The sequence below is a fragment of the Thalassophryne amazonica genome, chromosome 10 (genome assembly GCF_902500255.1).
Source record: "Thalassophryne amazonica chromosome 10, fThaAma1.1, whole genome shotgun sequence".
Taxonomy (NCBI): domain Eukaryota; kingdom Metazoa; phylum Chordata; class Actinopteri; order Batrachoidiformes; family Batrachoididae; genus Thalassophryne; species Thalassophryne amazonica.
In genome coordinates this window covers 64,226,922-64,482,522 of record NC_047112.1, presented here as the reverse complement: position 1 = coordinate 64,482,522, position 255,601 = coordinate 64,226,922, and the positions used below count along the sequence as shown (strand labels likewise).

Here is a 255,601-nt window from a genome sequence, read left to right as displayed (position 1 = left end):
TAACCTCTGGATCTGTTCCTAAATGTTTCTAATCTGCAGTGATTAAACATTACTTAAGAAACCTAATCTTGACCCTATTGTATTAAAAAACTATAGGCTGATAACAAATCTCTCATTATGTTCTAAAATACTGAAAAAGTGATTTCACAGCAGCTTGTGGACCGCCTTAATGAGAATGATCTCTTTGAGCCACATATTCCACGGAGACAACTCTCACTAAAGAGGTAAATGATCTTTCGCTTGCAATGGACTCGCATGGGTGCTGGTGAGAAAAATTTTTGACTGAAACTTTTTTGGCGTTGGATGAATTGTGTGGCGAAGAGGTACAACATGAGCGCTGAAGGCACAAAGTCCTCTAATTTTTTTTAAATGGTGGTGGTGGATTTTGGTGCATTCTTGACACACAATTCTTACTTAGAAAAAAATATCACTTTCTAGGGTTATATCTTGTTCAAATATAACTGAGAACACAGTTATTTCTTGTCGGATTAATTATTTTCTCTGAAAATTGGCCGTTCAAAACGGCTGTAATCACTTCTTGAATCACAGAGGACCGCTCCAGCTTCAGCCGTTCGCACGTGCGTGCCTAACAACCTGCAGAAAGCATTTTGAGCCTTCTATAAAAGTAATTATTTGTCATGTTTACATTGTCATGGCTTGGTAAAACAGTTGTGTGTTCTTTCCTTCTTGTGTGCAGCTGTTAAAGTATGTTTATAACAGATTTAACTTCTTGTTATAATCCTTCAGACGAGCCGCACTCTGATGTGAACCGCTGACCTCACCACTTGCTCTGTTCACTTCTTCTTTACTCCACTTGAGCTGCACGTCGTGTTGGCGATTAGATCGCACCACAAGGAAAGAACACACCACTGTTTTACCAAGCCATGGCAATGTAAACATGACAAATAATTACCTTTTTAGACGGCTCAAAATGCTTTCTGCAGCTTGTTAGGCGCACACATATGCGCGAACGTGAAAAGCTGAAGCTGGAGTGGTCTTCTGTGATTCAGGAAGTGATTACAGCCATTTACAACAGCCAATTTGCAGAGAAAATGATTAATCCAACATGGGACAATCAGGTGGAAGTGGTAGTTTCGGCTGTATTTCCTCTGCCATTGTACCGAAGTGAACTTCTTCAGTGAAACGAGATGAGTGTGCACGTGCGGAGGAGGGATTGACAGAGGGGGGCGTTGAGCCTGGTGACGCGAGCAGGAAGAACTAGATATGAAGGCATTTGATTGTTTTTTTGAGAGTGCACCACGGGGTTTTATACTGGTCGGAGTTTTATCGATTTTTTTTGTTCCTTTTCCTGAATACATAATGTATTGACGACTGTTAGGACAGACAGACCATTTCACTCAATATAAGAAAAAGTGTTTCTGAACAGATCTACCTACCCTAGCTATAAGAGAAAGTGGTTCATTTAAAGTGAAGCAGTGTGTTTGTATACGAGGTCTGTTAGAAAAGTATCCGACCTTTGGCCGGGGAAAAAAAACTGGCTTACCTGGAGGGTTGGAAACCTAATCACCCTCGAAGCGGTGTCGCCACTGTTGGAAGCATTCCAAAAAAGCCTCTTTTGGGATGGAGCGCCGCTCCGCCGTCGTTGCAGCCATGATGTCCTCCCTCGTCTCAAAACGCGTTCCTTTTAATGGTGTTTTAATTTTTGGGATCAGCCAGAAGTCGCAAGGGGCCATGTCAGGAGAGTATGGAGCCTGTGGAACCACAGGAGTTTGGTTTTGAGACAAAAAAGTCCGAATTCAGTTCGAGGAATGTGCTGGAGCATTGTCGTGGTGGAGGCGCCAATTTCCTGTGGCCCAGAACTCCGGTCTCTTGCGCCGTACAGCATTACAGAGGCGACGGAGGACATCCCTGTAATACTCCTTCATTATTGTTTGACCCTGTGGTGTGTACTCATGGTGTACCACACCGCAGGAGTAAAAAAAAACAGCATTACCTTCACGTTGCTGCGCACTTGGTGTGCCTTCTTCAGTCGTGGCGACGTGGAATGCTTCCACTGTGACTACTGGAATTTGGTTTCCCGGTCGTAGCCGTACACCCAGGACTCATCACCGGTGATAATAGTGTCCATAAAGCTGGGATCAGTGTGAATGGAGTCCAGCATGTCCTGTGAGACTTCAACACGGAGGTGCTTTTGGTCCGCCATCAGCAACCTCGGCACGAACTTCGCAGCCACTCGCTTCATGCCCAAATCTTCTGTAACAATGGAATGTGCTGAAAAAGTACTAATGTCCACTTCCTCCGCAATTTCTCGGATGGTCACTCGACGGTCCCGCATCACCATAGCGTTCACTTTGGAAATGATCTCGTCATTTCGGCACGTCGATGGTCGGCCAGAGCGCGGCTCGCTCTCCACCGTTACGCATCCGTCTTTAAACCGGTTGTACCACTCCTTAACCCCTTAACGCCCGAATTTATATAGCTGTATATAAAAAAATGTTTTGTGTGTGTTTTTGCCTTTAAGTAGATGGTAAATAATGTTGAGATTATTAATTTCACTTTTGCACAAAAACTAGATAGTAATATTGGGTATTCTGGTAATGACTATATGTTATAATGTTATAATAATAATGATGGTATGTTGCAAATTTACGACAACGGGCATACAGGTCAATTTGGTAAGTTGCATATTTGAGTCAGAGATTGTAGCATATATGCGACGATGGGTGTTAAGGGGTTAATTTGTGTGGTGCCCATAGCTTCATCCTCGAAAGCCGCCTTTATTTTTCGAATGGTTTCCACTTGGCTGTCGCCAAGTTTCTGGAAAAATTTGATGCAATAGTGTTGCTCCAATCGTTCCGCCATTTTCCTTGCAATAAAAATCCGCCGAGCGCACAGCACCACTCCTCACACAAAGGCTGCTCACAGGCGAATGACGCAACCGACAGGCGGGACAAAACTCACGCATGCGCACTAAGGCTCAAGGTTGGCTGATACAATCACACATGATTCAAATCCATAAAGTTTTTGAAAAAAATAAAACGGTCGGAATGTTTTCTCACAGACCTCGTATTTAAAAAAAGCACAGTTCTATTTAATTCCTCCTGACCGCCAGAGGGCGGTGCTTTAGCACAATTATTCCATGTGCGCATGCATAGAGGTCGAGTCTTATACCAACAGCAACAGTATATGAGCGTAAGTTACCCAGCATTCAGTTCCTTTTCCATCTTTCGCCTGAGAAGCAGAAGGCTGAACTTTTTCAGATCGCTTGTTGATTAGAGCCTGTTCTGCTTACCGTTGTGGGCGTTCGTCTGAATTGGCCTCAGCTCTCAGTGACTAACTCTGTTTTACTATGAGTGAGCAATTGTGGCGTCACTTGTTTTCCGCTACTGTGTGCGGGACGTGTGGCTCTCATTTTCCGACAAGTGCATGTTAATTTGTTACCACTACTGTGTGCAGCACTAATGTGTGTGGGACATGCCAGGGCATACCACGCTGTGGTATGAATGATAATTTGTCGGTCTGAGTTTATTACACATCGCTGGCTCTTTTTTCATGTCGCCGTTCACACCCATGTGCCCTCTTCACGTTGCTCCTGTGAAATTACAGTTACGAGCTTGGATGATGTTAGTGTTTTTTTCCGCTCATGGTCATTCTGCTCCAAACATGCAGCTTGCTGGTGCTTTCTTGAAATTAACTTTTTTGGGCTTGAAAATTGATGCTGCTGTGATGGGAAATTGACGTTGCCACAAGTGGTTTCGCTCATCTGCAGCTGTGTTACACATGCTGAGTTTGGACACCGTCCTGTGAGTCTTTTCCGCTCCCTGGTTACTTGCTGAAAACGTGCAGCTCGCTGACATCTTCTTTGAAATTACGCTGTAGTTGTAGGTGTTTTTCGCTCCTGCTCTGCAGCACAGGTTGTGCTTGCCCACTGCTCTGTGAGGACCTTTCCACACAGGCTCACAGCTACTTTGCCATTTGATGGCTTACAATTGCAATTCCTAGGTGTCAGTTTGTGGGGCTGTGAGTGCCACTGCTCTTTACTGTTCTTACAATTGATACCTGGGTGTGAGTCTGGGATGCTGTGAGTGCTCTCGCTCACTGTACCCCCAATTTTGTGTCTCTCTTACTGCTACACCCACACGCGCTAATGTCTACTTTGTTGGTGCATGCGTGCAGTAGCTGCCTGGCACCTCTGAGTCCAGAGGATGGCCACACTTTATGGCCATCCTGTCTCGGACATGGACACTTGAAACAAACACGCACAGACGATGCTTGCTTCAACTGTGTTTCTATGCCACTGACTGACAGATTGGCTAGACTGTCCAGGCTTGAAGCAAAGATGTCCTCTGCAACACTGGCACCACACTCATGTAAGCGACCGCATGCTGAGCCCCTTACTACTACGGCAAAGAAGGGTGCCCATGACTTGATCTTATCTGATAAGGTTGACAGCCTGGCCTCTGAATTTGCTCAGATAAAGTCATTGCTTCTTTCTCTGCAGCCTTCTGAATCTTCTGCTGCTCCTCTCACAGAGCAGTTGACACCTTCCTGTGACTATAGTGAGAAGGGGCTGACACCCCCCCACCCCACTGCCAGCCATTGTGATGTGATGTCAATTGGGGCATCTGAGTCATTATTTTGCAGGGACCTGCCGGGTTGGATTGGAGCTCAAGGACAAGGCGAGCGTTCCCCCTGTCTTTCCACTACGAACTCCCATACTTTAGACAATGATGCTCCTCAAGCATCTGAGTCTGGCTGTTCGTTGTTACATGGGCCATTCAGTTGGCCTTGTCACGGCTTGGTGTGGACGCTCCTCCCATGGAGACTGCCTCTTCTAGTGCCTTTTTTTAGTAGGGATACTCGGAAGCCAGCCTCCAGCTCATGGGGAAACTGATGGCAGTGTCAGCAGTCATGCCTCTGGAAGACCTGTCCTTGTGCCCCTTACAGATTTGGCTCAACAGCCTGGATCTCAACCCCATGCTGCATCAACACAGGACTGTGCGTCTTCCAGCTCAGTTTGTCCAACATCTTCGCCCCTGGAGGGAGTTCCTAACACATGGTGTTTCTCTGGCCTCTCTACCATCCCACTGGGAGGTCATTCTAACAGATGCCTCACTTTCTAGCTGGGGTGCAGTGTGGAACCACAGAATGATCAGGGGTGTCTGGAGCCCTCAGGAGACGCTCCAACACATCAGTGTGCTAGAGCTGTGTGCTGTCTGCCTAGCTCTGAGCCATTTCTCCTGCCCTAAAGGGGAAACATGCTTGTTCCCCTTTAGGGTAACACATCAAAACTGTACAATATAAACCATCAAGGAGGCACCAGGTATGTTCATTCCCTGAGAGAAGGCTCACATGCTGAGTGTCAGGGCTGTGCATCTGCCGGGTGTGCAGAACTACACTGCAGATTTTCTCTCATGTCAGAAACCGCCACAGGGCGAGTGGCGCCTCAACTTGGATTTGGTTCAACTGATCTGAGACAGGTTTGGTAAGGCAGAAGTCGATCCGTTTGCCTCAAATGCCACAACACAGTGTTGCCTGTGGTTCTCTCTCTCAAAACCACACAGCCCACTGGGCCAGGCGCACCCTTGACCACCCTGCCTACTATATGCGTTTCCTCCTATTCTACTGATCACACTGATATTACACAGAATATGTATGACTGATCACACAGTGTTACCAGTAGCCGTGGCCTCTCCCACAGAAGAGGAATCTTTTGTCACAGTTGGACGGGAACATTTGGCATCCTCACCCAGAGTTTCTTCAACTGTATGTGTGGCCCCTGAAGAGACAGAATCCATGTTGAAGTTTTTTACCCGTTGGTGTTATGTGTCGGACGCAGCCCGGAGAACCGACCAGCGTTTGAAGGACCCAGTATGAAATAAGCAGAGCACGGTACAAAGGGTAACAAAATTTAATTACATAACAGTGATGTGGAAAAGAACAAACAAATAAGTGTGCGGTCTGCAAGGTGATAATACAGTGCGCTCCCAGCTGCACAAACGGTCCAGAGCCAGAAACAGTTCGGACCCAAGGACCCCGCCGACACCCCCCAGGTGGCCGCGACAAACCGAGTCTGTGAAAGAAGAAACCATCATGTGAGTCCACACTCCACACACAGAGAGACCACTCAAAGGTGTACATAAACAGCAAACACTTCCTGGCTTAATTACTAATCAGCTTCCCACCCTGCAGGCATGGAACACCCTGTTCACATACTCAAACTGCAGTGGAAGCTGATTAAACGACTAACATAACAGCTCAATATAATAAGGTGTGAGGGACACCACATTTACTGACTGTACTAATGTTAGTCACAAAACCTAACGTACCTCAGGAAGTGTGCTGACGAGCGTGAGACCTCACCCCCTCCTCTTTCACAGACCATGGCATCAAACCTGGACGTTCTCTGCATCCATAATGATGAGATGGCTCTCAAGACGACGATCTCACCCGTCTGGTCACAAGGTCGAGTCTCTGGCAAATACACACTGTGTACTCCAGACTTAAATGCCACCATGCTCCAATCCGTGTAGATGCACCACAGCTGTGAGTCCTGACGAGCTGCACATGATCAGCCTCAGGTGATCAGGGTGAGGTCCTGATAGCTCAGCCACACAGCCACTCAGTCCTAAACGCGTGCCACCTGGAAGGAAAAACAAAAGACAGAAACAGAAGACAGAAACAAAAAGCAGCCAGGCACCCCCAACCATACAACAGTTGGTGCAGTACGCAAGGCGTGGACCCTGAGTGTTGTCCTGTGCCAGCGCTGCTGACTGGCTGCTGAGCTATCTTCAATCATTGTTTGACAGCGGCCTTTCTGTCTTTACAATTAAAGTTTATGTTGCTGCTGTCTCTGCTCGCCACATTATGGTAGATGGTCAATCAATAGGGTCACACCACTGATATGTCACTTTTTAAGAGGTGCACTTTGCCTTCGGCCTCCGAGGACTGCACGTATGCCATCCTGGGATCTTCCATTGGTTCTTGAGGGTTTATGCTCTTCAGCATTTGATTCACTAGGTGCCAGTGACCTCAGCTGTTTGTCGGTTAAGACTGCATTCCTCCTTGCTATTTCATTCGCAAAGAGCGTTGGCAAGCTCCATGCCTTGCCAGTTTCTGACAACTGCATGCGCTGGAATTCTGATGGATCAGAAGTTACTCTATGGCCGAACCCCTCCTTTTTACTAAAGACAGTTTTACTCTTCCATGCTAACTGAACGATTACCTTGGCGGTCTGTCTGTCCCCACAATCTACTGCAGAAGCTAATTCTAGCCTGTTGTGCCCTGTTCGTGCATTTAGACGTTATAATGAATTGACAGCTGCAATCATCACAGTGGATTGTTAATGCTATATTTCAAGCTTACAGGAACGGCGACTGTCAACTACCTCCAGTAAAATGGCATTCAACCTGGGACATATCCACCTCCTGGACTGCCCTGAGTGGTGTGCACCGACTGACAACTGTACTGTAGCAATGTGGACTTCCTCCTGTACTTTTGCCTGCTTCTAGTTAATGTAGCTGCTCCTCACATTGTGGAAACAGTCATATTATCGGCCTCTTTGAACTGCAGCTGAGATTGGTAAGTGCACACTTGAGGTTTGCTAAGTGTACACTCCTCGTGACCTTGTTGGTATAAGATCATCCAGGTACTGAAAGCTCCGCACTCTGGTGGTCAGGAGGAATGAAATAGAATGAGTTACGTATGTAACTATTCTATGAATTCCTGATGGTTGCCAGAGTTGGTTATCCCTCAGAGCAGGGGTGCCCAAGTTCGTTCCTCGAGATCTACCTTCCTGTGTCAGGGCTTGAGTTTTGTTACTTTTGTGTTATCAGGGTTTTGGTTTGTTTATTCTCTTGTTGGGATTTTTCTGCTTGGGTCTGTCTGTCTGTCTCTGTTTCTCTTATCTATCTCTTGGTTCTTGGTGATGGGTGTTTCTCTTTCTCTCTCTGGCCACACCCTGGCCTTGTGCCTGCATTCCAGCTCTGTACCTGTGTTCTTGTTCCTCCTGCCTGCCTCATAGTGTGTACCTGACCTCCTGCCTGTTGCTTTGACCACGCCACTTTGCCTGATGATTTCTGTACTTCTGCTTTTGTTGGACTGCCTGCTTGCGTACCGACCACTGCTTTCTCCTTCAGGAAAGATTACTAAGAATCAGAGCTGTCTGCTAGAGCCGTGCATTTGTGTCCTACCATTCCTGAGCATCCTGCCTGTCATCCTGCCACTCTTAGTTGTCTCCCTGTTGCAACACACCTGAATCTAATGAAAGACTTGTTAGCAGGCTTTTAATGAGCCTTTCATTGTATTCAGGTGTGTTGGAGCAGGGAGACAACTAAGAGTGTCAGGAAGATAGATCTCAAGGCCCGAACTTTGGCACCCCTGCCGCAGAGTATAGGCGATAGATTCCAAAAGAACCAAATACTGGGTAATGTGCGCTCATATACTGTTGCTGACATCACCCAGGTCACACCTACTGGCATGACTTTGTTGGTATAAGACTCCACCTTTGCGCATGGAATAATCAACCTCTGCACACGTGAGCATGGAATAATTCAGGTGTTAAAGCACTGCCCTCTGGCGGTCATCCGGAATTTAAAGAACCGTACTTACATACGTGACTCTCGTTTGGTCCACTGGCTACTCTAAACCTCCACAGGTGAAGCAAAAGGAGGCACACTTTAAGAGAATCATGTTTAACTATTAAAAAAAATGCCTTTATTCAGATTTCATAAGAGTTTTTAATCAACAGGCTGTACAGTTGATTTATCAGTGCAGCACTCCACAGCTGTTTTTCACAGCCTGTGTTTACTTTCACATGTAGCCTGTCCACAGACTGAAGATTTCAAAGACCACCTGCCCTTATGGTTCGGGAAAGCAACAAAACTCTTAACAACATGAAAAAATAAATAATTACCTGGGAAAACAGAGAGGGAGGGAACACCATAAACTTAAAAATCATGGTTTGTGTAACAAATTTGTCCACTTCGGTGTCACTCAGGAAATGGCGCTCATCGTATTGAGAAAAATCACCCATTTTCACCCGTTTTGTAAAAAAACAAAAACAAAACAAAACAACAACAACAAAAAAAAATACAATAAAGTAAAATTTTGACCTCGACTGAGAACAGTCATAAAACGGACCACCAGCACAGCTGGACTCAGACACCACTATGGTTCTGGTGCTGTTAGATCTTAGCACTGTGTTTGATACCGTGGATCATGGTATTCTACTTGATAGCCTGGAGAATTAATTTGGGATTACTGGGAATGTCTTTGCGTGGTTGACATCATACCTAACCTGCTGTTCTCACTGTGTCTTGTACAACACTACCTCTAACCTTGGTGACATGAGATATGGGGTTCCACAGGGGTCCATCTTAGCCTCCCTGCTTTTCTCCCTTTATATAGCACTCCTTGAGCACATAGTATAATGTTTTTGGATTATCTTTCATTGCTATTAGAGTCCCTCAATTGAGAGTAGCGACATGATGAGTCGGAAAAAAGGTCACATGACTCGTCGTGCCATCTTGGTACCAAGATAGCATTTGCTGTTAATCTATCTGCATGTAAATCAGCTATTTTTTATTTACTGAAAATACCGGGTTGCTGTGCATTTGGATGCACAAATAGCCACAAGGAATTCAACATGTACAGATTCTCTTCAGATCTGAACAGAAGAAAAATTTCAGAAAATAAAGAGCTGTATGGAATGGAATGGGATGGAAGGGACTTCATCGTTGTCAGGTCTTGCCCCTGCTCGGTCCTCACCCATTATTCATGTCTTAATCCACCACCTGCCTGTGTGTCTGCATTTGCTCCCTACCACCTGCTGCGCCCTGACTACCTGTGAATCTTGACAGAACGAGCAAGCCAGTACCAGGGAGCAGCGGACTCCAGTCATGAACCCGGACATTGCTCGCATTAAGGACATTTTTTCAGAAATAATTTTTTTCTTCAACTGCTTTCACTCATGTTACACTCGGAAGTGAAAATTTGATTTTCTGGATCAAGCCTGGAATTTGGTGGAGGCCGATGTCTGGTTGTACCAGTTCTTCCCTGAGCTAGAGGATCTGGATGGCTTATTCACAGCAGGGAGCCTCCCAGCCTGGGTGAGAGAGCCTGAATCAATTCAATCAATTTTTTTTTTTATATAGCGCCAAATCACAACAAACAGTTGCCCCAAGGCGCTTTATATTGTAAGGCAAGGCCATACAATAATTATGTAAAACCCCAACGGTCAAAACGACCCCCTGTGAGCAAGCACTTGGCTACAGTGGGAAGGAAAAACTCCCTTTTAACAGGAAGAAACCTCCAGCAGAACCAGGCTCAGGGAGGGGCAGTCTTCTGCTGGGACTGGTTGGGGCTGAGGGAGAGAACCAGGAAAAAGACATGCTGTGGAGGGGAGCAGAGATCGATCACTAATGATTAAATGCAGAGTGGTGCATACAGAGCAAAAAGAGAAAGAAACAGTGCATCATGGGAACCCCCCAGCAGTCTACGTCTATAGCAGCATAACTAAGGGATGGTTCAGGGTCACCTGATCCAGCCCTAACTATAAGCTTTAGCAAAAAGGAAAGTTTTAAGCCTAATCTTAAAAGTAGAGAGGGTGTCTGTCTCCCTGATCTGAATTGGGAGCTGGTTCCACAGGAGAGGAGCCTGAAAGCTGAAGGCTCTGCCTCCCATTCTACTCTTACAAACCCTAGGAACTACAAGTAAGCCTGCAGTCTGAGAGCGAAGCGCTCTATTGGGGTGATATGGTACTACGAGGTCCCTAAGATAAGATGGGACCTGATTATTCAAAACCTTATAAGTAAGAAGAAGAATTTTAAATTCTATTCTAGAATTAACAGGAAGCCAATGAAGAGAGGCCAATATGGGTGAGATATGCTCTCTCCTTCTAGTCCCCGTCAGTACTCTAGCTGCAGCATTTTGAATTAACTGAAGGCTTTTTAGGGAACTTTTAGGACAACCTGATAATAATGAATTACAATAGTCCAGCCTAGAGGAAATAAATGCATGAATTAGTTTTTCAGCATCACTCTGAGACAAGACCTTTCTGATTTTAGAGATATTGCGTAAATGCAAAAAAGCAGTCCTACATATTTGTTTAATATGCGCTTTGAATGACATATCCTGATCAAAAATGACTCCAAGATTTCTCAGTATTACTAGAGGTCAGGGTAATGCCATCCAGAGTAAGGATCTGGTTAGACACCATGTTTCTAAGATTTGTGGGGCCAAGTACAATAACTTCAGTTTTATCTGAGTTTAAAAGCAGGAAATTAGAGGTCATCCATGTCTTTATGTCTGTAAGACAATCCTGCAGTTTAGCTAATTGGTGTGTGACCTCTGGCTTCATGGAAGCACACCTGCCACCCGGCCACCTGCTCACCGATGATGAGGATGAATGGGTTGACATTGACGATGACGCCTCATCAGATTTAGAAGGTACGGATCTACAGTACACAGCCACTGTATTTGTTAAGATTGAGGACTTATATTATGAATTTTTGGACAGTCCAGATCGGCAGGACAGGCATCGGATTTTTTCTTTATTAGACCAAATGCTGCGGGACATGCCAGAGATCGTGTCTGCTTATCCAGACCTGGAGAACACCAAAGCTCTGTTCAAGCACGGCCAGATCCCTCCATACATCGAGGATCAAATGGACTTTCTTTTTGAATCCGAACTTTATGATTCCTGTCTTGATACCCCACAAGTGATCACACTTTCTGCAGCAGCCGTCACGCCCGCTCAGCAGGTCATTTCGACCCCACCTTGTCGGACACCAGCTGTGGTTCCTCGGAGTTCATCAACGCGGCAGCCAGCTGAGCAGAGCCTTCAGCCTCGAGGATCCGTTCCGTGGTCAAGTGCTGCTCCAGAACCATTCGCACCGACACCGGCCCCACGAAGGCTGTCTACGCCCCTGTCTAAGCCTGCAGCCACTATATTCTCTCCGCCTGCCATAACTGCGGCTTTTATGTTGCCTGAATCCCCTGTGGCTGTCACATCCTCCGCAAGGCCATCAGGAAAGTACACACCCCCACTGCAGCCAACGACACCTGCTCCATGCACGTCGGCGCATCAGCATATTTTTCTGGGCCCCTACCCTAGAGCATTTTGATTTGACTCATGTCTGTTCCTTCATTCAGATTTTGTTTGATTTCTTCTTTAAATCCAGTGTTAAGCTGTCTATTTTTGGTTCTGCCCCAAGTGTTTTTCATTGTGTTTTTCATGGTTTGCGTCCTCTGATCAAATGTTCTTTTCCCTTATGTAATTTTGATTTCTTTGCTTTTTCTTTCTCTCACGGTTCTCTTTATCATATACTCAGAGGAACTCTTCAATTCTTTTTGTCATTAATCAATCAAGTTTTTTCTTCATGGTTCTCTTCTGCTTGCATTTCTGTTTATCATGGCCTCCTTTTTTGGTTCTGCTGGGTTAAGTATTCTTGACGTTCATTTGTTGAATTACTTTGTTCATTGTTTCATTTTATCTTTGGTCCTTTTGTCCTCCTTGGCTCACATAGTGTTTCTATTTTTAGTTCATTGGTTAGATCTGTTTGGTCATTTAATGCGGTCCCCACTTACTGGTCAGTTGCTGGACTGTTAATCTTGCAGTTTCTCTGGAGTACGGTTCTCTTTTGGCCATTTCATGCATTACTGTTTGGTTTTGGTGGATTTTTGTTCTCGGTGCCACTCCCCAGTCCACTACCTACTCTGTGGCTGGGTTGGTTACTCTGTTTTTTGGTTTATTGCACTCTTAGGGTTAGTCATTTCTTTTTTGCACTTTTGCACACCTTTCTGGCATCGGTTGGATGGCTGTGTTTTCCAGTCCACTTAAGTTTGCACCTTTTCTCCGTTTTGTTTGGTAGGGTTCGGTTTGGGAATGTTTTTCGGTTTTTGTCTGGTCTTGTTTCTTCTGCTCTTCCCAGCCAGCTGCTTGGCCAGCTTCCTGTTCGTGCCAGGGGACTTGATGGGTCCCCTGATCCGCCACTGAAGTCACCTGTGAATTTTGCAGGGTCCTGTGGTCGTCCTCTGGACCCTGTTTTTGGTCGCCCTTTCTTTCGTTTTTCTGTCCCCTGTCGACCATTATGCCTCTCTCCCCAGGGTCCCCTGGTTTGGGTCATTCCTGTTTGGCCTGTTTCCGGCTGGTCTTTTCGTCCCTGTCCAATCCGGTGGGTTTCACCAGAGTGTCTGGGTGCTCGGTCCCTCCTCCATCCCTTGGTCATCTATGCCTGTTGGGGGCTGGGGGGTGCTTCGTTCGGCCTTCGGGGTAGGCCGTTGGGGGGAGGGTGATGTCAGGTCTTGCCCCTGCTCGGTCCTCACCCATTATGGTTTTTGTCAGTCTTTTTATTGATTTCCTTTTGTCTGCTTTTTTGACAGTCTGGTTATTTCACTTTTGTCACAGCTGCTTGTTTTCTGTTTATCACACCATAGCCACATCTTGAGTTCCATTCTGGTTTAGTTCAGTCTTTGAACCACCGTCTTTGATTTTTGTTCATCACTTTTTGTCACAGCTTGTTTACTTTTCACCACACTTCAGTCACATGTTGAGTTCTGTTCTGGTTTAGTTTAGTTTTGATCCACTGTTTTTGATTGCTTTTGATTACTTGTGTCACTACGTTTGTCAGGTTTATCACATTTGTCTTCAGTTATATTATTCATTCTAGTTTTAGCTTTTGATTTTCTTGTTCTCCAACCTGATTCTGTTCATGTCTAGTTTCTATGCTGTCTTGGATAGTTTAGTATAATTTGTCATGTCCATCTTGTCACTGCACTCCTTTGTCTCTGTTCTCATATTTTCACATCCAGTTTCATTTGGATCACGGTCACGTCATCAGATCACTCCACTCTTGTCCATCACCTTCTCAGCTCTATTGGCCACACCCAGTTTTGTTTGTCACCTCCTTGTCCACCTGTCACAGCCTTCTCTTGTCTCACAGCCTCTCCTGTTAAGGTGCGTTTACACATAACCAAGACACGTTACGAATGTCATTTTTCTGTCATTCGTGACACATTCCTGACATTCTTAATGTGACTTAATGCATCTGAATAGGTTTCTTAATAGTGCGTGTTGGTGCGTGATATTCTTGATATTCGTGGAGCATGTTTTTGCCTGTCAAAAAATCTTCCACGAATGTCACACACCACCCTCATTTCGTCTCACGTCGTGGAGGTCACAACTGAGCGTATTGATCCGTCTTGATGAGTATTGATCCTTAATAAAACGTGACAACGTTCGTAGTGGTTCCTGTGATGGTTCTTGGAGCCCAAACTGTCATGCATTATTACGAAGTGACACGGAAACTGTCAAGTTTTGACACGACTTGTAATGCAGCGTCACATTTCACTGCACGCCACGACAGATCAGTTTTCTGTCACGTGCCCACAATTAAACTCAGCTCTAAATGTCGTTCCACAGTTCCTACTGAAGCTCCTCAGGATGCTCCTGCAGGTGTTCCACCTGCTGTTGTAACCGATGAGCGGGAGAACGAGTCTGAGCCAGAGGAACCAGAGGAGACTCATGTGCAGCCAGACATCTCTGCACCTCCTCCAGTCCGGCGGAGGAAGAAGCGTGCGCACAATTAAACCCTGCTGCACCGCATTCAGTTTGATTGCTGATACCAAGTCGGCTAAAAGTCTAATTTCAGTGCTCTTCAGCACGCTCCTGCAGGTGTTTCACCTGCTGCATGTGCCTGATGTTTGGGAAAATGCGCGAGACGACAGCCGCATGAAGCTACACATCTGGCTCTGTCCTCCTCCTCCTCCCCCTCCTCTCTGCACCACTCCATGGCACAGAGCCCAAATATGCATGCAGTCACAAAGTTCTTCTGAAAAACTGGAGCGATCTGAATTCGGTTGGATGAATATGGGTGTGTGTGGAGACAATTCACCTCGTTCACAACGTGACAGAACTTAACGATGCGCTGTTGCATGCAATAGCGCGCAACAACGCGGAACACTACTGACCGTGGAACACTATTGACCGTGCATAATGCTTCCTGATAATTCTCCAGCAACACGTGCCATTAATTGTAACGCGTGGTAACAGGTTGCAGCAGTTCCTGAGGACACCTGACGCCTTTCTTACGTGAAGCACTTTGTGATTTCTCTCTTGAAAGGTGCTATATAAATAAATCTTACTTACTTACTTACTTACTCTGCCCTGAATCATCACATTCGTGATAGCGGCCAAGAATATGTACTTCGTGGCATTTGTGACTTGTCGTCGTTATGTGTAAACGCAGCATTAGTCCACGCCCTCCTCCTGCCTGCACACCACACCTGCTCCATATCACTTCCTAATTAACACAGTGTATTTAAGCCCTGCATCTTTTATTTTCCTTTTCTTGTTCGTTGATTTTGTCATCTTCGTTCTGGCCCTCTCGTCACCGTTTTTTGCTCTCATGTTTTTCTCGACCTTACTTGTATTCTGGATCTGGATTTTGTCTTTGCCCTTATTACATTGTTTGCTGTGGTATCGAACCCCGCCTGTTTTTGACGACGCCTCTGTTTATCGCCTGCCTGTACCTCCGCAACGCTGACTGCCATTCTGTGTAGCAGACCCTGCCTGATTTATTGATAAAGCCTTTTTTCTTAATCCACCACCTGCCTGTGTGTCTGCATTTGCTCCCTACTACCTGCTGCGCCCTGACTACCTGTGAATCTTGACAATCGTCAAAGATTTGTGAAGTAAATTCAGTGTTCAGTACCGTGAAAATTCAGTAAGATATATCCTCTATTATACATTCCAAATCTAAGGAGGAACCCTAATAGTGTATACTAAGGTACACCTAAATATAAAAAAAAAAAAAGAAAAAAAAAGAGCAGAGCCACTTAGGTGCCTGGTCTTGAGAACCAGGGATGGTAGGTTTGTGCATTAAAACTCACCTTATCCGTCATCACATAAACCAGATATTCACAGTCACCGTACAAAAAAGTACCAAAGTTTTTGTATTGTTTTCCATGTAATAAACACTGTATATAATGGATTTTGTATAACGGATTTTTTGCACACATCGGAGAAAATGCCCCATCCGATTGCAATGTATTTCCATTAAAAACCCCTCACATGTGGAACTGGAGTCATCCGTGCTCAGACACAGGTGCCTGACGTGCACCTGTTAAATCAGACACCGCAAAAGGCTGTGATTTGACACTTTTCTCCCCAGTACCCCGCCCCTGTTGACAGGGAGGGGTACTGCTGCCAACGTAAGTAGTGCAGCAAACGTCATGCTGCCTGCTGATGGCTCCAGCACGCTGCGTTGTCCTCTGTCGATGGGGAGGGCTACTGCTGACAACGCTGTGATGACCATGGATCATAGCTCACCAGAGGGTGCGATTGTAGCTGCAGATGAGCCTCTCCAGCCAATGATGATGGCAAGCCTGTCACAGCCGGTGGTGGTGTCAAAATCAGTCAAGCTGCCCAAATACAATGGAACAACGCCGCTGGCACCATACCTTTCTAGTCCAGGTCCAGCTAGCAGCACTGCACAATGGCTGGAGTGATGAGGAGACTGCCACTCATCTGGCCCTAGCATTGGAAGGGAAGGCAGTCCGGGTGCTCCTTGACCTCTCCCAGGCAGAGCAGCGAGATCTCCACAACCTGAAAATAGCTCTGCAGAGGCGGTTTTGGCAGCGACGCTCCACAGATCACAGCCGAGAGCAGCTGGCCAGTCGACACAGGCAGGAAGGGGAAAATCTGGGCACCTTCACTGCTGACGTGCAGCTCTGTGCCCAACAAGGTTACCCCCACTTCGATGCAGCTGCCCAAGAGGAGCTGGCTTTCCATGCATTCCTATGGGGGCTTGCACCTGAGAAGTTGCAGCAGCATGTCCGCCTGGGTATGCCTCAGTCCCTCACCGAGGTGCTGCATGAAGCTAAACGGGCTGAGGTGGTGCTCACCACCCAACCTACACAGACTGCAAGGGCACCTGCTTCACGACCACTCGTCAGAATGGCAGACTGCGATGAGGAAGAGAAGACTGGAGGGGCCCATCAAGTCATGCCACCGCCACTACAGTCCCAGAGGAGACCTCCACGCTTCCCGCAGCAGGCCCACTCAGCGGATCGCTGCTACCGGTGTGACGAGCCTGGTCACATTGCACAAAACTGCCCATCACCTGCCCCAAAAACCAAGGCGGTGGGAAACTACCGCGGAGTGGCCCAGTGAGGGGACCGCCACTCCAGTCTCCATCTCCCCTCTAAGGCAGATGTACACTGGTGGGCCGTTGTGGCCACAAAAAAGGACTGTACCTGAACTGCCAACTGGAGGGCCAAACCTGCCAGGCCCTGATATTCACAGGGTCCACCATCTCCTTCGTGAGACCGGGCACCCTCCCTGACACCTCCGACCTAACTTCCACATCTTGGGCCCCTACCAACACCCAACTGATGACAGTAACTGTAGAAAAAGTTAGCATGGGAGGAAGGAGGCTGCTGACAGTCAAAGCTGGAGATCAGGAGGTGGTGCACGAGTTCTGGCTCGCCAATATCCAGGACACATGTATCATCGGCCTGGACCTGCTGAACCACTGGGGAGCCCGAGTTGATGTGCTGGGGAGGACTGTCACCCTGGGCGGTGAAACTGTGGAGCTTCAGTCTGGGCAGAGGGTGGAAAACTGGCCAAACAGACACTGTCAGTCAGCCACAGCCAAGCAGGTGCCAAGATCACATGCCCCAACACTCAGTACCGGCAGCATGACACAGCCAACAGTCACTGCATCTGCTGAGACAACCAAGGCTATACACCAGCTATGGCAACGCAGCATCGATGGCCTTGACCCTGGGCAGCGCCACCAGCTGAAATGTCTCCTCGATGACAACGGGGATATTTTAGCTGCCAGAGACGAGGACTGCAAGCAGACTGGACTGGTTCAGCACACCATTGACACTGGTAATGCCCAACCCATCCGTTTGTGCCCCCATCGTCTGGCCCTTTCCAAACGACAGGTGGCGGAGGAAAAGATCTGCGAGATGCTCGCTGCTGGGGTGATTGAGCCTTCAGGCAGCCCATGGGCAGCCCCAGTTGTACTGGTGAGGAAGAAGAACAGCACCTGGCGGTTTTGTGTGGACTACCAATAGAGCGCTTCGCTCTCAGACTGCAGGCTTACTTGTAGTTCCTAGGGTTTGTAAGAGTAGAATGGGAGGCAGAGCCTTCAGCTTTCAGGCTCCTCTCCTGTGGAACCAGCTCCCAATTCAGATCAGGGAGACAGACACCCTCTCTACTTTTAAGATTAGGCTTAAAACTTTCCTTTTTGCTAAAGCTTATAGTTAGGGCTGGATCAGGTGACCCTGAACCATCCCTTAGTTATGCTGCTATAGACGTAGACTGCTGGGGGGTTCCCATGATGCACTGTTTCTTTCTCTTTTTGCTCTGTATGCACCACTCTGCATTTAATCATTAGTGATCGATCTCTGCTCCCCTCCACAGCATGTCTTTTTCCTGGTTCTCTCCCTCAGCCCCAACCAGTCCCAGCAGAAGACTGCCCCTCCCTGAGCCTGGTTCTGCTGGAGGTTTCTTCCTGTTAAAAGGGAGTTTTTCCTTCCCACTGTAGCCAAGTGCTTGCTCACAGGGGGTCGTTTTGACCGTTGGGGTTTTACATAATTATTGTATGGCCTTGCCTTACAATATAAAGCGCCTTGGGGCAACTGTTTGTTGTGATTTGGCGCTATATAAAAAAATTGATTGATTGATTGACTACCGTCGCCTCAGTGCAGTCACCAGGAAGGACTCTTATCCACTCCCTCGGATCAATGATGCCCTTGACTACATCGCTGGGTCCAGCTGGTTCAGCTCCCTGGATCTCTGCAGCGGCTACTGGCAGGTAGAATTGGCCCCACAGGCGAGGCCCAAGACTGCCTTCACCCTCGGACAAGGGCTGTGGCAGTTCCACGTCATGCCGTCAACCCTAACCCAAGCTGGGCAGCTTCATGGTAATGCTGATGCTCTCTCATGCAATCCATGCACAGCCATGGAGTGTCGGTACTGCTGCTAGCAGGAAGAATGGAGCCAGCTGGCGCAGAGATTGGCGACCGTCTCTCCCATCATTAATGGGGAGGAATGGCTCACACTGACCACTGTACAGCTGAAGGAACAGCAGGAGGCTGATGTCACCCTAGCACTGGTGAAGGGCTGGTTGCAGGTAGGGTGGCGCCCTGAGTGGGCAGAGTTGTCAGCCCTGGCTCCTGAAGTGAAAGCTTATCACTCCCAGTGGGGCACCTTTGAAGTCCATAGTGGAGTGATGTATCGGAGGTGGCAGGCACCCGGGAGAGGGAATGACCTCCTGCAGCTGCTGGTCCCCTGGGCCCTACTTCCCTAAGTCTTCAAGTTGTCCATGGCTCAGTGGGGACGGGACACCATGGGAATGCCATAATGCTCCACTGCCTTCGGGGCAGGTTTTATTGGCCTGGCTGTCGACGAGACGCAGAGTTGCACGTACACTGCTGTGATGCTTGCACTTCCCAAAAGGGACCGACCCAGCGCTTCCATGCCCCATTGCAACAGTACTTGGTGGGGGCCCCGATGGAGAGGGTAGGAGTGGACATTCTTGGGTTCTTTCCGGTCACTGACTCTAGCAACCGCTATATTCTAGTGGCCATGGACTACTTCACAAAGTGGCCAGAGGCATATGCGGTCCCAAATCAGAGTGCCACTACCACGGCAGCAAAACTGGTGGAGATGTTCGCCCGTTTTTGGGTTCCTGACGAGCTCCACAGTGACAAGGGACGGAACTTTGAGTCCCAGGATTTCGGCGAGTTCTGCCGGAGGTTAGGAGTGAGCAAAACAAGGACAACTCCACCCGCAAAGTGACGGGTTGGTGGAGCAGTTCAACTGCACCTTAGCCACCCAGCTCGCCATTCTCACCAGCCAACATCAGAAGGACTGGGATTGCCACTTGGCCCTGGTCTTATGGTCTTACCGGTCCACTGTCCAAGAATCTAGCCAGTGTATGCCTGCTGCTCTCATGTTTGGGAGAGAGCTCCGAACACTGGTGGATTTGGTGTTTGGTGCCCCAGTGGAACCTGAGGTCACAGGGGGGAAGGAGATGGACTACTTTCGCAGACTGAGGGAGCGTCTGCTCACGGTGCATGACTACACCTGCCAGGTCCAAGCAAACTCCAGAATCCGGCAGAAGAGAGCCTACAACACCCATTGCAGAGGACGGGCCTTCGCACCAGGGGTCAAGGTGTGGGTGTACTGCCCTGTCCCCAAAAAGGGGATTTCCCCCAAGCTTCGCAGCAACTGGCAGGGGCCGGGTGAGGTGGTGGACCGCTTGTCCGAAGTGGTGTACGGATGCCTGGCAAGGGACGCCTAGTGGTGCTGCACCAGGACAGGCTCTCCCCGTACCGCCCCCTATGAATAAGGAGGGTGATGGCAGCACTCCATGCCCTGACCAATGTGACCCCTCACCATTCGCGACTATGCATGGACCTGACCAGCCCGCTCGCCATCGGAGGTGGCCTGGACACTTGTGGGACTTTGTATTGGGTGATGGGGTCGCTGAGGACGACTGACCCCTCAGGTGGGGGCAATGTAGCGATCACCGGGCTGGTCGCTGAATCTGAGCACTGTAATGCCACAGAGCATCATGGGAGTACGGGGTTTGGGGTTTTTTTAAGCACTGTTTTGTCTTTCATAGTTAGTTTAATAGTGTGGTTGGAGTTATTGATTTAGTGTGTTCAATTGCCCAATTAGGTTAGTCAAGTTTAGTTGTGCTCTGTTGTCACATAAGCAAAAAGTGTATTACATTTGATGTTTTCCTCTATTTCCATGTTGTGAGTTGAACAAATAAAGCAGCACCTCCTTGTGGCAGAGTGCAGTAAAAGCTCCAAGAGTCTCATTCATCCACACTGCTCCCACAATATTTTAATAGATTTTGCAGTGCGTGCACTGATTACATTTTGATAAGGGATCAAATACGTTTGGCAGAAAACAATTTTCAGAGGAAATCTTTACTTGGTCATTAAACAAGGTGCAGATCCCAATTCAGGATTCCCCGTAGACATTTGAAAAAACTTACCTAATTTGTACCTTGAAATAATTGATTAATCTGCAACTAAATAAATCATCATAAATTGTAAATTTGATAGCTTAACTATTTTTAAACTGACCTGAACAGTCATGGTATAAGCTGGATGTTTTTGTATTGTTTTCCATGTAATAAACACCGTATATATCAGATTTTGTATAACGGATTTTCGCTCACATCGGAGATATATATATATATATATATATATATATATGTGTGTGTGTGTATATGTATGTATGTGTGTATCTGTATAACAATTTATTTACTCACTCTACAGTGGTATGTAAAAGTTTGGGCACCCCTGATGATTTCCATAATTTTCCTTTATAAATCATCGGTTTGGATCAGCAATTTCAGTTAAATATATCATATAGCAGACAAACACACTGATATTTGAGAAGTGAAATGAAGTTTCTAGTATTTACAGAAAGTGTCCAATAATTATTTAAACAAAATCAGGCGGGTGCATAAATTTGGGCACCCTTTTTATTTTATTGATTTGAATTAATTTAGCACTAATTTGTTGTGTGGGCCGCCAGAAGAGGAGGTACTGCTGGCCCACCACCAGAGGGCGCCCTGCCTGAAGTGCGGGCTTCAGGCACGAGAGGGCGCTGCCGCCACGGACACATCCGGGGGTGACAGCTGTCACTCATTATCTCCTGACAGCTGTCACTCATTCATGCTTCATCATCTCACTCCATAAAACCCGGACGTCATCTCCACCTCATCGCCGAGATATCGTCAAACCGTTCAGGTAGTATTCTCAGCCTTGAAAAGTGAACTGTGTATCAGTCTGAACTCTTTTTTGCAGCCGTTTTCCTGTGGTGTTCCGTGTCTGTGAGACTGGCGTTCGGTGTGTCCAGCAACGGCTCCGCTGCACACCTCTACCAGATAAGTGGGTAGACAGGACAGACGTCTTCTATCCTCGAGCCTGCCCACACGTCACCCTTGTGATTGACTGTAAAATTTCACATTCCTCTGTGTTGTGCTCATTCACAACAGTAAAGTGTTCATATTTGACTCTTTCATTGTCCGTTCATTTGCGCCCCCTGTTGTGGGTCCGTGTCACTACACTTTCCCCAACAGGATATCTTGGCCAGCGTCATGGATCCCGAGGGGCGTCACCCATCTGTTGGCCAGCCAATGGAAGAGCAGGGTGCACAGGCAGGAGGCGTGCTCGGTGAGTTGCAGCAAATCCTCACTGCCTTTACCGCTCGGCTGGATTTGATGACCGAGCAAAACGTCATCCTTAATCGCAGGATGGAGGCTCTCACTGCACAGGTGGAAGCGCGCGATCAGAGCGCTGCTGCGGCTCCTCCTCCTGTCGACCCTGTGCCCGATATTAACGTTCCACTGGTCATTCAACGAACCCCCCCACCATCCCCTGAAGCATACATAAGTCCCCCAGAGTCGTACGGGGGTTGTGTGGAGACGTGCGCGGACTTTCTGATGCAGTGTTCGCTCGTCTTTTCACAACGACCCGTGATGTACGCGTCTGACGCCAGCAAGGTGGCTTATGTTATTAACTTGCTTCGTGGTGAGGCACGCGCTTGGGCTACAGCGCTTTGGGAGCAAAACTCACGGCTCCCTACCTCTTATACTGGGTTTGTGAGGGAGTTCAGAACAGTGTTTGATCACCCTAACAGAGGAGACACCACTTCAACAGTGCTGCTGTCAATGCGACAGGGGCGCCGGCGCGCAGCCGAATATGCAGTCGACTTCCGCATCGCGGCTGCGAGGTCCGGCTGGAATAACGTTGCGCTCCGCGCCGCCTTCATAAACGGACTGTCGTCGGTCCTGAAGGAGCACCTGGTAGCTAAGGAAGAACCACGGGATTTAGATGGGCTTATCGATCTCGTTATACGGTTAGACAATCGGTTGGAGGAAGGCCGTCGGGAGGGAGACGAAGGACATGGCCGGGCACGCGCCATCCCTCTCCCTTCCGGGTTCAAAAAGGTTCCGCCCTCCCCACGCTCCACAGCTGCAGCGCTCCGTGGGGCAACAGCTCCCCCTGCTGACGTTGCTAGGGAAACGCACAGGGCCAAAATGAGAACAGCTGACAGAATGAGGAGGCTGGTCCACGGGGAGTGTTTTCTCTGCAGCTCAAAAGAGCACATACAGAAAAACTGCCCCAAACGGCCAAAACGACAACACCCGCCCTTAGAGACTGGGCTAAGGGGGGGTCATAACATTCACGTGGGACACACACATATTGCCACACGACTCCCAGTTACAATCCTGAGCGGGGATTTAACCCTTCAAGCCCCAGCACTGGTGGACACGGGGTCCGAAGGGAATCTGCTAGACAGCAGATGGGCAAGGGAGGTAGGGCTCCCTCTGGTGGCGCTTCCTTCGCCATTGCAGGTGCGGGCACTAGATGGCACCCTTCTCCCTTTAATCACGCACAAGACACAACCTGTAACTCTGGTGGTGTCTGGGAATCATCGGGAGGAGATCGAGTTTTTTGTGACTCCTTCTACCTCCCGCGTGATTTTGGGTTTCCCGTGGATGTTGAAACACAATACCCGGATTGATTGGCCGTCTGGGGTGGTGGTTCAGTGGAGCGAAACCTGCCATCGGGCGTGTTTAGGATCCTCGGTTCCAACCGGTTTACATGCTAAGGAGGAGGTCAAAGTCCATCCCAATCTGACGGCGGTGCCGGTTGAGTACCACGATCTTGCTGATGTCTTCAGCAAGGATCTGGCACTCGCCCTTCCCCCGCACCGTCCGTACGATTGTGCCATTGATCTGATTCCAGGCGTTGAGTTCCCGTCCAGCAGGCTGTACAACCTCTCACGATCTGAGCGCGAATCAATGGAGACCTACATCCGGGACTCATTAGCTGCCGGGCTGATCCGGAACTCCACCTCCCCGATGGGTGCAGGTTTCTTTTTTGAGGGCAAGAAGGATGGCGGACTCCGTCCATGCATTGATTACAGGGGGCTGAATGAGATCACGGTTCGCAACCGATACCCGTTGCCGTTGTTGGATTCCGTGTTCACCCCCCTGCATGGAGCCAAAATCTTTACTAAGCTGGATCTTAGGAATGCGTATCACCTGGTTCGGATCCGGAAGGGAGACGAATGGAAGACGGTATTTAACACCCCGTTAGGTCACTTTGAGTACCTGGTCATGCCGTTCGGCCTCACCAACGCCCCTGCGACGTTCCAAGCCTTGGTTAACGACGTCTTGCGGGACTTCCTGCACCGATTCGTGTTCGTATATCTGGACGATATTCTCATCTTTTCTCCGGATCCTGAGACCCATGTCCAGCATGTACGTCAGGTCCTGCAGCGGTTGTTAGAGAACCGACTGTTTGTGAAGGGCGAGAAGTGCGAGTTTCACCGCACTTCTTTGTCCTTCCTGGGGTTTATCATCTCCTCTAACTCCGTCGCCCCTGATCTGGCCAAGGTTGCGGCGGTGAGAGATTGGCCCCAACCAACAAGCCGTAGGAGGCTGCAACAGTTCCTCGGCTTCGCTAATTTCTATAGGAGGTTCATTAAGGGCTACAGTCAGGTAGTTAGCCCCCTGACAGCCCTGACCTCTCCAAAAATCCCCTTCACCTTGTCAGATCGGTGCAAAGCCGCGTTCAAGGAGTTGAAACGACGGTTCTCTACTGCGCCAGTTTTGGTGCAGCCCGACCCCAGTTTGTGGTTGAAGTGGACGCCTCTGACTCAGGGATAGGAGCCGTGCTATCCCAGAGCGGAGAGACCGATAAGGTTCTTCACCCGTGTGCCTACTTTTCTCACAGGTTGACCCCGGCTGAACGGAACTATGACGTCGGCAATCGAGAACTCCTTGCGGTGAAAGAGGCTCTTGAGGAGTGGAGACACCTGTTGGAGGGAGCGTCTGTGCCATTCACGGTTTTCGGTGACCATCGCAACCTGGAGTATATCAGGACCGCCAAGCGGCTGAACCCCAGGCAAGCCCGCTGGTCACTGTTCTTCGGGCGTTTTGACTTCCGGATCACCTATCCCCCCGGGACCAAGAACCAGAGATTGGATGCCTTGTCCCGGGTACACGAAGAGGAGGTCAAAACTGCGCTGTCGGATCCACCGGAGCCCATCCTGCCTGAGTCCACTATCGTGGCCACCCTCACCTGGGACGTGGAGAAGATCGTCCGGGAGGCCCTGTCACGAAGCCCGGACCCGGGAACTGGACCAAAAGACAAACTATACGTCCCACCAGAGGCCAGGGCTGCGGTCCTAGACTTCTGTCACGGTTCCAAGCTCTCCTGTCATCTGGGGGTGCGAAGGACCGTGGCAGTTGTCTGGCAGCGCTTCTGGTGGGCGACTATGGAGGCCGACGTCTGGGAGTACATCCAGGCCTGCACCACCTGCGCCAGGGGCAAGGCTGACCACAGGAAGTCCCTAGGACTGCTCCAACCGCTTCCTGTGCCTCATCACCCCTGGTCCCACATCGGCCTGGATTTTGTCACGGGCCTCCCACCGTCCCAGGGCAACACCACCATCTTCACGATAGTGGACCGATTCTCCAAGGCGGCCCACTTCGTGGCCCTCCCGAAGCTCCCTACGGCCCAAGAGACAGCGGACCTCCTGGTCCACCACATCGTCCGTCTGCATGGGATCCCTACTGACATAGTCTCGGATCATGGTCCCCAGTTTTCCTCTCACGTCTGGAGGAGTTTCTGCAGGGAACTGGGGGCCACCGTGAGCCTCTCGTCCGGGTACCATCCACAGATGAACGGACAGGCAGAACGGGCCAACCAGGAGTTGGAACAGACCCTCCGCTGTGTGACATCCGCGCACCCGACGGCCTGGAGCAACCACCTGGCCTGGATCGAGTATGAGCATAACAGCCAGGTGTCTTCTGCCACCGGCCTCTCCCCGTTTGAGGTGTGTTTGGGGTACCAGCCCCCATTATTTCCTGTGGTTGAGGGAGAGGTCGGTGTGCCCTCGGTCCGGGCCCACCTTCGGAGGTGCCGTCAGGTGTGGCGCACCACCCGTTCTGCCTTGTTGAAGGCCCGGACGAGGGCCAAGACCCATGCAGACCGCCGGCGGTCCCCGGCCCCTGCATACCAGCCCGGGCAGGAGGTGTGGTTGTCGACAAAGGACATCCCGCTTCAGGTACAGTCACCAAAACTAATGGACAGGTTTCATCGGACCCTTCCGCATCCTCAAGGTCCTTAGCCCTGCCGCAGTGAAGCTCCAGCTCCCAGCTTCACTGCGGATCCACCCGGTGTTCCACATCTCCAGGATCAAACCGCACCGCACCTCACCCCTCTGTGCTCCCGGTCCGGCGCCGCCTCCTGCCCGGATCATTGACAGTGCGCCGGCTCCCGGACGTCTGTCGAATGGGCCGGGGGTTCCAATATCTGGTGGACTGGGAGGGGTATGGACCCGAAGAACGCTCCTGGGTGAAGAGGAGCTTCATCCTGGATCCGGCCCTCCTGGCCGATTTCTACCGTCGACACCACGATAAGCCTGGTCGGGCGCCAGGAGGCGCCCGTTGAGGGGGGGGTCCTGTTGTGTGGGCCGCCAGAAGAGGAGGTACTGCTGGGCCACCACCAGAGGGCGCCCTGCCTGAAGTGCGGGCTTCAGGCACGAGAGGGCGCTGCCACCACGGACACATCCGGGGGTGACAGCTGTCACTCATTATCTCCTGACAGCTGTCACTCATTCATGCTTCATCATCTCACTCCATAAAACCCGGACGTCATCTCCACCTCATCGCCGAGATATCGTCAAACCGTTCAGGTAGTATTCTCAGCCTTGAAAAGTGAACTGTGTATCAGTCTGAACTCTTTTGCAGCCGTTTTCCTGTGGTGTTCCGTGTCTGTGAGACCGGCGTTCGGTGTGTCCATCAACGGCTCCGCTGCACATCTCTACCAGATAAGTGGGTAGACAGGAGCTGCACGAGTGTGTGTTAGAGGTGGCATTCCCACTGTTGTTGCTACTGGGTGTGCACACACCCATATCTTATTGTCTCTGCTCCCTGCCAGCAGTACCAGATCCGACCTTCGAAGACGGTGGCCACCTGGGGACTCGGGACTTGGCGGCTCCAGTATTCTCCGGGTTCGGTGGCGGAGGAAATCGTGTGGTTCCGGTTCATCTCAGGACAGACGTCTTCTATCCTCGAGCCTGCCCACACGTCACCCTTGTGATTGACTGTAAAATTTCACATTCCTCTGTGTTGTGTTCATTCACAACAGTAAAGTGTTCATATTTGACTCTTTCATTGTCCGTTCATTTGCGCTCCCTGTTGTGGGTCCGTGTCACTACACTTTCCCCAACACTAATTATTGGAACACAAAATTGGGTTTGGTAAGCTCATTGACCCTTAACCTCCTTACACAGGCAAATCCAATCATGAGAAAGGGTATTTAAGGTGGCCATTTGCAAATGTTTCTCCTCTTTGCATCTCTTCTCATGAGTGGCAACATGGGAGCCTCTAAACAACTCTCAAATGACCTGAAAACAATGATCATTCAACATCATGATTTAGGGGAAAGATACAAAAAGCTATCTCAGAGATTTCAGCTGTCAGTTTCCACTGTGAGTAGCATAGTGAGGAAATCGAACAAGTGTCACATTACAAATATTTGGGCATCACCGTTGACCAATCACTGTCTTTTGTATTGCATGTCCAAGATTTGGTTAAAAAACTGAAATTGAAGTTAGGTTTTTTTTTTTTTTTTTTTTAGAATCAAGCCCTGTTTATCTTTTGAAGCAAGAAAACAACTTGTAAATGCAACATTCTTGTCTGTCTTGGACTATGGTGATATTTTATACATGCAATCAACCTCCCAGTGTCTTCATGCCTTGGACAGTGTTTCATGGAGCCTTGAGATTTATTACAAACTTAAAATCTCTCACTCATAGAAGTTTGCTGTACTCTTGGGTTGGCTGGTTGGTTCTCCCTCTCCATTCAGCGTTGGATTCACTGGCATCTTTTTATTTGTAAGGCAGTACTTGGACTTCTTCCTCCTTATCTGAACACTTACATTCTCCTGAGGCCTGCAGGGATGTATCACCTGCGTTCACAGGATCTGTTTTTATTGACTGTCCCTATAGCCCACACGGACTTTGGCAATTTTGCAGCACCTTCTGCAAGGAATCAGCTTCAGAATTAATTACAGTTGAAGGAGTTGGTCTCATTTTATAATTTTAAGGTTTTTTTTTTAAGTATCTTGCAGAAAGACAGTCTGTCTGTCACTGTTTTTAAATTGAATTAGACCCAGGTTTTTATGATGACGTTGTTTGACTATGTTGAGTGAAAGTGTGTCTATGCATTTATTTGTGTTTTTGTATTTATTTGTAACCACGTTGCTGGCACTTGCCAGGACACTCTTTTTTTTTTTTGACATATATTTATTAACTTTTTCAATTACTACAAAAAAAAAAAAAAAATACAGAAACAACACCTACAATAGAACATAAAGGCACATAAATTGATACTGTAAAGCACACAACATTCCAAACTGGAAGAAGAAGAAGAACAAAAAAAAACCACATAAGCGACATGGTTTAATTTTTTTAGCAGATGCCCATCATGACCGAAAACACCAGAGAAAAAAAAAAAAAAAAAAAAAAAAAAAAAAAAAAATACATATATATATATATATATATATATATATATTTTTTTTTTCCTTTTTTCCCTTCTTCTTTTTCTTTGGGGGGGAGAAGCAGCAGACAGGCATATAATGTGTATTCACAGAAATAGCAGGCTACAGGGCTACAGTAAAATCATCCCCTTCCAGAAATTCCATAAATGTTCCCCAAATCTTCACAAAAGTATTATACAACCCCTGGCAAAAATGATGGAATCACCGGCCTCAGAGGATGTTCATTCAGTTGTTTAATTTTGTAGAAAAAAGCAGATCACAGACATGACACAAAACTAAAGTCATTTCAAATGGCAACTTTCTGGCTTTAAGAAACACTATAAGAAATCAGGAAAAAAAAATTGTGGCAGTCAGTAATGGTTACTTTTTTAGACTTTTTTTGTTGCACCACCTCTGGCTTTTATAACAGCTTGCAGTCTCTGAGGCATGGACTTAATGAGTGACAAACAGTACTCTTCATCAATCTGGCTCCAACTTTCTCTGATTGCTGTTGCCAGATCAGCTTTGCAGGTTGGAGCCTTGTCATGGACCATTTTCTTCAACTTCCACCAAAGATTTTCAATTGGATTAAGATCCGGACTATTTGCAGGCCATGACATTGACCCTATGTGTCTTTTTGCAAGGAATGTTTTCACAGTTTTTGCTCTATGGCAAGATGCATTATCATCTTAAAAAATGATTTCATCATCCCCAAACATCCTTTCAATTGATGGGATAAGAAGAGCGTCCAAAATATCAACGTAAACTTGTGCATTTATTGATGATGTAATGACAGCCATCTCCCCAGTGCCTTTACCTGACATGCAGCCCCATATCATCAATGACTGTGGAAATTTACATGTTCTCTTCAGGCAGTCATCTTTATAAATCTCATTGGAACGGCACCAAACAAAAGTTCCAGCATCATCACCTTGCCCAATGCAGATTCGAGATTCATCACTGAATATGACTTTCATCCAGTCATCCACAGTCCACGATTGCTTTTCCTTAGCCCATTGTAACCTTGTTTTTTCTGTTTAGGTGTTAATGATGGCTTTCGTTTAGCTTTTCTGTATGTAAATCCCATTTCCTTTAGGCGGTTTCTTACAGTTCGTTCACAGACGTTGACTCCAGTTTCCTCCCATTCGTTCCTCATTTGTTTTGTTGTGCATTTTTGAGACATATTGCTTTAAGTTTTCCGTCTTGATGCTTTGATGTCTTCTTTGGTCTACCAGTATGTTTGCCTTTAACAACCTTCCCATGTTGTTTGTATTTGGTCCGGAGTTTAGACACAGCTGACTGTGAACAACCAACATCTTTTGCAACATTGCGTGATGATTTACCCTCTTTTAAGAGTTTGATAATCCTCTCCTTTGTTTCAATTGACATCTCTTGTGTTGGAGCCATGATTCATGTCAGTCCACTTGGTGCAACAGCTCTCCAAGGTGTGATCACTCCTTTTTAGATGCAGACTAACGAGCAGATCTGATAAGATGCAGGTGTTAGTTTGGGGGATGAAAGTTTACAGGGTGATTCCATAATTTATTCCTCAGAATTGAGTGAGCCCATATTTTTTTCCGTCTGCTTGGTCTAAAAAAGTAACCGTTACTGACTGCCACAATTTTTTTTCTTGATTTCTTATAGTGTTTCTTAAAGCCAGAAAGTTGCCATTTGAAATGACTTTAGTTTTGTGTCATATCTGTGATCTGCTTTTTTTCTACAAAAATAAACAACTGAATGAACATCCTCAGAGGCCGGTGATTCCATAAATTTTGCCAGGGGTTGTATTTCCCCTTAACTATATAAGTCAGTTTTTCCATAGCAATACTCTGCAATAGCCCCTCAACCCAATTTTGCGTTCTTGGTGTATGAACTGATTTCCATGACAGTGCAATTTTATATTTGGCTTCAAGAAGACACATTACGACCATCTTTTTCTGAAACTTCCTAAGTGCACAGTTTTCTGGAAAAAGTCCAAATATACACAGCTTAGGACACAGAGGAAGAGGTTCATTAGCTACTTTCAATAGGACTGTAATAATCTCTTTCCAAAACTCTTGAATGGTGGAACATTCCCAAATACAATGATATAAACTACCTTTATGAGTACCACATTTGACACATGTATCAGGTGTACGAGGTCTAGAAAAGAAACCGACCTTTTTATTTTTTCAAAAACTATATGGATTTGAATCATGTGTGATTACGTCAGACAAGCTTGAACCCTCGTGCGCATGCGTGAGTTTTTCCACGCCTGTCGGTTGCGTCATTCGCCTGTGAGCAGGCTTTGAGTGAGGAGGGGTCCACCCCATCGGCGGGTTTTCATTGTCAGGAAATGGCGGAATGATTTGGGCTATTTTTCCATCAGAATTTTTTCAGAAACTGTTAGAGACTGGCAGCTGGAAATCATTAGAAAAATTTATCTGGCTTTCGGTGAAAATTTTACGGGCTTCACAGAGAATAAGGACTGTTACTACAGCTTTAAGGACGGCTTTAAGGACGGCTTTAAGGACGGCTTTAAGGACGCTCGGCACACCGCGCTCCGTGCCGCCATCGAGAGCCACAAACCACCGGATCATTTCTAAACGGATGGCTCTGTGGATCCGAGACCGTCGTGTGCACTTTCTCTGGTTATCACAAGAGCTGGACATCAGCCATTTTCTGGCAGATATCACTTTTAACAAAAAATTTTGTCATGGAAAGCCGAGGGGAGGCTTCGCGCGCCACGACCGATTTGCTGATGGAGCGAGACAAAGGAACACCTCCGTGTTGGTCTCACAGGACGGCTTTGAGATGGCGTTCAGACAGCTGTCGGTGGTTTTTCCATCGAGTGATTATCCGAGAAATTGTGGATGTGCCTGCACATGCCAGAACATGTCCCGTGAGGCTTCATCATGGCGCTGCTGTGCGCCATGCGGCACCGCCGCGACGCGCGAAGCCTCCGCTCCTCTTTCCATGACAAAAACTCCTGTAACAGTGGAATGTGCCGTTCATTTCCAAACTGGACGCTGTGTTTTAAGATCTGCACACCATGCAAGCCTTTTATCCTCTGAGGATTCTTTACTTCCAGCTATAATGATTTGATAAAATCTGGAGATGAGTCTTGCTGCTCCATAATGGTTGACCGCAGTCAATTCCAAAGAATTCTGAGTGGGAAGAGCTAGGGAATTTTGAGTCTTTAATATATAATTTCATATCTGAAGGAATTTGAAAAAGTGTTCTGAGTTGATATTAAACTTGTCCTTGATTTCATTGAAACTTAAAAGGATATCATTGTCATATAGATCTGATACTTTACTGATACCTTTATCCACCCATGACTTGAAACCAAGATCATTGGTGCCTGGAGTAAAATTCCTATTCCCCAAAACAGGGGTAAATTGGGACAAAGGAGCATTTTCTTTAAGGTAGTTTAACACCTCATGCCAAATTATTGCAGTATTCCTAACAAAGGGATTTCGAGTATTTTTCTTCAATATGGAAACATTTGCTGAGATATAAACTCAAGGGAACTTTAGAGGTTGTGATTTCTTCTATCTTCACCCACTGTAATGCTGTTTTAGGTCCAAACCAATATGAGGCTGCTCTTAATTGTGCAGCCCAATAGTATCCCTGGAAGAAAGGCAATCCCAATCCCCCCCTGTCATAGGGTAAATACAACAAGGTCAGGCGCAGTCTGGGGCGTCTGCTGTTCCCAATAAAGTGACTAAAGACCTGTTTCATTCTGGTGAAAAAATCAGTGGGGGGGGGGGGGGGAGTGGATTGGTTTGAAACAGGTAAAGGAACTTAGGAAGAATATTCATTTTCAGAATGTTAAGTCGTCCAATCATGGATAATTGTAGTGATTTCCATCTGTTGAAAGATTCTACTACAGAGTTTACCACAGGGTTATTATTAGCTGGTACCATAGCATCTATTGTAGTTGTAATTTTAACACCCAGATATGTAAAACTTTCCAAAACATTCTTGAAAGGTGTGTAGAGAGGTGGGACTAATCTTTCTGAATTTTTCAAAAACATGATGTTAGATTTAGTTGTATTGACTTTATATCCTGAAAAGCTGCCGAATATCCCTATTACCTGTAATAAGTTGGGTATAGATCTTTTAAGATTACTCAAAAAAAGAACAACGTCATCAGCGTATAGTCCAATCTTATTCTCAATATTAGTTATCTTGATGCCGGCAATCTCTTTATTATTTCTAATTGCAATAGCTAAGGGCTCAATAGCCAATACAAAAAGGTGAGGGGACAGAGGGAACCCCTGTCTTGTGCCTCTATGTAGAGAAAATTGCCCTGATACCATATAATTAGTCGAAAATTGAAGCTTTAGAGTCATGATATAGGACCTTTATCCATCTAAGGAAGTGGCTGCCTATTCCAAAACGGTTAAGCACTTCAAACAGATATGGATGTCCAACCCTGTCAAAAGCCTTTTCTGCATCAAGTCCTATTACAGCCATATCAGAAGATTCATTCTTAGCATGTATAATATTCAGCAATCTACCGACATTATGGAAACCCCGTCTTCCCTTTATAAAACTATTTTGATCTGAAACAATAATTGATGGCAGATGTTTATCCAGCCTCCGGGCTAGAACTTTTGCTATTATTTTAACATCATTGTTGATTAAGGAAATAGGGCGGTATGATTCACACTTTGTAGAGAGTTTTCCTGGCTTCAAAATTAAAGTTATAAGTGCATTCCTAAGTGATAAGGGCAACTCACCCCTCTATTGATTCCTCACACATATTCAAAAAAGGGACAAGCAGCTTACCCTTAAAATTTTTATAAATTTCAATAGGAATACCGTCAGGCCCTGGTGCTTTATCTCCCTTCATACTGTCGATAGCTGCTGATAATTCACTCACTGAAATTGGAGAGTTGAGTTCTTTCTTGGCTTCATTCCCTAGGACAGGTATTTCAATTCCGTCTAGGAAATCATGCATTGAGTGACACACTGTAGAATTTTTTGATGTTTACAACTTAGAACAGAATGACTGAAAGGTATTATTAATAGCTTGCAAATTAGTGATTGGTCTTCCTTCCTCTGATTCAAGATCTAAAACAGCTCTGTTTTTATACACCACACCAATAGTTTCCCCGCTTTTTCTCCTTGGTCATAAAATGTTTGTTTTAGTTTCATTAAACTGGATACAGCTTTGTTCGTAGATAATTCATTATACTGTGCTCTAAGAGTAGCTAGTTTCTGTTTGGTCTCAACTGTCTCTAATATATTAATTTCAGTTTCAAGCTCTTTAATATCCCTTTCTAGCTCTAGACATTTAAGGTGTTGTTTATTGGAGATACTACATGTATAACTGATCATTTGCCCTCGTATATAGACTTTGAATACCTCCCACCTTATAGATGCTGATGTTTGATCTGTATTGACTTTAAAATATATATCAATATTTGTTCCCAGAAATTCCAAAAACTTATTATGCAGCCATCATGGGCTTAACCGCCACACCGAGGACCCCTTAGGAGCTGCTTTAATAGTATAACTAAGAAAAATCAGAGCATGATATAACAATACTTTTATATTCCAAATCATTCACACTATCTATCATGCTTTTAGAAATAAGAAAGTAATCTATATGGGAATATGAATTATGCACAGCAGAGTGGCAAGAGTATTCCCGTCTAGTTGGGTTCTTATGCCACCAAATATCACAAAGATTTAGCTCCCGCATATAGTGTTGAATCATTTTCCTGCTCTACGTGTGTGAAGGGTCTACCCCTGAGGATTTATCCAGAGTTGGATCAAGAGTACAATTAAAATCTCCTGCTAAACAGAGGCACCCATGTAGTGTTGATAAAGTCAGAAATAAACTATCAAAGATATGTGTATCATCATAATTAGGCCCATATATACATACCAGAATAATGTCTTGATCCAGTAATGACCCCTGAACAATAACATATCTGCCGTCTGTGTCTTGTATGGTGTTATAGATTCTTAATGGAACAGAGGAGTGTATCAGTATTGCTACCCCTCTTGAATGTGAAGAATATGAAGCAGATATAATTTGACCTGACCATCTCCTTTTTAGCGAAATATATTCATCAGACAGCAAATGAGATTCCTGAATAAAAGCAATGTGTTTTTAATTGTTTCAGCCTGGAAATTACTTGTTTAATTTCACTATCTTCCTAAGACCCCTAACATTCCAAGAAGTCATATTTATTCTAATATCACCACTCATGACACAAGCAAACTACTAAACATACGAGGTCTGTTAGAAAAGTATCGAACCTTTTTATTTTTTTTCCAAAACTATATGGATTTGATTTATATGTTTTTACATCAGGCAAGCTTAAACCTTCGTGCGCATGCGTGTGTTTTTCCATGCCTGTCGGTTGCATCATTCGCCTGTGGGCAGGCTTTGAGTGAGCACTGCTCCACCCCTCTCGTCGTTGTTTCATTGCGAGGAAATGGCAGAATGACTTGGGCTTTTTTTCCATCAGAATTTTTTCAGAAACTGTTAGAGACAGGCAGCTGGAAACCATTCGAAAAATTTATCTGGCTTTCGGTGAAAATTTTACAGGCTTCACAGAGAATAAGGAGTGTTACTACCGCTTTAAGGACGGCCCACAATGGCGCACAGCGCACTGCGCTCCGAGCCACCATCGAGAGGCAGAAACCACCACATCATTTCTAAACAGATGGCTGTGTGGAGCCGGGACCATCGTGTGCAATTTCTCTGGTTATCACAACAGCTGGACATCAGCCATTTTCCGTCAGATTTCACTTTTAACAAGAGATTTTGTCATGGAAAGCCGCGCGGAGGCTTCGCGCGTCATGACCGATTCGCTGATGAAGCGACACAAAGGAACACCTCCGTTTCGGAGTGTTAGAGGACAAGTTGGGACATGCCCAGCTCTCCACAATTTCTCTTATACTCACTCGACTGGTAAGCACTGAAAGCCGAGATAGGCATGTCCCAACTTGTCCTCTAACACTCTGAAATGGAGGTGTTCCTTTGTCTCGCTTCATCAGCGAATCGGTCGTGACGCGCGAAGCCTCTGCGCGGCTTTCCATGACAAAATCTCTTGTTAAAAGTGAAATCTGCCGGAAAATGGCTGATGTCCCGCTCTTGTGATAACCAGAGAAACTGCACACGACGGTCTCGGCTCCACACAGCGATCTGTTGAGAAATGATGTGATGGTTTCTGCCTCTCGATGGCGGCTCGGAGCGCGGCGCACCGTGCGCCATTGTGGGCCATCCTTAAAGCGGTAGTAACACTCCTTATTCTCTGTGAAGCCCGTAAAATTTTCACCGAAAGCCAGATAAATTTTTTGAATGGTTTCCAGCTGCCTGTCTCTAACAGTTTCTGAAAAAATTCTGATGGAAAAAAAGCCCAAATCATTCCGCCAATTCCTCGCAACGAAACGACGACGAGAGGGGTGGACCACTCCTCCCACAAGGCGTGCTCACAGGCGAATGACGCAACCGACAGGCGTGGAAAAACTCACGCATGGGCATGAAGGTTCAAGCTTGCCTGACATAAAAACATATGAATCAAATCCATATACACTCAACAAAAATATAAACGCAACACTTTTGGTTTTGCTCCCATTTTGTATGAGATGAACTCAAAGATCTAAAACTTTTTCCACATACACAATATCACCATTTCCCTCAAATATTGTTCACAAACCAGTCTAAATCTGTGATAGTGAGCACTTCTCCTTTGCTGAGATAATCCATCCCACCTCACAGGTGTGCCATATCAAGATGCTGATTAGACACCATGATTAGTACACAGGTGTGCCTTAGACTGCCCACAATAAAAGGCCACTCTGAAAGGTGCAGTTTTATCACACAGCACAATGCCACAGATGTCACAAGATTTGAGGGAGCGTGCAATTGGCATGCTGACAGCAGGAATGTCAACCAGAGCTGTCTCCAAAGGCATTTCAGAGAATTTGGCAGTACATCCAACCAGCCTCACAACTGCAGACCACATGTAACCACACCAGCCCAGGACCTCCACATCCAGCATGTTCACCTCCAAGATCGTCTGAGACCAGCCACTCGGACAGCTGCTGAAACAATCTGTTTGCATAACCAAAGAATTTCTGCACAAACTGTCAGAAACCGTCTCAGGGAAACTCATCTGCATGCTCGTCGTCCTCATCGGGGTCTCGACCTGACTCCAGTTCGTCGTCGTAACCGACTTGAGTGGGCAAATTCTCACATTCGCTGGCATTTGGCACGTTGGAGAGGTGTTCTCTTCACGGATGAATCCCGGTTCACACTGTTCAGGGCAGATGGCAGACAGCGTGTGTGGTGTCGTGTGGGTGAGCGGTTTTCTGATGTCAATGTTGTGGATCGAGTGGCCCATGGTGGCAGTGGGGTTATGGTATAGGCAGGCGTCTGTTATGGACGAAGAACACAGGTGCATTTTATTGATGGCATTTTGAATGCACAGAGATACCGTGACGAGATCCTGAGGCCCATTGTTGTGCCATACATCCAAGAACATCACCTCATGTTGCATCAGGATAATGCACGGCCCCATGTTGCAAGGATCTGTACATAATTCTTGGAAGCTGAAAATGTCCCAGTTCTTGCATGGCCGGCATACTCACCGGACATGTCACCCATTGAGCATGTTTGGGATGCTCTGGACCGGCGTATACGACAGCGTGTACCAGTTCCTGCCAATATCCAGCAACTTCACACAGCCATTGAAGAGGAGTGGACCAACATTCCACAGGCCACAATTGACAACCTGATCAACTCTATGCGAAGGAGATGTGTTGCACTGCATGAGGCAAATGGTGGTCACACCAGATACTGACTGGTATCCCCCACCAATAAAACAAAACTGCACCTTTCAGAGTGGCCTTTTATTGTGGGCAGTCTAAGGCACACCTGTGCACTAACCATGATGTCTAATCAGCATCTTGATATGGCACACCTGTGAGGTGGGATGAATTATCTCAGCAAAGGAGAAGTGCTCACTATCACAGATTTAGACTGGTTTGTGAACAATATTTGAGGGAAATGGTGATATTGTGAATGTGGAAAAAGTTTTAGAGCTTTGAGTTCATCTCATACAAAATGGGAGCAAAACCGAAAGTGTTGCGTTTATATTTTTGTTGTGTAGTTTTTGAAAAAAATAAAAAGGTACTATACTTTTCTAACAGACCTCGTATTAACATCCACTTTTTAACCATGTCATATAAAATATTGAAGAGTGCCTCCAAAACTGACCATCATTAACAAACACAATACAACAAACAGGAACTTCTCCCAAACACGACAAAAAGTCAACTCTGTGCAGATGAACATACACTCCCCTCCCCCCCAATGTCCATGACCTCCGTTAGGCTCCAGTCTGATCCTTTAAAAGGAGTAGTGAGCTTCTGACAGTCCCCACTAAATAAAGAAAACAAACACTTAAGAAAAAAGTTTTCGGGCTTAATTTCCAGCATTTGTACACAAAAATACTTCAGATTAAAAATAAATAAATAAATAAAAATACAAATAAATAAATAAAAAAAAGTTTGTTCTTGACCATATTAATTAATTAATTCTACTGATTTTCAATATTAACGGAGTCCACAGTATCCTAGCTCAATGGACATAGCCAGACATTTAAACGGCTGTAACTTAAGCTACAACTCCGATGACTCGATTAAAGGCTGACTTTAATGTTTACAGCTTGCTCTCCGTTGCCTTGGTGATCCAGGCTATCTTCGCGGGTGGAGCTCTCCATCTTCCAAACAAATTCCTCCACCTTACCAGGAGAGGTAAAATAGTGCCAGGTGCCTTTGTGGTGAATTCGCAGTTTTGTTGGGAACATAAGTCCATACTCCTTACGCAAACGTCGTAATCTTTGTTTCACGCCATCAAAAAGTTTCCGCTGCTTTTGGGTCTCTGCAGACAGATCCGCGAAGACCATAACATGACTGTTCTCGAAAAAAACTTTCTCCTTTAGGCGTGCTGCCTTCATCACTCTGTCTCTGTTTCGCTACGTCAGGAACTTCACTAAAAGGATACGTGGTCGTGTCTCACCCGTCCGGGCCTGGTTTTGCGGGTTGGTACCGATTCTGTAGGCTTGCTCGATAATGAGGGGCTGCTCTGCGGACAAATCGAGAGCTTTCGGTAACCAAGCCATTAGGAATGTGCATGCATCTCTTTCTCTGCACCCTCGGGGACTCCAATCAGCCTCAAGTTGGAGCGGCGCTGTTGATTTTCCAACTCTTCCATTTGTAAAATAAGCTTTTGGACCTTCTTCTGTGTGGTGTCGGACGTCGTCGTTAATGAAGTAATCTGGTCCTCCGCTGCGCTAAGACGATTTTCAGCTGTTGTGAGCCTTTCAGAGAAGGCCATTATAGCTTCTTTTATCTCTCGATTAGATGAGACTACTTCATGTAGTTGTGTGGAAAAGTCGTTCCTGAGTGACTGTATGGCTGATAAAAGTTGGTTTTCGTCATTGCTAGCTTCGCCATAGCTTAGCATCTCTCCCAGCTCCGTGAGTTCCTCGCGTTCCTCCTCCGGCATTGCAAAGTCTGCCTTTTTATCTTTAAGTTGTCGGCCTCTTCCGCGATTTCTTGATGACATACAGACTTTATAGACGCCTTTGGTCAAAAACCGCTCGATATGTACTGAATAGTATTCAAAATTATTTCAAATTTGCCGGAGCTCAAGCCCGCATGACTGTTCAGCTGCTCGCCATAACCGGAAGTCGTAAAAACGATTTTTGATCTCAATGAGTTTTTATCCTGGTTAAATAAAGGTTTGATGATGATGAAATGGAAGACCGCAGGCACAGTACTAGTTAAGCCCAAAGTAGCAGGCCAAGAAAAATCTCAGATAAGCTGAAGCGAAGGATGGTGAGAACAGTCATAGTCAACCCACAGACCTGCTCCAAAGACCTACAACATGCTCTTGCTGCAGAGAGTGTCTCTGTGCATCGTTCAACTACACAGCACACTTTGCACAAAGAGATGCTGTATGATGCTGTAATGCAGAGGAAGCCTTTTCTGTGTACACACCAAAAACAGAGTTGCTTGAGGTATGCTAAAGCACATTTGTACAAGCCAGCTTCCTTTTGGAATAAGGTGCTGTGGACTGATGAAACTAAAATTGAGTTATTTGGACATAAGAAGGGGCGGTAGGCATGGCTGAAAAAGAACACATCATCACTTGCTACCTACAGTAAAATTTGGAGTTGGTTCCATCATGCTGTGGGGCTGTGTGGCCAGTGCAGGTACTGGGAATCTTGTTAAAGTTGAGTGTCACATGGATTCCAGTCAATATCAGCAGATTCTTGAGAACAATGTTCATGAATCAGTGACAAAGTTGATGTTGCGCCGGGGCTGGATCTTTCAACAAGACAATGACCCTAAACACTGCTCAAAATCTACTAAGGCATTCGTGCAGAGGAATTAGTACAACGTTTTGGAATGGCCATCTCAGTCCCCAGACCTGAATATTATTGAAAAGTTCTGGTGTGATTTTAAGCGGGCTGTCCATGCTCAGAAACCAACAAACCTGATTGAACTGGAGATGTTTTGTAAAGAAGAATGGTCCAAAATACCTTCAACCAGAATCCAGACTATATAGAAAGTGTTTAGAGGCTGTTATTTCTGAAAAAGGAGGATCTACTAAATATTGATGTATTTTTTCTGTTGGGGTACCCAAATTTGCGCACCTGCCTAATTTTGTTTAAATAATTATTGCACACTTTCTGTAATTAGTAGAAACTTCATTTCACTTCTCAAATATCAGTGTGTTCATCTGCTATATGATATATTTAACTGAAACTGCTGATCCAAACAACCATTGATTTATAAAGGAAAATCATGGAAATCATCAGGGGTGCCCAAACGTTTACATACCACTGTATATAATCATCAAAATAGTTAAAGAATAATCATACACATCATGAATCATGTAGAACAAATAAAGCAGGTAAATCCTGTAGATATGTAAATTATGGAATGTTCTTATGTCTATCTATAAAGTTATGAGTGTCCTCTTCACTAACTTCTTCACAACTTCAGTATGAGCCAAGTTGTAGAATTTTTCCTGCTACGAAGGCTAAAACTCTCTCACCTTGATCAGACATCTTGGTTGAATGAAATGATCTGGATTCTGTGTCAGGATCCTGCATTTGTCACCAGTTTAACATAAAATGGGGGCGTGTCATTGGTGGGGCTGAGAAGTGGGGGCTCCTGATAGATAGCACAAAGCTGGCTCTGCTCTGTGTCATACCCGCTGTCAGTAACATAATCACGAATATTTCGTTTTGATTTTGTTTAAAGTGTCAAGGTCCATGTTCGCTTCGTTTTTCTTTCATTTGTTTCTGTTTTGTTTTGTTCCTTTATGCACTCTGGATTTGATGGCTTTTCGTGATGGGAAAGGCTCAGGATCATTCGCCCACCTTTTCTCTACGATTTGTGACTGAATTTTTTCCTTCATTCAGCTATCGCCATGTTAAGAGAAATGTTGCAGCATGTTGTGGACTGATGAAAGCACGATTGTTCTTTTTGGCTCTAGCGGCTGCAGACAGTTTGCCAGATGATCCCCAAAAACTGAATTCTTGCCACAGAGCACTCTGAAGACAGTAAAGCATGGTGGAGCAAGCATCATGATATGGGGATGTTTTTCATACTATGGAGTTGATCCTATTTATTCCATCCCAGGTATCACAGATCAGTGTGAACACATCAAAATACTTGAAGAGGTCATGTTGCCTTATGCCGAAGAGGAAATGCCCTTGAAATGGGTGTTTCAACAAGACGACAACCTCAAACACACCAGCAAGAGAGGATCATCTTTGTTCCAGACCAACAAGATTAACGTTATGGAGTGGCCAGCCCGATCCTGGGACCTTAACCCAATAGAAGACTTGTGGGGTGACATAAAAAAAATGCTGTTTCTGAGGAAAAACCAAGAAATGCAAAGATGTTATGGAATGTAGTCCAACTGTCCTCAGCTGGAATACCTATTCATAGGTTGGTTGATATTAAATATTAGTAAATAGTAAAAAAAAGTAAATATTAGTTCAGTGATTCACAGGAAACATAAATATTCAAGCATTTTCCAGATGAATAGCCTAATATTCCTTTTTCTTCACCTTATGTAAAGTAATACATTTATTAAATTTTTCTACTTGTTTGATTTGGAAAAGAATGTGCAGTGTTCACAATGCATTTGCGTGTATGAAAATGAATGCTATTTTAATCAAATCAAATCAATTTTATTTATATAGCGCCAAATCACAACTAACAGTTGCCCCAAGGTGCTTTATATTGTAAGGCAAAAGCCATACAATAATTACAGAAAAACCCCAACGGTCAAAACGACCCCCTGTGAGCAAGCACTTGGCGACAGTGGGAAGGAAAAACTCCCTTTTAACAGGAAGAAACCTCCAGCAGAACCAGGCTCAGGGAGGGGCAGTCTTCTGCTGGGACTGGTTGGGGCTGAGGGAGAGAACCAGGAAAAAGACATGCTGTGGAAGAGAGCAGAGATCAATCACTAATGATTAAATGCAGAGTGGTGCATACAGAGCAAAAATAGAAAGAAACACTCAGTGCATCATGGGAACCCCCCAGCAGTCTAAGTCTATAGCAGCATAACTAAGGGATGTTCAGGGTCACCTGATCCAGCCCTAACTATAAGCTTTAGCAAAAAGGAAAGTTTTAAGCCTAATTTTAAAAGTAGAGAGGGTGTCTGTCATGTGTCATGTTAATGCTTTACTCACTTTGTTCAACACACAGATATTTTGAACACAAACGTGAAAATCACTCTAACCTCACCCCATCACACTGCTGAACCTCCAGCAGCCTCTAAACCTGATTCACAGATTTGTCACAATTGTGAAAAATGACCAGTCTGGGGTTAAAATAAAACACTTCGCAGGTGAGTGTGTGTCCCTCCTACTGTCAGGAAATCCTTTGTTTAACATAAAGTGTTGCTGAGCTCATGTATAGACGTCACACAGACCGATCTGAAGGTGCAGGGTGGTACTGTCTGCACTGACACAAACTATGTCGCTACTGAAGCCACAAATCAAAATCACAGGAAGCTCACATAAGTTAAAAATACATCACCAGTCCGCTATCAGCCAAATCGTGACAAACAAAAGGTTATTTGTGTCAAAGACTGGTACATGAACCATGAGGCTGAACCTACTTTTTTGTTTTTCTTTAAAACATTTGAACAACATTGATAAGATTTTCACAAAATTTAAATGGGAGATCCCAAACTCATGCATCATGAATGAGTTTAAAATTGAGCATGCTTCGGTTTCATCAACACCCACTAAGGATGGCCCACTTTATGGAACAGATTACTGATTCTTATACCCAAGATAACTTGAACAAAATTTGCGTGAATCTTAACAAAACTGACCCAGACATCCCAAATACTTGTATCACTGATGAGTTCAAAATTGAGCACAATCATGTCTCATGGGCCCCTCTCTTTTTTTTTTTTACTGAGCAGAGTATTTGTTCTTGTGCCCATGCCAACTTGAACAAAACTTCAGATTTCTCACCAAATTTGAACTAGACATTCTAAATAAGGGTATTGCAGATTCTTTTTTTTTTTGCTATATATACACACGTACACTGAGGACATTTGTTTAGATGAATACGAGAAGACAGTATTCCACCTTTTACCTCCTGGCATTTACATTTATGTGTAAAATAACAAAAAGAGTATGTTTTGTATTAGACAACACAATCTTTGGCTTTTTTTCCCTAGGATGTTACAAATTTTCATTTGGTCTCTGTCCAGTATTGTGCAATTCCTCTGAATGACTTTTTGACATATTCAAAGATAACTAGCTGTTCTGGCAAACTGTAGAAAGTTCTCTGGTCTTCACGCTGCATTATCCCTTTTAAACAAAACCCGCAGTCTTGATGGATGTAAACACAAGACTGGATATTCTGAATTCTTACATGAATTTGGTGAGTTTATCTCTAATTTGGCAAGCTGCGCCAATAACGCTGATTGTCAGTGACTTCAACATTCATGTAAACAAGCCTTCTGACCCCCTCCACAAATCATTCATGAACAATATCCTTAATCTTAAAAGTAGAGAGGGTGTCTGTCTCCCTGATCTGAATTGGGAGCTGGTTCCACAGGAGAGGAGCCTGAAAGCTGAAGGCTCTGCCTCCCATTCTACTCTTACAAACCCTAGGAACTACAAGTAAGCCTGCAGTCTGAGAGCGAAGCGCTCTATTGGGGTGATATGGTACTACGAGGTCCCTAAGATAAGATGGGACCTGATTATTCAAAACCTTATAAGTAAGAAGAATAATTTTAAATTCTATTCTAGAATTAACAGGAAGCCAATGAAGAGAGGCCAATATGGGTGAGATATGCTCTCTCCTTCTAGTCCCCGTCAGTACTCTAGCTGCAGCATTTTGAATTAACTGAAGGCTTTTTAGGGAACTTTTAGGACAACCTGATAATAATGAATTACAATAGTCCAGCCTAGAGGAAATAAATGCATGAATTAGTTTTTCAGCATCACTCTGAGACAAGACCTTTCTGATTTTAGAGATATTGCGTAAATGCAAAAAAGCAGTCCTACATATTTGTTTAATATGCGCTTTGAATGACATATCCTGATCAAAAATGACTCCAAGATTTCTCACAGTATTACTAGAGGTCAGGGTAATGCCATCCAGAGTAAGGATCTGGTTAGACACCATGTTTCTAAGATTTGTGGGGCCAAGTACAATAACTTCAGTTTTATCTGAGTTTAAAAGCAGGAAATTAGAGGTCATCCATGTCTTTATGTCTGTAAGACAATCCTGCAGTTTAGCTAATTGGTGTGTGTCCTCTGGCTTCATGGATAGATAAAGCTGGGTATCATCTGCGTAACAATGAAAATTTAAGCAATACCGTCTAATAATACTGCCTAAGGGAAGCATGTATAAAGTGAATAAAATTGGTCCTAGCACAGAACCTTGTGGAACTCCATAATTAACTTTAGTCTGTGAAGAAGATTCCCCATTTACATGAACAAATTGTAATCTATTAGACAAATATGATTCAAACCACCGCAGCGCAGTGCCTTTAATACCTATGGCATGCTCTAATCTCTGTAATAAAATTTTATGGTCAACAGTATCAAAAGCAGCACTGAGGTCTAACAGAACAAGCACAGAGATGAGTCCACTGTCCGAGGCCATAAGAAGATCATTTGTAACCTTCACTAATGCTGTTTCTGAACTATGATGAATTCTAAAACCTGACTGAAACTCTTCAAATAGACCATTCCTCTGCAGATGATCAGTTAGCTGTTTTACAACTACCCTTTCAAGAATTTTTGAGAGAAAAGGAAGGTTGGAGATTGGCCTATAATTAGCTAAGATAGCTGGGTCAAGTGATGGCTTTTTAAGTAATGGTTTAATTACTGCCACCTTAAAAGCCTGTGGTACATAGCCAACTAACAAAGATAGATTGATCATATTTAAGATCGAAGCATTAAATAATGGTAGGGCTTCCTTGAGCAGCCTGGTAGGAATGGGGTCTAATAAACATGTTGATGGTTTGGATGAAGTAACTAATGAAAATAACTCAGACAGAACAATCGGAGAGAAAGAGTCTAACCAAATACCGGCATCACTGAAAGCAGCCAAAGATAACGATACGTCTTTGGGATGGTTATGAGTAATTTTTTCTCTAATAGTTAAAATTTTGTTAGCAAAGAAAGTCATGAAGTCATTACTAGTTAAAGTTAATGGAATACTCAGCTCAATAGAGCTCTGACTCTTTGTCAGCCTGGCTACAGTGCTGAAAAGAAACCTGGGGTTGTTCTTATTTTCTTCAATTAGTGATGAGTAGAAAGATGTCCTAGCTTTATGGAGGGCTTTTTTATAGAGCAACAGACTCTTTTTCCAGGCTAAGTGAAGATCTTCTAAATTAGTGAGACGCCATTTCCTCTCCAACTTACGGGTTATCTGCTTTAAGCTACGAGTTTGTGAGTTATACCATGGAGTCAGGCACTTCTGATTTAAAGCTCTCTTTTTTAGAGGAGCTACAGCATCCAAAGTTGTCTTCAATGAGGATGTAAAACTATTGATGAGATACTCTATCTCACTTACAGAGTTTAGGTAGCTACTCTGCACTGTGTTGGTATATGGCATTAGAGAACATAAAGAAGGAATCATATCCTTAAACCTAGTTACAGCGCTTTCTGAAAGACTTCTAGTGTAATGAAACTTATTCCCCACTGCTGGGTAGTCCATCAGAGTAAATGTAAATGTTATTAAGAAATGATCAGACAGAAGGGAGTTTTCAGGGAATACTGTTAAGTCTTCTATTTCCATACCATAAGTCAGAACAAGATCTAAGATATGATTAAAGTGGTGGGTGGACTCATTTACATTTTGAGCAAAGCCAATAGAGTCTAATAATAGATTAAATGCAGTGTTGAGGCTGTCATTCTCAGCATCTGTGTGGATGTTAAAATCGCCCACTATAATTATCTTATCTGAGCTAAGCACTAAGTCAGACAAAAGGTCTGAAAATTCACAGAGAAACTCACAGTAACGACCAGGTGGACGATAGATAATAACAAATAAAACTGGTTTTTGGGACTTCCAATTTGGATGGACAAGACTAAGAGTCAAGCTTTCAAATGAATTAAAGCTCTGTCTGGGTTTTTGATTAATTAATAAGCTGGAATGGAAGATTGCTGCTAATCCTCCGCCCCGGCCCGCGCTACGAGCATTCTGAGTTAGTATGACTCGGGGGTGTTGACTCATTTAAACTAACATATTCATCCTGCTGTAACCAGGTTTCTGTAAGGCAGAATAAATCAATATGTTGATCAATTATTATATCATTTACCAACAGGGACTTAGAAGAGAGAGACCTAATGTTTAATAGACCACATTTAACTGTTTTAGTCTGTGGTGCAGTTGAAGGTGCTATATTATTTTTTCTTTTTGAATTTTTATGATTAAATAGATTTTTGCTGGTTATTGGTAGTCTGGGAGCAGGCACCGTCTCTACGGGGATGGGGTAATGAGGGGATGGCAGGGGGAGAGAAGCTGCAGAGAGGTGTGTAAGACTACAACTCTGCTTCCTGGTCCCAACCCTGGATAATCACGGTTTGGAGGATTTAAGAAAATTGGCCAGATTTCTAGAAATGATAGCTGCTCCATCCAAAGTGGGATGGATGCCGTCTCTCCTAACAAGACCAGGTTTTCCCCAGAAGCTTTGGCAATTATCTATGAAGCCCACCTCATTTTTTGGACACCACTCAGACAGCCAGCAATTCAAGGAGAACATGCGGCTAAACATGTTACTCCCGGTCTGATTGGGGAGGGGCCCAGAGAAAACTACAGAGTCCGACATTGTTTTTGCAAAGTTACACACCGATATAATGTTAATTTTAGTGACCTCCGATTGGCGTAACCGGGTGTCATTACTGCCGACGTGAATTACAATCTTACCAAATTTACGCTTAGCCTTAGCCAGCAGTTTCAAATTTCCTTCAATGTCGCCTGCTCTGGCCCCCGGAAGACAATTGACTATGGTTGCTGGTGTCGCTAACTTCACATTTCGCAAAACAGAGTCGCCAATAACCAGAGTTTGATCCTCGGCGGGTGTGTCGCCGAGTGGGGAAAAACGGTTAGAGATGTGAACGGGTTGGCGGTGTACACGGGGCTTCTGTTTAGAACTACGCTTCCTCCTCACAGTCACCCAGTCGGCCTGCTTTCCCGGCTGCTCGGGATCTGCCAGGGGGTAACTAACGGCGTCTAAGCTACCTTGGTCCACACCGACTACAGGGGCCTGGCTAGCTGTAGAATTTTCCACGGTGCGGAGCCGAGTCTCGAATTCGCCCAGCCTGGCCTCCAAAGCTACGAATAAGCTACACTTATTACAAGTACCGTTACTGCTAAAGGAAGCCGAGGAATAACTAAACATTTCACACCCAGAGCAGGAAAGTGCGGGAGAGACAGGAGAAGCCGCCATGCTAAATCGGCTAAGAGCTAGTAGCTACGCTAAGCTAGCGGATTCCTAAAAACACGCAAAGTGAATAATGTGTAAATAATTTAGAGGTGATTCAGCAGAAGGAGTGCTTTAGTTAAGGCACGTAAAGATTACACTGGGAAACAAATCATAATCTAGATAACTAGATCAATCTAACTGCGCAGATTAAACAGCTAACAGATACAGAAAAACACCGCTGTGCTCCGGAACAGGAAGTGATACAATACCGCAGTGAGAGCCAACCACCAGTAGAGGCCAAATTTGGAGGTTTTCAGCTTGAAACAGGATGACAACGTCGCCTCGGAGCGCTGCGCGACGTTCCGCTCCGTGGGAAGTCCTTACAGCGATAGAAACAATCCAAAATCTCTCATCAGCCGTTAAAATTTTCACCAAAAACCAGCTTAATTTGTCGAATGGTGTCCACTCGGATGTGCCTCACAGTTTTGGAAAAAATTTTGATGAAGCACAGCGCCAGTCTCTCAGCAACTTCTCAGACAATGAAAATCCGACGAGGGGGCTGGACCACTCCTCCCACAAGGCGTGCTCACAGGCGAATGACATCACCGACAGGCGTGGAAAAACTCACGCATGCGCACAAAGGTTCAACCTTGGTTGACGTAAAAACATATGAATCAAATCCATATAGTTTTTTAAAAAAAATAAAAGGATACTTTTTTAATAGACCTCGTATTTAAAATGCAATCTAGAAAGAATGACCAGGTAAACAATAAACACCTGTTGATCACATATTCCCATTATTTTTAATCATCCAAAATATGGATGGTACGATACTAAATATATTCTATGTTCTTTTTTCAAGTAGATATAAATACCAGGAGATAAAAGCTCAACGGGTTCACAGATCTGGCAACTTGTTTCTGACGGATTGTTTGCTTACCTTACGTACCCGCCCGGGCTTTACGTTCTCAGGGTGCAGGACTACTTTGTGTCCCTAGGGTGAATAAGAAGCCTGCGGGTCACAGAGCTTTCTCTTATTGTTCCCCTGTTCTGTGGAATGGTCTCCCTGCGTCAATAAAACAATCAGAGTCTGTGGAGACTTTCAAGTCCAGACTTAAGACGCACTTCTTTTCCCTTTCATATGGCTAGCATACTGGTACAGTTTTGTTTTACGCTTTTTATTCTTTTAATTCATGTTATTAGTAATTGGAGTGGGCCGCGGCCTCAACTTTACCTAAATTCTGGGTCTTTTAGTGAAGCTTAGGGCTAGCGGCCGGTGATCACCTTAGTATTTCTTCTGTTTTTCTTGTTGATTAATGCTGGCAAATTATACAGTATTTTTTGTCTTTCTGATGCCTGATTCTGTTTTTTCTCTGTTTAAGGTGCAGCTCCATCCAGAGATGGGAGTTGTATTCGTGTTGGCAACCATCCTGTCCTGTGCACCAACAGCAATTCTTGTATATTCATCCGTGAATTGTTCTGTGAATTGTTTCTGTAATTTATATTTGTAGCATGGCCCAAGCAGAGGGTCACCCCTTTGAGTCTGGTCTGCTTGAGGTTTCTTCCTCAGAGGGAGTTTTTCCTTACCACTGTTGCTCTGGGGGTTGGTAAGGTTAGACCTTACCTGTGTGATGCGCTTTGAGGCAACTCTGTAGTGATTTGGCGCTATATAAAGGAAAATAAATTGAAATCGTAAGTGAACTGAACGCGTACGCTTTCTTCTCACATAGGATCTTTTGATCTATTCAGTGTACAGCAAAAATCTAATTAATTTGCCTCGTCTTTCTTATCATACTCTATGCATGTAATAATCATTGAAAACATAATTAAGTATTTGCATTTGTGATCCAAAAGGATTTTACGTGTGGCACATCAAAAACAAACAAGGATCCAAACTTAGATGAGTCTGATTTATGCCACGTTAAATCTTTTTTTGTGATCTCATAATCAATCATTGAGGAGGATGAAAAGGGACAAAAAGGCTGACGGAGCAGTGCGGAAGGAGGAAAGGTCAGACAGCAGAGACAAAACAGAGTAACTCAGAAAGCCACAGAGATGGGCAGACACAGTGGCGAACACTGCACTGATGTCGTCAGAGGCTGGAAGAGGAGAAGCCAGCGAGAGAAAAAGGGTGAAGAGTTCAGTCAGGAAACATAAATATTTGATCAAGGCCAGATTGACACAGGAACAAAGGGCACAGGCAACATTACCTCCAAAAACGTCCCTTTCCCACACAGGATAGAGGGGAGCTGGGCCATTACAACTCCTTTTTACCATTTGCGGCAGCATGAGAGTCGCTGTACGCATCTACCAGGATAAACCACATGGAAAAAAAAAAAAATCCACGCACGCACGCACGCACGCACGCACGCACGCACGCACGCACGCACGCACGCACGCACGCACGCACGCACACACACACACACACACACACACACACACACACACACACACACACACACACACACACACACACACACACACACACACACACACACACACACACCATAAATTCTTCCTGCTCCCAAAACACAAACTGTCCTGCAGCACAAGTAAACATCCAATTTTGGAGCCAGTGACCTTGTTGAGGTCTCCAGCTGGCTGTACTTTGCACAACATGTTTCTGGGCTGTTTAGCTGTGACCCAACACTCTGATATTCACCTAACAAAGGCTTTTGCAAAGCATTTTTATTATTCAGGTATTGCGAAACACTTGTCTTGTGAATACTGGACCTCTGAGGCACCTGTCATCACAGCTCAAGCATTATCATTCTGTCAAAGAGCAGCAACAAAACAAACATTCCTGGAATTTGGGACCAGAATGTTTTTGAGCCAAAAACGTGATTTTTGTTTTTGTTTTTTTTGTTATGCCTCGATGGCTGGCACAAAGCTGGGGCTGTGCCCTTTTGTTCCACTTGTATTGGTACTGATTGTCTGTAATCATACCAGAGCGTCTCTTTTAAGTAGGACATCATTAAATGTGTATTTTCACATGGCTATTTGCCAATGCAGAAGTCTTTGAAGATGATATCTAAGATTTCTTCTGCCCCAACCCGTCCAGTGATTCGGCCAATGCAGGTGAGAGCCAAACGGACACCTTCAGCTGCCAAGGCGAGGTCGGTGTTGCGGTATCGGTGGTACTGAGCAAAAGCTGCAACACATTGCTGGAGGTGGGCCCTGTGGCGGGCTTGGGTCAGGCTGGGAGCACCGCCCAGAGGGTCGCCACACCTAGAGAGGACGTTAAAAGACAAATTAAGTCAACACAAAAAGTTATGCAACGGAACATTGTTTTTGTTTTCAACGTAACATCCTTTATACCAAAAAAATTCCTATATTTTCAGTTTCTTGTGGTTACTCTGTTGAGTGACTGAAGCATGGGCTTTGTTTTTTCCCCCCCATGTTTGTCTGCAGGTCTGCTTAAGATGGTCGAAGTGGTTTTGGAATGAGATAATCTGTAATTATAGCAGCTACAACATATATTAAGGACTAGCTGAGTTACCCGGGTCTGCCAAACCGGATCCAGATCACCTCCAAAATTCAGTGGAGTCTTCCATGCCCTAATATCTATCTTAGAAAAAGATCTATTAAAAGCAATAGTGCTCCACGGTTAGATGAGGAGTTAAAGACCCTAATGAAGGATAGGGACAATGCCAAGGAAGTGGCTCTCAAATCTAAATGTTTTATAGATAGAACACATTATTGTAGATTAAGAAATAAAGTGACAAAATTAAATAATATAAAAAAGAAAGCTTACCATGGAACAAAAACCTGAAACTCTTTGATAGCAAGCAACTATGGAAGGTATTACAGGAATTGATGTGTAAAAAGCCAAAAAATTTAAATATGTATGTAGAGGCTGATGGCGGTGTTATTAGGAAACCATATCTTATTGCTAATCACTTGAACAACTTCTTCATAAATAAAGTTGAAAATCTGAGATCATGCATGACTGTAAAAGATGCTAACTGTATTAATAACAATGAGAAACAAATTATGAGTGGGAAAGCTTGTTCTCTGGAGTTTAATACTGTAAGTGAGGAGAATGTGGAGAACCTGTTACTCTCTCTACCTGATGATAAATCGCCTGGTGTTGATCATCTTGATGGCAAAATTTTTAAAATTGTTGCAAATATTTTGACTAAACAAATATGTCACATATTTAATAGAGCATTGTTCAGTGGGTTTTTTCTTGAACAATGGAAATGGTCTAAAACTGTACCTTTACTAAAGGATGGAAAATTAGGGTTCACTGCCTCTAACTGCAGACCAATTCATATTCTCCCTGTTTTAAGTAAAATATTTGAAAAGTTACTGTTTGATCAAATGTTACAATATTTTGTGACAAATGATCTGCTTACAAATTCGCAACATGCCTACAGACCTGGTCATTCAACTAGTACTGCATTAGTGCACATGGTGGAACAGTGGTTAACAGACATGGATGATAGAAAACTAGTGTGTGCCGTGCTTCTAGACTTTACAGCTGCGTCTGATGTAATCAACCATGAAATCCTGTTGTTAAAGCTAAAATATTATGAGCTCTCATCAATGTCTCTCTCACTCATAAAGAAGTTACCTTACTGACAGAACTCAGCAAGTATTTTTTAATGGAAGCTTTTCTAATCACAAACAATTATCATGTGGTAATCTGCAGGGTAGCTGTTTGAGTCCACTCTTATTTTCAGTTTTTGTAAATGATTTGCCTAATGATGTTATGACTGCAGATGTAGTATTATATGCGGATGATGCAACTTTGTTTTGTGCATCTCATTCAATCACTGATCTTGGCCAAAACTTACAAACTCAACTCAGTGTCATTATTAATTGGGTTAAGTAGAATAAATTGGTTCTAAATATTTCTAAAACCCAAATGCATTGTTTTCGGTACTAAATATATTTTAAATAGACCTTGTGACTTAAATTTGACTATCGATGCAACTACGATAGAGCAAGTGTCCAAGACTAAACATTTGGGAGTTAAATTAGATAATCAGCTCTTATGGTCTGATCAGATCAATCATATTGTGTCCAGGATGGGCAGAGGTGTTGCTTTGGCTCAAAGGTGTGCACCATACTGTCCACCCTTGGTCATGAAAACAGTGGTCCAGTCCGGGGTTTTGTCACATCTGGAGTACTGCTCATGAGTCATTTGGTCTAGTGCTAGACAGGGGCACCTGAAAAAAATTGCAGCTTGCGCAGAATAGAGCTGCCAGGGTAGCCCTTGGTTGTTCTCATAGAACGTGTGTGAATAAGATGCACACCACCTTAGGGTGGTTAAAGGAACAGGATAAGTTAAATATAAAGATACTATGTCATATGCACACTGCCATATTTAAAGGGTATCCAACTTTCTTTGTAGCTAAATTGGTGTACAGTGGCTACTGTCATCAGCATGTTACTCGGCAGGTTAGCTTTGGTCGTTTAATCGTACCTTTCTCAAAGTCCAACTGTACGAGGTCTGTCCAAAAAGTATCGTACCTTTTTATTTTTTTCAAAACTATATGGATTTGAATCACGTGTGATTACATCAGCCAAGCTTGAACCTTCGTGCACATGCGTGAGTTTTTCCACGCCTGTCGGTTGCGTCATTCGCCTGTGGGCAGGCTTTGAGTGAGCACTTTCATGGAGCAAAGCGGCAGTCTCTCAGCAAGTTCTCAGACAAAAGAAATCCGACGGGAGGGGTGGACCAGTGCTCACTCAAAGCCTGCCCACAGACGAATGACGCAACTGACAGGCGTGGAAAAACACGCATGCGCACGAAGGTTCAAGCTTGGCTGATGCAATCACACGTGATTCAAATCCATATAGTTTTTGAAAAAAATAAAAAGGTCCGTTACTTTTTGGACAGACCTCGTATGAGGAGAACAGTTATTTAGATCCTCAGAAGCATGGAACCATTTGTCTGGAGACATATGGCAAATAAACTGTAGATATTATTTTAAAAAGGTTTTAAAATAAAACTGTATGAATGAACTTAAAAAGCATAGACTTTGGACTGAGTTTAATGTGAAGAATCGTGAATTGAATTTGTTAATTGTATTGATTATTTATTCTTGAAATGTAGTTGTATTGTGACTTTAATTGTATGTATTACTAGCTGGGGTACCCGGCGTTGCCCAGGTTAACCTGTTTAAGATATAATCTACAAAATATTCCAAAGTTTATATTTTGTCATAATTGTAGATATCTTATAAGTATATATGTAGTCCGAATAGGCAAAGGTTTGAACTAAAAACCCCAAATAGGTGGAATCTCCAAACCAAGACAGAAAACTGAATTTTGCTGCATGCAAGAAACAACAATGAAGTTCTTTACACTTTATATTGCAGATCAAGTATGCTCATAATCATTAATCAGAATTGATGTTATGCCCTTTATAATTGTTGATACATTGCAAATCTAGTTTATAAGAATGCTACAAAAATAAAATGGCTTTTAAGCAAATGTTAATTTTGGATTTGAGATGTTGAATATATATTTAAATGTAGCTTTTACTGACCAATAGTTCTGAAGAGCCTCTTGGTAGACAATGTTCCTTGTCCTTCTGTCAGGAAAGTGGATAAACAGCTGATTGGGGTTACCAACTCTGGAGCATCTGACTAACTAATTGTGGAAGATCGCAGGTTCTGCCATATTCAGGCCAGCCACATTATCAGCAAAAGTTGTGGTTTCTTTTTGCACACTTTGAGGCATTCCATCTTTAAATGGTGTAAATGTTGCCTTGCATATTTCTTAAAGTTATGCATTCATTGGTATATTTAGAGAACAAAAAATCTTTTCAATTGTAAAAAAAGAGGTTTGACCACTAAAAACAGTTTGAGCCATGAAACATCAACATACCAAAACTATTAGATCAACCCCAAAGCTAGTGCACTATTATAATAGGACAGCAGGTTGTGAAGAGTTGATAAATAACAAAATTTAATTTATGATATTTACATCATAATGAGCAGCCTATATACAACGCGCCATTGGAGAACACAGGCTCTATGCCCGCTTACTGGCTGACTGAAATGGTGCTGCCCCATCAACAGTTAGAACTACATCACTTTTTCAAATGATCTGCAGAGTGCCATTGTGATACAGAAAACATGCGTTTGCCTGATACATTATGATCAACGCTAGGCAAGTGATACACATCATGTACACTCTACACCTTTATTTTTAGAAAATGTGCAAATGTTTAGAAATACATGTACAAATTGCAAGAAAAGACAAAGCTTGATATTTTATCCAGTAAACTTTTAAAGTTTAATTTACAGCCTTCCAGTAAACTTTTAAAGTTTAATTTACAGCCTGAGGTTGAAAGCTCTCTGCTAAGAGTGAAAACCTTCATTCAAAGAAGGAATAGGCTGTATTCTGATAAGTATTATATCATAGTGATTGTGTATAAGTTTTAGCAAAATTCATGTGGATTGACCCCCCCCCCACCCGTTCTTAGCCACCAATGCCTGGCATGGGGAGAACCCATCTACATCTCTGAGCTGGCACCTTATCTGCAGGTCTAAATCCTTGTTCCTGGGGACAGCATTATGAAGAGTTTACCCTGTATTTATTTTGAAGTTGATAAACATAACGCAGTATTGGCCATTAGGTACACAAAAATCTCAATTTGAGGGTGCATATTGCCATAATGATTAATCCAGATTTAAGGACTATTTTTAAGTAGGATGGCATATCTACTCATTCACACATGGTGTCAAATATCATGGGTGTAATATTGGTAGAGGGGGGTATGGGGATAACAGAGCACATGGAAGAAAGTTACTTTGTATTGAATTGTGTATTTATATTCTTACAATCAAAATGTTCAGTATATGATTAGTCAGTAAATGACAATACTCACATTTGTTTTTGCTATAAACAGATCTGAAAACACTAAAGTTTGTAGAATTGTTCAAATCTTTTCAAGGAGAGTCAAACAGGTTTGTAGCACCTATGTGTAGCATGTGCAGAGAAAGGATGCATTCATATCAAGGGGGATATTTGAATCTGCTTGGTTATACAACCAAGCTGGCATGCACACCCACGCTATGTGTGCTAGCCAGCAGCAGATAGCCCAGGAGTCTGGGCTCTGTTTATAGCAGCAGGCAGGCTACTGAGCTCCTGCATATATGCATAGGGCCAGCGGCCAGCTATTAAAGCTGAGAGATTTGTTCTGGAGTACAACTGCCACTGAGGTACATATGGTTCAACTGTATGTATCAGATTATTGTTAATATTGCTGTCTTAATATTAATTTTTTTGTTTGAAAATAGTACCAGGTTGTAGCACATGTCATTGTGGTTCAGAATATGTAACTTTGGGGTTCAACTGTATGTATCAGATTATTGTTAATATTGCTGTCTTAATATAAAAAATTTTTGTTTGAAAATAGTACCAGGTCGTAGCCCATGTCATGGTGGTTCAGAATATGTAACTTTGGGGAGTGTTGTGTGGGCCGCCAGAAGAGGTGGTACTGCTGGCCCACCACCAGAGGGCGCCCTGCCTGAAGTGCAGGCTTCAGGCATGAGAGGGCGCTGCCGCCTTACAGGAACAGCCGAGGTGACAGCTGTCACTCATCAACTATGACAGCTGTCACCGATCATCTGCATCTCACCCTGGATAAAAGCAGGATGACACCTCCACCACGTCGCCGAGATATCGACTTCTGTGAGAGGTAACTTTCTCTGCCAGCATTAATTGATTCCAAGAGCTATTGTGTTGCAGCTGTCAACCAGAGGACCGGCGTGGGTCGCGACTGTTTCGTCCTACTTCCCGTCAGATAAGTGGTTAAACAGACGCTGCACGAGTGTGTGTTAAAGGTGGAGGTGGAATTCCCACCGTTATTGTTACGGGGTGTACACACACCCACACTTGACTGTCTTTGTTCTCCGCCAGCAGTACCAGATCCGACACGCTGAGACGGTGGCCACCTGAGGACTTCGGGACTTGGCGGCTCCAGTATCCTTCGGGTTCGGTGGCGGTGGAAATCGCGTGGTTCCGGTTCATCTCCAGACGGGCGTCTCCTATCGTCGAGCCTGCCCACACGACACCTTCATTAATTGACTTGTATTTATTCTGTAATCTGCTGTGTGTGGTTGTGACATTCACAACAGTAAAGTGTTCTAATTTAACTCCCTCTATTGTCCGTTCATTTACGCCCCCTGTTGTGGGTCCGTGTCACTACACTTTCCCAAAAGGATATCTCGGCCAGCGTCATGGACTCCGAGGGGCGTCACCCAGCTGTTGAACGACCAATGGGAGAGCAGGGAGCGCAGGCGTCTGCAGGAGGCGTGATTGGTGAGCTGCAGCACATCCTCACCGCCTTTATGGCTCGGTTGGATCAGATGACCGAGCAAAACATCCTCCTGAACCGCAGGGTGGAGGCTCTCTCCGCGCAGGTGGCGGCGAGCACTCAGGGTGCTGCGGCAGCTCCTCCTCCTGCCGACCCTGTGCAGGATATGAATGTTCCAGTGGTTGTTCAACAACCCCTCCCACCATCCCCTGAAGCATACATAAGCCCTCCTGAGCCGTACGGAGGTTGTGTGGAGACGTGTGCGGACTTTCTCATGCAGTGTTCGCTCGTCTTTGCACAATGTCTAGTAAAGTAGCTTATGTAATTAATCTGCTTCGAGGAGAGGCACGCGCTTGGGCTACGGCGCTTTGGGAGCAAAATTCACGGCTCCTTCATACGTATACTGGGTTTATGAGGGAGTTCAGAACAGTGTTTGATCACCCTAACAGGGGAGAGACCGCTTCAACAGTGCTGCTGTCAATGCGACAGGGGCGCCGGCGCGCAGCCAAATATGCAGTCGACTTCCGCATCGCGGCAGCGAGGTCTGGCTGGAATAACGTTGTGCTCCGCGCCGCCTTCGCAAACGGACTGTCGTCGGTCCTGAAGGAGCACCTGGTAGCTAAGGAAGAACCGCGGGATTTAGATGGGCTTATCGATCTCGTTATACGGTTAGACAATCGGTTGGAGGAACGCCGTCGGGAGCGAGGCGAAGGACGTGGCCGGGCGTGCGCCGTCCCTCTCCCTTCCGGGTTCAAAAAGGTTCCGCCCTCCCCATGCTCCACAGCCGCAGCGCTCCGTGGGGCAACAGCTCCCCCTGTTGACGTTGCTAGGGAAACGCACAGGGCCAAAATGAGAACAGCTGACAGAATGAGGAGGCTGGTCCACGGGGAGTGTTTTCTCTGCAGCTCAAAAGAGCACATGCAGAGAAACTGCCCCAAACGGCCAAAACGACAACACCCGCCCTTAGAGACTGGGCTAAGGGGGGGTCATAACATTCACGTGGGACACACACATATCGCCACACGACTCCCAGTCACAATCCTGAGCGGGGATTTAACCCTTCAAGCCCCAGCACTGGTGGACACGGGGTCCGAAGGGAATCTGCTAGACAGCAGATGGGCAAGAGAGGTAGGGCTCCCTCTGGTGGCGCTTCCTTCACCATTGCAGGTGCGGGCACTAGATGGCACCCTTCTCCCTTTAATCATGCACAAGACACCACCTGTAACTCTGGTGGTGTCTGGGAATCATCGGGAGGAGATCGAGTTTTTTGTGACTCCTTCTACCTCCCGCGTGATTTTGGGCTTCCCGTGGATGCTAAAACACAATCCCCGGATTGATTGGCCGTCCGGGGTGGTGGTACAGTGGAGCGAGACCTGCCATCGGGTGTGTTTAGGATCCTCGGTTCCCCCCGGTTCCCAGGCTAAGGAGCAGGTCAAAGTCCCTCCCAATCTGTCGGCGGTGCCGGTTGAGTACCACGATCTTGCTGACGTTTTCAGCAAGGATCGGGCACTCACCCTTCCCCCGCACCGTCCGTATGATTGCGCCATCGATTTGATTCCAGGAGTGGAGTTCCCGTCCAGCAGGCTGTACAACCTCTCACGACCTGAGCGCGAATCGATGGAGACCTACATCCGGGACTCCTTAGCTGCCGGGCTGATCCGGAACTCCACCTCCCCGATGGGAGCAGGTTTCTTTTTTGTGGGCAAGAAAGATGGCGGTCTTCGTCCATGCATTGATTATCGGGGGTTGAACGAGATCACGGTTCACAACCGATACCCGCTGCCTTTGTTGGATTCGGTGTTCACCCCCCTGCATGGAGCCAAAATATTCACAAAGCTGGATCTTAGGAACGCATATCACCTAGTTTGGGTCCGGAAGGGAAACGAGTGGAAGACGGCATTCAACACCCCGTTAGGTCATTTTGAGTACCTGGACATGCCGTTCGGCCTCACTAACGCCCCCGCGACATTCCAAGCTTTGGTAAATGACGTCTTGCGAGACTTCCTGCACCGATTCGTCTTCGTGTATCTGGACGATATACTCATTTTTTCTCCGGACCCTGAGACTCATGTACGGCATGTACGTCAGGTCCTGCAGCGGTTGTTGGAGAACCGGCTGTTTGTGAAGGCCGAGAAGTGTGAGTTTCACCGCACCTCTTTTTCCTTCCTGGGGTTTATCATCTCCTCCAACTCCGTCGCCCCGGATCCGGCCAAGGTCGCAGCGGTGAGAGACTGGCCCCAACCTATGAGCCGTAGGAAGCTGCAACAGTTCCTCGGCTTCGCACATTTTTACAGGAGGTTCATTAAGGGGTATAGTCAGGTAGTTAGCCCCCTGACAGCCCTGACCTCACCAAAAGTTCCCTTCACCTGGTCGGATCGGTGCGATGCCGCGTTCAGGGAGTTGAAACAGCGCTTCTCGACTGCACCCGTCTTGGTGCAGCCCGATCCCAGTCGCCAGTTTGTGGTTGAAGTGGACGCCTCTGACTCAGGGATAGGAGCCGTGCTATCCCAGAGCGGAGAGACCGATAAGGTTCTTCACCCGTGTGCCAATTTCTCCCGCAGGTTGACACCAGCAGAGCGGAACTATGACGTGGGCAATCGAGAGCTCCTTGCGGTGAAAGAGGCTCTTGAGGAGTGGAGACACCTGCTGGAGGGGGCGTCAGTGCCTTTCACGGTTTTTTTCTGACCACCGGAACCTGGAGTATATCAGGACCGCCAAGCGACTGAACCCCAGGCAAGCCCGCTGGTCACTGTTCTTCGGCCGTTTTGACTTCCGGATCACTTACCGCCCCGGGACCAAAAACCAGAGGTCGGATGCCCTGTCCCGGGTGCATGAATATGAAGTCAAGACCGAGCTGTCGGATCCACCGGAACCCATCGTACCGGAGTCCACTATCGTGGCTACCCTTACCTGGGACGTGGAGAAGACTGTCCGGGAGGCCCTGGCACGGAGACCGGATCCCGGAACAGGGCCGACAAATAGACTATACGTCCCACCAGAAGCCAGGGCTGCCGTCCTGGACTTCTGTCATGGGTCCAAGCTCTCCTGCCACCCAGGGGTGCGTAGGACTGTGGCAGTGGTCCGGCAGCGCTTCTGGTGGGCGTCTCTGGAGGCTGACGTCCGGGATTCTATCCAGGCCTGCACCACCTGCGCCAGGGGCAAGGCGGACCACCAGAAGGCACAGGGACTCCTTCAGCCGCTTCCTGTGCCTCATCGCCCCTGGTCCCACATCGGTCTGGATTTTGTCACGGGCCTTCCGCCGTCCCGGGGGCACACCACCATCCTCACGATAGTGGACCGGTTCTCCAAGGCGGCCCACTTCGTGGCCCTCCCGAAGCTCCCATCGGCCCAGGAGACAGCGGATCTCCTGGTCCACCATGTCGTCCGTCTGCATGGGATACCAACAGACATCGTCTCGGATCGTGGTCCCCAGTTCTCCTCGCAGGTGTGGAGAAGTTTCTGCCGGGAACTGGGGGCCACCGTGAGCCTCTCGTCTGGGTATCACCCTCAGACTAACGGACAGGCTGAACGGGCCAATCAAGAGCTGGAGCAGGCCCTGCGATGTACGACATCCGCACACCCGACGGCTTGGAGTGAACACCTGGCCTGGATCGAGTACGCACATAACAGCCAAGTGTCCTCTGCCACCGGCCTCTCCCCGTTCGAGGTGTGTCTGGGGTACCAACCCCCTTTGTTTCCTGTGGTGGAGGGAGAGGTCGGTGTGCCCTCGGTCCAGGCCCACCTGCGGAGATGCCGTCGGGTGTGCCGTTCGGCCTTGTTGAGGGCCCGGATGAGGGCAAAAGCCCATGCAGACCGTCGACGGTCCCCAGCCCCCGCATATCAGCCTGGGCAGGAGGTATGGCTATCTACGAGGGACATAACGCTCCAGGTGGCTTCCCCAAAATTAAAGGACCGCTATATAGGGCCATTCCGAATCCTCAAGGTCCTCAGTCCCACCGCAGTGAGGCTCCAACTCCCGGCCTCACTGAGGATCCATCCAGTCTTTCATGTCTCCCGGTTGAAACCACATCAAACCTCACCCCTCTGTGCACCCGGTCCGGCGCCGCCTCCTGCCCGTATCATCGATGGGGAGCCAGCTTGGACAGTACGCCGGCTCTTGGATGTCCGTCGAATGGGCCGGGGCTTCCAATATTTGGTGGACTGGGAGGGGTATGGACCCGAAGAACGCTCCTGGGTGAAGAGGAGCTTCATCCTGGACCCGGCACTCCTGGTCGATTTTTACCGACGCCATCCGGACAAGCCTGGTCGGGCGCCAGGAGGCGCCCGTTGAGGGGGGGGTCCTGTTGTGTGGGCCGCCAGAAGAGGAGGTACTGCTGGCCCACCACCAGAGGGCGCCCTGCCTGAAGTGCGGGCTTCAGGCATGAGAGGGCGCTGCTGCCTTACAGGAACAGCCGAGGTGACAGCTGTCACTCATCAACTATGACAGCTGTCACCAATCATCTGCATCTCACCCTGGATAAAAGCAGGATGACACCTCCACCACGTCGCCGAGATATCGACTTCTGTGAGAGGTAACTTTTAATTAATTAGCATTAATTGATTCCAAGAGCTATTGTGTTGCAGCTGTCAACCAGAGGACCGGCGTGGGTCGCGACTGTTTCGTCCTAATTCCCATCAGATAAGTGGTTAAACAGACGCTGCACGAGTGTGTGTTAAAGGTGGAGGTGGAATTCCCACCGTTATTGTTACGGGGTGTACACACACCCACACTTGACTGTCTTTGTTCTCCGCCAGCAGTACCAGATCCGAAACGCTGAGACGGTGGCCACCTGGGGACTTCGGGACTTGGCGGCTCCAGTATCCTTCGGGTTCGGTGGCGGTGGAAATCGTGTGGTTCCGGTTCATCTCCAGACGGGCGTCTCCTATCGTCGAGCCTGCCCACACGACACCTTCATTAATTGACTTGTATTTATTCTGTAATCTGCTGTGTGTGGTTGTGACATTCACAACAGTAAAGTGTTCTAATTTAACTCCCTCTATTGTCAGTTCATTTACGCCCCCTGTTGTGGGTCCGTGTCACTACACTTTCCCAACAGAGAGTTCACCTTTTGTAGTTTTAGAGCCTATTCCGGACAGACAGAAAGACAAAACTGTATGTATCAGATTATTGTTAATATTGTTGTCTTAATATTAATTTTTTTGTTTGAAAATAGTACCAGGTTGTAGCCCATGTCATGGTGGTTCAGAATGTGTAACTTTGGGGAGTTCACGTTTTGTAGTTTTAGAGCCTATTCCGGACAGACAGAAAGACAGAAGTAGCCATTTATGTATATAGATTAAATTAATTGTTGAAATGCAGTTTTATTGCGAATTTAAGTTTTTGGACCCCAGGAAGACTAGCAACCACTTTGCGGAAGCTAATGGGGTTCCAAATAAATAAATGAATGAATAAATAATATCCTTTTCTTGAATTCTCTTATTTATCAGTTTTTTGTTGAGTCTGTGTGCCAAATAAATTCATTAATTCATTCTATCTGTGGTGCAAATTTGGTGAGAACATGTGAAGTAGTTTTGAAGTAATCGTTCAAATCCTATCAATCAATCAATTTTTTTTTTATATAGCACTAATGATTAAATGCAGAGTGGTGCATACAGAGCAAAAAGAGAAAGAAACAGTGCATCATGGGAACCCCCCAGCAGTCTACGTCTATAGCAGCATAACTAAGGGATGGTTCAGGGTCACCTGATCCAGCCCTAACTATAAGCTTTAGCAAAAAGGAAAGTTTTAAGCCTAATCTTAAAAGTAGAGAGGGTGTCTGTCTCCCTGATCTGAATTGGGAGCTGGTTCCACAGGAGAGGAGCCTGAAAGCTGAAGGCTCTGCCTCCCATTCTACTCTTACAAACCCTAGGAACTACAAGTAAGCCTGCAGTCTGAGAGCGAAGCACTCTATTGGGGTGATATGGTACTACGAGGTCCCTAAGATAAGATGGGACCTGATTATTCAAAACCTTATAAGTAAGAAGAAGAATTTTAAATTCTATTCTAGAATTAACAGGAAGCCAATGAAGAGAGGCCAATATGGGTGAGATATGCTCTCTCCTTCTAGTCCCCGTTAGTACTCTAGCTGCAGCATTTTGAATTAACTGAAGGCTTTTTAGGGAACGTTTAGGACAACCTGATAATAATGAATTACAATAGTCCAGCCTAGAGGAAATAAATGCATGAATTAGTTTTTCAGCATCACTCTGAGACAAGACCTTTCTGATTTTAGAGATATTGCGTAAATGCAAAAAAGCAGTCCTACATATTTGTTTAATATGCGCTTTGAATGACATATCCTGATCAAAAATGACTCCAAGATTTCTCACAGTATTACTAGAGGTCAGGGTAATGCCATCCAGAGTAAGGATCTGGTTAGACACCATGTTTCTAAGATTTGTGGGGCCAAGTACAATAACTTCAGTTTTATCTGAGTTTAAAAGCAGGAAATTAGAGGTCATCCATGTCTTTATGTCTGTAAGACAATCCTGCAGTTTAGCTAATTGGTGTGTGTCCTCTGGCTTCATGGATAGATAAAGCTGGGTATCATCTGCGTAACAATGAAAATTTAAGCAATACCGTCTAATAATACTGCCTAAGGGAAGCATGTATAAAGTGAATAAAATTGGTCCTAGCACAGAACCTTGTGGAACTCCATAATTAACTTTAGTCTGTGAAGAAGATTCCCCATTTACATGAACAAATTGTAATCTATTAGACAAATATGATTCAAACCACCGCAGCGCAGTGCCTTTAATACCTACGGCATGCTCTAATCTCTGTAATAAAATTTTATGGTCAACAGTATCAAAAGCAGCACTGAGGTCTAACAGAACAAGCACAGAGATGAGTCCACTGTCCGAGGCCATAAGAAGATCATTTGTAACCTTCACTAATGCTGTTTCTGTACTATGATGAATTCTAAAACCTGACTGAAACTCTTCAAATAGACCATTCTTCTGCAGATGATCAGTTAGCTGTTTTACAACTACCCTTTCAAGAATTTTTGAGAGAAAAGGAAGGTTGGAGATTGGCCTATAATTAGCTAAGATAGCTGGGTCAAGTGATAGCTTTTTAAGTAATGGTTTAATTACTGCCACCTTAAAAGCCTGTGGTACATAGCCAACTAACAAAGATAGATTGATCATATTTAAGATCGAAGCATTAAATAATGGTAGGGCTTCCTTGAGCAGCCTGGTAGGAATGGGGTCTAATAAACATGTTGATGGTTTGGATGAAGTAACTAATGAAAATAACTCAGACAGAACAATCGGAGAGAAAGAGTCTAACCAAATACCGGCATCACTGAAAGCAGCCAAAGATAACGATACGTCTTTGGGATGGTTATGAGTAATTTTTTTCTCTAATAGTTAAAATTCTGTTAGCAAAGAAAGTCATGAAGTCATTACTAGTTAAAGTTAATGGAATACTCAGCTCAATAGAGCTCTGACTCTTTGTCAGCCTGGCTACAGTGCTGAAAAGAAACCTGGGGTTGTTCTTATTTTCTTCAATTAGTGATGAGTAGAAAGATGTCCTAGCTTTACGGAGGGCTTTTTTATAGAGCAACAGACTCTTTTTCCAGGCTAAGTGAAGATCTTCTAAATTAGTGAGACGCCATTTCCTCTCCAACTTACGGGTTATCTGCTTTAAGCTACGAGTTTGTGAGTTATACCACGGAGTCAGGCACTTCTGATTTAAAGCTCTCTTTTTCAGAGGAGCTACAGCATCCAAAGTTGTCTTCAATGAGGATGTAAAACTATTGACGAGATACTCTATCTCACTTACAGAGTTTAGGTAGCTACTGTGCACTGTGTTGTTATATGGCATTAGAGAACATAAAGAAGGAATCATATCCTTAAACCTAGTTACAGCGCTTTCTGAAAGACTTCTAGTGTAATGAAACTTATTCCCCACTGCTGGGTAGTCCATCAGAGTAAATGTAAATGTTATTAAGAAATGATCAGACAGAAGGGAGTTTTCAGGGAATACTGTTAAGTCTTCAATTTCCATACCATAAGTCAGAACAAGATCTAAGATATGATTAAAGTGGTGGGTGGACTCATTTACATTTTGAGCAAAGCCAATAGAGTCTAATAATAGATTAAATGCAGTGTTGAGGCTGTCATTCTCAGCATCTGTGTGGATGTTAAAATCGCCCACTATAATTATCTTATCTGAGCTAAGCACTAAGTCAGACAAAAGGTCTGAAAATTCACAGAGAAACTCACAGTAACGACCAGGTGGATGATAGATAATAACAAATAAAACTGGTTTTTGGGACTTCCAATTTGGATGGACAAGACTAAGAGTCAAGCTTTCAAATGAATTAAAGCTCTGTCTGGGTTTTTGATTAATTAATAAGCTGGAATGGAAGATTGCTGCTAATCCTCCGCCCCGGCCCGTGCTACGAGCATTCTGACAGTTAGTGTGACTCGGGGGTGTTGACTCATTTAAACTAACATATTCATCCTGCTGTAACCAGGTTTCTGTAAGGCAGAATAAATCAATATGTTGATCAATTATTATATCATTTACCAACAGGGACTTAGAAGAGAGAGACCTAATGTTTAATAGACCACATTTAACTGTTTTAGTCTGTGGTGCAGTTGAAGGTGCTATATTATTTTTTCTTTTTGAATTTTTATGCTTAAATAGATTTTTGCTGGTTATTGGTGGTCTGGGAGCAGACACCGTCTCTACGGGGATGGGGTAATGAGGGGATGGCAGGGGGAGAGAAGCTGCAGAGAGGTGTGTAAGACTACAACTCTGCTTCCTGGTCCCAACCCTGGATAGTCACGGTTTGGAGGATTTAAGAAAATTGGCCAGATTTCTAGAAATGAGAGCTGCTCCATCCAAAGTGGGATGGATGCCGTCTCTCCTAACAAGACCAGGTTTTCCCCAGAAGCTTTGGCAATTATCTATGAAGCCCACCTCATTTTTTTTGGACACCACTCAGACAGCCAGCAATTCAAGGAGAACATGCGGCTAAACATGTCACTCCCGGTCCGATTGGGGAGGGGCCCAGAGAAAACTACAGAGTCCGACATTGTTTTTGCAAAGTTACACACCGATTTAATGTTAATTTTAGTGACCTCCGATTGGCGTAACCGGGTGTCATTACTGCCGATGTGAATTACAATCTTACCAAATTTACGCTTAGCCTTAGCCAGCAGTTTCAAATTTCCTTCAATGTCGCCTGCTCTGGCCCCCGGAAGACAATTGACTATGGTTGCTGGTGTCGCTAACTTCACATTTCTCAAAACAGAGTCGCCAATAACCAGAGTTTGATCCTCGGCGGGTGTGTCGTCAAGTGGGGAAAAACGGTTAGAAATGTGAACGGGTTGGCGGTGTACACGGGGCTTCTGTTTAGAACTACGCTTCCTCCTCACAGTCACCCAGTCGGTCTGCTTTCCCGGCTGCTCGGGATCTGCCAGAGGGGAACTAACGGCGGCTAAGCTACCTTGGTCTGGCTAGCTGTAGAATTTTCCACGGTGCGGAGCCGAGTCTCCAATTCGCCCAGCCTGGCCTCCAAAGCTACGAATAAGCTACATTTATTACAAGTACCGTTACTGCTAAAGGAGGCCGAGGAATAACTAAACATTTCACACCCAGAGCAGAAAAGTGCAGGAGAGACAGGAGAAGCCGCCATGCTAAATCGGCTAAGAGCTAGTAGCTGCGCTAAGCTAGCGGATTCCTAAAAACACGCAAAGTGAATAATGTGTAAATAATTTAGAGGTGATTCAGCAGAAGGAGTGCTTTAGTTAAGGCACATGAAGATTACACTGGGAAACAAATCGTAATCTAGATAACTAGATCAATCTAACTGCGCAGATTAAACAGCTAACAGATACAGAAAAACACCGCTGTGCTCCGGAACAGGAAGCGATACAATACCGCAGTGAGAGCCAACCACCAGCAGAGGCAAGCAAGAGCAAATGACCAAAGTTTTGCAAAGTCCTATACAAAGTGAAATCTTGATCCAGAATCCAGATTTGGATCCAGATCACCTCCAACATTTACTGGAGTCTTCCATGGCCTAATATCTATCTGTGGTGAAAATTTGGTGAGAATCCGTGAAGTTGTATTGAAGTAATCCTTCAAAGCCTATATAGAGTGAATCTTGATCCAGAACTCTGATTCGGATGTGGATCACCTACAAACTTCTGGGGAGTCTTCCGTGTCTGTTGTGCAAATTTGGTGAGAATCCATGAAGCAGTTTTGATGAAATCCTTCAAAGCCTATATGAAATGAATCTTGATCCAGAATCCAGATCTGGATCACTTCCAAAACACAGTGGAGTCTTTCATGCGCTAATATCTATCTCTATCTGTTGTGCAAATTTGGTGAGAATCTGTGAAGTAGTTTTGATGTAATCCTTCAAAGCCTATATAAAATGAATCTTGATCCAGAATCCGGATTTAGATCTGTATCACCTCCAAAATTTAATGGAATCTTCCATGGCTTAATATGTAACCATGGTGAAAATTTGGTGAGAATCCATGAAGTAGTTTTGACGTAATCCTTCAAAGCCTATATAAGGCTGACCATGCGTGTGTGTTCGTGTATGTGCACTTTCAATCTAAGGGCCCAGTGACCTCCCTCTTGGTGCCCCCAGTCACCATACAAAATTTGGCGTTGATTGCTTAATTACTGTGGCAGTAATTCTCTCTGTCTCTGTCTCTCTCTAGAATGCTGACAACAAATGGGATGTTTAAGTATGCTTGTGAGTTTAAATTACAATATTTTCTACTTTTTGTTTGGGGGGGAAGCACACAGTGGACTCTGAACTTTGCGAACTGTTTCATCCAGACAGACTGTTTCATTCACACACGGACCTGTTCGCTTCAGTCCAATCCATCATCACAGTCTGACGGACACATATCCATATAAAGCTCCTGTTTTTGGAAACAATGTCTGAAAATACTTTTAATTCCTGTCGTGGTTGGAAACATAGCATTATAAAACAAGACCCTCTGTGGTTTTTCTGCTAAGGGTGCATTTTCTCAGAGGATGCTGGTGTCATGCTGTGATCATACAGTTGTATGCAAAAGTTTGGGCACCCCTGATGATTTCCATGATTTAGCTTTATAAATCATTGGTTGTTTTGGATCAACAATTTCAGTTAAATACTCATATGAAGTCTATTAGAAAAGTATCCGACCTTATTATTTTTTTCAAAAACCATATGGATTTGAATCACGTGTGACTGCGTCAGACAAGCTTGAACCCTCGTGCGCATGCGTGAGTTTTTCCACGCCTGTCGGTTGCGTCATTCACCTGTGAGCAGGCTTTGAGTGAGGAGTGGTCCAGCCCCCTCGGCGGATTTTCATTGTCAGGAAATGGCGGAATGATTTGGGCTTTTTTTCCATCAGAATTTTTTCAGAAACTGTTAGAGACTGGCAGCTGGAAACCATTAGAAAAATTTATCTGGCTATCGGTGAAAATGTTACAGGCTTGGTAGAGAATAAGGAGTGTTACTGTCGCTTTAAGGACGGCCCCCAGCGGATGTGGGGCACGCCGCACTCCGAAGCCACCATCGACAGGCTGAACGACCATTTCATTTCTAAACAGATGGCTGTCTGGATCCGTGACCATCGTGTGCCATTTCTCTGGTTATCACAAGAGCTGGACATCAACCATTTTCTGGCAGATTTCACTTGATTTAACAAGAGATTTTGTCATGGAAAGCCGAGCGGAGGCTTCGCGCGTTTTTCCATCGAGTGATTATCCGAGAAATTGTGGATGTGCCTGGACATGCCAGAACATGTCCCGTGAGGCTTCATCACGGCGTTGCTGTGCGGCATGCGGCACCGCCGCGACGCGTGAAGCCTCTGCTCCTCTTTCCATGACAAAAACTCCTGTAACAGTGGAATGTGCCGTTCATTTCCAAAGTGGACGCTGTGTTTTATCCGGGATGTCGTCTGACTAGCACAGGAATTGTGAAAAGATGTGGACATCAGCACTTTTTCGGCACATTGAGACAGACGTGCGGAGGAATTTCGCGCGTCGTGGCGGTGCCGCATAGCGCAAAGCAACGCCGTGATGAAGCCTCACGGGACATGTTCTGGCATGTCCAGGCACATCCATAATTTCTCGGATAATCACTCGATGGAAAAACCACTGACAGCTGTCTGAACGCCATCTCAAAGCCGTCCTGTGAGACCAAACGGAGGTTGTTTTGTCTCGCTCCAGTAGCGAATCCATCGTGACGCGCAAAGCCTCCGCTCGGCTTTCCATGACAAAATCTCTTGTTAAAAGTGAAATCTGCTGGAAAATGGTTGATGTCCAGCTCTTGTGATAACCAGAGAAAATGCACACGACGGTCCCGGCACCACAGAGCCATCCGTTTAGAAATGATCCGGTGGTTTGTGGCTCACGATGGCGGCACGGCGCGCAGCGCGCCGAGCGTCCTTAAAGCTGTAGTAACAGTCATTCTCTGTGAAGCCCGTAAAATTTTCACCGATAGCCAGATACATTTTTCTAATGGTTTCCAGCTGCCAGTCTCTAACAGTTTCTGAAAAAATTTGGAAAAAAAAGCCCAAATCATTCCACCATTTCCTGACAATGAAAATCCGCCGGGAAGGGTGGACCACTCCTCACTCAAAGCCTGCTCACAGGCGAATGACACAACCGACAGGCGTGGAAAAACTCACGCATGCGGACGAGGGTTCAAGCTTGTCTGACGCAATCACACGTTATTCAAATCCATATGGTTTTTGAAAAAAATAATAAGGTCGGATACTTTTCTAATAGACCTCGTATATCATATAGCAGACAAACTCAGTGCTAACTGAGAAGTGAAATGAAGTTTATAGGATTTACAGAAAGTGTGCAATAATTCTTTAACCAAAATTAGGCAGGTGCATAAATTTGGCAGTGTTGTGAAAAGTAACTTTGACAAGTTACTTTTTTAGTTGCTTTATACAGTTGCTTTATGCAGTTACTTCATTAGCAGCATTATGCAATTACTTTATTAGAATCTGCCGAAAACTTGCAACTAATAAGTAATGTAACTAATAAGGTAACGAGTAATGTAACTTGGTTACTCGTAAGATTGAGCAATCAGCAAAGTAACTCATCAGCAAAGTAACTAATAGTTACTTTTCTGAGTACTAAATCTTAAAAATAACCAAATTAGATTATGAGTAACTTTATTAATTACATTCAGCAGCTGCCGACAAGGTGTCCGCAGCTGCTAATGAACTAACTGTATGAAGTAACTGTAAAATATAACTGTATAAATTAACGAATGAAGTAACTTTCCAAAGTTACTTTCCCCAACACTGAAATTTGGGCACCCCAACAGAAAAAAATACATCAATATTTAGTAGATCCTCCTTTTGCAGAAATAACAGGCTCTAAATGCTTCCTGCAGCTTCCAGTGAGAGTCTGTATTCTGGTTGAAGGTATTTTGGACCATTCTTCTTTATAAAACATCTCAGGTTTGTTGGTTTCCGAGCATGGACAGCCCGCTCACTCATGGTAACAGCAACATGAGGCTTATCTAAAACTATTTCACAGATTCTCACCAAATTTGCACCACAGATAGATATTAGGGCATGGAAGACTTCACTGAATTTTGGAATTGATCCAGATCCGGATACGAATTCTGGATCAAGATTCACTTTATATCGGCTTTGAAGGATTACATCAAAAATACTTCACAGATTCTCACCAAATTTTCAACACAGATACATATTACGCCAAGGAAAACTCCTTTAAATTTTGGAGGTGATCCAGATCTGGATCTGAATCTGGGTTCTGGATCAAGATTCACTTTATAATGGCTTTGAAGGACTATGTCATGACTTTATGGATTCTCACCAAAATTTCACCACAGATTAGGGCATGGAAGACTCCACTGAAACTTTGGAGTTGATGCAAATCCTGATTCGGATTCTGGATCAAGATTTCACTTTGTATAGGATTTGAATGATTACTTCAAAACTACTTCACAGGTTCTCACCAAATTTGCACCACATATAGAATGAATGAATGAACTGAATGAATTTATTTGCACACAGACTCAACAATAACAAAAAAACTGATAAATAAGAGAACTCAACAAATAGATATTAGGGCATGGGAGACTCCACTGAATTTTGGATCTGGATTGGCAGACCCGGGTAACTCAGCTAAATTCTGAACAATAAAAGTCGACGGTAAGTGCGCAGGTGAAGGATAAACAACAGCTGTCTGAAGCCTGCACTCTATTTCAGCCCTCAGCCGCGACCATATTGCTGCACACACAGCCTTATGGTTTTGAGCCTTATATAGGTGACAATGAAACAGACTAAATCTTGGAGGAAAACCTTCAGTCTGACAACAGTGACGATATTGGGAGAGTTCAGAACACAGAATGGTGAGTATAAAATAAATAAATACTGCAGGCGATTTCGGCATGCAGGTGATGTTTTTTGCCAGCTCTTTGGTCTAATCAACTGATTAAAGAAAAAGTAGTTTTACTAAGTGTGACATCAGAAAAAAAGTGGATTCTTAACTCTGGCATCAGCGCACATATACTGGCAATACTTTACTTTATGAACCCAAAACAAGTCCATGGTGATGAATGCAACCACTCACAGAGTCTTAACGCTGTTGTGCAGCGCCGTCAGGAAGTTTTTCAGGCCGTCATTTGTGTGGCATGAGATCAGACAGACAGGAGGGAGTCCAGAAGCCTGTGTCAGCTCAGCGTCCAGCATTTGTCTGCGCTCTTCAGGCAATAGGTCAGTCTTATTCAACACCAGCAGACACCTGTCTGTGGAAAACACTGTGATGTCCAGCAAACGACAAATTTTGAGAAGGAAAGTTCTCATACTGAATAAAACAAATACAATCCCACAGCATATTTCCTGCAGGTGTCCCAGTGGATGTTCAATTTTTCTTTTTAAATCAACAACTAGGGTGTGTATCACGTACTAACAATATGTTCACACTAGCGTGTTGCCCGTGGGGATCCATGGGCTCTAGATTGGGTAGTGTTTATAAAATACCTGACAGTTTTCAAGGGTGGTAATAAAATAAGCAAAGTTTGTATGAGTTGGAATGGTGTGTGAGTCCAGAATGTTTTTAGAAACTTAGAAGTTAACAATTTTAAGAAGAACTCAACCCTTTTATTTCCTGTTAATTCTGTAATTTTTTTTTTTTTTTGTAATTTATTTTTTATTAGCATTTCGTGTCAAATATATACATAACATACTGTAACCACTGTGTTCATCATCCTGATACTATCAACATCAATGTACATTCATTTTAAAAGCACACATACCTCGACACAAAATGCTGTAAAGCAATATTAGAGAAAAAACAACAACAACAACAAAAACAACAACCCAAACAGAACCGAAACAATTAGGGAGTAGATTGCTGTTATAACTTTACTAATTATCTGAGAAAACGAAATCAGGCCTATGAGATGTTACATAGTGGATCCATTTTCTCCAGTATGAGGTAAACTGTTCCAGTTTGTAGTTGATACACGCTGTTATCTTTTCCATATTGTAAATGTCCATTGTAATGTTCATCCATTCAGTTAAAGTCGGCCTTTCCTGTAATAACCATTTCCTGGTTAATGCCTTTTTAGCTGCGACCAACAAACTATTTAATAAATATTTGTCTTTTTTTTTTTTTTGAATTTCTGAGGTAAATTTCCAAAATATATAATCTTCATCTTCATCATGCATTACATCTTTAAAAATGTCTTGTAGAGCCATGTGTATTTCTCTCCAGAAGTACTTGATAACCAGGCAGTCCCAAAAGATGTGGTGGTGGTTTGCATGTTGATTACCAGTTTCTCCAACATATAGGGGGAGTTCCATCATAGTGAGATTTCTGAACGGGTGTAATAAAATATCTTACCAGATTTTTCCAGCTGAATTCCCTCCAAATCTGTGAATTAGTACATTTCCAATTATATCTCCACACTGTTGTCCATTCCTCCTCAGATATACTTATTCCTCCTTCTTGCTCCCATTTTTCTTTAATGTATGTAGTTGACTGTGTTTTAAGATTGGATAAGCCTTTGTATGCACATGATATAATTCTACCATTGATATCAGAGTTATATGCTTTCCTAAACATTTCTATAAAACTCACCTTTGTTTCTGAGACATTTTTCATTTTCATATTAATATAGTGTCGTATCTGCAGAGAGCGGTACAAATCCTGTTTTTCTAAAAGGTATCTCTTTAATTGTATCAAAACTAAGCATTGTTCCCCCTTTCAGTAATTTACATAAAGCAGTCAAACCCTTAAATGTCCAGTCCTTAAACCTGGTATCCAATCTATCTGGCATGAAGTCTGAGTCATACGCACACCATTTAAGAACCATTACATCCCTTTCTAACTTATGTTCTTTTATGATAGCTTTCCACATTTTAAGAGTACATTTCACCCATGGATTGTCAATACTTTTTATGTAATTTTGTAGATTATTGTCAGCTATAATTGCCTGTATGGGAATGGAACATATTTTCTCTTCTATACTTTTCCATTGAGGATTATATATAGGATTGCAGCAGCATATAATTGTTCTTATCTGTGTTGCAAGAAAATAATCTCTGAAAGAAGGTAGAGCCCATCTTCCCCTCTCCTTGGTCAGCTGTAGAGTTTTGAGATGTACCCTAGGTCTCTTGCCTCGCCATATATATCTTGATAACATTTTGTCCCATTCATTAAAATGGCACTGATTGATTTCTATTGGTAGGGTGTGGAATAAATATAAAAATTGAGGTAAAATATTAATTTTAATAGATTCAATTCTTGAAGAAAGACTGAGAAAAGGAGTTAGGCTCCACCTGGTTATATCTTCCTTAATTTTTTTGTATAAAGGAACATAACTGCATTCAAATAATTTTGATAAATCTTGTGGGATGTTTATGCCTAAATACCTGATGGATTTTATTTGCCATATCAATGGGTATTCATTCTTGATTACATCTGGTGGGTTATAATTATATGCAAGCAATTACCCATATTAACTTTGTATCCTGATAATTTGCCATATTGCTCAAATGGTTTCATCAATTCAGGTAAAGCATATATTGGTTGTCCTAAATACACTAAAATATCATCCGCATAGCAGGCTAATTTATACTCTGTACCTTTTATAAAGATTCCCTTAATTTTATTGTTTTGTCTAATGTGCTGAGCGAACGGTTCTAAATATAATGCAAAAAGTAGAGGTGACCATGCACAGCCCTGTCTGGAGCCTCTTTCCAGAGTAAAGCTCTTTGATAAGGATCCATTTATTTTGATTCTAGCAGTAGGATTGTTGTATAATGCCTGTATAGTTTTAACAATTGTATCACGGAAGCCAAACCTATATAACACCCTATACAAAAAATCCCAATTAACCGAGTCAAATGCTTTTTCCGCATCAACACTTATCACTATTGCCTTAGTCTTATTTTTTTGTATATGATCTATGATGTTAATGTCTTTCGTATATTATCTTGTGTTTGGCGTTGTTGTATAAAACCTGTCTGGTCATTATGTACAACCCCTGGCAAAAATTATGGAATCACCGGCCTCGGAGGATGTTCATTCAGTTGTTTAATTTTGTAGAAAAAAATCAATCACAGACATGACACAAAAGTAAAGTCATTTCAAATGGCAACTTTCTGGCTTTAAGAAACACTATAAGAAATCAAGAAAAAAAATTGTGGCAGTCAGTAAAGGTTACTTTTTTTAGACCAAGCAGAGGGAAATAAATATGGAATCACTCAATTCTGAGGAAAAATTATGGAATCATGAAAAACAAAAGAACGCTCCAACACATCACTAGTATTTTGTTGCACCACCTCTGGCTTTTATAACAGCTTGCAGTCTCTGAGGCATGGACTTAATGAGTGACAAACAGTACTCTTCATCAATCTGGCTCCAACTTTCTCTGATTTCTGTTTTCCAGATCAGCTTTGCAGGTTGGAGCCTTGTCATGGACCATTTTCTTCAACTTCCACCAAAGATTTTCAATTGGATTAAGAGCCGGACTATTTGCAGGCCATGACATTGACCCTATGTGTCTTTTTGCAAGGAATGTTTTCACAGTTTTTGCTCTATGGCAAGATGCATTATCATCTTGAAAAATGATTTCAACATCCCAAACATACTTTCAATTGATGGGATAAGAAAAGTGTCCAAAATATCAACATAAACTTGTGCATTTATTGATGATGTAATGACAGCCATCTCCCCAGTGCCTTTACCTGATATGCAGCCCCAACTGAATGAACATCCTCCGAGGCCGGTGATTCCATTATTTTTGCCAGGGGTTGTATTAATGTAGGTAGGAACTTCTCTATTCGTCTGGCCATAATCGAGGTGAATAATCGGTAGTCTATGTTAAGAACAGATATTGGTCGATAGGATCCACACTCCATTTTATCTTTGCCTTCTTTTGGTATAGCCGATATAATCGGCTCCTTCCAGCTGGTGGTGTTTGTGCCTTTTTTAAAACCCAATTCAATGTGGGAAGTACAACCCCTGGCAAAAATTATGGAATCACCAGCCTCAGAAGATGTTCATTCAGTTGTTTAATTTTGTAGAAAAAAAGCAGATCAGAGACATGACACAAAACTAAAGTCATTTCAAATGGCAACTTTCTGGCTTTAAGAAACACTATAAGAAATCAAGAAAAAAAGATTGTGGCAGTCAGTAACGGTTACTTTTTTAGACCAAGCAGAGGAAAAAAATATGGAATCACTCAATTCTGAGGAATAAATTATGGAATCACCCTGTAAATTTTCATCCCCAAAACTAACACCTGCATCAAATCAGATCTGCTTGTTAGTCTGCATCTAAAAAGGAGTGATCACACCTTGGAGAGCTGTTGCACGAAGTGGACATGAATCATGGCTCCAACACGAGAGATGTCAATTGAAACAAAGGAGAGGATTATCAAACTCTTAAAAGAGGGTAAATCATCACGCAATGTTGCAAAAGATGTTGGTTGTTCACAGTCAGCTGTGTCTAAACTCTGGACCAAATACAAACAACATGGGAAGGTTGTTAAAGGCAAACATACTGGTAGACCAAGGAAGACATCAAAGCGTCAAGACAGAAAACTTAAAGCAATATGTCTCAAAAATCGAAAAAAGCACAACAAAACAAATGAGGAACGAAGGGGAGGAAACTGGAGTCAACGTCTGTCACCGAACTGTAAGAAACCGCCTAAAGGAAATGGGATTTATATACAGAAAAGCTAAACGAAAGCCATCATTAACACCTAAACAGAAAAAAACAAGGTTACAATGGGCTAAGGAAAGGCAATCGTGGACTGTGGATGACTGGATGAAAGTCATATTCAGTGATGAATCTCAAATCTGCATTGGGCAAGGTGATATTGCTGGAACTTTTGTTTGGTGCTGTTCCAATGGGATTTATAAAGATGACTGCCTGAAGAGAACATGTAAATTTCCACAGTCATTGATGATATGGGGCTGCATGTCAGGTAAAGGCACTGGGGAGATGGCTGTCATTACATCATCAATAAATGCACAAGTTTACGTTGATATTTTGGACAATTGAAAGGATGTTTGGGGATGATGAAATAATTTTTCAAGATGATAATGCATCTTGCCATAGAGCAAAAACTGTGAAAACATTCCTTGCAAAAAGACACATAGGGTCAATGTCATGGGATAGGGTCAATATCAATGAGCAGATGTGATTTGATGCAGGTGTTAGTTTTGGGGATGAAAATTTACAGGGTGATTCCATAATTTTTTCCTCAGAATTGAGTGATTCCATATTTTTTTCCTCTGCTTGGTCTAAAAAAGTAACAGTTACTGACTGCCACAATCTTTTTTCTTGATTTCTTATAGTGTTTCTTAAAGCCAGAAAGTTGCCATTTGAAGTGACTTTAGTTTTGTGTCATGTCTGTGATCTGCTTTTTTTCTACAAAATTAAACAACTGAATAAACATCCTCCGAGGCCGGTGATTCCATAATTTTTGCCAGGGGTTGTATAATAGGTGTTAATTCATCTCTAAATTTCTTATACCACTCAGCTGTATAGCCATCTAATCCTGGTGATTTATTTAATTTGAGTCTAGTAACTGCATTTATTAATTCCCCTTCTGTTATATCAGCAATCATTATTTCATTTTGTTCCTCATTTAATGTGGGCAGCTCTAAAGAATTTAGATAAGTGTCAATTTGATCCATATTATCTCCTGGTACCTTAGAATATAAAGTTTTATAAAAAAAACTTCAAATACTTGATTATTATTTATTTATTTATTAGTTTATTTGACAGGGACAATACAATCAGACATAGCTACAAATCAAAGCTTATAGCTGATGTGATGCATACAGAGTATAGCAACAGGTGCTAATTTACAACTCCCGTCCCTGGTTAGGCTTTTCTACTCTAACACGACCTAAAAAACATCTTAATTTACATTTGAACATCTATAATAAATAGAACAGTGCAATTCAAAACTCAGCCACATGGGGTGTGCAGCCAGTACATTCTGAGTGCCGGTCCCAAGCCCGGATAAATGAGGAGGGTTGCGTCAGGAAGGGCATCCGGTGTAAAACAAGCCAACCCAACTATGCAGACTCAGAATCGAATTCCCATACCGGATCGGTCGCGGCCCGGGTTAACAACGTCCGCCACCGGTGCTATTGCCCAACAGGGTGCCGGTGGAAATTGGGCTACTGCTGGGCGAAGACGACGAAGAAGAGGAGGAAAACGTTGCCATGAACAGCGGGAGAAGAAGAAAACTAGAAGGGTGGAAATGATAGTGGGGACTTTGAATGTTGGTAGTATGACTGGTAAAGGGAGAGAGCTGGCTGATATGATGGAGAGGGGAAAGGTTTTGTGTGTGTGCAAGAGACCAAGTGGAAGGGAAGTAAGAGCAGGAGCATCGGCGGTGGGTACAAGTTGTTGTACCATGGTGAGGACAGGAAGAGAAATGGTGTTGGGGTCATTTTAAAGGAAGAGTATGTTAAAAGTGTGTTGGAGGTTAAGCGAGTGTCTGACAGGGTGATGAGTGTGAAGTTGGAAATTGAAGGGGTGATGATGAATATCATCAGTGCATATGCCCCACAGGTAGGTTGTGAGATGAAGGAGAAAGAAGATTTCGGGAGTGTGTTAGATGAGGTGGTGGAGAGTGTGCCCAAGCATGAAAGAGTGGTGATAGGAGCAGACTTCAATGGGCATGTTGGTGAACGGAACAGAGGTGATGAGGAAGTAATGGGTAGATATGGTATCAAGGATAGGAATGGGGAAGGACAGACGGTAGTTGATTTTGCAAAAAGGATGGAAATGGCTGTGGTGAATACCTACTTTAAGAAAAGGGAGGAGCACAGGGTAACATATAAGAGTGGAGGAAGGTGCACACAGGTGGACTACATTCTTTATAGGAGATGCAAGCTAAAAGAAATCACAGCCTGTAAGGTGGTAGCAGGAGTGAGTGCCACTAGACAGCATAGGATGGTTGTTTGTAGGATGACTTTAGAGGTAAAGAAGAAGAAGAGAGTGAGAGCTCAACAAAGGATCAGATGGTGGAAGCTGATGGAGGAAGACTGTTGTGTGAAATTTAGCGAGCAGGTGAGAGAAGCACTAGTTGGAGGGGAAGCAATTTTGGACAACTGGAAAAGTACTGCAGATGTGGTGAGGGAGACAGCTAGGGCAGTACTGGGTATGACATCTGGACAGTGGAAGGAAGACAAGGAGACTTGGTGGTGGAATGAAGAGGTCCAGGAAAGCATAAGGAGAAAGAGGTTGGCGAAAAAGTTTTGGGATAGTTGGAGAGATGAAGAAAGTAGACAGGAGTACAAGGAGATGTGGCGTAAGGTGAGAAGAGAAGTGGCAAAAGCAAAGGAAAAGGCATATTGTGAGCTGTACAAGAAGTTGAATAGTAAGGAAGGAGAAAAGGACTTGTACCAATTGGCCAGACAAAGGGACAGAGCTGGAAAGGATGTGCAGCAGGTTAGGGTGGTAAAAGATGCACATGGTAATGTGCTGACAAGTGAGGAGTGTGTGCTGAGAAGGTGGAGGGAATATTTTGAAGAGCTGATGAATAAAGAAAATGAGCGAGAGAAAAGGCTGGATGATGTGGTGAGAGTAAATCAGGAAGTAAAAGAGATTAGCAAGGAAGAAGTGAGGGCTGCTATGAAGAGGATGAAGAGTGGAAAGGCAGTTGGTCCAGATGACATTCCAATGGAGGCATGGAAATGTCTAGGAGAGATGGCAGTAGAGTTTCTAACCAGATTGTTTAATAAAATCTTGGAAAGTGAGAGGATGCCTGAGGAGTGGAGATGAAGTGTGCTGGTTCCTATTTTCAAGAACAAGGGTGATGTGCAGAGCTGCAGTAACTACAGAGGCATAAAGCTGATCAGCCACAGCATGAAGTTATGGGAAAGAGTAGTAGAAGCTAGGCTTAGAAAACAGGTGAAGATCTGTGAGCAGCAATATGGTTTCATGCTGAGAAAGAGCACTACAGATGCAATGTTTGCTCTGAGAATACTGTTGGAAAAGTACAGAGAAGGACAGAAAGAGTTACATTGTGTGTTTGTGGACTTAGAAAAAGCTTATGATAGGGTGCCAAGAGAAGAGTTGTGGCATTGTATGAGGAAGTCTGGAGTGGCAGAGAAGTATGTTAGGGTAGTGCAGGACATGTACAAGAATAGTGTGACAGCGGTGAGATGCGCAGTCGGAATGACAGACTCATTCAAGGTGGAGGTGGGATTACACCAAGGATCAGCTCTGAGTCCTTCTCCTTCTCTCTCAATGCCAAGCTCCGTGGTGGCGGGGACCTCCAGGGTCTCTCGTAATATCTTCTCAACATACTCCACCATCAACGGCCCCTCGGGTACATTATACAGCCGTATATTCTCCCGTCGGGATCTTCCTTCATGTTCAAGCAATTTATCTTCTTGCTGATTCATCACCTTGTTTAGAATTTGCTCAATATTTTGAACACGGTCTTCCACATTTTCAGTTCGCATCTCCACCTCCGCTATTTTAGCACTGACGTTGGTGAGTTCAGATTTGATTTCGTCCAGTTGCTGTCTCACGTCTTTACGAAAGTTCTGTATCTCTTCCAAAACTTTTGCTAAGCTAGCCACATGTGAGTCGGCGTTAGCTTCTTCATTGCGTACCTGTGCAGGGGAGCTCTTCGTTGTATTTTGTCCATTGTCAGACTCTGCAGCTGAGTTTTTCTTTTGTCCATCCTTTTTCCCCATCTTAGCCTCATCAACACTTTCTAGTATTTGTCAAAAATGTCCTATTTGGCTATGATATGAGGCGAGATTAATAATTCGTTGTGGAGAGGTTACTTTAGGCTGCCATTCGGTGTGATGACGTCACCGGAACCACCAATTCTGTAATTTTTTAATGTTAATTTACTGTCTTAATGTACTTCTAAATTGTTTAGGTTGTTATCATATATATACTATTATTATTTTATTTTTACTTCTATTTTGACATTTGATTTTTAAATGGACCACAATGGAAATAAGTGTTTTCACTTTCTTGTGTCATCCATGTATTTTTAAAATATTTACAATTACATTATGTACTTACATCGAACATAAAAATCACTCACCACACTCATGCTTTTAATATAAAGATGACTTAATTAAACAGTCAGATTCTGTGGAGACTTTCAAGCCCAGACTTAAGACTCACTTATATTCCTTTTCGTATGGCTAGCACACTGGTATAGTTTTGTTTTGCGCTTTTTACTCTTTTAATTCATTTTATTAGGAAACAGAGTGTGCCGTGGCCTCAACTTTACCTAAATTCTGGGTCTTTTAGTGAAGCTTAGGGCTAGTGGCCAGCGATCACCTTAGAATTTCTTCGGTTTTCTTGTTGTTTAATGCTGACAAATTATACAGTATTTCTTGTCTTTCTCCAGAGATGGGAGTTGTATTTGTGCTGGCAACCCTCCTGTCCTGTGCACCAACAGCATTTCCTGTATATTCATTTTGTGAATTGTTCTGTAATTTATGTCTGCATAGTCGCCGTTAGCTGTCCCCCAGCAGATCCCGAGCAGCCGGGAAAGCAGGCCGGCTGGGTGCCTGTGAGGAGGAAGTGTAGTCCTAAACAGAAGCCCCCTGTACACCACCAACCCGTTCATATTTCTAACCGTTTTTCCCCACTCAGCGACACACCCGCCGAGGAACAAACTCTGGTTATTGGCGACTCTGTTTTGAGAAATGTGAAGTTAGTGACACCAGCAACCATAGTCAAATGTCTTCCGGGGGCCAGAGCAGGCGACACTGAAGGAAATTTGAAACTGCTGGCTAAGGCTAAGCGTAAATTTGGTAAGATTGTAATTCACGTCGGCAGTAATGACACCCGGTTACGCCAATCGGAGGTCACTAAAATTAACATTATATCGGTGTGTAACTTTGCAAAAACAATGTCGGACTCTGTAGTTTTCTCTGGGCCCCTCCCCAATCGGACCAGGAGTGACATGTTTAGCCGCCTGTTCTCCTTGAATTGCTGGCTGTCTGAGTGGTGTCCAAAAAATGAGGTGGGCTTCATAGATAATTGGCAAAGCTTCTGGGGAAAACCTGGTCTTGTTAGGAGAGACGGCATCCATCCCACTTTGGATGGAGCAGCTCTCATTTCTAGAAATCTGGCCAATTTTATTAAACCCTCCAAACCGTGACTATCCAGGGTTGGGACCAGGAAGCAGAGTTGTAGTCTTACACACCTCTCTGCAGCTTCTCTCCCCCTGCCATCCCCCAATACCCCATTCCCGTAGAGACGGTGCCTGCTCCTAGACCACCAACAACCAGTAAAAATCTATTTAAGCATAAAAATTCAAAAAGAAAAAATAATATAGCACCTTCAACTGCACCACAGACTAAAACATTTAAATGTGGTTTATTAAACATTAGGTCTCTCTCTTCTAAGTCCCTGTTAGTAAATGATATAATAATTGATCAACATATTGATTTATTCTGCCTTACAGAAACCTGGTTACAGCAGGATGAATATGTTAGTTTAAATGAGTCAACACCCCCGAGTCACACTAACTGTCAGAACGCTCGTAGCACAGGCCGAGGGGGAGGAGTAGCAGCAATCTTCCACTCCAGCTTATTAATTAATCAAAAACCCAGACAGAGTTTTAATTCATTTGAAAGCTTGACTCTTAGTCTTGTCCATCCAAATTGGAAGTCCCAAAAACCAGTTTTATTTGTTGTTATCTATCGTCCACCTGGTACTGTGAGTTTCTTTGTGAATTTTCAGACCTTTTGTCTGACTTAGTGCTTAGTTCAGATAAGATAATTATAGTGGGCGATTTTAACATCCACATAGATGCTGAGAATGACAGCCTCAACACTGCATTTAATCTATTATTAGACTCACTTGGCTTCGCTCAAAATGTAAATGAGTCCACTCACCACTTTAACCATACTTTAGATCTTGTTCTGACTTATGGTATGGAAATTGAAGACTTAACAGTATTCCCTGAATACCCCCTTCTGTCTTAATAACATTCACATTTACTTTAAAGGACTACCCAGCAGTGGGGAATAAGTTTCATTACAGTAGAAGTCTTTCGGAAAGCGCTGTAACTAGGTTTAAGGATATGATTCCTTCTTTGTTATGTTCTCCAATGCCATATACCAACACAGTGCAGAGTAGCTACCTAAACTCTGTGAGTGAGATAGATTATCTTGTCAATAGTTTTACATCCTCATTGAGCACAACTTTGGATGCTGTAGCTCCTCTGAAAAAGAGAGCCTTAAATCAGAAGTGCCTGACTCCATGGTATAACTCACAAACACGCAGCTTAAAACAGATAACCCGTAACTTGGAGAGGAAATGGCGTCTCACTAATTTAGAAGATCTTCACTTAGCCTGGAAAAAGAGTCTGTTGCTCTATAAAAAAGCCCTCCATAAAGCTAGGACATCTTACTACTCATCACTAATTGAAGAAAATAAGAACAACCCCAGGTTTCTTTTCAGCACTGTAGCCAGGCTGACAAAGAGTCAGAGCTCTATTGAGCCGAGTATTCCTTTAACTTTAACTAATAATGACTTCATGACTTTCCTTGTTAATAAAATTTTAACTATTAGAGAAAAAATTACTCTAAAATTACTCTACACTAATCCACTTTTCAGATGTGATGAAGTGAGGTCTCTCATCCTCGCCCTCATTCATCACATCTGAAAAGTCATTCCACTTCCACTGGAAATGATCATCAGCGTGCATTCCCACATAGCTTTGTGACTTGTTTTGTAAGACTGTCGCATTAATTTTTGATTTATGATTGCCGGATATTCCCATGAGTGTCAGTTTGAAATCATAATTGTGTTTCGATGTGTATCTTATGGCCCAGTCACACATCATACAACGGTTCCTGAACGAAGGGGAAAAAAGTAAAAAGTCACAATTTGTTGAGAAAAGGTGGACGAAACAGCTTTATCACCAAACAGCCTGTGAACCAAGAGCGCAAAAGGGACAAAAGAGGAACTAAACGAAACTGAAGCTAACACTGATCTTGACACTTTCAACAAAATGCGCCTGGAGCCACTACTGGAGCAGTGTGTGCTCATAGCACCTGAGTCCTGGAGAAACTGCAAACAGAAGCTGTGGAGATCTGTGTGCACGTCGGTGGGTCCACCTGCTCTGGTTCCTCATCCAGAACAAAACAGGGATCATCTCCTTCATCATAAGAATCCACACTGTTGGATGACAAGCTAGCCGCTCAGTGTTGCTCAATTAAAAAAAACAAAAACGCTGGTGTGCTGTGGTCATTGCTGTGTCACTGTATTAGGTTACTAAGCCTTATATATTGATTTATAACATAAAACTGTGAAAAATATATATATAAGTGTAAAGATGATTGAATATATCAGAGCAGTAATTTGATCAGTGCGTGAATGCGCATTGACACCCCATGTGCGGTTATTTCCACCAGCTGCCACTGATCCACAACATGAATTCTACCTTCCAGAACAGCTCTTTATATAATCATCTGAATCATCTACCTGTTGCCACATGTACATAAGGGCTGGATTGTCATTCCTACACTCATATTGTTATATTTAATAAAAAATAATAAGCGCACGCAGGAGCTGCTGCTGCCGCTGACTTGTTCAAGTACCGTCGGAAATTACACAACTTTTTTGTTGTTTCAAATTCAGCAGTTGCTTGTGGCAAAATAATTAATTGTATCCACACAAAAGATTAATTCTGGCCTATAGAAGGTGCCTGAGCCCAGTGAAGCTGACCCCCACCCAGATAAAAAAAAAAATCCAAGCCAATAGGCTGAGTTTGCCCTGTAATTTCCGACGGTTTATGAACGAAGCAGCATCAGCAGCAGCGCTCAGAAACGGCTTCCGTACTGTGTGAAAACATTCTGCTGGTTGAACGAAGTCAAACTAAATGCTATTGTTACAAAAACTAAGCAACCGATAAAAAACCATCAAGAACGACAGTAAAACGAAATACGGACGAATTGAGGTTTTTGGTGCCATTCATTAAAATTTTTCGACAGTTTAAAATCCTGACAAAGCGCCAGCTGCAGGAAAGAAAATGTGCAAAGGTTAAATGATGCCAACAAAAGTCAACGAGAGTCCACCTTTCTTGTTTCGTTTGGCCTTCATTGCCCTTCGTTAAGTGCCGTGTGACTGGGACATTAGTCTTTTAGCCTTTGGTCACTATTGCTCATCTGGATGCATCAGCAGAGGCCTCAGTGTGTTTGTTACCTGCACGAGTTTGCTCTGTTGTGGACAGGACATCACAGAGGTGATGCCGAAGGAAAGCTTCAGTGTTGTGAGGATCAGGGGGAAGGTGAGCACAGTCTACAACAACCAGGGTCAGATCAGCCTGCTCCAACCTTAAAAGGAGGGGATAAAAAAAATAAATAAAATAACCAAAAGAACAAAACAAAACAAAACGCAGCTTTGAATGGAGTTTTCAAGACTGTTGTATTTCAACTGCATGAACAAAGATAATAACCAATATTCCAAACACTCACCCCACACACCCCAGTCAAAATTCAGATTAACATTTACTCAGGAAGGCGGCACAGTGGGATAGTGGTTAGCACTGTTGCCTCACAGCAAGAAGGTTGTGGGATAATGTCGCACCTGTGGCCTTTCTGTGTGGAGTTTGCATGCCCCCTGTGTTTGCACGGGTTCCCCCCGGGTGATCTGGCTTCCTTCCACATCCAAAGACATGCAGGTGAAATGGAAACTTTAAATTGTCTGTAGGTGTGTATGCGGATGTGAATATGTTTGTTCGTCTACATGTGTCCCTGTGACAGACTGGCGTCCTGTCCAGGGTGTACCCTGCCTCACGCCCTATGACTGCTGGGATAGGCTCCAGCCCCCTGTGACCCTTAATTGGAGTAAGCGGTCCAAGATGAGTGAGTGATTGAGTGGGTGGATGGATTTATGCAGAAAGCATAACAGCAGTGAACATACATGTTCAACACATAGTTTGACACAGCAGAATAGAACCAATCCTCACTGAACAAACATCATCAAATCCAGTTTGACAAATCAAGGACCTTCCTTAGGAACACCTTAATAATTTTCCAGTCTGACTGAAAACTGAACCAAAGATCATCTGGTCGCAAGCCCCCCTCTGTAACAGCAAGTCTGGAATCAATGATGTTACGGTAGATACTAGAGGCCTGGGTGATATATCGATTTTATCAATTAATTAGAGTTTTTTGTTGTGGACAATAAAAAAAAAAAAAAAAAAAAAAAAAAAAAAAAAAAAAAAAAGAGTTTTTCCTCCTCTTGCTATGGTGCACCTTTTGTCCTCAAGAACTTCCGTAGTTTTGAGTTATCTCAGTCATTTGTACGAATTGTTTTTTTAAAATGTAAGAAAATAAAATCTTAAAAAAAAAAAAAAAAAAATCGAAAGTTAATTTTTTTCTGGAAAAAAAAAAAAGGTCATATCGCCCAGCCCTGGCAGATACTGTCTGTTTTCTCACTGTCCTATGATAAGGCTGTAATACAGCATCTTACAGACATATGAGAATTAGTTTACATGCACTCTTCATGGACATGAATGCAATTGTGATGACAAGTGTCACAGGTAGGCCCCACAGGTATGTCGTGAGGTGAAGGACAAAGAAGATTTGAAGTTAGATGAGGTGGGATCCCAAGCATGAACGAGCGGTAATTGGAACATACAACCCCAATTCCAATGTAGTTGGGACGTTGTGAAAAAGGTTGCACTCTGTCTGGGCTACACCCTGTTCTGGAACATTCCACACACCTGTTTCTATTCTGTAGGTCATCACCTTGGTGTATTTAAGCTCCACTGGTTGCACTAGTTCCCCGGCAGATCACTGCGCCTTGTGCCTTTGCTTCCAGCTCTGTGTTCTATGTTTCCAAGTCCTGCTACCACGTTGTGTTTCGACCACCTGCCTGTTTGTACTGACCACACCTTACGCCTCATGTTTTGGATCTGTATATATATATATATATATATATATATATATATATATATATGTATATATATATATATACACACACACACACACACACACGAGGTCTGTTGGAAAAGTATCCGACCTTTTTATTTTTTTCAAAAACCATATGGATTTGAATCACGTGTGATTGCATCAGCCAAGCTTGAACCTTCGTGCGCATGCGTGAGTTTTTTCACGCCTGTCGGTTGCGTCATTCGCCTGTGAGCAGGCTTTGTGTGAGCAGTGGTCCACCCCTCTCGTCGGATTTTTATTGCGAATAAATGTCTGAACGATTTGGAGCTTTGCTGCATCAATTTTTTCCAGAAACTGTGAGAGACCTCCAGGTGGACACCATTCGGAAAATTCAGATGGCTTTCAGGGATGATTTTATGGGGATTACACAGATTAAGGAGTGCTCCAGCCGGTTTAAAGACTGCCCACAGCTGCTGAGAGCACGCCGCACTCCGAGCGCCGATCGACAGGCTGAATCAACCAGATCATTTCCAACGTGAAGGCTTTGTTGATCCGGGACGTCGTCTGACTTACACAAAAATGGCAGGAGACATGGACATCAGTACTTTTTCGGCACATTCCACTGTTACAGGAGTTTTATTCATGGAAAGAGAAGCGGGGGGATGCGCCACGGAGCCGTTCATGGCGCGGGACAAAACCACCTCCATTTTGGTCTCACAGGACGGCTTTGAGATGGCTTTCAGACAGCTTTCGGTGGTTCTTCAGTCGTGTGACTATCCGAGAAATTGTGGATGAGCCTGGACATGCCAAAACATGTCCTGTGAGGCTTCATCACGGTGTTGCTTTGCGCCATGCGGCACCGCCGCGACATGCGGAATTCCTCCGCTCCTCTTTCCATGACAAAAACTCCTCTAACAGTGGAATGTGCCGTTCATTTCCAAACTGGACGCTGTGTTTTATCCGGGACGTCGTCTGACTAGCACAGGAATTGCGGATGACGTGGACATCGGCACATTGAGACAGACGTGCGGAGGAATTCCGTGCTAAAAAAAAAACTAATTTTTTTTGACCCCATACTGATATGCTGGCAATATAACTGAAGTCATCCAGAGGCATACAGTTTTAACTTATGGTTAAAATTTTAACCAAACTAATTTTGGACAAGTTATTTAAATTAACGTCACGTCTGAAGTTTTATAAAGTGAAAATATCAGATATATGTTTTAATTTTAAAGTAATGCACGAATTTTGAAGGTGTTAGTGTGGACATGCTGTATCCATGTGTATTATGGTAATCTCAGCACATTCACGACGGTGAAATGCATCTGAGACGCTCCGATCAGGCTCCACATGGACAACAGCATTAAACTCTTTGTATATTGTGCCTAAAACTCTGGTGAATATATTCTCTGGGTTTATAGACGTTATTATTGTGTTTGCTTTATGTAAAAATGCCAGATGAAGCCCAGGTTGCTTCTCCATTATTTTCAACTGGAATCATAGCAATCAAGAGCAGGGGTGGTGGCCAAGTGGTTAATGTGCTTGGTTTCAGTGCAGAAGGTTCTGGGTTCAAATCCCACCCCCGCCACATTTCTCCATGTAACGTGGAGTTGCGTCAGGAAGGGCATCCGGCGTAAAACCTGTGCCAATTCAACATGCAGATCCACCTTGGATTTGGTGTTGCGACCCCGAGTGCAAGAAAGGGAGCAGCCGAAGGGACTTACTTACTGGAATCATAGCAATCAGTTCTTGTTTGCTCTTTGGAGTCCTGCTTGTGTCAAACACTGTCTGTCGTCTTTGTTCCAGAGTAATATATATAAGATGTCTGAAATTCAGTTTGCGTTTATTAAATTCCACGCATCTTAAACGTAGCAGACACGGGTTATCTGCAATTTTGTTTTGCCAAGTTTTCACGATCTCTACTGCCATCTACTGGTTATTAATGTTCATGGCAGTATGAGCGTCTGGACACCAGTAGATAGCAGTGTTCTATTTATTTTGACCCTGGTTATATCAGACGGTTGTGAAATCACAACTTCATTTTTTGGCTTTCTGCAAATGCTTTTCTTTTCTTTTAACAAATAAAAAAGGCATATTTTACAAAAGCACATTTATATGTAAACACGAACAAACACACCTCACATTAACGTGTTGGTTTTTACATAGAATGAATGAGTCAACCAATCAGTGTTAGCGAAGGCTCATTTACCCATAATCCCTTTGGCATCTGTCTGTGTTTGTTACAAAACTTCAGAATTAGTGCATTATTTAAAATTAAAAGATATGTGTTATATTTTAACTTTGTACAAATGACAGAACTGACATTAATGAAGTTATTCTATCGGGAATAATTTGATGATTTTAAATCAAAACCATAACTCAAAACTGCTTTATTTTCCAAGACCTCTGCCTCACTGCGGCACGGCTGTATTCTGTTAAGGAATAATGGCTTGTTTTGTGCATGTGTAGAGTTGAGTTTAGCTCCTCGCAACTGCTTCACTGTTGCAAAATATGTAGTAATCAGGAGCTTCCAGTAGTGGGCAGGGCGCACAAAGACAGAAGTGCTAACTCATTGTTTGGGTCTGTGGTTGCCTTTGATGCTACCAGAAGCGATTGTGGTGTTAAAACTCAAAATCAGCTTGTTAGTAGTTGCAAGTGCCCAATGAGCACAGTGGACTCCATCATCCATAAATGGAAGAGGTTTGGATCCACCAGGACTCTTCTTAGAGCTGGCCACAGGTCTAAACTGAGTCATCAGAGAAGAGCCTTAGTCAGGGAGGTGGCCAAGAGCCTTAGTCAGGGAGGTGGCCAAGAAGGTTCTCCTGTCTCCACAGAGGAGACAGGAGAACCTTCCAAAAGGACAACCATCTCTGCAGCAATCAACAATGAGGCCTGTATGGCAGAGTGGCCAGACAGAAGCCACTCCTTATTAAAAAGCACATGGCAACCCATCTAGAGTTTGCCCAAAGGCACCCAAAGGACTCTCAGACCAAGAGAAACAAAATTCTCTGGTCTGTTGAGACAAAGATTGAACTGAACTGTCTGGCATGTATGCCAGGCGTCATGTTTGGAGAAAACCAGGCACCATCCCTACAGTGAAGCATGGTGGTGGCAGCATCATCCTGTGGGAATGTTTTTCAGTGGCAGGAACTGGGAGACTAGTCAGGATTGATTGAAAGATGTATGCAGCAATGTACAGAGACATCCTGGATGAAAACCTGATCCAGAGCGCTCTTGACCTCAAACTGGGGCGGCGGTTCATCTTTCAGCAGGACAATGACCCTAAGCACACAGCCAAGATATCAAAGGAGGGGCTTCAGGACAGCTCTGTGAATGTGCTTGAGTGACCCAACCAGAGCCCAGACCTGAATCCAATTTAACATCTCTGGAGAGATCTGAAAATGGCTGTGCACCGACACTCCCCATTAACCTGATGGAGCTTGAGAGGTGCTGCAAAGAGGAATGGGCAAAACCGCCCAACGATAGGTGCACCAAGCTTATGGCATCACATTCAAGAAGATTGGAGGCTGTAATTACTGCCAAAGATGCATCAACAAAGTATTGAGCAACAGGTGTGAATACTTATGATTTCTTAGTTTTTTATTAATAACTTTGCAAAAAAAAAAAAAAAAATTCATGTTGTCATTATCAGGTGTTGTGAGTAGAATTTTGAGGGGAAAAATGAATTTACTCCATTTTGGAATAAGGCTGTAACATAATAAAGTGTGGAAAAAGTGAAGTGCTGTGAATACTTTCTGGTTGCACCTACCCTGGTATCTGTTTGGCCCACTCTCAATTTAGCAATGAAATGAAATTTGAATAAATTCAAGAAAACATAATGAGTCCGATTATCAGCTGTCAAATTCATGGTCTGCTCCTTTCTCTGCCCTTGACCAAGGCAGTACCTCAACATCTGAAGTTGGTCCCAATGTGCCAGAGTGTGGTTGCACACTGCTCCTAGTGGTTGGATTATCTCAAACTGTAATTTGGATGGGCTAAATGCAGAGGACAAGTTCTGTTGTCTGCATCCGTGTATGTGCAATGACACGAAAGATTCTTCTTCTTGAGCACCTTGCATGTGAATGGGTGAATGTGAAGCATCACTGGAAAGAACTTTGACCATCCACATTGGATGGAATAAGCATGTTTTCATATAATGTAGATGCAGTCCATTTCCCATTTTTAATTAACAGCAAACTGTGTGACATAAAAGCATTGGTGCAAACAGCACAAAAACCTTCCCCCGCAGAGTAATTAATATTTCCCTCGATGTTAGCTAATTTACAAACCTCAGGCTATGTGATACAATAAACATCAAACTTTTTTACTGGACCTCAACAGAGAAAGGTCACAAGTCAGATTTGAATCTTCAACCTTCCTATGACTGTGCCATCTGCAGTACCACTGTTGCACCCCAAACTAAGACAGTAGGTGATAAAAGATGCAACTGCGTGCGTATGTATGTATATCATAGGACAGTGTTGATGTGTAATAAAAGTACTGTTGTACTTCCTGTGTAAACAGGAAGCAGTTGTCAGTGAACAGTCCTCTGGTTCTTCATATAAAGCATTTCTGAATGATAAATACGCCACAACCAGGAAAGGTGGCTTTTAATGAATGAATGAATGAATGAAAACTGTTTATTTCAAACATTTGATACAACAACAATTACAAGATAGATCAGTAAAGACAACAACAAAAAAGTTCCTACTGTGTACCCAACATGTCCGAAAAGGGGTAGGGTGAAGCATCAGCTTATTTATCCCTACCCCTTCTTCCCCACAACCAGTAATACCCTTTGCCACATATACACATAGATTCCTACACACCTAAACCGATATCAATATATACACACATATATATATATATATACACACACATATATATACATATATATATATATATATATATATATACATATACATATATATATATATACATATACATATATATATATACATATACATATACATATATACATATATATATATACATATATATACATATATACATATATATACATATATATACATATACATATATATATATATATACATATACATATATATATATATATACATATATATACACACATACACATACATATACACATCAACATACATACACATATATACACATATACATATATACACATATATATACACAAACATAAATATACACCTACACATACCTACTTACATACAAAATACTATATATTTACAAGCCGAAGCAAAAAACAAAAACACCCTAACCCTCATTACCCTTCCTCCTTCCTATACCCAGAAAAAAACATATTTTTGTACCGCTGTTTGAACTGGTTCATGCTTGGACATTGCTTGAGCCCCACTCCCAATCTGTTCCACATCCTCACCCTACAGACAGAAATACAGAAACCTTTTAATGTTGTTCGTGCCCACTGACGCTTTAAATTAAATTTCCCCCTCAGACTGCAATCCCCTGATCTGTTAAAAAACATATTTTTAATATCTGCTGGAAGTAAATTGTTTATTGCTTTATACACAATTTGTACTGTTTGAAAATGAACCAAGTCTGTGAATTTTAAGAATTTGGATTGTAAAAATAGTGGATTTGTATGATCTCTATAGCCAGTATTATGAATAATTCTTATAGCTCTTTTCTGCATTACTGATAGTGATTGTGTTGTACCTTTATAAGTATTACCCCATACCTCTGCACAGTACTGTAAATATGGTAAAACCAGTGAGCAGTAAAGAATGCGGAGTGAGTTGTGGTCCAGAATATGTTTCGCTTTGTTTAGAACTGAAATGCTTCTTGACAGTTTACTTTGTATATGTTTTATATGAGTCTTCCAGTTTATCTTATCATCTATTATCACCCCCAGAAACTTATTTTCATGTACCCTTTCAATATCTACCCCCTCGACTTGTAACTGAACCTGTATGTCTGTATTACAATAGCCAAATAACATGTATTTTGTTTTACTTAAGTTTAATGATAATTTATTTCTGTCAAACCATATTTTCAATTTTCCCATTTCTATACTGATCCTCCTCAGTAACTCCTGCAAATCCCCCCCTGAACAAAAAATGCTTGTGTCATCTGCAAATAATACTAATTTTAATATTTTGGAAACATTGACAATATCATTTATATAAATTAGAAACAGTTTTGGACCCAATACTGACCCCTGTGGGACGCCACAAGCATTGTCCAAGCATGATGATGTATATTCCCCCAACTTCACAAACTGTTTTCTGTTACTTAAGTAGCTTCTCACCCAGTGCAACACCAACCCCCTAATCCCATACTGTTCAAGTTTATTGATTAATATGTCATGATTAATTGTATCAAAAGCCTTTTTAAGGTCTATAAATATTCCAACTGAATGTAATTTGGCGTTTGTAATCTCCTCAACTGATTCTATTAATGCAAGTGATGTTGAACTATGTGCTCTGAATCCATATTGACTATCAGTAAGTAATTTATGTTTATTTATGAATTTGTCTAATCTATTATTGAATAACTTTTCTAATAATTTGGAAAATTGTGGAAGCAAAGAAACAGGTCTATAATTTGTGAATTGGTTTCTATCCCCAGTCTTATACAGCGGCACAACCTTAGCTATTTTCATTTGATTGGGAATTTACCAGTTTGAAATAAGTTACAGATGTATGTTAATGGTTCTACAATCCATTCAATGACCTGTTTTACCACCACCATATCAATTTCATTTAAATCGGTAGATGTTTTATATTTACAATTATTCACAATGTCTATAATTTCATTTCCATCCACTGCTGTGAGGAACATTGAACAGGGATTTCTTTCTATGAGATTATTATCCCAATCCTCAGGTTGGGAATCGGGAATTTTTTCTGCCAAGCTTGGTCCAATATTTACAAAAAAATTATTAAAACCGTTGACTACCTCATCCTTATTTTCCTTCTTGACATTATTATCAATGAAATACTGAGGGTAACTCTGTTTTTTATTACCATTTTTGATAATGCTATTTAATATATCCCATATTCCTTTAATATTGTTTTTGTTATTATATAATATGTTACTATAATATTCCTTCCTACATACCCGTATAATATTAGTTAATCTATTTTTGTATTTCTTATATCTATTTTCTGCCTCTTTAGTCTTTAGTTTTATGAATTCTCTATACAGTGTATTTTTCTTATTACATGCATTTCGTAACCCTTTCGTCATCCATGGTCGAGCTTGGATTTTTTGTTTTCTGTAGTCTTGTTTAATTGGACAATTTTTATCATATAATGATGTAAATATTTGTAAAAAAGTTTCATATGCACTATCAACATCACTTTCACTGTATACCTTTTCCCAGTTTTGCTCCTGTAAATCCTTCTTTAGTGTGTTCATGTTTTCCTCTGTCCGCACTCGCCTGTATTTTATTTTCTCCTCTGGCTGATTCCGCCGATGGTTTCTATTATAAACGATGAAAACTGGTAGATGATCACTAATGTCATTGATTAATAATCCACTCACAGTGTTATTCTCAATATCATTGCTGAATATATTATCAATTAAGGTGGCACTATGGGATGTAATTCTGCTTGGCCTGGTGATTTTTGGATATAAACTCATACTGTACATTATACTGATAAATTCATCTGTTATTTTATGCTTATTTGGATTGAGCAGATCAATATTTAAGTCACCACAAATGAACACAGTTTTTTGATTAGTTTTTGAGAACATTTTTCCCATACAGTCAGTGAATGTTTCAATACTAGATCCTGGTGCTCTATATATACAGCTGACTAATACATTTTTGCTTTTTTCTTCACATATTTCAATAGTTATACATTCTAATAAGTTATCAATCACAGTTGTCATATTGTCTACTATTTTATAATCCATGTTCTTATCCACATACACAGCCACTCCTCCTCCACTCTTATTTTTTCTGTTTACACAATTAAATTCATATCCATCCAGTTCAAAATCCATTCCTTTATCTTCATTGATCCATGTTTCTGATATAGCAATTATGTTAAATATTTTTTTAAACTGACTTAAATATTCTTTAATGTTGTTAAAGTTTGCATATAGACTTCTGCTGTTGAAATGGATTATTGATAATTTGTTATCCGTTTTAATGATCCGATTAAACTGTTCATCTGTATAATAGCAACAACTGTCATTGATATTTGAGAAGAAATTATTGTCCGGGTCTATATCGTGCTCCAAGTCCAGTACATTGTGGTCTGTGTATTTAAATGTTCTCAGTTCTACTTTTCCATGATCAGCAATCCTTTGAGTTATATCCTTCTTGTCTCCAGATGTAGATGAATAGGTAGTAGATGAATAGGTTCCTCTGGTCTGTGTCATGGTGTTGTGATGTGTTTGTGTCCTCATACCTTATTGGTCATATTTGTCCAGATCCTCGCTTTAAGAAACACTATTGTTCATATTTGTCCAGCTCCTCGATGTTCCTTATTGCCATGACTTTTGCTTGTTCTGGTGATCCGTTCAGTTTGATGAATATTTTACAGTTTGAAGTCCATGTGTGCTGGATTTTTCCCTGTTTCTTCAAGAAGCGTGCTTTCCTGGCGATGTCGGCATTCCGTTTGGTGAGATGTTCATTGATGAATACGTTTGTCCCTTTCAGTTTTCTTCCTTGTTTTAACAGTGCTGTTTTGTGTTTTCTGTTGATGAATCTCATGATGACTGGTTCGTTTATCACCGTCATTTCTCCGGGGCAGAGGGTGGCACGCTTCAATGTTATTTAAATCCATTTCTATACCTTTAGATAGGAGGAAATCAGCAACCTGTTTTTCCACAGAGCTGACCTCCTGTTCACTGGGCTCCCCTCCGCTCTCATCTGTTACCGCCCGTGCGTAGGACCGTGGTTTGATGTGAAGACCTGTGATGATGACGTCGTTGATTCTGGTGTACTGCTCCAATTCAGCCACTCTATTTTCCAGCTGCACCAGATGCCGGTCTTTCTCGGCATTCTGGAGCCGTAATGCCTTCACCTCCTCCACCAGATCCATGATTGATTTCTGTTGCTGCTTCACAACAGAAATCTCCTCTGATAGAAAGTCCAGAGATTTTTTAATATCGTCACCTTTCTCCGCTGTCAGAACCTTCTTAGGCCCCATGGTCGGCTTATGAGCAGCTTGTCGATCGCCGATGTTAACAGCCTGCGTTGTTTGTCACCGGGATGGATCTGCACTGCGCTGGTGCCGCGCGGCCTCGGTGTTTCCGCGCTGATGGATCCGCGGTGGCTGCACGAGGCCTCGGGGAAGCGGCACTCGTGACGCAGCGCGCGGCCTCAGTGAATTCACCACGTTGGGCCTCGGACGTTGTTGCTGTCCAGTCGCGGGGCTAAGTTGCCGGTTGAGGTGGTATTCCCACTGTCCGGGTTGGCAAACACCGGCGTGACAGATGGCAACTACAAACACCACCTCTGAAAACTCAGGTACAAACTTTTTGCAGCTCGCTCTGACGACACGCAGCTCTGACTGACTGTCCGACTGACTGACTGAGGCAAAGAGGTGTGGAAAAGAGAATCAAGTCCTGAGTGTGTATATCCCGAGTATTTATTGTCATGACTTGACTTAATTATGTAAACTCAGCAGGTTCCACAGACACAACAGAAATACATATAGCATGTTGTGTAAGAACAGCGTTGACTTATTTCTTCCTTTCTTTGTTTTAGTGGACATCACCTAAGTGTTCTGGCTAAATTGTGCTGTGTCACACTCACAGGCGTGCTTCCTCAAGCACCACCCTAGAATCCAAACTTTCTAAATAAAATAATTTGATTTGTTATTGTTGGTCTCCCTAAACTGAATTTCAAATACAGAATTGAAAGTTGTTTTTATATACACACACACACACACACACACACACACATAAAAAGGCAATGACCACATTAGATAAGTCAGAAAATGAACTGTGAAAAAAAAAATCTGAAAATACTGGTCATGGGTGCTGTCAATTTTTTGTAGGAAAACAGAAGCGACTTAAAAGAAAATGAAAACATCTTAGATCAAAATACATGTAAGATCAAACCAGTAACATGATTTAAATATGTTATCTTTCAGACATCTTCATTGTGTAAATAGGGGGATTGCAAATCTGTCATATTGGCTTTTGATCTCTCACGGGATTGTGGGAAATGTGTGCTTGCTGTGGACACACAGCACAACACAGACACAAACAAAAGGCTCACAATGCCGGGGATTACATGTTGTGTCCCTGGATGCTTCAATAACCACCTTGGGGATAAATGTGAACTTCTATGCTTGCAACACTTAGAAACAAGTGGATTCACAACACTGGAAGGGCTGGAAATAAGATAACGTTTAGTACGTTCAAGCCAACATCAACCCACAAGTCTGCAGCAGCCAGAAAACTTAAAACACACTAACAGGGTTGCACAGGCATGCGCACTGACACATGCAATCCCCCTATTATCACGCTCACTATGCAACAAGCACACCTGCATTGAGTGACAGCTTGAGTTGACGCTGCTCGGACTGCAACTACTGTGAAGGCCCCTCTTTTGTTTTTATTTTTGCATTTTATTACAACCCCAATTCCAATGAATTTGGGAGGTTATGGAAATGTAAATAAAAACAGAATACAATGATTTGCAAATCCTCTTCAACCTATATTCAACATGCCAGTCTGCAACATCGGCACTGACGAGGCGATTTTCGATACACTTGATGAAGTTCTGAGGTATGTTTTATTTTGTTCATTATATTCGATTTATGTTTCATGATTTTATTAATGTATTTCCACTAGTGACACACAGTTCTTGTTTCTGTAAAAATAACTAAATTTGACACATTCAGTTCTATAAAATTCAGCTTGACGCATGAATACTAGATCTCTATTGTTTGAAATTCAACTGTGGAGGAAATACTAATGATCCTGACTTTAATGTCATTGTGGCAACTCATAATATGTGGACAAAAACCCAGTTATGTGATACCACTATGCGGTTGTGTGTACTGTAATAAAACTGATTTTGGTGCGATTTGGAGGTTATAAGGATTTTGTGCTGATTTTATGGATTTTCTCACTTGGTTATACAGGTGGACCCTCAAAGGGGTTGACATGTATGCTTTTGTCGCCCCTGTCCCAACTTTTTTGAAATGTATTGCAGGCATCCATTTCAAAATGAGCAAATATTTGCACAAAAACAGTAAAGTTTGTCAGTTTGAACAATAAATGGCAATCCCTCTGTCTTTGTGGTCTATTCAATTGAATATAGGTTGAAGAGGATTTGCAAATCATTGTATTCTGTTTTCATTTACATTTTACACAGCATCCCAACTTCACTGGAATTGAGGTTGTACAAATATCTGCAATAATATGGCTTTTGTGGTTAATTCTCAGAAAAGATCATCTAAGACGTGTGTGCACTGGTATTTGCTTTGAGCGGAAATTATGGTGTGATGTAATTTTGGATTCTACCAACGTTGCATTTGTAGCAGCTATGAGTAGCTTGAGGACGTTAGGTTGACTTAATCCACAATTACTGAGGAAATAAGCAGGTCAAAATTTTTAATGCCCACACTAAAGCAAATCAGTTATGAGAACCACTGCTCAGCCCCCCTCAGTTTGGCTGTAATAAACAGCCGAACCGAGGTTAGCCTGTTAACTGAGCTTGTCAGTGTTCAGGCTTCATTTGTCCTACCCAGGTCATACAGGGGTATCACCCATACTACACCTACTTACCTATTCACAGGCTCTGCGCACATGCATGCATACACGCACACACATACAGAACTTAATATGTAGGCTATAAAAACAGTTTGGTTTCCCTACCTTTCCCGAGCTCTGCGGACCCCCTCCCTCTCCACCAGGTCTGGGCTTTCTCTGAGCCCAGCTGTGTCACTCAAGACAACAGGGAAACCACCAATGTCCAGTGCAGTCTCAACTACATCTCGGGTGGTCCCAGCAATGGGAGACACAATGGCTGCTGGCCTCTGACCTGGATTTTAAAATGGGAAGAGATTTACATTAGAAATCAGTTTGGAAATTTATAAACTTGAGATGAAAGTTAAGTGTGTAACCCCATAGTCACATAAGCTACAAGAGACAGAGGCAAAGCGGCCAGCTGGCATTCATTTTGAATCACTGTGTGCATTTCACTGTTTTACAGCAACAACAGACAAGTGCCCATGGCAGTGCCCATGGCATGGGCAACTTACACATGTGTGATGGCACCATCAATGTTGAAAGGTGCATCCAGGTTTTGGAGCAACACATGCTGCCATCCAAGCAACGTCTTTTTCAGGGACGTCCCTGCTTATTTCAGCAAGACAATGTCAAGCCACATTCTGCACGTGTTACAACAGTGTGGCTTTGTAGTAAAAGAGTGCGGGTATTAGACTGGCCTGTCTGCAGTCCATCCATTTCAAAATGAGCAAATATTTGCACAAAAACAATAAGGTTTATCAGTTTGAACATTAAATATCTTGTCTTTGTGGTGTAATCAATTGAATATAGGTTGAAGATAAAGATAAACTTTATTGATCTCACAGAGCAGAAATTCACGTTACGTCAGCTCTTAAAAAACACACAAGGTGGGTGCAAGTAGAGGAAAATGTTCATCAAACAGCGTGTGCGAGGATAAGCAATAATAATAATACTTGTAACAGTACAAGACATACGAAATGAGGTAGAAATTGAATATGTACACACACACATAAACATATATACATATATATATACACACACACACACACACACACACACACAAGTATATGCATATACACATATACATACACATACATATACATATGCATATATATATAAACATGATTGGGTTTGAAAAGGAGATAGGAGCATCTTCTTTACAATATGTGAAATGGAGTTTAGATGTGGTAAGGTGATATTAGTGCAGGGATTTGTAAACGAGTTGTTACTGCACATGATTTGTGGACATATTATTGCATGTGGTTATTTCACAGTGTTATTGTACAGCCTGACAGCAGCAGGGAGGAACAACCTGCAGTATCCTTCCTTCTTGCACTGAGGGTGCCTCAGTCTGTCACTGAATGAGCTGGTCAGCTCCACTACAGTCAAGAAGAGGATTTGCAAATCATTGTATTCTGTTTTTATTTACATTTTACACAACGTCCCAACTTCATTGTAACTGGGATTGTATGAAAAGGCAAATTCAACAGCAGCATTCATCATGAATGAAAAGGAGCAGAAAGAAGCAACAGCTTATCATACGAGGTCTGTTAGAAAAGTATCTGACCTTTTTATTTTTTGCAAAACCTGATGGATTTGAATCACGTGTGCTTGCATGAGCAAACCTTGAACCTTTGTGCGTATGCGTGAACTTTTTCACGCCTGTCGATTGCGTCATTTCCTGGTAAGCAGCCTTTGTGTGGGACGTGTGCTGTGCGTTCGGCGGATTTTGGAGTGACATTTACATTGAGGATATTGATCAATCCTATGAGTCATTCATTTATATTATTTCTAATTTATATGATAAACATTGCCCTTTGGTATCAAATGTTGGAAATAAGCATAATGTTGACAAGCCGTGGATTACTAAGGGACTGCAAAATGCATGTAAAAAGAAGAAATTTCTGTACAAGCAATTCTTAAAACTAAGAACATTTGATGCTGAGAAAAGATATAAGACATATAAAAATAAGATAACTAATATTATGCGATCTTGTAAAAGGCAGTATTATAGTAATTTATTGGAAAAAAATAAAACAAACATTAAGGGTACTTGGAAGATTTTAAATGAAGTCAAATAAGAGAAAAGGTGTTAAAGAATATCCTGCCCTTTTTTTTTACACAAGTACTGGTACAGTTGTTAAGGAAAATAAAGCTATAGCAGATAATTTTAATGATTACTTTGTAAATGTGGGTAAAAATTTTGCTGATTCAATTGTGTCTTCTGGACTGCGTTCTTTCGATTACTGTAAAACAATTAATAAAATTCAGGATTTAATGTTCATTAAAGAAACTGATGAATATGAAATAATTTATATTGTTCGTAACTTCAAGGGGAAAAGATCAATTGATAGTGATAGTTTTGATATGTCTTTGATTAAAAATATTATTGATTGTATTGTTAGACCCTTTACGTATATTTGTAACCTGTCACTAATGACTGGGAAATTTCCTTTCAGAATGAAATTAGCTAAAGTGATACCGCTGTTTAAATCTGGAGACAAACATGTCTTCTCAAATTATCGACAAATCTCACTCCTGCCACAGTTTTCCAAAATTTTGGAAAAGGTATTTTTAAAGAGGTTTATATGATTTCATAACTAAACACCACATACTTAGTGAACAGCAATATGGTTTTAGAAAAAATCGCACTACTTCACTGGCTGTAATTGATTTTGTTGAACAGATTACAAAAGCAATTGAAAATAAGCAATATACTGTTGGGGGTTTTTTGATTTACAGAAAGCATTTGATACTATAGACCACACTGTGCTATTGGACAAACTGCAGTGGAATGGTATCAGGGGATTGGCATATGATTGGATAGTTAGCTATTTATACAATAGATATCAGTGTGTACATATTGGTGGGGCAAAAATCTGAACCCATGAAGATTACTTGTGGGGTGCCCCAGGGTTCAGTTCTGGGGCTGTTGTTGTTTCTTCTGTATATTAATGACATGTTTGGTTTCTAAGTCTGTCAGATATATTTTGTTTGCTGATGATACGACTGTGTTTTGTAGTGGGGATCACTTGAGACAGACCTTGGACATGATGGAGAAGGAACTACAGAAGTTTAAACAATGGTTTGATTCAAACAAATTATCGCTCCACTTTGGTAAGACAAAGTGTATTATATTTGGAAACAAGTCCAGGATTTCCTGCAGAAATTTATTATTAAATGATATTGAAATTGAAACTAACTGATACAAAATTTCTTGGTGTTGTTATTGATGATAAACTGAGCTGGAAAATGCATATTAATTTTGTTAAATCCAAAATGTCAAAATCCATTGCAATTCTGCATAAAGCCCAAGATTTAATTTCCCAACACTCATTAACTATTTTATATCACTTATTGCTCATTCCATACATGACCTATTGTATTGAGGTGTGGGGAAATACATATAAAACTAATACTAATCCAGTATTTTTGTTGCAAAAGAAAGCTGTAAGAATTATTTGTAACAAATCACATTGTGAGCCAACGAATCCATTGTTTGCCTGTTTGCATATTCTAAAATTCTGGGACTTGGTTGATTACTTTACAGTACAAATTATGTATAAAGTTAAAAATAAACTGCTGCCACAACATGTCCAGGATCTGTTTAAACTGACGGACTCCAGTTATAATTTGAGAGGAATTTTATTGTTTGAAAAATCAAGGATCCGAACTACTGCAAAAAGTCATTGTGTATCCGTCAAAGGTGTTAACATCTGGAACAATTGCCCCGGCAACATTAAAGTACTTGGTACGTTAGTAGGCTTTAAAAGACATTACAAGAATAACAAAATTGCATGCTATAGTTGAAAACTTAGGTCTTACTTTCTTATTACTTTCGGGTTTGTGTGTTGTGTGCCAGTATTGTCTGGTTATATTTTGTAAATTTGAGTTCATTGACTAAGTCTGCATGTTTTTCTTTTTGGTAGTGTCATCGTGTGTGCGTATGTATGTATGTACATGTAGGTATGTGTACGTTTATATATCTGCGTATGTGTATGTATATATGTGTATATACATGTGTATGTGTCAAATCAAATCAATTTTATTTATCCATCCATCCATTCATTTTCGTCCGCTTTATCCGGAGTCGGGTCGCGGGGGCAGCAGCTCAAGCAAAGCCGCCCAGACCTCCCGATCCACACACATCTCTCCCAGCTCCTCCGGGGGAACCCCAAGGCACTCCCAAGCCAGCCGAGAGATGTAATCCTTCCAGCGTGTCCTGGGTCTTCCCCGGGGCCTCCTCCCAATGGGACGTGCCCGGAACACCTCTCCAGCGAGGCGTCCAGGGGGCATCCGGAAAAGATGCCCGAGCCACCTCAACTGACTCCTTTCGACGTGGAGGAGCAGTGGCTCGACTCCGAGCTCCTCCCGAGTGACCGAGCTCCTCACCCTATCTCTAAGGGAGCGCCCAGCCACCCTGTGGAGGAAACTCATCTTGGCCGCTTGTACCCACAATCTCGTTCTTTCGGTCATGAGCCAAATCTCATGACCATAGGTGAGGATCGGAACGTAGATCAATCGGTAAATCGAGAGCTTTGCCCCCCTACTCAGCTCTCTCTTCACCACGACGGTCCGATACAGCGACCTCATCACTGCAGACGCTGCACTGATCCATCTATCGATCTCACGCTCCATCCGTCCCTCACTCATAAACAAGACCCCGAGATACTTAAACTCCTCCACTTGAGGCAAGGACACTCCACCGACCTGAAGAGGGCAAAGCACCTTTTTCCTGTCGAGAACCATGGCCTCGGATTTGGAGGTGCTGATTTTCATCCCGAACGTCTCACACTCGGCTGCAAACCGCCCCAGTGCACGCTGAAGGTCCTACTTTGACAAAGCCATCAGAACCACATCATCCGCAAACAGCAGAGACGAGATTCTGTGGTTCCCAAACCAGACCCCCTCTACACCCTGGCTGCGCCTAGAAATTCTGTCCATAAAATAATGAACAGAACCGGTGACAAAGGGCAGCCCTGGCGGAGGCCAACGTGCACTGGAAACTACCGGCAATGCGAACCAAGCTCCTGCTGCGGTCGTACAGGGACCGGTTAGCCCTTAGCAAAGGACCCCGGACCCCATACTCCCAGAGCACTCCCCACAGGGTGCCCCGAGGGACACGGTCGAACGCCTTCTCCAGATCCACAAAACACATGTGGACTGGTTGGGCGAACTCCCATGAACCCTCGAGCACCCGATGGAGCGTGTAGAGCTGGTCCAGTGTGCTGCGACCAGGACGAAAACCACACTGCTCCTCCTGAATCCGAGGATTGACCATTGGTCGAATTCTCCTCTCCAGTACTCTGGAATAGACCTTACCGGGGAGGCTGAGGAGTGTGATCCCCCTATAGTTGGAACACACCCTTCGGTCCCCCTTCTTAAACAGACAGACCACCACCCCGGTCTGCCAATCCAGAGGCACTGTCCCCGATTGCCATGCGATGTTGCAGAGGCGTGTCAGCCAAGATAGTCCCACAACATCCAGAGACTTAAGGTACTCAGGAGGGATTTCATCCACCCCAGGAGCCTTGCCACCGAGGAGCTTTCTAACCACCTCGGTGACTTCTGCCTGGGTAATGGATGAGTCCGCCTCTGGGTTCCCAGTCTCTGCTTCCTCTTCGGAAGACGTGATGATGGGATTGAGGAGATCCTCGAAGTACTCCTTCCACCGCCCAACAACATCCCCAGTCAGGGTCAACAGCTCCCCACCCACACCGTAAACGGTGCCGGTGGAGAGCTGCTTCCGCCTCCTGAGGCGTCGGACGGTTTGCCAGAATCTCTTTGAGGCCGACCGATAGTCCTTCTCTATAGCCTCCCCGAACTCCTCCCAGACCCAAGTTTTTGCCTCTGCGACCGCACGGGCTGCAGCACGCTTGGCCTGCCAGTACCTGTCAGCTGCCTCTGGGGTCCCACCTACCAACAAAGATAAGTAGGACTCCTTCTTCAGCTTGATGGCATCCCTTACTTCCGGTGTCCACCACCGGGTTCGGGGATTGCCGCCGCGAGAGGCACCAGAGACCTTGCGACCACAGCTACGAGCGGCTGCATCAACAATGGAGGTGGAGAACATGGTTCACTCGGACTCCATGTCTCCAACCTCCCCCAGGATCTGGGAGAAGCTCTCCCGGAGGTGGGAGTTGAAGACCTCCCGGACAGAGGGTTCCGCCAGTCAATCCCAGCAGACCCTCACGATACGTTTGGGCCTGCCAGGTCTGACCGGCTTCCTCCCCTCCCAGCAGGTCCAACTCACCACCAGGTGGTGATCGGTCGACAGCTCTGCCCCTCTCTTTACCCGAGTGTCCAAGACACGTGGCCGAAGGTCAGATGATACGACTACAAAGTCGATCATCGACCTCCGGCTCAGGGTGTCCTGGTGCCACGTGCACTTATGGACACCCTTGTGCTCGAACATGGTGTTCGTGATGGACAAACTGTGACTAGCACAGAAGTCCAACAACTGAACACCACTCGGATTCAGATCGGGGAGGCCGTGCTTCCCGATCACCCCCCTCCAGGTCTCACTGTCGCCTCCCATGGGCGCTGAAATCCCCCAGGAGAACAATGGAGTCCCCAGTCGGAGCGCTATCTAGTACCCCTCCCAGGGACTCCAGGAAGGTCCGGTACTCTGCACTGCTGCTCGGCCCATAGGCCGAGACAACGGTGAGAGACCTGTCCCTGACCCAAAGGCGTAGGGACGCGACCCTCTTGTTCACCGGAGTGAACTCCAACACATGGCGACTGAGCTGGGGAGCAATAAGCAATGCAACCCCAGCTCTCCGCCTCTCCCCGTGGGCAACGGCAGAAAAATGAAGCGTCCAGCCCCTCTCCAGGAGTTGGGTACCAGAGCCCATGCTGTGCGTGGAGGTGAGCCCGACTATCTCTAGTCGGTATCTCTCAACCTCCCGCACAAGCTCAGGCTCCTTGCCCCCCAGCAAGGTGACATTCCACGTCCCAACAGCCAGGGGCTGTGAGCATGGACCGGGCCACCGGGCCACCTGCCCTCGACCGCCACCCAATCCTCTCTGCACCCGACCCCCATGGCCCCCTCTGCAGGTAGTGAACCCACAGGAGGGCGGGCCCACGTTGCTCCTTCGGGCTGAGCCCGGTCGGGCCCCATGGGCTAAGACCCGACCACCAGGCGCTCACGCGCGAGCCCCAACCCCAGGCCTGGCTCCAGGGTGGGACCCCGGCTCTGCCATACCGGGCGACGTCTCGGTCCTTGATCTTTCACTGGTCATGGAGGTTCTGAGCTGCCCTTAGTCTGACCTGTCACCTAGGACCTGTTTGCCTTGGGAGACCCTACAGGGAGCACAAAGCCCCCGACAACATAGCTCCTAGGATCATCAGGGTACGCAAACTCCCCCACCACGATAAGGTGGCAGCTGGAGGGGAGCAATTTTATTTATATAGCGCCAAATCACAACAAACAGTCGCCCCAAGGCGCTTTATATTGTAAGGCAAAAGCCATACAATAATTACAGAAAAACCCCAACGGTCAAAACGACCCCCTATGAGCAAGCACTTGGCGACAGTGGGAAGGAAAACTCCCTTTTAACAGGAAGAAACCTCCAGCAGAACCAGGCTCAGGGAGGGGCAGTCTTCTGCTGGGACTGGTTGGGGCTGAGGGGAGAGAATCAGGAAAAAAACATGCTGTGGAAGAGAGCAGAGATCAATCACCAATGATTAAAAGCAGAGTGGTGCATACAGAGCAAAAAGAGGTGAATAAAAAGAAACACTGGGTGCATCATGGGAAACTCCCCAGCAGTCTAAGTCTAAGCAGCATAACTAAGGGATGGTTCTAACTATAAGCTTTTTCAAAAAGGAAAGTTTTAAGCCTAATCTTAAAAGTAGAGAGGGTGTCTGTCTCCCTGATGTGAACTGGGAGCTGGTTCCACAGGAGAGGAGCCTGAAAGCTGAAGGCTCTGCCTCCCATTCTACTCTTACAAACCCTAGGAACTACAAGTAAGCCTGCAGTCTGAGAGCGAAGCGCTCTATTGGGGTGATATGGTACTACGAGGTCCCTAAGATAAGATGGGACCTGATTATTCAAAACCTTATAAGTAAGAAGAAGAATTTTAAATTCTATTCTAGAATTAACAGGAAGCCAATGAAGAGAGGCCAATATGGGTGAGATATGCTCTCTCCTTCTAGTCCCCGTCAGTACTCTAGCTGCAGCATTTTGAATTAACTGAAGGCTTTTCAGGGAACTTTTAGGACAACCTGATAATAATAAATTACAATAGTCCAGCCTAGAAGAAATAAAAGCATGAATTAGCTTTTCAGCATCACTCTGAGACAAGACCTTTCTAATTTTAGAGATATTGCGCAAATGCAAAAAAGCAGTCCTACATATTTGCTTAATATGGGCATTGAAGGACATATCCTGATCAAAAATGACTCCAAGATTTCTCACAGTATTACTGGAGGTCAGAGTAATGCCATCCAGAGTAAGGATCTGGTTAGACACCATGTTTCTAAGATTTGTGGGGCCAAGTACAATAACTTCAGTTTTATCTGAATTTAAAAGCAGGAAATTAGAGGTCATCCATGTCTTTATGTCTGAAAGACATTCCTGCAGTTTAACTAATTGGTGTGTGTCCTCTGGCTTCATGGATAGATAAAGCTGGGTATCATCTGCGTAACAATGAAAATTTAAGCAATGCTTTCTAATAATACTGCCTAAGGGAAGCATGTATAAAGTGAATAAAATCGGTCCTAGCACAGAGGCTTGTTGAACTCCATAATTAACCTTAGTTAATTAGTATGAGTGTGTGTATGTATGTGTGTATATATATATATATATATATGTGTGTGTGTATGTGTGATTGTGTAGATATGTATTTATGAAATTTTGTTTGTGTGTATATGTTTATTTTTTAGTATAAGGGGTGGGTATTTATAAGCTCTGCTTCTGCCCTCACCCTTTCGGCCACGCAGGACTTTTGTAAAGTTGCTTTGTTATGAGTTTTTTTGTTTTTGTTGTTGAATTGTGTGCCAAATAAACTCATTCATTCATTCATTCATTAAATTTTATCTCATCTGCCCTTTCAATCTCTGATCCTTGAACAAATAATGATGCATCAACATCTTTCTTTTTATTACAAGAAATCATAAACTTAGTTTTACTAATATTTAAATACAACCTATTAGCATTAAACCATTTTATAGTTTTCTGAAATTCTTTTTCTACTATTTGCATTACATCTTTCAGATTTTCCCCAGAATAAAATAAGGTGGTATCGTCTGCAAACAGGGTACACTTAAGTCATTTTGAGGCAGACACAATATCACTTACATAAAGTAGACTAATGGCCCAAGGACTGATCCTTGGGGTACCCCACAAACAGTATCACATTTTTTAGACTTTATGTTGTTGGCTTCAACAAACTGATTTCTATTTTTTAAATAGCTGGTATCCCACTGATGTGCCACACCATAAATTGTATATCATAGTTATACAATTTATGCAACAACATTGTGTGATCCAAGGTATCAAATGCTTTTTGAAAGTCTACAAAGATGCTTACAAAATAAGGCTTTTTATCCATAGCATTTAAAGTATGTGAAGATAGTGCAGGACATGTACAAGGATAGTGCCACAGTGCAGTAGGAATGACACACTCATTCAAGGTGTAGGTGGGTTGACACCAAAGAAGGTGCAGGTGGGATTACACCAAGGCTCAGCTCTGAGTCCTTTCTTGTTTGCAATAGTGATGGACAGGTTGACCGATGAGATCAGACAGGAGTCTCTGTGGACTCCTGAAAAGGTGGAGATATGCTTTGGAGAGAAGTGGAATGAAAGTCAGTAGGAATAAGACTGAGTACATGTGTGTGAATGAGGGAGCGCAGTGGAATAGCGCCGTTACAAGGAGTAGAAGTAGATGAGTTTAAACACTTGAGGTTAACTGTCCACAGTAATGGAGAGTGTGGTAGAGAGGTGAAGAAGAGACTGCAGGCAGGGTGGAGTGGGTGGAGAAAGGTGGCAGGAGAGATTTGTGATAGAAGAATATCTGCAAGTGTGAAGGGGAAAGTTTACAAGATAGTAGTGAGACCAACTATGTTGTACGGCTTAGAGACAGTGGCACTAACAACAAGACAGGAGGCAGAGCTGGAGGTGGCATGATTCTCTTGGGAGTGACAAAAATGGACAGGATTAGGAATGAACATATCACAGGGACAGCTCACTTCAAATGGAAAGAAACTGCTGCTCAGGGGCCGTCTCTCCGTCACTCTCTTGTAGATCATACCTTATTGAATTTTCATGTGTGTATGTCACATACAGTGCACGCCAACTTCCACGACCTACTTTACTGAAGTTTAAAACACGTTGTTTCAGTCCTAAATATTGTACGTAACACCTTTCTTCTTGAAGAAATATGTGCAATTGTAAAGGTTTGAAGATGTGTGACGTTAGTATGAAAACTCAGTAGTGTGTCGTAGAGAAGCTTGAATCTTCGACTGGACTGGGTTGCTTGATGCGAGGATGTTTCGCTTCTAATCACAGAAGCTTCCTCAGCTAAATTTCTTGCTCTGGTAGTCTGACTTCTGTCTTGACTTTTGTAGAGAAGAATAACAGAAGCCAGCAAAAGATGGAGTTTTAAACCTAACCAGACCTGTCCTATCGAGAGGCAAACTGCTATTGGCAGTGACTAACAATTGCTCTAATTAGCACCTATTGTACTCTAGTTAGCACCCTCCTAATGACAGGGCAGCTGTCCCTCCTAACGATGGGACTGACGCCTCTCCTGACGATGTGAATGACTCATTACCATAAACAAAAAAGTGAAACTGCTTTGACCTGAGTACCCCATTGTAAACAGGGGACAAAGCGTGTCTTCACCCCCCTCTCAAACCATTTCACTAAACATGTGGTTAGTGTCTTTAAGGTGGAGATGTACTGCAGACTGAGGTCCACCGGTCCACTGGTATAGCCTTTTGTGCGACGGCTGCTTCATCTCACCTATGTAGTGTTCGTTACAGTTTTCTTGACATCTGATAGAATACACTACATTGCTCTGTTTGTAACTAGGGATCCTGTCCTTAGGGTGAACTAATTTCTGTCTCAAGGTGTTAACTGTAAACTGGGATTTTGTGCTGTCTGAAGATCCTCTATAGTTTTAACCCTGCTCCTGCTAAATAAGGGAGAGACACTCCTCTTCTTCTTGGCTCCGTCTCCTGTCTGTCTGGTTTCTTTGCTCTTTTGGGACTTCTGCACTTTATCCAGGGACCATCATGGGTACCCACATACTGTGAGGGCTTTCCGGACATATTGTTGTTGTTTACTCCTTCCCTCTGTAGTTGTGGGCACCTGTAGGGCTCTGTGTTGAAGAGTCCTGATCACACCGAGCTTGTGTTCAAGGGGGTGGTTTGTGTGTCACACAAGTTGGCACTAGCCTGCTAATGTTAGCTTTACATGAGTGCCTCTATTGTGAGCAACGAGATACAATTGTTTAAAATCCCCCCCAAAACGAGTTACAATTTAACTGAGAAAGATCTTACTACACATCTTAATTAATTTAATTATTTCATTTATATATTTATATGTTATCAAATCATAACAAAGCTGCCTCACACAAGTAAGGTCAAACCTTACCAACCCCAAGCGCAAGCACACAGGTGACAGTGGTAAGGAAAAACCCCCTCTAATGATTTGAGGAAGAAACCTCAAGCAGACTAGACTCAAAGGGGTGACCCTCTGCTTGGGCCATGCTACTGTCACAATTGACAAAACAATTAGCAAAACAAATATACAGGAAATTCTGCCAGTGCACAGGATGGGTTGGTTGCAGAAGAAGACACCACTCCCATCTCTGGATGGAGCCGCACCTCAAACAGAGAGACAAAAAACTGAATCAGGCATCAGAAAGACAACAAATACAGTATAATTTGTTAGCATTAAGCAACAAGAAGAAGAAGAAATAGTAAGGTGATCACCGGCCACCAGCCCAAAGCTTCACTAAAACACCCAGACTTTATGCTGCGTTTACACAAAACGACGGCAAATAATGAATGTCACGAAGCATACATTCATGGCCACTGATCACGAATGTGATGATTCGGGGCAGAGGCGTCAGGTGTCCTCAGGAACTGCTGCAACCTGTTACCACGCATTACAATTAATGGCATTTGTTGCTGGAGAATTATCAGGAACCATTACGCACGGGCAAGAATAATGTTCCACGCTGTTGCTTGCTATCGCACGTAACAGCACATCATTAAGTTCTGTCACGTTGTGAATGAGGTGAATTGTCTCCACACACACCCAACATTCATCCAACCGTCAGTTGCTGAACAATTCAGAACTTTGTGACTGCATGCTTAGTTGGGCTCTGTACCATGGAGTGCCGCAGAAACGAGGAGGAGACAGAGAGAGTCAGATGTGTGGCTTCACGCAGCTCTCATCTCTCGTTTTCCCAAACATCAGGCACATGCAGCAGGTGGAACACCTGCAGGAGCACACTGAGGAGCACTTACAACATCATAAAACGTGCGCACATCATCAAACATTCTCTCCACATGCAAAACATTTTGCGATGACACTTCCAGGGCTCCGTAAAAATGCCTGTTTTTACAAATAAAAATGGAATATTTTACAAAAGCACATTTATCTTTAAACCAACACACGACACACGTCACATTAACGTGTTGGTTTACATAATGAATGACTGAACCAATCAGTGTTTAGCAGAGGCACTTTTACCCAGAATGCTTTGCAGTCTGTGTTTGTTACAAAACCTCAGAATTAGTGCATTATTCAACATTAAAAGATATATGTTATATTTTAACTTTGTACAAATGACAGAATTGACATTAATGGAGTTATTCTATCAGGATTTTCACAAAACCATAAGTTAGTATGACTTTATTTTTCAAGACCTCCGCCTGACTGGAGCATTATGATTAGTAGAGAGCTCATTTTGTGGGTGCTCTCAGGATTCTTCTGTGCAGCTTCCTACAGGGAGCAGCATGGTCAAATATGGAAATACTGGCTCATTCTTTGGGTCTTTTTTCGCTTTTGATGCTTTCAAAAGCGATCGTGTTAAAAGTCAATTTCAGCTTCTTAGTAATTGCAAATGTACCAGAGCCAATACTGGAATTTATTGGTTATCGATTATCTGTAACTTCTGATACATTTTTGGGTGGTTTATCTTTATCAAAGATAACTTTTCAGTTATCTGATTATCTGTTATCGAAGTTAATTTTTTGGTTATCTCTGCCCACCACTGTTGATTACAGACTGCAGCGGGTCTGTAATCAACCGCTTCTGCAGCGCGACTCCACTCTGAGGCGTGAACTAATGAAGCAGTGCTTCGATCTGCTTGGTTCTTTGATTTGCTGCTCTTCAGAAACAGAAAGTCCGCTTCTTAACCCCTCTCAAAGCCATTAAAATGTCAGTAATGAGTCATTTTTGTGTGGATTAAAGTTACTAACTGGGACTCTTGTTTTGTTGCATTCAAAAAACGAAAATCATCCTCCGTTCCGTTGGCACAGCTCCAAACGCTGTGGGGCTATCTGCCGAGACAGTCCGGTTGGAATTAATAACTTCAAAAAGAATTGCAGCTTAAATAAAATGACACCTCTTTCCAAACGCTGTAATACAGACAATGAACTACAATCGACTAAAACGTTTTTTCCTCCCAATTGAGACGTCCTGCATTCTTTATGAATTACATCGTGACGTGCAGCACAGCTGAGCTCAGCTCAGGTGTATGGAAAGACATTCATCCCAATAATGTCTGAAAGGAAATGCTTTTGACAAAAACTACAGATTTTGTTTATTTCTATTTATGTCCAGAGATCAAGGATCCAGTCACCAATTTCATATTTATTTACTTTAAGACTCAATAAAATGTTATTGACATAGAAAACCTGTAAAGCCTACTTTTAGTCCAGAGGAAATACACAAGAGGTATCAATAAGGGAATCGATAAGGAATCAGATCGATAAGCGGAATCGATAATGGTATCGATATCGATAAAATCTTATCAATACCCATCCCTATAAATGGTACCCTCTGTCACTAGTTTTTAAACACGATTATATGAGAGTTTTATTTATTTATTTATTTATTTTTCTTATTGGTTTATGTTGCATTATTATGTCTAATGTGGCAGCACGATGGCTTAGTGGTTAGCACTACTGCCTCACAGCGAGAAAGTCATGGGTTCTCTTCCCGCCTGTGGCCTTTCTGTGTGGAGTTTGCATGTTCTCCCCGTGTTTGCGTGGGTTTCCTCCGGGTGCTCCGGCTTCCTCCCACATCCAAAGACATGCGGGTTAGGTGGATTGGAATCTTTAAATTGTCCGTAGGTGTGCGAGTGGGTGTGACTGTATTTGTTCGTCTGTTTGTGGCCCTGTGACAGACTTGCGTCCTGTCCATGGTGTATCCCACCTCATGCTCTATAACTGCTGGGATAGGCTCCAGCCCCCCGCGACCCTTAATTGGACTAAGCGGTTAAAGATGAGTGTGTGTGTTTATCATGTCCAATGTCTGGCGAGTTTTCATCTTATACTTAAGGTCATGTTATGTTTAAGTCTATGTATGTATGAATGTGTTCTCTCTGCTGGCTGCATAACAAATTGCCTCCATCAGGGATAATAAAGACACCTTGACCTTGAGTTACAAATGGTATGAGCTTCTAGTTCTATTGAAGAGGTTTTCCTAAAAAAGGTATGCTCAGAATGAAACTGAACATTGAGGTACTTCTTTTGAAGTGTGAGCTTGCACAACACTGATGATTACTGCGTGGGAGGGGCAGGGGTCAATGGTGGCACACAGGGTATATAACTTAAAATGTTCGGGAACTCCTGGCATAGATCAATTCCAGTGAACTCTTACCAAACTGCATGCCACCATTTTAAACAATGGAGGTACCCAAATGACCTTTGACCTATAACTGCCACTGAGCACTAAGTCAACACAGCATTATGCAGTCTCCGTATTCTTTAACAATGCGTACATTCCATTAATACTGGTCAGTCTTGAGTTGACGCCATAGGAAAGATGAATCAGAAGAGGAAACAATAACAGGATTTTATCTCAAGCCTGATAAATATGGTTATTATTCTGATAGGAAGCTGTGAGGAACCGCTGCCAAGACATCAGTCCACAGTTCATGTAAAACGATTGTAAATGACTTCAGGATACAATACCACAAACAAATATAAATGGACATCATAAACACCACCAGTTAACGACAGAAAAAAGCTGAAACATTATATGTGAATATATTGCTTAAATTTATTTTAGTCCAGTGTATATGACAGATTGTGATGTCATCAGGAGGCGAACTGCACTCAGACTCAGGAAGCAATGAATTCTGAATAAGAAACAGCTATAATACTGTAACTCATGGGTGTTAAATGAGTCAGTTGCGACTGTTCATCCTGCTGGTTAGTACACCATAACGCTCTTTTACATGTATGAGTACATCTTACCTTTGCACCAAAGCATGGATTCATTCATGAGGGGATAATGTTTTAGCACAATTTCAAAAGTAAATATGAGACACTTTGTTTCCCTTTCTCCATCTTCCAGTGTGTCTCTTATCCCTGTTTTGTTTATCTCAACTCTGTATTAAGAGCAAAACAAAGTTGTAGATTTTTTCATTTACAATTGGAATTGGAGCATCAATGCAATGGTTTTAGGCTTTAAATAAACTACAGTCCTCACTGTTATAACATATTTTAAGCTAAATCTCCTCTTGCAAATTTATGTAATTATCTTCTTTTATGAGCATTGTGGTGCTTTTTCATGCTGTTCCTTATTTAATGTCTATTTTGTAAATAACAGCTTTAATTTTGTAGTTCCATCTTGTTTTGTGAACCTTACATTATGGTTTATTCTGTTATTCTAGAGTTAATAAAGAATAATCTTGTATGGTTGTGCTAAAACTCTCAAATGTGTGCTGTGTCCTCATCTTACTCTTTCCCGTTAGGGGTCGCCACAGCAGATCAATCATTTCCATCTCATCTTGTCCTCTGTAACTTCCTCTGTCACACCAACCACCTGCATGTCCTCCCTCACCACATCCATAAACCTCCTCTTTGGCCTCCCTCTTCTCCTCCTGCCTGGTGGCTCCATCCTCAGTATCCTTCTCCCTATATACCCTGGGTCCCTCCTCTGCACATGTCTAAACCATCTCAATCTCGCCTCTCTAACTTTGTCTCCAAACTGTTCTACCTCAGCTGTCCCTCTGATATGTTCATTCCTAATCCTGTCCATCGTCGTCACTCCCAAAGAGAATCACACATCTCTGGCTCTGCCACATCCAGCTCTGCCTCTTGTCTTTTTGTTAGTGCCACCGTCTCAAATTCATACAACATAGCTGGTCTCACGACTGTCTTGTAAACTTTCCCCTTCACTCTTGCTGATATTCTTCAGTCACAAATCACTTTCTCCACCCACTCCACCCTGCCTGCACTCTCTTCTTCATCTCTACCACACTCTCCATTACTTTGGACAGTTGACCCCAAGTATTTAAACTTATCTAGAGTTAAAGGATGGAGGCTGGACTCAGCCTGTTCTTAACATTCACTACAGATCACAATGTCATCTGCAAACATCATAGTCCATGGAAACTCCTGTCTGATCTCATCCGTCAAAACTGTCCATCATAATTGCAAACCAGAAATGACTCAGAGCTGATACTTGGTTTAATTCCACATCCACCTTGAATAGGTCTGCCATTCCTACTGCGCATTTCACTGTTGTCACACTATCCTTGTATATGTCCTGCACTACTCTCACATACTTTTCTGCCACTCCAGACTTCCTCATACAATACCACAACTCTTGTCTTGGCACCCTGCCATAAGCTTTTTCTAAATCCACAAACACACAATGTAACTCCTTCTGGCCTTGTCTATACTTCTCCATCATTATTCTAAGAGCAAACATTGCAACCACTGTGCTCTTTCTTGGCATGAAACCATATTGCTGCTCACAGATCTGCACTTGTTTTCTAAGCCTAACTTCTACTACTCTTTCCCATAACTTCATGCTGTGGCTGATCAACTTTATGCCTCTGTAGTTACTGCAGCTCTGTGCATCACCCACTCACTCATTCACTCATCTTCAACCGCTTATCTGTGATTGGGTCACAGGGGCAACAGCTCCAGCAGGGGACCCCAGACTTTTGCCAGGACACATTGACCACCTCTGACCGGGGATCCCGAGGCGTTCCCAGGCCACTGTGGAGATATAATTTATCCACCTCGTCCTGGGTCTTCCCAGAGGACTCCTCCCAGATGGACGTGCCTGGAACACCTCCCTAGGGAGGTACCCAGGGGGGCATCCTTACCAGATGCCTGAACAACCTCAGCTCCTTTCAACGTGAAGGAGCAGCAGCTCTACTCCGAGCTCCCCACAGATGACTGAGCTTCTCACCCTATCTCTCAGGGAGACACCAGCCACCCTCCTAAGGAAGCCCATTTCGGCCACTTGTACCCACGATCTAGTTCTTTCGGTCATGATCCAACCCACATGACCACAGGTGAGAGTCAGAACGAAGACTGACCAGTAGATTCAGTGCTTCGCATGTTGGCTCAGCTCCATTTTTGTCAAAACAGTACGGTAGAGTGAATGCAATACCACCCCTGCTGCCCCAATTCTACAGCCAATCTCATGCTTCATTGTCCCCTCACTCCTGAAGTTCAAGTACCCCTGAGGTACTTGAACTCCTTCAATTGGGGCAAGACCGCATTTCCTACCCGGAGCAGGCAATCCATCAGTTTCCTGCTGAGAACCATGGCCTCAGATTTAGGTCTTGATCCTCATGCTAGCCAATTTACACTCGGCTGCGAACTGATCCAGTGAGTGCTGAAGCTCACACGACGATGAAGCCAACAGGACCACATCATCTACAAAAATCAGCGATGAGACCCTGAGCCCACCAAACTGGATACCGTCCTCCCCGACTGTGCCTCAATATCTTGTCTATGAATATCACAAACAGAATTGGTGACAAGGTGCAGCCCTGGCAGAGGCCAACCCCCACCGGAAACGAGTCTGACCTACTGCCGAGCACCCGAACACAGCTCCTGCTTTGTGAGTACAGAGATTGGATGGCCCTGAGAAGGGACCCCCTCACTCCATACTCCCGCAGCACCTCCCACAGTATCTCCAGGGGTATCCTATCATACGCCTCCTCCAAGTCCATAAAACACATGCAGACTAGATGGGCATACTCTAAAGCACCTTGTGAGAGTGAAGAGCTTCCACAACCAGGACGTAAACCGCATTGTTCTTCTTCAATCAGAGATTCGACTATCAGCCGAACCCTCCTTTCAAGCACCCTGGAGTAGACTTTACCTGGGAGGCTGAGTAGTGTGATGCCGCTGTAATTGGCACACACCCTCTGGTCCCCCCCTTTTTTTTTTAAATATGGGAACCACCACCGCAGTTTGCCACTCCTTAGGCACTGTCCCAGACCTCAACGCAATGTTGAAAAGACATAAAATGCAAAACAATCCCTCCACACCCAGAGCCTTCAGCATTTCTGGACGGATCTCCTCAACCCCTAGGGTCTTGCCACTGCGGAGTTGTCTGACTACCTCAGTGACTTCCAAAAGGGAAATTGATGATAACACTATGTAACAAATTTTTATTTTTGTTTTGTTCCTGGGTACACAGTGTGTTTTCCTAACCTGTTATGCCTTAAATAAATAGAAAATAGCTGTTATTCCACAGAAACTTTGCTTCTGTGATCAGGACAATGATATTTTGAAATTTGTCTGTTTTCAAGAATATTCTCGATTCGCCTTCACTAATACTGAGTAGTCTTCTAGAATATTCTTTAACTGCTAGAACTGTCCAGAATTTTCTAGAAGTTTCCAGAATTATCTAGAAATTTCAAGAAACTTTTAGAACTTTATAGAAAAAAATAAATAAAATCAAAGTTTGTGCTGAATGTAGTTATTTTTCCATAGACTTTAGACATAAGCAGTTGAAATATAACACTTAGAAGCCAGGAACAAAAATTGTGTTACATAGTGTAATCCTCCATCAGCTGCCAGCTCTGCCCCTACTATAGAGGGCGCTCCGGTCTGATGCAGGAGTTCCTCAAAGTGTTCCTTCCAGCAGCAGATTGCATCCTCGGTTGAGGTCAACAGAATCCCATCCTTACTGTAGACAGTTTGGATGGTTTCCCCTCCTGAGTTGCCTCACAGACCGCCAGAAGCGCCTTGGTGCCAATGAAAAGGCCTTCTCAATGGTTGCTCCGAACTCCTCCCACACCCACTGCTTTGCCTCTCTTCATTCTTTTCATAGCTGCCCTCACTTCATCCATACTTATCCCTTGTACTTCCTCTCTCCACATCATCCAGCCTTTTCTCTCTCATTTTCTTCAGTCATCAGCTCCTCAAAATATCACCTACACCTTCTAAACACACTCTCCCCACTTAGCAGCACATTTCCATGTGCATCATTTACCACCCTAACCTGCTGCACATCCTTTCTCTGTCCATTTGTCTGGCCAATCAGTACAAGTCCTTATCTCCTTCCTTACTATTCAACTTCTTGTACAGCTTGGTAAATGCCTTTTCCTTAGCTTTTGCCACCTCTCTTTTCCCCTTAAGTCGTATCTCCTTGTACTCCTGTGTACTTTCTTCATCTCTCTGACTATCCCAATTATTTTATCAACCTTTTTCTCTTTATGCTTTCCTGGACATCTTCGTTTCACCACCAAGTCTCCTTGTCTTCCTTCCACTATCCAGATGTCACACCCAGTGCCTTCCTAACTGTCAACATGCCAACATGTCCATTGACGTTTGCTCCTATCACCACTCTTTCATGTTTGGTTTACACTCTCCATCATCTCATCTGACTCACTCCAGAAATCTTTCTCCATCTCACAACCTACCTGTGGGTCATATGCACTGATGATACTCATCATTACCCCTTCAATTTCCAACTTCACACTCATCACCCTGTCAAACACTCCAACACACTCTTAACATACTCTTCCTTTAAAACGATCCCAACACCATTTCTCTTCCTGTCCTCACCATGACACATCTTGAACCCACCACCCATAGTGTTAAGATATTTTTTATTTAGTTTTTTTTTTTTGTTTCACGTTCTGTAATGTTTTGACTGTGAATACTGCAGAGATTCTAGAGACTCTGATACAGTAAGTGGCCATATGCACCTCTAAAGAAGCTCTGCGATCTGCCCGAACGTTTTATTAATTTGAAAGTTTACTTTCAGATTGTGGCTGATGACCTGACCAAGATGAGTGCCTTAAGGCAATAATTCATGATTGATTTAATTGTTCACATCTTAAAAATGATGTCATCTTGTAGAAGTGGCACATATTAAATAGCACAATTCTAACGGCTAACATTAGCATGACCAAATGGGTCCTTTGTGATGTCGGATGTATCGAAAATCTGCACATGGCCAGATATTTTTCTTCACCTCAGAAACTCTTACCTGTTTTCAATAAAGTCTCACATCTACACTTACAAATATGAAACAGGGGCAGATCCAGCTTTCTTATGAGGGGGCTGACTAGGGGGGTGCGGGGGCACGCCTTCCCAGAAAATTTCAAAATTGAAGCTGCATTTTCCTGCGATTTGAGGCAATTCAAGCATGTATTTTGGAGATTTGAAACAGGTAACTGTTATAATTTTTATGAACAGGTTAAGAGGAATGATACACAAAAAAATTATTTCAGTATCTGACATCAAATGTCACAATATTGCTTTACACTCTGCATAACAACCAGGCAGTAGAAAGTTAGAAATAGCACATCATTATTTGGAGATATTAATGAGCCTTTATAGGATTTTTAAACTGTCAAAAAATTTGAATGAAGGCCACTGAAAACCTCAATTCGTCTGTATTTCGTTTTGCTGTACTTCTTGACGTTTTTTTAAAAGTTTGCTTAGTTTTTGTTAGCGTTAGAGTTTAGTTTGACTTCGTTGAACCAGCTGAATGTTTTCATACAGTGCAGAAGCCAGGTGCTGCCGCTAGTGCCTTAATATGCTGTCGGAAATTACAGGGCAAACTCAGCCTGTTTGCTTGGATTTTTTTTATTTGGGTGGGGGGTCAGCTTCACTGGGCTTATATAAGCCAGAATTAATGTTTTGTGTGGATACAATTAATTATTTTGCCACAAGCAACTGCTGAATTTCAAACAACAAATATTTAAAAGTCAGAAGTATTTAATGGGCCACGAGAGGAGATTTCCATGCGCATGACGTGTGCTTGAGGCCTTCTTTGTGCTGTAGACTTTATTTGGATATCTTTACACTGGGGTGGGTGGAATGTTTTTTTTTTTCAACTTTTGCTTTTTTTACGTTTTCAATAATACGGAGCCCTGGAAGTGTCATCGCAAAGTGTGTACACATTTTTTATCGTTGCGTGGAGATCAACGTTGGCTTCGGTTTAGTTGTGTTTCAATTTTTCAATTTTCAATTTATTTTTATTTATACAGCACCAAATCACAACAAAGTTGCTTCATGGCACTTTACACAATTAAGGTCTAACCTTACTAACCTAAACCTGGACTGATTTTATTGTCAAATCAGAATCAAATTTATTGACAAGTAAGTTCTCACATACAAGTAATTGGATCTGGTGTAATTGGTGCATAACGAAAAAAATACTTCTGTAAGAAGTAAATGAAAGAAGTAAATCAGCTCTTTTAAAGATGAAACCCTGGATGAAAAACTTTCTGAATCAGTTTTTCACACTTTACTGTTTCTCTCTCTCCCTCAAAGAGAGAGAGAAGGGGTTTCTGTGAGCAAACAAGTGACTCGTCACTAGGGATGAGTATTGATAAGATTTTATTGATACTGATGCCATTATTGATTCTGCTTATCGACCCGATTCCTTATCGATTCCCTTATCAATACCTTTTGTGAATTGGTCACTGTATCCTTGATCTCTGGACATAAATAAAAATAAACAAAACCTGTAGTTTTTGTCAAAAGCATTTCCTTTCAGACATTTTGGCATGAATGTCTCTCCGTACCTCTGTGCTGAGCTCAGCCGGCTGCTGCACGTCAGCGCAGGATGTCTTGTTTTGGGAGGAAAAAACATTTTGATCAATTGCAGTTTGTTTGTATTACAACATTTGGAAAGAGGTGTCATTTGATTTAAATGGTGTTTCGCTTTGAAGTTATTAATTCCGACTGGACTCTATCGTTCTAATTTGACTCGGCAGAGAGCCGTGCAGCGTTTGGAGCTGTGTGAACAGAACGGAGGATGATTCTCGTTTCTTTCTCGCTACAAGACAGGAGTCCCAGTTAGTGACTTTAATCCACACAAAAGTGACTCACGATTGACATATTCAGGGATGAAAGTGGTGAAAAAAAAATCTGAAACCCAAAATTACCCCCAACACCACCTGCACAAAAATGTTTGAATTCTAGAAGCTCTGAAATGCAATCTGGGACTATTCCAGACAATAAACTGCAGTGAGTGCAGCATCCATTTTGGTGAGGAAAAACCCAACTTTCTTTATTCAAATTTATTCCAGTAGTATTCTGCCCTTACTAGGACGCAGCAGTTTTCTAGCTTGGCAGATAGTTCTGGAGGAAATCACTGAAGAAATTAACACATTGAAAATATGGTTTGACCGAAATAAACTGTCATTAAACTTAATAAAACAGGGATGAAGTGGAGGTGTAAGAGTCACTAGGTGTTCACAGGAAACAGTTATTTATTTCTGTATTTAATTATTTATGTTCACTGTTAGTTGGTTTTATATTTTCTGTTGTTTTTAACAGGTTCTTTTTGTCTCTTTCTCTAAAATTGTATTGTAGCATTATTAGTTATTATTACTATTATTGTTGTTGTTGCTATTATTATTATTAATATATAAACAAAAATAAATTTTAAAAAATATTACAATTTGTAATACATTTGACTCTTTTACAACAACAAAGGCTAAGCCATTAATTATTATACAGAAAACAAATGCACACAAACGTGCTGACAGCTGCAACAGCTTAATGCTAACATTAACATTGAAAATGCCATAGACAATGCGTTAGCATCGGTCCCGTTTTTAACTTATGAACTACATCTATCACCTTTTTCAGAAGACCATAACAGGTCAGTTTAACATACAAAAGGTAAATATTACTCACAGACCTATGCTCTTTAGGGTTTTAGCAGGGGGAAATTAAGATAAAGAGAAATAAAACAATGAATCAACGAAGCAGTAGATCAAAGCACTGCTTTGATTGGTTCAAGGTTCAAAGCAAAGCCGCACTGCAGAAAAGTTGATTACAGACCTGCTGCAGGGTCTGTAAACAATGTAGAGAAATGATCATTTTCCTTACAAACACCCCCAAAAACAACGGCCACTCTGAAGGACCGATAAGGGAATCGTTAAGTAAAAAGGTTATTGATGTCGGTGGATCGAATCATTTCTTAACGATACCCGAAAGGAACCGGTTCTCGATACCCATCCCTACTCATCACTGAGTCTCACACTGTCTTTGCAGCTTAATTGAGCAAACTTTGGAAACATGAAGGTTTTCATCTGTAAAATAAAGCCTTAATGTGTCACTAGCTACGCAGGCAAAAGGAGCTCTTTTTATTGGAAGACTGACGGAGCTTCGTTCTGTCACTGAGAGACACTGTGCTCTGCTCGGCTGTCAGCGGGGGAGGGGTGAGCAGGCAGCACAAAGCCTGGCTGGATTAAAAAAATACCTGAGAGCAAGGAACAGTATAACGGCGCTGTGGTAACAGTAAATGGCGCTATGCCATTGTTCCACTGTCTGGGGAGAACCCTGGATACCAAACCAAAAGGAGAACAGCTCGGGGGGGGGGGGGGGGTTAAACTCCCTTAAACCCCCCTCCTTAGATCCGCCAGTGTGAAAAGTAAAAGGAATATTTTTACATGTGTGTTCTTACAAAGGTTGCCAGTGCTGTTTTGATAAGTTGTACTAACGGGTTCTGCTTGTCTTTCATTTCATGAGATTAGAAGAAGTCACACCACCAATTATTTTTGACAGAGGCCAGAGTTCAAAGCAGAAACTGGAAGGATGTGTGTAGAGTTGGAGTGTGCAGCTCTCCCTTACAAAACGATGCAATGCATGTTTGCATACATGAGCTGTGATACAATTCAGGAAATATGGTCTAGTGGTTAAGCAGTGGGCTTGAGACCAGAGGGTCCTCAGTTCAAACCCCTGTCTTGCCAGAAAAGCACTTAAGGCCCTTGGGCAAGGTCTTTAATCCCCAAATTGCCTCTGGTGTGTAGTGAGTGCCTTGCATGGTAGCACCCTGACATTGGTGTGTGTGTGTGTGTGTGTGTGTGTGTGTGTGTGTGTGTGTGTGTGTGTGTGTGTGTGTGTGTGTGTGTGTGTGTGTGTGTGTGTGTGTGAGAATGTGAGGCATTACTTTGAGCTTCTGATATAGATAGAAAAGTGGCATATAAATGCAGTCCATTAACCATTATATTATTTTAGCTCAGGAAGCTTGGGTCTGTTTTGTGCTTTGTGTCTTAAGTTGTTGTAGATGTGTGTGTGTGTCTGTGTGTGGTCCCGTCTGGTTCTGTGTCTACGTTTGTGTGTTTATTGTCTTCTGCCCACGCTCCTGTTAAATGGACTGCATTTATATAGCGCTTTTCCATCTGCAGCAGACGATCAAAGCGCTTTACAATAATGCCTCACATTCACACCGATGTCAGAGTGTTGCCATACAAGGCACTCACTACATACCGGGAGCAACTAGGGGACTAAGGACCTTGCTCAAGGACCCTTAGTGATTTTCCGGTCAGGCTGGGATTTGAACCGAGGATCCTCTGGTCTCAAGCCCAACACCTAACCACTAGACCATCACCTCCCCACCACCCCTGTTGTATTCAGTGTGTGTGCTTCTCCCCTGTCAGTCATTTGTGTGTCCTCCTAGCGGTTTGTCCTTTGTCCGTGATCTGTCTGTTCTTTGTTTTTGTGATCAGTCCTCTGTTTGAGTTGTCATTATATTTTCCCTGTCTCACGTTCACCATGTTTTTGTGTTTTCTTGCTTGCCAGTTTTCATTGTGTTTCATTACGTTAATCATGTGTTGTCCTCTGGTTTGCACTCTGTTCACTATTGAGTTCCATGTTGATTTTGTGCCTGTTTCTTCATTTAGTTTTTGGGTTTTGTTCAGTTATCCCACTATTGTACTTTGTTCACTTCTGAGTTCTATGTTTGATTTTGCATCATGTAGTTTTTTGTGTATTTAGGATTTTGTGATTTTTCTTCTTCTTAGGTTTAGTTTGTAGTCACATTTTTGTTGTTAGTTTGTCATGTGTCCTTTGATCTTGTCACACACCTGCCCTTCATTTGTTCATCAGTTAGTTTTGTGTTTAAGTAGCACCTCTCCCTTATTTATTTTCTGTTTTTTTTTTTTTCGTTGGTCCCTACTGTGATTTTTCATGCATGAGTACTCCAAGATTCTTTGTTACTCGTACTTCCTGTTACTGCTGTATTTAGCTTTGGTGTTTTGCTCATTCCTCATTCCCTGCATGTTGGATTTACAGATTATGTTTGATTTTGGACTCTTGTACCCCCGGGGCTCTCACATAGCCTGTTGACTGTTTTTCACCTCTTTGGGATGAATAAATCACCTTGTGTTTTCACCTCACCTCTGTTTTGATTGCTGCCTGCATTTTGGGTTCTATTTTGACACTGTTAAAACGTAACAGAAGTAATATTTGAAATGGCTGTGTGCATTCTGTATGTGTGCAGGACTGTCAGTTTCCTTACACAGCATATTCAGAAGGCTACTTTTCCCTGCGTTTGTTGCACCTGCGATGACCACCTGGACTCCACTGCGTAGTCGCTCGCCCCTCCGTTCATCCTTCAGGTGTTGCTCAATCGCCGATTGCAGCTCACACAATGATCTGTCCACTGTGGAAGAGAAAGAAGCAGAAATACACACACACACACACACACACACACACACACACACACACACACACACACACACACACACACACACACACACACACACACACACACACACACACACACAAAGGAAAAAGACATTTTTATGGACATTTCAACTTAAAACAGCTTAAAACGTATAAGTTAAAACATTTGGATAAGACTATTTTAATATTGGGGAGGTAGGGTAGTTCCTCCAAATGTGCAGTTTCAGTCATTTTTACTAAGTATGCATTCACACATCTACAAAGTTTGCTGCCCCTTTTACGTCGTGTAAAACGAGCAGCACAAATTATGTTAATTAATCACATTAACTAAGAAAGAAGAAAAGGACTTGTACCAATTGGCCAGACAAAGGGACAGACCTGGAAAGGATGTGCAGCAGGTTAGGGTGGTGAAACATGCACATGGTAATGTGCTGACAAGCAAGGACAGTGTATTGAGAAGGTGGCGGGAATATTTTGAGGAGCTGATGAATAAAGAAAATGAGAAAGAGAAAAGGCTGGATGATGTGGCATGGGTAACTCAAGAAGTACAAGAAATTAGTAAAGGATGAAGTGAGGGTAGCTATGAAGAGGATGAAGAGCAGAAAGGCAGTTGGTCCCAGATGAGAGACGGCATCCATCCCACTTTGGATGGAGCACCTCTCATTTCTAGAAATCTGGCCCATTTTCTTAAATCCTCCAAACCGTGACTATCCAGGGTTGGGACCAGGAAGCAGAGTTGTAGTCTTACACACCTCTCTGCAGCTTCTCTCCCCCTGCCATCCCCTCATTACCCCATCCCCGTAGAGAGGGTGCCTGCTCCCAGACCACCAATAACCAGTAAAAATCTATTTAAGCATAAAAATTGCAAAAAGAAAAAATAATATAGCACCTTCAACTGCACCACAGACTAAAACAGTTAAATGTGGTCTATTAAACATTAGGTCTCTCTCTTCTAAGTCCCTGTTAGTAAATGATATAATAATTGATCAACATATTGATTTATTCTGCCTTACAGAAACCTGGTTACAGCAGGATGAATATGTTAGTTTAAATGAGTCAACTCCCCCGAGTCACACTAACTGCCAAAATGCTCGTAGCACGGCCCGAGGCGGAGGATTAGCAGCAATCTTCCATTCCAGCTTATTAATTAATCAAAAACCCAGACAGCTTTAATTCATTTGAAAGCTTGACTCTTAGTCTTTTCCATCCAAATTGGAAGTCCCAAAAACCAGTTTTATTTGTTATTATCTATCGTCCACCTGGTCGTTACTGTGAGTTTCTCTGTGAATTTTCAGACCTTTTGTCTGACTTAGTGCTTAGCTCAGATAAGATAATTATAGTGGGTGATTTTAACATCCACACAGATGCTGAGAATGACAGCCTCAACACTGCATTTAATCTATTATTAGACTCAATTGGCTTTGCTCAAAATGTAAATGAGTCCACCCACCACTTTAATCATATCTTAGATCTTGTTCTGACTTATGGTATGGAAATAGAAGACTTAACAGTATTCCCTGAAAACTCCCTTCTGTCTGATCATTTCTTAATAACATTTACATTTACTCTGATGGACTACCCAGCAGTGGGGAATAAGTTTCATTACACTAGAAGTCTTTCAGAAAGCGCTGTAACTAGGTTTAAGGATATGATTCCTTCTTTATGTTCTCTAATGCCATATACCAACACAGTGCAGAGTAGCTACCTAAACTCTGTAAGTGAGATAGAGTATCTCGTCAATAGTTTTACATCCTCATTGAAGACAACTTTGGATGCTGTAGCTCCTCTGAAAAAGAGAGCTTTAACTCAGAAGTGCCTGACTCCATGGTATAACTCACAAACTCGCAGCTTAAAGCAGATAACCCGTAAGTTGGAGAGGAAATGGCGTCTCACTAATTTAGAAGATCTTCACTTAGCCTGGAAAAAGAGTCTGTTGCTCTATAAAAAAGCCCTCCATAAAGCTAGGACATCTTACTACTCATCACTAATTGAAGAAAATAAGAACCCCATGTTTCTTTTCAGCACTGTAGCCAGGCTGACAAAGAGTCAGAGCTCTATTGAGCTGAGTATTCATTTAACTAGTAATGACTTCATGACTTTCTTTGCTAATAAAATTTTAACTATTACAGAAAAAATTACTCATAACCATCCCAAAGACGTATCGTTATCTTTGGCTGCTTTCAGTGATGTCGGTATTTGGTTAGACTCTTTCTCTCAGATTGTTCTGTCTGAGTTATTTTCATTAGTTACTTCATCCAAACCATCAACATGTCTATTAGACCCCATTCCTACCAGGCTGCTCAAGGAAGCCCTACCATTATTTAATGCTTCGATCTTAAATATGATCAATCTATCTTTATTAGTTGGCTATGTACCACAGGCTTTTAAGATGGCAGTAATTAAACCATTACTTAAAAAGCCATCACTTGACCCAGCTATCTTAGCTAATTATAGGCCAATCTCCAACCTTCCTTTTCTCTCAACAATTCTTGAAAGGGTAGTTGTAAAACAGCTAACTGATCATCTGCAGAGGAATGGTCTATTTGAAGAGTTTCAGTCAGGTTTTAGAATTCATCATAGTACAGAAACAGCATTAATGAAGGTTACAAATGATCTTCTTATGGCCTCAGACAGTGGACTCATCTCTGTGCTTGTTCTGTTAGACCTCAGTGCTGCTTTTGATACTGTTGACCATAAAATTTTATTACAGAGATTAGAGCATGCCATAGGTATTAAAGGCACTGCGCTGTGGTGGTTTGAATCATATTTATCTAATAGATTACAATTTGTTCATGTAAATGGGGAATCTTCTTCACAGACTAAGGTTAATTATGGAGTTCCACAAGGTTCTGTGCTAGGACCAATTTTATTCACTTTATACATGCTTCCCTTAGGCAGTATTATTAGACGGCATTGCTTAAATTTTCATTGTTACGCAGATGATACCCAGCTTTATCTATCCATGAAGCCAGAGGACACACACCAATTAGCTAAACTGCAGGATTGTCTTACAGACATAAAGACATGGATGACCTCTAATTTCCTGCTTTTAAACTCAGATAAAACTGAAGTTATTTTACTTGGCCCCACAAATCTTAGAAACATGGTGTCTAACCAGATCCTTACTCTGGATGGCATTACCCTGACCTCTAGTAATACTGTGAGAAATCTTGGAGTCATTTTTGATCAGGATATGTCATTCAAAGCGCATATTAAACAAATATGTAGGACTGCTTTTTTGCATTTACGCAATATCTCTAAAATTAGAAAGGTCTTGTCTCAGAGTGATGCTGAAAAACTAATTCATGCATTTATTTCCTCTAGGCTGGACTATTGTAATTCATTATTATCAGATTGTCCTAAAAGTTCCCTGAAAAGCCTTCAGTTAATTCAAAATGCTGCAGCTAGAGTACTAACGGGGACTAGAAGGAGAGAGCATATCTCACCCATATTGGCCTCTCTTCATTGGCTTCCTGTTAATTCTAGAATAGAATTGAAAATTCTTCTTCTTACTTATAAGGTTTTGAATAATCAGGTCCCATCTTATCTTAGGGACCTCATAGTACCATATCACCCCAATAGAGCGCTTCGCTCTCAGACTGCAGGCTTACTTGTAGTTCCTAGGGTTTGTAAGAGTAGAATGGGAGGCAGAGCCTTCAGCTTTCAGGCTCCTCTCCTGTGGAACCAGCTCCCAATTCAGATCAGGGAGACAGATACCCTCTCTACTTTTAAGATTAGGCTTAAAACTTTCCTTTTTGCTAAAGCTTATAGTTAGGGCTGGATCAGGTGACCCTGAACCATCCCTTAGTTATGCTGCTATAGACGTAGACTGCTGGGGGGTTCCCATGATGCACTGTTTCTTTCTCTTTTTGCTCTGTATGCACCACTCTGCATTTAATCATTAGTGATCGATCTCTGCTCCCCTCCACAGCATGTCTTTTTCCTGGTTCTCTCCCTCAGCCCCAACCAGTCCCAGCAGAAGACTGCCCCTCCCTGAGCCTGGTTCTGCTGGAGGTTTCTTCTTTCTTCTTCTTGGGATTTTTACGTAATTATTGTATGGCCTTGCCTTACAATATAAAGCGCCTTGGGGCAACTGTTTGTTGTGATTTGGCACTATATAAATAAAATTGATTGATTGATTGATTGAGATGGCATTCCAGTGGAGGCATGGAAATGTCTTAGAGAGATGGCAGTGGAGTTTCTAACCAGATTATTTAATAAAATCTTGGAAAGTGAGAGGATGCCTGAGGAGTGGATACGAAGTGTGCTGGTTCCTATTTTTAAGAACAAGGGTGATGTGCAAAGCTGCAGTAATGACAGAGGCATAAAGTGGACCAGCCACAGCATGAAGTTATGGGAAACAGTAGTAGAAGCTAGGCTTAGAAAACAGGTTTGTTTAGTTTGCAAAAAACTAAGCAAATGATAAAAACCGTCAAGAACGGCAGCAAAACGAAATATGAATGAATTGAGGTTTTCTGTGGTATTCGTTCAAATTTTTCAACAGTTTAAAAATCCTGACGAAGCACAGCGGGGGCTGTGGTCTGAAGGTCTTAGGTGCCTCAAGGGGCAGTAACACTCAAACACCATGGTGGACACCAGTGGTCAGGGAAGCCATCCGACTGAAGAAGGAGTCCTTCCAGGATGTTACCTCGAGGACTACGGAGGCAGTTGTAAGGTAGAGAGATGACCGAAGGGTGGCAGCCTCTGCTGTGGGGGAGGCAAAGCAGCGGATGTGGGAGGAGTTTGGAGTAACCATGGAGAAGGACTTTCCGTTGGCAACAAGGTGCTTCTGGTGGACCGTGAGGCACCTCAGGAGGGGGAAACGGGGAACCACCCAAACTGTCTGCAGTAAGGATAAGACTCTGTTGATGGAATCTGACATTCAGGATGGAATCTGATGCTGGAAGGAACTCTTTCAGGAGGATGTAATCTGGCGCTGGAACGACCACTTTTAGGAACTCCATCAGACTGGAGCACCCTCTTTAGTAGGGGCAGAGCTGGAATCTGATGTGGGATTATCGTCAATTTCCCTGGTGGAATTCCCTGATGTAGTCAAACAATTCTGCAGCGACAAAGCCCCGGGTGTTGATAGGATCTGTCCAGAAATGCTGAAGGCTCTGGTTGTGGAAGGACTGTCTTGGATGAGACATCTCTTCAACACTGCATTGAGATCTAGGACAATGCCTAGGGAGTGGCAAACTGGGGTGGTGGTCCCCATAAAAAAAGAGACCAGAGAATGCCAATTACAGGGGCATCACACTACTCAGCGTCCCTGGCAAGGTCTACTCCAGGGTGCTAGAAAGGAAGGTTCAGCCGATTCTCGAACAGTCAACTGAAGAGGAACAATGCGGGTTCCGTCTCGGTTGTGGAGCAACCGACCAGCTCTTCACTCTCCCCAGGATCCTAGAGGGGGCCTGGGAGTATGCATATCTAGTCTACCTGTGTTTTGTGGACTTGGAGAAGGCGTATGATCTAATGATACTGTGGGAGGTGCTGCGAGAGTATGGAGTGAAGGAGTCCCTTCTCAGGGCCATCCAATCTCTGTACTCAACGAAGCAAGAGCTGTGTTCGGGTGCTTGGCAGTAAGTCAGACTCGGAGGGTTGGCCTCCACCAGGGCTGCGCCTTGTCACCAATCCTGTTTGTGATATTCATGGACAGGATATCGAGGCATAGTCGGGGGAGGATTTCAGTTTGTTGGGCTCAGGGTCTCATCACTGCTTTCTGCAGATGATGTGGTCCTGATGGCTTCATTGGCCTGTGACCTCCAACACTCACTGGATTGGTTCACAGCTGAGTGGAAAGTGACTGGGATGAGTATCAAGACCTCTAAATCTGAAGCCATGGTTCTCAGCAGAAAACCAATGGATTGCCTACTCCAGGTAGGGAATGCGGTCTTGCCCCAAGTGAAGGAGTTCAAGTACCTTGGAGTCTTGTTCACGAGTGAGGGGACAATGGAGAGTGACAATGGGGTGGTATTGCATTTGCTGTGCCGTATTGTTGTGACGAAAAGGGAGCCAAAAGGTAAAGCTCTTGATGTACTGGCCAATCTTTGCACCTACTCTCACCTATGATCATGAGGGTTGGGTCATGACTGAAAGAACTAGATCGCAGGTACAAGCGGCCAAAATGGGCTTCCTTAGGAGGGTGGCTGGTGTCTCCCTTAGAGATAAGGTGAAAAGCTCGGTCATCCGTGGGGAGCTTGGAGTAGAGCCACTGCTCCTTCGCATTGAAAGGAGCCAGCTGAGGTGGTTCAGGTATCTGGTAAGGATGACCCCTGGGTACCTCCCTAGGGAGGTGTTCCAGGCGTGTTCATCTGGGAGGAGACCCCGGGGAAGACCCAGGACTAGGTGGAGAGATTATATCTCCACAGTGGCCTGGGAATGCCTCTGGATCCCCCCGTCAGAGGTGGTCATTGTGGCCCGGGAAAGGGAAGTCTGGTGTCCCCTGCTGGAGCTGGTGCCCCCACGACCCAATCCCGGATATACAGTTGCAGATGAGCAAGTGATTAAACCTATTGTCAGAGATTTGGGAAAAGCAGGTATCCATCTTCCTGTACTGGTATCCGAGAGACTTCAAAGGCTTTCAAATTAAGCTATTCATTAATTTTCCATTATGTGCTAATCAAGTCTCTCAACAAAGTATCTATCGCCCAGATGAGATAGCTCCATACGTATACCGGGTTCTGGTGGTGACAAGGAGGATGTAAAGGTGGATGGAAAGGTGAAATGGGTTTAAAGGAAAAGATGCCATCGGCCACTTCAAGCTGGCTCAGAGGAAATGAATAATCCACGCATGTCGTGGGGGCTGGCGGTCCTCACTCTGCTGCTGCGGTGGTTTAACACCCAGAAGGCCAAGGTCTGGTCAAATGACCAATCTACCTCTAAAGTCCACGGATAGTCAAATGACTCCAAGATCCCCTGTGGAGAGCTACTTCTGTTATGTAAACAAGGAAGTCTCAGAACACCTCAGGGGAGGGGCTGACTTGGCTAGCCACATTCTTGTGTTTGCATATTTGCTGTCTGAAAGGGCTGCTGATTTGTGCTTAGGTGGATAAATAACTTTACACTGGGGGAGAGATGAAATTTTGTTTTCTGAACTGTATTGAAATGTACCAAAAAACACACCAAAAGAAATCTTTGTTTTCTGAATTGTATTGAAATGTACCAAAAAACACACCAAAAGAAAACTTTGTTTTCTGGATTTTATTGAAATGTACCAAAATGTACCAAAAAACACACCAGAAAACCAAAATATATACAATAGGTACAGGTTACAGTCACTCACAATGACTAACAGTCCCCACACTGTTATTATGTCATTATGTCCACATGATGACAGCAAGCAGACACACATGCGTCACAGTGGGCAGTTGTTAGTCCATGTCTATCCAAACACAGTACATGTTGTCCAGCTGGGACATCCAGAACGACAGATCTTTCAGCCGCTGTGGTGCACAAATAGTTGTAGCAATAGGTGTACTAGGCAGCTGTAATTTTACACGTTTTGCACACAACTCCTGCTTCATACACAGCCCTTTCAGCTAAGCAGGCAAGTGACTCCATGATCCCCTGTGGAGAGCTACTTCTGTTATGTAAACAAGGAAATCTCAGAACACAAAGACAGCAAATATGCAAACACAAGAATGTGGCTAGCCAAGTCAGCTAGCCAGGGTCATTTGACTCTCCATGGGCTTTATGCAAACACAAGAACGTGGCTAGCCAAGTCAGCTAGCCAGGGTCATTTGACTCTCCGTGGGCTTTACAGGTAGAAGAGAAAAGCTTGGACCTCCGAGTGCTAAGGAGATCTGGGGTGATCCAAACACCTAAACACCTTGGAAGAGAATAAGCCAGTTGATAGATTCGTCATAGCTGGCAGGAGGTCTGACCTGTCATTCCAAGTGAACGAACACTCACAAAAAATGAACTCTGAGAAAGGAGCAGTGGGCACACTAGTGCCTAACAGCATTAAAAGAACAGCGAGCACTTCGGTACTTAGCAACGATAATGGAACGGTGAAGTTTGGCTTCATAAAGATGAAGTTAAAAATAAAAAGATTATTGAACAGGTACATGCTAAACTATATCCTGTTCTTTGTCCATGCTGAGAGCAATGTAAGGAGGATGAGAGGTACATCCGTGTGGGTCCTCAACCCAACTCTCAGATCTATGGCCCTCTTCTGTGGCCCCACACTCCTAGTCTTCACTCCTCTCGGGTGCCTGTCGTCCCATTACACCTGCCACTCCACGCAATGGTAAGAACTATTCTTTATATCCTTTTATATTTTTAATGATGAATTGTTTTTATAGTATTGATGGTCCACATCACACACCTTGTGAGAGATCCTCATCCCAATTATGAGGCAGCCGAGGGTGAGTCCTTTTGATAATGGTGCAAATGATTTTGGTACTGATCAATGTATTCTTGTGTATTACGGAGGAAATGCGCCTGAGGAGGAGAGGACTGGCAGGGGCGTGGTTGCGGCATCAGGGGAGGAGAGCAGTAAGGATGGAGGGGAACAGCATGACAGTGGCTACAAATGTATCAAACATGAACATTTAGGCAAGACACTGCAGGGGAGGAGGAGATGACAGAGGAACCAAACCAGATTGAGACCATCCTCCAGCATTCCTTCCTACTAAAAGAGTCATGCACATGCGCCACACAAACATACATAAACATAGAAAGTGCTATTTAGTCTATTCACTTGTTTAAAGGTATAGTCACCCACGTTAATCACATGAATAGGGTTTTGAATGAATAAAGGTTGATGGTATTGATTTAACCGCACCTACATCTTTGGAGCACTTACAGCTCAATGCAACATAATAATTAGCAATAATTTTAATAATTATTTTCAATCCTGAGTGTGTAATGAAATCATTTTGTGCAAGATTTGAATTCTATGGCCCTGTCACACTAGAGTACGAATGCCATACAAATCACATGAATTGGAAAAAACAAACAGAATTTGGGCTGCATTCATATGAGACAGACATTTGTACAGCCGTGTACGAATGCTGTTGAATACCCAGAATGTCGTTCAAAGCAGGCTCAAATGAACTGCGCACATTCGGAGAGCAGAAGCTCATGGAGCTGCAGGTTGTACAGCTTGCAGAGTGCATGAAGGGGGGGGGGGGGGGAGCATGGCAGGGTGAGCACTGTGGTCTGCTCTTTTGAAGACCTGCCATGTCACACTGCTGGGTGTCGAATGACGTCCAACCCATTGACCATGTAAACCAGGATCCCCTGACCATTGCATCAGTGGATGGCAGTTGTGACTGGACTATTACAGACATCTGCTCACCGACGTACACACCCACAGCTGTTATTACCGGCAGGGGTGAAAGCAACATTAGATTCTTGCAGGAACTGTGCTACTCAAAAAAGTTTTTTGCTCGTGCACTTTGCGCACTCGCATATAAAACTGCCGTGCTCAACCGGTCGATCGAGAGTGAAAAACAAATCTGTCAAAGGAAATGAGAGGATTTAGTGCTGCTATAACAGACTGGTGCAGAAGGTGGCAGCAATGCACCAATAAGGATGCCAGCTGTCGTTAAACGCCATAGAAGAAGAAGAGCTTCTTCAATGGTGGAGGAGAAGAATACAAAAATTATCATTTTTATTCTGAGCGGGAGGAGGGGGCCAGTCTGGTCTGTGTAAGCCTGATCCTGTCAGATCTCAGAAGCTAAGCAGTACAGGACCTGGTTAGTACTTGGATGGGAGACCTCTTTGGAACACCAGCGGCTGTGTGCGTTTCTCCAGGTAATGCTGGAGTTGCGTCAGGAAGGGCATTCCGGCATAAAACCTGTGCCAAATACCAATGCGGATCTGGCTGTGTCTGCTGTGGCGACCCCAAACAGAAAAAAAACAAAACAGGAGCTGCCAAATGGACAACAATTCTGAGCGGGAAATTAAAGAATTTCTGAAATGTTCAAACCATGCTGAATATGCATAGCTTTTAGATTTGAAAACAAGTTAAAAAGCAAGCTACAGCTATCAAGCAGATTGCAACAGTGCGACCGGCAGAACTTTCCACACATGGACACAGAACTTAAGCATTAGGACAAAGACTGTGGAGACTAAAAGTGCACATTATGATGATCAAGTGCATAGCATTTTGTCAGAATTTCACAGGTGCGTTGCTGACTTTGTATCCATTGAACCTGTTGTCAGTTTTCTCTGTTTTCCATTTTTGGGAAAATATAGATGTGGACTATAGAATGTCCAAAGTGTCATCATTCTTCAACCTGGATAGCTGAGCTATTGAGAATGAGATCCTCACACTAACAAATGACATTGCCCTCAAATCCAGAGCACGCCTGACATGAGTATCCAATTCTGGAATCTAATGCAGAAAGAGTGCCTGAGTGCCTGCTTACAGCTGGTACTCAGCTCCCACTGTCCGGACTATGAGAGACTAGGATCCTCCTCTCATTGCCAGAAGACCCACTAAGGTAGGGAACAACTTTTCCAACTTGAGGCCAGTCCTAGGCCTACTTGTACTTATTCTTTTTACCATACACATTTACTTCAAGAATGCATTATTAATGTTAAAACTTTATCTTTGTGCCAAAAAATTGTGTTATTACATCGGTGCACAAAAAATTGCAGCTACGGTATGGCGTTCGATATGGCTTGGTAGATCTCGATACACTGTCAACTTTAAAAGTAGATCTCGGTTCAAAAAAGGCTCTTAACCCACCTGTGGCATTGAGGAGAGACACTCGACGGGGGAATATTTATTATCAGCTTTAGGATGCAGGCAGGATTACTTTGTCCAACACCTTTCAGCCAAGCTGTAATCATGAGCCACGCGGATTTGTCGAATTGTTCCATGCTACAGAGTTTTCCGAGAAGCAGCGAAGAAAGGTAACACCAAGAAGCTGCACTCTCCGCTGCAGAACATGACAAACGGCGAATTCAACTTCAACTCTGGCAACATTTCCTGTGTGTTCGTTTTGTGAATTGTTTTGTAATTTGTGTCTGTAGCATGGCCCAAGCACAGGGTCACCCCTTTGAGTCTGGTCTGTTTGAGGTTTCTTTCTCAGAGGGAGCTTTTCCTTACCACTGTTGCTCTGAGGGTTGGTAAGGTTAGACTTTACTTGTGTGAAGTGCCTTGAGGCAACCTTGTTGTGATTTGGCGCTATACAAATGAAAATAAAAATAAATTGAAAAAACTGAAATTAACTCCTTCGGCCCAGAAGGACAGATGGCGCTCCACCAGTCTGTCATTGACAGGAACCTGGAGCTGGTAAAACTGCTGGTGAAATTTGGAGCAGATAACCGCCTGGCCAACACAGAATCGTGGAGAAGTCATTTATAGGTACACAGCTGTGTCAGATTTAAGGGGGGGGGAAAAAAACAACATTGTAACCATCACCACCACCAACCACTGCAAAGAAACCAAACGCAATACTCTTTGTGCTATCAAATCCAAAACATGGCACTGCTTTTATGCAGCGCTTCTCTGCGGAAATTTCAAATAAATAAAACAAAACAGTGACACCGGCCAGTTTTGTCAACACTGAAGTTTTTCCGCTAAATGTGTGTCAACTCCAATTGTGCGCTCCACTCCAGTGGGAACCGATCTATGTGTATGTGTGCGTGCATCAGCGTGGGCGCATTTGGAGTCCAGAGCGCAGATGGCCCCCTTTTCACCCTCCAGTCTCCTCTTCCCCAGCGGGGGTGCATATTCAACCTGCCATCTTTCATTTTTTCTGTCTTTTAAGCTTGTTCTATGTCACAGTCAAACACGGCACCTGATGCTCAGCATTACAGTGACAACCCGTTCAGCCATGCACGGTGCAGCGCAGCTCTGAGACTCACTAGCTCGCTGCACAGCTCACCTGAACAGGCTGTTACAGAAACATGGTCATGCCCTCTCATGGGTTACATAACATATGTGAATTAGAATCATCATCTTAGCTGTAACATCACGTGCACCTGTGTGGTGCCCTGCCCCACAACAAATCAAAGGCTCTGCGTGGTGTGCCACTTACGCCCATAATGTGCATGATATTACAGATCACATGTCAGAGGATGTATCTATAATATCATGTTAACATGGCTGCTAGATGCCATACAGATGGCTGCGCATCAGCGCAGTATCTGTGATCATAGCGTAATGTCCAAAATGAGCATGATGTCAGACATCCATTGTCAGTCCACCTCATGTGTCGGGATGTATCTGTATTATCATGTTAACACAGCTATTAGACCCTGAACAGATGGTTGAGCGTCAGCGTGTCACAGAGATGCACGGACCGCACAGTGTATTCTATGCGACTGCGCAATGTTCATGTCTAGTGCACATAATGATAGCGTGCCACAGACTTTGCACATTACATATTTCCTTTGCGTGCCCCAAACATTATGCACCGGTGGTGGTGGGGGTGTCGTCAACCACTGTTCGAATATTCCCCAGTTCGAATGCAGCACGAGAGAGGTGTGCATATTCTCTACATTTGTGCTGGCTGTGCAAATTTGGCGGATTCTGTTAAGTGCGACACAAATGCTGTATGAGGAATTCAAACGCAGCTCGAATTGCATGAATGTTCTTCGAACGTCCATTCGTACGGCATTCATGCTCATTCGTGCTCTAGTGTGATGGGGAAAACAGTCGAGACATTCAGCCAGGATTTGCCGTGCTCGACCAATTCGTACAGCCCCTCGAACGCAGTTTGAATGGTTTGAATTACGTATGAATTGCTATACGAATGTCATACTGTATTCATACAGTAGTCAGAATGCGGTACAACTGCAACTCGCCTGCCCTTCGAACCTTTTGCAACACGAGCGCAACATGAATGTAGAGTGCATGTGCTCTGGATGCACAAATGTCCCGAATCTTGTACGAGGTGTTAGAGTGCAGATCAAATTTGCATGACTGTCTTTGGAATCCTCAATCGTATGGCATTTGGTCTCAGCCATGGTCTAGTGTAACGAGGGTACTAAGGTGGTGGAATCTTGCATGATGGAAGATTGTTTGATCACTTGCTTGTCATTTCACTGTCATTGTTTACTTTTATTGTCACATGAGGGTAAGAAGGTAGAGTTCTTTTGCTCCATTGCTGGATTGGCTGCAAGGCAGTGGAGGTGTTGCTCTGTACCTTCTGGCTCAGTGTCTTTGGGGTACATACTCACAACTAGTGGTATTGGTAAGATGTGATGTATTATTATTATTATTAAGTGTCAGTTTGGAATAGGTGTTTATGTACCTTGGAGGAGCTGCGAGGCAAGGGAAAGTGTGTGTGTGGCATTTATAAAACGATGCAGAATAACCGCCCTTAATTTTTCTATACCTTTGTATGACTTATGTTTTCTTACATCACTTTGACTGATTTTGATGTTTTTGTTTTATGGACTACATGCCAGGTAATTACTTATGCTGGATTATTAACTTGGGTTTGATTACTTCAACTACTTACGTATTTGGCGTTTGTTAATTGATTATTGTTACATTTGATATATGGTAGTGGTAGTGTTGGTGTCAAAAAAACAACAACAACAACAACAACAAAAAAAGACGGGGGATCTGTAGAGGAAAAATGTATGTTTTCCTCATGTCTGTGAGGCAGGACGTACCAGCCCAGGGTCATCCCCATCCTTGTTGATATAATAGGTTGTGTTTCTCCAATTTTACGACTAAGCATCTAATGATGGTCCTGATTAGCTAAAGGCCACGTTTGTATTATGATTTCCTTTTTGTTATGGTGGAGGTCCTTAAAATGGGTCTCTGAGAATGGAAAGACAGTATGGTCTGTCGATACACTGCTTGCAGTGTCTTTTCTGCGTCTTCTCCAGATGCATCTGTCTCTGCTTCAACCAGAAATAAATCAATATGTCCAACTCCTGATTGCTCCATCACTGTTGGTCTCATTTTGTGCTGGAGCAGGCCAACGGTTACAAATACCTTGGTATTCACCTTGATGACAAACTATCCTTTGCTTTTCATGTAGATGCTGTGTGCAAGAAGGCTCACCAACGTATATATTTTTTTAGGAAGCTGCAGAGTTTTAATGTTAGGTCTTTTATGCGAATGTTTTATTCTTGTTTTATCGAGTCTTTTTTTTAACCTTTTCTTTATTTGCTGGTTCGGCTCCCTTAAAAATGAGGACTACAAGGCATTGTTAGACTGTGTAACCTGAATAACTTGGTGGCCCTACACCAAACCAGATTGTTAACTAACGCCTGTTTAATCATCAAGGACCAGAGCCACCCTTTGGCTCGCTGGTTCCAGTTACTTCCACTGGGTCACAGGTATGTCCTGCCAAAATGCAGCACTAACAGATATAAGTTTTCTTTTGTCCCTGCTGCCATTTCCCTGTTAAATAAGTGATCTGTCATGTCTTTTCTCTGTATTTATTATTACAGTTGTTGCTATCTGTATGACTGTGGCAGTGACTGTTTCACTGCTGGCTGCACAAAAATTTCCCCATGGGGATATTAAAGTTTTTTTTTTTTTTTTAACTTGAACATCATCACAGAAATTCCACAACACTGTGCAAATATATGCATCTGCAATATTCTCTGGAAATGTTTTCTTGCTGTTTATCTCAAGTACAGAAGCACTTCAAGATGCATTTTGTAGATGATTACTGCAACAGCAAGAAAGACATTTATGCAAAATTTCTAGATCAATTTGTTAACATATCATTGCTTCAAAATCATGTGATCACGTTCATTTCGGCGCCTCGCATCTGTGTGTCCCCTCACTGTGCATCACTGGAACACCTGCTGTGCTTATGGCACACAGGCAGAGTGTATTGTGAACAGGCTGTACACCTCTGCATGCAGACTAAAAATGAAAGCAACAAAGTTTGTGTGAAGGGACACATTTGTTTTGTGCTTGTATGAGCGATGTTCTGACCACCTGCTCTGCTTTTGAACATGGAGCACGTGCCATTCCACGGAGCGTATAGCTCAAACAGCTAAAAAATAAATAAACAAATAAAACACAAACAAAAACCATGAAGCTGATCAATTACACAAAAGCAAGACGACAGGAAACCAAATGCAGAAACATATATTCTATCGAATAGAAGGAGTAATTCGCTTCCCTTTTTTGGGAGTGCGTGACATTAGTATGTCAGGCTGTTAATGAGCAGCCCCTCCCATCTCTGTCATTTATACCGAACTTATCCTGTACGAATCAGTCCTAAACAGTACAGACATTCTGTGGTAATACTGTATTACTCCCCCCCCCCACACACACACACATAAAATGAATTCCAACAGACTAGGGTTTAAAGAAACATGTATCGTTTGCCAGCAACCTCTGAGTCAAATGGGGTTTCTTAAGAAGGGATGCTATCACAGCAGGTTCAAAGCGAGAAGGCACAAATCCAGTGACAACAGAGAGGTTAAAAACATTCAGCAGAGGGTCCAAATGTTGACTGCAAATCTTTTAATAAAAAGCCAAGCTGGCAACAGATCAAAACAACAAGTAACAGTTTTAGCACCCATTACAATCTTAGTCAAATTCTGTAGCGATATAAATTCAGACAGAAATCGATTTGAGCCAGAGTATATTTGATAAAAGACTTCCAGATATGGATAGAGAACACTAGGATGTTTTATTTGTCCTGCCTTCTATTTTATTATCATAGGAACTGGTAAATGCATCTGTTGATACATTGGAACAGCTTGCAGATGGGTGTCTCTGTGTAAAGGCCCTGTCACACCTTGACGATTTAGCTTGTGTATGCCGGCCGTATTAAAAACTCTGGGGCACGCTGTCGTACGTCTAATAAATTAAAGCAGCTGTCACACCTTGACTATCATCCAGTGTCTGCTGACAGCCCAGTTTCAACCCAGTGGTTATGTTCGGTACTACATTGTGTGGTGCCGGTCAGAAACAGAGTAATGAAACTTTTTCATTTTTATCTTGGTGGACCATTTTCATTGTGTACAGAGTGGACTGGCTGTGGGAAACGCTGCCGTGAATGAATGGAGTGCTGTGACTCTTAACTTTTAAAGCGCCAGGTGCTTTCAGCTCCGCTGATCAGACCTGATCATCCGCTCATCAGGTCATCGCAGACATGAATAATGAAACACTGGGATGATTGAAACTTTTAAAGCGGCAGTTGACCGCGAGGTGTGATCAGAATGACATGCTGTGTGATCTGTCGGTGTGATCTGTCAGCGTGGTGATCACCAACAGCATGGTGATCACCGACAAGCACGGCACTTTAAATGTTTAAAGTGCCGATCATGTCATCTGATGATCACATCACAGCGACGGTGGTTTAAAAGTTTAAATCATCCCAGTGCTTCTGTGTGTTCAGAGCGCGACACCAGCATGAGAAACGCACCTGCTGCAGAAAAACCACAGAGGAGCTGGCTTTAAAACGCTACATTTCCAGCTACGAATTAAAGGATTTTCCAAGGACATTTTAAAAAAAATCACAAGCTTTATGTGGATTGCATCTGTGATGGTGAATTGGACTGAAATGAACAGGTCAGACTTTAGATTTTTTCCATGTGTGAATGTCAAGGTCAATTTTATTTGTACAGCACATTTTCAACAACACTAGCTGCCCAAAGTGCTTCACATGTTAAAAACAATATCATAAACATTACAAAAAAATAGGGCAATTAAAATCCAAATAAACAAAAGACAAGTTAAAAAAACAAACAAAAAAATAACAAAAAAAGAGACATACAACTTATATTGCATTAAAAGCCAAAGCAAAGAGGTAAGTCTTAAGAGCAGATTGATTTAAAAGTCTCTAGAGTTGGAGCAGCTCTGATGTGTAAAGGCAAACTGTTCCAATGTTTGGGTGCAGCCACCGAAAAATCAATCACCTCGAGTCTTTTATCAAGATCTGGGCACATTTAATAAAAGCTGGTTTTCAGACCTCACTGATGTGACTGGTACATATGAAGTCAAAAGCCCAAAGAGGTATTCAGGAGCCAACCCTTTTAAACACAAACAACAGAATCTTGAAATCAATCCTCAATGCGACCGGGAGCCAATGGAGCGAGGCAAGCACAGAGGTAATATGGTCCCGCTTCCTCATCCCTGTGAGCCAGGGGTGGGCAACCTGTTCCAGAAAGAGCCATGAGGGTGCAGGTTTTCTTTGCAGCCACTGACTCCACCAGGTGATTTCACTGATTAATCAGTGGCTCTTTCTGGAACAGGTTGCCCACCCCTGCTGTGAGCAGTCGAGCAGCAGCATTCTGGACTTGCTGCAGACGCTTTAGAGAGGACTGGTCCAGCCCACAGTAGCGTGAGTTACAATAATCTAAACAAGATATAATGAACAAATAAATAACTTGCGCAAAAAGACAAGCTGGAAGGTACGTCTTTACTTAAGCTTCTGAGTTGGTAGAAACTGGCCTTCACCACAGAATTAATTTGCTTGTCCATTTTAAAGGAGCTGACGACAGCAGACTAGACAGTAAGATACAGTGATCAACTGTGTCAAACGCTGCTGTCAGATCTAACAAAACTAAAATCACAGAGCAACCAGAGTCAACAATTAAGAGATCATTTCAAACTTTTCGGAGTGCTTTCAGTACTATGAAGAGATCTGAAGCCAGACTGAAATTTTTTAAAAATGCCATTAGAGTCCAAATGAGACTGCAATTGATCATAAACAATTTTCTCAAGGATTTTAGGCAACAATGGCAACTTTGAAATGGGGTGATAATTGGCAAGAATATTGGGATCAAGGTTGGCTTTTTGAGGAGTGGCTGAACTACAGCATGCTTTAAAATTCCTGGAACACAGCCAAATGAATGGGAAACATTCAGACCATTTAGAATGTACGGCCCAAGGACAGATATAACACTTTTTAAAAATTGTGCAGGAACAGCATCCAAAGGACAATAAAAGGTCTTAATTGCTGAACAACTTTATGCAATTCAGTTAAGGGGAGAGGATGAAACTCAGCAAATGTCACAGTACACTCTGGGTTTAAATTAGAACCAGTTAAGTGAGACACTGAAATTGGAGCCCTAATGTATGACACTTTTTCAACAAAAAATGACAAAAAAATCGTTGCACAGTGATCCAGATACGAAGACTCTGGGTTAACCAGTCGATTCAATATAATACATTAAAAAGAATCTGCAGTCTGTGGCAGTTATTTGCAACAAAGTTAGACATAAACTGGGCTTTTGCTGACTTAACAGCTTCCTGATAATTAGTAAGGCAGTCTCAAAATATTCCCAGAGAAACATGCAAATTGTCCTTCCATTTACGCTGCGCGCGCCTGCATTCACATGTGTGTGCACGAGTGGTCTCATTGTGCCAAGACTTGGACGCAGACTTGGAGCGCTTGGTCACAAGTGGAGCAATAGAGTCTAGTGCATCTGTGCAGACAGAGTCAAATAACATTAAAAGCTCCTCACAGTTTAAAGCACTCGGGTCACAAAGTGAGGAAAGCACAGGAGCCAGAAATGGATTGGTAAAATGCTCCGCAGACTGTGAGATAAATGCACACTTTGTGTGCACAGAAAGGTCGCGTCTTTCCAGTGACCCTGGAAGGGCTAGGCTGAAAAAAACAGGCAAATGGTCCGAGATTAGAGAGTAACAGATCTCCTCAACATGTACATTTAGGCCAAAAGAAAGAATAAGATCCAGTGTGTGCCCCTTTTCATGAGTGGGACCGCTGACCCACTGCGTGAGATTAAAAGAATCAATCACACTGAGAAAGTCCTTGACCAGAGGCTTATTCTCACAGCAAATGTGAATATTAAAATTGCCCACAATCAGCAAACAGTCCGTGGTAGTTGCAATTTCTGGCAGGAAATCTGAAAACTCCTGAATAAAATGTTTATTGAATTTAAGGGGGTGATAGATGAGTGTGCAAACAACAAGTGGGTTCATCTGGAGTTTTAAGAGTTGCAGTTTAAAACTCGAGAATACATCACAATGAGACTGACAGCAGAAGAAGTTAGTTTTAAAAACTATTGCAAACCCTCCACCTTTCCTAGAGTTACGAGGCATACTAAAATATGTGCAGCCCGGCGGAAATAGTTTGGAAAAGGCTAAGCACTCACCCACTTGAAGACATGTCTATGTCAGGAACATAAAATCCAGTTTTTTCCAGACAAAGAAGTCGTTAAGCAGGAAGGTCTTGTTGGAAACCGAACGGGAGTTTAGCAGCACCAAACGGAGTGAAGTGTGCCCGGTGTGAGGAGTTTGAGCATGGGCTACCATGCGGATGTTTCCCCAGTCCACACCACGCTTGCCTGCTCTTGGTTGCCGGGGGATGTATCAACGCACAGGCGGATACAGGTGATCCGCGGTGCAGCATCCATCCGGGACCAATGGAGTAATCCACTGCATTCGGGCCTCAGTTGCTCGCTGACTTAGCAACGAGGAAAAAGTAACCAGATGGCCATTTCCACAAGATTTCAATTCAATTCAATTTCAATTTATTTCATTTATATAGTGCCAAACCACAAGGTTGCCTCAAGGCGTTTCACACAAGTAAGGTCTAACCTTACCAACCCCCAGAGCAACAGTGGTCAGGAAAAACTCCCTCTGAAGAAGAAACGTCAAGCAGACCAGACTCAAAGGGGTGACCCTCTGCTTGGGCCATGCTATCGACACCAATTACAAAATAGATCACAAAACGAACATACAGGAAATGTTGCCGGTGCAAAGGACAGTTTCTTGAACAGATACCACACCCATCTCTGGATGGAGCTGCACCTCAAACAGAGAGAAAAGAAAAAAGCAGAATCAAGCATTAGAAAGACAAATACAGTGTCATTTGTCAGCATTAAGCAACAAGCAAAACAGAAGAAATACTAATGTGATCGCCGGCCACTAGCCCTAAGCTTCAGTAAAAGACCCAGAATTTAAGTAAAGTTGAGGCTGCGGCCTGCTCCATTTACTAATGAAATGAATTTAAAGAGTAAAAAGCATAGAAACATACTATGCCAGTATGCTAAACATCCGAAAGGGAAAATAAGTGCATCTTAAGTCTGGACTTGAAAGTCTCCACAGAATCTGACTGTTTTATTGATGCAGGGAGATCATTCTACAGAACAGGGGCATGATAAGAGAAAGCTCTGTGACCTGCAGACTTCTTTTTCACCCTAGGGACACTAAGTAGTCCTGCACCTTGAGAACACAAAGTCTAGGCCGGTACGTAGGGTTTAATTAGGTCAGCTAGGTTGGGAGGTGTCAGTCCGTGAACAATTTTACAGGCTACATAGTAGCAGAACCTTAAAAACTGATCTCACTGGGACAGGAAGCCAGTGAAGAGACGTCAAAATGGGTGTAATGTGGTCAAACTTTCTGCTTCGTGTCAAAACTCGCAGTAGCATTTTGAACCAACTGGAGACCCCTAATGCTGGACTGCGGTAAACCAGAAAATAGAATATTGCAGTAGTCCAATCTAGAAGAGACCAACACATGAATCAGGATCTCAGCATCAGCCATAGATGCTGGTAGATTTCAGGTAGGCTCTTACATGAACAAGGACGCTGCCTCTCTTTCCCCTTCTCCTAGAGTGCCTTTTTCAGGGATAAACCCAGGAAAGCCTGTGCAGATACGCCAGAATAGATGCGAGGGGAGGAGAAGGAAAGTTTGTGCAGTCATGCTGGTTCAAGCTGTGATTCAAAAGTGCCTCGTATGATGCTCAAATATTTAGAAGTGATTGGCGATCATATACAATTACAGCTGTAGCATTCTGGAACCAAATATATAATAAAACAACAAAGAATAATCCAAACAGGGCAGAGAGACGGTTCGCCATGCGCACTGCTTGCGCCATCTTAGGTACATTTACTTTTATATATACTAATGAAACCGTCATCCTGCATACGGACCGCAGCTTTCAGCCAATCAGTGGACAGCATTAATGGATGGATAAGTAAATTACAAGAAACGTCTGCCAACAATCACATACCTTACCTACAACTTATGTGTAGCATGTGCGGGATGTGTGAGTCACACACTGATACTCATTGAAAATTTTCAGCATGCCCAAAATTTTTTGAGGAGCTCAGCTTATTAGGATGTACATCAGCGAGCTTCAGTGTGTTTCAATGAGTTTCAATGTGCGTCAACTTGCTCTTAGCGTTTATATATATATATATATATATATATATATATATATATATATATATATATATATATATATATATATATATATACGAGGTCTATTAGAAAAGTATCCAACCTTATTATTTTTTTCAAAAACCATATGGATTTGAATCACGTGTGATTACATCAGACATGCTTGAACCCTCGTGGGCATGCGAGAGTTTTTTCACGCCTGTCAGTTACGTCATTCTCCTGTGGGCAGTCTTTGAGTGAGGAGTGGCCCACCCGCTCGTCGATTTTTTTCATTGTTTAGGAATGGCTCAGAGACTGCTGCTTTGTTTGATAAATTTTTTTTCAAAACTGTAAGGCACAACTGAGTGGACACCATTCAATAAATTCAGCTGGTTTTCGGTAAAAATTTTAACGGCTGATGAGAGATTTTGGTCTGGTAGTGTCGCTTTAAGGACGGTCCACGGCGCCTGACGGCGATCTGCGCTTCGAGGCGGCAGCGTCTCGCCGTTTCAAGTTGAAAACTTCCACATTTCAGGCTCTGTTGACGCAGTAAGTCGTCAGAGAACAGAGAACTTTCAGAAGAAGTCGGCATGAGGAGTTTATTCGGACATTCCATTGTTAACGGTCATTTTGTAATGAAAGAACGTGCGGGCAGAGTCGCATGTCGGGCTGGACCCGACCGCGGGGGGTCGCGGCAGGAAAAACACCTCCGTTGGAAATCTTAACGGCAAGTTGGAACATGCCCAAGCTGTTAAACAATTTCTCAGTTACTCACTTGTTGAAAGCCATTAAAAGCCGCCTGAATTCTACAAATGGTTTTCAACACGGAGGTGTTTTTCCTGTCGCGGCGCACACAGATTTGCCGAGTCGTCACGGAAACGACTCGGCGAATTTGCGCGTACGTCTTTCATTAAAAAAATGTCCTTAAACAGTGGAATGTCCGCATAAATTCCTCATGCCGGCCTCTTCTGAATCTTCTCTGTTCTCTCACGATGTCCTGGGTGAATTAAGCCTTAAATTAGGATGTTTTCAGCTCGAAACAGGCCGACGACAGCGCCTGGAAGCGCTGCAGGACGTCCCGCTCCGTGGGAAGTCCTTACACCGACAGAAACACCCCATAATCTCTCATCAGCCGTTAAACTTTTCACAGAAAACCAGCTTAATTTCTCGAATAGTGTCCACTCGGATATTCCTCACAGGTCCAGAAAAATTTTTGATAAAGCAACGCACGCCGTCTCGAGCAGCGTGTGAAACAAAGGAATTCAGCCGAGAGGGCGGGACCACATCTCACTCAAGGCCTGCCCACAGGGAAATGACGTCACCGACGCGTGAAAAAACTCACGCATGCGCACGAGGGTTCAAGCATGATTGGTGTAATCGCATGTCATTCAAATCCATATAGTTAAAAAAAAAAATAAAAGGGTCGGTTTATTATCTAAGAGACCTCGTATATATATATATATATATATATATATATAAACAAAAAACGTACCCTCAACTTACTGGACTTATGCCAAAGTTTTTTAATATGGTTGGCATACGCTGGCTAAATCGTCATGGTGTGACAGGGCCTTAAACTTCAACAGCGTATCAGAGAAGAACATATAATTACTATTATTAATGCGCCGTTAGTCGGATGTTCCATGGTGTGGCGACACTCTGTGCCAGTGCATGCTTCCAAACTTGACCTGATTCAAGTCTTAATGACAGACGAATCATGTAATCATCTCATTCCTCATTTGATCAAAAGGGGTGAAATGATTTCAGGGATTGTGCGGTGTTGTGTACTCTTATTTTTTATTTAATTATAAATATCTGTCCTGGGATAGAACCTACCAAAATAAAATCTGTGTTACCAGCTGAATATTTGCAGTGCAGTGTATTTGTGCTAGGATGATGTATTTTTAGAAGCCACTCTATTACTACTTGCCTCTCACCTTCAACATTTCGTGCCACTGAAACAAACAGTTCTCAGGCATTATCGTGTCAAAACCTTACAACATCTGAGGCATCTGAAGAGCTCTGCCAGTGTCAGACAGCAAGCAATAGACTCAGGGGGACATTCATCAAACATGTACACACTGTGAGCATGGGAAATCCAGCCACAAGGAGAACAGTTGGACTAGAAGACGGTGGTGCTGATACCGCTATGCATGTGAGCGGCACGTTAGGGTGGCTTTGAAGCCAGACGAATGTCCCATGGCACTTGCGTCACATTTCCTAAAGGAAAGAGTATTTTGGGCAGTTTGTTGTCTATCATCTGTCCCGAAAGTGCTGCAAACATGCACAACGGCCAGCTGAAGAACCAAACAGGAAAGTCAGCCGGACACTTCTCTTGCTTAAGAGAAACAGAGCCTGTGCACCTTTTAAAGCCCCAGAGACGACTGTTGCATTATTTTTCTCCAGCAGAGAATACGGAGTACTTACACACCTTGGTTTAAGATCCCATCCTCAATTAGCTCATCTTCACTGAAGTCGATGAAAGCCTCAATGTGCGCCAGACACTGTGAAAAGGAAGAAAGTCATTCCATTAGATAGCATATAGATTATGTATTTTATCTTCCTATAGTAAGCTAGCAGGGTGAACTTTAGATATATACCTAAAATGTATTACATCATAGCTTCTGTTTCTATAATAAAATAACCATATTTATATCTTAGCCTACTAGCTATAATTTAATTTTACTACTAGTGTACAGATTAGGAATACGTATACTACAATCTTCTTCTGTATTAATATTTAGGTTTTAGAAGCCTACTCCTATAATATTATGTAGTAACTATATTTCTTGTATATGTTATTACCCTTATTGTGTAAATATCACTTATATACATGACATCCATTTTCTTGAGCTGCTTGGGTGGGTCGGGAGAGTTCCCATGGGATAAAAAAGCTTTTCAACCTATCATCCCTGGTTCTCAAGACCAGGCACCTAAGTGGCTCTACTCTACTCTATTCTACTCTTCTATTCTACTCTCCTTTGTTTGTTTGTTTTTTTTAGATATACCTTAGTATACACTAGTAGAGTTATACCTTAGAATTGGAATGTATTATAGAAGACATACCTTACTGAATTTTCTCATTTGCAATTAAGCTTCTTTTTCATACTGTAACCACATATTTCTCTGACGTTTCCAGCACCAACCACAAAAAAAGTTTAAAAAGTTAAAAAATTTAAAAAGTCTTGTTAGGTGTGAGATTTAAAGATAAACTGGGATGTAAAATACAGATTGAGGAAGCTTCAGTATTTAACATGCTGCACTGATCAGTATCTTGACTGACAATGAATAACAAAGACACCATATGTATAGCTGCACAAAAACAGGAAGTCTCAAACTCCCCATACTTTAATCTGTTTAAAATTATGGGAAGCCAATGCATCTTAAAAAAATAAAGGATGCATTGTTTGTGCATCAAATGGAGGTTTGACCCAGAGAATGACACAGATGGTTTCAGGCTGATAAATCAGATTCACAGAAACCTGTGTATAAAGTTGTGTGTGGCACTACAGAAATACTTCTTGGAATATTTCTCAAGAACGGTACGGGGGGGAAAACAGCTCAACATATTGTCAAGGGAGAACACATGGAATTTTTATTCATATTTGGTGCCAGCCTAGTGACATACAACAGACAGTACAATAATAACATACAACAAGTGTTTGGCTTGTTAGTGACTCTTATGCTGAATTTTTATTCCAGTGATTTAGTGTTCTCACTGTCAACATTTCAATATATGCTATTGGTAAATCACGCACACACACACACACACACACACACACACACACACACACACACACACACACACACACACACACACACACACACACACACACACACACACACACACACAACACCAGTGATAAACATTTTTAATAGTGAAGGATATAGATGACCAACCGAAAGATTAAATCAGCACCCTGTCACTTGTGTGTAATATAGCACTGTCAATATCAAATTAGCTGAAGACCACTGACCAGATTCTGTTCTCTGAATTAGATCAAATCTGAGTGATTAAGAGATTTCCTAGAGAGAAACAGACCCACTCAATCAAAAATGGTTTCATCATGAGATTTATGTCACATCGAGAAATCCTAATTAACCAATACACTGCACTCATTGTTGCATCATCTCCTGTTGGTGTTTATAATAAATATTTATATTTATTTAGTGTCTTTTTTCCTGGTTGAAATGCAGATATGAATGAATGAATCTACCAGAATTAAAAATGTACACATTACCTCTCATGCTATTTTGTCTAAAAATAAATGTTGGAGGTTCCTTATAGTGTTAATCAAGAAATCATCTCCTCTGAAACAACTACAACAGGCAAGTTATGGTTTTTAATTAACAGATGAAGAAAGATTTCTAAAGAATCTTTTTCTTACTTAAAACTATATAACTTAAGCTTTATAATGTAAGAAACATTTTGTTAACTTCAAAATGTACAGTAATCAGAAAATATTGAGGTAAAAAAAGTATTCATGTAAAGATTTTCTTCAGAAAACTGCTGTATAAATTAGCAGTTCTGTGACACATTTCTGCACTCTGTCCTCTTCCATGTTTTGTCTTGATGTCTCATTTCTTTTGGACATGCTACATTAAGCTACGTCATAGCGTGCAGCGGTGAAAGTTGAATCAGGCTGAACTTTTGGCACAGTGGCCCGACAACAAGCGGCACTGCACACTCCCAGCAAGGAACTGCAAAGCTTCTTATTGAAAATAATGGTTTTTAGAGCAATTGGTGACATGTTTAACGCCCTGAACGCGCACAGTATGAAAGGGCTTTAAGGCTTGTCAGATGCATCTGGCCCATGGGTCAGCACTTTCAGAGGGCTAATATAAGATATTTTTCAAATACTTTATATGCTAAATTCAAAGTAATAAACAAATACTGGCTTCTGGATGGCTGTAAGGCAAAAATGTTTCAATGAAAGTTTGAGATCACTTGCAACTTAAACCTCATGAAGTTTCTTAGAGTACTTTAACAACATTACTTTGTTTCATGAGAGTCAAAAATAGAGATGTGGTTTTCCTCAGGAAAGTCTAAACCAGCTGCCAATCAAGGTCTCTCAGGAACACAGAATCTGTCATGCTGCCAAAATAGTACAGAATTACATGGAACAGTTTGCATTCAAGGAGTTTTTCTAAACAAAGACCAGAGGGAGTGTTGTGGTCATTGTCAGGATCTCTTGAGTAAATCTCCTGAGCTCATTACATGGAACATGCGCAAATCCTATTGTTCAATAGGTAAGATTTATATTCTACAAATGTCTTTTCCTTTTGTTTAAGTTTTGTGAAATAATATATTGTTTGTAATATAGAGTTACTGCCTCAAGTGGAAGAATTTAAATATCTTTGAGTCTTGTTCACTAGTGGGGGTACACTGGAGCATGAGCTAGATGGATTGAGGATGCATCTGATGTTTTGTGGACACTGTACGAGATGATCATGGTATAGAAAGAGCTGAGCCAGGAGAGACTCTTGATTTACCAGTCAATTTATGCTCCTATCCTCACATATGGTTATGAACTTTGGTTAATGACCATAAGAACAAAGTTGCAGACACGTGGCAAAAATGAGATTCCTCTATCAGGTATCTGGCTTACACTCCGGAACAGGGTGAGAAGCTCAAATATTCGGGAGGGACCCAGAGTCGAGCCATTGCTTCTTCATGTTGAAAGGAGCCAGCTGAAGTGGTTCATGTACCAAGTGAGGTCTTCCAGGCATGTCCAACTAGAAGGAGGCCCCAGGGAGGACCCAAGACACGCTTGAGGGCTTATATTTCTCAGCTGGCTTGTGAATGCCTCAGGATTCTTCAGCAAGAGTTGGAGGACTTGGCCTAGGATAGGGAAGTGTGAGAGGAGCTGCTTGGTCTACTGAAAATTTACAAGATCCCCGCCAAGTTGCTGCACAAAATAACCCGTTTATACACGGATACTACGAGTGGGATGCAGAGTGGGGGCAGAGTCTCTGACTTTATAAAAGTGATGTGTCCTGACTCCAGGGTGTTGGGTAGTGTGTAGACCAGGGACCTCATGTACAAAGACTTGCGTGAACTTTCTCCTAAAAGTTGGCGTACGCCAAAACCCTGAATCTGGCATAAGCACAAATATATTCAGATGTATGAAAGTGTGCGTAGGCATGAATTCACATACGTTCCATTTGTACATCCCACTGAACGTGGAAATGAGCATGGAACCAAACACCTCCCTGGCCACACCCTATTTAAATATGCAATTTCATGTAAATCTGCCCTGGAAATTACTTGGAGACACGCAGGGATAGTTTATTCAGTACGCTGTTAAATGGATTAATCATGAAACTGGAAAAATGTTTGTGGGAGCTACAGAGCTAGTGTGTGAGGCTGACACGCAGAACAGCGCGCACACACTGATGTTAAAAAGGTGAGACGCGCCTCTGCTGACAGTGTGACATTAACAATTTACCCATGTTTAATGACAAATACCGAACACAGGAAACCTGTTAATAAGCTCTGCAGCTCACCATCAAGCAAAAATAAAAAAAGGACATTAATAATAATAATTAATAATATATTTGAATGCGCACATGCCCAAATGTGCCCGCGCTGGTATTCGCTCGGAATAATTACACAAATAAACTATTTAAACACAAGCAGCCCCCCATGGCTCGCCGTGTGAAAGCGAAATGAAAGTGTTTCACAGAAACAAATTCATCATGTGATGGCGCCTTTATAACAAAATGTGTGCAGTTAATAGCTCTGATTACATTCGGAAAACCGGCTCTTGCTGCAACATGTGTGTACGTACACATATTTTGTACATAAGGCCCCAGAACCTTTGGTGCATGATTGAGGAAGGAAATGTTTAAGTCCCGGTCACATGGCACTAACGAAGGACACAGAAGCCAAAATGACCTCGTTTAACTGTCGTTTAATTCGTCAGAACTTTCAAACTGTTGAAAAATGTGAACAAATCCTGATGACAACCTCAATTCGTCCATATTCTGTTTTGCTTTCTGTCTTGATGGTTCCTCATCGTTTGCATAGTCCCTGTACAGTCAGCGTTCCATTTGATTGTCGTCCAACTTCATCCAACCTCCCAAGTCCGACATCTTGCACAAACATTGATGATATCTGAATGGATCAATCACTATCTGACGAGCTGAACGTGACTCGTCCATGTGTGGGATGAAAACCAACTTTTTCATACAGAAACAACAGCAGCAAGAATGGTTTATCAACTACTTTAATTATTTACGCACATTGCAGCCATCTCTGGCTCCAGAGATGGCTGCAACGTGCATGTACACGTTGTTGGAGTGAGGACAAAACTGTTGTCAAGACAACGTAGCTGCAGGTGGCTGTGAAGAGCACAGACTCGCTGCTGAAATGATCACAGGCTGGCGCTCGGTCTGATACCTGCTCACGCCATCATGAATGTGACCGGGCCCTTACTGACAGACTTTGTTGACAGCTTATGACTGAATCCTGTGATTGCAGCTCTTGAAAAGCAGTGTAGCTCTATGTGTTGAAAGTGTCACATATCTGGGTATTTAGCCTTTGAGTTCAAGAGATGCTTGGGAAGTCCTGTGGAGTCATGAGGTCCCTGGACAGACAAGTTTGGCAATACTGATACTTTTTCAGGTGAATGACTACAGATTTTTAGTGTCCTCGTGCTGCCGGTCTTAGTGTAGACTTGGATTCATTGGTACCAGGTCTCTTCGGAGGATCCTTGGGTACCGCTAGAATGAATATGTGTTAAATGATTGCTTAGGGAGACTCAGATGAAATTTATAAGTTGCATTGTGAATTAACATCAGCTACAGTAAAAACCCAAGGCAATATCCACATTTCACTTGGCTGTAGCAAAAAAGGGTACTTTTCAATCAATCAATCAATCAATTTTTTTATATAGCGCCAAATCACAACAAATAGTTGCCCCAGAGGTGGAGATGGACCAAACTGCCTGAGTTGTCATCCACGACTCAAGGCGGCGAACGGCCAACATCAGTGCATGCTCCCAGACCTAACTAGAGCTATATAATGTTTCTGAATACAATTAGTCCTTCAAATCTGTTTTATGCTATAACATTGCCTTTTTTGTTACCCATATCCATGTGCCTGTTGGCTTGGTGGTAGGAATAAAAAAAAAAAGGGGGGGGGGGGGGATTTTAGCCAAACCTACCAAGAGTTAGCATGAACATGACAACTTGTTGCCAGCTACATAAAATGCAACAAGATTACATCTTAATAAAACTCTTTATACATTGCAATTTATTGTATTTTCTGGAGTAGAAGCTTTTTGTTTTTTTTATAGTTTGGGAGGTCCTGCAATTTATACTCTAGTGAAACTTGTGTACTGAAAAATCCCACATTTGTGAAAAAAATAAAAAACATAAATAAAGAATAAAAAAGAAAGAAAGAAAACAATGAATGCCAATCATAAAACGTACACTACAACAATGCACAAAAATCCCAAATTAGCAGGCCTGTCACACCTTGAACATTTAATGCCATATCACACTTTAAGAACATGAATGCTTTCACATGGCCTTTCACCTCCACGTGACTAAACCCTCAAGGTGTGACACGTCTGTTAGCCGGTGTATGCCAACATATAAAAAAAATGTGCCAAATACACTGGCGTATGTTTACTAAGTTATGGGTAGGTTTTGTGCAAGTTAAGAGCACATTGAAGCAAGGTATACGGCGTAGGGCGAGTACGTTGAAAAACCTTGGGCATGCACAATATATTTGACGCATGCCAGCATATGGCTCATATGTCCCGCATAAGCGGGCCATAAGTTATAAATGGACCACATTTATATAGCAATTTTTTATCTGCATCAGATGCTCAAAGCACTTTACAATTATGCCTCACATTCACCAAGTCACACACACACACACCGATGTCAGGGTGCATGCAAGGCGCTAACTACACAAAGGGAGCAACTGGGGGATTAAGGACCTTGCCCAAGGGCTCTTAGTGATTTTCGGGTCAGACTGGTGTTTAAACCAAGAATCCTCTGGTCTGAAGCCTAACGCTTAACCACTAGACCATCACTTCCCCTTGTTGTTTGTTGTAGGTAAGTTGTAAGTAAGTTATGCGATTGTTGACAAACGTTTCTTGTAAGTTACTCTTAAGTCAAAATACGTCCATTGATGCTGTCCTTTGATGGGCTGAAAAAATAAGCTGCAGTCCTCATGCGAACAATTCAGACTGTTTCAAATGTTAAAACCATTCAGACATGGAGTAAATATAAAATCTTTATCTTACCTGTTCATTTCAGTTGGATTCATCATCACAGCCTGAAAAAACGTATTTACATAAAGTGTCATGATTTTGGAAAATAACATCTAAAAATACTTTTGAGCCTTGTAGTGGCTGAAGAAACTAGAAGTCCCTCTGTGTTTTATTTTGCATGCTACTACATGCCTTGAATTTAATTCATAATTGTCAAAGTATCAGCATTTAACAGGGTTAGTGTTTCTAAATGGCAAAGAAAATGTTGATGACTAATGCTATTTGCAAAAACGCATAATTGTAATCTAAAACGCCTACAATCACGCATAAAAGCAAAAAAGCTTTTATTTTCACTTCTTCATCTTAAATCCACGTTCTGATCTCCCATTAGTGGTGATATTAACACTGGTGTATCCGCTTTTGCTTGACTGATGTCTTTGTCTTGGTTCGTCTTTCCTTTGTTTTTCTTTCTAGTGCTGGATCGGATGTAAGATGAATATCTACATGCACCATATGGATTCACATTTTTGATTCACAATATTGCAATCATAGCAGGTTCACACACAATGGTCTCACCCTACAGCTCCATGAAAACAGGAAGTCTCAGACTCCCATAAGTTAATCCAACAAAAGCATGATGCAAAAGCAGCTGCAGAGACACTTAAAAAAGAGAGAGCATTGTTTGGGTGTGAAAATAGCAAGACCTGACCTGCTGTACAGGACAGCACATTATCTTTCCAAAACACTGACACACGTGACTCTGCAACTGATCCCAGTGTCAAGTTACCACATAAAGACATATAGAAATCTGGTTCGATTTCATCCCTGCCACTTGCAGAAGTTTTCAAACGACTCTGCCATTGTGAGCTGCATCGGCAGTGAACAGGATGCTGAGTACAGGAGTGTGGTGGACAGGTTTGTAGAGGTGTGGACTCAACCACCTGCAGCCCAACGTATCTAAGACAAAGGAGCTGGTGGTGGAGTTCAGAAGACGAAAGACCCGTCCGAACACAGTTACCATTAATGGAACTGAGGTGGACATTGTAGACAACTACAAGTACCTGGGTGTCCACACTGACAACAAGCTGTACTGGACTGTAAACACAGATGCTGTGTATAAGAAAGGTCAGAGCTGACTGTACTTCCTCAGAAGGCTCAGATCTTTCAGTGTCTGCAGAAATATGTTGCAGATGTTTTATCACTCAGTGGTCTCCAGCGTCATCTTCTACGCTGGAGTGTGCTGGAGCAGCAGGCTGAAGGCAGCTGTCATGAACAAACTCAACAAGCTCATCAGGAGAGCTGGCTCTGTCCTGGGGGTGAAGCTGGAGTCTGTGATGGAGGTGTCGGAGAGGAGGATTTTGAGAAAACTCCTCACCATCCGTGACAACACCTCCCCCCTCCTGCATGCCACACTAATGTCCTGTCAGACCACCTTCAGCCAAACACTGAGGTCACCGAGGTACACCACAGAACGCCACAGGAGGTCCTTCCTACCTGTGGCAATGAGACTGTATAAATCTTCCCCTTCTGCAGGACGAATACATAACAATCACAGTTTACTCAGTTACTCAGAGCTATGTGCAATACTATCAAACATCTTGTGCAAGTGTTTTCCAATCATTTTGCATAAGCATGTTATACTCATTGTTTTCACTGTTGAAAGAAAAAAAAAAGCAATGTTTACTGTTTACTGGCAAAACAATTTCCTACGGGATTAATAAAGTTCTTTCTTATTCTTATTCCTCCTGACCACCAGAGGGTGGTGCTTAGCACCTGGATTATCCCACGCACGCATGCGCAAAGGTCATGCTCTTATACCAACAAAGTGACCTGCCACGATTAGCCGAGTAGTCATGATTACGCCTTCACTGCGCACGCGTCATCTCGGAACTCCTTAGCGTCATTTCTGAGCATCACCAGCGATTCACGAATTATTGCCTTGTTTCTGCTTAAAACTGCACTCCAGTCATCATCAGTCTCAGTGACAGATATCTGAAGCTTTTGTACAACAATCATTTCCACATAAATTCAGCATTTTTCGCCTCGTTTTCTGCTTAAAACGGCCTTGTTTATGTTTAAAACTGACTTTAGAGTGATTTAAGAGGTTTTACTGTCATTGATCGTTAATAATCACATTATTTCCTTTGATCGCTTTAGGTGTAAAGAGTCCGTCTCAGACGTGCTGCTGTGGTCCCAAATGACGCATGCGCAGTGAAGGCAGGGCGGATCATTTTTAGGAGGGGCAGTTCAGTCTGCGACATAGGAAATGTGATGACGCTAATGTTTTATAATGCTACGTTACAGTGCTAAAAAGATATGTTCCTTTTCAATGGACGACTTTGCTACCAAGCCAACAACATGCACACCTCACCAAGCAAATATCCTGACTGAAGCAATCTTCAACATGTTGGTGACTGACATGAGACCCTTGTCCATGGTTGATGATCAAGGTTTCAAAGAGATGATCAAGCAGTTCAACCCAAGAATATCATGATAATTACCTACCAGGCCAATCTCACTTCACCACAGTGATGGAAAAGAAATATGATACAATCTTTGAGAAGGTCAGTCTCTCTCTCACTGTCTTTCTCTCTCTCTCTCTCTCTCTGTTTCAATTTGCTTTATTGGCATGAATGTATTAAAACAATACTGCCACCAATAACACATAGTAACATACATAATTAATAGGGCAGCGCAGTCTCTTTTGAATCCTCAATATCGCAGGATCTGACCACTTATGGGGACAGCCGGTGTCACAGACCAAACTGTCCCCCCTACAAATTGCTCTGTCCTACCTTCGCTGCACATGCATCATTTCAGAGCTCAGCAGAGTCATTTCTGAGCATCACCAGCAATTCACTCGTTTCTGCTTAAATCTGCACTCCAGTCATCATCTATCTCAGTGACAGATATCTGAAGCTTTTGTACAACAATCATTTCCACATAAATTCAGCATTATGTCATAATAAAAGAAGGCAGACAGATCAGAGTGTACAGCAGCTGCTGCGGCGCCTACGTCATTTCAGTGTATTAGTAATGACTCACCAATTATTGCTTAGTTTCTGCTTAAGATGCTTAAGATGGCCTCATCTGTGCTTAAAACGGACTTTAGAATGATTTAAGAGGTTTGACCTTGTCATCTGATGGTTAATAATCCCATTAATCCATTTGATCGCTTTGGGTGTAGAGAGTGCTGGTGTGGTCCAAAATGATGTATGTGCAGTGAAGGCAGGGTGGACCAGTTTTTAGGGGGGACCATTCGGTCTGCAACACCGGTCCTGTTGCCCAATATAACTTTAGATGTAAAAATTGTATATTGTTTTGTTTTCAGCTTCAATCACTGAAGCAGTCATGAAAAGTGCAGGTTTTTTTGGTTCCCAGTGGAGAAGAGAAGACGAGGCAAATGGGAGACATTATGTCATAAAGTGTTACACAGCTAACCAGAGTAGCTACGTTCTCTCGCCTGCACGTTTGAGCTCCGGGTCATGAACAAGCCGCAACTCATGTCCACATTCCACCGTATCGTCACTTTTTCTTTGTATTGTCACTTTCTTTGTGTGGAATTTGTCCAAAATCTCAGAAAAAGTGCCGTGTTACTGTCCCCATAAGTAGAGAAATAACATTATATGCGTCATATTGTACCACTTTAGTGCCCGCTCTCAAACGATTGATATATATAATATATAATTGATATATAAATTATATAATAAAAATAGCAACATTCAAAGACAAATAAGAGCTGCATGCTGGTGTGATGCAATTTACATTTGAGCCAATTAGTCGACTAATCGCAAAAATAATCAGTGACTAGTTGATTAGCAAAATAATTGTTCGTGGCAGCTCTAAACCTGGCCGACGTTAGCAACAATATATAAGACTGTGTCCCCCAGCATTCTGTTCTTTCTACATCTCTCAGATGATGGCAAAAAGTCTGAATATTTCAGAGTGCATGTCTTGTCAGAGCCTCGCAGCCATTTTGGTTGGAGTTACGCATACGCGTCCTCCAGAGGCTGCAATAGGACTACTTCCTTCCTTATTTCTCAACTAGGCTACCACTCATGGTGAGGAAGTTGGCTTACTACAAGTAAATGTTGGTGGCTTAACATGTTACCACTAACGTTTGTGTTAATCCACAGACCACTAGCGTATTTTTAAAATTAAACTGCATGTTGCAAGTGTTTCCCGCACCGTAGCTGGGACATACTGCGCAGACTTTGGCCCCTGTACTGTGAGTGATTCCCCCTCCCTGTTACACTACCCTTTTTGTGACTTAACTTGTTACCGTTAACATTTGCATTAGTCCACAGACTGCTGGCGTATTTTTTAAATTAAACTTCATGTTGCCAGTGTTTCCCGCTCCGTTTATACAGCAGCTATAGCCAAGACATAATGCACTGACTTTGGCCACTGTAGTGTGTTTCCCACTCCCTGCTACACCATTTGGGATTCTAACATTGTGACAACTAGCTGTGAGTCCGAGGTGCTGTGAGTGCTTTCCGTTCCGTGGCACGAGCATTCCGTAGCGCAGAGTTAAGTAGCTTTAATTTTAATTGTGCATTGGACCCTTATCTGGACCGGTCAAACCCAAGGCCCAATAGTAAGATTTCAAAGGCAGGCGCCGTTATCAAGACTTTTGCTGAATCTTTTGCACTTTTTGATCCCTGGAGAAAAGAAAATCCAACAATGAAGCAATATTTGTTTTTGTTTTTTTTTTCTCCAGTACATCATTCGTACACAAGGATAGATTTTTTCTTCTCGACAGCAGGATCCTTTCTACAGTCAGGGGGTGCCAATATAAAAGCATTGTCATACTTGTTATGGCCCGGTACAGCTAGACAAAAGCTTTCACGGATGCCCTAGCCCCCGACACACCTGGCGGTTTGACTCCCTGTTGCTATCCAAAGACTCATTTAAAAAAAATTCTTTCACAACAGATATTAATAATGAATTAATATCACTCTGGAGGTGCAACTAACCACCATCTGGGAGGCTCTTAAAGCTTATGTTAGAGGACAGATCATCTCATACTCAGCATACAAGAGGTAGAAACTTAAACAATATTTAAGAGACCTATTCCATAGTATAGCAGAAACAGATAATTTATACCCCAACTCTCCAACACCAGAGCTCTATAAGAAGAAATTATTGTTAAAAACAGAATTTGATAACCTATCTATTAAGCAAATCGAACAGTTATTTTTCAAATCAAAACAAACATTCTATGAACATGAAGAGAAAGCTGGAAAACTTATAGCCCACCAAATCAGACAATACTTAAGTATTTTATTGATAAAATTCTGGACATTAAGGCAAAATTACCAGTGCCTTCTTCTTTTGTGACTCAACTGTTGAGCCTGCATCCAAGTGGTCATTTTTCAAACCTGTAACGCAGGTTGGTGTTGCTGCTGTGGTGTCGAAAATGAAGTTGTCCGCCTGTCCTTCCAATCCTTTTCCCTGTAAATGTTTTTCAAGAGTTTTTAGTGACATTTGCCCCTGGGTTACAAATATGATTAATGCCTCTCTCTCTGCTGGTGTTTTTCCCAGCTATTTTAAACATGCTTTTGTGGAATCTCTTCTCAAAAACCAAACCTGGACCCTACATATCCTAAAAACTTTAGACCAATATCAAAACTTCCATTCTTGTCTAAATTCTTAGAGAGGGTGGTCTCTGAGCAACTCACTTCTTTTTTTTTTAGAGATGTTTAATATTTTTGATGCTTTTCAGTCCAGTTTCCGCAAGCATCACTCAATGGAAACTGCCCTGCTTAAAGTGTCTAGTGACATTATGATGTCTACGGATTCTGGGAAATGCACCGTCTTTGTTCTGTTAGATCTTTCTGCGACCTTGGACATGGTTGATCATAACATCTTATTAACAAGATTGCAGGACTTAGTCGGAATGTCAGGACCTGTCCTAGCGTGGTTCTCTTCCTATTTGTCAGGCAGGAGTTTCTGTGTCTCAGCTAATTAGATCCTGTCTGACTCTGCTGATCTGTTGTACGGAGGACCCCAAGGATCGGTTTTGGGCCCCATTCTTTTTTGCTTTATGTCCTTCCCTTATGAAAGGTAATTCAGGGATTTGATGATGTCTCTTATCATTTATTTGCTGATGACTGTTGTGAAAGTGTCGTGACACAGACCCACAACAGGAGGCGTTAATGAACGGACAATGGATAAGCCAAAAGTAACAATTTAATGTTGTGAATCGCACAACGACGTACAGACAATAACAATATGGTGACTGTCAATCATACACCAGGTGACGTGTGGGCAGGCTCGACGATAGAAGACGCCTGGCGAGAGAAGAGCCGGATCCCACACAGCTTCCACCACCAACGGAGCTGAAGAACACCGGAGCCACCAAGCCCTGCGCCCCAGGTGGCCGCTGTCTTCAGCAGTCAGACCCGGTACTGCTGGCAGAGAACAGAGACAGTCCTGATGAGTGTGAGTTCGCACACTCAGTAATCCCACAGTCTGTATTCAGTAAGGAGGGAGCACCTCCACCTCCAATCACACACTCGTGCAGCTCCTGTCTAACCACTTATCTGGTTGGGGTGTGAAGCGAAGCCGTCGCTGATCACACCAAACGCCAATCCCACAGATAAGGACACACCACAGGAAAACGGCTGCAAAGAAGTTCAGACTATTAGTCAGTGTTAAGTCAGCAGAGAAGTTACCTGAATGGTAGCTGATTTCTCGGCGGGGAGGTGGAGTTGCAGTCCGGCCTTTATGGTGGTGGTGATGAGTAGTGGATGAGTGACAGCTGGTACGGATGATGAGTGACAGCTGTCACTCCTGGTCGCTCCGACGCCCTCTCGTGCTTGAAGCCCGCACTTCAAGCAGGGCGCCATCTTGTGGTGGTGGGCCAGCAGTACCTCCTCTTCAGCGGCCCACACAACAATGACATCCAGCTGTACTGCTCTTTTAATGTCTCTGAGATTCACAAACTGACTTCTTTAACTAATTGCCTCATGCAGCTAAAACAATGGCTTGGGGCCAACTCTTTGCAGCTAAATTCAGCAAAAACTGAAGTGCTGGTCATTGCCCCCGATGAGGCGATCCCAGGGATCACTCAGCATCTAAGTGACCTGAGCTTGTTTGTTAAATCGAGTCTTAGAAACCTTGGTGTTATCTTTGACAAAGAAATGTCACTTGAGCATCACTCGAAACAGCTCACAAGGAATTGTTTCTATCAGTTGCGAAAAATATCTAAACTTAAAAGCATTGTGTCGAATGATGATCTTGAGTTGATTATCCACGCCTTTGTTTCCTCATGTTTAGACTACTGTAACAGCTTATTTTCTTGCCTAAACCAAAAGGAGCTGTCTCGCTTGCAGCAGGTCCAGAATTCTGCAGCTAGGCTGCTAACTCGGACTAACAGGAGGAGCCATATTACTCCACTTTTAAAAGCCCTGCACTGGCTCCCTCTGCAATATCATTTTAACTTTAAAATCCTCCTGCTGACTTTCAGAGCTCTGCATGGTCAGGCTCCCCCTTATATTAGAGACTTGTTGTGTCCCTCCACTCCCTCTCGGAGCCAGAGGTCATTAGACCTGAATCTCCTCATGGTCTCTCATACCCGTTTCAAGACCAGAGGAGATCGCTCTTTCCAGGCCATCACGCCAAGGCTCTGGAATGATCTCCCACTCTCTATTCGCACACTTGCTTCTGTTAATGCATTCAAGAGTAGGCTCAAGATGCACTTGTTTCTCCAAGCGTTTTAATCTACAGTGAAGGAAGCTGTTTATGACCATTATATTTGCTTTTTTTCCAGTGATTGTATGTGTGCTTTTCTGTATTTTATTTTTAACTACCTTTTTTTGTGCAGAACTTTGTGGCTCTCTCTGCCTGTGAAAAGTGCTATATAAATAAAATTTACTTACTTACAATCCAAAGCCACAAATACTATCCCCGAAATAAACATGTCAACAGGGGTAAAATCCACCAAACCTGATGACATCAATAGTCAGTTCAAACAATTCTATTCCACTCTTTATAGCTCAGAATCCAACTGAGATTCGTCTCAAATCAGCAACCTTCTGGACAGCTTAGCTGTTCCAGAAATAGCACTGGAGGACCAGGTGCATATGGACAGAAACATATCAACAGTGAAGGTGATACAGGCGATAAAATCCATGCAGAGTAACAAAGCACCCGACCAGGACGGTTTCCTATTGAAATATATAAAGAGTTTATAACGAAATTGGCACCAATACTTAAATCATTATATCAAGAGATATTTGATCAACAGAGATTGCCGCAGACTATGACACAGGCAATTATTTCAGTATTATTAAAAAAGGACAAAGACCCCACCTTATGTGGCTCATATCATCCGGTAAGCCTATTGAATTGTGATTATAAAATCCTGACAATAATCCGGGTTATGCACACTGAAACTGTTCTTCCTAAAAGCATTGTCATATCTGACTGATTAACCTCAGTTTGATTAACCCCAATCAAACTGGTTTTATACTGGGCATACAGTCCTTTTATAATATGCGGTGTCAAATTAGCATATTGTATACACCCCACTCAGAACAGTCAGAGGTTGTGATTTACTTATATGCCGAGAAGGCATTCGACCGTGTCTAATGGCAATATCTTTTCGCTGTCTTCAATCAATCAATCAATCAATTTTTTTATATAGCGCCAAATCACAACAAACAGTTGCCCCAAGGCGCTTTATATTGTCTTGAAAAGTTTGCATTTGTGCCCCCTTTCTTTCATGGATCAAAATCCTATACAGTTCCCCAACAGCTGCAGTATGGACAAACATTACATTCTCTGTAGATTATATATATATATATATATATATATATATATATATATATATATATATATATATATATATATATATATATATATATATATATATATATATCAGTGCTTAATTTGTAAAGTGGGAGGTCCCGAACTGGGCATGTACTGAAGTCCTAATAACACTAGTCACACCAAATCCGGATAGAGTACAAATTCCTGTTTAATGATGTACAGTGATCCCTCGTTTATCGTGGGAGTTACGTTCTAAAAATAACCCGCGATAAACAAAATCCGCAAAGTAGCCAGCGCTATTTTTTACAATTATTATAGATGTTTTAAGGCTGTAAAACCCCTCACTACACACTGTTCTCAAACAGGCATTAACATTTTCTCACTTTTCTCTCTTGTGTAAACACTCTCTTTTTTCTTCTGTGTGAGAAGATTATAAACAGACACGCAGAACACAATGCACGGCTCTCCCTTCGCTCACTGCCTCCGGGGGTACGGATGCGGGACCCGCAAAGAATCCAAGTCCTCTCTTGGTGGCCACGAAGCTCTGCGGCTACGGTCAACATCCGGATCAAAACAGCGAGCGTAGCCTCTGGACCTGTTGCCAGATTTGGCGCAATTCTGCACAGCAGACAGGAGGGTTGTATGAGTGGCAGTGAGAGCAATCGCGGTGATTTTTTTTTTTTTATATTTTGTTAGTCAAGAGAGGTGGCGGATCACCAGATCAAGTATAAATAGCTGGCGGAGCCAACATCAGGGGTTCCGGAGCGCGTGTCCGAGGTTCCGGAGCACGCACCGGCTTGCTCCCCCTCAAATTAAGCCCTGATATATATATATATATATATATATATATATATATATATATATATATATATATATATATATATCTTATTATTTTTTTCAAAAACCATATGGATTTGAATCAGACATGCTTGAACCCTCGTGGGCATGCGAGAGTTTTTTCACGCCTGTCAGTTATGTCATTTGCCTGTGGGCAGTCTTTGAGTGAGGAGTGGCCCACCCTCTCGTCGATTTTTTCATTGTTTAGGAATGGCTCAGAGACTGCTGCTTTGTTTGATCAAAATTTTTTCAAAACTGTAAGGCACAACTGAGTGGACACCATTCGATAAATTCAGCTGGTTTTCTGTAAAAATTTTAACGGCTGATGAGAGATTTTGGTCTGGTAGTGTCGCCGTAAGGACGGCTGACGGCGATCTGCGCTTCGAGGTGGCGTTTCAAGTTGAAAACTTCCACATTTCAGGCTCTGTTGACCCAGTAAGTCGTCAGAGAACAGAGAACTTTCAGAAGAAGTCGGCATGAGGAGTTTATTCGGACATTCCATTGTTAACGGACATTTTGTAATGAAAGAACGTGCGGGCAGAGTCGCATGTCGGGCCGGACCCGACCGCGGGGGGTCGCGACAGGAAAAACACTTCCGTTGGAAACCTTAACGGGCAAGTTGGAACATGCCCAAGCTGTTAAACAATTTCTCAGTTACTCACTTGTTGAAAGCCATCAAAAGCCGCCTGAATTTTACAAATGGTTTTCAACACGGAGGTGTTTTTCCTGTCGCGGCGCACACAGATTTGCCGAGTCGTCACGGAAACGACTCGGCGAATTTGCGCGCACGTCTTTCATTAAAAAATGTCCTTAAACAGTGGAATGTCCACATAAAGTCCTCATGCCGGCCTCTTCTGAATCTTCTCTGTTCTCTCACGACGTCCTGGGTGAATTAAGCCTTAAATTAGGATGTTTTCAAGTCGAAACAGGCCGACGACGGCGCCTAGAAGCGCTGCACGACGTCCCGATCCGTGGGAAGTCCTTTCACCGACAGAAACACCCCATAATCTCTCATCAGCCGTTAAACCTTTCACCGAAAACAAGCTTAATTTCTCGAATAATGTCCACTCGGATATTCCTCACAGGTCCAGAAAAAATTTTGATAAAGCAACGCGCGCCGTCTCGAGCAGCGTGTGAAACAAAGGAATTCAGCCGAGAGGGCGGGACCACATCTCACTCAAGGCCTGCCCACAGGGAAATGACGTCACCGACACGCGTGAAAAAACTCACGTATGCGCACGAGGGTTCAAGCATGATTGGTGTAATCGCACGTCATTCAAATCCATATAGTTAAAAAAAAAAATAAAAGGGTCAGTTTATTATCTAATAGACCTCGTATATATATATATATATATATATATATATATATATATATATATATATATATATATATATATATCGCCCAGCGGAATCTATACCGAAATTACTACATATTCTGGCTATACTCACCTCCCCGCTGCCATATAATCATAAGACAGTGGTTAAAGAGTCACTAAAAATTTGGCTGCAGTTCAGGAGACATTTTGGATTAAAACAGACCACTTGGTTTTTTTTATAGTAGTAAATAATCCCTTCTTTCCCCCATCTGTGTTGGATAATGCATTTCAACATTGGCATGGAAAGGAATTGCCATTTTTCAGTGACTTGTTTACAAATGACACATTCTCCTCATTTGAGACACTCAGGAAAGACCACAATTTATGCAACACTCATTTTTAGATATCTTCAAACACGTAGTTTCACTAAGAAAGTGGTCTCCTTGTTCCCTTACCCGCCACCTAAAAGCTACTTAGATAACATTTTAGAGCTAGACCCCTTTGAGAAGAAATGGGTATCGGTGATATACACTTTGATAACGGGTTTAAATCAGATATCCTGGGAGAAAAGGAAAATTGTATGGGAGAGTGATTTGGGGTGTTGCTTTCAGAAGAGGCATGGAGGGACAGCCTTTCTTGTGTACACACCTCTTCACTGTGTGGATTAATTCAATTTAAGGTACTTCATCGTCTCCACTACTCAAAGGACAAACTTGCTAGAATTTTTTTTCACCATAAACTCTACCTGCCCGTGGTGCAGTAACAGCCCAGCATGTTTTGGGCTTGCCCCTCTCTAAACAGTTACTGGGGCAGTATTTTTGATGTATTCTCTCATATGTGCAAAAGACCATAGATCCTGATTTTCACACAGCCATTTTTGGCATAGCCCCCGCGAATTGTAAGGTCACAAACTTACAGGCGAATGTTTTGGCATTTGCTTCGTTACTTATTACCGCACTGATTCTGTCTAACTGGAATGCAAAGAAACTCCATCGTTTCTACAGTGGCTGAAGGAGGTGCTTTCCTTTCTGCCTCTGGAAAAGCTCAGATACAAGACAGGCAAAAGAAGCAGGGACTTTTCTGCAACCTGGAGTTCTTTTATGGACTACATCGAACTTTCACCTTTACAATAAGTACTCTTCTCATTTAGAGGCAATTACTCTATTTTCAAGGATCTATGTGGGAATAATACTGTTTTAAAAAAACAAACAAACCCAGATTGATTGTAAACGACTGTCCAGTTCTGTGCCGCCCCCCACCACTTTTTCTTTTCTTTCGGGGGGGGAATATGACATTTACATTTGTATTTTTTTGTTTGTTTGTTGTGTGAAAGTTGTTGGTACGTTGTGTATGTTCATTTAAAGTGTGAAAATTGAAAAATAAAGTGTAAAAAAAAAAAACGTGGTCCAGATTAGATATGAGAAGACCTTAAGAAATATATATATATTTTTTAAGTCCGCCGTTCCAATCCAGCAGCAACTTCTGATCCACCTACCCGTTTCATTTTGTGACTCCAGTCCTGATAAAGACGTCCGAGTTCTCCTGACATCTGCCTGAGAGCCTGCCTCCTCTGAGCTTCTGTCTCAGCATGGATCAGATCCCCGAGCCCTTCTACCTTTAAGGAACAAAACATTAAACATGAACTATAGTAATTACAATGCAAATGCATCTTTTGCTTTGTTTTTGTTGCAAGACTGCAAGTAGTGATATTTATTTTATCTGTGGTTGATGCAGAGACATTGATTTTTCATCTAGAATTGATTATTGTAATGTTTTATTTCTGATTTGCCACAAACTATCATCGATCTCTTCAGCTGCTTCAGAATGCTACTGCTGGAGTCCTAAATCTGACAATATCACTGCAATTTTTAATCTCATTTCATTGGCTTTCTGTGTATGAGGTCAGATTTTAAAGCGTTATTGTCAACTTCTAAAATTTTAAATGGTCCAACACCTTGCTAGCTGGTAGATCTATTTAAACCCCAAGTGCCAACCTGTACTCTGTGTTCTCTGAATGTAGGATTGTTCTGTGGCCCACAGATAAAGCAGAGGTCAATGAGGCGTTTTCTTATTGGACACAAGTTCTACAGAGCAGTTTGTCAGCTGAGACAAGAGTGTCTGATTCTGTAAAGACTTTAAATCAAGACCAAAGACATATCTGTTGTCTCACTCACTCATCTTTAAAGACTTACTCCAGTTAAGGGTCACGGGGGGCTGAAGCCTATCCCAGCAGTCGTAGGGCGTGAGGCAGAGTACACCAGTCTGTCACAGGGCCACATATAGACAAACACATTCACAACTGGCCACACACCTACGGGCAATTTAAAGTTTCCAATCCACCTAACCTGCATGTCTTTGGATGTGGGAGGAAGGCGGAGCACCCGGAGGAAACCCACGCAAAACACGGGGAGAACACGCAAACTGCAAACAGAAAGGCCACAGGTGTGAATCGATCCCGTGACCTTCTTGCTGTGAGGCAACAGTACTAACCACTAAGCTACCGTGCAGCCCCGTATCTGTTCTCTTTCAGTTATGTTGTCCATTCGGCTACTCCCATTTCATTCGGGGTTGCCACAGCTGATACAGCCAGATTCGCATTGGTAGTTGGCACAAGTTTTATGCCAAATACCCTTCCTGACACAACTTTTTTGTTTATGCTTTTGTTTTAAACACCATTCACACACAACCATGTCTGAAAAATGTTTAAATCAAAAGCATTAAAGTGAAGGATGTTTGCACACATAACTTTCGCAAAAATTTTTAAAATAACACTCAGAACATGTACACTGTATTAAGCATACAACAGAAACTCTTCAGGGTGTAGCATATTCTCCATGGATGTGGTCAAACTCTGGACATATAAAAATAAAAAAACGCAGTGAGGACATGGTCAAATCAGGATGCACTGACATATTAATGATGTAATTAAACTTAGCAGCAACCCCAGTGACCTACTACTACAAGTAGTGTGGCACAGACATTCTCACACAGCCATCTGTGGACTGCTTGGTGAAGCATGCTGGTCACCGTCCATGGTACTGAAATGCAGCCCAAAAAGCATTCCTACCTACCTCCTTGTACAAATCGAGGTTCGCTTCCAAGCATGAGACAGCACAAATGCACAGAGTATATTTGAGTGTGTGTTTCATGGAGAGGCCTCAGTTGTGATTACACTCTTATTTTTTATCCTACATGTTGACACAAGGTGCAGAGAGGATTGGGTGGCGGTCGAGGGCGGGTGGCCCGGCGGCCCGGTCCATGCTCACAGCCCCTGGCTGTTGGGACGTGGAATGTCACCTCGCTGGGGGGCAAGGAGCCTGAGCTTGTGCGGGAGGTTGAGAGATACTGACTAGAGATAGTCGGGCTCACCTCCACGCACAGCATGGGCTCTGGTACCCAACTCCTGGAGAGGGGCTGGACGCTTCATTTTTCTGGCGTTGCCCACAGGGAGAGGCGGAGAGCTGGGGTTGCATTGCTTATTGTTCCCCAGCTCAGTCGCCATGTGTTGGAGTTCACTCCGTTGAATGAGAGGGTCGCGTCCCTACGCCTTCGGGTCGGGGACAGGTCTCTCACCGTTGTCTTGGCCTACGGGCTGAGCAGCAGTGTAGAGTACCCGACTTTCCTGGAGTCCCTGGGAGGGGTACTAGATAGCGCTCCGACTGGGGACTCCATTGTTCTCCTGGGGGTTTTCAACGCCCACGTGGGCAGCGACAGTGAGACCTGGAGGGGGGTGATTGGGAAGCACGGCCTCCCCGATCTGAACCCGAGTGGTGTTCAGTTGTTGGACGTCTGTGCTAGTCACAGTTTGTCCATCACGAACACCATGTTCGAGCACAAGGGTGTCCATAAGTGCACGTGGCACCAGGACACCCTGAGCCGGAGATCGATGATCGACTTTGTAGTCGTATCATTGACCTTCGGCCACGTGTCTCGGACACTCGAGTAAAGAGAGGGGCAGAGCTGTCGACCGATCACCACCTGGTGGTGAGTTGGATCCGCTGGGAGGGGAGGAAGCCGGTCAGACCTGGCAGGCCCAAACGTATCGTGAGGGTCTGCTGGGAACGACTGGCAGAACCCTCTGTCAGGGAGGTCTTCAACTCCCACATCCAGGAGAGCTTCTCCCAAATTCCGGGGGAGGTTGGAGACATGGAGTCCGAGTTGACCATGTTCTCCACCTCCACTGTTGATGCGGCCACTCGTAGCTGTGGTTGCAAGGTCTCTGGTGCCTGTCGCGGCGGCAATCCCCGAACCCAGTGGTGGACACCGGAAGTAAGGGATGCCGTCAAGCTGAAGAAGGAGTCCTACTTATCTTTGTTGGTAGGTGGGACCCCAGAGGCAGCTGACAGGTACCGGCAGGCCAAGCGTGCCGCAGCCCGTGCGGTCGCAGAGGCAAAAACCCGGGTCTGGGAGGAGTTCGGGGAGGCTATAGAGAAGGACTATCGGTCGGCCTCGAAGAGATTCTGGCAAACCGTCCGACGCCTCAGGAGGCGGAAGCAGCTCTCCACCGGCACTGTTTACGGTGCAGGTGGGGAGCTGTTGACCCTGACTGGGGATGTTGTTGGGCGGTGGAAGGAGTACTTCGAGGATCTCCTCAATCCCATTGTCACGTCTTCCGAAGAGGAGGCAGAGACTGGGGACCCAGAGGCGAACTCATCCATTACCCAGGCAGAAGTCACCGATGTGGTTAGAAAACTCCTCGGTGGCAAGGCTCCTGGGGTGGATGAAATCCATCCTGAGTACCTTAAGTCTCTGGATGTTGTGGGACTGTCTTGGCTGACACGCCTCTGCAACATTGCGTGGCGATCGGGGACAGTGCCTCTGGATTGGCATACCGGGGTGGTGGTCCCTCTGTTTAAGAAGGGGGACCGGAGGGTGTGTTCCAACTATAGGGGGATCACACTCCTCAGCCTCCCCGGTAAGGTCTATTCCAGAGTACTGGAGAGGAGAATTCGACCGATGGTCGAACCTCGGATTCAGGAGGAGCAGTGTGGTTTTCGTCCTGGTCGCAGCACACTGGACCAGCTCTACACGTTCCATCGGGTGCTCAAGGGTTCATGGGAGTTCGCCCAACCAGTCCACATGTGTTTTGTAGATCTGGAAAAGGCATTCGACCGTGTCCCTCGGGGCACCCTGAGGGGAGTGCTCCGGGAGTACGGGGTCCGGGGTCCTTTGCTAAGGGCTATCCGGTCCCTGTACGACTGCAGCAGGAACTTGGTTCGCATTGCCAGTAGTAAGTCAAACCTGTTTCCAGTGCACGTTGGCCTCCGCCAGGGCTGCCCTTTGTCACCGGTTCTGTTCATTATTTTTATGGACAGAATTTCTAGGCGCAGCCAGGGTGTAGAGGGGGTCTGGTTTGGGAACCACAGAATCTCGTCTCTGCTGTTTGCGGACGATGTGGTTCTGTTGGCTTCGTCAAATCAGGACCTTCAGCGTGCACTGGGGCGGTTTGCAGCCGAGTGTGAGGCGTCCGGGATGAAAATCAGCACCTCCAAATCCGAGGCCATGGTTCTCGACCGGAAAAAGGTGCTTTGCCCTCTTCAGGTCGGTGGAGTGTCCTTGCCTCAAGTGGAGGAGTTTAAGTATCTTGGGGTCTTGTTCACGAGTGAGGGACGGATGGAGCGTGAGATTGATAGACGGATCGGTGCAGCGTCTGCAGTGATGCGAGATCACGGGTACAAGCGGCCGAGATGAGTTTCCTCCGCAGGGTGGCTGGGCACTCCCTTGGAGATAGGGTGAGGAGCTCGGTCACTCGGGAGGAGCTCGGAGTCAAGCCGCTGCTCCTCCACGTCGAAAGGAGTCAGTTGAGGTGGCTCGGGCATCTTTTCCGGATGCCCCCTGGACGCCTCGCTGGAGAGGTGTTCCGGGCACGTCCCATTGGGAGGAGGCCCCGGGGAAGACCCAGGACACGCTGGAAGGATTACATCTCTCGGCTGCCTTGGGAACGCCTTGGGGTTCCCCCGGAGGAGCTGGGGGAGGTGTGTGTGGATCGGGAGATCTGGGCGGCTTTGCTTGAGCTGCTGCCCCCGTGACCCGACTCCGGATAAAGCGGAAGAAAATGGATGGATGGATGGATGTTGACACAAGACTACTTGCAGAATGAAAAGTGGAGAGCAGCATTGATCAGGACAGAACTTTCACAGTAAGAATGTTGTGTGCATGACGTGCAATGTGATTACGTCTATTTTCAAAAACTTTCAAGGGCCTTGAACTTTTCTTTGTTCACCAGAATTAAATAAAACACTATCATGAACAAGATGCAGTGCTGCAGAAGAATGTTCAATCCAATGACAAAATGTGCACATAAAGAAAATTAAAATGTGCATTTTAAACCATTTGTCTATTTTATGACCCTATTAATTTCCATTTACTTGTAAAGTCATTCTTTTTTAATCAGCCGTTTCTTGCACTACCTCTGTTAGGCCCAGTTTTCCTGCGTGGAAGGCCCTCCGCGTAAACTCTCCAGGTTCAGCTGGCCTCATGCCAGGCACGCTTCCTGACAAAGACACACGCACATCAACACGTGTGAGCCAGGATGATGGAGGAAAGCATGAGACACACAACACACACAAACTGCAGAGGATCAAATGCAGGATAAAGGTGTCAGCCTAGGTTCACCTCCCATTTAGGAAAGCAGGTCCAAAAGTGCAGGTCACAAAAGGTTATGGGTTCATTGTTTCCAAGACCATTTTCAAATGTAGTTAGGAGTCAGGATACAGACACACACACTTTGGTGCACTGATTTTAAAGGGAGCAAATTAGCCTCTATTGTGTCTGACTATCATATTAAACTTCAAAGTACATTTAATTTTTTTTTAACTACATCTAGACATTGTGACAAATGCGTCATCCAGGACTGAAACACTTTTCTGTTACCAAATCTGAACAGCCACAATTTAACAGGAACTGCTGTGACTGATACAATACTTCCCTCTAGAGGCCATATATGAGAATTACAAGAAATTATGAGACAGCTTGCCAAGGCCTGCAATATATACTAATGTATCTCACCATATGCCACTTTAAAATCACTGATGAATAGGAAAGCACGTAATTTTGACAGATAGTTTTTATGCAGGCTTAAAGACTTGTGAGCGCGAGCACACACACACACACACGTTTGGCACAGTAATGCAAATTAGTACTTCGTGATTCTGTGTTACCAATAATATACGAGGTCTATTAGAAAAGTATCCGACATTATTTTTTTCAAAAACCATATGGATTTGAATCACGTGTGATTGCGTCAGACAAGCTTGAACCCTCATGCACATGCGTGAGTTTTTCCATGCCTGTTGATTGCGTCATTCGCCTGTGAGCAGGCTTTGAGTGAGGAGTGGTCCACCCCCTTGGCGGATTTTCATTGTCAGGAAATGGCGGAATGATTTGGGCTTTTTTTCCATCACAATTTTTTCAGAAACTGTTAGAGACTGGCAGCTGGAAACCATTCAAAAAATTTATCTGGCTTTCGGTGAAAATTTTCCGAGCTTCACAGAGAATAAGGACTGTTACTACAGCTTTAAGGACAGCTTTAAGGACGGCTTTAAGGACGCTCGGCGCGCCGCGCTCCATGCCACCATCGAGAGCCACAAACCACCGGATCATTTCTAAACGGATGACTCTGTGGATCCGAGACTGTCGTGTGCACTTTCTGTGGTTATCACAAGATCTGGACATCAACCATTTTCCGGCAGATTTCACTTTTAACAAGAGATTTTGTCATGGAAAGCCGAGCGGAGGTTTCGCGCGTCACGACCGATTTGCTGATGGAGCGAGACAAAGGAACACCTCTGTTTTGGTCTCACAGGACGGCTATGAGATGGCGTTCAGACAGCTGTCGGTGGTTTTTCCATCAAGTGATTATCCGAGAAATTGTGGATGTGCCTGGACATGCCAGAACATGTCCCGTGAGGCTTCATCACGGTGTTGCTGTGCGCCATGCGGCGCCGCCGCGACGCGCGAAGCCTCCGCTCCTCTTTCCATGACAAAAACTCCTGTAACAGTGCAATGTGCCGTTCATTTCCAAACTAGACGCTGTGTTTTATCCGGGACGTCTGACTAGCACAGGAATTGTGAAAAGACGTGGACATCAGCACTTTTTCGGCACATTGAGACAGACGTGCGGAGGAATTCCGCGGTTCAAGCTTGTCTGACGCAATCACACGTGATTCAAATCCATATGGTTTTTGAAAAAAATAATAAGGTCGGATACTTTTCTAATAGACCTCGTACAGCATGGTCATAACATCTGATTAATTCTGTCCAAAATTAAATCATTTCATCCTCGAATAACACACAACCCTTCCACCATGTTTAATCCATATTGACCTTTTTAATCCCAACCAAGGTCAAAAGTTAAGTGACCAGTAGAAAGGTGATATATGACTTCATATTTTTGTTTAGCAGTAACCAAGAGTAGAGAAGCTTGAATCTTCGACTGGACTGGGTTGCTTGACGCGAGGACGTTTCGCTTCAAATCGCAGAAGCTTCCTCAGCTAAAATTCTTGCTCTGGTAGTCTGACTTCTGTCTTGACTCTTGTAGAGAAGAATAAACAGAAGCCACAAAACCTGGAGTTTTAAACCTAACCAGACGCCTTCGACCGAGAGGCAGACTGCTATAGGCTAGTGACTAAACAATAGCTCTAATTAGCACCTATTGTGCTCTAGTTAGCACCCTCCTAAAGTAAACTGGGATTTTGTGCTGTATGAAGTTCCTCTGTAGTTTTTCCATTACTCCTGCTAAATAAGGGAGAGACACTCCTCTTCTTCTTGTCTCCGTTTCCTGTCTATCTGGTGTCTTTGTTCTCTGGGACTTCTGCACTTTGTCCAGAGACCATCGTGGGTACCCACATACTGGGGCCTCATGTATCAATGTTGCGCACTTGTGGCGTAAATTTACGGCGTAAACTTGAAATACACCAAAGTCGCCGTGACGTATCAAGCAGTGCACACCTGCCCATTTCCAGCGTACGCCTGACGTGATCTTGATAAATGCGGCGGGTGGAAACGATCGTAATTATAATAAACACGCCCATAAATATTCAGACTCCGCTTCAGACACACCCTCATTTTACGACATAGAAGCCAGAAAGACGGCAATGAAAAAGAACTCCACCAATCATGACGCGTGCCAATAGAGCGTCAAAAGCGGCTGTCGTATCAACTGTTTTGTAGTATATAATCAATAAAGTGTTACAGTGGTCCCTCATTAATCGCTGGAGTTACGTTCTAAAAAATAGCCCGTAATACGCGAAACCGCGACGTAGTCAGCGTTATTATTTACAATTATTATAGACGTTTCAAAGCTGTAAAACCCCTCACTACACAGTTTATACACTTTCTCAATCAGACATGAACATTTTCTCACTTTTCTCTCGTGTGTAAACACTCTCAAAGTTCAAACCTTAGTAGGAAAATAATACCAAACTGTTTTCAGGCCCAAACATTTGTTTGAGAAATAAAAATAGAACGTTTTCCTATAAATAATTATGATGGCATTTAGAACTAACAAATTAATTTTAACGATCAATGAACGAGGTCGGACACATAAGAAATTATTAATAGTGACTCACCAGTATTTCACAGATCGTGCCTCTGCGTCCTGACGCCGCGCCTTTTCCCACTCACATCTCGCTGCAGCAGGTGTGTGTGTCCGTGTGACAAACACAGTTATGAGTAGTTGTTGGCGCTCTTTTCCCTTCTGGGCAACAAGATTCTTATAAACAGATACGCAGAACACAGAACACTGTAAAAAAAAAAAAAAAAAAAAAAAAAGGCATGCAAAATTGGACTAAATACTCAGCGAGACTCCGAGGCCACGACAGGTTAACGGCGTTATAGCGAGGGACCACTGTATTCTCTTTTCACATGTCAATAATTCTTGACGTGGATATTTGCTCGCTCAATTAATATGACACGCCTAATCTGTCAGATGTCTTTATTTTTTAAATGTATTTCTGTATTTATTTTATTGTGACAACCGAATGGAGACGACAAAACCTGGTTGCAGCACGGGCGAATTAAGGGAATGACGAAACTACAGTTGTTATTATCAATTTCATTGTCTAAAACGATCACACCACATGAAGTTAAGCTCAGCGCTGCTCTGGCTCCAGGCTCGACGTCTGGAGAAAAAGGCGAGCAGTGCTTTCCTTCCTGTCAGCTCCACGGATCGTGCTCCATAACAATCCCGCAACAGCGGGATTTGTATTGATTATTATGTAGTATAATCAGGAAAGTGTTATTTATGTAACATATGCATTGATTTGTATAATGGCACTGTTTATCATGTTAATCATCTTCATTTTTATGTGGATTCCAGCGCTGGTTCATTTTGGTGTATAATTTACACCACCTCTCGACCTGGTGTATATTTTCAGCGCAGCGTATGCCAACGACCACATTGATAAATGCCAAGTAGCGCAGCCGTTTTGGCGTACACCCCATATACGCTCAAATATCGCCGTACGCAACGTTGATACATGAGGCCCACTGTGAGGGCTTTCCAGATAAGTTGTTGTTCTTTAGCCTTTCCCTCTGAAGTTGTGGGCAGTTCCCAGTTTACTTTAAACCGGTTAACACCTTGAGACAGAAATTAGTTCACCCTAAGGACAGGATCCCTAGCTACAAACAGAGCAATGTAGTGTATTCTACCAGATGTCAGGAAAACTGTAACAAACACTACATAGGTGAGACTAAGCAACCTTTACACAAAAGTCTATACCAGCACTGCAGAGAGGGCACCAGTGGACCTCAGTCTGCAGTTCATCTCCACCTTAAAGACACTAACCACACGTTTCAGGACAAGGAAGTTAAAGTCTTAGCCAGAGAGAAGAAATGGTTTGAGAGAGGGGTCAAGGAGGCATTCTATGTGAAACAGTTGAAACCCAGTCTTAACCGGGGAGGGGGTCTGAGACACTATTTGTCCACTGTTTACAATGGGATACTCAGGTCAAAGCAGTTTCAGTCTTTTGTTCATGGTAATGAGTCATTCACGTCATCAGGAGAGTCGTCTGGGAGCCATCAGGAGAGGCGTCCGTCCCATCATTAGGAGGGACAGCTGCCCTGTCATTAGGAGGGTGCTAACTAGAGCACAATAGGTGCTAATTAGAGCTATTGTTTAGTCACTAGCCTATAGCAGTTTGCCTCTCGGTCAGAGGGGTCTGGTTAGGTTTAAAACTCCAGCTTTTGTGGCTTCTGTTTATTCTTCTCTACAAGAGTCAAGACAGAAGTCAGACTACCAGAGCAAGAATTTTAGCTGAGGAAGCTTCTGCGATTTGAAGTGAAACGTCCTCGTGTCAAGCAAACCATTCCAGCCGAAGATTCAAGCTTCTCTACTATGGACACCACCTGGACAACTGACAGCCTACACAGAAAGTAACCAAGAGTATAACTGTAACGCATGTTACAGATATTTTGGTTTATATATGTATGAAATAATCAGTAAGTCCAACACAGGCCCAGAGGGCCACTGGTACCCCATATAACATAGTGAAGAGGTTGACAGTCAATGACTCTCCCTGGATGGGATGCCAATCGAGCATGTTACTTCCCCAGCTAAGCCCAGTACCCATTTACAGCTGGGTGGACTGGGGTGATGCAGATGAAGTGTCTCATCCAAGAACACAGATAGAATAACTGGGAATCAAGCCCAGGTCTACATACTGGTTCAAGCTTGTATTCCACTGAGCTACCTGCTCTGCCATATATAAACATCATGCCCAGAATTAGATCTTGGCCTGTGACCTTGACTTTTAACCAGTTTTCCTCAAAACAAATTCAGTTTGTCCGTGTATGATCTTCTCTCATTCCTCCAAAATGGGTCCAAGTTGGATAAACTCTCTTTGAGTTATTAAGTTCAGACCTGGCAGATACGCAGGACTAAAAACACTAACCCCCATGCTCTGCTGGGCATGGACGTAATCACACCATTTAGTGCTTCCTATAAACACACTGCATCAAGTGGTGTAACATTATGCAAAACTTGTAACATGGACTTTACCTAATGCCTGTAATACTGCAGTGATAACGGCAGGACCACCATGGATATGAAACTCCACACTGTCCTCTCCTGTGAAACTGTGAGGGGCTGACAAAAAAAAAACAAAACAAAAAAAAACAGAAGAGATGTGATCAGCTTTTAGTTCAGCAAATTAAACTGCAGCACATTCATCTAACAGTACCAGCAATGAGATTTTTAACAAGTGTCTGGTTCAAAGGATCAATTAAAGAACTCAGTCAACTAACCAGAGTTCCTACTTTGTAGGTCAGTGGCTCCAACTAGCTGCAAGAGAATAAACTAAGTCCCTTTGGCTGCTCCCTTGTTTTTTGCACTCAGATGACCACAGCAGATCCAAGGTGGATCTGTATGGTGAATTGGCACATGTTTTATGCTGGATGCCCTTCCTGACACAACTCTCTAAATTACCATTTGAAAAACCTTCAGTCACCAGAAGCCTCCAGGCACCTGCACAGCAGGTTGTCCATTATTCAAAGGGTCTGTGGCTCAGTCCCTCTTTCCTGTGCATGTGTTAAAATGACCTGCAACCTAGAGCTGAAACAACTAATCGAGTTAATCGATTAAAATTGATTATTAAAATAGTTGTCAACTAATTTAATCATCGATTAGTTGCTAAATAACTTTATTTTACCGCAAATGTTTTGTTTCTTCCATATAATCAACCGAGCTTTGCTTTGAATCTTGAACCAATGAAGCAGTGCTTCGAGCTGCTGCTTCGTTGGTTTCATTTGTTTTATTTCGCTTTATCTTAATTTTTCCCCACTAAAACCTTAAAGAGCATATGTCTGAGGAATATTTACCTTTTTTATGTTAAACTGACCTGTTATGGTCTTCTGAAACAGTTGATAGATGTATTTTATGCTAACGCCAATGCTAACGCATTAGCATGTCTATGGCATTTTAAATGTTAAAGTTAGCATTAAGCTGCTGGCATTTCAGCATGTTTGTGCATTTGTTTTCTGTATAATAATTAATGGCTCAGCGTTTGTTGTCGTAAAAGAGTCAAATGTATTACAAATTTAATATTTTTAATTTATTTTTATTTATATATTAATAATAGCAACGATAGTAATAATAACTAATAATGCTACAATACAATTTTAGAGAAAGAGACATGAGTCACATGTGTCATTGTGAAATGACCACATAGTTTACAAGTTATAGAGAATGTTGCACATATAATGAGTCAGGCTACAATTTTTGATTTAGGTTTTATGGTTAACTGGTTATGCTAATTACTCATTTGCAGCAACAAAAATACCTCTTTTTTCACCATACGAGTATGTTTTATAACATTTATATGTTTCAATGTTGTTTTATGGCAACTCAGCACTTTGATAAAGCAATGCCATTTAAAATAATTATTTTTGTTCTTTATTATAAACTGTTTTATTCTTGATTATTTTATATTTCAACAGCCAAGGGACATTTGATGATTTGTTGATTTTCAAGTATTTTAAGTTTTCAAATAATGTTCTGTTGTTAAAGTGATGGAAGGAGAGAAAAATTGTTTCCCCTGGCACATTTTTAAAAAATTCTCCGCTAATCGTGTCGAAACCCCATCAGATTCATCGATGATCCAAATAATCGTTTGTTGCAGCCCTACTGCAACCTCAAACTGTTCCCAGTGTATAAGTCAGTATCAAAGCTCCTGACACTGTGATCATTGAGATTAAAGTGCCTGCCAGATGCGTAAATGTAAAATATAAGCACCCAATTAAATACTGTTTGCCAACAAAGCTGCTGTGAAGAGTTTTTTACCTAAGGCCAACATATGGCCATCGGGTATTGTGAATACCTGGCATCCATCCGTCTGACTGTGTACAGCATAATTCCAGTTCTGTTATTGCCACAGTCTTCAAATTCACAGGAAACATTCTTGGGACACAGACCTTGGACATTCGAAGATGGCTAACCTTGACCTATTTTAAGAGGTATTTTAAGATGTTAAAATGTCACATTTTGTACCAAATTTTATGGCATGACCTCTCGGACGTTAGCACACAAGCATGGTGACGTTCCTAGCTGCTATCGCTAGGTGCTAACGTCACTTCATTTTTTGGCTAGAAATAACACCTTTCTCATATATTATGTAAAAGCTAGCAAAAAAGAAACACTTCTAAAACAGAAAATGTTGTGTTTGTACCCTGTTAACACCTCTGGAAGGATTTACAAAACATTTAGTGAACGTTAGTGTGGCAACATCGCATGTTGGTAGCAAAACTCTGTTTCGTTTCTGTGTCAATATACCCTATTTTTCATATAATATGTATATGTCAAGGACATGAACAAGCCAAGCTCGTCAGCATCTCACCATGTCATTTAGGTCTAGGGATGGATATTGATAAGATTTTATCGATATTGATGCCATTATCGATCCGATTCCTTATCGATTCCCTTATCAATACCTCCTGTGAATTTTCTGTGTACTAAAAGTAGGCTTTACAGGATTTTTACGGCAACAACATTTTATTGAGTCATAAGTAAATAAATATGAAATTGGTCACTGGATCCTTGATCTCTGGACATAAATTGAAATAAACAAAATCTGTAGTTTTTGTCAAAAGCATTTCCTTTCAGACAACATCAACATCAATGTAATTCATAAAGAACGCAGGATGTCTCTTTTTTTTTGGGGGGGGGGGTATTTTAGTCTATTGTAGTTTATTGTTTGTATTACAATATTTGGAAAGAGGTGTCATTTGATTTAAAAGGGCGATTCGCTTCCCGGTCAGACTCTAACGTGACTCGGCAAAGAGGGATGTAGCGTTTCGAGCTATGCGACTGGAACAGAGGACGATTCTCCTTTCTTGCCTGCAACAAGACGAGAGTCCCAGTGAGTGACTTCTGCAACAAGACAAGAGTCCCAGTGAGTGACTTTAATCCCCACAAAAGTGACTCATGATTAACATCTTTAAATGGCTTTGAGAGGGGTTAAGAAGCAGACTTGCTGCTTCTGAAAGCAGCTAAGCAGAGAACTAACAAAGCAGCGGGTCGGAGCATTGCTTTGTTGGTTCAAGCTTCAAGCGGAGCCGTTGCAGAAGCAGATGATTACAGACCCGCTGCAGGGTCTGCAATTAACATAGAGAAATTATCATTTTCCCGACAAACATCCTCAAAAACAACGGCCACTCTGAAGGACTAATAAGGGAATCATTAAGCAAAAAGGCTATTGATGCCGGTGGATCGAATCATTTCATGTCATTTCTGGTTTGCGGCTTTGTCTATACCGTCGGTTTGTGGCTTTTTATGACAATTTTGTCTGATTGTTGGCTTTTTCTCCACTGGGGCTGAATTTTTGTGCCATTTCCAGTTTGTGCCTTCGTCCACCATTGAGCGAGCGTCGCACCGCTATGCGGCACTTCGCTCATATAACATACAAAATTACACAGATAATTTCCCAAAGCACATCACAATGTAAGAAAAGTTCTTGCTTTTGTTACTTTTTAAGTCTTAGCTGGTTTCAATCCAGTCCAATTATCTACATAACTAGAGCAGCACTCGTATACATTTAAATGGGTCTCCAAAGCGTAATACAACTGTGACAATTCCACCAATGTGTAAATGGTTGTGTTCTATCTAGTTAGTGCAACTAACTAACCTAACATTTTGAGCAGTTCCTCCCAAAACAAACTGGGCAGGAACACATGAATACAACCCCAATTCCAATGAAGTTGGGACGTTGTGTAAAATGTAAATAAAAACAGAATACAATGATTTACAAATCCTCTTCAACCTATATTCAGTTGAATACACAAAGACAATATATTTAATGTTCAAACTGATAAACTTTTTTGTTTTTGTGCAAATATTTGCTCATTTTGAAATGGATGCCTGCAACATCCTGATGCCTGTGGGGGGGGTGCTCTGGGAGTATGTGGTCCGGGGTCCTATGTTAAGGGCTATCCGGTCCCTGTACGACCACAGCAGGAGCTTGGTTCACATTGCCGGTAGTAAGTCAAATCTGTTTCCAGTGAATGTCGGCCTCCGCCAGGGCTGCCCTTTGTCACCGGTTTAGTTCATTACCTTTATGGACAGAATTTCTAGGCGCAGTCAGGATGTAGAGGTGGTCCGGTTTGGGAACCACAGAATCTCATCTCTGCTGTTTGTGGACAATGTGGTTCTATTGGCTTCGTCAAATCAGGACCTTCAGCATGCACTGGAGCAGTTTGCAGCTGAATGTGAATCGTCCGGGATGAAAATCAGCACCTCCAAATCCGAGGCCATGGTTCTCGACCGGAAAAAGGTGCTTTGCCCTCTTCAGGTCGGTGGAGTGTCCTTGCCTCAAGTGGAGGAGTTTAAGCATCTCGGGGTCTTGTTCACGAGAGAGGGACGGATGGAGCATGAGATCGAAAGATGGATCGATGCAGCATCTGCAGTGATGCGGTCACTGTATCGGACCATCGTGGTGAAGAGAGAGCTGAGCAGGGGGGCAAAGTTCTCGATTTACTGATCAATCTACGTTCTGACCCTCACATATGGTCATGAGATTTGGTTCATGACCGAAAGAACAACATCACGAGTACAAGCGGCCGAGATAAGTTTCCTCTGCAGGGTGGTTGGGCGCTCCGTTAGAGATAGGGTGAGGAGCTCGGAGTCGAGCCGCAGGTCCTCCACGTCGAAAGGAGCCAGCTGAGGTGGCTCAGCTATCTTTTTCGGATGCCCTCTGGACGCCTCGCTGGAGAGGTGTTCCGGGCACGTCCCATCAGGAGGAGGCCCCGGGGAAGACCCAGGACACGCTGGAGGGTCTACGTCTCGCAGCTGACTTGGGAACGCCTCGGGGTTCCCCTGGAGGAGCTGGGGGAGGTGTGTGTGGATCGGGAGGTCTGGGCGGCTTTGCTTGAGCTGCTGCCCCCGCAACACGACCTCAGATGAAGCGGAAGAAAATGGATGGATGGATGCCTGCCTGCCACAAACATGTTTCAAAAAAATTGGGACGGGGCAACAAAAGACTGGGAAAGTTGATGAATGCTCAAAGAACACCTAATTGGAAACAAGTGAGTGTCATGATTGGGTATAAAAGGAGCATTCCCAAAAGCCTCAGCCATTCATAAGCAAAGACGGGGCAAGGATCACCACTTTGTGAGCAACTGCGTGAAAAAATAGTCCAACAGTTTAAGAACAATGTTTCTCAACGTTCAATTGCAAGGAAGTTAGGGATTCCATCATCTACAGTCCATAATATAATCAGAAGATTCAGAGAATCTGGAGAATTTTCTACACATAAGCGGCAAGGCCGAAAACCAACATTCAATGCCCATGACCTTCGATCCTTCAGGTGGCACTGCCTTTAAAAACCGACAACACTGTGTAAAGGATCTTACCACATGTGCTCAGGAACACTTCAGAAAACCATTATCAGTTAACACAGTTCGTCGCTACATCTACACGTGCAAGTTAAAATTCTACCATGCAAAGCAAAAGCCACATATCAACAACATCCAGAAATGCCGCCAGCTTCTCTGGGCCCGAGCTCATTTGAAATGGACAGACACAAAGTGGAAAAGTGTGTTGTGGTCTGATGAGTCCACATTTCAAATTGTTTTTGGAAATCATAGACATCGTGTCCTCCGAACAAAAGAGGAACAAGACCATCCAGATTGTTACCAGCGCAAAGTTCAAAAGCCAGCATCAGTGATGGTATGGGGGTGTGTTAGTGCCCATGGCATGGGTGACTTACACATCTGTGATGGCACCATCAATGCTGACAGGTACATCCAGGTTTGGGAGCAACACATGCTGCCATTCAAGCAAAGTCTTTTTCAGAGACGTCCTTGCTTATTTCAGCAAGACAATGCCAAGCCACATCTGCATGTCTTACAACAGCGTGGCTTTGCAGTAAAAGAGTGCGGGTACTAGACTGGCCTGCCTGCAGTCCAGACCTGTCGCCCCTTGAAAATATGTGGCACATTATGAAGCCCAAAATACGAAAACAGAGACCCCGGACTGTTGAAGAACTGAAGTCGTACATCAAGCAAGAATGGGAAAGAATTACACCTACAAAGCTTCGACAGTTAGTGTCCTTGTGTCTTTGTGGTGTATTCAATTGAATATAGGTTAAAGAGGATTTGCAAATCACTGTATTCTGTTTTATTTACATTTTGCACAACATCCCAACTTCATTGCAATTTGGACTTTAGCAGCAGTGGAACACCAAAATGAGTCCCCTTTCTGTTGTTTCTAAATTAATAAAATATCAAATGACAAGGATGTTTCTAAATTAATAAAATATCAAATGACAAGGATCTATTTTAGCCAGTGTATAAAACAAATAATGTTTTTTAAATTCTTTGTCTCGTTGAATGGTATGTTCCAGCTTTCACCTCATGAAATATTCGTACCATTGAACTCATGAACATTCATTATTTGTATACTGTCATACAGTAATTTGAGAAACATTTGTTTGTCCATTTGTTCCACTACTCCTACAAGGTGCTTGCGCCAAATTCCACAAGCTTGTTGTGTGCATGAAGGTCAACTCCTGAATTCCTCTGAAGGGGTGTGTTTTCACAAAGGTCAAGGTCCTTGGAGTTATATCCTCCTGAGACCCAGCAATGCATTTTTTGTCCTACGTGTGGGACAAGAGTTTCACAGCTTTATTTCAAAAGATTCTGTCAGCACTAGATCCCACTGTCAACTGCAAAGGACATTACACACAAAAACAAATGAAAAAAGTTTGATAGTTTATGTTGTTTTCAGCCCCCCCCCCCCCCCCCCCCCAAAAAAAAAAAAAAAAAAACAAAAAACAAAAACAAAAAAGCTTAATGCAAATAAGCAAAAACTGGAACACTTATTTCTCTGGGTCTCAGGAGGACAGGTTAAAAAAAAGAAGAAAAAAAAAAGATTGCAACTCATGCATGTAGGGTCTAGAACTGCACAAGCAACATCAAACTTTCAAAAGGTCAGCTATTGGGTCAAGTTCATTGGGGTTAAAAGTCAAAGTTAATGCTTTTCGACTAAGATTTGTACCAAACATGTATTGTATTTTTTTTATTTCAGGTGCACCAGGTATCCTTTCCATACTCTTTTATATAAGTTATATGTTTTTATACTGTTATACCTTTATCTACTCAAAAGCTCTGCACAAGCATTCCAATGTATCCAAACCTTGCGTGTGAGTACAAATAGCAAATAAGGTCTCCATCTATCTATCATACATAGAGGCAGGTTCCAGAATTGCTCAAAGTTAAATTTGCTAAATGTCAATCATTGGAGTAAAGGCTATTGAGGTCAAAGGTCAAAATTCATGTTTTCCCATCCAAATTGCACCACATTTGACACACAGACAGTTTCAGAATTGCTCAGCAAGGTCAAATTTGCCAAAGGTCAAACACTGGGGTCAAAGCCATGTCTGCCTGTCTGTTTGTTGCTGTACTCATTCTAGATTCTTTTGCTCATTTCTATCAAACTTGATATGACCATGAAGTTTGACCCAGAAATTGCTAAAAAAAAAAAAAAAAAAAAAAAAAAAACATTTAGGCAAAGGCAAAAGAATTTGATTTTCAACCCAATTTGGACCAAATGTGGCACACAGGTTAATTCCAGAATTGCCCTGATAAGGTCAGCCTGAGGTTAAGATTACTGGAGTCAAATGTCAGATTACCATAACCTTTACATTCTGCATGCCCAGAGGTTTTATTAAGTTAACAAAAATGCAGCATCTCTTCGTTGTGAATCTGCATTCAGATCCACATTTAAACTTTTTCTTTTTAGAATGATCAATGTTTTGGACAAACATCATCACATTCACAAATCACTTCAAGTTCTGATTACTACTGTAATCAAACATGACAGAAGTAAATTAAGAAGTACTGCTTTTGTAAGTCAGACCTGGGAACCACAGGATAAGTCCACGGTCCAGCACTTCTTTGGACAGGGGGTCTCTGATGCTGTGTAACAAAGCGGTACGAGGAGGAGGCAAACTCCTGGTGAATCCAACCATACAGCTCAGCACTGTACCTGAGGCAGGACCACTGACCCGTACCACAGCCACGCCACACCTGCCGTGACCTGATGACAAGGCAAAGATGGTTTCAGCATCAGCCAGTCTGCCTGTGACCCCATCACAGCTGCTGAGGAGTCTCTTAAGTGGATGTACCCTGCTGGGAACATGGATATAGAAAAGCACACTGAATTATTTCAGTGCTATAACACTGAGTCAGTTGCTAAACATCTGAGAGATTGTCTGAGAAATTATTAAAGATCCACTGCACTTAAAAATCTGTTTTTCTGACAGCTTTAACTCCAGCAACATCTAGTTTTGTGACTAATGTCCACATTTTGCCACGATAGTACTTTTTCATCAATCCTCTGCTCAACAGTGTATGCTATTTTGTATTTGTATATGTAAATTTGAATTTCTCACAAACACAGCAAAGTGCAATTAGCCGCATCACAAACTGAACAGGCCAATCACAGCCCAGTGCAAATGTGAACAAGCCAATCACAGATAGTGGACAAAATTCAAACATGATCAAAAAACACATCACAAAATATTATTTATTAACAATATTTGCATATGCCTTCAAATATTGCAGAAGACTATCCTTTGTGATTTAGAAAAATGTGTATAATTATTCTTTAGTATTTTTATATATCTTTTCATTTATTTATGCTTTTATTTCTTCCTCTTTATAATTCAACATTTAATTCTTTACTCTACTGCTCCCACTTATTTATCTTTGTATTTCCAAATATATTAATTTATTATTTTCCTGATTTATTATTTATACTTTTGGTGTAACAAATATTGAATATTTGAAACCTTAGTGGTATAAATTATAAAACCACTCTATAGAACAAGCAAAGATTTGGTAGCTTCCGACATCTTTTGTCCGTCATCTGCAGAAGACAAAACCCAAACTTACGATTTATTAATAAAAACCTTTGTGCTACATGTTTGAGCAGCTTTACAAACACCAGCGCGGACGGCAGGCAGCATCACTGAAGTGCAGTCTGATTTCAACACCACAGCGTCAATATGACATCCTGTTCTTGTTCTGAGAAGCGTAAAGCAGTAAATGTTTCCAAACACTTCAGCATTCGGAAACACTTCTTTAGTGTTAAAAACAAATTAAAACAAACAAACAAACAAAACAAAAACATGCGCGGCTCTTCTGTTGTTTATCCTTACTTAATGAAACTGTTTCTCCTCCTCTTGGCTGTGATTGGTCTGGATATTCCAGTCGGAGGCAGTTTCTATAGTACGATTTGTCGCAGGCCTGTCAATCAGCAACGTAAGACACGCTTATTGTGCGCCGTCAAAAACTCTCCGTATGGCCCCCGTTTCCCTTCATTTAGTTCTTACTGATTACAGGTTACTAAATATCAACTAAAGTTGATATTTAGGATTATTTATTTTCATTTATATAGCGCCAAATCACAACAGAGTTGCCTCAAGGCGCTTCACACAGGAGCAGCAGTGGTAAGGAAAAACTCCCTCTGAGGAAGAAACCTCAAGCAGACCAGACTCAAGGGGGTGATCCTCTGCTTGGGCCATGCTACAGACATAAATTACAGAAACAACTCCCAAAACGAAAATACAGGAAATGTTGTTGGTGCACAGGACAGGAGGGTCTCCAGCACAAATACCACACCCATCTCTGGATGGAGCTGCACCTTAAACAGAGAGAAAACAAAACAGAATCAGGCATCAGAAAGACAAGAAATACAGTATAATTTATATATTTAATATATTATATTATATTATATTGTATATATATATATATATATATATATATATATCACAGACACTAGCGTGTTGCCCTTGGGAATCCACAGGCTCTAGAGTAGTGTTTATAAAATAGGTAGCTGACATTTTTCAAGGGTAGCAATAAATTGTGCAAAGTTTCTATAAGGAGTTGGAATAGCACGTAAGTCCAGAATGTTTTTAGACCTTAACAGTTTTTTTGAAGAACTCGACCCTTTTATTTCCTGTTAATTATGTAATTTTTAATGTTTACTTACTGTCTTAATGCATTTATAAATTGCTTAGGTTCTTGTTATCATATGCACACTGTCATTATTATTATTATTATTATTACTTCTATTTTGTCATTTGATTTTTAAATGGACCGCAATGGAAATAAATGTTTTCACTTTCTTGTGTCATTCATTTATTTTTAACATATTTACATTTTAATTATGTACTTACATTGGACTTATTAAATAAAATCACGCACACACTCCCGCTTTTAATATACGTCTTTAATATACTTAGTATTATTATTATTATTAATATACTTATTATTATACTTACTGACTTTAATATACGCTTTTAATATACTCGTATATACAGTGAATCTGACCACTTTTTTTAGTAACGAGTAATCTAACGCGTTAATCTTTCCAAATCAATAATCAGATTAAAGTTACTTCTCCATGTCACTGTGCGTTACTATTATGTTTCATTGTGGGTCGATAGCAGCATTAAACTTGGTCTGTGGGCAGGAGGTCGGGGTTCGACTGAACTGCCCACTTTAAGTGAGCTGTGAGCTTTTCATCCACGGTTTTTTGCAGCTGCTCGACTCGTCGTCTCCTCTTAAAGCGCGGTGATCAGCACAGCTGCACTGAGCTTTACAAAGACATTTTGATGCTTTTTTTTCCTCCTTTATTTAGAGCTGAGCTGAGCCGCTCTGTATCTGCACGTTAAAACAGCTGATCCTCCGCGACGCGTCAACAACTAACACTATTTTCCACTCAAATGCACCTAAACTCTCTTTCTGAGGACCACATGATGTGAAAACACAATAAAACTTTCTTACCTGTAAATCTGGTCACGTTTTCTGCATAAATAAATGTTATCCATTCTTTGTGCTCAAACGCCAAAGTAGGGGCGAATCCAGATGGAATGGGGGCGTGGGGCAGGGATGTACCCCCCTCCCCCACAACACCCCTAGATTAAAGGTCCAGTTTTGAAGCCTTTTTTTACTACAACTACTAATACTACTTAAAATAATATTAATTTCGACAAGTAAAATATTTAGAGAGAATTTAAATGTTAGAAAAATGCTAGAATGAATTTAATAGTTACATGTATAAACAATGTAGGTTCGAAATTGCAAGTTTTACTGTTACAGTGCTGTCAACAGTTAAATATGAGGTCAAGAAAGAGGTCTTTATTTTACTTTTTATAAAACAAGTATTTATTTTCATTGAAGTCAAGAAAGGGTGACTATAAAGTAAGTTTTGGCAAAACAGGTATCATTGTCATGTTGAGGTGGCAGAGGGTTGTTGTCGGCAGCTGGGAAAAGTAACTAAAAAAGTAACTAGTAATCTAACTTAGTTACTTTTACAATTGAGTAATCAGTAAAGTAACTAAGTTACTTTTGCAAGGAGTAATCAGTAATCAGTAATTGGATGACTTTTTCAAAGTAACTGTGGCAACACTGCGTATAGATGATTTACTGCTCCGTACTGGAATGGCATGTGAGTCCAGAATGTAAATATTAATGTCCAGTGTTCAGCAGGTGCTCAGTGTTGTTAGCTAATATATGCAGCTTCTCTAAAAATATTAATCATATCAATGTTCAGTTTTGGCGCCATTCATCCTTGACCAAAAATACATAAACATACCAAACAGCAAATGTCAGCTCTCCAGAGCTTGTGCGTGATCAAAATTGCACATGCACGTGCGCACGCACACACACACACACGCGCGCACACACACACACCTGTTTCGTTTTCTGCAATCTACTGTAAGTAGGTACTTTTAATTTGACAAACAGAGACTGTGGCAGAAGACATCAAACGCACTACACTTTTGACTTATGGTACCAACATGAGCCTTAACTCACTCATGGTAAAAGCAAATTAAGATTTTACTAAAGTGAATAAACCAATTCATCTACAAAAACACAATAAATCAATAACACTAACAACACTGATAAACTAACATAAACCACAATAACAACATTTAAAACTGCTAAACTCTGAACTCCCATGGTGCATTTCAACACAACATCCATTGTTTATTGATTAGCTAAAATTACAAATTTTTCCACAAACATTAGTCCTGTCAACTTTCCATTTCGCAGCATTCATCCTTGACCCAAAATACATAAAGATACAAAATGGCCAATATCAGCTCTCCCCGGTTTTTACGTGATCAAAGTCATACACACGCACACACACAGAGGCCACTTGGCTATTATAGTATAATAATAATAATTTATATATAAAGGTCATGCCTACCTATAGTGATAATTGAATGAATTATCAATCAATCAATCAATCAATTTTTTTTTTTATATAGCGCCAAATCACAACAAACAGTTGCCCCAAGGCGCTTTATATTGTAAGGCAAGGCCATACAATAATTATGTAAAACCCAAACGGTCAAAACGACCCCCTGTGAGCAAGCACTTGGCTACAGTGGGAAGGAAAAACTCCCTTTTAACAGGAAGAAACCTCCAGCAGAACCAGGCTCAGGGAGGGGCAGTCTTCTGCTGGGACTGGTTGGGGCTGAGGGAGAGAACCAGGAAAAAGACATGCTGTGGAGGGGAGCAGAGATCGATCACTAATGATTAAATGCAGAGTGGTGCATACAGAGCAAAAAGAGAAAGAAACAGTGCATCATGGGAACCCCCCAGCAGTCTACGTCTATAGCAGCATAACTAAGGGATGGTTCAGGGTCACCTGATCCAGCCCTAACTATAAGCTTTAGCAAAAAGGAAAGTTTTAAGCCTAATCTTAAAAGTAGAGAGGGTATCTGTCTCCCTGATCTGAATTGGGAGCTGGTTCCACAGGAGAGGAGCCTGAAAGCTGAAGGCTCTGCCTCCCATTCTACTCTTACAAACCCTAGGAACTACAAGTAAGCCTGCAGTCTGAGAGCAAAGCGCTCTATTGGGGTGATATGGTACTACGAGGTCCCTAAGATAAGATGGGACCTGATTATTCAAAACCTTATAAGAAGAAGAATTTTAAATTCTATTCTAGAATTAACAGGAAGCCAATGAAGAGAGGCCAATATGGGTGAGATATGCTCTCTCCTTCTAGTCCCCGTCAGTACTCTAGCTGCAGCATTTTGAATTAACTGAAGGCTTTTTAGGGAACTTTTAGGACAACCTGATAATAATGAATTACAATAGTCCAGCCTAGAGGAAATAAATGCATGAATTAGTTTTTCAGCATCACTCTGAGACAAGACCTTTCTGATTTTAGAGATATTGCGTAAATGCAAAAAAGCAGTACTACATATTTGTTTAATATGCGCTTTGAATGACATATCCTGATCAAAAATGACTCCAAGATTTCTCACAGTATTACTAGAGGTCAGGGTAATGCCATCCAGAGTAAGGATCTGGTTAGACACCATGTTTCTAAGATTTGTGGGGCCAAGTACAATAACTTCAGTTTTATCTGAGTTTAAAAGCAGGAAATTAGAGGTCATCCATGTCTTTATGTCTGTAAGACAATCCCGCAGTTTAGCTAATTGGTGTGTGTCCTCTGGCTTCATGGATAGATAAAGCTGGGTATCATCTGCGTAACAATGAAAATTTAAGCAATGCCGTCTAATAATACTGCCTAAGGGAAGCATGTATAAAGTGAATAAAATTGGTCCTAGCACAGAACCTTGTGGAACTCCATAATTAACTTTAGTCTGTGAAGAAGATTCCCCATTTACATGAACAAATTGTAATCTATTAGACAAATATGATTCAAACCACCGCAGCGCAGTGCCTTTAATACCTATGGCATGCTCTAATCTCTGTAATAAAATTTTATGGTCAACAGTATCAAAAGCAGCACTGAGGTCCAACAGACCTTTTTTTTTTTACAAATGCAGGTATGAATTAATGTGTTAATAAAAGAAAAAATACTTTTATTGATATATTTATTCATCTATCTATTTATTTATGTGATTGATTGTGTATTTATTTATTTAGTCTTAATCCATGACCCTCGATATATAAGCACTAAAACTAAACCTGAAACATTTTTCTTTTCTTTTTTTTTACAACACACACGGGGGAGTAAGTTATATAATATTACAATTACTGCGCATAAATGACCGAGTAAATATGATACAATACAATATATACATTTTAAAAATTCTAAACAAGCCAATATAGGTCTGATTATTGACTACTAGGGTACAAAGGACTACACTGTGCATGCCTTCATTACAATCAGTACATGTATAAACTGTCATGACACTGTTGGGCATTGATCCAACTTTGGCAGCTGGGAACACAATATCTGGGGTGAGTCCTCTGTCACCATCTTCGTCTTCACCCAGACAGACTTTGCTACATACAGTTGTCCATGTGTGAAAACAGGACGTTTGAGGTCGAGTCCAATCATTGCTACAGCAATGCAATATATTGTTCCATTAAATACGGGGGGGAAATCTAAGGAGTGGTGATTTTGTTGTATTGTGGCTGACACTATGGCCTACTTATGAATACTACTTGTGAATATAAAGACAGAGCTACATGTGCAGAGCTATGTGCACGCCGCTGTAGATCTTTGCAGCTGACAGCTCTGAGGGTGGTGAGTAAGCAGAATTTCTGCTAGTGGAGCTCTTCTTCTCAGCTCTGGGTCTCATGGGGGGGTGGGGCTGCCTGTCTGCCAGCCTGCACAGACAACCGCGGCACCCAGCAGGGCTGGACGAGGACAATAGAGCATACACACAGTGAAGAGACATGGCCTTATGTCTGAGGAGGAATCTTTAACCTGGATCTCAATAATTTATGATGTGTTCACAGTGTGCACAAAGCACGGCAGCTGCCGCTTCACCACAGCAGGTAAGCACCATTAATAAACAAACATCATCTATTCTCACTATTAGGCAACGGAAGATGGGGTTTTTTGAGAACAAATTACCCCAACCCTCAATCCTGTGCACACATCCTCCACTGTTTGTAAAACAGGACATCTTTTACAACGTGAGGACCAGGAAGAACCAGGTGACTGCTGTTTGCTTTAAAGGACGTGAGTTTGTGGAAGGTGTCAGACACTTTACTCGGGTATACTTCAACTACTAATTGCACATTTTAACAGGTGCAATACGAGGAGACATTGCAAATATCCTTCACAGTTTGTAGTTCGTTGCCATGCACTGCAATTCCAGCAACAGGACAGCAGGTAAGTGTAAGAATCATTCCGCTGATGACACAAGCACCGGATTTGGTATAAATACTAAGAAGTTCTTTTCTTCCAAAAAGCTGTTAACCACATAAATAAATAAAAAAAGTCTTTTTGTGCAAATAAAACAAATTGGCAAGCAAATATTGTTGATTATGGTACTAAATCATTAAATGTGATGCTACTAAACACAAATGTAACATTTTAACATTCTATAGTTTGAGTCATCTTCATTTTTAAAAGTAATATTTTTTGTGCGGTGAACCTATTTTGTGCGGTTGTACATTGACAGAAACTCACAAATTTACACAAAATGTGATTACATTGGAAAGATATTAGTCAGTCCATGTAATTTTATTTCCTTGATACTCCGTGACATTAAATGAGGCCTACAAGTGTATCAAAGTTGCAGATTATTAGAAACGTAATTACCCTATATCTAATGTAAGCACTAATTACATTGTAGTGTAGTACATGATATCTATATTTCACATTTGCAGCTACTTAGTGCTGTGCAGCTCATCCCAAAGTTACAGCACTTTTTCCTCTGCAAAGCCTCTTGCATCCACATGTGGTCAACTGTTGGCAGTGAGGACTAGTGTTTATCCAAAGGACATGCCTGACTTTAAAAACAAAAATACTACCTCTACTACTGAACCCTTACACCACAAACACTATTGGTACTTTCTGCAGTACACACGTTCTACAGCATGTGTGTACACACTTATCAATAACATACAATCCATCTAAAAGCATGAAAATATTGCGTGAAGTCAATTCAGGCAGGTGTGTGTGTATATATATATATATATATATATATATATATATATATATATATATATATATATATATATATATATATATATATATATATATATATATATCAAAACGACCCCCTGTGAGCAAGCACTTGGCGACAGTGGGAAGGAAAAACTCCCTTTTAACAAGAAGAAACCTCCAGCAGAACCAGGCTCAGGGATGGGCAGTCTTCTGCTGGGACTGGTTGGGGCTGAGGGAGAGAACCAGGAAAAAGACATGCTGTGGAGGGGAGCAGAGATCGATCACTAATGATTAAATGCAGAGTAGTGCATACAGAGCAAAAAGAGAAAGAAAGACTCAGTGCATCATGGGAACCCCCCAGCAGTCTACATCTATAGCAGCATAACTAAGGGATGGTTCAGGGTCACCTGATCCAGCCCTAACTATAAGCTTTAGCAAAAAGGAAAGTTTTAAGCCTAATCTTAAAGGTAGAGAGGGTGTCTGTCTCCCTGATCCGAATTGGGAGCTGGTTCCACAGGAGAGGAGCCTGAAAGCTGAAGGCTCTGCCTCCCATTCTACTCTTAAAAACCCTAGGAACTACAAGTAAGCCTGCATTCTGAGAGCGAAGCGCTCTATTGGGGTGATATGGTACTATGAGGTCCCTAAGATAAGATGGGACCTGATTATTCAAAACTTTATAAGTAAGAAGAAGAATTTTCAGTTCTATTCTAGAATTAACAGGAAGCCAATGAAGAGAGGCCAATATGGGTGAAATATGCTCTCTCCTTCTAGTCCCCGTCAGTACTCTAGCTGCAGCATTTTGAATTAACTGAAGGCTTTTCAGGGAACTTTTAGGACAACCTGATAATAATGAATTACAATAGTCCAGCCTAGAGGAAATAAATGCATGAATTGAGACAAGACCTTTCTAATTATAGAGATATTGCGCAAATGCAAAAAAAGCAGTCCTACATATTTGCTTAATATGCACATTGAAGGACATATCCTGATCAAAAATGACTCCAAGATTTCTCACAGTATTACTAGAGGTCAGGGTAATGCCATCCAGAGTAAGGATCTGGTTAGACACCATGTTTCTAAGATTTGTGGGGCCAAGTACAATAACTTCAGTTTTATCTGAGTTTAAAAGCAGGAAATTAGAGGTCATCCATGTCTTTATGTCTGTAAGACAATCCTGCAGTTTAGCTAATTGGTGTGTGTCCTCTGGCTTCATGGATAGATAAAGCTGGGTATCATCTGCGTAACAATGAAAATTTAAAATATCCAACCTTTTTATTTTTTCAAAAACCTGATGGATTTGAATCACGTGTGCTTGCTTGAGCCAACCTTGAACCTTTGTGCGCATGCATGAGTTTTTTCACGCCTGTCGATTGCGTCATTTGCTTGTAAGCAGCCTTTGTGTGAGGATGGGTGGAGTTTCTCATCGTTTTTCCTTTGCAAGGAAATGGTGGAACAACTGGAGCAGCGCAACTGCATCAAATTTTGCCAGAAACTGGGCGACAGCCAGGTGGAAACCATTCGGATTATTCAGACGGCTTTCGGTGACGATCCTCTGGGCATCACACACATTAAGGAGCGGTACAACCGGTTTAAAGACGGCTGCACAACGGTGGAGAGCGCGCCACGCTCCGGGTGGCATCACAAAGCTGATGGTGCAGCAAAAGCGCCACCGTGTTGAAGCCTCACAGGACATGTTTAGCCGCATGTTCTCCTTGAATTGCTGGCTGTCTGAGTGGTGTCCAAAAAATGAGGTGGGCTTCATAGATAATTGGCAAAGCTTCTGGGGAAAACCTGGTCTTGTTAGGAGAGACGGCATCCATCCCACTTTGGATGGAGCAGCTCTCATTTCTAGAAATCTGGCCAATTTTCTTAAATCCTCCAAACCGTGACTATCCAGGGTTGGGACCAGGAAGCAGAGTTGTAGTCTTACACACCTCTCTGCAGCTTCTCTCCCCCTGCCATCCCCTCATTACCCCATCCCCGTAGAGACGGTGCCTGCTCCCAGACTACCAATAACCAGCAAAAATCTATTTAAGCATAAAAATTCAAAAAGAAAAATAATATAGCACCTTCAACTGCACCACAGACTAAAACAGTTAAATGTGGTCTATTAAACATTAGGTCTCTCTCTTCTAAGTCCCTGTTGGTAAATGATATAATAATTGTTCAACATATTGATTTATTCTGCCTAACAGAAACCTGGTTACAGCAGGATGAATATGTTAGTTTAAATGAGTCAACACCCCCGAGTCACACTAACTGTCAGAATGCTCGTAGCACGGGCCGGGGCGGAGGATTAGCAGCAATCTTCCATTCCAGCTTATTAATTAATCAAAAACCCAGACAGAGCTTTAATTCATTTGAAAGCTTGTCTCTTAGTCTTGTCCATCCAAATTGGAAGTCCCAAAAACCAGTTTTATTTGTTATTATCTATCGTCCACCTGGTCGTTACTGTGAGTTTCTCTGTGAATTTTCAGACCTTTTGTCTGACTTAGTGCTTAGCTCAGATAAGATAATTATAGTGGGCGATTTTAACATCCACACAGATGCTGAGAATGACAGCCTCAACACTGCATTTAATCTATTATTAGACTCTATTGGCTTTGCTCAAAAAGTAAATGAGTCCACCCACCACTTTAATCATATCTTAGATCTTGTTCTGACTTATGGTATGGAAATAGAAGACTTAACAGTATTCCCTGAAAACTCCCTTCTGTCTGATCATTTCTTAATAACATTTACATTTACTCTGATGGACTACCCAGCAGTGGGGAATAAGTTCATTACACTAGAAGTCTTTCAGAAAGCGCTGTAACTAGGTTTAAGGATATGATTCCTTCTTTATGTTCTCTAATGCCATATACCAACACAGTGCAGAGTAGCTACCTAAACTCTGTAAGGGAGATAGAGTATCTCGTCAATAGTTTTACATCCTCATTGAAGACAACTTTGGATGCTGTAGCTCCTCTGAAAAAGAGAGCTTTAAATCAGAAGTGTCTGACTCTGTGGTATAACTCACAAACTCGTAGCTTAAAGCAGATAACCCGTAAGTTGGAGAGGAAATGGCGTCTCACTAATTTAGAAGATCTTCACTTAGCCTGGAAAAAGAGTCTGTTGCTCTATAAAAAAGCCCTCCGTAAAGCTAGGACATCTTTCTACTCATCACTAATTGAAGAAAATAAGAACAACCCCAGGTTTCTTTTCAGCACTGTAGCCAGGCTGACAAAGAGTCAGAGCTCTATTGAGCTGAGTATTCCATTAACTTTAACTAGTAATGACTTCATGACTTTCTTTGCTAACAAAATTTTAACTATTAGAGAAAAAATTACTCATAACCATCCCAAAGACGTATCGTTATCTTTGGCTGCTTTCAGTGATGCCGGTATTTGGTTAGACTCTTTCTCTCAGATTGTTCTGTCTGAGTTATTTTCATTAGTTACTTCATCCAAACCATCAACGTGTTTATTAGACCCCATTCCTACCAGGCTGCTCAAGGAAGCCCTACCATTATTTAATGCTTCGATCTTAAATATGATCAATCTATCTTTGTTAGTTGGCTATGTACCACAGGCTTTTAAGGTGGCAGTAATTAAACCATTACTTAAAAATCCATCACTTGACCCAGCTATCTTAGCTAATTATAGGCCAATCTCCAACCTTCCTTTTCTCTCAAAAATTCTTGAAAGGGTAGTTGTAAAACAGCTAACTGATCATCTGCAGAGGAATGGTCTATTTGAAGAGTTTCAGTCAGGTTTTAGAATTCATCATAGTACAGAAACAGCATTAGTGAAGGTTACAAATGATCTTCTTATGGCCTCGGACAGTGGACTCATCTCTGTGCTTGTTCTGTTAGACCTCAGTGCTGCTTTTGATACTGTTGACCATAAAATTTTATTACAGAGATTAGAGCATGCCATAGGTATTAAAGGCACTGCACTGCGGTGGTTTGAATCATATTTGTCTAATAGATTACAATTTGTTCATGTAAATGGGGAATCTTCTTCACAGACTAAAGTTAATTATGGAGTTCCACAAGGTTCTGTGCTAGGACCAATTTTATTCACTTTATACATGCTTCCCTTAGGCAGTATTATTAGACGGTATTGCTTAAATTTTCATTGTTACGCAGATGATACCCAGCTTTATCTATCCATGAAGCCAGAGGACACACACCAATTAGCTAAACTGCAGGATTGTCTTACAGACATAAAGACATGGATGACCTCTAATTTCCTGCTTTTAAACTCAGATAAAACTGAAGTTATTGTACTTGGCCCCACAAATCTTAGAAACATGGTGTCTAACCAGATCCTTACTCTGGATGGCATTACCCTGACCTCTAGTAATACTGTGAGAAATCTTGGAGTCATTTTTGATCAGGATATGTCATTCAAAGCGCATATTAAACAAATATGTAGTACTGCTTTTTTGCATTTACGCAATATCTCTAAAATCAGAAAGGTCTTGTCTCAGAGTGATGCTGAAAAACTAATTCATGCATGTATTTCCTCTAGGCTGGACTATTGTAATTCATTATTATCAGGTTGTCCTAAAAGTGCCCTAAAAAGCCTTCAGTTAATTCAAAATGCTGCAGCTAGAGTACTGACGGGGACTAGAAGGAGAGAGCATATCTCACCCATATTGGCCTCTCTTCATTGGCTTCCTGTTAATTCTAGAATAGAATTTAAAATTCTTCTTCTTACTTATAAGGTTTTGAATAATCAGGTCCCATCTTATCTTAGGGACCTCGTAGTACCATATCACCCCAATAGAGCGCTTCGCTCTCAGACTGCAGGCTTACTTGTAGTTCCTAGGGTTTGTAAGAGTAGAATGGGAGGCAGAGCCTTCAGCTTTCAGGCTCCTCTCCTGTGGAACCAGCTCCCAATTCAGATCAGGGAGACAGACACCCTCTCTACTTTTAAGATTAGGCTTAAAACTTTCCTTTTTGCTAAAGCTTATAGTTAGGGCTGGATCAGGTGACCCTGAACCATCCCTTAGTTATGCTGCTATAGATGTAGACTGCTGGGGGGTTCCCATGATGCACTGTTTCTTTCTCTTTTGCTCTGTATGCACCACTCTGCATTTAATCATTAGTGATCGATCTCTGCTCCCCTCCACAGCATGTCTTTTTCCTGGTTCTCTCCCTCAGCCCCAACCAGTCCCAGGAGAAGACTGCCCCTCCCTGAGCCTGGTTCTGCTGGAGGTTTCTTCCTGTTAAAAGGGAGTTTTTCCTTCCCACTGTAGCCAAGTGCTTGCTCACAGGGGGTCGTTTGACCGTTGGGGTTTTACATAATTATTGTATGGCCTTGCCTTACAATATAAAGCGCCTTGGGGCAACTGTTTGTTGTGATTTGGCGCTATATAAAAAAATTGATTGATTGATTGATGTTGTGACATGCCCAGCTCTTCCACAATTTCTCGGATAGTCACACGACTGAAAAGCCACCAAAAGCCGTCTGAATCTTCCAAATTGTGGAAGAGCTGTGCATGTCACAACATGTCCTGTGAGAATTCAACACAGGGGCGCTTTTGCTGCGCCATCAGCTTCGTGCCCAAGCCATCGGCATGAATTTCGCTGCAACTCTTTTCATGGCAAAGTCTTCTGTCACAGTGGAATGTCCCGAAAAAGTGCTGATGTCCACCTCTTCCACAATTTCTCGGATAGTCACATGATGGTCCCGCATCACCACAGAGTTCACTTTGGAAATGATCCGGTCATTTCAGCATGTTGATGGCTGACCGGAGCGCGGCTCGCTCTCCACCGTTTGCGGACGTCTTTAAACCGGTTGTACCGCTCCTTAATCTGTGTGATGCCCAGAGGATCGTCACCGAAAGCCGTCTGAATAATCCGAATGGTTTCCACCTGGCTGTTGCCCAGTTTCTGGCAAAATTTGATGCAGTCGTGCTGCTCCAGTTGTTCTGCCATTTTCCTTGCACAGAAAAAACGATGAGAGACTCCACCCATCCTCACACAAAGGCTGCTTACAAGCAAATGACGCAATCGACAGGCGTGAAAAAACTCACCAATGCGCACGAAGGTTCAAGGTTTGCTCATGCAAGCACACGTGATTCAAATCCATCAGGTATTTGAAAAAATAAAAAGGTCGGATACTTTTCTAACAGACCTCATACACACACACACAGTGGGACCTTGGTTTTTAGAACGGCTCTCTTTACGAATAAATCAAACAAATCGGTTAATGAAAAATTGATCACTTCTCAAACAAAATCTTGGTGCAGAAACACCTCCGCCACAGTCGGTGTTGGTAATACACCATGTTGGGTTGCAATCCACCAATAAACTTGAAAGAAGAAGAAGGGTTATTTTTGTTTTGTGCTCAGGTGTTGATTAAATCATATTTTTCTGGACTGCGCCATGGTTCTCCTAATGACATACGAGGTCTCTTAGATAATAAACCGACCCTTTTATTTTTTTTTTAACTATATGGATTTGAATGACATGCGATTACACCAATCATGCTTGAACCCTCGTGCGCATGCGTGAGTTTTTTCACGCGTGTCGGTGACGTCATTTCCCTGTGGGCAGGCCTTGAGTGAGATGTGGTCCCGCCCTCTCGGCTGAATTCCTTTGTTTCACACGTTGCTTGAGACGGCGCGCGTTGCTTTATCAAAATTTTTTCTGGACCTGTGAGGAATATCCGAGTGGACACTATTCGAGAAATTAAGCTGGTTTTCTGTGAAAAGTTTAACGGCTGATGAGAGATTATGGGGTGTTTCTGTCGGTGTAAGGACTTCCCACGGAGCGGGACGTCCTGCAGCGCTTCCAGGCGCTGTCGTCGGCCTGTTTCAAGCTGATAACATCCTAATTTAAGGCTTAATTCACCCAGGACATCGTGAGAGAACAGAGAAGATTCAGAAGAGGCCGGCATGAGGAATTTATGCGGACATTCCACTGTTTAAGGACATTTTTTTAATGAAAGACGTACGCGCAAATTCGCCGAGTCGTTTCCGTGACGACTCGGCAAATCTGTGTGCGCCGCGACAGGAAAAACACCTCCGTGTTGAAAACCATTTGTAGAATTCAGGCGGCTTTTAATGGCTTTCAACAGGTGAGTAACTGAGAAATTGTTTAACAGCTTGGGCATGTTCCAACTTGCCCGTTAAGATTTCCAACGGAGGTGTTTTTCCTGCCGCGACCCCCCGCGGTCGGGTCCGGCCCGACATGCGACTCTGCCCGCACGTTCTTTCATTACAAAATGACCGTTAACAATGGAATGTCCGAATAAAATCCTCATGCCGACTTCTTCTGAAAGTTCTCTGTTCTCTGACGACTTACTGCGTCAACAGAGCCTGAAATGTGGAGGTTTTCAACTTGAAACGGCGAGACGCTGCCGCCTCGAAGCGCAGATCGCCGTCAGGCGCCGTGGACCGTCCTTAAAGCGACACTACCAGACCAACATCTCTCATCATCCGTTAAAATTTTTACCGAAAACCAGCTGAATTTATCGAATGGTGTCCACTCAGTTGTACCTTACAGTTTTGAAAAAATTTTTATCAAACAAAGCAACAGTCTCTGAGCCATTCCTAAACAATGAAAAAATCGACGAGCGGGTGGACGACTCCTCACTCAAAGACTGCCCACAGGCGAATGACGTAACCGACAGGCGTGAAAAAACTCTCGCATGCCCACGAGGGTTCAAGCATGTCTGATGTAATCACACGTGATTCAAATCCATATGGTTTTTGAAAAAATAATAAGGTCGGATACTTTTCTAATAGACCTCGTACTTTATTGTGGACATTAAAAATTATTTTTTTCCAGTATTTTTTCCAGTATACATTAAGTGGAGCTAACATATGAAGCTATGACAGCTGGTACTCGTATAATGCTAATACTGTTAGCATACAACATTAAATCCAACCAGAGTTTCACTGCAACACCTGGAATAATCTGGCTTGTTGTGTGGTGAAACGTCCTAAAGGACAGTCACATCCATCTCCTTCACACATATATATATATATATATATATATATATATATATATATATATATATGAAGGGAGAGAGAGAGAGAGAGAGAGAGAGAGAGAGAGAGAGAGAGAGAGAGAGAGAGCAGTAAATGCTGGTGCTGTGAGAGATAGCAGTAAATTCAGTCCATTGACCATTTATATATATATATATATATATATATATACTGTCCCGGAATATAGGTATTTGTAGTGGTAGTAGTGTGTGGAGACAAAAATATTTAAGCAGTTTACATTCTGGAGACTCGCGTTTATTGGTGATGGAAAAGGTTAACAAAGTGACAAAACAAGTGTATGTGTGTTTCTTCTTGCGCCCTCCCTCTCTTTGTCGTTTGGAGGAGGAGGAGGAGGAGGAGAAGCTCTCTCTCCTGCTCCAAAGTACCACCAGGATGATCCGCCGCTGCATCCACACCGACAACCTTCACTTCACTTTCAGCCTCCTTTAGCCCTGAACTCCTCACCCATGCTCCGCCGCTCTGACATGCGACACCGCTGCGCTGTTTGTCGGACAATATTTTCGTCTTCCGTCGCTCCTCGCTGATCGATGGCGGACTCGGGGACGGCGGCAGCGGCCGGTGGAAGCACCGCGTCCGCCGGCGACGGCACCGAGAGCTCCCGGCAGCGACATCGAGCGCAGGGCGACGCGGAGAGGCCGGAGCCGGCCGCTGCCCCGACGCAGACCTCGTCCGGGGTGCTGGGTGAGTACCAGGAGCCGGTTGCGGTTCGCTGTGGGGAGACTGGTGGCAGGTGATGGAGAGAAGCGACCCCACTCCACGCGCTTCTTTTGTCTTAACCTCGGCGTCCACACATGGCCAGTTTATTAGAATACAGGCCGATATATCAGTACATCTTTTATTTTCTGCTTGTGTTGCTATGGGGATATGACAGATCTCCGGTTTTTATTACCCCTCTGCTTAAACGTCCTGACCTTATTGTAGGTTATTGTGCAAGTCTATTATTAGTGTTCCTCTATTCAGTAGCGTAAGCTGGGCTGTGATTGGTTGTTTCTAGCTCTGTCTCATGTTTAACTTTATGATGTCATTAAGGGATATCTAAACTCTGTAAAACCTCAAATCTTAAACCAGAGTCGCTACTTCTGTAAAGTCTGCAGACCAGATTTCAGTTTTAGTTGTCTTGTCAGTTTGGATGATAAAGTAGGTGTCTGCTCTGTCAGTTTAATGGTAAAGGAGCAGGGGTGTAACCAGAATTTTCTACTCAGGTCAAATGATTGACCACTACAATTCTCAAGGTCGGCCTCAATATACATTTAACCTCAAGGGGCGGGTTTTCTCAATGAAAACATCGCAGAGCTCAATACAAATACATGTAATTTGGTCACTTTTCAAAGGGGTCAGACTCGTCAATCAAGTAAATTTAATATACAACAGTTCATAAGGAGCTGGGCTACCAACCTTAGGTTCCTTCAAAGGTACTATAGAAATCTAAATTATTATTATTATTATTACTAAGTAGAAATAGGTTTGATACCAGGCATGCTACCTGTCTGTGTCCTTTTGTGCCCTTGGACAAGATGTTTCACCCGCATTGTCCCAGTCCATACCAAGCTGTAAATGGGTACTTCCCTTAGCTGGTAAAGTAATTTGCATCAGAATGGGGACAGAGGTGAGCCATAGAGTCTTATCTAATTCATGCTTTGGAATCCAGGAACAAGCAATGGCGCCAGCCTTATACAGGACTTTTTGTATCTGGGTCTGAATTTTTGGATTCTGATGGATATAGGTGGGGTTGTCCTAATCCAGTGGTGGGCACAGCTTGTCAGGGTGGGTCCTGGCTCGGGGCGATGTTATGGGTTTGTACCCTGTTGTTGTCTGCCTCCCCTGATTTGATCCTCTTGGTTGCCCTTTTGGATTATGTTTTCTCTGGTTGTGTTTATTATGTATCTTTGGTGTTTTATTATCTTGTTGTACTCTTTTTGTTTTTGGTATTGTTTCCTGTGATCATTTGTTTGTTATTCCATTATCTGTTTTGCTGTAGGTTCTGGTTTTGTTTCTGTTCTTTCTTTATTTTCTGGTCATTTCTTAGTTTAGTTTTTTATTTTCTGTGATGTTATTAGTTATACTTCAGCCACGTTCTGTTCTACTTTTGGTTATAATTGGTTCTATCTTATTTCCCGTGTTTGTGATGTCATATTCAGATTTGGTTCAAGTTGGGTTTATAGTCTTATTATTCTTGTGCTATTTTTAGGTCTGTCACTCTGTTTCCTAGTTTGCCCTTTATTTTGTTCATGTTTCCTTTTGTTGGTCTGTGAGCACGTTATACTTTCACCATTGGTTTTCATTCACTGACTCCTCTTGCTCTGCTTCATTTTCACACTCTCTCTCTCTCTCTCTCTCTCTCTCTCTCTCTCTCTCTCTCTCTCTCTCTCTCTCTCTCTCTCTCACACACACTCACTCTCTTGCTTCTTATCCTGTGTCTTTGTTTCACCAGACCACACCTCTTTGCAGAACCCTCAATCACACGTGCACCTTGTTACATCGCCTGTTATTTAAGCCCTCACTTCCCTCACTGTGGTCCCAGCTCGTTGATCTTTGTATCTTCATTTCAGCCCTGATGTTGTCTCATTTGCCTCAGTGTTTTTTGGACCTCGTTCTGTTTATCCGGATTTTGCCTTCTGCCGCTGTCTCTGATATTGTGTCTCTCCGTGCCTATGACTTCAGTCTGTTCCTGACCATGTATTTTTGCCTTGCCCTCATCTGTACCTTTGCTATGCTGCCTGCCTTTCTGTGTACCGGACTCTGGACTGTTTGTGAGCTAAAGTTTATTATTACATCTTACATATTGTCAGAGTTTGCATTTGTGTCCACCCACCTTCTGTGTCATGCCACCATGTATCCTGACACAGCTGACTGAAAAGTTTGCTTTGATAATCATTAATCTGCTAAATGAAAAGTCAATCTTTATAATGCTAAACCAATAAACTGCTAAAAAATGTAGTGGAAGTTACTGGTAACTTTTAGTATTGATGCGGTCGCAGCCACATCAGATTACACTGTCAGCTACTGATAAGTCAGCAGGGGCTGCTGGGTAAATTACCAGGATCACAAACACAAAATGGACGCACGGAAGAAAAACCAAAACACTGTCATCATCTTTATCAAAAGCAGTAAATCGCAGTATTAGAAGTCACAGTTTATCTCTATACTATATACTTAGAAACAATTAACAGAGCTGTGTTCACAAACACAAGACAAATGAATGAAAAATAAATAAATAAAAAATAAAACTCCAAACACTATCATCATTATCAAAAGCAGTAAATCACAGTATTAGAAGTCAGTTTCCCTCTATATTATATATTCATAAACGTTAACAGAGCTGCATTCACAAACACAAAAGAAATGCATGAAAAATAAATAAATAAAAATAAAATCTCAAACAGGGTCATCATCTTTATAAAAAGCAGTAAATCACAATATTAACAATCACAGTTTATCTCTGTATTATATTTATAAACACAGGAACGGCTCATCCGTGTTGCGTTCAATGCTACTGGTAAAACTATACCTCACCTGTCGCGTTGAGCTTCCCCACCAAAGAAAACCCATGTAAGTTTTGTCTTTACATAAAAATACAGCAGTAATTGTCTTCATTTTAAAAAAGTAAAGATTTGCATGTACACGCTGTCTTTAAAGCAAACACACTAACTATCGATTTACGGTACGGGAGCTCAGCGCGACAGAACACTGGCCTGATTGTTGCAGACACACAACAGACAGGAACCAGCATGTATAATTTCAGGGTTTACAAACATTTCTGACCGTTAAACATTACTCACGTTACCAGCAAAAAAAATCTTAATGGACTGAAAGTTAGCAGAACTAAATTTAGCGGAAGCTAATTGGTACGCTGATGGTTTTCAGAGTTAGCAGAAAAGCTAATCCGCTAACAAAAAGTTAGCCTCACTAATTAGCGGTTAGCGGATTAGCAGAACTGTGCCCACCACTGTCCCAATCTGATTAAAGCAATTGGAATCAGGCCCGATCAAGACATTTTTTGATTGATCAATATTGGACACATTTATGCTCTTTTTGTTTCACTTCGTTTTAAATGTGCGGTGCAAGTGGAGCAAACAGGCTGCTTTACCACACAGATGTGGTGCACATTTCAAGAGCACATTGACACTCTCCTTTACTTAAAACACTCTTGAAGTCTCTTTATTCACACAGATCAACAACAGTGTGCAACAGTCTCACTCTGTATCATAAGCATGGTGCAGACAGCAACACTTTGTTAGTCAGTGCTGCTCTGTGGTGCTAGCTACCACAGTGTGGGATTTAAAAACATATTTCACTCTCCTTCACTTCAGATATGCCGCAAGTCTGTTTCTGACATATGGTATATGTGATATAATCTTTTTACTGGCTAATCAGGTAGTGTTTTTGACGTAAATAAACAAGTTTTTCTCATTGTCAGGGTTGTTTTCTTCCTGCTCACAGAGACTGTGCAGGTGTGTAGCCAGAGGGGTAGGGCTGTCACAATTATTACAATATTCGTCAATCGCGATTATTTTTCATATTCGCGATTATTTTTCATATTCGCGATTACCGTGAATTGTTTATTTTATCCACAAAGCATAAAACGGCTCAGAATCTGACGTCATTGTGGTGCAGCCTCGCTCTCGTCTTAAGGCGGGACAATAACATGGAGGCTGAAGAGTGATCCGTCCTGCCGTTTGGATAAGACGGCCGATTAAAACAGTGGCCGTCTTCTTCAAAAGCCGTCTAAAATGCGGAGCTGTCGGTGTGTGTGTGTGTGTGTGTGTGCGCGCGTGGAGTCAACAGGCTGCAGACTGCGAGGGAGGGGTGCGTGAGGGAGATTCCTGAATGCAGGCACGACACGTTACAGTCTGAGAACCATCAGTGCGCATCGAGCGCGGAGCAAAGAGAGGATTTTAACCTGAGTGAACATGTTAAAAAAACAAAACGTGAAGCTTTTACTTCTCTCTGAACTTTCTCTAAAGGTGTGATTCTGCCGTTACCATCCTGTTCACACCATGTGCGCGTCGTATGCTGAATTTATGAGATCATGAGATGAAATAAACGGTCAAATATCTTTAAAAACATATTTAAAAATGAGAATATATGAATGAACTGAGCCACAAAAAAAACCCCTGACATGAAGAAGCTGTGGTGATGTTCAGACGCACAGATCACAAAAAGCAGGTGAGAACTCTGAACTTTAACAGCTGTTATTTTCCAAAGGTATTTAGCTATTTGTTCAATCTTGTGCTTAATGTAGTGTTTAAGCACAAAACGTGACTGATGAGGAGAAACAATTTCAGAAATGCAACAGAAACAACCACAAATCAGAAAAAGTTGGGACTGTACGAGGTCTATTAGATAATAAACCGACCCTTTTATTTTTTTTTAACTATATGGATTTGAATGACATGCAATTACACCAATCATGCTTGAACCCTCGTGCGCATGCGTGAGTTTTTTCACGCGTGTCGGTGATGTCATTTTCCTGTGGGCAGGTCTTGAGTGAGATGTGGTCCCGCCCTCTCGGCTGAATTCCTTTGTTTCACACGCTGCTCGAGACGGCGCGCGTTGCTTTATCAACATTTTTTCTGGACCTATGAGGAATATCCGAGTGGACACTATTCGAGAAATTAAGATGGTTTTCGGTGAAAAGTTTAACGGCTGATGAGAGATTATGGGGTGTTTCTGTCGCTGTAAGGACTTCCCACAGAGCAGGACGTCGTGCAGCGCTTCCAGGCGCCGTCGTCGGCCTGTTTCGACCTGAAAACATCCTAATTTAAGGCTTAATTCACCCAGGACGTTGTGAGAGAAGAGAGAAGATTCAGAAGAGGCCGGCATGAGGACTTTATGTGGACATTCCACTGTTTAAGGACATTTTTTAATGAAAGACGTGCGCGCAAATTCGCCGAGTCATTTCCGTGATGACTCGGCAAATCTGTGTGCGCCGCGACAGGAAAAACACCTCCGTGTTGAAAACCATTTGTAAAATTCAGGCGGCTTTTGATGGCTTTCAACAAGTGAGTAACTGAGAAATTGTTTAACAGCTTGGGCATGTTCCAACTTGCCCGTTAAGGTTTCCAACACGGAGGTGTTTTTCCTGTCGCAACCCCCGCGGTCGGGTCCGGCCCGACATGCGACTCTGCCCGCACGTTCTTTCATTCCACTCAGTTGTGCCTTACAGTTTTGAAAAAAATTTGATCAAACAAAGCAGTAGAATATAAAGAAGGGGAAAAAAAATAGACAATATATTCGTCAATCGCAATTATTTGTAAGGTGAACCGCGTTATAGCACGGGACCACTGTATAGGATTGGAACATCACAGCAGTCTCCTTATGTATATACGTATAGGCTAATTCTTTGTGTCAAGCTGGTGCTGTCAGATTTTTGAGTGGTAGTTTAATGTGCTTTGTGAGTTAAGTAGATATTTTCAAATTAAAGTTCAGGATCTTTGACAGCAAGTATCTGTATATAGATTTCTGATATTGATTTCTGTTTGCTTGGTGTATTCCATATTCAATCAATACCAGCATTAATTGGCAATCGAATATTAGATGATATCAATTTAATATTTGATATTTGGCACTTTCAGAACACCTTGTACAGAATATTTCTGTATCTTGACCAATGTACATATCACATATGGAAAATATGATGGCATGAGTGGCAAGTACATGTTTAATTTAATTTCTTACATAGGCACCATCAATCCAGCATGCACTGCTCAATGTGACTCTGTGCATGGGGATGTGCCCCAATTTGTGGTTCAGCATCCTGCTGATGTCATACTTTCATTCTTTCATTTTCAATACTTGCTTGTTCCAATTAAGTGTCACGGAGGGTTTGAACCTATCCCAGCGGTCACTGGGAGAGAGGCAGGGTATGCCAGCCTCCCTTTTTGCAATTATTCATATGTCACACATTTAAATTGCTGTACTGCAATCCTTATCACCTGAATCCCCCTGTTGTTGCCCTATTCTCCTCTGCCAAATGATGTTTATCTTTGTCGTTTTTGTTTTTGCATTACGCTCCTTTTTGGTCTTTTCTGTTTAATTATGTATATGTTTGCATTTTAATAATTAGAATATATCATATCTTTTTCATTTTCATAAAAGTGTCCTGCATATTTGCTGTTATGCATTTGTGTTTGCTGTTTTCTCTGAACAGTGTTTTCAGAGAGCTGTTGCCACAAATTTAGTGACATCCTGGTCGTTTTGTAGTTTTGTGGGCAAGGTTGCAAATGCCAACTGCTTTTCTAACCTCCTACTCCAATACATCATCCATAGTTTGTTTGTAATCTGCTGGAATCACATAAAAAGACACACCAGATATTTACATTTTTGCACAGTTGCATATAAGATAAAAGGGAGTCCAATAAAAAGAAGGGAAACAAGAATTATTGGGAGAAGACATATCCCCCCCAGTCTCCACAAATCAGTAACACAAAGTGTCAGGGATCACCTAAGTATACCCTTATGCCAAATATGAATGAAATTGGTCAACTGATTTTTGAGATATTCATACTAACAAGGGTGGCAATGACAATATCTTAAATATCTTACTGTGACTTTGAAATTGACCCAGAGGTCACCGTAATTGCTGCTGTCGGGGGATCAACCAAGTACACCCTGATGCTAAATATGAATGAAATTGGTCAATTGGTTCTTGAGATATCGTAATTACTATATGTCCCCCGCCCCCAATATTTCATACCGGGTGGATAAAAAAAGTCTGTCAGTGGGCTGATATTCTTGACGGGGTGTGAGAAGCAGTAAGGAGAGCATCCCACTCCCACAGTGTTGTTTTGAATTTGTCACTTGAAAACTGCAGTTCTGAGCGTAGATGGGTGAAAATGTTGCTAGAAAGACATTCATAATTACTAATCTGTCATACTTTCTTTAATAAAAAAAAAAAACATATTTTCACTAACAAAAGGATTATTTTCACATTACTAGCTGGTTAAGAACTTGCTACAATGCTTAAATATCTACAGTGAAGTGAAACCCCTCAAGAATAGTAATAATAAAAAAATCAGCCATTACATTATCCCGTTGTGCAGACAGCTTGTGAAGCCCTGTGTCTTTATACCACTGACTGTCTTATAGCAATGCCCTGATCTGATTGAATCTGATCAGAATCAGTAAGCTTGAGCCTTTTTTATTGATTGGTATCAGATGAAGTAAACCCAGTTAAATCAGTCAGTAAATAAATGACTCGAATGTACATTTTAAAAAACAGTTTAACACTCTATCTTAAATATGTAGCAAGTTTATTATATTCACACAATCATCAACAGTGTATGTCTTAACACTGTGCATCTGCTTAATATGAGCAGAGTGATTACAGCCAGCCTTCAGTCCTGCTGCAGTGAGAGTTTCAAAAACTTATTTCATATTGCGCCAAATAAGCACCACGTCTGTTTCTGATTGATGGCGCATGTGATATAACCTTTTCCCAGACCAATCAGGTAGCTAATTCCTCAAAAAATAAACACATTTTTCTTGTTCTAGTGTCTTTTTCCTCCTGTTTTCAGAGACAGTATAGGCACATAATCAGAGAAGCAAGGCATTGAAAAGGCCCTCTCCCCCTTGTTAGAGTAAAGCTCCACTTTTGCAGAAATGTTAAACACATCTTCTACATTTATAATAATAATAATAATAATAATAATAATAATAATAAGTAATGTGTTTTTCCCAACTAAAACATCATTCAGTCACTCTTACTCTGTGTCCTGGTTTTACTACAATTCAGGACTAAGTGGAATTGCTGAGATATACATATTAAAATGTGTTTACTTAATTAAAAATAAATAAATAAATGAATACAAATATTAAGAAGCAGCTTGAAGATTTTTTTCTTAATGCATGACAGAGTTGTTAAAGTGATATAGCTTGACTTTAATGTGCTTGCATTTTTCAATTTCAGTTTCAATTTATTTTCATTTATATAGCACCAAATCACAACAGAGTTGCCTCAAGGCACTTCACACAAGTAATGTCTAACCTTACTAACCCCCAGAGCAACAGTGGTAAGGAAAAACTCCCTTTCTGCTCTGTGCAAGTGTAATATCAAGGAAAATACAAGTATTATATTGGGACTTGGTATCAATAGTTAGTCAGTATAAAATTACTTGAATTGGGGGCAAAAAAAAAAAAAAAAAAAAACCTGATCGACAAATCTTCACGTGTACGGGATAAAAGCAATCACCCTCAGCTGGAACACATCACCTGTCCAATCTGTCACAGGTAAGGTTTTTTGTTTCTTTTGTGATAGATTTTGTGAGACAATTCACATGACTGTATGCAGAGATGAGAAAAACAAATTTTCACATTTCTTAAGATTTACAAGTTTTGTTCTGTCTGATTGGTTGCCTGAAATGGTGCTGTGATAATGACACAGCACATTTCTGAAAAGTTCAGAGATTTCAACTTAAAAGAGGTCGGAAGTGCTGCACAAAAAAGGTGAAGGTGACTGAGGACAAATCAGGGGAAATGTCCGTTGACAAGGTCCTGGATACGGTGATACTGTTGCCCTCGATTGTAGTAGCATATGACCAGTGGTGGGCACAGATAACCAAAAAATTAACTTCGATAACAGATAACTGAAAAGTTATCTTTGATAAAGATAAACCACCCAAAAATGTATCGGAAGTTACAGATAATTGATAAATTCCGGTGTTGTCTATGGGACAGTTGCAGTTACTAAACAGCTGAAATTGATTTTTAACACAAAAGCAGTAAAAGACATAAAGAATAAACAAGAATGTTTGAGTATGCTGCCTCCTGTAAGAAGCAGCACAAACAAACCCTGCAAGCACCCACAAAATCAACTCTTTACTAATCATAATCATTTTTCTTTCAACATTCTGCCCCTGTTGGAAGTTCTTGTTTACGCACGCACGCACGCACGCACGCACGCACGCACGCACGCACGCACGCACGCACGCACGCACGCACGCACGCACGCACGCACGCACGCACGCACGCACGCACGCAGAGCAGCCATAAGGACAGCTCTCTATCAACTTCAACACTCCGGTCAGGCGGAGGTCTTGAAAAATAAAGTCATACTAACTTATGGTTTTTTGAAAATACTGATAGAATAACTCCATTAATGTCAATTCTGTCATTTGTACAAAGTTAAAATATAACATATATCTTTTAATGTTGAATAAGGCACTAATTCTGAGGTTTTGTAACAAACACAGACCGCAAAGCATTCTGGGTAAAAGTGCTAAACAGTGATTGGTTCAGTAATCCATTATGTAAACCAACACGTTAATGTGACGTGTCGTGTGTTGGTTTAAAGATAAATGTGCTTTTGTAAAATATTCCATTTTTATTTGTAAAAATAGGCATTTTTACGGAGCCCTGGAAGTGTCATTGCAATTGCATGTTTTAAAACTTTTATGATGTTGTAAAACGTGCACTCAATATTAGTAAGTAAGTAAGTAAATTTATTTATATAGTGCCTTTCACAGACATAAGGCCATGTACACACGTTGTCGGGTATTTGTAAAACCGAATATCTTACCCTTTCAGTTTGGGGAAAAAACTTCATCCACACTACGTTGTTTAAAAAAAAGAAAATCCATCCACATCGAACCGTATAAATGTGTTGTAATTAGTCTGCCAAACCTCTGGGTGGCGGTGCTGATTAAAATTCTGTCCAATCAGGAGCCTTATTCTCTTGTCGTCACTTCCACAAAAACTAAAAACATGGCGCCAACCTCGTCCGTGTGGACCGATAAGGAGTCGGAATTACTTCTAACCGTAGTTTTAGAATACAAAGTTAACAAATATATGCACACAAAAAGCGCCTGGACAATGGACAATACCAACACTTTGAGAGCAGCCATGTACCCAGATGTTTAATACTGCCATGAACACTCCTGGCCAGTAGATGGCAGTAGCGGCCTTGAAAAAATGTCAAACAAAATTTCAGATAATCCGTGTCTGCTACATTTAAGATGCGTGGAATTTAACAAACGCAAATACACTAACGTCTATAAACCCAGAGAATATATTCACAAGAGTTTTAGGCACTAGAGTTTAATGCTGTTATCTGTGGACCCTGAACAGCGTGTCTGAAATGCATTTATCCTGTCGTGAACATCTGAGATTACCTTATGCTACCCATAATGCATTGCTGCCTGGCACAGCATGTGCTCACAAAACCTTAAAAATTAGCACATTACTTTAAAACGAAAACATATATCTGATATTTTCACTTTATAAACTTCAGACATGACAATAATTTTAAATAGCTTGTCTAAAATGAGTGGTTAAAATTTGAACCATAAGTTAAACATGTATGCCTCTGGATGACTTGGTGTCATTGCTATTATATTAATATGGTGTTAAAAGAAATTGCTTTTTTTTTGGTCACCAATTCTCCTTTGCTTACAGACGATAGAGTGGTTTCTGTTTGCAGAGTGAGTGAGTTCCCAAACGCTTATTGAGTGTTTTTAGAAGGAAAGGTGATGTAACACAGCGGTAAACATACCACTGTCCCAGCTTTTTTGAAACGTGTTGCAGGCATCCATTTCAAAATGAGCAAATATTTGCACAAAAACAATAAAGTTTATCAGTTTGAACTTTAAATATCTTGTCTTTGTGGTGTATTCAATTGAATATAGGTTGAAGAGGATTTGGAAATCATTGTATTCTGTATTTACTTTTTACACAATGTCCCAACTTCATTGGAATTGCGGTTGTAATTTATTCAGTTATATTTATAGCACTGTCTTATGTATTTTAGTACTACTTATTGTAATTGCTACATTTTATTGATTATACTGTTTTAATGTGTACAGCACTTTGCTCAACCTCGGTTGTTTTAAATGTGCTCTATAAATGAAGTTTGAGTTGAGTTGAGTGGAGCTTCTTTAATAGACGTGCAAAATCGCATGCCAGCGTTTTTAATACGGTCGGCATATGCAGGCTCAATTGTCTAGGGGTGACAGGGCCTTAAACACCAATCACATTTTTGTCGACGATATACAGTATATCGCACACCCCTACTATAAGGGCAAGCAAACATGCAACCAACTGTGTACCTTTTTGGTACAGCACTGCTGAAGTCAAGTTCCAATCATTTAAAAGTGGTTCAGTCTTTGTTGATGCCTGTTTTATTGGTAGCGGTGGGCGGTGCTGAGGTACCCATCAGCGCCCCCTGGCAGTGACCCAATAATGTTTGTTAATGCAGCCTCCCTTTATGTTTTTTTACTGATACGGTGCTCAAGTCAGTTTAGGTGTTTTTTTTTTTTCATTCCATCTTTAAGGTTTATGACAGACTTCTTTCTGTGAGTGTTTGCTGTGGGTAAGGGGAGCTCCACCCCGTGACATAGTTAGTGGATTTGAATAGACTGTATAAAAGTTCTACATTTCCAAAAATTACAAGTGAGGCTATTTGTGGTAGGGACCATAATATTAGCCAGGCAGAGCTTGAGCTGCTGAGCCAGGGTTGTTTTGGTGTGTGCAGGGTGCAGACGGAGCCTTGGTGCTGCAGAGTGGGCTGACAGAGGATAAGCCCTCCTATCCACACTGGGGTTTGGTAACCCGAGAAGGCTGCTGCTGAAAGAGCAACCTGATGTCATTCTGTTGAGCTGCTGTCACCCACTGCTTGTTAAACTGAAGTCCAGTAGGGTTGGACAGACGACTTTACTGTTCCTCAAGGACGCTTTAAATGTGACGTCGAGAAGATACTGATCATGTCATTATGCCGCGCCATGCCGTCTGCCACACTGTAGTCCTCACTTCATGAGACCAACCCCAGCACAGGAGTTGGACACAACTGTGCACGAGAGTCATGGGGGTGGAGGGGGTGGGGGGGCAGTAATGCTGGACGGACGAAGAACCAGCTTACACTTCCTGCCACTCTGCATGTGTTCATGGTTGCCTTGTGGTATTCAACTCTGTGAACACAAAAAGCTAAATATGTGACTGGAAGGATCATGATAACGAGTAAAAAGGCTTAAATCAGGAGTTACACTGGACATCCAGACAGGATGTGACACGCCACCATGCGGATGTGTCCCCCATTGTAACATGCCCCCTGGACATGAGACGCTGACCTGTTTTTCAGACTTTACAACAGACAGCAATCTGATGTCTGGGTTAGAAAAAGATGACATTCCAAGTTTCAAAGACATTATAAAGTGTGAACAGACATCCTCTGTTTCCTTGTGAAAAAGGTGAGTTTAGCACCAAATATTTGCTGCGCCTCGTGGAGTGGTACATTCTAACTTTCAGTTCATTCAAAACATTCAATTCATGCAAAGATTCATTGTTATCATTATTCGTATACCAGTTTACTAACTGTGTGTTTGTTAACCTTCATGTTCATTTTTCTTGGCATCGCTGAGCCTCTGTGAAAGTCATTGCGTGCATAAATTCTTCTCTCAAAAATTCTTGAAAGGGTAGTTGTAAAACAGCTAACTGATCATCTGCAGAGGAATGGTCTATTTGAAGAGTTTCAGTCAGGTTTTAGAATTCATCATAGTACAGAAACAGCATTAGTGAAGGTTACAAATGATCTTCTTATGGCCTCGGACAGTGGACTCATCTCTGTGCTTGTTCTGTTAGACCTCAGTGCTGCTTTTGATACTGTTGACCATAAAATTTTATTACAGAGATTAGAGCATGCCATAGGTATTAAAGGCACTGCGCTGCGGTGGTTTGAATCATATTTGTCTAATAGATTACAATTTGTTCATGTAAATGGGGAATCTTCTTCACAGACTAAAGTTAATTATGGAGTTCCACAAGGTTCTGTGCTAGGACCAATTTTATTCACTTTATATATGCTTCCCTTAGGCAGTATTATTAGACGGTATTGCTTAAATTTTCATTGTTACGCAGATGATACCCAGCTTTATCTATCCATGAAGCCAGAGGACACACACCAATTAGCTAAACTGCAGGATTGTCTTACAGACATAAAGACATGGATGACCTCTAATTTCCTGCTTTTAAACTCAGATAAAACTGAAGTTATTGTACTTGGCCCCACAAATCTTAGAAACATGGTGTCTAACTAGATCCTTACTCTGGATGGCATTACCCTGACCTCTAGTAATACTGTGAGAAATCTTGGAGTCATTTTTGATCAGGATATGTCATTCAAAGCGCATATTAAACAAATATGTAGGACTGCTTTTTTGCATTTACGCAATATCTCTAAAATCAGAAAGGTCTTGTCTCAGAGTGATGCTGAAAAACTAATTCATGCATTTATTTCCTCTAGGCTGGACTATTGTAATTCATTATTATCAGGTTGTCCTAAAAGTTCCCTAAAAAGCCTTCAGTTAATTCAAAATGCTGCAGCTAGAGTACTGACGGGGACTAGAAGGAGAGAGCATATCTCACCCATATTGGCCTCTCTTCATTGGCTCCCTGTTAATTCTAGAATAGAATTTAAAATTCTTCTTCTTACTTATAAGGTTTTGAATAATCAGGTCCCATCTTATCTTAGGGACCTCGTAGTACCATATCACCCCAATAGAGCGCTTCGCTCTCAGACTGCAGGCTTACTTGTAGTTCCTAGGGTTTGTAAGAGTAGAATGGGAGGCAGAGCCTTCAGCTTTCAGGCTCCTCTCCTGTGGAACCAGCTCCCAATTCAGATCAGGGAGACAGACACCCTCTCTACTTTTAAGATTAGGCTTAAAACTTTCCTTTTTGCTAAAGCTTATAGTTAGGGCTGGATCAGGTGACCCTGAACCATCCCTTAGTTATGCTGCTATAGACGTAGACTGCTGGGGGGTTCCCATGATGCACTGTTTCTTTCTCTTTTTGCTCTGTATGCACCACTCTGCATTTAATCATTAGTGATCGATCTCTGCTCCCCTCCACAGCATGTCTTTTTCCTGGTTCTCTCCCTCAGCCCCAACCAGTCCCAGCAGAAGACTGCCCCTCCCTGAGCCTGGTTCTGCTGGAGGTTTCTTCCTGTTAAAAGGGAGTTTTTCCTTCCCACTGTAGCCAAGTGCTTGCTCACAGGGGGTCGTTTTGACCGTTGGGGTTTTACATAATTATTGTATGGCCTTGCCTTACAATATAAAGCGCCTTGGGGCAACTGTTTGTTGTGATTTGGCGCTATCTAAAAAAAATTGATTGATTGATTGATAAATTGGACATATTGAAACTAGGTAGCTTATTAACCCTGACGTTTCACAGTCTGAAAAACTTTATACCGGATTTTCTGGAGTATAAGTCGCGTCTGTTAAAAAAGGCATCTTGAAGAGGAAAATATCCCATATCCAGGGATGAAAATTCTCCCCGGATCTGCGGATGTCCAACTTTTTCCTGGATTTCTGGGCCATTTCTGAGATCAGCATAAATCCGTTGAGAAAAATTGGGGGTGGGAGGGTGGCAGCCTTGTTAAACCTTTCCTCATATGCACAGGAATCGCATTGCTGGAACTGCAAGCTAAAACGCGCAATGTCATTGGTTACTTTTTCTACAACAGCGAACTTTCAGCCAATCAGAATCTCTGTAATATTGAAAGTCTCTTAAAGTACCCAGACATAGACATTTTGATTTTCTGCAAGTTTGGGCTGTCAAGCTAAGTCTATTATTTTCTTTGCCCATTCTAATCCCTGCATATATGTCACACTGAAATATAAGTCACATCTTTTTTCAGTATTTTCATCTAATTCATTTGGGATTTTTGTGCATTGCAGTTGTGTATGTCTTAATACTGGCATTTATTCTTTTAACATGGGAGTTAGTACGTTTAGTGCTTTAATTCCTATGTAAATAGTTACTATAATAATTATTATGATATTATAAGTCACAGGGCCTCCCAAACTAGTAAAAAAAAACAAAAAAACACCTGTGACTTATCCTCTGGAAAATACCGTAATCAATTAGAGCTGAAACAACTAATCAAGTTAATTGATTAAAATCGATTAGTAAAATAGTTGTCAACTAATTTAGTCATCGATTAGTTGCTAAATAACTTTGTTTTACCGCAAATGTTTCGTTTCTTCCATATAATCAACCGAGCTTTGCTTTGAATGTTGAACCAATGAAGGAGTGCTTCGAGCTGCTGCTTCATTGGTTTCATTTGTTTTATTTTGCTTTATCTTAATTTTTTCCCACTAAAACCCTAAAGAGCATATGTCTGTGAGGAATATTTACCTTTTTTATGTTAAACTGACTTGTTATGGTCTTCTGAAACAGTTGATAGATGTATTTTATGCTAACTCTGATGCTAACGTGTTAGCATGTCTATGGCGTTTTCAGTGTTAAAGTTAGCATTAAGCTGCTGCCATTTCAATAATAATAGCAACAATAATAGTAATAATAACTAATAATGCTACTATACAATTTTAGAGAAAGAGACATGAGTCACATGTGTCATTGTGAAATGACCACATAGTTTACAAGTTATACAGAGAATGTTGCACATATAATGAGTCAGTACAGTTTTTGATTTAGGTTTTATGGTTAACTGGTTATGCTAATTGCTCATTTGCAGCAACAAAAATACCTCTTTTTTCACCATATATTTATAACATTTATACGTTTTAATGTTGTTTTATGGCAACTCAGCACTTTGATAAAGCAATGTCATTTGAAATAATTATTTTTGTTCTTTTTTATAAACTGTTTTATTCTTTATTATTTTATATTTCAACAGCCAAGGGACATTTGATGATTTGTTGATTTTCAAGTATTTTAAGTTTTCAAATAATGTTCTGTTGTTAAATAAAGTGATGGAAGGAGAGAAAAATTGTTTTAAAAAATTCCCCGCTAACCCGATTAATCAATTAATCGTGTCGAAACCCCATCAGATTCATCGATGATCCAAATAATCGTTTGTTGCAGCCCTATAATCAATGCAAAGGTATAACGCTGTAACCACGGCTACTTCATCTCTACTCATGATGCCGGTCCGTGCTCCAGTCCACAGCGTGCCAGCCTATACTTCAGATTTCAGGTGTTGAATAGTCCATGTAGCTGAATAACTTATCCTCATAAAACTTGCAATATTGACTCAGCAGGTCCCTAACCTGCTATTTGTGTACTGGTACTGTCCTACATGTCATGATGGTAAAACCTAATGGAATTTAAAGGTTCCGGCATAATACAAAGAAGCCTTTGATTTCCTTGAAAGTCAATGAGATAATGGGGGAAAATAGGACTAATTTTTTACGCTTCCATAATGTTCTTTCCAGCTTGTTACATTTTTAAATGCATGACCTTGGTTCCTGAGGGCTACAGTGGGATGTTGTCTGTAAACCTACAGAGTGCGCTGTTTTATCCGTCTCATATTCTTCAGGAAGCGATTGCTATATTCTGATGGTCCTGCTGCCATGACCTTCAATGCCTCACAGCTGTTAAATGTTCTTTGGTGTCTATGTTATGTCATTGCTCATTGATATTAAAATCCACATGCAAATGTTAATCGCACACAATCTAGTAAAGCCTCTGTGACGTAATAGTGATGGTGACACTCATGGTTTTTTCAGCTGTTTCGGTCCCACTCATTAGTAAGTTTGCTTGCACGAGGAGGAGGAGGAGGGGTTGGTTTTGGGAACCTTACCCTATCACATAACAGGCCTCACATGTGTTCGTGTCAGTCAGTTTTAGCAAGTCGGGTAATTTCTCCTGCTGCAATTTCGGTTGCAGGCGGTACAGAGTTTCCTCACTGGAGACTTGGGTGGTTGATTGTCTCTGTGTTTCCTCCATATTCTCCTTATCCGTTCCAACAGCCTGGAATGACTTTGATCCTGTCTGACACCGTCTTTCATAGCTTCCATACTTGCAAGCCCACATTTCCAAGATTAATGAAGCGTCCGTCTTTAGAAAAAGCAACATAGAAATCTCACCAATTAGTTTGTGTTCCCTCTGAGGCCAGCGTTGATAGGATTCTGTGGTACCAAAACCAGGTAATTTAATTTGTAGTTTCTCAATCAGCCAGCACAGCGTTTTAGGATGTGGGACACTCATTACGATATATATTAGGACAAGCATTTTGATAAAATGTAATAGGATGAAAACTTGTTCCTCTGTTACACTCACAAAATAATATTTTAAATGACGTTTTCTCTGTTTACTCAACATTAGCTTACAGTTTATTTTAGAGCATTTTTTTATTGTGAGCCACTGACGGTTTGCAGCTTAAAAGACAAGTGATGAGTTTGTCTCACTGGCTTCTGGCTAAAGTGCATCAGTGTTTCTGCTCATTTCTGCTTATAATAAACACCACTAACACCCCTATTCCACAGGGCACCATTCTATTACAATCACCTACGATCCGGAAAATAAAAGTGAAAAAACAGGATGAAATGGCTTACTCCGGCTCGCCTCCTAACAGGCTGGCTTATAAAGTGCAGACCTGGCAACTATCTGGGTTATAAAGTGCAGACTTGGCAACCTGCCTGAAAACAAAAGTAAGGGCTGTGCCCTCAGTCACAACCGCAACAATACTTACCCTGGTGGAGCACGATCAAACACGTTTCAAACTGTACTCAATAGAAATACCCAATTTAAAGACGCTTGATTGAAGCTGTTAAGACTACGAACACCCGAATGTTACCATGCAATAGTGACGATTTGGCCAATTGGGATGAAACTTTTGAACAGGTTTAAAATTTCACCCCGATTTCAAAACCCGTGCAGATGATGGGCATAACTACTGCGTAAACCAGGTTTGTTCAAGATTGACAAAGATGGATCAAGAAGTTAATATGATGCTTCAAAACGTGGCCCGATTTACTATTCAGGATGAAATTGGGAAGGAACTCTGCACTGTGGAATAGCCCCATAAATCAAACACACTGGAGCTTTAAGTCATATTTGCAAGTTTTATTGCAGGAGAGATCTAACCTGCAAGGTCTGGTCTCAGTGCGGAGATCTGAAGGGCTTTTTCAGTCCATGCGAACTTACTTAACTGGGCTCCGTCCTAATGCTCACCATTAATAAATCCACTTTACAGTCTGCAGCATGCATGAGAAAAGTGTATTAAGTAGAGCTCTGCACTTATGCATAGACCCTTAGCCAGTGTTGTCCTCACTCCCCAGTTCTCTGTAGGTGCTTTCAGGCCAAGCTGAATTTTCTATAGACAGGCTTAGACTGATTCACACTCATACAGTTTGCTTTAAATGGAGCAGTCTAAGTGCAAACATTGCACAGTCTCCAAATTCTCTTAAAGAGGTTCTGATTTTCCTTCCGGCAGCACACAGACCAGACTGAGGCCTTTGTTGTGCACACACCCACAGATTTATAAATGAAGGGGCTGATGAGTGTAATGCAGTATGTTCTAATGACAGCAGTGTGTTGTGCCTAATGACTCTGAGCTTAATGCCCTGCAATCTGGATGTCGTTGCCTATCTCACTCTGTTCCACGGAGATATATTTCCTCGTTTTTGAAGGCAAGCCCTGCTCATTTGCTGTGTTCATGGGCAAGCAACATTGTCTTCATGTGGGGTGACCTTGCTGATAGTAATTTTGGGCTTTTATTAGCCTCACCTCAGCGCTCAAACACACAACTGATGGATTACTTGGATGAAACATCTTGTGGAATTAAGCCGACCAGGTTAATTGTAAAATTAAGTGGCCTGCTGATATTTTCGATGCGCATCTTAGAGATGGTGTTAAAATGATCATATCCTAGAACCATAAAATAAAACAAGCTCTAGTCAGATGACGACACACTGCGCTGCACAGGGTTTTTTCAGGTTGCTTCTGTTGGATGCTAGCATTTGTGCAGGTGGCACACATTTCTTTGTGCATTTTGATGCTGTGTCTTTCATTGCATCCATCACTGTTTGTGGTGTTTCTGTGGTAAATCTGTGTGGAGTAGACAGTTCTCAAAAACTGAGTGACTGTGCAAGAAAGAGAAGAGTGAGGAAAGCCACCAAGACACCCAGACAACCCAAAAGATGTTAAAGGCTTCTCTGGCTGTGATTGGAGAAACTATGCATAGTGCATGTTTTGCATTTTGTATCCCCAGTTACACAGCTTCTTGATGACGTGGTATAGAGGAGTGTTTTCTTTCACCAAAACATCAAATCTACAGGCTTGCATCATCACATGTACCTTCTGGTAAATTGTAACTGAACTTTCAGGTCTTCTTTTTAAGAAAATCCTTCTTCTTTTTAAGAAAACCATCGCGTTAGCATTTTTTGATAATTTATGTATATAAAGTCCAAGACATATTCACTGACTTGGAAATGTTCATGTATCCATCTCCTGACTTCTCTGAAGAAAACTGGTAATAAAACTGATTATTTACAGATATCATACTTATGTAACCCATCATCTTGGCTTTTATATTTTGTATTAATTTATATCAAGTTGTAGAGATTTGCTTTCAGCTTGAGTTTAAGAAAAATAATTTTAGAAATGTTTATTTTTTGTATTTGAAATGGCATAAACAAATTAAAACATGTGAAATACCAAGTGTTCCAATACTTTTGGAGGGCGCTGTATCTGCCAGAACTTTCATTCTGTGTTAACTGAGCAGATTCAAGGTGGTATGTCTGCGTATTGACCACATGATCTAAAACAGACAAACAGAAATGAGCCATGTTCTTTTTATGTCTGTTTAGTGACAGATGGATGAGTGTGTTGAACTTCCCCAACCTGCAGTAAAGCATCTCGTTTTGTTAAGGAGGCATCAAGCCAACTATTTCTCTCCTGATACTTATTATGATTACAGAGTTAAAGTATTAGGCAATATCAAGAGAAGAAGTAAGTCCAACATAGGCCCTGAGGCCCACTGGGCCGACACTTAACCTTTATGTGTGAAAGATATTGAAGTAATTCAGATAACATGAGGTTGTAAATATAATTCTTTCTTATTGATTATCTAGTTCTTATCTTGTTGTTGCTTGAAATGTGCATTTTCCCCTGCACATTTCATATACAAAGTAAAAAAAACAAAATGAAACTATTTTTATTTGAAAATCCCTTGCTGTTCAAGCAGGACTGGCCTTGGTGATGACCAGACCTCGGCTTTGGAAATGAAAGAAACTGACACACAAGCTCATTTTGAGCGATATGTAACTTCAAGGTGTGACTCTTGAGATGTGGGGGTGGGGGTGGGGTGGGGGGCACACCAGTCTTGCCATGCTCCACTTCTTTACCCATGATTGAGCTGGCTGGGAGTGAGGCACTACTAACAGGCAAAATAAAACAAAATAAAACTAGAGCGTATGAAAACTGCACAGAGATTCAGAGCAATTTTTACCCATAAAAGTGACGTAACCTCAGGTGCTGAGTATCGGCTGTCTGAAGGTCACTCCACCTGTGTTCAGATACATTTACTTCAGTATACACAGTCAATCTGGGATGTTTTTGTCTCTAAAACTAATATGGCTTTAATTTGGCTTTCAAATCAATTTCTTGTATTTTGAGATCAACATATGTCCATCTGCACCTCTTTGTTACCTGCAGTGTATTCATAAAAAACAAAACAACAACATTGCATACATCTCAATAAGACTGAATAATAATGATGATTACCATATTTTCCGGACTATAAGTCGCACCGGAGTATAAGTCGCACCAGCCACTTTATCCATTATAAAGAAAAATAAACCATAAATAAGTCGCACTGGACTGTTATGTGTCGACACGGGTTGAGGAGCGGACCTGCGTCTGACGGAACCCAGCTGCTAAAATAACCAGAAAGCGGTTCCAATAACAAAACAATTTATTTTTTCCACCCTCTGGTGCATAACAAAGTGTATGAACAAAAGATGCGTCAGTCTGGTGGAGTGAAGGCTGGCACGCTCTCCAGCGCCTAAAAGGATCGAAGCCCGGCGCTTCTGGACTCACTTTACCGCCAAACACCCCCCAGGTGGACACAACAAACCGACTCTCTGCGAAGGATAGAAAAGGTGAGGTAAGTCAGCAGCTACAACCAATATCCTTCAAAAGGCACACACTATCAGCAACACATTCAGGTTTGTATTTAAGCTTTATGTAAATGAGCAGCTTCTCACAACAGGTGGAGGATTACCACTCCGCACGCCACGGCAGTGAGAAGCGAGCTGCACAATTCTCATCACAATTCAAATCTACTGCGTAACAAAATACCAAGTTACTATCAACAATTAGTCAAACAATTAATCACCTCAGATGTGTGCTGACAGCATGTGTCCCTCACCCTTCTTCCTTCACAGGCACGATGTGTCAAACCCAGGCGCGGTCCTCAGCGTCTCACAAACGAACATCACAAGGTCGAGTTCCCGGCAATTCTGCTTGAATCACACATGGCTTAAATGCAGAACGCCATCTCATTATCTGCTTCAGCTGAAAGTCTTTAAGGTTGCACTTGAGCACCATCCACAGGTGCTGCACATAACGTTGATGAGGGTGAAGGACTCTTCAGCCAGCACCTTCTCCACAGACAAATCAGTTTTCATACCACGTGGAGAGCAAAGAAAAGAAAAGCCACAGCCCCCCAACACACAACACTGGACTATAAGTTGCATGGACATACAGGTATGTTAACATGAAAAGTTCAGATGATAATATTGTGACGGCTACCGTTTTCGGATGCATATTTCATAAATAAATCATAAATCAATTTTATTTATATAGCGCCAAATCACAACAAACAGTTGCCCGAAGGCGCTTTATATTGTAAGGCAAAAGCCATACAATTATTACAGAAAAATCCCAACGGTCAAAACGACCCCCTATGAGCAAGCACTTGGCGACAGTGGGAAGGAAAAACTCCCTTTTAACAGGAAGAAACCTCCAGCAGAACCAGGCTCAGGGAGGGGCAGTCTTCTGCTGGGACTGGTTGGGGCTGAGGGGAGAGAATCTGGAAAAAGACATGCTGTGGAAGACAGCAGAGATCAATCACTAATGATTAAAAGCAGAGTGGTGCATACAGAGCAAAAAGAGGTGAATAAAAAGAAACAGTGCATCATGGGAACCCCCCAGCAGTCTAACTCTATAGCAGCATAACTAAGGGATGGTTCAGGGTCACCTGATCCAACCCTAACTATAAGCTTTAGCAAAAAGGAAAGTTTTAAGCCTAATCTTAAAAGTAGAGAGGGTGTCTGTCTCCCTGATCTGAATTGGGAGCTGGTTCCACAGGAGAGGAGCCTGAAAGCTGAAGGCTCTGCCTCCCATTCTACTCTTACAAACCCTAGGAACTACAAGTAAGCCTACAGTCTGAGAGCGAAGCGCTCTATTGGGGTGATATGGTACTATGAGGTCCCTAAGATAAGATGGGACCTGATTATTCAAAACCTTATAAGTAAGAAGAAGAATTTTAAATTCTATTCTGGAATTAACAGGGAGCCAATGAAGAGAAGCCAATATGGGTGAAATATGCTCTCTCCTTCTAGTCCCTGTCAGTACTCTAGCTGCAGCATTTTGAATTAACTGAAGGCATTTCAGGGAACTTTTAGGACAACCTGATAATAATGAATTACAATAGTCCAGCCTAGAAGAAATAAATGCATGAATTAGCTTTTCAGCATCACTCTGAGACAAGACCTTTCTAATTTTAGAGATATTGCGCAAATGCAAAAAAGCAGTCCTGCATACGAGGTCTATTAGAAAAGTATCCGACCTTATTCTTTTTTTCAAAAACCATATGGATTTGAATCACGTGTGATTGCGTCAGACAAGCTTGAACCCTCGTGCGCATGCGTGAGTTTTTCCACGCCTGTCGGTTGCGTCATTCGCCTGTGAGCAGGCTTTGAGTGAGGAGTGGTCCACCCCTCTCGTCGTTGTTTCATTGCCAGGAAATGGTGGAATGATTTGGGCTTTTTTTCCATCAGAATTTTTTCAGAAACTGTTGATTATCCGAGAAATTGTGGATGTGCCTGGACATGCCAGAACATGTCCTGTGAGGCTTCATCACGGCGTTGCTTTGCGCCATGCGGCACCACCGGTGACGCGCGAAGCCTTCGCTCCTCTTTGTTGTATGGCTGGGGGGGCCTGGCTGTCTTTTTGTTTCTTTTGTCCTGTCTTTTGTTTTTCCTTCCAGGTGGCTTGCATTTGGGACTGAGTGGCTGTGTAGCTGAGTTTATCAGGACCTCACCCTGATCACCTGAGGCTGATCACCTGCGGCTCGTCAGGACTCACAGCTGTGGTGCATCTACATGGATTGGAACATGGTGGCATTTAAGACTGGAGTACACAGTGTGTATTTGCCAGAGACTTGACCTTGTGACCAGACGGGTGAGATCGTCGTCTCAAGAGTTGTTTTTTTTTTTGTTTGTTGATTCCCTGTTCCACCTCCGGCTTCAGCGCGCCTTTGAGCCGTCTGCCATCGGCGTGGCTGAGGTTTGGGGCAGTGGGATATACCCGCAGCTGGTGGCTGGTTTAGAAGTCGGAGGAGTGGTGCCGTTTTGTGCCGTCTGCCATAACCGCTGTTCCACTCCTCCCGGTTGGCTTCTGGAGTATAGTCATGGTTGGTGACACTGGACGTGCTTCCAGTTTCCACTGCGCCAAGGGGGTGGGGTTGGGGTTGTTTTGTTTGTATGTTTTTTTTTTCTCCTTTTGTTTTTCCCCCCAGTTTCCGCCCTCAGGGTGTGACTGTGGTGTCCTCTGGGGGGGAAAGGGCTGTGGGTCCATCTAGCCATAGACGGCCGGGGCTGGGTCCGTTGGTCATGAGGGGAGGCGTCTCCTGGGGTTGATGGAATGGTCCTCTGGGAGGTGCTGGGAGTCCCCGTGGGTGACATTGGATCCCAGAGGGACCTCGGCTGTGGTTATTACTCCTGGAGCTGGCGGGATGTCCTCTGGGGGGTGTTGGTCCCTACATGTTGTTAGGGGGGGGGGGGAGGTGTTAGTGTTTTTATTTGTTAGCTTAGGTTTGGGTTGTTTTTCTTTTCTCCCCTTCCCAGGGTTTGATGGAACGGTCCTCTGGGGAGGGGGGGGGGGTGTTAGCATTTTTATTTGTAAGCTTAAGTTTGGGTTGTGTTTTTCTTTTCTCCTCTTCCCGGGGTTTGATGGGACGGTCCCCTGGGGAGGGGGGGGGGTGTTTTGGTTGTTTGTGTTTGTCTTTTTTGTTTTATGACTAATCAGACTGTGAACATGGTTGGACAAAGGCTGACCGCACAGGTTCAAGAACTCCTGGCCACACCTGTGCTAATTGACTGATAGAAACAAGGGCAAAGATGCAGCCAGAGGAGAAGACATCAACCGTTCTGTTAGATGAAGATTCTGTTGGAAGATGAATGCGGATACGGTTTCCAACCATGGTCCCTGGAGGGGGGTGTTTCTCCTGGGCCAGGTTTGTGTGGTTGCCGGGAGGCTTCCCGTGAGGGTGGGGTACTGTTGTATGGCTGGGGGGGCCTGGCTGTCTTTTTGTTTCTGTCTTTTTTTCCTGTCTTTTGTTTTTCCTTCCAGGTGGCTTGCATTTGGGACTGAGTGGCTGTGTAGCTGAGTTTATCAGGACCTCACCCTGATCACCTGAGGATGATCACCTGCGGCTCGTCAGGACTCACAGCTGTGGTGCATCTACATGGATTGGAACATGGTAGCATTTAAGACTGGAGTACACAGTGTGTATTTGCCAGAGACTCGACCTTGTGACCAGACGGGTGAGATCGTCGTCTCAAGAGCCATCTCATCATCAGTGGATGCAGAGAACGTCCAGGTTTGATGCATGGTCTGTGAAAGAGGAGGGGGTGAGGTCTCACGCTCGTCAGCACACTTCCTGAGGTACGTTAGATTTTGTGACTAACATTTATACAGTCAGTAAATGTGGTGTCCCTCACACCTTATTATATTGAGCTGTATGTTGGTCGTTTAAATCAGCTTCCACTGCAGTGGAGTTTTGTGAACAGGGTGTTCTATGCCTGCAGGGTGGGAAGCTGATTTGCAATTAAGCCAGGAAGTGTTTGCTGTTTGTACACCTTTGAGTGGTCTCTCTGTGTGTTGAGTGTGGACTCACATAATGATTTCTTCTTTCACAGACTCGGTTTGTCGCGGCCACCTGGGGGGTGTCGGCGGGGTCCTTGGGTCCGAACTGGTTCTGGCTCCGGACCGTTTTGTGCTGCTGGGAGCACACCGCAAATCCGCCACGCCAGACCGCGCACTTATTTGTTTGTATTTTTTCACATCACTGTTATGTTTATTAAACTCTGTTATCCTTTGTACCGTGCTCTGCTTATTTTATACTGGGTCCTTCAAATGCTGGTCGGTTCTCCGGGCTGCGTCCGACACATAACACTCTTTCCATGACAAAAACTCCTGTAACAGTGGAATGTGGCGTTCATTTCCAAACTGGACGCTGTGTTTTATCCGGGACGTTGTCTGACTAGCACAGGAATTGTGAAAAGACGTGGACATCAGAACTTTTTCGGCACATTGAGACAGACGTGCGGAGGAATTCCGCGCGTCGCGGCGGTGCCGCATGGCGCACAGCAACGCCGTGATGAAGCCTCACCCGACATGTTCTGGCATGTCCAGGCACATCCACAATTTCTCGGATAATCACTCAATGGAAAAACCACCAACGGCTGTCTGAACGCCATCTCAAAGCCGTCCTGTGAGACCAAAACGGAGGTGGTTTTGTCTCGTTCCAGTAGCGAATCCATCGTGATGCGCGAAGCCTCTGCTCGGCTTTCCATGACAAAATCTCTTGTTAAAAGTGAAATCTGCCGGAAAATGGTTGATGTCCAGCTCTTATGATAACCAGAGAAATGGCACACGATGGTCACGGATCCAGACAGCCATCCGTTTAGAAATGAAATGGTCGTTCAGCCTGTCGATGGTAGCTTCGGAGTGCGGCGCGCCCCACAGCTGCTGGGGGCCGTCCTTAAAGTGACAGTAACACTCCTTATTCTCTACCAAGCCCGTAACATTTTCACCGAAAGCCAGATAAATTTTTCTAATGGTTTCCAGCTGCCTGTCTCTAACAGTTTCTGAAAAAATTCTGATGGAAAAAAAGCCCAAATCATTCCGCCATTTCCTGGCAATGAAACAACGACGATGGGGCTGGACCACTCCTCACGCAAAGCCTGCTCACAGGTGAATGATGCAACCGACAGGCGTGGAAAAACTCACGCATACGCACGAGGGTTCAAGCTTGTCTGACGCAATCACACGTGATTCAAATCCATATGGTTTTTGAAAAAAATAATAAGGTCGGATACTTTTCTAATAGACCTCGTATTTGCTTAATATGCACATTGAAGGACATATTTCACCAGTCGTAACTTGTAATCTGCAGAGTATGATTTTCTTTTTGGTGGCATTTTTTTGGGCCTTCTCCGTTGTCTTGTTATCAGTAATGTTGAAATTTTTATTTTTCTATGGTAGAAGTCGCAGGAACAGTCACACAAGCCTTGAGTGCCCTCTCATGAGCTGCATTTTACCTACAGATATGTTTGTATTTTGCAGACCACATTGCGAGCCAAACCATAACCCGCACCATCGCTGAACGGTTCTTTTCTAACATATTACCCGCTGTGGACCATAGTACATACCAGGTGTCAGCTGCCGATGTTCGTTCAGCACCTGCCTGCCCAGCTCATGACCTCCCCGTGGTGTCGACGCCAGCTCCTTCCAAGTGCAGACGCTAATCCTCCGCCGCTGCTCACCCAGTGCTCCCACGCACCTCTCAGCATCAACTTAAACACTCTGCTCACACTGATATCCAAGGGTTGAAGCTGTTTTTTTTAGCCCTCCTGGAATAACAGCAAGCACCGTGTTCGTCTGCGTCACACGCTGTTTCACAATCATTGTCTGGGTGAGGTGAGGAATACACGTCCAATGTTCTGTTCTCTGATTGGTTATCGCGACCAGCATGACCTATAGGGTGGCCACCATACTACAGTGCCCAGGATGCATTGCATTTCCGTTTCCGGTGGCCATTTTAAAACATAGAGCGACTCTGTCACGTAAAATTGTTTTATTATGGTAAATTAATTGAGAATCTACCAGTATATTTTTCATTTATAAGTCGCTCTGGAGTATAAGTCGCACCCCCGGCCAAAACGTAAAAAAGTGCGACTTATAGGCCTAAAAATACGGTACATACTTAGCATGGTGTGATGTGACACCGTGGCTCAGTCCGCAAACACGGCCAATTCAACGCTTTTGGGAGAGGAAACATGCTTTGTTAAGAATTTTCTCTTGGCCACACGAAAGGAAAGGATAAAATCCATGAAAATTCAGTAAGGTATGTCTTCCATAATACATTCCAGTTCTAAAGTAGAACTCTGCTAGTGTATACAAATCGTGCAATAACAATTCGTTTACAAATCTCTGCACTAATGTCACCTTACCACACCTAAACTCCATTTCACATATTGTAAAGAAGATGCTTCTATCTCCTTTTCAGTCCCAATCACATTTATATATATGCATATGTGTATGCAATGTTGGGTAGGATTACTTTGAAAGAATACATGTGGATTACATGTATGTATGTACATACATTTGGATTACTTGTAATCTGATTACTTTTGGATTACATTTCAAAGTAATCCTACCCAACCGTGTGTATATGTGTATGTGTGTATATGTATGTGTGTATATATATATATTCTTATGTCTCGTACTGTTACAAGTATTTTTATTACTGCTTATCCTTGCACATGCTGTTTGATGAACATTTTCCTCTACTTGCACCCATCTTGTGTTTTTTAAGAGCTGACGTAACATGTGAATTTCTCCTCTGTGAGATCAATAAAGTTGATCTTTATCTTTATACTAAGCTATATCTAAATATCTAAAAAAGAATAGAAGAATAGAAGAGTAGAATAGAGTAGAGTAGAGTCACTTAGGTGCATGGTCATGAGAACCAGGGATGGTAGGTTGAAAAGCTTTTTTATCCCATGGGAACTCTCCCGACCCACCCAAGCGGTTCAAGAAAGTGGACGTCATGTATATAAGTGATAATTTACACAATAAGGATAATAAACAAGATATACAAGAAATATAGTTACTACATAATATTATAGGAGTAGGCTTCTAAAACCTAAATATTAATACAGGAAGAGATTGTAGTATACGTATTCCTGTTCTGTAGACTAGTAGTAAAATTAAAATATAGCTAGTAGGCTAAGCTATAAATATGGTTATTTATTATAGAAACAGAAGCTATGATGTAAAAGGTTAGATTCGTTTTTTGAAAACCATTCTCACACTGTGCTGGGTTTCACCTCTGTCCCAGAGGGACATTGATTTTCCCCCATTTTAATGGCATGGCCTGAGATGATAACAAAATTCATATTCCTCACAGCTTGAGGTTTCTGAGCATTTATCAGAGGCAGGTGAAATCATGCCAATTTCCCCTTCTTATGACTTAATTTCTCTGGGCATATGGCACCAAAAATAAAATGAAACACATCAATATTTTCAGAATTCTTTATTTAGAATAGTCAGCTCATTTGCCATTTTCTTTATTAGTGTTATGCACTTTAAGGAAACAGGATTTTAATGACTCATCAGTTTCACTTAGGGCAGCATTGCAGTAGTGAAACTGGGACACCTAAGAGTAATATTGATTGAATGATATTTTAGTTCAGAATACATTCATTCTCGCTATTATGTGGAAAATGCCTTTAATGTCTTCAAAAGTCAACCTTTACTCTAAGGTGGGGAAGGGTGGGGAGTACTTTTCATGCCCTCACCCCTCTGGCTATGCACCTGTATATTCTCTGTTCCCAGACGGAAAACAGACACAACAAGAAAAAAAAATTGTTTATTTATGCAGAAATCTCTACCTGATTGGCCGGTATAAAGGGTATATCACATATGACATGCATCAGAAACAGACTTGATGCATATTTGCATTAAAGGAGAGTGAAACATGTTTTTAAAACTTGCTTTGCTGCAGCACTGACTATGACATTGAGTGACATCAGACACTGGCTGTTATCGTATGCATTGTCACTGAGCTTATGATTGATGAAAATATAATAGACTCTGGTTGGTTGCCATTCGCCCTATTGACGTATCCCATAATCCCTTGCATGCCAGAGAGTAGCTGCAGTCAAACAACATATAGAGAATCCACATGATGACAATTGTAAATTAATATTATACTACAAAAATGCATTTGTTTATGCTTTTCATCACGTTAATAAGAAACTGCATGCATGATATCCTGAAAACTTGCTAAAACAAATATAACAAATAATCCGTGTCTGCTACGTTTAATCTGCATGGAATTTAATAAACGCAGACTGAATTTCAGACATCTTATATATATATTAGTCTGGAACAAAGAGGACAAACAGTGTTCTCACTGTTCAAGTCTTCACTTCCCCCAGAACGACATGAAAAGGAAGTGAGCGTAGCTCACAGCAGCTCCCATTGAAAATAACGGAGAGACAGCCTGTAATTCTTCCATGTTTACATAAAACAAATGCAATAACAATGTCTATAAACCCAGAGAATATATTCATGAGAGTTTTAGGCACAATATAAAAATAGTTTCATGTTGCCATGTTAATGGTGTTGTCTGTGTGCAGCGGTTAAAGTGCAGCCCGATCAGAGCGTCTCAATGCAGTTCTCAATGTTACTGAGATCTCGCAGCGCAGCGACCTCTCCGAGGTTTTGCGGGATTTGAAAATCAATAGGGCGAATGCTGTGTACGGGCCAGTGGGAGCGTGATATTGAACCCTGTCATTACACAAAATTAACACATTCAAAATAGACAATATATTCGTCAGTCGCAATTATTTGTCTGACAATTAATCGTCTCCAGAAATTCCTAATCGTGATAGCCCTAGTACAGATGCGGGACCCACAAAGAATCCAAGTCATGGCCACGGAGCTCTGCGGTTGCGGTATACCGAGACCCTGCGGCGCTGTGGATTTTTCCGCAAGAAATCTATCCTTGCGGGCTGCCGGAGTGCTCTGCATCAAATCAGCGAGCGTAGTCTCTGGACCTGTTGCCAGAGTTGGCTCAGCTCCGCACAGCAGAGAGGGGGGCGGTGTGAGTGGCCCACTGCGGCGTTTACCGAGCCCGCAGACTCAGTAATTGCATTGGAGGCAGTGAGAGCAATCGCGGTGATGCCGACCGGTGCCGCGACTGGCCCTCCTGATAAGGACGCAGAACACAATGCGCTGTTTACCTCTGCTTCTGTGGTGTCCGGTGGGTTGCGCGCGCCGCATACAAGTAGTTGCCGTACTCAAAAGACCAAGATTCCTTGCGGATAGGACATGCGCAGAACACAAAATAATGTTCCTTTTGATGCGCGTTTATATGACCTGATATTCTGGTTAGAAAAGGAGTAACCCATGGGTCATATTCGGGTTTTTAAAAAACGGAATATGAGCATATTTGGGTTTTTGCGGGTGTTTACATGGCCGTGCGCAACCGGGTTATTGCTAATATTCTGGTTATGAAAGGGTTATGAAAGGGTTATTGGCTGCATGTAAATGTAGTCAGTGTTGATACAGCGCTGTGTTTTGTTCCGTGTTTCATGCTGTAGAAGTGAGTCTAGATTGTGCGCACACACTAATTCCTCACTTATTCCTGCTGCAGTATCTGCAAGTAGAAAATGTGGTTTGGAAAGTTACAAACGTATCCCTGAATTACAATAAACGATCTGTGCTGCCACCAGTTTTTGACTTGCCCTACATTCTTAAGTTTTTTAATGGCTTAATCATATCATCATAATAACTGTGCTTCCAGCTCGCCAACTTCTAAATCCTCATTCACGCCTCCTGGAAGTGCACGCTTTTCCACTTATAGCAATGAAGATTATCAAGCTGCAAGGAGAAAAATGATAATCCACACATCTAGAACGCTTTGCTTTCCACGAACACAGTAAATGCTTCTGGTCTTCCCCCACTCCTACCTTGTGTGACATCAAACGGAGACTTTATCACTGTGTTTAGGCTCCATTCTGTCATCAAAGCAGAGTCAATAACCATCCTCCCCCTGTGTGGAACTGATATTACATTCCCGAGGGGGCAAAAGTAGGACTGAGGTGCATTCGGTCACTCCGTCCTCTGTGACTCTGGTGACTAAGCCTCACTTTTATTCCTCATTTTTAGTTGCTAAGCAAGGGCAGGCAGAATACGAGCACAGTGAAGAATGCCGTTTTTAGCCTCAGTCGTGGGGAATTGCTCCACATTAGCCATTCTACAGCCCCCAGAGAACGATAAAGGCTATGAAAGTGAAATATCCAACACGGGAAGATGAAAACTGTTTCTCTTCCAGGTCTTAATGAGACACATTATCTGTCACACAGTGTTGGCACGCAGCAATAAACAAGAGAATTTTAGACCACAGCCACTTCTGAATGGAAGTCCTTTTGTATGTTGGGTCGATGGACATGTGCAGTTATTCCAATCATCGTCTTCTCATGATCCCCGTAGCAGACAGTCCAGTCAGGCCTTACTGGAAGTGAGCACGGTTTATGTATTTCAGGTAAAAACCTACGATATCTCATGGCATGTCGTGCTTCAGCAGAACGAAATATACATTAATCTATTGGTTCGTGATATTCTCACAAAAAGTGCCACATTGCCTTAATGGGAGCACAAATTTATTCTAATACATTCCATTAAAAGTGAAGCGCGGGGGGGGGGGGGGGGGGGGGGGGTTAAGGTTAGGGTTGAGGGTGGGAGTAGGGTTAATAATAGGGAGTTAAAAAAAAACCCCTGTCACGAAAAGTTGAATCATTTCATGACGGGAGCATAGAAAAAAAAAAACTGTGACACTGGGCTGGTAAAAACACATTCGGTAACACTGCAGTACTGTCCGGTGACTACATCACTCCAGAGTTGCTCTTTTGCTACTTAACCTTTTTGCTGCTTTTTGCTCTTTTTCCTACAGCTGTTCTGTTTTTTTTTCACAACTGGTAGAAGATCTTATTTAGTGCATGTGACGACCAAAAACAGTCTTCAAAGATAATAACTGGTGCAGTTTTCTTAATGCAGGAACGTAACACCTTTACATTCGAGCTTTTGTTCCGGTGACAGTAATAAATGCTTTGCAATATACCAGTTTTACTTTTTAACATCCGCACTCAAGCCACCTTTTTTTCATTAAACAATCCCTGGAATTCAGATGACTTAGTCTGTTAGCATGATCTAGCTTGGTAACGTTGAGGTAGGTGGGTGTGTTCAGACTTCATTCATCCCACAAATTTGTTTATGGACTGGCTGGGATTTAGGGTGAATCAGCCACTGCCAAGAAGGCGACATCTTGAGCCGCCCCATTTCAGCTTCAAACCTGCTCTTCAGAAAACCTACTACAGGTGATGTCTTGGAAGAGTTGTCGAGTATATACAGTTATGGTCAAAACTTTACATACCCTGACAGAATTTTAGTTTTTTAGCCATTTTTCAGAGAATATGAATGACAACACTAAAACTTTTTTTTCACTCATGGTTAGTGGTTGTGTGAAGCCATTTATTGTCAAACAACTGTGTTTACTCTTTTTAAATCATAATGACAACAGAAACTACCCAAATGACTGATCAAAAGTTTACATCCCCCTGTTCTTAATACCGTGTGTTGTCCCCTTTAAAGGCCCAGTCACACGGCACTTAACGAAGGGTGACAAAGCCCTGATGAAACAAGAAATCTGGACTTTCGTTGACTGTCGTTGACATTGTTTAACCGTCGCGCAGCTTCATTCCTGCAGCTGGCGCTACGTCATTTTTAAACTGTTGAAAAATTTGAACAAAGGGCAACGAAAACCTCAATTCGTCTGAGTCTCGTTTTGCTGTCGTTCTTGACGTTTTTTAATCGTTTGTTTAGTTTTTCTCACGTTATTGTTTAATTTGACTTCGTTGGAGCAGCTGAATGTTTTCACACAGTGCAGAAGTCAGTTTGTGAGTGCGGAGGCTGCTGCTGCTTCATGTACCGTTGGAAATTACAGGGCAAACTCAGTCTGTTTGCTTGGATTTTTTTTTTTTATCTGTGTGGGGGAGCAGCTTCAACGGGCTCAGGCACCTTACATAGGCCAGAATTAATCTTTTGTGTGGATATAATTAATTATTTTGCCACAAGCAACTGTTGAATTTGAAACAACAAAAAAGTTGTGTAATTTCCGACGGTACTTGAATGCAGCATCAGCGGCAGCAGGAGCTCCTGCGTGCTCTTATTTTGTATTAAATATAACAATATGAGTGGAGGAATAACAATCCAGTCCTTCTGTGCATGTGGCAACGGGTAGATGAATCAAAATGATTATATAAAGAGCAGTTCTGGAAGGAAGAATTCACATTGTTGATCAGTGATCAGCTGGTGGAAATAACCGCACACGTGAGTCAATACGCGCGTTCACACGCACTGATTAATTTACTGCTCTGATATATTCAATCATCTTTACACTTATATTTACATTTATTCTCCCTTTTGACAGTTTTCTGTTATAAATAAATATATATGGCTTAGAACAGGGGTGGCCAAGTTCGGTCCTCGAGAGCCACCTTCCTGGGAGACGGTGGCTCTCGAGGACCGAACTTGGCCTCCCCTGGCTTAGAACATAATGCTGTGATACAACAGTGACCACGGCACACTTTTTTTTTTTAATTGGAGGAAGACGGAGTGAGCAGCATGTCGACAGACAGTGACTGTTCTGATGATGATGGAGATGATCCCTGTTTTGTTCTGAACGAGGAACCAGAGCAGGTGGTCTACCAACGTGCACACAGATCTCCACAGCTTCTGTTTGCAGTTTCTCCAGGACTCAGGCGCTATTAGCTCCGTCCCAGCACTGAGTCGTGGAACTCAGAGATGCAGACACACTGCTCCAGCTGTGGCTCCAGGCGTGTTTCGTCGAGATCGTGGGCTTTGGTTTTGTTAATTTCCTCTTTCGTCCCTTTTGCGCTCTTGCTTTGCAGACTGTTCGGTGATAAAAGCTCTTTCGTCCACCTTTTCTCAACGAATTGTGATGTTTTTTGCTTTTTCCCTTCGTTTAGGAATCGTCATGTGCCGTGTGACTGGGCCATTACATCAGTGGCAGCTTGGAGTCTTCTGTGGTAGTTTGTGGACGAGGCTCTCTGATGGTGAAGCTGCCACTGAATGTGTCTTGGACTTTATTTACATCAATTACAAAGAAATACAAGGGTGATTCTTTAACTACGGGCACTATTGGCCTTGTAAATGTAATTTCCACCACACCATTGCCTTACAATATAAAGTGCCTTGGGGCAACTGTTTGTTGTGATTTGGCGCTATATACATGTGCTCTGATGTCACTGTTTATCTCCATAGAAACTACCCAAACAATCTTTCATACAAACTGTTTAAAGGGACATTATGTGTTGTGGTGGACATTACGGCAATAGTGTGGGACAACTACATTTTGTTTAAAAAATCACAACAGTTGTATGACATTGAATACCCCAATTATGTTTTGATTATTTTACTGATATTTTATTCAGAGATATTTTAAAACATTCTAAAAAACGTTTCTTTACCATTCATTTTTATCATTGAAGATCAAAAGTCTGGGTGTGGGACAAGCACAAAACGGCAATATTTGCATATAATGATGCTGAAAGTCATCATAGACTACTAGAACAAATTTCTTAACACACTTTCATTGTAAAGATAACTATAAAAGTGTGAAATTTCCCCTTTTTTCTGTTTTTCATATAATATGATCAAAGGACATAACAAGTGCCCGTAGTCTAAGAATCACCCACAAACAGTATGACACTCGATGGTACATCTGTGTGGAGTAGACAGTTCTCAAAAACTGAGGGACTGTGCAAGAAGGAGAGTGAGGAAAGCCACCAAGACACTTAGACAACCCAAACGAAGTTATAGGCTTCTGTGGCTGTGATTGGAGAAATCTGCATTTTGTATCACCAGGTTCATGATGAAGTGGTATATAGGAGGATTTTGGAAAAAAAAAAGAACTGAAAGTTTAGCTACAAATTGCCAGAAGGTACATGTGAGATCCAATCCTAGATTTGATCTGTTTTGGTGAAAGAATATCCTTCGCCGCTCCAATCCACTATGAAACTACAACCTCAATTCCAATGAAGTTGGGACGTTGTGTAAAATGTAAATAAAAACAGAGTACAATGATTTGCAAATCCTCTTCAACCTATATTCAGTTGAATACACCACAAAGACAAGATATTTAATGTTCAAAATGATAGACTTTTTTGTTTTTGTGCAAATATTTGCTCATTTTGAAATGGATGCCTGCAACACGTTTCAAAAAAGTTGGGACAGGGCAACAAAAGACTAGGAAAGTTCATGAATGCTCAAAAAACACCTAATTGGAAACAAGTGAGTGTCATGATTGGGTTTTAAAGGAGCATCCCCAAAAGTCTCAGCCGTTCACAAGCAAAGACGGGGCGAGGATCATCACTTTGTGAACAACTGTGTGGAAAAAATAGTTCAACAGTTTAAGAACAATGTTTCTCAACGTTCATTTGCAAGGAATTTAGGGATTCCATCATCTACAGTCTGTAATATAATCAGAAGATTCAGAGAATCTGGAGAACTTTCTACACGTAAGTGGCAAGGTGGAAAACCAACATTTCATGTCTGTGACCTTCGATCCCTCAGGTGGCACTGCATTCAAAACCGACATCATTGTGTAAAGGATCTTACCGTGTGAGCTCAGGAACACTTCAGTAAACCATTGTCAGTTAACACAGTTTGTCGCTACATCTACAAGTGCAAGTTAAAACTCTACCATGCAAAGTGAAAACCAAACATCAACAACATCCAGAAACAACACCGCCTTCTCTGGGCCCGAGCTCATTTGAAATGGACAGACGCAAAGTGGAAAAGTGTGCTGTGGTCTGATGAGTCCACATTTCAAATTGTTTTTGGAAATCATGGACACTGTGTCCTCAAGACAAAAGAGGAAAAAGACCATCCAGATTGTTACTAGCGCAAAGTTCAAAAGTCAGCATCTGTGATGGTATGGGGGTGCGTTAGTGCCCATGGCATGGGCACCTTACATATCTGTGATGGCAACATCAATGCTGAAAGGTACATCCAGGTTTTGGAGCAACACATGCTGCCATCCAAGCAACATCTTTTTTAGGGACGTCCCTGCTTATTTCATCAAGACAATGCCAAGCCACATTCTGGATGTGTTACAACAGCGTGGCTTCGTAGTAAAAGAGTGTGGGTACTAGACTGGCCTGCTTGCAGTTCAGACCTATCGCCCATTGAAAATGTGTGGCGCATTATGAAGCGCAAAATACGAAAACAGAGACACAGGACTGTTGAACAGCTGAAGTCGTACATCAAACAAGAATGGGAAAGAATTCCACCTACAAAGCTTCAACAATTAGTGTCAGTTTCCAAACGCTTATTGAGTGTTGTTTGAAGGAAAGGTGATGTAACACAGTAGTAACACACATACCACTGTCCCAGCTTTTTGAAACATGTTGCAGGCATCCATTTCAAAATGAGCAAATATTTTCACAAAAACAATAAAGTTTATCAGTTTGAACATTAAATATCTTGTCTTTGTGGTGTATTCAGTTGAATATAGGTTAAAGAGGATTTGCAAATCATTGTATTCTGTTTTTTACATTTTACACAACGTCCCAACTTCATTGTAATTGGGGTTGTATAGTGTGGCGTGTAGATTGTGCAGGGTATGCATCTGCCATTTGATGCCTTTCATTTTAAATCCCTTTTCATGTCAAACAACAAGCATTTTAACATTTCAAATCAAATCAAATCAATTTTATTTATATAGCGCCAAATAACAACAAACAGTTGCCCCAAGGCGCTTTATATTGTAAGGCAAAAGCCATACAATAATTACAGAAAAACCCCAACGGTCAAAACGACCCCCTATGAGCAAGCACTTGGCGACAGTGGGAAGGAAAAACTCCCTTTTAACAGGAAGAAACCTCCAGCAGAACCAGGCTCAGGGAGGGGCAGTCTTCTGCTGGGACTGGTTGGGGCTGAGGGGAGAGAATCAGGAAAAAGACATGCTGTGGAAGACAGCAAAACATTTAAGCATTTAACAGACTTTCTCCACATGAACCATTCTTATGTCATTCCCCAATTGTGGAATTGTGGAAATTCCAGTCACAATTATGACTGGAATTTAAATTTCAAACCAGTATACTCTGCAGTTTGTATACCGTGAACCAAAAGTGTTAAATTATTCTGAAACTCACACAAAAATGGAAGAAGACTGAACTCTGGTATTTTTAATATCCCTTTCCAGCAGCTCTTAATTTTTTTTCTTTTTTTTTTTTTGCTTGGTCCAAATTCCAATGCTTTTGTTTAAACATTCTTAAATTGCGTGAGTTGCGACTGAACACCTTGAGTTTGTAGGTGTTCTAAATAATACATTTTATTTGTTGTAGTAAGAAACTTTTTAATGGTGTGCATTCTTTCCCTTTTTGCCTGCAGCTGAATGTGTTTGCTTTACATCAGATTTTTTGCCGTTTCCTTCCACCATGCCTCAGCAGTGACTTAAACCCACTGAACATACTGGAGTTATAACCTTGCTTGCATCTTCACGTTGTTGCTAATTCTGTTCCATGTGCCTTTGTGCTGTGTGTTCATTAGAAATCTCGTCCTCCACTCTGACACTTGAGTCAGAATCTGCTCTGTGCACAACAACGAGTCCTGTTTGCCACACAAAACGACTATTCATGATGCTATATTCATCACCACTTGCTTATTCATAATTTGTAATCCCCATTTAGACAATCAGATATCCAGTCTAATGAGTTGTCTGCATGGACCGGGCACAAAAAGGTTTCAACGCTGACCTTGTTTTAAAAACAGCTACCTGGCTGTAGAGCAGACAGAAGGATTTCTGCATAAACCTGAGATTTAGAACAAATTTTAGAGATTAATTTCTCCTTTCATGTGTCTCTGATGTAACTGACCCAAATTAACACCTAGAATGAGCCCCAGGTTGGCTTCCCTGACAGGGAAGAAGTGAGACAACCCGGTATAAAAAGCAGATGAGTGCAGTTAGAGTGAAGCTTCGTCTGTTTTTTTCAACAGTACGTGGTCATTTCATGTCCACCTCTTGTCTCTCAACCACAGGCAAATCTCGTGTCACCTGAGCATTGTTTTGAAGACCAGGACATGTTCCAATTATTGTCCCTGTATGTGCTAATGAGGAACCCAGAGTCTGACATCTACCAGCATTGACAGCTTCATTGCATTTGTCAGATCTGCTAAAGCGATGATTTTTATCTCCACGCTGGACAAAGACATTCACAGCACCATCAAGACAATGAGCCCAAGAGGTCACTAAGTGAAGGTTTCGGTGCTTGCTTCACAGCAAGAAGGTCATGGGTTCAATTCCCATCTGTGGCCTTTCTGTGTGGAGTTTAAATCTTTGATGAGTGCTAATCTATTAAATCTTAATGAATCCAAGATGGAGGTTATCCTGTTTGGGGGAGTAGTTCCACAGCCTGCTCTGCTGATTTCCTGGGTCTCCTAGGTTCCAACATTCAGTCCCGTGTGAGGAACCTTGGGGTGATTTTTGACAGCTATTTTAGATTTAATAAGCAGATCAATGCTGTTCTTAGAACAAGTTTCTTCCAACTCCGTCTCTTAGCCAAGTCCAAGCCACATTTCTCTAGGACTGACCTTGAGAAGGTTATCCACGCCTTTGTCACAAGTAGACTAGGTTATTGTAACTCTTTGTACGATGGCTTGGATCAGACCTCTCTAAACCACTTTCAGCTAATTCAGAACGATGCTGCTCGTCTTCTTTCGGGAAAGAAAAAGTCCGACCACATTATGTTGTTTTGGCCACTCTTCACAGGCTTCCCGCCTGTTACCATATTGATTTTAAACTTCTTTTAATTGTTTTTAAAGCCTTCAATGGCCTGTACCTTTTAGAGTTTCTTTTTCCTTACACCACCAACCAGATCCTTAAGGTCTTCTGACCAACTGTTGCTGGAGGTGCCTAAAACCAGATCAAAGACTAGAGGTGACAGGGCCTTTGCAGCGGCTGCCCCCCAGGCTCTGGAATAATCTCCCCTTCAATATTAGAGACTTTTAAATCCTCTTTAAAAACAATTTCAATTTATTTTCATTTATATAGTGCCAAATCACAACAAGGTTGCCTCAAGGCGCTTCACACAAGTAAGGTCTAACCTTACCAACCCCCATAGCAACAGTGGTAAGAAAAAACTCGCTTTGAGGAAGAAACCTCAAGAAGTGCAGACTCAAAGGTGTGACCCTCTGCTTGGGCCATGCTACAAACACAAATGACAAAAAATTCACAAAGCGAACATACAGGAAATGTTGCCGGTGCACAGGACGGTTTGCGAAATAGATACCACACCCATCTCTGGATGGAGCTGCACCTTAAACAGAGAGAAAAGAAAAAAGCAGAATCAAGCATCAGAAAGACAACAAATGCAGCATTATTTGTCAGCATTAAGCAACAAGAAAAACAGAAGCAATACTAAGGTGATCGCTGGCCACAAGCCCTAAGCTTCACCAAAAGGCCCAGAATTTAGATAAAGTTGAGGCTGCGGCATGCTCCATTTCCTAATAAAATGAATTAAAAGAGTAAAAATCATAGTAACATACTATGCCAGTATGCTAGCAATACGAAAGGGAAAACAAGTGGGTCTTAAGTCTGGACTTGAAAGTCTCTACAGAATCTCACTGTTTTACTGATGAAGGGAGACCATTCCACAGAACAGGGGCACGATAAGAGAAAGCTCTGTGACCTGCAGACTTTTTATTCACCCTAGGGACACTAAGTAGTCCTGCACCCTGAGAATGCAAAACCCTGGCCGGTACATAGGGTTTAATTAGGTCAGCTAGGTAGGGAGGTGCTAGTCCGTGAACAATTTGATAGGCTAGTAGCAGAACCTAGTAGCAGAGACGCCAAAATGGGTATAATGTGGTCAGACTTTCTGCTTCATGTCAAAAGTTTGGCAACAAAATTTTGAACCAATTGGAGACCCCTAATGCTGGACTGCAGTAAACCAGAAAAACCAGGTCTCACGCTCGTCAGCACACTTCCTGAGGTACTTTAGGTTTTGTGACTAACATGAGTACAGTCAGTAAATGTGGTGTCCCTCACACCTTAATATATTGAGCTGTTATGTTAGTCGTTTAATCAGCTGCCACTGCAGTGGAGAATTGAACTGGGTGTTCCATGCCTGCAGGGTGGGAAGCTGATTGGTGATTAAGCCAGGAAGTGTTTGCTGTTTATGTACACCTTTGAGTGGTCTCTCTGTGTGTGGAGTGGTGGACTCACATGATGGTTTCTTCTTTCACAGACTCGGTTGGTCGCGGCCACCTGGGGGGTGTCAGCGGGGTCCTTGGGTCCGAACTGTTCTGGCTCCGGACCGTTTGCGCTGCTGGGAGTGCACCGTTATTCCACCTCTCCAGACCGCGCACTCATTTGTTATTATTCAGCACTCACTGTTATGTTATTAAATTCTGTTATCCTTTGTACCATGCTCTGCTTATTTTATACTGGGTCCTGTCAAACGCTGGTCGGTTCTCCGCCCGCGTCCGACACATAACAATGAGGACTCGGCTGTTCTGTATCACTCGGAATGCCGAAGAGCTGCTTGGGAAAATCAGCTGAGGTGAGGTGTTACTCCCACTGTTACAAAAAAGTAAATAAATAAATAGTAAGCAATTTATTATTATTTCATTTATAAGGAGACCTTTTAAGTGAGTAATGTCAACATTCATTGTGATGTTTGACTGCAAAAAATTGTGATTTTCTCATTAAGTAGTGTAGCAAATATAGCCACAGACATATCTTTATAGAATTAAAAGCAGCCTTAATTTTCTAGTTTTAACAAAGAACTGACTCATCAGACATTTCTAAAGTCAGAATGTCTTATGCTGAATGACTGTTATCACTGACTCGTGTCAGGCACTGAAAGCCCCCACCTTTTCACAAAGTGTGTTACGGTTGGGGAACCAGGTTTGGATGGTTGTCCCAAGTACAGGAGCAGTAAGGCAGACAAAGAGGTTTAAACAAGAGTTACTAAACAAAGGACTGCGCAGTGGAGGGACAAAAGGAGGATGGACCATGAGGACACGACGGACGGGACAGACAGAGACAGGGACAGGAACCAGGGGAGCGAGCCTGCAGAGCTGCTGGGACTGCGGGGGAGAAAGAGAGGGCAGGTGAGATAGTGAAGGTGCATTTGGGCACACATCTGGAAATGAAAATAAGTTTAAGCTAAACTGAAAAGTTTAGCTCAGCTCTGAAAAGTTCATTCAGAGGTTCAGTTCAAGACAATGTTCAGTTGATTCAGGCTTTCAGTTCAGAAGCAAAGTCTCAGTTCATTCCAGATTGGAGTTTAGATCAAAGGTGCAGTTCATTCAGGAGTCCAGTTCAGATCAAAGTTCGGAATCACAGTCTTTGTTCATTCAGGATTTTAGTTTTACATGATACGCCCTAAAGGTGGGCACATGTGGGAGACCTACAGAGTCAGATAACAGCTCCAAGTTCCAGGCTTAGATGCATGCAGCAATTTAGCAGCTCACACTCTCTGGGAAACTGCCCTCAGAGAACTACAGTTACATTAACTCAGAAACTTAGCTGCTGTGTGTAGATCACTCCAGACTGTCAGGAGATTAGATCATAAAGTAACTGAATGGTTCAACCAGTGGAATAACAAGATGACTGTGCGCACTGTTCCTGAACCGCGCAAACCCGATCTACTGAATAACCACTGATGTTTACAGAACTCCATGAAGCTGAATGGACTCAGAGCAGAATACCCGCTGAACACTAAGCAGCACGGAGATAAACGGACTCTGATAATTAACAACGTGAGTGAAGCGCCGCATGTGATTACACACCAGACAGAATAACAGAATATGTCAAGGTTAGATCGAGAGACAGAAAAGCGTGACGTGACAAAAACCCGTATGATCCACTTTACATAACTGAAGTAATGTATTCAGAGCAGGAGCTCACACTGCAGGAAAAAACACAATTGATAATGTCATCATTAGAAACTTGGAGTGTCACGGCAGGAAAAACACGACATGTAACACACTGAACCTGGAAAATCTCGAGAGGAAAAAAATATGGCAGGTTACAGACTGCGCCTGGAAGCGACAGTGAAAAAAATAACACAGACAGATACTTTCGTGGACATGGGAGCCCACAGCAGAAGAGTTACGACAGGAGCGCAGAGACTTCAATCTGGAAAAACTCAGCAGGAAAAGTTAATGAGCTCGGAGGCTCACATCGGGAAAAACAGATAAGCGCCATTAACTCCAAACGTGGCAATGGGAAGCCAAATAAAGAACACTGAGAAAAACATAAGCGCTTGGGTTACCGGCTGGGTGCAATGGAACAGTACAGCTGGGAACTCGAGGCAACTTGGTTCCAACCCACAGGAACATAGAGGTTCTTCGGGAGGACAGCAGCAGATGTAAGCAGTTGTAGCTGTCATAACAGTGTAGCAGTAGATTCTGACCCCGAACCCATGACAGGTTCGGGGTTAAATCTGGAGCTGTGATGAGACAAGATGATTGACAGCTGTGGACTCTCACTCAACAGGAATGCAGATCAGCTGTGAGATGCCGCTCTGTCAATTCCAGGTGCTGACTTGACAGATGGGGTGGGGCCCAAGTGCACCTTGACAACCAGGAGCAGAGCCCTGATGTAACACACAGCAGATGCACCCAGCTACTTCACCCAGCAGCTCCACCTCAGCTTCCGCTTCCTCTGAAAACACAGACAACAAAAAAACCAGCAGACCAAGCAGGACCAGGGGCAAACCACAACAGCACCCCCCCCCCCCCCCAAAGGGAGACCCCCGGGTGACTCACCAGGCCAAGCCAGAGGCAGAAACCCTAGAGGAGGAAGGCAGAGCTGGACGAAGCCCCAAAACCACGACGAACACAGGCTGGGAGACGAAGACGAGGCGGGAACCATGCGAGCCCATGGTGGAGAAGTTGCCATGCGACCCTCCAGGGTCCACGGAGGAGCAGGAGCCTCACAACCCTCCAGGGCCCACAACAGAGACAGGTGCCATGCGACCCTCAGGATCCAAGGCAGACACAGAACAGGAACCCCACCACCCTCCAGGGCCCATGACAGAGAACAGGTGCCGTGCGACCCTCCTGGGCCTGAGGTGGACACAGGACAGGAACCTCATGACCCTCCAGGGCCCACGACGGAGAACAGATGCTGTGCAGCCCTCCTGGACCTGAGGTGGACACAGGACAGGAACCTCACGACCCTCCAGGGTCCACAACGGAGAACAAGGGGCCGTGTGACCCTCCTGGGCCTGAGGCGAACACAGTACAGGAACATCACGATCCTCCAGGGCCCACGACGGAGAACGGGTGCCATGCAACCCTCTTGGGCCTGTGGTGGATCAAAAAATAGGAGCCTCACAACCCTCCAGGGCCCACAACAGAGAACAGGTGCCGTGTGACCCTCCTGTGCCTGAGGCGGAACAAAAAACAGGAGCCTCACAACCCTCCAGGGTCCACGATGGAGAACAGGTGCCGTGTGACCCCTCCTGGGCCTGAGGTGGAGACAGGGAGTGAGGTTTGAAGGCCGGCAAGGTCTGACTAGCAAGGAAGAACTCCCTTAAGTGAGGTGGAGTGGAAACATGAACAGGAATAAACAACCCCCACTCTGGGAAGGTCGAGCGGAACAGGAGCAGGACTAGACATGGAACTTAAGGCATGGGAACCTAACCAAGACAAAAATGGGACTATGGACCAGACAGACTGAAACAACTCAGAACCTAGGAAACAGTAAGGACTGGAGCTAATGCCGCAGGAGGAGACCTACATGGGGAACACCTGGGGTTCATCTGGGAACCAGGAAACAATATCCCATAACTGGCCTGGGAACCAGGAGACAAAACTAGGACTGGTCTGGGAACCAGGAGACATAAAACCAGGGCTAGTTTGGGACCCAGGAAACACAAAACTAGGAGACCAGGAAAAACTGAATGGGGCTAGGACAACAACCCCCCCGCTACCCCAGAGGACATTCATAATCAACCCTGGAGCAGCTGAGGGTGGAAAATAAACAAACAGGTTCCAGGACAGTTATCCCCACTACCCAGAGGACATTCCCAATCAAACCCTGGGGTGCACTCCCATGGCCGTGGAAAACAAGGCCAAGGTCACTGGTGGGGGTAACACTTCCCAGGGGACATTTACAATCAAACACAAGGAAGCACCCCCATGACCTAGAATGATGAGTTCCACAGTCACCTGTGGGAAAGGAGAAAATAAACTGTCCTGAAAAGGGGAGTGGAAAAAAAATCAAGGAACTAAAGCACAAGACAAGACAGGGAACCAGGGAAGAGGCATGGGGCTAAAACATAACCAGAAATGGGACAAGGGACCAGAACAGGCCAGACTAGGGACAAACTAGAAAAACAAATTACTAGTAAACTAAATACACGAGACCAAAAACAGACTAGGAATGGACAGGGGACTATAGGACTATAGGGGACAGGGGTCATAGTTATGGCCAGAATCTTCTATCACGGTTGGGGAACTGGGTTTGGATGGTTGACCCAAGTGCAGGACCAGTAAGGCAGACATAGAGATTTAAACAAGAGTTTATTAAACAAAGGACTGCGCAGTGGAGGGACAAAAGGAGGATGGACCATGAGGACACGACGGACTGGACAGACAGGGCCACGAGACAGGGACAGGAACCAGGGGAGCGAGCCTGCGGAGCTGCTGGGACTGCGGGGGAGAAGGAGAGGGCAGATGAGATAGTGAAGGTGCATTTGGGCACACATCTGGAAATGAAAATAAGTCTAAGCTAAACTGAATAGTTCATTCAGAGGTTCAGTTCAAATCAACGTTCAGTTTATTCAGTAGATTCTGGCCCCGAACCCATAACAGGTTCGGGGTTAAATCTGGAGCCGTGATGAGATGAGATGATTGACAGATGTGGACTCTCACTCAATGGAAATGCAGATCAGCTGTGAGACGCCGGTCTGTCAATTCCACTTGCTGACTTGACAGATGGGGCGGGGTCCAAGTGCAGCTTGACAGCCGGGAGCAGAGCCCTGACGTAACACACAGCAGATGCACCCAGCCACTTCACCCAGCAGCTCCACCTCAGCTTCCTCTGAAAACACAGACAACGAAAAAACCAGCAGACCAGTCTTCTAAACATTTCCTAGCTAAATTTAGGATACCTCAGGAAAGCTTCAGCAAACAGTCCCTATGGATCAAAGATGCTTGTTGAAACACTTCCGGGTAACTCCAGTTCAACCTGAATTTATCAGACAGTTTAATTAAACCTGTCCAAATTCAGAGGATGTCCAGACACCAACAGATAATAGACCAGCTCTCTCTTTCAGGTTTAGCGTTCTCACTGAACGGCAGGACTCGTTTATGGCATTGGTGAGCGCCCTGATGGGAAAATTACTGTCAAGACTCAAGCCTCAGGCTTCTTCTGATATGGCCACCAGCAGCACCAGTGCACCTCCACCAGGGCCGTCAGAAGCCTCACCGGCTTGTATTCAATGTCAAACGCGTTTTTGTTGACTTAAATGTTTCTCCACAACTTTATTTACTAAACCTTGAACTTTTTTAAATTTATACAGAGACCCCATATTGATTTTCCACAATTTTTGGAAGCTGCCAGAGCATTTTTGACAGCAAACACTGAAACCTTCATCCTGTGTTGGCTGGTGAACCCAACTTCTATGGAACCGCTGAACCATAACGTTCAGTCTCACTGTGAAACCAGCCAAGCAGTCTGCATGCCTGTAGTTATCTGGGAGACCCAGTGGGATAATCTGACGCAGGTGAAACAACGCCATCAAAGGCAGATAATAAAGGATTATTAACCGAGTGCGAGGTCTGTACAGGGAAATATCAGACCGACATATTGTCAGTATGGTCCCCCTAAGGTGCCTCTGGATGACTGTGAGTCACCTTAGGAGAGGAAAACGGGGAACCATCCAAGCTGTATGCTGTAAGAATGGGACTCTGTTCATCTCAACTAGAGGTAATTGGGCACTGGAATGAGCACTTTGAGGAACTCCTGCATCAGAGTAAAGTGCTCTCCGTAATAGAGGCAGAGCTGGAAGCTGATGGGGGAATCATCATCAATTTCCCTGGTGGAAGTCACTGAGGTGTTCAAACAGCTCCGCAGGGGCAAAGCCCCGGGGGTTAATGAGATCTGTCCAGAAATGCTGAAGCTTCTGTGTGTGGAGGGACTGTCTTGGATGCCATTTTTAAAAATGGCAGTTCCCATATTTTAAAAAGGGGCCCAGAGAGTGTGTGCCAACTACAGGGGCCTCCCTGGTGAAGTCTACTCCAGGGTGCTGAAAAGGAGGGTTCAGCCGATAGTCGAACCTCAGATTGAAGAAGAACAATGTGGGTTCAATACTGGCCATGGAACAATCGAACAGCTCTTCACTCTCACAAGGATTCTGGAGGGGGCCTGGGAGTAGCTCTATCTAGTCTACATATGTTTTGTATGATCGTGTACCCCAGGAGATGCTATGGGACGTGCTGTGTGAGTATGGATGGAGGCAGTCTCTGTACTCACAAAGCAAAAGCTTTATTTGGGTCCTCTGCAGTAAGTTGTACTCGTTTCCGGTAGAGGTTGTCTTCTGCCAGATGACAAGGCTGCACCTTGTCGGGGTAGTTGCGTAGTCGGGGGAGAAGGGTGTTCAGTTTGGTGGGCTGAGTTTGGTGGAAACTGATGGATTTTCTACTCTGGGTAGGGAATGAGGTCTTTCCCCAAGTGAAGGAGTTCAAGTACCTCAGGGTCTTGTTCACGAGTGAGGGGACAATGGAGTGTGACTTTGGCTGGAGAATCAGCGCAGTGGGGAAGTTATTGCATTCACTCTATGTCAGGTCCGTTGCCCTAACTGGACCTGGCACTTAAACTGTGCCTCAACTCAACTTCAACTTTTTTCTTGTATAGCGCCAAATCACAACAAACAGTTGCCCCAAGGCGCTCCACATTGCAAGGCAAGGCCATACAATAATTATGAAACACAGTCTACGTCTAAAGCAACATAACCAAGGGATGGTCCAGGGTCACCCGATCCAGCCCTAACTATAAGCCTTAGCGAAAAGGAAAGTTTTAAGCCTAATCTTAAAAGTAGAGAGGGTATCTGTCTCCCTGATCTGAATTGGGAGCTGGTTCCACAGGAGAGGAGCCTGAAAGCTGAAGGCTCTGCCTCCCATTCTACTCTTACAAACCCTAGGAACTACAAGTAAGCCCGCAGTCTGAGAGCGAAGCGCTCTAATGGGGTAATATGGTACTATGAGGTCCCTAAGATAAGATGGGACCTGATTATTCAAAACCTTATAAGTAAGAAGAAGAATTTTAAATTCTATTCTAGCATTAACAGGAAGCCAATGAAGGGAGGCCAACACGGGTGAGATATGCTCTCTCCTGCTAGTCCCCGTCAGTACTCTAGCTGCAGCATTCTGAACCAACTGAAGGCTTTTTAGGGAACTTTAGGACAACCTGATAATAATGAATTACAATAGTCCAGCCTAGAGGAAACAAATGCATGAATTAGTTTTTCAGCATCACTCTGAGACAAGACCTTTCTGATTTTAGAGATATTGCGTAAATGCAAAAAGGCAGTCCTACATATTTGTTTAATATGCGCTTTGAATGACATATCCTGATCAAAAATAACTCCAAGATTTCTCACAGTATTACTAGAGATCAGGGAAATGCCATCCAGAGTAACGATCTGGTTAGACACCATGCTTCTAAGATTTGTGGGGCCAAGTACAATAACTTCAGTTTTATCTGAGTTTAAAAGCAGGAAATTAGAGGTCATCCATGTCTTTATGTCTGTAAGACAATCCTGCAGTTTAGCTAATTGGTGCGTATCCTCTGGCTTCATGGATAGATAAAGCTGGGTATCATCTGCGTAACAATGAAAATTTAAGCAATACCGTCTAATAATACTGCCCAAGGGAAGCATGTATAAAGTGAATAAAATTGGTCCTAGCACAGAACCTTGTGGAACTCCATAATTAACTTTAGTCTGTGAAGAAGATTCCCCATTTACATGAACAAACTGTAATCTATTAGACAAATATGATTCAAACCACCGCAGCGCAATGCCTTTAATACCTATGACATGCTCTAATCTCTGTAATAAAATTTTATGGTCAACAGTATCAAAAGCAGCACTGAGGTCCAACAGAACAAGCACAGAGATAAGTCCACTGTCCGAAGCCATAAGAAGATCATTTGTAACCTTCACTAATGCTGTTTCTGTACTATGATGAATTCTAAAACCTGACTGAAACTCTTCAAATAGACCATTCCTCTGCAGGTGATCAGTTAGCTGTTTTACAACTACCCTCTCAAGAATCTTTGAGAGAAAAGGAAGGTTGGAGATTGGCCTATAATTAGCTAAGATAGCTGGGTCAAGTGATGGCTTTTTAAGTAATGGTTTAATTACTGCCACCTTAAAGGCCTGTGGTACATAACCAACTAACAAAGATAGATTGATCATATTTAAGATTGAAGCATTAAATAATGGTAGGACTTCCTTGAGCAGCCTGGCAGGAATGGGGTCTAATAAGCATGTTGATGGTTTGGATGAAGTAACTAATGAAAATAACTCAGACAGAACAATCGGAGAGAAAGAGTCTAACCAAATACCGGCATCACTGAAAGCAGCCAAAGATAACGATACATCTTTGGGATGGTTATGAGTAATTTTTTCTCTAATAGTCAAAATTTGTTAGCAAAGAAAGTCATGAAGTCATTACTAGTTAAAGTTAATGGAATACTCAGCTCAATAGAGCTCTGACTCTTTGTCAGCCTGGCTACAGTGCTGAAAAGAAACCTGGGGTTGTTCTTATTTTCTTCAATTAGTGATGAGTAGAAAGATGTCCTAGCTTCACGAAGGGCTTTCTTATAGAGCAACAAACTCTTTTTCCAGGCTAAGTGAAGATCTTCTAAATTAGTGAGACGCCATTTCCTCTCCAACTTACGGGTTATCTGCTTTAAGCTACGAGTTTGTGAGTTATACCACGGAGTCAGACACTTCTGATTTAAAGCTCTCTTTTTCAGAGGAGCTACAGCATCCAAAGTTGTCTTCAATGAGGATGTAAAACTATTGACAAGATACTCTAACTCCCTTACAGAGTTTAGGTAGCTACTCTGCTCTGTGTTGGTATATGACATTAGAGAACATAAAGAAGGAATCATATCCTTAAACCTAGTTACAGCGCTTTCTGAAAGACTTCTAGTGTAATGAAACTTATTCCCCACTGCAGGGTAGTCCATCAGGGTAAATGTAAATGTTATTAAAAAATGATCAGACAAAAGGGAGTTTTCAGGGAATACTGTTAAGTCTTCTATTTCCATACCATAAGTCAGAACAAGATCTAAAATATGATTAAAGTGGTGGGTGGACTCATTTACTTTTTGAGCAAAGCCGATAGAGTCTAATAATAGATTAAATGCAGTGTTGAGGCTGTCATTCTCAGCATCTGTGTGGATGTTAAAATCGCCCACTATAATTATCTTATCTGAGCTAAGCACTAAGTCAGACAAAAGGTCTGAAAATTCACAGAGAAACTCACAGTAACGACCAGGTGGACGATAGATAATAACAAATAAAACTGATTTTTGGGACTTCCAATTTGGATGGACAAGACTAAGAGACAAGCTTTCAAATGAATTAAAGCTCTGTCTAGGTTTTTGATTAATTAATAAGCTGGAATGGAAGATTGCTGCTAATCCTCCGCCCCGGCCCGTGCTACGAGCATTCTGACAGTTAGTGTGACTCGGGGGTGTTGACTCATTTAAACTAACATATTCATCCTGCTGTAACCAAGTTTCTGTTAGGCAGAATAAATCAATACGTTGATCAATTATTATATCATTTACCAACAGGGACTTAGAAGAAAGAGACCTAATATTTAATAGACCACATTTAACTGTTTTAGTCTGTGGTGCAATTGAAGGTGCTATATTATTTTTTCTTTTTGAATTTTTATGCTTAAATAGATTTTTGCTAGTTATTGGTGGTCTGGGAGCAGGCACCGTCTCTACGGGGATGGGGTAATAGGGGGATGGCAGGGGGAGAGAAGCTGCAGAGAGGTGTATAAGACCACAGCTCTGCCTCCTGGTCCCAACGCTAGACAGTCACAGTTTGGAGGATCTCAAAAAATTGGCCAGATTTCTAGAAATGAGAGCTGCTCCCTCTAAAGTGGGATGGATGCCGTCTCTCCTAACAAGACCAGGTTTTCCCCAGAAGCTTTGCCAATTATCAATGAAGCCCACCTCATTTTTTGGACACCACTCAGACAGCCAGCAATTCAAGGAGAACATGCGGCTAAACATGTCACTCCCGGTCTGATTGGGGAGGGGCCCAGAGAAAACAACAGAGTCCGACATTGTTTTTGCAAAGTTACACACCGATTCAATGTTAATTTTAGTGACCTCCGATTGGCGTAACCGAGTGTCATTACTGCCGACGTGAATTACAATCTTACCAAATTTACGCTTAGCCTTAGCCAGCAATTTCAAATGTCCTTCGATGTCGCCTGCTCTGGCCCCCGGAAGACAATTGACAATGGTTGCTGGTGTCGCTAACTTCACATTTCTCAAAACAGAGTCGCCAATAACCAGAGTTTGATCCTCGGCGAGTGTATCGTCGAGTGGGGAAAAACGGTTAGAGATGTGAACGGGTTGACGGTGTACACGGGGCTTCTGTTTAGGGCTACGCTTCCTCCTCACAGTCACCCAGTCAGCCTGCCTTCCCGACTGCACGGGGTCTGCCAGGGGGGAACTAACGGCGGCTAAGCTACCTTGGTCCGCACCGACTACAGGGGCCTGGCTAGCTGTAGAATTTTCCACGGTGCGGAGCCGAGCCTCCAATTCGCCCAGCCTGGCCTCCAAAGCTACGAATAAGCTGCACTTATTACATGTACCGTTACTGCTAAAGGAGGCCGAGGAATAACTAAACATTTCACACCCAGAGCAGAAAAGTACGGGAGAGACAGGAGAAGCCGCCATGCTAAAACGGCTAAGAGCTAGTAGCTACGCTAAGCTAGCGGATTCCCAAACAGGGAATCCGACACTAGACAGGCTGTGGAGCAGCACAGGTAACGCACGACAACAGTGCTAAAATAAAATAAAAATCCACTAGACAGGCTGTGGAGCAGCACAGGTAACGCACAACAACAGTGCTAAAAATAAAATAAAATAAAAATAAAAATCCACTGGACAGGCTGTGGAGCAGCACAGGCAACGCACGACAACAGTGCTAAAACAAAATAAAAATCCACTAGACAGGCTGTGGAGCAGCACAGGTAACGCACGACAACAGTGCTAAAATAAAATAAAAATCCACTAGACAGGCTGTGGAGCAGCACAGGTAACGCACAACAACAGTGCTAAAAAATAAAATAAAATAAAAATAAAAATCCACTGGACAGGCTGTGGAGCAGCACAGGCAACGCACGACAACAGTGCTAAAACAAAATAAAAATCCACTAGACAGGCTGTGGAGCAGCACAGGTAACGCACGACAACAGTGCTAAAACAAAATAGAAATCCACTAGACAGGCTGTGGAGCAGCACAGGTAACGCACAACAACAGTGCTAAAACAAAATAAAAATCCACTAGACAGGCTGTGGAGCAGCACAGGTAACGCACGACAACAGTGCTAAAACAAAATAAAAATCCACTAGACAGGCTGTGGAGCAGCACAGGTAACGCACGACAACAGTGCTAAAACAAAATAAAAATCCACTAGACAGGCTGTGGAGCAGCACAGGTAACGCACAACAACAGTGCTAAAACAAAATAAAAATCCACTGGACAGGCTGTGGAGCAGCACAGGTAACGCACAACAACAGTGCTAAAAAATAAAATAAAATAAAAATAAAAATCCACTGGACAGGCTGTGGAGCAGCACAGGCAACGCACGACAACAGTGCTAAAACAAAATAAAAATCCACTAGACAGGCTGTGGAGCAGCACAGGTAACGCACGACAACAGCGCTAAATAAAATCCACTGGACAGGCTGTGGAGCAGCACAGGTAACGCACGACAACAGCGCCCAAAAAAATAAAATAAAAATCAAAATCCACTGGACAGGCTGTGGAGCAGCACAGGTAACGCACGACAACAGTGGTAAAAAAAAAATAAAAATCCACTGGACAGGCTGTGGAGCAGCACAGGTAACGCACGACAACAGTGCTAAAAAATAAAATAAAAATCCACTGGACAGGCTGTGGAGCAGCACAGGTAACGCACGACAATAGTGCTAAAAAATAAATAAATAAATAAATAAATAAAATAAAATAATAAAATAAAAATCCACTGGACAGGCTGCGGAGCAGCACAGGTAACACACGACAACAGTGGTAAAAAATAAAATAAAAATCCACTAGACAGGCTGTGGAGCAGCACAGGTAACACACGACAACAGTGCCAAAAAAAATAAAATCAAAATCCACTGGACAGGCTGTGGAGCAGCACAGGCAACGCACGACAACAGTGCTAAAACAAAATAAAAATCCACTAGACAGGCTGTGGAGCAGCACAGGTAACGCACGACAACAGTGCTAAAATAAAATAAAAATCCACTAGACAGGCTGTGGAGCAGCACAGGTAACGCACAACAACAGTGCTAAAAAATAAAATAAAATAAAAATAAAAATCCACTGGACAGGCTGTGGAGCAGCACAGGTAACGCACAACAACAGTGCTAAAAAATAAAATAAAAATAAAAATCCACTGGACAGGCTGTGGAGCAGCACAGGCAACGCACGACAACAGTGCTAAAACAAAATAAAAATCCACTAGACAGGCTGTGGAGCAGCACAGGTAACGCACGACAACAGTGCTAAAACAAAATAGAAATCCACTAGACAGGCTGTGGAGCAGCACAGGTAACGCACAACAACAGTGCTAAAACAAAATAAAAATCCACTAGACAGGCTGTGGAGCAGCACAGGTAACGCACAACAACAGTGCTAAAACAAAATAAAAATCCACTAGACAGGCTGTGGAGCAGCACAGGTAACGCACGACAACAGTGCTAAAACAAAATAAAAATCCACTAGACAGGCTGTGGAGCAGCACAGGTAACGCACAACAACAGTGCTAAAACAAAATAAAAATCCACTGGACAGGCTGTGGAGCAGCACAGGTAACGCACAACAACAGTGCTAAAAAATAAAATAAAATAAAAATAAAAATCCACTGGACAGGCTGTGGAGCAGCACAGGCAACGCACGACAACAGTGCTAAAACAAAATAAAAATCCACTAGACAGGCTGTGGAGCAGCACAGGTAACGCACGACAACAGCGCTAAATAAAAATCCACTGGACAGGCTGTGGAGCAGCACAGGTAACGCACGACAACAGCGCCCAAAAAAATAAAATCAAAATCAAAATCCACTGGACAGGCTGTGGAGCAGCACAGGTAACGCACGACAACAGTGGTAAAAAATAAAATAAAAATCCACTGGACAGGCTGTGGAGCAGCACAGGTAACGCACGACAACAGTGCTAAAAAATAAAATAAAAATCCACTGGACAGGCTGTGGAGCAGCACAGGTAACGCACGACAATAGTGCTAAAAAAATAAAAAATAAATAAATAAAATAAAATAATAAAATAAAAATCCACTGGACAGGCTGCGGAGCAGCACAGGTAACACACGACAACAGTGGTAAAAAATAAAATAAAAATCCACTAGACAGGCTGTGGAGCAGCACAGGTAACACACGACAACAGTGCCAAAAAAAAAAAAAATCAAAATCAAAATCCACTGGACAGGCTGTGGAGCAGCACAGGCAACGCACGACAACAGTGCTAAAACAAAATAAAAATCCACTAGACAGGCTGTGGAGCAGCACAGGTAACGCACGACAACAGTGCTAAAATAAAATAAAAATCCACTAGACAGGCTGTGGAGCAGCACAGGTAACGCACAACAACAGTGCTAAAAAATAAAATAAAATAAAAATAAAAATCCACTGGACAGGCTGTGGAGCAGCACAGGTAACGCACAACAACAGTGCTAAAAAATAAAATAAAAATAAAAATCCACTGGACA

At 42.8% G+C, this 255,601-nt stretch overlaps 2 protein-coding genes and 1 long non-coding RNA gene across 5 annotated transcripts in view; 1 reads left to right on the top strand and 2 right to left on the bottom strand.

Moving 5' to 3' along the window:
* Window positions 1–50,164: 50,164 nt before the first annotated feature.
* gtpbp3 (GTP binding protein 3, mitochondrial) lies at window positions 50,165–185,980 on the bottom strand. 3 transcript variants are annotated; one of them, XM_034180125.1, is made up of 11 exons: window positions 185,753–185,980; window positions 184,716–184,987; window positions 176,868–176,954; window positions 171,280–171,362; window positions 166,365–166,484; window positions 147,146–147,218; window positions 123,529–123,672; window positions 97,947–98,112; window positions 84,454–84,584; window positions 71,359–71,545; window positions 50,165–50,725 (listed from the first exon to the last, which is right to left on the bottom strand). In XM_034180125.1, exons 1-11 carry the CDS (start codon window positions 185,824–185,826, stop codon window positions 50,494–50,496), a joined length of 1,569 nt encoding a protein of 522 aa, XP_034036016.1. In that variant the 5' UTR covers window positions 185,827–185,980; the 3' UTR covers window positions 50,165–50,493. The 3 variants fall into 3 exon arrangements, with proteins under 3 accessions (XP_034036016.1, XP_034036017.1, XP_034036018.1); XM_034180126.1 differs by having other exon boundaries at window positions 184,716–184,984; XM_034180127.1 differs by having other exon boundaries at window positions 184,716–184,895; window positions 185,753–185,856.
* Window positions 185,981–201,086: 15,106 nt separating this feature from the next.
* ano8b (anoctamin 8b) overlaps window positions 201,087–255,601 on the top strand; it is a 216,655-nt gene continuing 162,140 nt past the window's right edge. Inside the window, 1 exon segment of the mRNA XM_034180124.1 lies at window positions 201,087–201,437. Within this exon segment, the coding sequence (XP_034036015.1) occupies window positions 201,284–201,437 (154 nt within the window). The 5' untranslated portion in view covers window positions 201,087–201,283.
* On the bottom strand, window positions 208,587–230,564 carry LOC117518886. The gene is made up of 4 exons (XR_004563112.1): window positions 230,393–230,564; window positions 219,936–219,941; window positions 214,822–214,831; window positions 208,587–208,597 (listed from the first exon to the last, which is right to left on the bottom strand). It is a non-coding gene; the product is annotated as an uncharacterized LOC117518886 (long non-coding RNA).

Bases quoted from the DNA above. Each gene is read 5' to 3' on its own strand.
- gtpbp3 (XM_034180125.1), bottom strand. From the start codon at position 185,826: ATGCTGCCTGCCGTCCGCGCTGGTGTTTGTAAAGCTGCTCAAACATGT. The intron at 184,988-185,752 runs GTAAGTTTGGGT...CCATGTTCCCAG, and splicing joins AAGGTTTTTATTAATAAATC to CAGGGTACATCCACTTAAGA. The intron at 171,363-176,867 runs GTAAAGTCCATG...TGTCTTTGTCAG, and splicing joins TGCAGTATTACAGGCATTAG to GAAGCGTGCCTGGCATGAGG.